Genomic DNA, 288,358 nt, shown 5'->3' on the forward strand with positions numbered 1-288,358 from the left:
TTTGATCTATAAATTAAATTAGAATAAGACACTGTAGGGCTGTTGCCAATCAAATTAAATCATTTACACGAAAAATGTTATGAGATTGTTTTAAATATTTTTGAATATACAAATAAGAAATGTTGGAAAGAAAACATTAAACTAAACCACCAGTAGGTGGCAGAATGTAAAAGTTGTTGTTGCGAGAATATCTAAAGCTTACCCAGATACATTAATGCTATTTTCTGATTGGCTGTTCGGTAGCTATATTTTTTTTATTTGATTGGCTGGGCAGGGCCTTCTGAACTCTATGTGGAACTCACTTGATGGGCATTATCCTGAATATTTCTCTGTGTGAGAAACACAAGGTGTGGCGTGTGAACGGGTTGAAATGCGTGTGTCGACTTGAGAGCCCTGCCTCATGATTATTATGGACTGACAGCTCTGCAAACAAATACAAAAACAAATACACGCTGTATTAGAAACACCCTCACAGCAGCGGTTACTTGTTTTTTGTAATATGATGCAAAAGTAATAAAATACAAAGTATAAGTGTTATAAATGTACACACACACACACACACACACACACACACACACACACACACACACACATAAATATATATATATATATATATATATATATATATATATATATATATATATATATATATATATATATATATATATATATATATATATATATAAATAAATGAAAATACAAAAAACGTTGCAGGATTTACGATATTGATGACCGTGAAAACGCGCCATCACAGTCTGTATTTTATTACTTTTGCTTCAAATTACAAAAACCAAGTTACCGCTGCTGTGAGGGTGTTTCTAATACAGCGTCTATGGGAGTGATGGTAAAAATGAATATATTTCTCTCTTTTGACTGCCGTTATCAATCTCACTCTATTTTTCCCCTCTTTTTGAAAGTTGTGAAACCACTATTGTGGTGTTTTTCTTTTGCTATTTGAGCAATCGAGCACACAAAAAATATATTTAATGTATTCTCTCATTCACAGCTATAATATTTAACCCAACTATGACGACTTCTGCTCTGAGAAACCCGGAAATGTGAAAAGGGTCTATGATGAAAAACAAAATAAACACACACAACAACAAAAAATTGTAGGAAAAAAATAAATAAATTGGTCTATTTATACAAAAAGTATACTACATTGTGTGAAAAAATATACATAAATAATCACGAATAACAAAAAATAATAAAAAGGTTTAGAAAATGAAATACAGAACTTATTGATACAAACATTCTGATCCATGGACCCATTTTTCATTAATAATCGTCTAATTTATTTATATATGTATATATGTATACATCCATATATATATACATATATACATCCATATATATATACATATATACATACATATATACATACATATATACATACATATATATATACATATATACATACATATATATACATATATATACATATACTTATATATACATATACATATATATACATATAGATACATATACATATAGATATATATATATATATATACACAGTTATTAAACCAAAAACATTCAAAATTAAATACAAGATATGCTATTTTGTTACATGTCTTTTTGTATTTTTTTAAACATTTCTTTGTAGCTTTATTTTATTTCAGTTATAGTAATTAGTACTATAATAATAAAAAGGTTTAGAAAATGAAATACAGAACTTATTGATACAAACATTCAACTGATCCATGGATCCATTTTTCATTAATAATCGTCTAATTTATTTATATATTTATATATATATATATATATATATATATATATATATATATATATATATATATATATATATTTATATATATGTATACTTATATTATATATCATTTTTATTTCTACAATAACACAGTGCACAACACTCAGTCGTGATCAATTAACATTCCCAATACTGAAAATGTTTGATTATGGACTGACACAAAAAAATGAGCAAGTAAATCAATACATTAAGATATGTAAATATAAAAAGAATAATCATGAATAGCGAAATAAATAAATAAAAAATTCCAAAAAAATTAAAAAGAGGCATACTGACACAAACCTTTAGTGCTAAATAAATTAATTAATAACCAACCAACCCATGGGCTCATGGTAATTTTCACAAAATGTGATTCTGAATTCATTTATGTTTATTATTATCTAGTTATTTATTTATAAAAAGAGCAATTAGACAGATATAATGTTAATATCTGACATATAAGAAAGAATGGCACTTCGTTTAATTCTACCATGACTCAATATTAACCTCCGTTTTAAGGGGAAACGGAACATGTGGTCGTCCAAACACATGCCATTTTTAATGCTGAAAAAGCACTTTTTTCATGACTACTTTCACAAGGAAGTGCAGTGCATTATCGGAAGACCATGAAGGAACCATGAGTCTGGATATGTAACAGACAGCAAATTGAATTCACCTCAACGTTTATTGTGAACAACACACAGCAAATGAAACAAACAAAAAACAGGAAAAGGATGTCAAACATATGTCGTATACATATACAAAAAGGTGGACGAGCAGAAAAGCACACTGGCAGAAGAAAGTACCTCAGCAGCACAATGCAACAGTCTCTTCAGACATGCAAATAATTTAAGGTACAAAAAAAAGAGGAACGTGTGCAGCGTGATTTGGTATTAATAATCAAGAAGTATTTCAAGGAAACTAAACGCTATACCTGCTGGCAGCACTTAGTGTGACATATTGCACGTGATATAAGCAAGAAAAGTCTTCCGATGAATGAACCTCTATGCTAGATAGAGCATTTTTCTAGTCACCTTGGTAACATCTGCATTGTGTCTATGCAGACTTTAGAGACCGAACAGATGCCAAACAACCCTTAATCATGCCAAGTGAGAGCCTGGGACGTGTCAATATTTGATCAGTTATGCAACAAATTAGATTTTGTGGCAGGAAATGGTTTAAAGTTGTAAACAAGCAGGCTTTAACCATTTGCTGACTGAATAAAAACACATGAATTTTATATTTTAAAACATATGGCTTCCAGTGTCTTTGTGGCTGAGGAAACGAGCACAATATTAGCAGTATGTAGGAAATAGTGTGTTGGAGGCTGCTCAATATACGTCTATGTAATATTATATAAAGACAAAACAACAAGAAACCAAACAAAGAACACTCGTATATCATTACCTGAATCAACAGTGACTTCTGCCACGTCACCTACACTGACTTTCTCACTTTCGTTGTTTGCCTTTGAATTGTGTCGAACTGTCGGTCGGCTCACCACCCATATACTTTCCCTGATTACTCTGGAGTCCCTGATATGTGATGCCACAGTTCTGTTGTGGTGTCAGACAATACAATTATAAAACATATGGACCTTTTATATGAAATATATAATCTTGCATGTAACATCTTAAAGCCATATATATATATATATATTTGAAAGCAATTTTTTGATCTATGATAGGGCTTGGATAAAACAAAAATCACAAATCAACAATAGCAAGAATTATACAGTAATCGAATACATACGATGAAAAACAGCATCACTTGGTTTTAAATAAGCACTTGATCCCTCAGGCACTGTAGTACACTCTGTAGTACAGAGTCTTATTCCGCCACAGCGAGTACGAGTTGTCAAACTTCAGCTGGTACGTGCCGTCTCCTGGAAACTCGTGGCTGCCGCCCTGCACTGCCAGATGACTGTCCTGACGGTACACAGGCAGAATCTCTCCCAAGTTCGAGTTGGCGACTGCTTTAGAGCCCTTCTCGACATCTCCTGGAACCACAGGGCCTGTTTGACAAAACAATTGTCCATATGTCACTGGAAGTATTCTTTGTATGCGTCTGCTTATTTTAAAGGGATAGCTCACCCAAAAATTAACGTTCCAAACCCGTACGACTTTCGCTCATCTTCGGAAATCTTTTTGATGAAATCTGAGAGCTTTCTGTCCCTCCATTGACAGCTACACAACTGACACTTTGACAATTCAAAAACTTCATAAGAGATCGTAAAACTAATCCATATGAATTTAGTCCATTTTATATCGCTTAACAGATTGAATTTAGACTTTTATTCAAATAACCATTTATCAACACACACATTAGTTGGTAAAAGGAAGCTCAATCATGTTCGCTTGAGCTTTTGTTTATGTTCGCTGATCAATGTTTTTATGTGAATAAAAGCCTAAATTCGATCTGTTCGTCATATAAAGTGATTGTGTCTCTTCAGAAAATTTGGACTAAACCGCTCAATTCATGTGAATTAGTTTTACGATCTCTTTATGAACTTCTTGAAGCATCAAAGTGGTTGTTGAGTAGCTGTCAATGGAGGGACAGAAATCTCTCAATTTCATCAAAAACTTCTTCATTTTTGTTCCGAAGATGAACGAAAGTCTTACGGGTTTGGAACAACATGAGGGTGTGTAAATGATGACTTTCCAGGGTATCTGCAGGTTTCACCAAGTCAAATGTAAGACTTTTTGAGACCTTTTTAAGACCATTATGAATGAAATTTAAGACCTATAAAAGGAAATGCAGTCACAAAATTACTTGCAAAGTAAATTAATTTATTCAAATTGAACAAATCAATAAACTTGTATCGATTAACTTGCACTTCCTCATAGCTCAATCCCACCAGGATTTCGCAATTTTTTTGTTGTTGTGATTTTTGAGATCAAAATGACTGAATTTGTGGTGGTAATTTCCAGAAATTTGCATTTGCACTTTTTTCATAATTAGGATACCACATTTACCATATTATATATTATGTTAGATGCACAATAGTCACACATTACAATAGAACAAACAAAGTACATACATCTTGCTTATTTTGGTTTAGGAATAATGCAGGATCTCAAAAAAATGCATGTTGATTTTTCGTTGTATTTAGTAAATCGCAGAAACATGAAAAACTGGAGGACTATTAGCTGAAGAATAAAATCCGTTTTGTGTCTGTGGTACAATCGGAATGAGACTCCAATAACACGAAAGCTGATTGGCTGCAATATAAGCTGCATGTTGGTCTCATTTGTAGTCGTAATATAGCAAATTATATTTGGTCTAGCAAAAGAAAGAACTACAAAAAAAAGTGCTGCAGGATTTCAATGAGCAATAGAGGTAGCGTTACATGGGCGTAGGATAATTAATACCTGTTTAAAATGATTTAAGACCTAAAATAGAATACTTCAGTGAATTTAAGACTTTTTAAGGCCTAAAATTTTGATTTTGAACTTCTAGACTTTAAGACCCCGTGGAAACCCTGCTTTCCAAAAATCTTTTGAAAACTCTCTTCTGCTCACCAAGGCTTCATTTATTTGATCAAAAATACAGTAAAAAACAGAAATATTGTGAAATATTACAATTTGAAATAAATTATTTCTGAATTTTCAGCATCATTACTCCGGTCTTCTGTGTCACATGATCCTTCAGAAATCATTTTGATTTGGGGCTTAGGAAACATTTCTTATTATTATTATCTATGTTGAAAAAAAAACACTGTTCTGCTTAATATTTTTGTGGAAAATGTGCTGCATTTTTTCAGTATTCTTTGATGAAATGAACGCCCAAAGGAATTGAAAAAAAAAAAAAAAAAATTGGTAACAAATAACAATGTTAAATTGATAAATGTAATGAATCCTTGCTGAATGAAACAATTTCCTTAAACTTACTGACCCCAAACTTTTGAACGATAGTGTATATAAAATGTACACATTTATTGGTAACATTTTTTTTCCCATTTAATAATAATATCAAATAATGAGATAAAAATTTGGGGGGAGATTGCGTAATTTTAATTCTAATGTTAAGGCTACATTCACACTGTTCGTTTCTGGGATTGACAACCGCATTTCCTTACAGGTGTGAGTCTCGTAATCCCCCGTTCAAACAGCAATTTACATTAGAGTCTCAAATACTGACTGTAAACGTGCAACGGGAGTCAAGCCCGTATTCTCTGACCAGTAACCACGACAGTGACCAAAGTAACATCGAAGATGGTGACGTCCATAAAACTGAAAAGTCTTATCACTTTTGACATCCGTGAAACCTTCATTAACCGAGAGCAGCTTTTATATCTGTGTGGAAAGCGAGCATTAGAGTCGCGTGTAGAACACAAGACTGACGGTGGAGAACAGTGGATCTAAAACCTTCAGATGGCACACAGCTCCTATCTCCGTCACTGCATGTTATTGAAACCACACATGAAAACCCGCAACACGCGGTATTCACACACACACACGTTTGAGCAGCGCAGAGCAGCTCTCTCACACTGTATGACATGATGGACAATAGCTGTCCAGTAGGTTTTCCGTGAAAACGGTTGTGAGTCCTGAAATTTTACATGTGTGAGTTCGGTTCTAGCGCGGATGTCACTCCCATGAATAACCGGATTGAGCGCGAATGTAACCATATTAAGGACTCAAATACAGGACTGACAACCGTATTCTGTTGCTGTGTGAAAGTGGCCTTTGTAACATCCTAAAAGACCAAAAAAAATAGGCTTTTTATTTATTCAAAATATACCATTTGTATTTCGTTCTTTGAATTTCGGATGAAATATGACCAGGACAAGTTCTTAAAGGAACACTCCACTTTTTTTGAAAATAGGCTCATTTTACAAGTCCCCTAGAGTTAAATAATTGAGTTTTACCGTTTTTGAATCCATTCAGCCGATCTTTGTATCTGGACTTTTAGCATAGCTTAGCATACATCATTGATTCTAATCAGTCCATTAGCATCTCATTCAAAAAATGACCAAAGACACTTTCAATATTTTTCCTATTTAAAACTTGACTCTTCTACAGTTACATCGTGTGCTAAGACCAACTGAAAATGAAAAGTTGCGATTTTCTACACCTATATGGCTAGGAACTACTTTCTCATTCCTGCGTAATAGTCGCGGATCTTCGTGGCCGTACCATGGCTGCAGCAGCGCAATGATATTACACAGCGCCTGAAAGTAGCCCCCAGCTAGGTAACTTTCAATGTGACCGGCACTAAGTTCGTGTAGTTGCAGAGAAAGTTTCAGGCTTGCAGCTGACAAATTGTGTTGTGGATTTACCTGTGTGATTAGCCATGGTTCTGTGTGTTGTAAAGGGCTCTGATAGTAAGTCGAAGGTGTATACTACCACCATGTTTCACAGAATACAAACAAATCATTGTGCTGCTGCAGCCATGGTACGGCCGCGAAGATCCGCGACTATTACGCAGGAATGAGAAAGTAGTTCCTAGCCATATAGGTGTAGAAAATCGCAACTTTTCATTTTCAGTTTGTCTTAGCACACGATGTAACTGTAGAAGAGTCAAGTTTTAAATAAGAAAAATATTGAAAGTGTCTTTGGTCATTTTTTGAATGAGATGCTAATGGACTGTTTAGAATCAATGATGTATGCTAAGCTAAGCTAAAAGTGCTACCACCAGATACAAAGATCGGCTGAATGGATTCAAAAACGGTAAAACTCAACAATTGAACTCTAGGGGACTTGTAAAATGAATTTTCAAAAAAAGTGGAGTGTTCCTTTAACTGGGTGACTGAAGAAAACTGGCAACTCAGTTGTTCCTTACATTTGTGACGACTGCAAGAGATGATAAAAGACACTAGCAACAAAAACTACTTTATCAAACAAAAGTTTGAACAAAAGCAGGAAACAGGATAGGAAGTACTCCCTCACCTTCCAGCTCGTCATCTTCCTCCTCATCGTCACTGGATTCGCTAATCTGGACAGTAATGGCTCGGCTAGTGACTGGTGACCAGTCGAAGTAAACCCCAAAACCAATGTCATAGCCATCTGTGGCAAACTCCCAGCACACGCGCTTGGCCTCAGGAACAGTGGGTACGTTGACGGTCATAATGTCTCCACGATACACCGTCACCACGCTGTCCTTCTCAAGACGCAGCTTAGTCTTCAGATCCTTCACAGCCACGGAGGTCCATGTGGATGGCGGTTTCATCGGAGGAAGTGCTGCAGAGAGATAATTGACCGCTCGATTAATGATCTTTCATTTAACGCTTTCACAATATTGCAGTAGTGCATGTATTCAAATCACCCCAAAATCAAAATAAAACAAAGTCTGTTTTTACGATTGTGACTTTACTTTCTTTACAATTAAGCACATTTCCCCCCCAAATTCTCCTTACCTGGATACTTTTTTAAAGAAAGAAAAAAGTATATGTACTGTTTATATTATTAAACTTCGGCTGAATGTAGATATGTAGACCTGCCATATTAATTATAAAATAAATTGATGAGTAGTCATGAGTTGTGCATATATCTGTTTATACTTTATATCAATATCTTTTACAGCAGCTTTCAACACGGTTCATGCAATTATAGTCTAAACTTATATGCTATATATGCTTTAAAAAAAAAAAAAGCATACCATACAGCACAAAGTATAGTCACATGATCACTTGGACCTATGGGGAATTGGAAGAAATTGCACAAATGCTTATTCGGGTTATATACAGAAAGATTCCTTTATTTGGACTGTCATTAAAGTCACCATGAAACAGAAGTTGCGATATACATTCTTCCCTATTGTGACTTAAATTTGAGCGAAATAGCTTCAATGTAGAGAGGGACTTGATTTTGTCCATCGGGAATTGATTGTATTGTTGGATGGTTGTGGTTTGCTATTGGACGATCTCATGTGAGTTGCAGGCCGTCCCGCCCTCACACTAGTAAACACATCATCTAATCAGAGAAGAGATGTCACTACAAGAGGAAGGGGACCTATTTTTTTACATTTTCAACTTTAGTGTGTAATGTTGCTGCATGAAAAAGATCAATCCAAAGGGAGTTATTCACTATATCAAAAAGCACTGATTCTGAACTCCCTGAAACGCCCCGATTGTAGTCTTGAGTTTTCTTCTGGAAATGTACCTGTCACGATTATCATTTAAATAATTAAGGTTGAGTTGCGTTAGTAGGCCCTGTCCTAAATGGCACACTTCATATGCACTAACACGGTCTTGAGGACTTACAATGGCCACCGCGGGCATGTGATCGGGGAAGTCCACGAGACCGTAGGGCGTCCCATTTGTCATTTTAGGTTTCAGAAGGGTTTCTGACGTGAGCTCCGGAGCAGACTTCTTCCCAACAGTCAAAGTGCCATTACGTCGCAAACAGGGCTTGACATTAACTTTTATGCTCACCAGCCACTGTGGCTAGCGTTTTTTTTTTACTAGCCACTTGGCATTTTCTTTAGCCAAAATTATGACATCGATACCATGGGGAAAAACTGCCATATAGATATTTTTAATATAGGTTTATTAAGCTGCTGTCACTTTAAGAGCCAACACAAGCATCCATTATACTGTTACACAAATGCGTTTTCTTTCACTTAAAAGTTAAAACATAACTAAATGTTTACATCAATGCTCGCCAAGACTGGCATTTTGACATTGTTGTGTGTGTACTTGACTGATTAAAGTGCAATTCGCCGTGAAACGAAGTCAATTTAGTACTGTGAGGCGGCTTCATGTGCGCGCACTTTGGGACAAAATCTGTGGGAATGAGTAAAATGATGCGCAATACACCTAATTCCAAGGCGAAATTCAAGCCCTCTAAGGCCGCGTGTCCACCAAAGCGTTTTGTTCACGCGGCTGGCTGGCGTATTCAATTGACCGTTCAAAAAGACCCGCCCCCTTTAGTTACTGTTGCTATGTCCGACTCATGGCGCTCTCACACCACACACACACACACACACGTTCTCACATAGAGAAAATACATCACGGAGCAAAGAGGACACTGACAACACGCCGACAGACAGGACAGAGCAAGTGACTTTTGATATGAAACAAAGTCTCATTTTTTTAAAGAAATGCAAATAACAAATACCGTTTTGTGACTCTTTAATGTGTCGTGATCTCTGTAGCACCACAGTTAAAGCTGCTTGTGAACCAATCATCTCTTCCTTCTAGTTCATTGATAAGCATCAAATTAATATGAATTAACACTAAAAGAAATGTTGTTTCAAACGTGGAAAGACGTCAGTAAACACCGTTTTTCTAGTTCAAGTCCACTGACGTTAATCTACTAACTCTCCTGACTGCTTTGTTGGACAAACCGGCAGATTCGGCGATGTGATTGGTCAGATTGCCTGTCAATCAAACTCGCGGCGAAGGGTGAATTGTTTTTAATGGGAGCGCCACGTTTTTAGAACGTCATGAGTGTAACAAGGTGCTGAGCGAGTATTTCACGCTCAAGTGCTGAGTGTTTTTTTACTGGTCGCCGAGAGTTGAAGAATGTTCAACTTTGAGCAAAATGTAGCGCTCACCCAGCTGTCCAATCACAGCGGAGGAGGGGCGGGACAAATACAACACAGACCAACCGCCACATTCTGCTTGTACAACATCAACAGATGAAAACAAGCAGTATAATAACTGAACAATTTAAAACAAGAGCCAGAGGAAATTCTTTACATTGTATTGGCTTTTTTGACTCTTTGGTGGACACGCGGCCAAACACTAACAATATTGATCTGGAGCAAATGAAGCGAGAGAGTGAGGGGAGGCGGGTTTGCCATCAGAGAGATGAGAGAGAGAGAGAGAGAAACATCGCTGCTGGTATCGTGCATCTTTTCTGCAGAAAATGGAAGCATTCAGAAATTTCAGTATCGATATGTATCGCAAAATTTAGATTTTTAAAAACACTACATTGCACTAAGTTTATTATTTCAGATGCCTTTTCAAAAGACTACAATGGGAAAAAAATCTGTATGGCGTATATATTATATATAAAATTCAACCCGTGTTAATGTCAAGCCCTGGCCCCGAAAGTGCGGACTGGTAGGAAGACCGCGAGTGTTTAGGGTGCTATATGGGACAGGGGCAGGGCAGTAGTTTGCGTAAACTCGCGGTTATGGTAAGGGCCGTGACATTTCCGAAACATGCTGGAAGCAGTTGACCAATCACGACACACTGGTCCAGCCGACCAATAAGAGCAAACTGCGCATTTCAGAAGGAGGGGCTTCACAGAGGCAGAAACAAAGCAGAGCGTTTCTTACAGACTGGGAAGAGAAGAGCTGCAACAATGTAATATATAATGTGAAAAATAATGTGTTTTAGAACATTCAAGCATGAAAACCTATTCTAGTAGACCACAAAAATGTGCACAGATAAATTATTCCACCCCCCAAAAAAGATTGTAAAAATCACAGTTGTGGCACAGTTTAAGGTTATGAATAGCACACTACAAACATCATAGACAGCTTTCTTTTTTCGGACGGCTTTGTTCTCAGGGGCAATGATGAAACATGATGGGAAGGTTTCCTGTGTTTAGCTTCACTCCTCTAACAGGGGATGTGCTCACCTTTTTTCTCCCCGGGGAGTGAAGTACTGCTCTCCTGTGTGTCACCCGCTTCTGCCTTCCCGAGAGATGCGCTGGGCTCCTATTGACAACAGCACAATACACACATACAAGAACATCGCTAAAGCTCACTTATTTATACATACACCTGTCAGGCTTGAATTTAATATACCTCAGTAGACTGTGGAGATTCTCTGTTATTGCTGTTATCGTCCATTTTGGTTTGGTTGTCCGGTTGGATTACTGTCCGAGAAAGGTCTGTGCTTTGAAGTCTTCAAAATGACAGTGGGAAGAATGAGGTTTACATACCCGTGAACCCTAAAATAACCAATTTTTAAAACTCTTATAAACATGCTCAAACCTGTTTAAAGGGTTTGCTTCACAGTTTTTTGACGTTATACCAGGGAAAGAAGAAACAGACAGGGATGACAGTCTAGATTCAAGCTCTGATGTTTCTTGCTTCTCCATCTCTAGAGCACAAAAAAACGTGAAATACATAAAATCATCATATTCATCACAATATCTAATAAAAACTCTTGAAAACTCTTACCTGACTCAGAGGTGTCTTTCAATGAACCTCATTAAAACTGAAACAAAAAAAATCTGCAAGAACAAATAAAACAATCCGTATTGTGTTTTTTAACATACGATAAATATAGACATTTGTAAATATAAATCAGGCTGTTGAACTACACGTTGTGAGTATTCGTCAACAACTGACATTCATACGAATCGCAGCAACAGTTTTGTCACGTCGCGTAACTAAAGTGCAATTCACCATCAAATCATCAATCTCAGCAGAAGAAGAAAAAAAGATCGAGCACACTTGCATTCAACCATGTGTTAAACCCACACGTACAGTATTGTTTGCTAATATAATGTTCACCCACGTACCTCCGGCGAGCGAGTGATGCTGTAGATGCAACAGTGTTGCTTAACAAATAACGTTTAACGCCCAGGAAGTCCGTTAATTTGTAAATACGTACTGTGAAGGCAGAAGAGGCAAGTCTTTTCTGAATGGCTGCCAGACACAGACGAATCTATAATAAAAGTCCTATGAAAATACTCCTACTGTAAACAGTCGGCTACATAAAAGCAGTTTTGAAAGAAGCTGTCGTATAAGAAAGGTTCTAAATAATTTTTTGTCAAGCAAGGATGGGATGCATTAAAATGATCAAAAGCGACATAAGACAGTGTGTTTAAAAAATAAAAAAAAAAATACTGTTCTTTCTATTGATAAACAATATAGTTATAGTTATATAGTTAAGTACATATATTTACACATATATTATCTACATATAAAGTTATTTATTTATTAATATATATATATATATATATATATATATATATATATATATATATATATATATATATATATATATATATATATATATATATATATATATATATATATATATATATATATATATATATATATATATATATATATATATATATACACTCACCTAAAGGATTATTAGGAACACCTGTTCAATTTCTCATTAATGCAATTATCTAATCAACCAATCACATGGCAGTTGCTTCAATGCATTTAGGGGTGTGGTCCTGGTCAAGACAATCTCCTGAACTCCAAACTGAATGTCAGAATGGGAAAGAAAGGTGATTTAGGCAATTTTGAGCGTGACATGGTTGTTGGTGCCAGACGGGCCGGTCTGAGTATTTCACAATCTGCTCAGTTACAAAGAATGGTGTGAAAAGGGAAAAACATCCAGAATGCGGCAGTCCTGTGGGCGAAAATGCCTTGTTGATGCTAGAGGTCAGAGGAGAATGGGCCGACTGATTCAAGCTGATAGAAGAGCAACTTTGACTGAAATAACCACTCGTTACAACCGAGGTATGCAGCAAAGCATTTGTGAAGCCACAACACGCACAACCTTGAGGCAGATGGGCTACAACAGCAGAAGACCCCACCGGGTGCCACTCATCTCCACTACACTAAAAGAAATGATATATGATGGTGTTCACTTTATTTAAGCAATTCATCTTGATTTAACACCATTATATTATGTTTCTGGTTCAAATGTAATTGATTCATGTTAAACTGACTTAAAACCGTTACTCTTTGACATAACTTGATGTTTACGTTTCAATCAAGTAACCCAAAGAAATGAGACTTTCACTTCCCATCATGCTTTGCAAAGGGGCAGAATTCGGAGAGTTAATGTTTAAATAAAGTGCAATTTGATGCATTTTTAACAAGATGAGAAAATTGAGAGACTTTTAAATGCTTAATGTTTTGTTATGTTGGTATTTAAATGTTTGTGTTATGTTAGTGTTTTTGGAGGTTACCATTGTGGTGAAGTGTAGAACATGTGCTTGGGGTGAGGACCTACTAATAACTTTTTAAGTTGTTCTAATAATAAATAACTACATGCCATGGATCTAACAAAACAGTCTTCTGGCTAGCCAATAAAATCTTGTAAAAGATTTTGTAAATGCACTCAAAAGCTATTCTTTGAATTCATGTAAATCATGGAAAGGATTTCCATGTGATTAAATGGCTTTCTTTCAGCATTAAGAACTTTTGTCAGGCTAAATTAAATAAATTAATTGGTCCAAAACATTGCAAATTAGTTGGGCTGACACTATTAAATTAGGCTGTGCCTAGCCATAGTAAATAAGTTGAATCAACCTTAAAGCTACACTGTGTAACTTTTTTAGTCTATTCTTAGCTAAAAACACTTAGTTCTTTCAAAAATATATGTGCTCATTAATGTATATTTACTTCTTTCAAGTAATAAAGTATTCTCGTAAGTTTATAATATGCCATTGAAAATACATAAGGTAATGGGATCTAACGGTGGTCGCCATGTTGCCCCTCCATCTTGAAAGTACATTAGCCAAAGAGGGACATACCTGTAAATTCAAGCTTCGCCTTTCGCGTTTTAACCGGTTTTAACACTCGATGGCACTGTACAAAATTCCCTGCCTCGCGCATGTGCGCGTCAACTTGTTCAGACTTGTCTGGTGCATGTGCAGAGAGTTTTCATCTCAGCAGCGTCCAGTAACAGAGTTATACGGAGTTTTCCTGGAGTTTTCCTGGCTTGTTTATTCCTCAAAAGTCTGTTTTTCCTTGTGTGGTATTTCTGTGCGTTAATAACTCCGTAAGTAATAATCGTTATTGTCATTGTAGATGTGTTTCAGAGTGTGTCATCGCGTAATTCAGTTGATATCACCTCAGAAGTATTTTTGTGTCAACATACAATAGCGTAATGCTCACCTATTTGAATAATCATTCAGTTATTTTGTTATCAACAATGTTTATTCGTTTTTAGAATGTATGTTGATGGAAATATGTATCAGGTCTGATCGGCATATTAACAATTGTTATACAGAGCGCACTGCAGTGCTAACGTTAAAGCGGCGCACACACTTTTGTAACCGGACACCGCTTGTTAGCAGCAGCAGCTGCAGCTCCAGCTCCGCTCCTTTTAATGCAGCTGCATTTAGCGCCTATATATGGTACAATAAGCTCTGGTTTACGGTTACATTATACAAATGTAACTTATAAGTATAGTTATACAGTTCTTAACTGTGTATGTATATTTACAATCCTTATTTGTTCTCTCACAGAAACCACATTTATGTACATATCCATGCAAACCTGTTTATGCCTTGCAATTGGATGACTGAATAAACATTACTATCATCAAAGTTCACTCTGGATTAGCTGCAGTTCTTTCTAGCCGAATAATTAGGCCAGTTGAGTTCCAACCATCCCACTGCGCACTGAATATCCCACAGGCACCGTGTCGAATGTGGACGAGGTCGAACTGGAAGCCATGTTAATCTTGGACTAAATCGTCCACCGTAGGAGTTGAAACGAAATCGGAATTGAGAGGAACAGAAACTAAAATTCACTGGATGGTCATATACCTTTTCACCACTAGATGGGGGAAAATATCACACAGTGTAGCTTTAATAAATTAAGTTGACCCAACGTAAGTACGTTAAATTGGAATAACAGAATTGCATAATGCTGAAATAAAGCAAGTTAATCATGTGGAAAGACTTTCCATGATTTTTTTATGTTCATTCAAAGAGTAATTTTTTTGAGTGTACAAATAGGAAAAAGAGGTTACAATTTGCACGAGCTCACCAAAATTGGACAGTTGAAGACTGGAAAAATGTTGCCTGGTCTGATGAGTCTCGATTTCTGTTGAGACATTCAGATGGTAGAGTTTCTGGCGTAAACAGAATGAGAACATGGATCCATCATGCCTTGTTACCACTGTGCAGGCTGGTGGTGGTGGTGAAATGGTGTGGGGGATGTTTTCTTGGCACACTTTAGGCCCCTTAGTGCCAGTTGGGCATCTTTCAATATATAATGTATAATTTATATATGTTGTATATATTTCTGTGTGTACACACACACACACACACACACACACACACACACACACACACACACACACACACACACACACACACACACACACACACACACACACACACACACACACACACTATATTGCCAAAAGTATTGGGACACCCCTCCAAATCATTGAATTCAGGTGTTCAAATCACTTCCGTGGCCACCATCTAGGCATGCAGGCGCTTCTACAAACATTTGTGAAAGAATGGGTTGCTCTCAGGAGCTCAGTGAACTCAAGCGTAGTACCGTGATAGGTTGCCGTCTGTGCAATACGTCCAATAGTGAAATTTCTTCAATACTAAATATTCCACAGTCAACTGTTAGTGGTATTATAACAAAGTGGAAGCAATTGCGAACAACAGCAACTCAGCCACGAAGTGGTAGGCCATGTAAAAACACAGTGCGGGGTCAGCGCATGCTGAGTCTCACAGTGCACAGAAGTTATCAACTTTCTGCAGAGTCAATAGCTACAGACCTCCAAACCCTCGTGTGGCCTTCAGATCAGCTCAAGAACAGTGCGTAGAGAGCTTCATGGGTTCAATGGGTTTCCATGGCCGAGCAGCTCATCCAAGCCTTACATCACCAAGCTATGCTGATATTTAGCACTATAGTACCTTTGCTTATGTGACATTATAAAATATAGAATTAAAGTTTATTCATCTGACATCTTTTTATTATTATTTCTACTGTCACACTTAAAGGTACACCACATAACATTTGGCCCTCTAGCGGTTAAAAAACAAAACTGCATGCATTTTGCAGAAGAACATTATTTTGGTTGTGCCTGTATCAAATATGGTTATCACATTCACTACTACAGGGCTTAAGAGATATAACCAGTGTAGATGGAAAGGATCTCAAGCTGACTATAGCTGAAGACGTTACTGTTGCTTTACCCATTAATAGACACGGTACTTCCTTGAAAACACAACAACAATCATAATGAAACGACCCTTCACAATAGATAATGCTTTACAATGAACTCTGTTAGAGAGCTACATATGGCAATTTATCTGTTCAATAAAATACCTTACTCACCTGGTATAGTAATAAAAACGCCATCTCTGCATTGCTTTAACAACATTTCAAATCCCTCAGTTCTTGCCATCTCTGAAAAGCCAAGCCAATGTTGATTCTTGTTTTATTACGAGCTCTGTCGCTTTCTCTTTTTGCCAGCAGACTCTCTGCTGTTCTGCACTTTTTAAAACGGGTGATACGGAGGTTGGGGATTTTGCTGCTCCTCGTACAACCTTTCTCACTCACAATTTCCTATGAAAATCATATTGACGGGTCTAAAATATAAACACTTGTAACAGGCTTACCATAGTAAACCAGGGTACGAAAAAACACATTTTGGAAGGAGGACTGATGATGTATTGCATTATTTAAATGTAGCTACATAGCGTACCTTGAATCTACAAAACAAAACAATAAAATACAAAACAAATACAAAAGAAAATTGTTTCTTCCATTTATTTTACAAGCATTTTCCATAGCTTTACATGTTTTGTGAGATAAGTGAACAGTTCTATTGTTTATTTGCTCTAGTCAATATTTGTCATGCAATCCTTGTTTTGCCATTTATCTTGGCACATTCAAATGTACTTGAAAATTTGGCCTCGTGTGGCAAAAATCTGCAGAGGATAAAACTCAGATATAGCACTAATACAGCTCAGAGGGATACAGCTGAACTGACATACTAACGTTTCCCCCCCCGAGTCTAATTAGCACTTATTTTAGAGGCTTACAAACATCTGCACATAACAGATGGTCAATTATAAACAGATTAAACATGAACACAGAAATGGACACACTAAAAACCAAAATGTTGCACGATTAAATTTGATTAGTCTCAGTGAACAAATTACTATGAAGAAAATCATCCTTCTGCTAGGCTTGAAAACGCACTGTAATACATGACTGAAATGCAATCTCGCAAACCTTTATTTCTCCGCACCAAATCAGCCAATGGAGTGTCTTTAGTTTGTGCATCAACCAAATTGATCCACGGAAAAAGGCTGTGAAACAACAGAGACAAACTATTATGAGCAAATTATTATAAAACCTGGTTATGTAATAGTATATGAATATGAAGCAAGCACTATAGAAAGGGGTTATTATTAAACTAAAAATGAAAATTAGATATGTTGCCATGGCAATAAACTGAAATAAGTTTTAGTTGAAGCACTAAAATATATTAAATAATGAATAAAAACAAAAACTAAAAAATAAATAAATGACTCTTAAACAGCAACATATAAAAAACCCTGAATAAAATGACAATAAAATAACAAAAAATTAACTAACGTTAACATGAAAGTGTAAAAATATTAATTAAACGATAATTAAACTAGAATAAAACTAATATGCAAATCGGTGAAAAAAAAAAAAAAATGCTTTACACTCACTCATCGGGTTTATTGGGATCAGATGCACCGGGTGAATTCATGAAACTGCGGTAAGTGAATGTGTTTGTTGAAACACCGGTCTCAAACAGCCCATTCAGCAGACGAAGAGTGTTTCCGGAGCCCTGCTTCTCTGCCGTGCACGTGTTGAGGAGACTGTAGAGCACAGCTGATACCCATCTCTGATCCAGGAAGAGGCCACCTTCAGTAAACACTCACAGTTTACTTAATGGACTCTTACAGCACACCATATGAAAACCATGCTATATTTACTTCACATGACAGATGGACACAGACATATTTGGAGGGGAAATAAAAAAGTATGGTAACACTTTATCTTACAGTGTCCTTGTTACACACATGTTGCATGTACTAGAGTACAGTAAATTATGCATAATTACATGCAATTAAACCAAACCTTAACCCTATAGTTAGCACATGTATTTAATTAATATTACTCAGTACTTAAAGGGATAGTTCACCCAAAAATGAAAATTAGCCCATGATTTACTCACCCTCAAGTCATCCTACACTGTAAAAAATGTTATGTGCTACTTATGGTAACAATATAACAAATAATATTTTGAGTCGTTTTTAAGGCTTATTTTTAATGGAATCTACCTGAATAAATAATGTAAAATCTCCTTAATTATTTAGTAGTATGAAACAATATAATATTTTTAGTGAAATGTGTTCATTTATTTTAAGTTGACTTTAAAAAAAGGGTATAAATTACAGCACAAGCAGAAACAAACTTGTTACTGCACTGGCATTAGCAAAGTCATTGCTTATTGACAGGGGTGGACTGGGGCAAAAAAGTGGCCCTGGACTTTCTGGCACAAAGCGGCCCATCACACCCGGTCTGCAACACACCTCACCATAAACCCACCAGCTCATTATACACAGGGCAATTTTAAACACCGAAGCTATTTATACAAAAATATGAATTATATTAATTGTTTTATTGCAATGCTTATCATACTGAATGACTGGCATACTTCTTCAGGTTATAATTTGTCTTTCCTGGTGCACATGGCAAATAGTTTTTTAAAATCAGACCGTATACAATGCAATGATCTAGAAGACTTAGGATGTAGTGCAGAATGTGGACTGTTTTAGGGTGCCTTTCTTTATACAGCATATTAAAATGATTTCTGAAGGATTATGCGACACTGAAGTAATGATGCTGAAAAGTCAGCTTTTACAGAAATAAATTACATTTTACAATACATTCTCATAGAAAACAACTAGGCCTATTGGAAATTGTATTAATATTTCTTAATATTTGTGTTTTTACTGTATTTTTGATCAAATAAATTCAGCTTTCTTCTTTCAAAAACATTTTAAAAAGTCTTAATTATTTCAAACTTTTGATTACCAGTGTGTAAAATAATGCACGTGAACTAACTAGCAAATTATGCACGTATGTATTTTCATATATGACACTTTCCATAGGCTACTTGAATATGAAAGTTGCCAGTTTTAGCATGATATATGTGTAGGCTAAGCCTGCGTTTCAGAAATATATTTTGAGTATTATGAATAATTTGAAAATGATTGTGAAATTACTGAAGAAAGCCTAGAAAAAGAAAGACAAACATTCCCTCTGATATGCTGAAAACTGCAACACCTACGCTACTGTTTCTTTGTGCATTGTGTGACGAATAACGTAAAAGGCATTACAATCTGATTAATTCTAAAAGGTCAGCAGTAGCCTAGTTTACATCCCTGGAAATTAATGTCCGTCGTTTAACATTTTTAAAATCGTTAACAGTCGGGAAATATTGCTGTAGCCAATTGACTCATATTCAGCTCTTACCGGCTCGCAGAAATGACAAGGAGGCCACTTCACGAAATACAAAGTCAATGGAGACGGTTTGATTGTTTCACCCCCGGTGGGCGTGCCTGCGTGTTACGTCATCTGCTGGAACGCCAGTCTCTTGTGAACGTGCAGAGCAACTTTTATGATGGATAGATGCACTTTTATGGACTTCAAAACAGAAACAGCTATTCACTGCCATTATAAAGGACACTTTTTTAATATAACTCTGATTGTATGAATTTGTCTGAAAGAAGAGTGTCATATACACCTAGGATGGCTTGGAGTGAGTAAATCATGGGGTGATTTATATTTTTGGGTGAACTATCCCTTTAAATATATTATTACACTGTAACAAGGACACCTGAAAATAAAGTGTATCCAAAAGTATCAATGCGTAGCTAAGCTAGTAACAAAGTTGCAAAAAGAATATTTGTGCACCTAAGATTAATCAAGTTTCACTGACACTTTTTTTAAATAATTTGTTTAGTAAACAAAATACATGAGCTAGATGCAGCTCAGCAGTTTTTTAAAACAATTGCTTGAATGCATTTACAATTTTGAGGTTGCTAAGATTTTTTATTATTTTTAAAAGTCACCAATTCAGTGCTCACCAAGGCTGCATTTATTTGATCAAAAATACAATAAAAACACTAAAATAAAAGTTAAAATAACTCTTTTTTTATTTTAATATATTAAAATTTTTAATTTATTCTTGTAATGGAAAAGTTGAATTTTCAGCATCATTACTCCAGTCTTTATTATTATTATAAATTTTAAATTAATATTTTTGTGGAAACATATGTGATACTACGGAGCCCTTAAAGGGACATGGCGATGGGAAAAAATATTAAATTGGAGAAAATGATATGTCAATCCTTTTGCGTTTCTCGCAAATGTTTTTCCTTTCCCCGAGAAACTTTGCTTTCGCTCGCAATACCTTTGCGTTCCTTCGCAAAGTTTCTCGGGGAAAGGAAAAACATTTGTGAGAGAACCAAAATCATTGACATATCATTTTTTTCTCCCCAACACATGTCCCTTTAGGAGCTCCATATGATACATTATCGTTGTTGAATAGAACGTTTAAAAGAACTGCATTTATTTATTAATATTTAAAATATATATATATATTTATTTGGATATTACCATTTTATTTTTTAGAAATGTTATTAATAATAACAATTATAATAATAATAATAATGTCATTCATGTCTTAATGTCTATAAAAATGACATATGGGTATAAACATTTAAAAACATTTGAAATACTTTAGCATTTAAAATGCAAATGTGTTGTCAAGGATACATCTACAGTTTTCACACACCCTTCATTGAAAGAGGAAGTGATGCCGAAAGCACTTCCTTGTGCTTTAAAGCTGCCGACACTTGATTGTGGAGGAGCCAGATTGAAGTCACATCATCACAAGCCACAAACTCATACTGGGGTTTGATAATAAAACTGTGGTCAAGAAGCATTGCAAGCCTGAAAAAAAAAAGTTTTGATATGATGATAAGCTGATGCTTAAAAGGATAGTTCACCCAAAAATGAAAATTCTGTCATAATTTACTCACCCTCAAGTTGTTCCAAACCTGTAAGAGTTTCTTTGTTCTGCTGAATGCAAAAGAAGATATTTTGAAGAATGTTTGTAACCAAGCAGAGAGAGCAACCACTGACTACCATAGTATTTTTTCCCCTACTATGGTAGTCAATGGTTGCTCTCTCTGCTTTGTTACAAACATTCTTCACTCTATCTTCTTTTGCATTCAGCAGAACAAAGAAACTCATACAGGTTTGGAACAACTTGAGGGTGAGTAAATGATGACAGAATTTTCATTTTTGGGTGAACTATCCCTTTAACTATGATATGACATTTTGTGGCTACATGTGAAGTTCAAAAAATAAATATTTACAATAAATAATAATTTTGCAATAAAATATAAACTTTATTTATACATTTATTTAAAGGCACAATATGTAAGATTTTTGGATTAAAATATCCAAAAACCACTAGAACAATGCTGTATATTTTGTTGACATATACTTTAATTATACCAAATGTTTCCAAGAAGGTTTAAATCCAGAAAAATAAGCAATTTCAACCAGGACACGGACCGTGTCTGGCGTCACCTATCAATGACATCATACCCGCGTTACCCTCGATTTCCGGTTTTATTTTGTAGAAACCATGGAAACACCAAAGACGCTTTAATATTGTGTGTTTTATTAGACAGGTGAGAAACTGCTTGGATACATTCATCGACAGAAAACGAATGATTGTTATAGATCTCAACAGTTAGTCTCATTGTTTAAATCTGATTTTCATGATTTATCGCGAGTACCATGTTTAACATGCCTAATATTGATCTAGCTCACTGCAGTGTACAACAAGTCTCATAGTAGCCGCAGAACAAACGCAGTAGGCTACATAATGTTATAACATAATTTTCAACACACTCAAATGTATCTAATATGATAAAACATTTCTGCGTTACCCCACATACGCTTGACCGGAAGAAGTGGAAGCGGTCGTCTGCGGTATAATAATAAAAGCTCCACTGCTCTCGAGCTGTGTGTCGCCCTCGTCTCTTATTAGCAGTCGCTTCAGCGACCTGCTCTGCTTCATACTACAGTAACGTTTATATAATCACATCCGTGAACATGACTTCTGCCCGAGTCCCATCCTGATTCTTTTCCACCAGCTGTGAGGTGAAGAAATCTCCCACGAATCCGCGCTCAATCTCGGCATCATCAAGCTACGCTTTTGTTTTGAATATGCGACCTCTAGTGGCGAAAAACGACATAGTGTGCCTTTAAATAGCTAACACGGAAACGTTTTATTGTAATTCTCTATCAAAATCTAAGTTTTGGAAGTATAGAGCGCAACAGTTCCCATCGCCTTTTTCAGCAGCGCTGGTTCCGTATGGATTTTAATATAGTCTTAATATAAGTCATAAACCAAGCCAACACTACAAACTTTGATTTGAAGCAAAAAAAAAGAACAGAAAATCGAACAAAAAGACAACAGTATGGTTTTAGTCAGGGAAAGAACTACAATCCCATGAAGCATTGCGAATGGCATAATCAAATTAAAAACGATGGAGGAATATAAAACTACTAATTTACAAATGTTGATTAAATATATATATATATATACACTCACCTAAAGGATTATTAGGAACACCATACTAATACTGTGTTTGACCCCCTTTCGCCTTCAGAACTGCCTTAATTCTACGTGGCATTGATTCAACAAAGCATTCTTTAGAAATGTTGGCCCATATTGATAGGATAGCATCTTGCAGTTGATGGAGATTTGTGGGATGCACATCCAGGGCATGAAGCTCCCGTTCCACCACATCCCAAAGATGCTCTATTGGGTTGAGATCTGGTGACTGTGGGGGCCATTTTAGTACAGTGAACTCATTGTCATGTTCAAGAAACCAATTTGAAATTATTCAAGCTTTGTGACATGGTGCATTATCCTGCTGGAAGTAGCCATCAGAGGATGGGGACATGGTGGTCATAAAGGGATGGACATGGTCAGAAACAATGCTCAGGTAGGCCATGGCATTTAAACGATGCCCAATTGGCACTAAGGGGCCTAAAGTGTGCCAAGAAAACATCCCCCACACCATTACACCACCACCACCAGCCTGCACAGTGGTAACAAGGCATGATGGATCCATGTTCTCATTCTGTTTACGCCAAATTCTGACTCTACCATCTGAATGTCTCAACAGAAATCGAGACTCATCAGACCAGGCAACATTTTACCAGTCTTCAACTGTCCAATTTTGGTGAGCTCGTGCAAATTGTAGCCTCTTTTTCCTATTTGTAGTGGAGATGAGTGGTACCCGGTGGGGTCTTCTGCTGTTGTAGCCCATCCGCCTCAAGGTTGTGCGTGTTGTGGCTTCACAAATGCTTTGCTGCATACCTCGGTTGTAACGAGTGGTTATTTCAGTCAAAGTTGCTCTTCTATCAGCTTGAATCAGTCGGCCCATTCTCCTCTGACCTCTAGCATCAACAAGGCATTTTCGCCCACAGGACTGCCGCATACTGGATGTTTTTCACACCATTCTTTGTAACTGAGCAGATTGTGAAATACTCAGACCGGCCCGTCTGGCACCAACAACCATGTCACGCTCAAAATTGCTTAAATCACCTTTCTTTCCCATTCTGACATTCAGTTTGGAGTTCAGGAGATTGTCTTGACCAGGACCACACCCCTAAATGCATTGAAGCAACTGCCATGTGATTGGTTGATTAGATAATTGCATTAATGAGAAATTGAACAGGTGTTCCTAATAATCCTTTAGGTGAGTATATATATATATATATATATATACATACAATATATTTAAGTTTTATTGCAAAATAAGCATATATATACACAAACATTCCAGTATTTTGAGAGCGTAGAGAAATCGGCATGCCTACGTCATTCGCAGTGCTTCATGGGAGTGGGCGGAGCTAAAGAGCTATGCATGTTGCTTTTTTCGACTCTCGGATTGGTGTAATTTTCTGTACAGCATCATGGGTAATGTATTTTTTCGCCAGGAATTCCACTGTTAAACACGATTATTTTAAAAATAGCTGAAATAATTCAGGCTGACAGCTTCAGCAGAAGCTGAAACAACCTCGTAGCTCACAGTCTTTAAAAGTTTATAAGTTATCGTTCAAAATCAATTTCCCTATGGAGATATGGAGTTTTTACTTCCTGAACCCGACCGCTGCAGTCTATAATCAAAATCTGACAGAGATTCAATCAACAAACAGATTTCAAAGCACAGGAAATTGTCCTTATTCCATAATGAATAACAGTGGGTATTATTCAAAATTAACTGAATGTTAATTTGAATACCTCTTCAATGGCACTGCTGAGGTGAAACTGTACACAAGACAGTCTGAAGACAGATGGCAGCGAATGTCTGAGCAAACTCGAGGAAGATGAGAGGGCAAGACACAGAGGAAGAGCAAGTCTGCTTGTTTAGCCAGCCTAATGTTGTCATAGTAACACTCAACACCAATGTTTGAAATGTCCCCTATGGATCAATGAAAGAAAAGAGAGAATTAACCAGTAGATCTTGATGAAAATCCTGATTTATTGAGGAGGGCACAGCAGTCCTACAATGTAAAAATGTCATCATTCATCATTAATTCCTCACCCTCACGTCGTTCCAAACCTGTAAGACTTTCGTTCATCTTCAGAACACAAATGAAGATCTTTTTGAAGAATCTTTTATTTTGCCATCTTCTTTTTTTAAGGCTCTATACGGTTAAATCCAAGAGATCCGAGGATCACAATAAGTAAATAGGGTCCCACTTTATATTAGGTGGCCTTAACTACTATGTACTTACACCAAAATATAAGTACAATGTACTTATTATGTTCATATTGTATTGCAAAACTTTTTGCTGATATTGAGGTGGGATACGGGTACAATTAGGGACTGGTGTGGTGGTATGGCCAAGTTTAAGGGTGGGTTAAAGTGTAAGGTTTTTTTTTTTTAATTGTAAGTACAATGTAAAAACATGTATGTACAATAAGTGCATTGTATCTAATTTTTAATTTAAATGTCAGTATATAGTAGTTAAGGCACTGTACATCTTTTTTGTTAGAAACTAGAAACGTATCTCGTTTCCCTCTATCAAAATTATGTATAGAACATACTATATCGCTATATATACCTAAGGTCTCAGGTCTTTTGGTTGAGATGTTGATGTCGCATGGCTTGAGGTTGGATGCTTGCAGTAAAAGCTTTGCCAGCTGTTTGCCCACGTGACCTCCACCCAGTATGCCAACAGACAGATGTGTTTTAGCAGTGCAGCCGTTCTCAGAATTCAGTTTCTTTCTGTGGTAAAAATGTACATGACAGTAGTATAAAATAATTAAAAAATATGAGATATACAAAACTGCTCGACTGTTCTTACCTGGTTCTTACCTTAATAATCCGACAAGTTCACAGACAAATACAGCATGCGCACATCCACTTACAGTCAACCCAGCAGATCGATTGCGCAGAAAAAGCATTTCTTTCTCATCTTCACTGAGTCCAGCCTCAAATCCGAGAGAGTTTAAATTAACGGTAAAGTCCAGCATTTTCATAAAACATTTAAATCGTGAATCGTTCAAGTTACAGGTTTTACGTAAACAGGTCCGGTTTCTATAGTAACTACTTCAAACTGTGAAACTAGAATCCATAAGACCAAAACAGTTGCTTTACGTCAGTTTTCAAAATAAAAGTCCCAACGGCAAAATCCGCACTTTATTTATTCAGAATTTATTATATCAATATTTAAATATAGTTTGTAACATTTCATGTTCGGAGACCTATGTTGGCATGCTGAATGAAAATTTTATTCATAGCAAGTTTATAAAAATAAAATACAAAATAATTCCAACTGAAAAAACAAACAACAAATAAACGAAACGGAAAAAACACTGTACAAGGCATCTATGATACAAATGAAAATTAACACAAATAATTACAGTAATGTACAATGTCCCACCCCTTAACAATCTTTTGTACACTGTACATTTAACTTCATAAACGGTGAACAACAATATGCAGTAAGAAAAAGATAAATAAAAACGATACAGATGCAAAACTGTAGTCATCGTGTATTCGTGTTCTTTTCTCAGACTGTTACATCATTACGTGTCATTTTGAGAGGATTAATACTAGAACAGAAATAGAGAAATTCAGCCAGTTTTGTTCATTCCCTTCAGATCCTTAGAGATGGGAAATCGTACTACACAGATAAACTGTCAGTCCATTGCCATAACAATAATGTGCAGTTTAATTGTTTGATATACAGACAAACGCATGAGGGGGGAAAAGGTTAAGATCCAACAAGAAAATATGTTTTTGAATGGTCTGTTTTGGAAGTGATTAAAAACAGTATACTAAACTAGCATTTCACTAAACGCTAATAGATCAATGTTATTTTACAGAAGGCAAAGGGGTTTGTCAACTAAATGAAACAGCATTTCAGGGTGTTCTGTGCCGTTTTCTGTTATTTAACAGTGATCTGATGAACATAGAAACTTTGCCAGGGTGAAATATGCCTGAAATCTCCTTCAGCCAAAGGATTTATTGCATTGATGGTAGAAAACACCTGTATTAAAGAGTTAGTTCACCCAAAAATGAAGATTTTGTCACAATTTACTCACCCTCATGTACGACCCTCAAACCTGTACGAGTTTCCGAGGATTACCAACATTCTTCAAAATATCGTCTTTTGTGTTCAACAGAAGAAAGAAACTCGTACAGGTTTGGAACAACATGAGGGCGAGTAACTGACACATATTTCATTTTTGGGTGAACTATCCCTTTAAGGTGACTGACCAGAGTGTCTTAGGGCAGAGTGAAGATCTTATCTGCATTAAATCTGCATTTTAATATACAGTTTGAAGAAAAAGTATATGAACCACTTGCAGAATCTGTGAAAATGTGAATAATTTTAACAAAATAAGAGGGATAATTCAAAATGTATGTTATTTTTTTATTTAGTACTGTCCTGAATAAGATATTTTACATAAAATATGTTTACATATAGTCCACACGACAAAATAGCTGAATTTATTAAAATAACCCCATTCAAAAGTTTATGAACCGTTGATTCTTAACACTGCGTGTCGTTCCTCCACGATCCACGGTTGTGAGTGTGTGTTTTGTGATGGTTGTTCTTGAGTCTTGTTTGTTCTGAGCAGTTAAACTTTCCAACGTTCTTCAGAAAAATCCTGCAAATTCTCCAGTTTTCCAGCATCTTCTGCATCTTTGAACCCTTTCCAAAAGTGACAGTGTTAAAATATGGATCTCAAAATCATACTGAGGACAATTGAGGGACTCAAACAACTAATAAAAGGTTCAAACATTCACTGATGCTCTAGTAGGAAGCACGATGCATTAAGAACCTGGGGTGAAAACTTTTGAACATGATGGTGATGATGTCCAAATTTTGCTTTTGTTGTTTAAAAATAATATTTTTTTTCCCTTTAGTACTGCCCTTCAGAAGCAACAGAAGATACTTGCATGTTTCCCGGAAGACAAATGTATCTTGATCTTCAAATTCAAAAAGTTTTCACCCCCGGCTCTGAATGCATCGTGTTTCCTTCTGGAGCATCAGTGAATGTTTCAACCTTTTTTATTAGTTGTGTTTGAGTCCCTCAATTGTCCTCAGTGTGTAAAGATGGACCTAAAAAATAATTCAGTCACTGCTGGAGAGGGTTCAAATATGCAAACGATGCTGGAAACTGAAGAATTTTTGGGACCTGGAGGGTTTTTCTGAAGAACGTTGGGCAGTTTAACTGCTCAGGACAAACAAGAGACTCAAGAACAACCATCACAAAGCACACACACAGCCATGGATCATCCAGGGAACGACACACAGTAATGAGAATCAATGGCTATTTTTTGTCTTGTGGACAATATGTAAAAAAATATATAGGCTATCCATATTTTAAAATTATTCACATTTTCACAGATTCTGCAAGGGGTTCACATACTTTTTCTTGCAACTGTAAATAGTGTCTAACTAAAGTAAAACAAAAATAAAATAAAAAAATCTTGCCTAATGCATTTTCTTTAGTCCCTACATTTCATCTGCCATGAGAAAACATATAAATAATTGTACGATGCCATTTGCTGATGTCCCACATGCTCTGGTAAATCACCTACCAGATTACAACGGCATACACATAAACGCATATAAACCAGCCGAGGATTGAGTAGGTACATAAACGTTCTCTCTGCAAGTGCTGATATAAAGTTAAAACGTGGATGATGAGCTTAAGAGAATATATTTAAAACACAAAACCAGAGGCAAAAGAAATATGAAGTCCCTATTTACAAGCTGACAGTACTTATCAGGCTACAAACTCCAGGTATATGAAAACTCGTAAGCTGTGTTTATTGTACATTGCGGCATCATGTTATTTCTCTCTAGCTCATGCAGTTGGCCTTCTATGGGAAGTGGAAGCTATATTACAGCATTTTACAAGCGGAAAAGGAAGACGGCTGTGTACGTTAATGCCCCAGTCTTTGAAGGGAATTAGCTGCATGCTTTTTAAAAATAGGTATTATCATTTTTAATGAACTTTCAAACGCATAAACTTCGATATGAGTGACAAATGCCAAATTGCAGCCCAAAAATGCTGAGCTTTTGTAACGTAAAATGAATCTTTGTTCAGTTTCGTTCGACTGAATATATCAAATGGCACATACAATAAAACCATGTTTAGTCAGTGATATTGGCTACTGTATCAGTATCAGAACTCTTCAATTAAGAAATTGTAAAAGTATTGCAATTTTAAAACCTTCCCTTTCAACGTGAAGTTTTTGACTGATCTTTGATATTGCAAGCGAGAAGTCATTTTTTAATACGCGAAGAGAGAATCTGCAGACTTTCTGCTTGATATATGTAACATGGGTTAACAATAGCAAATGTTTGATGAATCTGAGAGTATTCAATTCTTATTGGTAGCTGAAAGCAGAAATCAAATTAACTAATAAATATGTTACATTCAAAAATGCAGAACTTTGTGAATGGTCCAGTTTTAGGGATAATTGTAGTGTTTTATGAGGAATATAGCAGGCACATATTCTGTTTGGGCCTGAAAATAACCAGGTGTGACTTTCACTGAAAATGGTAAAAAACGCACTACAGAAAAACAAAACAAATTATATAGTTTGCGACTAGATTCTGAAAGCTTGAGTCTGCCCTATATATATATTCCAAAGCAAAACTTCTTTAGGCACATTGAAGCACAAGAACACTTTTTTGTTGATTGTTTCAGTGGCCACCATTTCTTGAAAAAAGAAAAGAAAAAGAAGAAGTGCTCCTCTGGCGTTCCTCTTGCAAACTCAGTCAGGTCGGAAACAGTCTACGCAAGTACACAAACGCAAATGCTTGGCCAGCTCATTTTAAGCGCATGGTCCTGTTGTACAAACCTAAGGTATGGTCCACTCAAAACTAAAAATCATTTACTCATCCTCATGTCGTTCCAAACCTGTGTGACTTTCTTTCTTCTGTGGAAGACTAAAGAAGATCTTTTGAAGAATGTTCTAATGGATGGAGTGTGTAGCTTTTCGTTTCTTATACAATCATGTAGCAAGACACACCATGGCCATATTCCAGGATGACAATGTCAGGATTCATCCGGCTCAAATTGTGAAAGAATGGTTGGGAGGGAGCATGAAGAATCATTTACACACATGAATTGGCACCTCAGAAATTCATTGAAAGTCTTTGGGATGTGCTGGAGGAGACTTTACAGAGTGCTGGACTCTTGCATTGTCAATACAAGATCTCTTGATGGAAATAAATGTTGTGATGTTATGCAAGAGTCGAGCACTCTTTAAAGTCTACTCCAGCACATCCCAGATACTTTTTTTAAAATGAGGGTGAGTAAATGATGACAGATACCATGATAGTAGTTGACATGAAAGTAAACCCTGACCGTATAGGAAGACTAACAGTGCATTCACACAGGGCATCGGTGTTAAAGGTGCAGTGTGTGAATTTTAGCAGCATCTAGTGGTGAGGTTGTGAATAGCAATCACCCACCGCTCACCCCTCCCTTTCTAAGCACATAGAGACTGCATTTTTGTTTTGTTACTTGCGTAGAGTGTTTCAGGCCACCTATAGGTGCTGATAGTTGCCAAAGCACAGAGCACAGAAAGGGTTAATGATGGCATGATCTATCAGTGTACCTGCCACTGCTAGGGGACGGCTGCAATGCATCGAAGCCCAAATAAATAACATCATAAATACTATAGTACAACCGAGCTTGATGCAAACCTCATGTAGTTCATGAATACATGTAATAATCTTCATTAAAGCTCTGGAATGTTTGAAAGAAAAGAAACGATAAAATACAAAAGATCCAGCCAATCACCATCATGTATAACCTTCCATGTTCTGAAACTGACTTTAGCATTCAAAGCAGCATCTTGAAATTGAGGCTATTCATGGAGAGAAAACAAAAGAGTAGCTTAAACTGCAGATGTGTGACGGAACGAGAATCAAATATTTTTTAGCTATGCGGAAATTGGGACATTTGAAACCCAAACGCCCCACTTCTGTCAGTGTCTAAAACCTGTGGTTGACTATCTGCTCAGCTTGCTCGAGCACCTGAGCTCGCGGATGCCGGCTTTGCCCCGTTGGGTGTGTATGGCGGCGGAGCGTGCCTGTCTCCCGCAGCATCCTTCCTGTGTGTGAGGATGAGAGCGGCGCAGAGGAGGTGAGCCAGAGAAACTGGGAGGAGAGCGGCTGCGGGCCAGACAGCCTCCGCGATGCTCGTGGCGGGATGGGGAAGAGCTGACGGAGCGCTGCAGTGAGGAGGAGCTGCGGGGGGAGGCGCTAGAGCAGCGCTGATGAAGGTGGTGAGCAGCGATGGGACTGACATACACATGCCTCGTGCCCACGCGCTGGGGGGATGAGCAGCTGTGGTGCGGAGAGCCACGGGGCGGGCTGGCATGCATTAGCTGAGCCAGACAGGTCAGCAAGTCCGAGTCACTGCTGCTGCCGGCAGGAATCCTGTACCGCCGTAGCCTGGAGGAGAAGTCAAACAGAGTCAAACTATGCTATAGCATGAAACTGATGAAGAAATTAGAGATTGCCTGAAAAACACATGATAAAAAAAGGCAATTTATAAATACCGCCCCAAATACCATTGCCACCATTCAAAATGCCTCAGCTACTGCCTAGTAATCAGCAACCAAATGTCTAACAACTTTCCAGGTGATATGGGTCGGTGCTAGATGACTAGAGGATTCTGGATGCTTGTTAAAGGGGTCATATGATGCTATTTTCAAAGATCGTTATTTTGTGTATTGGGTATAATAGAATATGCTTTAATGTAAAAAAAATACATAATTTTTCTCATGCTGTAAATTATTGTAGTTCCTCTATGCCTAGTCCTTTTAAAACGTATCGATCTTACAAAGTCCCTCCTTCCCAAAAGTGCAATGTGCTCTGATTGGCCAGCTGACCCAGTGCGTTGTGATTGACCGAACACCTCCAGCGTTTATCGGAAATGTAACGTCCCTTACCATAATCGCAAGATTCAGCTTTCAAATCATTATTCAAAAGTTAATAATGTTGTCAGTTTTACCATATCAGTCTGAGCCTGATGTTACGTTCACACCAAACGCGAATAGAGCGTCAGGAGCGAGTGATTTCAATGTTAAGTCAATGGAAAGGCGCGTTGACGTGCGTCTGGAGGTCCTGCGGCGTGATAAACGCGATTCCGCCTCATTCGCGTGTCCAGTTTGCGCGAATGACACGAATTGTGCGTCTTGCGCAATACGCGTGTTATGCACGAGTGGTGCTTTTTGTGCATTCACGCGTTTAAAGCGAATTCGCGCCTGACACCCGAGTTGAAAAATCGGAACTTTGGCATCAATTCGCGCCGCATTAACCAATCAGGAGCCTGCCTGCTGCTGTCATGTGGTAAACTGACGTGATGAGAAACCCTGCATAATTAAAAAATACTACTATTGTGTCACAAAATGTAGTTTTAAGACTTTTTCAGGTGGGAATATAGTTGTTTAAAGCTAAAACCTGTGGTTTATTTATAAAGAGAGCGCCTATTTAAAAAAAAAGAATCTTGTGTTTGTGGAGTTGTGAGATTAAGGCGATCACCGGGCGCTCAGCGCTCATTAACCCCGGCGAGAGCAGCCTTTCCTCGGCTAGTCCTTCTGACGTTTGCCGCTGGCTCTGATGTCCTGTAGTGGTGCGTCTTGTGTAGATCTAACGGGCGATCTTTGGTGTCATGAATCTATAATTTGTTGTCTGCCAAATCGTTTTGACTGAGGGCAAAGAGAAGTTTCATAACTTTATTTTTTAAGGATATTTAAATACACATGCAGTGAAGATAATGTAGGAGTTGCCTGGACCACATTTATGTGGCTATTAATGTTTAATATATATTTTTAATGAAAATGAAAAGAGACAGAGTGGTGTTTTATGACATATTTCTCCTGGAGCGCCTTGAACGCGCGTCTATTTCGCTTCAAGCGCTCGATTTCTATGCGGATGGATTCAAAATGTTCACGCATCAAACTAGACGCGGTAGGCGCGATTTTGGCGCTCTATTTGCGTTTGGTGTGAACGCAGCATGAGTCAGATTCTGAAAATGCGGATGATCAAGCTGATCAAACAGAAGCAGCAGAACGTTTCACAGTGGTACGTTTTTAATTTGAAACTCTCTTACTTTTCAGATACGATGTTATAACGGTTTAATTAGTCTTCTTCACAGTAACGACTTAATATCCTGAAGTGATAACACAAAAAACTGTTTAATAAAAACATACCGGTGTACCACAATGGGATTTGCCTGCTTCAGCTCTGATTGAGCGGCCAGTGTGAAACAGTAGTGCATCTACAGTATGTTTGTCATCTTTTCACCACATGTTATAAGCGGCGAACAGAGAATACTACGTTTGTAAACACACTGCACAAAACTCCGCATTTGAACAGTCAATAGCAAATACTTTAACAAATAATAAAACATACTTACAGGCTCTGATTCAGAAGCGCCAGATTGCTCTAGCAAAGTTGGAATTGCCCCATTTTTTAGAAATAGCCTTTGTGCACAGCCGGCCTTGTACTCTCCCGGGTTCAGGAAACTGTCCTCCGTAAAATGCGCTGCACACACACGAACATTTGGGTTGTACGGTTTTGGAACAGTGTCGTAAATAAATCCTAACCACTAATTCCTAATTGCGTCCACTTTCGAAAGGCCAAATAAAGTGCTTTTACTTTCACGACATGGCGACGACAACACTATTATGATAACTGAAGCCACGCCTTCTTTCTTTGCACATGCATTTGGGCGGGATTATGCAATAGTTGGTATGTGAGGGACAATTCAATTGAGGAGCGTTTTAGCTAGGTCTGACTCTGCCTTTTCTTTAAGATAGAATAAATCTTTTTTGGGAGACTGTAACTTTGCAGATCTTATACATGCACAAACGGCTACATAACACACTAAGGAAAACATGAAAACGCATCATATGACTCCTTTAAGATGTTCTCTGAGGTTTCTAGGTGGAAGTTCTTGTGGGCAAGTAAGAATTTGTACTGGAAAGGCATGCATTTCGGTCTGGGGTTAGAAAAAAAGGTTGGCTTTGCTGAGCCAAAATAACTACCTTGAATCCACAGTGGAGCGGCTGGGAGGTTTTCCTGGTGGTGGACGGGGCATGAAGTTTGCATTGATGGTTTCCGCACTAGCTGTGGGGGTAACTGGCCGTGGTATCTTGCTCTTCCGTAAAAGTGGACTGGAGGAAGAGGACAGTGATGGAGCATCATCTCCATTACGATCGGAACGAGAACCCAGAAGCGACTCGTCATCTTGGGAGCGTTCAGAAGAGGCAGAAGAAACCTGGTCCCGCTGCATGGCAGCCATGATGACACGCCTGTCGGAGGATAACGTCGGGGAAGCGGAGGGTGAAAGTGGAATGTGGTGAACCCTCCTCTGGAACAACTTCTCTTTAGCAGATCCAGGTGGTGGATCCAGAATGCTAGATGGTTCTAATACTGGGATACGGCTGTGCCGATGACTGTGGTCTTGTTTGGAAATGGAGGCTGGAGAAGAGGGGCCATTTCTGGTCGGACCACCTTCCTTTCCCTCCTCCAGAGAGCACTGGTTGGGCTCTATGGAGGGCTCAATAATGAACGAATCACTCTTGGGGTCTTTTAGTTTTGGAAGCTGCTCAATGCTGTCTCTCGGTGTGCCTAAAGGAGGTGTAAGACAGCTGTGCACCAGAACTGGGCTATGCAGAGAGGGAGGTGTGCGTGGAGACGGCACCAGGCATGGCACTGGGCTTGAAGGTTTCTGACGGCCATTCCCATTTAGCAAAGGATCCCCCTCGACCTTATAGGGGCTGGTGGGCTGGAAAGCAGCCTGCTCCTGTGGGGAGTTTATGTCAGCTGTGTTGTCTTGAGGATGGATCTCATTGTTACCATTATCAGTATCACGTCTCTCCAGTGGAACACTGTCAGATGCAGATTGGGAGGACAGTACAGACGGTCGCTGAGCTGTCAGCTGAGAAAGGGATAGAGAAAATTAGCAATGTATTACATAAACGTTCATGTCCTAGATGTCACCCGTGGGTCATAAATTCCAGTGCAGTCTTGAAACGAATGCTTGTCTTGGTAACCAAACATGCTTGCATGCAGACATAAACTGATCTTTGACAAACCACACGTAACATCTTATTGATAGTGAAGAGACAATGTCTAAAAAGTATTAATATCCTTTAGACCGGGGGTGTCAAATCCAGCTCAAGGAGGACCAATGTCCTGCCGAGTTTAGCTCTAACCTGTTTCAAAACACCTACTGGCAGTTTCTAGTAATCCAGAAGGTTTAGGATTGTTTAATTATGGTTGGAGCTAAACTTTGCAGTACAATGGTCCTCCAGGAGCAGGATTAGATACTCCTGCTTTAGACTCCTTGGATGAAAAGCAAAACCTAACTGGCAAAGGCTTGAACAGAATAAGAGGTGGTTAGTCACATATTCAGAGGAATGAAAACACATTAGCTCTGTTCCAAAACCTAGTGACTGATTTCGAACTCTCTAAATAAGCATAACCTCTGTGTGGCACAATCACCACACACATATTTCGCCTGAAGTGAAGTGTGAGACACAACTTATTTCAAATGGGTTTCAAGTTAGCATGATGATAAGCTAAGCCCCCCTCTTAAACAGTACAAGAGACACAAAAATGCTAGTGACGGCCCGGCAAATAATAAAATGTAAAACAATGAAATTTGACTATAATTTGGCGTTTTGAACTGTGACGTTACACTTTCTGTGTCAGTTGAATACGGAATACGGATATTTTACGTATTAAATATGGATTTTTGTCTTACACAAACCCATCGATTCGCTTCAGAAGGCCTTTATTAACCCTCCTGAGCCGTGTGGAGTACTTTTATAATGGATGGATGCACTTTTTTAAGCTTCAAATTTTGGCCTGCAATTCACTGCCATTATAAAGCTTGGAAGAGCCAGGATATTTTTTAATATAACTCTGATTGTGCTCGTCTGAAAGAAGAATGTCATATACACCTAGGATGGCTTGAGGGTGAGTAAATCATGGACTAATATTCATTTTTGGGTGAACTATCCCTTAAAAAAGCAGTAGGATCTTTCTGTCTGCTTTTTAGGATGCCCTTCTTGTTAGCAACGTGCCTTTTATGCCCTAAAATGCCATTAAGGTAGGAAGTTCACTTGGTTTACTAGGAACAGAGCTATTAGCAAAAGCTATTCACAAGGTTCACAGTTTTAAGGACACAACCTTGACAGAAAACTTTACTGGGCATGCATAACGGACAGAACAGTATTCCTGGAGTTCTCTGAGGAGAGAGCACACCGAAAACAAAAAAATAAATAAATCAAGATATAAAAATGTATGAACAGTGAGACTGCTGAGAAGACATGTTTGGTGGGCAGATGTGGTCGAAGGTATGGGAAGCACGGAATGGGAGTGCCTATTCACCTGCTGAAGCTGAGCGCGGGTGATTCGTATGACTGAGGGGAACTTGGTGTTTGAGGCACTCGTTGGAATGGCAGGAAGTTTCCTGCGTCCAGGTGAATGGGCGGCACGGGGCTGGGAAGGTAGTGGCAGCGAGGCGTGGCGCGAGGAGGTGGAAGAGGAAGGGTGGTCTGCAGACTGGCTGCGGTGCATCCCGGGCAGGGCGCGCTGGTGTAGGGGGTCCGACAGGGTGGTCAGGAGGGTGTGCGGGCTAGGGGAGCGCAGTTGCAGGGGGCTGCACGTCCTTGCCACAAGCTCCTCAGGTTGGGATGCAGGAGAGGTGGGCAGCTAGAAAAGGAAAGTGGGGAACAGTGGAAGGGAGGCGAAGAGGGTTTAGTGAGGTGAATCAGGTGAGTCAGGTGGCGATGAAAGGGTAGCAAAGATGGAGAAAAAGGAAAGTAAAAATACTGATTAAAATGGATCGAAAGATAGTCGGCGGTAATGAAGGAATGAGAGGAAGCAAAATGGCACAGCAGCATACATGTTGGTAGGAAGAATGCAAATTCTAGAAAATTCAATGACATCTTCCATAGACCTCAGCACAAAAATCAAACTTTCAGAGTCAGTAAATGTGCTCAAATCTGCAGCATACTAATAAAATAAACCAGCTCTGTGTGGTTTTAACGCACTCCTCCCACAGGCAGTGTCTTGACCTAGGCAGTGAGGATACAAGAGCTCAGGTAACAGGATCAGCTTAACTCAGACTAACGTAAGCTTACATCACAGAACTGAGGGTGAGCTGTCTGTATCTCATTACTGTGGCTGACAGGTGAGCAGCCCTCAAGAGACCACCTTTATCTTGCTGACACTAGTGTGCGTGTGGCATAAGTAGTGTTTGCCTTATCCAGACATCCAGAACAGGGCAGCTGGAAGGAAATTTTCAGGAGGGGTGTTAAGTGAAAAACGCTAATTACTGTAATGTTTAAATTGTATTAAAACTAACATAGTAATAAAAAAAACATAGGAGTTTAGATAACCTTATATTGTCTCCCATTTGATAACACAGCAGCAAACACGCATGCATTTAATCGACTAGTTTATCAACAAAACATTTTTAGCACTGACGTTTTCAACTAATTAGCATGCTGTGCATTTGTTGTACATATCAGATTTAAGATTAATTAAACTTAGTAGGTAGCAAACATCATTATCATGATGGCCACAAACACAGTTCAGTCAGGGATACACATTTTGTCTTGTTTTTGATAGATTAAAGTGTTGCCAAGATAGCCTCAGTTCCTGTTTGGCTAATCCAAATTTAGTAAGAAACTTGGTAGGGATTGCACGAGTCTCATATAAAATATTGTATATTTAAGGTGGCAACTGCTCATGACTTGATAAACCAAAACATTGCCAAGAAACTCACTTCCTGCTTGACAAATCATCCATTTGAAAACTTTTCTAAGGATTGGCCTAAAGATCACATGACCAAATTTTGGACTGTAGACAATTTGTAGGAGCATTGAAAACAACACGTTTTCTGGGCCATAGTTACCTGTGTGAGCGCTCCTTCAGCCAGTGCCTCACCAGGGCTGGTGGGGGTAACAGGAGGTCCACCAGCAGCAGGGAATACACAGAGCTCCAACCGGTCCATCCTTTGTAGGCCCTGGACCGTGTGAGGCATGTGGATGTTTCCTTGTACAGGACTAGGAGTGGATTCTTTATCCGGTGATTCATCCATTGGCTGCAAAACCTCTGGCTCCTCTTCACACTCATCTGACGGGCTACTAGTGAGTTTGGCCTTATGACCAGGGCTACTTCCTGCTGCCTCTTTGAAGTCCTGTAGGTCAGAGCCCTTCTCTACCATCACCCAATCCCGCAACTCAACATCTTGTAGACCTGAGCTCAGGTTTAGAGCAACAAAGCCACTGTTAGCTGCACCGTCGCCCTGCTCAGGAGATCCTGGTGAAGCAGGCTTGGGCGATCCACCGCCAGAGCGGAATTCCTCATCATAGTGCCAAACACGCTGTGTGGGACATCCGTTGGATATGGCCATGCCAGGGACACCATCAGGTTCCTGTTCCTGGGCTGTACCAGGTGGCTGCTTACCAGAACTGGTCAGAGAAATCGAAAGAATGCAGACTAAGCCTCCAGAACATACCGAAAAGTTGCTGAAATAATGCAATCTTGAGAGTAGAAGAGACTTACCAGGCCTCCACAAAACGCTCAGTGTTGGGTTTGGGCTCCAAAGTTAGTCTCTTCTCCAGCTCAAAGCTATGGATGTTACGCAATTTCCTCAGAAGAGGAGTGTCTCTATCTGAGGGCACCACCTCTGACCGGACTCGCACTGGTGAACCAATGCTAAGCCCCGGATGGGGACTCTGATTGCCTTGGTTGCTATGTTCATCCTCTGTTCCCATCTAGAAGAAAAGGACAACAGAATATGAAACTTGCAGCTTATGGACAAAGATGTCTGTGATTGATTCAGTTCATGGTACACATTCTGGTACCTTCCAGACAGCAGGACAGATTCGGTTCCGGTTGCGGTCCAGGTCCTCCCAGACATCAGTCTCCTGGTTCCTGAGAGGAAGGTTCGGAGATCCAGGCAGATGCTCGGGCCGAGCATTGTCTCCATCACTGAGCTGCTCATCTTGCAGAACTTCATCTGTGTTCTCCTTCATATCTCCAGGCACCAAGGAAGCATTCAACACGCTGGAAGAGAACAGAAATTACTCTTTATTGTGATACCACTACTAAGAAAATCCAAATGTTTGAGAGTGAGTTCAACAAAAGTAAAGCAGTCATATGATTTACCCCATCTGAGCTGGCGTGAGGCGTGTGTGATGCTGTGGCGTGTTTGCCGCTGTAGTGATTGTCAGTGGGCTATCTGAGCTCATCCTTTCCCAATCATACGGGTCATTTTCCACTACGTTGTAGGTTCTCATGCTATTCTCAAAAACGGTCCTCAGTAGCTAGAGTGGAGAGATAATTTCCAAGTCAGATTGACCAATAACTGCTAGATATTCCATTGATTTATTAAAGTATCATATTTTTACCTGATAGTCAGGTTTGGTAAAGTAGTCCAGATTACTGATGTGGTCCAGAAAGACACTGAAGTCTGGGGGCAGGTGTTTCAACATGAGCCGGTGATCGTACGTCTCTTTTAACTTCCCCACTTGCTCCTAATGCATAAAAATACAAATATCATCATCATCACGTCCCAACAGACAGGAATATGCTTTTCACAGCACTTCTTCCTTCAGCCTGATCAGCACCTTGTCTTTTATCTTCCTCCAGGGTAGTTGCCCGACCAAGAACTCCACCAGCATGTAGAACAAAGACCACAAGTCATCATGTCTTCCCATCTCCTGTGACAGTAAGACAAATCTGATCAGAGCAGAATTATCCTCGTAACTGAAACATTACCAACAACAGCCGAGATTGTGCAGGAACAACAGAGCAAACATGGCAGATTCTTACCTTGTTCTTGTGGGCATTGACTGAGGCGTATCGTACTGTACCCCTAAACCCTGCAACAGGACGCGGCTAAGAGAGAAAAGAATCCACAAATATTTAAAACCCAGTGACAGATTAAATTCTCACAAACATATAAACACGTATAGTTAGAAAGACTGTATTAGAAATGACTATTTATACTGACCGGTCTGACTTCTTGAGAGGAGTTTGTAAACTGGCGCGCCAAACCAAAGTCTAACATATAGCATGTTCGACATGTGCTAGGGAATCGGCCCATGGCAAAGTTGGACTGAAAACAGTGTGAACAAGCGAATCGTTAAAATGTTGTTATCTTTTAAGTAAAAAGTATACTTTTAAGCATCCTATTATTATACTAAATGCACTATATAAGTATACTACTACTTATTTACAACACATAAATATATATTTTGTAAGGCAGCCAAAAGAGTTTATACCAGCAATGCTTACCGGTTTAATGTCACGGTGTAAAAAGCCCACTGAGTGGATGCTCTCGATTGCCTCCAGCATCTGCAGACACAGTCTGAGTGTAGTACTGACTGTGAAAGTGCCACGGTTCATGCTCCTCCTCAGATCCGCTAAATTACGGCCCTGCAAAAGCCAAAAAGGCAACAGTTAATTGTTTTGGCTACAAATGGCAGGTTTGATATAAAGTCATAAATAAATGAACACGGACTGCAAAGTCTGTAGTCATCATATTCATATATGAATTACAAAAAGACAAATCTCTTAAATGCATAAATAAGTTAATGTATGTTGTAGGCAAGTTATGCATTGACCTTGTGTATGCTTTAAAGGGTTAGTTCACCCAAAAAGAAAAATTCTGTCATCTTTTACTCGCACTCATGTCGTTCCAGACCCGTAATGCCGGCTACACACTGGCTGTGTGGTGTCAGCATGGCGTTTCTGTTGCCTGTCAGCTGCGTGGCGTTTTCAATGTCTTTGCACACCAGAAACGTGTGTTACGCTGCGCTGCTGCTAGGGGACGTACAGGGAAGGCCTGTATTTCATGTTAAACATAAATATATAGCCTGATACAGCAGACAACGTCGGCAGTATTGACGGCAAACTAGGCTACAGAATATTTCATTCTGTGGGCCAGGGGTCTCAAACTCATTTTACCTGGGGGCCGCTGGAGGTAGACTCTGGGTCAGGCTTGGCCGCATCAAGTATTACACATAAAAAGTATTTCAAGTATTCCAAAAAAAAGTAGCACAACTGATCCAATCTTCTCAATCTTTATTATTAACAGTTCTTCAACATGAATGTTTCTTCTGAACTGTTCCTCTGAATTTGAACTAAAATATAGCCTATAGAAATTAAATCATGTAATATGAAATAAGGAATGATTTTAATTTTATTTTAAATAATAGACTAATTCACAGCAAGGCCGTAACCAGGTCAAACAGAACAGTGAGCGAAATTCTAGGTCTAATTCTAGTTGGGAAATAATCTTTTTGGGACTATTTGTAAACAATATTTGCATTAATTTGCGTCTAATATATTATTAGTCCCGATATTCTTTGCATGAGTGAGGGAATAAACACATAGATCCGCGATTTACTTATGGATTCTCTAGTGGTCTGGTGGCAGAATTTTTGTCAATCGTGTCAAAGGTTCTGGGTTCTAATCCGCTCTCATATAGTTTTTCTTCATTAAAATCAAAGATGTTCATCAATGATTGTATAATAAGACCATGGACACGTTTGCTTTTTTTTGTGATTGCAACGCGCGGCCCCACTAACACTAGACTTTGATGTCAAGGAGGGGGCCACAAAATATCATCCTGCAAGTGGCCCGCGAGTTTGAGACCCCTGCTGTAGTGTAGGCTATTGACAGGTGCAATATTTCCAAATCCAATAATTTATGAATATGTATTCGTGTCAAAATGACATATAAACAGCTTTTCCTATTCTATTTTGCCTGGAAACGCTTCCAACAGGCTTGTGTGTCACGTGAAAAATAGGCGTCGGTTCCATTTCTAGCATGCATGCATTTTCGAGACGTGCGTGTCACGCAGGCAGTCTGCAAGCTCTAACTTGTTAACATGGAAGCCGAAATAAAAACGGACACGCCACGCAGCCAGTGTGTAGCCGGCCTAAGACTTTCTTTCATCTTCTGAACAAAAATGAAGATGTTTTTAATGAAATCTGAGAGCTTTCTGTCCCTCCATTGACAGCTACTCAACAACCACTTTGATGCATCAAAAAGTTCATGAAGAGATCGTAAAAATAATCCACATGAATTGAGCGGTTTAGTCCAAATTTTCTGAAGAGACATTATTTCTTTATATGATAAACAGATTGAATTTAGGCATTTATTCAGATATAAACATTGATCAGCGAACATACCATACCTGCTTGACATGCGAGAACAAATGTGTAACATGTACGTATAATGTAGAATGAACCTCATTGGTTCTTGCTGAAGCTCAAACGTGCTGCGTAACACAAGAATGAACCTCATTGGTTCTTGCTGAAGCTCAAACGTGCTGCGTAACATGAGAATGGACCTCATTGGTTCTCACACGTCAAGCGAACATGCTTGAGCTTTCCTTTACCACAACTGATGTGTGCGTTGGTGAATGTTTATGTGTTAATAAACGCTTTATTTAAATCTGTTCATCATAAAAAGGGATCGACTCTCTTCAGAAAATGTGGACTAAACCGCTCAATTCATATGGACTAGCTTTACGATCTCCTTATGAACTTTTTGAAGTGTCAAAATGGTAGTTGTGTAGCTGTCAATGGAGGGACAGAACACTCTCAGATTTCATCAGAAAAATCTTAATTTGTGTTCCAAAGATGAACGAAAGTCTTACTGGTTTGGAACGACGTGAGGGTGAGAGGCAACGGTTTCTTAAGGGGTCACATAGAATCTTTAACCTATCTTTATTGTCCATTTATCATCTTTACAGCTTTCTATAACTATTTTTACAACTATTAGGTGTGCCAGACAATCACCATAAATAAACTGTAATATAAGGCACACATTAAAATAGAACAAATGCATAATCAGTCAATCAGGCCTCACCTGAAGTTCCATGACAACATAGTTAAAGCGATCATTGCGGCCACATCCAACAAACCGGCAAACGTGATCCTTTCCTGAAACAGCAATGAGACGACACTTCATTAAACTACATATCATTGTAACTCTTTTCACATGCATAGAGAAGTCACATGTAGAAGTCTTAAAAGTACAGTAGCAAAAAAGCCTGTTTAATTCTAAGGATCAAAAAGAAGGTGGACATGTTTTGGTACATGACAAACATTATACGCTGATTTCAAAGAGAATGACACAAAAGTGTATAACACAAATAGTAAACAGTAAGTATCTTTCTTTTTCTGTCCATGTGATCCTCTACTCCTATTATGGAGGTCAGTCCAGAGGAGGGGGAGGTTTGTGGATTTAGTTCAGTGCGACTCGGCTCTCTTGGGACACTCTCTGGGCCGCAGCAGGCCAGCTTCATCCATATTCCACTCTGACATGTAACACCCTTCAGCCCTTTGCAAGGCCCTATTTTCTTCATTTACCTTTTCCACCAGGTCTCCAGTGCTCCAGTATTATGATTATTCTGTGATGATGTTCAATTTCATTATTTATAGAGTATTAGTGTACATAATTGTGTGAAAAAACATGCAATTTTTTGCTAGTGTCTCTCTCTCTCTCTCTCTCTATATATATATATATATATATATATATATATATATTAAAATAAAAAGTAACAGTATCATGTTACGTGTGCATCACTGCTAGTGAGGGTCCATTTGTTTTGGGTGGGGGCCGCGAGTAGATAGAGAGATCTCCAGTTACGAGCCGTTCCCTCAGGAAGAGATAAAACCACTCTGTCCTATCATACAGCCATATTACAGCCAACATGATACAAGTACATTGATTTTTTTTTTTACAAGCAGCGTGCAGAGGTTGAGGATGTAATGATGGAAGACTGTAAAGGGAGAGAAAGAGGACAATCATGGTGTGCTCTGCTAATTGATTTGTTGATTCTTTGCCCAGTAGAAGAGAGAGCACGGTTTGATTTCAAGGTTGGCTACAGATCCTTACAGTACGAAGAGTGGTTTTACAATCATAGATGTTCTTTGCTCTATTCAGATTCCCTCTTTGAAATTAGTAATGTATATAACTGAATCCAAAACAGTGCCGTTTTAATCAAGAAAATTACACAAGATATACTTTAAACTTCATTTATTTATGTAATACAGTAAAAACGGTAATATTGTGAAATATTATTACAATTTAAAAGAACTGTTTTCAATTTGAATGCATTTAAAAATGTTCAGCATCATTACTCCAGACTTCAGTGTCACATGATCCTTCAGACATCATTCTGATATGCTGATTTGCTGCTCAAGAAACTGATTTCTTATTATTAACAATGTTGAAAACGGTCGTGCTGCTTAGTATTTTTGCGAAAGGATTTATTCGAATAGAAATATTTTGTAACATTATAAATTTCTTAACTGCCACCTTTTTTTTAATTGAATGAGTTTTTGCTGAATTAAAGGGGCTATATGCAACTTTTTCCCCAAAATAAACGTAACAATAGCCTTTTTATTTTACCATTTATGACTCAAACATCTCCTGATGAGCATACTGACACCTTGTCCGCTCACAGTGGGTGCACCTATAAGCCTGTCTCCTATTTTTCCTATTTTCTGGCGGGTCGTCTTTTCCCGCGCTGTCTGCGGATGTGACGTCACCACCGCTGCGAGAGCGAGCAGAAAATGAGAGCAGTTCTGTTTTTTGGCCACAAGTGTCAGTCGCGAGTTTAAATTTCAGAAAAACGCATATAGCCCCTTTAAAGTATTAATTTCTAAAAAAAAATAAAAAAAATCTGACTGACCCCCAAACTTTTGAACGGTAATGTATAAAAAAAGTGCAAAAAAAGTACATTTGATGTACGAGATTTCTGATTTTATTTTTTTAATAAATATACATTTATTTGCTGTACTTCACTTGCCTTGAAGTTTCTTCAACACCGCCACCTCCATCTTCAGAACCTGTTTGGGTTGTTGAGCCGACTCTGCTTTCAGAGCCACGCTGGTGCGGTTCATCAGGTCCAGAGCCTCGTAGATCTCGCCAAAGCCGCCACCGCCGATTTTTTTCACCTGAAGTGAATAGCAAATATCAGAGGTAAAAAGACTGATATCACTGTATTATTTTTTAATAATCATAATGCTTACTAATAATTTAATTAATTCCAAAAAAACTCACCCACAAGCCATCCTAGGTGTATATGACTTTCTTCTTTCAGCCAAACACAATCAGTTATATTAAAAATATCCTGGCTCTTCTCAGTTTTCTAATGGTATTGAATAGAGTTTTTGAAGCTCCAAAAAGCACATCAATCCATCATAAAAGTAAACCATACCCGTTTGACCTCTGACCTCTGATGTAGGTGTAGCTAAGCTTAGGCGAAACGTGAAAGTGCACAGGATAGAGCAAAACAAAATGCCGGTCCCGAATTAGAAGTTTTAAGGAAAATTGTCAGAGGATTTTGATATATGAGAAGAGGAGCTACGTCCTACGTCGGGTCAGAGTTTATAAAGTTTTAAATATGGATAATTTTCTTACATAAACCCATCTCTTCACTTATTAACCCACTGGAGCCGTATGGATTACTTTTATGATGGATTGATGCGCTTTTTGGAGCTTCAAAAACTCTGCACTATTCAATAACATTACAATGCTGGGAAGAGCCAGGATATTATTTAATACAACTCTGATTGTGTTCGGCTAAAAGAAGAAAACCATATACATTACACCTAGGATGGTTTGAGGGGGAGTAAATTATGGAATAATTCTCATTTTTGGGTGAATTATTCCTTTAAGCCAGTTTAATTCTAAATCCACTGTTTACAAACCTGATCGCATTTCATATTTTAATATGGAGGTGATTTGGATCTGTCATGGACTAAAATGATAAAGTTGACCATTGTTGGTGCAAGAAACATTGATAATTAAATAATGATATAATTATAAAATTATACAATTAAAATAATTTACATGACCCCTTTAAATGTAATTTGTATAGCAATTATTCTAGATTTATACATATACATATAGGTGTGCGCCGAAATAACCACAGAGAACAACAATCATGGAAAATCAAGTAAAATTTGCAAGGAAATAAACATATTCTTTTCATTCTTTTTATAACCATTTTAATGAATAAACACTGTGCTGTATTTTATTTTTGCCTCCTCCTTTTTATTCTAAACTGTTTTAATATATTATATTAATCTATTTTTATAATATAAAATATATGTATAATATAATATATATATATTTTTTCAACTTTTATTGTTATCTTTATTTCTTTTGATTATTTTAATTCCTTCTATGTAAAGCACTTTGAATTACCATTGTGTATGACATGTGCTATATAAATAAACTTGCCTTGCCTAGATTTAATGCAAAACAAAACAAAAATTACACATGTCCTCTGCGGTAGCATCACAGCACATTCCCCACAGCAGTTGAATTTTCTAGATTTTGCTATTTATTTCTCCTGGCATCACATGTCCCCGAAATGTCTTCTGCCCTCTCATGTCACTTCCTTTTCCCCTCAGATCTCCCTGTACAGAGACAGATCTAGTTTTCTCTGGGGATAATACTCAGCAGGGGGCTGAATCAACGTAAGCAACGTATTACTGTTCAGTGCACTAAAGGAGCTGGTCAGAGCGCTACACAGATGAAGACACACTGCAATATTAGATCAGAGTGAGGAGTGAGTCACTACTTGCCACTATCCGCACAGTCACTGAGCAGACACACGTAAACGCAGGCAAACATGGTTTTCAGAAAGCAGATTTAAATGCGGTTTCTTTTCAGGGTTTTAATTTTTGTGAACAATTATCCCTCTAAGTACTACCTAAATCAATAACTAAGCTGTCTGGTCATTTAACAAGCTAAGCACTACACCAGAGATGCACGGATCAGCTCTAACATCTCCGAATCCACTGTTAAAAAGAAATCTTTCTTTTTTTACTTCCTTTTTGAAATTTCTCTCAGATCGGTTTAGCCTCCAATGCTGCTTAAACAAGTGAACCCCACAACTGTATAGCACAGAGTCTGCAAATTAGTGCCTGACGAAAAATTAAGCTTTAAACACATTAATATTTCCATCATGCTGGAAAACACTCATCACTGTCAGAATAATTTCTGTTAAGTTTGTGTATATTTTTAGTTAAAGCTGTCAAGGTATTAAGCAATTAAGCATTCCTTTAAAGGCACAATATGTAAGATTTTTGGATTAAAATATCCCGAAACCACTAGAACACTGTTATAGCCTAGATTTTGTTGACTTGTGTACTTACGTTATCCCAAATGTTTCCAAGAATGTTTAAATCCAGAGAAATAAGCGATTTTCTGTATTATTTTGTAGAAACCATTATAACATAACTTTCAACACAGTTAAATGTGTCTAATATGATAAAACAGTGCTGCGTTAAAGGAACACGCCGACTTTTTGGGACTTTAGCTTATTCACCATATACCTCAGAGTTAGATAAATCCATACATACCATTCTCATCTCCGTGCGTGCCATAACTCTGTCCTACGCACCCACCGCTAGCCTAGCTTAGCACAAAGACTGGAGGTAAATGGCTCCAGCTAGCCTACTGCTCAATAAGTGACAAAATAACGGCAACATTTTCCTATTTACATGTTGTGATGTGTATAGTTACATTGTGTACTAAAACCGATGGAAAATGAAATGTTGCGATTTTCTAAGCCGATATGGCTAGGAACTATACTCTCATTCCTGTGTAGTAATTAAGGGACTTTGCTGCCGTACCATGGGTGCAGCGGCAATGATATTACGCACAGCGCCTAAAAATAGGCTAACTTCCGTCAACATAACCAATGTGACAACCTGCTTGCACAGGCAGCGTGCTGGGGACTATTTTTAGGCGCTGCGTAATGATATTACAGTAGGCAGTAGGCTGCACCCTGAGCAGTAGGCTAGCTGGAGCCATTAACCTCCAGTCTTTGTGCTAAGCTAGGCTAGCGGTGGGTGCGTCAGACAGAGTTATGGCACGCATGGAGATGAGAATGGTATGTATGGACTAATCTAACTCTGGGGAATACAGTTAATAAGCTAAAGTCCCAAAAAGTCGGCGTGTTCCTTTAACCCACATACGCATGACCGGAAGAAGCGGAAGCGGTCATCTGTGGCATAATAAAAGCTCTGCAAAATCAAGCCGTCATCAAGCTATGCTTTTGTTTTGAATAAGCGACCTCTAGTGGTGAAAAATTACATTTTGCGGCTTTAAAGGATTAGTTCACTTCAAAGTGAAAATGTCCTGATTATTTACTCACCCCCATCACATCCAAGATGTTCATGTCTTTCTTTCTTCAGTTGAAAAGAAATAGTTTTTTCTGAATCCCTTCGAAACCCTTTGAAACTGCATTGATTTGGACCTTCAGCATTTTGGTTGCCATTGAAATCTATCATGTGGAGAAAAATCCTGGAATGTTTTCCTCAAAAAACGTAATTTTTTTTCGACTGAAGAAAGAAAGACATGAACATCTTGGATGAGATGGGGGTAAATTATCAGGAAATTTTACTTTTGAAGTGAACTACTCTTTTATAGGTGCAGTATGTAATATTGACAGTTAGTGGTTGAAATGGGCACTGTGGTCCAAATTCGAAAGTTGTTTTCCGAACCCCTCCTTTTCAGACTAGATGCTTACATGGGTTGCCAGATCGAGGACACGAAACAGGAAAGAATGCAATTGACAATGGAAAGCGATGAGCCTTACACTGTAAATTGATCAGCTAATGTTTATATTTGCAATGTTTTTATTGGTCGGGTAGAATCTGCAATCTCTGATCTATTTTGTTTGCTGCCTCCCATTGCTGCAATACTATTGGGTAAATTGGCAGTGGGCGGAATCACACAGATCAAAACAAAAACAGACATTCTGACACGGGACGCACATTTCAAAGTAGAATAACTGGCTGTAGTATTGTTTTTCAGAGAAACAAGTATTTGAACTTAGCATGTTTCCTAAATCTCTGCAAACACATTATGGTATTTCTATGCTTTAGTACAGTCAAAAAAATGACATACAGCTCCTTTAAAGAGCACCTATCATGGAATTTTGAAATTTACCTTTCATGTAGTGTGTAACATAGATCTAAGTGAACAAAAACATCCTGCATAGTTTGAAATATGACAGTACACCGTATATATAGTTATTTTCTTTCAAAAGTAAGAGTCGACTCTGAGTCATTTTTAAGAATCGTTAGAAGACCGAAGCATTTTCTCTGACTAGATGACGTCAACTTGTCAAGTTATTTGAATACGATACGCCCACTTATTGCGCTCCTTGACGACAGTGAAAACTAGAAAACATCATGGCGATGACGCTGTGTTCTGAAAAGCGACTCAAAAGCAAACTTTTTTCATCTGCCCAAGGATGAGCATTTGAAGACTAAGTGGCTTGAAGACAAAGAATACATCGTCGCGATTGTATGTTTATTAGTCTTCGAAAGTCTCTATTTGCATGTTTCGCGATCTCAGGAAGCTTTTATTATGGACTTCTATTATGGCACATGGTATCTTCTTCGTCTGTCTGTACCATATATGGACTGCATGTGCACAGAGCGCCCTCCGGCTGCCAGGATGAATTGAAAACAACACATAAGAGACTCAATCGCTCATGATTAGGCTACATCTGCGCATTTTGAGGAAGTATTGAATAAAAAATACTCCTCTGTTTAGAAATTTGACACAGACATATGAGAATCTATCAATATTTCTCCTCATCTGCACACTTTTGAACTAAAAGACCTGAGGGATGATGATTTGTCGCGAGTCTTCGTGAGGAGAATAGAGGAGTTTTTTTATGAATGAGATCAGCTGAGGCTCATATTACAATCAAACGGTACCGACACGGTTTTCAGATTCATAACTCCTGACACATATTAACAAATTACTGTCACTATAAGACTTTGAGAATAAAACAGAGGTCAAAAAATGGAAGCTTGACTCTTAGATCTTTTAAATGATGTATAGACTGACATGGTAATTACTAGGGTTGGGTATCGTTTGGGTTTTTTTCGATTCCGGTGCCAAACCGATACTTTTAAAACGGTTCCGGTGCCTAAACGGTGCCTGAACCGATACTTTTTTTTAAAAAAAGGCCACAAAACGAGGTGGATGACATTAAATGGCTTTTTATTTATTTATTTTTTATTTAAATTGAACCATTTATTAAAAGTTTAATGTATACTTAAATGTATGAATATAAATAAATACAAAAAACAATTTACTTATTTACAAATTATAATTGACTTATTTACAAATTCACAGTAAAACTTAAGCCACCTAACCCAACTACAACAGGCCTAATATAACTCTAAATAACAGTTACAGTAATAACAGCAGTAGGCCTAGTCTGTATTCTCGGTCTGCTACTAACCAGCTTCGAGCTTCAGCTTTATTTTGAAATATTATCATATTCTCTGGCTAAATATTTTAGAACGCACCGCCTTAATGTTTCCATGGCGACGCGTCATGCTTCTCACATGACACACAGCAGCCGCAATAGCGCTGACAGCTCAGCTGTATCGGGTTTATTTCGTTTTTTCTTTTTATTCAAAATATTCACAAACTTCTTAACTGTGTTACGAACTATCTGATGTTCAAATGTGTGAGTGAATGTGTGTTAGTTGATCTATAAAGCGCAATGGGCGGCGCCGTTAGTTTGCGCCTCAGAATCGGATCTGTCGGATTTACAACACTTGAGTTCATTCTCGTCTCACGAAATACATGAAAGTAAGTGACCAGTGAACTGGAAGAAGAATAGAGTAAACGATATAGTTACCATATAATGTGCATGTATCTGACGTGAATAAAACATGTAACGTTAGTCAAATTATAACCGTCTCAAAGGATTGTCATTGCCGCTTTCATAGACATCTGTGTGTGTTTTTTGCTAGTACTTATGATCATTTAAATGTCTGAAACCTGAAATAAAGATGATGTGGTTGAAAACACTGAATAGTTGTCATGAGTTGTGACCAGCGCTGAGCGTCTGTCTCTGGCTCTGTGCCAGCCAAAGCAAGCGAAAGCACGTTTGAATTTTGGCACCGAAATGAGGAACCGAAATCTGCGTTCTGATTCGGTCCGGTACATACCGGTTATATAAGCACTGGTGCCATATTGGAACTGGATTTCGGTACCCAACCCTAGTAATTACTTACATCTGACAGTCATTTGAGCTAATTTAAACAAATAAAGCTTGAGGACGAATGCGCCCTCAATCCAGTTAAGAGGTTCTGAAAACCATTTATGGTGATGGGCGTTCCGTTTCCGAAAATATCTGCACAGACTATACCAATCACAACTGACTGGGTCATCGGACCAATCACCGCAGATTAGCGTAACGTAAAGGCGGGGTTTTGAAAAGTGAATCACTAAAGGAATCATTTGAGAATCGCTGTCAAAACAGGTAAAAATAAATGCATGTTATAAGAAAACTAAAGTCTTTTTTGTCATTGCATGCATGCAAAACTGTTGTTGGGGACTTCTAAAACAATATTTGGAACATTTTAAATGCCATAATAGGTGCTCTTTAAGAGATACGTTGCTGTTGAACACGAAAGTAAAAGTGACGCACATTCGTTGAGTTTTACTGTGAAATGAGAGTTGAGTGTCTTTATTAAAATCAACATATAATGATTTATCTCATCCTCCTGCAATTAATTGGATTTAAAAAATTGTATTATCCCCCCCGCGGATTATGGATATAACCGATAACTAAACTACACTGGTGTACATTAGAGGTGCAGACTTACTACTTTCCATCGTTCCTTCACCAGAATGCCCGTGGACAGGATGTCTGTCTGCTCCTGCCCCATGCTCATCCTGTCTGTGGTCTGCTCCTCTCTCGTCCCCTAACGCCAGTGACAGGGGCCTGGGTCTGGCATTGGAGCCCGGTGGTGCCCGCTGGACCCAGAAGAGAAAAGAGCATTGTGTTACTTACGCTTGTTCTACTGTTACAGCACTTACAATGCACAATCCATGACTTCTTATTCCATAATAAAAACTGCTGAGTAAAAATGTAATATTTCGGTAACACTTTACAATAAGGTTCATTAGTTAACATTAGTTAACTACATTAGTTAACATGAACTAATAATGAACTGCAGTTATAAAGCATTTATTTATCTTTGTTCATGTTAATTTCAACATTTACTAATGCATTATTAAAATCTTGCTAACGTTAGTTAATGCACTGTGAACTAACATGAACAAACCATGAACAGCTGGACTTGTATTAACTAATGTTAACAAAAATTAACTAATGCTGAACAGACGTGTTGTTCATGGTTAGTTCATGTTAACTAATGCATTAACTAATGTTAACTAATACAACCTTATTGTAAAGTGTTACCAATATTGAATCAAGCAAGTTGGACCCGAAACATACAGTAAAAAAAAGTACATTCAAAAATATTTACTCAAACATTTAAGTTTACACTGAAGGAAATCTCCAAGTAGTATTTAATTTAATCTATTAAGTTTCAACTTCTCAACTGAAAGAGCTTTAGCACACGTTACATTAAACTGGGTACTATAAAAATGTGTGTACTTAAGTCAAATGTGTGACCTGTGAAAGAGGAAAAAATTGACTAATCAATTTGTTACAAATCACAAACTACAAATAACATCTGAGAAACACTTCTAAATTAAATATATATATGATAGATTTTTTGTTTGTTTGAAAAAAAATTGTTTTATTTGGTAACAATAATTTGTAATATTCATAATCCTGTAGTTTCATATTCCTGTTCTGCCAAGTTATCACAGCTGTGCTGATATTTAGACCAACAGCAGGACTTGCTTTTATATAATAGTTTTAAGTAGGGGTGTAAATCTGATGTTTCATCATGATACAATGCCTGATGGCAATTCTTAAGACATGAAGTGATATGATTTGATTAGATTTAGGACCCTATGAAATCCATTTTATTTATTTTTTCCAAATTTATTTTTTCCCGTTTCAGCTTTGGAGTCAATTTTAATGTTTAAATTCAATTTTAGCAATCAAAAAGCTCGTATAATTATTTGAATTCATAAAAAAACAATATAATAATTGTAATAATTTTCTCCTTTTTTTAATTTCTACAAAAACAAAATTATGTGTTGTGTATTTTAATTGTTCTGGCAATCAAATGAAGGCATAAATCATTCATTTAATTTATGTTTTAAACATATTTCAAACCAAGTGCCTTACTGTTAAAATTAAAATATGAAAGTAAAATTGTGATTATTCTTTTTTTTTTTTTTTAAATGAAGTTTTATTAATAACTTATTATTATAGTACTATTATTACATTGAGACGTAGCTAAATTCTATTGTACAACAGTAATATATTTCTGTCACAATTCCTTCAAGTTTTAAACCAAACATTTATTTTGACAGGTTGCCGTGAAGACACTGTGTGTTTATGATATGACGATAGTTTTTCTCAAACGAAACTGTAAAATCAAACAGTAAAATAATTCCAAACGGTAAAACTGATCATTCACATAGAGACATGCAGAACATGCAAGATTCATATATAAATAGTGTTTTTGTGGTTAATTATTCACAGACACTAGTATATGTCGTGATTTGATTTAAGTGTACTGACCTGCTTTTTATTTATCCATGAAAAATGTAATAAATTCCTTGAAATTCCGCATTACACAGTAAATCGTTTTTTTTGACTGGATTCCACGATTCCGTCCACGGTTTCCGCATTGCGGAAATCATAGGCCCTTTAGATTTAGGGGCTTGTAATAGTAATATCGATATTATGATATTATGGACCTATTTTACACAACCAGTTACATTTTTATTTACTCACAAATGCAACTCTACAAATTGCAAATCTTGTATCGCAATTTGGACATCCACAACAACAACAAAAAATACACTTTAATTATAATAGAGTAAAAATTAATCATGAAATAAAATCAAGTCGCACATGAGATCATCAATTGTCTGATGAAAAGTCTTCAAGTGGTCTTTTTCGAGAGGTTTTTTTTTATGTGCATTTTGAGATATAAATTCTAAAAATGCGTATAAAAAAATACAGTCAGATAAAGAAAACATGCATAAACTCACTGTATGGAAGCTATGCTTTATTTGCAAATGTTTTATGCGATATTCCAATTTTGCGCATATACGTTAAATTTGCAACTTTGGATGGAAACATAGCTATTGTTAGTCATTTGATCAATGTATCAATCCATATCGATGTATAGTTACATCCCTAGTTTTAAGTAGCCTACGCTTTTCATATATATTCTCGCACATGACTAATAGTTGAGAATTAAAACGAGAATACAATTTAAAGAGATAGTTCATCCAAAAATGATTTACTCACCCTCAAGCCATCCTAGGTGTATATGACATTCTTCTTTCAGACGAACACAATTGGAGTTATATTAAAACATGTCCTGGCTCTTCTAAGCTTTATAATGGCAGTGAATGGCCATAGAAGTGCATCTATCCATCATAAAAGTTCTCCATACGGCTCCGGGGGGTTAATAAAGGCCTTCTGAAGTGAAGTCATGTGCTTGTGTAAGAAAAATACGGCCTACGCAATTCGACTTACGGCAAAAGAATAACCACTGACGCGATATATGACGCAAGATGTAGGAGCATCGCAAGCTTTGACGCCTCTCACAGTTCAGACAAACAGGGCTGGGCAAAAAACTCACGGACCTCTTCTCTTATATCGAAATCCTCCGACATTTCTCTTTAAAAATTCTTGTTTTAGGCTTCTAATTCCTGACCGGTGTTTTGTTCTGCTCTATCCTCTGCGCTTCTGCGTTAATACCTCATGCGTCAGGTCAAGGGTTACTCCTTCTCCGTAAATCAATGCATATGGCCGTCTGTAGGAAGCTAGTTATTTTAGTTTATAAACTAACACAAATGCATCGCTTCACTTCAGAAGGCCCTAATTAACTGGAGCACTTTTATGATGGATAGATGCACTTTTATGGACTTCAAAACAGAAACAGCCATTCACTGCCATTATAAAGCTTGGAAGAGCCAGGACATTTTTAATATAACTCTGATTGTATTTGTCTGAAAGAATAAAGTAATAAACACCAAGGATGGCTTGAGGGTGAGTAAATCATGGGATAATTTTCATTTTTGGGTGAACTATCCCTTAAAGGAAGGCAACATAAGTTATTTTGAAGAATGTTTGTAACCAAGAGGAGAGAGCAACCATTGACTCCCATAGTAGGGAAAAATACAATGGTAGTCAATGGTTGCTCTCTCTGCTTGGTTACAAACATTCTTCACTCTATCTTCTTTTGTGTTCAGCAGAAGAAAGAAACTCATACAGGTTTGGAACAACTTGAGGGTGAGTAAATGATGACAGAATTTTCATTTTTGGGTGAACTATACCTTTAAGTGTGGCCACAAAATAATACAATGTAGGAATGAATTAGTAATTGATATCTAATTTGTATTTCACGTCATGAAAGGTGGTCCCTAGTTACAAAACAACAGTTGGTCAGTTCATTTATATATATATATATATTTCCAATCTGCCAAGTTAGTTCCAAAAGAAGCCAAAGCATCAAAGCCCTGAGTGTCAGCGCGCATCACCGAAAACCTGTCTGGACTAGGGTATGCGAGTGGAGCGAAGGACAGAGATTTCCCTTCCCGCACAGTAAGCATCTGTAATCACTCCGTTCCAACTCCACTCCGGGTTTTCCACGTGCACGCTCATTTACTCTGGTCTGGAACAGCGAAAAATCCAAGTGTGACATTATAAAACATCAGGCGCCACTACCAAATGATAATATAGACAGTACAGCTCTGTCTGTGTTGTACTAATTGCTTTACTTTGGATAAAAGCGTCAGCCAAAAGTAAATGTACATTTCTCTGTATCAGAGAAATGCTATTATCTTTTAGAAGTGAGATACGGCTGCACTTAAAGAGCTTAGTGATTGACAGGTGTCGTCTTAACAAGCACACACGTTAACACACCAACGCCAAAGAAAACTAATGTAATAGAGGTGTGCAGATTGTGCTAATAAAAACCTAATTATCAGATCATTACAGCATTTGCTTTTGTCTGCAAATGCTGGTTTCAATGCAGACCACTTTTACGTCCTAATAAAAACATCAGACTATTTTCTGCCAATATCTAATATTAATATTTCGTCTGTCTGTCTGAGGCTGGTCTGGTTTTTAAATGGCAGCGGCCCGCTGCTGAAATGTGATCCGCACCGCTCGATGTGTTGCGTTGCTACAGTCAACACACACACACACACACCACATCCATACACTTTACATATTACATCTTGTTCGTTCCAGTGGATATGACCTTGAAAACAGTGCTATAACTGCATTATTATGACTGCAGCTGTCACTGATGGCATGTCATAGAGCCGTGTGTCCGTATCCATGTTACTCACCTCAATCCCGATCCTCACAGCGCCGGGTGTGGTTTATAATTCTCACAAAATGCGCTTTAAAATCATGTCGAAGACGTCAAATGGTGTAAATACGCGGAATGTTCATCCATGAGGACGAAAGGAGGTGTCATCCGGTTCTGACATATGCACAAACTGCGCCGTGTTTTTGTAAATGTCCCTATCGCGGGTCCTTCAGCATCTCTGCGGATTCGTGACGTGCGTCTCCACTGATCCTTCTGCCTGCAAGCGCGCTCGTTCGCGACGCTATCGCCCTTCGCAACAGCAAAAAGCGCGTGAACTAGCATTCCACTCTGAGAGTGCACGTAGATTCTTCGAGCGCGTTCTCGAGAACTGCTGAGAAAGGTGCCCTCTTCTGTTTAAATACGGCACAGCACGCAGGCTTTTTTTTTTTTTTTTTTGCAAATCACAGTTTCTTAAAATAGTATTGTTGGCCCCTTGTCTGGTTTCTTACTTCTACAACAATTATTAAAAAATATACGATCCATTTTTGTAAGAAAGTGTGCAAAAATGTACACTAATTTGGAAAAAAAAAATTCTACTTTAAATTGTTAAGTACAACCAATTTGGATGTTTAAGTCATTTTAACTTAAATTTGAATCTGAGTTGAATCTTGTTTAACTTATTAAATTTTTTTTTTTAATTGCTTAAATTATTTTTGAGTTAAAGCAATGTAAAAACATATGTTGTCATAACTTATTGATCATATCATTTTTTTTTTTACAGTGTACGATCTTATGCTTTGGAATGTAGAGAAGTAAAAGTATCTCAAAATAAAAATTCTCAAGTAAAGTACAGATAGTTTAAAAATGAACTTAAGTACCGACCGTAATGAAGTAAAAATACTTTCATACTGTCCACCACTGCCAACATGCAATCCCTGATATCCATTATTGCTATCCATACATAAATAGCTTGTTTTAGACAGAAAAAGTTGGGTTTTTGGGTGTCCTGTATATATTTCCTATATGTCTTATACATAATAATAATAAAGGCATAAAAGCATGTCTGCTCATACAATTAGAGGAGGAGGAGGAGGAGGAGGAGAAGGAGAAGGAGAAGGAGAAGGAGAAGGAGAAGGAGAAGGAGAAGGAGAAGGAGAAGGAGAAGGAGAAGGAGAAGGAGGAAAATAAAGTATATACTGATGATACTGAATAATACTTGGTTGGGTTCCACTTGAAAGGAAAATCGAAAATTGTCTTATTTATCACATGTGGTTCCAAACCTATAGGCCTAGGCATTTATTTATTCTGCGGAATGCAAAAACATATTTTGAAGAACGTTGGTAAGCAAGCAGTTTCGGTTTCTATTGACTTCTGTTGTCATTTCTGTCCATACATCATACAGGTTTGCAACGATATGAGGGGTGAATAAATAAGGACCATTTTTATTTTGGGTGGACTATCCACATATATAATGTCAACACTATAATGTCACAGCGTGACTTGAGATAAAATGTCATAGGGCTCAAAGAACTTCAGACAGTGAAAAACGAGAGTGGAATTATTATAAGTTATCAGATAGGCGGGGCTTAGTGGCTCAGACGTTTTCTATAATTGGTCAGTGTGCGGGTGGGTCCAAAAATAACTCGTCGATTTAATTTTAGAGTTTAATATTTACATTTTATTTGTGTTTTAAAATATAACCACCATTAAAATATCTCATTGTCATACCTAAAGTGTAAATTATTGTCCAGACAGCTACTGTAATACCGTCTATGGTAATACCACATGTCAAAGGTGCTGTCGTCTGTAACTGCTACTTTTCTCACTGATACTGAGGATGGACCAATCACAGCCGTTTGTGATTAATGTACTCGAGTTTTAAAAATATTATTTACAAACTCAACTCAGATTTGGCAGATTCCTGTTTGTATGCCAGATAGCAGTCGCTTAAAATCAACATTCTAAGAGATTACAAACATTTTTAAATATCTCAAGAAAGACAAAAACACGTTTAGAATTGAATGCGGCTGAATGGAGGATGAGCCATCACGCGCCCCCTTGTAGGATACTTGTGCTCAACAACATGTAATACTATTCGCGTTTGTCGCCCAACAGAAAGAACAGACCTCTATCCCTGTCAAATAACTTCCTCTTCATGTGGCGGAATCATGGAGGTGAATGTTTCAACTGAATCTCTTGAGAGGTAAAAAGTATTGCTGCAGGATTGAAACGATGCTTGCACATAATGTGATCACAATTGCAAATGCACATAACACAATTCACGTTGTTCAATTTGTGAGCGATAATTCTTTATCATCATTGTTGTCATTAAGGACATGTGGCATATGCTTGCAGAGCACTGTAGTATGAAATATTAGACCAGAACAGAATGCACTGTACTCATGATGTGCCATAACATTACATTACAGTGGCGTTCCTGGTGATGAGTTTAAAGAGAAGTTTAAGAAAAATCATGACATTACATTCTACAGGTAAGTATATTATTATTATTAGTAGTAGTACTATATTAATAATAATGTTATTGTTTAGGAAATAAGTCTCCTTAGTGAAATATATTGAATAAGTTTTAACAGTTGACCTTTGATCTCTACAATAGGCGACAGAGAGATAAAGCAGTGTCTCAGTACTTTGCCTCCTTCGAGACTTTAGTGCTCACAGATAGAGGAGCCAGTCTGGATCTCTGTGAGCGGGACTCTCAGGTGGACTGTCACTGCTTTTTTTCAACATAACTCATTCTTTTACTAACTGTTGTCTATCTGGGGGTTGTCAAAATATGTTTAGCACAATCGTTTTAATGCATTTACTTAATTTGATATTATTTTTTTAATTCTGCTTTCTAAAGACTTGGCCATAATCGTGAGTTAAAGGGATAGTTCACCCCAAAAAAACATTCTGTTATTATTTACACACCCTTATGTCGTTACAAATCAGTAAAAATTTAGTTCATCTTCAAAACACAAGGGAAGATCAGACAGATATGCAATTGAAACTTTCACTCTTCATAAAGGTCATAAAGAGATTGTAAAACGAATCCATATGAATTGAGCGATTTAGCCCATATTTTCTGAAGAGGCTCGATCACTTTATACGATGAACCGATTTAATTATTTAATTAAATTGACATAGAAACATTGATCAGCAAACATAAACAGAAGACTCAAACATGCTGTGTAACACAAGAATGAACCTCATTGGTTCTTGCTGAAGCTCAAACATGCTGTTTAATACAAGACTGAACCTCATTGGTTCTTGCATGTCAAGCGAACATGCTTGAGCTTCCGTTTACCACAGCTGATGTGTGAGTTGATGAATGTTTAAATGTGAATAAAAACCTAAATTCGATCTGTTTATCATATAAAGTGATTGTGTCTCTTCAGAAAATTTAGACTAAACCGCTCAATTCATGTGGATTAGTTTTACGATCTCTTATGAACTTTTTTAAGCGTCAAAGTGGTTGTTGTGTATATTTTTTAATAAAGTAATAAATTAATTATTTTTTTGGAATGGTTCACCAAGGCTGCATTTATTTGATAAAAAATATGGTAAAAAAAGAAGCAATATTGTGAAAAAAATGTACAATTTAAAATAACTGTATTCAATTGTAATCTTTAAATTCAAATTATGCCCATATTTAGATTAGATTAGATTAGATTCAACTTTATTGTCATTACACAAGTACAAGGCAACGAAATGCAGTTTAGGTCTAACCAGAAGTGCAATAGCAGCAAGTGCAGGATATACAATGGATGCGTAAGTGCAGGACATGGATATGTACTGAATATGTATAAATATGTATAAATAGAGAGACGTTATTACTATAAACAGAACTGAATTTACAGGTGAATATGTACAGTGAATAAATATACAGATGGCTATTACTATAAACAGAATTTACAGGTGAATATGTACTATGAATACAATATACAGATGGCTATTACTATAAACAGAATTTTACAGATAGAGGTATACAATAATATGTTAGGCTAATATGAGGAATAGCAGTGGATTAGGGTAGTGCAATAAATTATGAACAGAGCTATCCGGAAAAAAAAAAAGTGTAAAGTGCAGTGGAAAGTGGTTGCATATTACAGTTAGAAGTACAGTGCAAAATGCAAATGTAAACATTGGTACTATAAATACAGTCGGCAGTGCAAATGAGCATAATCCAGTTAAGATATGGCAGTGTAAGATGCATATGTAAACAGTTGTTACTGTGATAAACAGTCGGTAGTGCAAATAACAAAGTGAGGGAAGATGTGAGGTAGGAGAGTTATCAGTTTATGAGGGAAGTGGATCAACGGGGGTTTGAGTTCAATAAAGAGACAGCTCTGGGGAAAAAACTGTTCTTTAGTCTGCTGGTCCTGGTCCGGTGGATCCTGAAACGCCTGCCGGAGGGCAGGAGAGAAAACAGTCTGTGGGCTGGGTGAGAGGAGTCCTTGAGGATGCTGCGAGCTCGATGCAGGCAGCGTTTCCTCTGGATGTGCTCGATGGCAGGTAGTGGAGTTCCTGTGATGCGCTGGGCAGTTTTCACCACCCGCTGCAGTGCCTTGCGCTCCGCAACAGAGCAGCTCCCATACCACACTGCCACACAGTTGGTCAGGATGCTTTCTATTGCGCAGCGATAGAAGTTCACCAGGATAGCCGAGGAGAGCTGATTCTTCCTCAGTGTCCTCAGGAAGAAGAGGCGCTGGTGAGCCTTCTTGACCAGGCTGGAGGTGTTGGTCGTCCACGACATGTCCGCCGAGATGTGGATCCCCAGGAACTTGAAACTGGAGACACGCTCAACAGCCATTCCATTGATGTGGATGGTGTCGTGTGTGCCTCTTGACTATTTATTTAGAGTAATAGATAAATAAGTAGACTACTTATTTAGAGTAATAGGGTGATTTCAAACATGTCAAATATCAAAACCGTGATTGAAACTATTTCTACGTCTTCCAGGATCGGCTGTGTCTTCAAATACGGGTAACCCAAAATGGAACGGTCAGAGTTTCTATTGATGAGCTTCAGCCGGTGAAACCACGCTACAACGTTTCAGACGTTCTGGTTGGAGAGATGAGATATGAGCCGTAAGCCATCAACTATGCAATTCTCCTCACATCTCAGTTATCTCTCCTAGATCTGCTACTGCTTCACTGTCATTTCTTTGACAGGCTGAGAGTTCATTGGAAGAGAGAGGACTGTGTATGTCTAACTTGGGGTCTGGGACAGTACCAGCTGCTGGTTTCCTTTTCACCTTTCAAACTAGAGATTTCCTGTGATGGGGAGGAGATTGTCACACTCAACCCAGACAACAAACTCTTCTTTGAGACTCTGCAAGATCCAACAAGGTATGAGGAACAAGTAGCAGTGTTGGTAATAGCTAATGTTGTTTTTCCCCTTTAACACTATTTAAATTTTTTCCAGGTCTTCTTCAAATTCATGTCAGGTGAGATAGGCTTTAATGTGAAAATGTATTATTAGGAGAACTTTCTTGTGTGACAAATCATGTTCTTCCATCTCAAAGGGAGATGAAAATCGATGCGGGCTGTGGAAGGAAACTTTCAGACAGTTTGAGGAAATCAAGGCAAACGGTGAACAGCCATAACATACAGAATACAACTCCATTGTTCATTTCATCAACTCCAGTGAAACTTGTATTATTATTAAGGTTACTAATGATGTATACTTAGGGTTAGGGATTTAAACAAACCCTAAAGGCCCATTCACACATAGCCTGACGTCTGAGTCTGATACTGCTCCAATGGGCTGTGATTATGGGGCGTGTTTCAACCGAACCAGGAAAGAAAATACCTCTGCACTCAATCGGATAGACCTACTACCAATCAGAGCAACGGAGTAAGTGACGTATGTTGAGCGAGGCATAGTTGTCAACAGAACTCAACTGCGCGCATGCTAGAAGAAGTAGAAGAAGATGAGTGTAAACGATCTTTGCCGGTGTTGTAAAAAAAATTAAGGATACACAGAGTACTTATCAACACAATCATCATTTCTGAGAGAAATAGTGAAGGTGAATGCATATACAAACAAGTTCTCCGTTTAGGATTAGAACGAATTCAACCCAAGCGCTCTTTGGTGACGTGGATGATTACGTTACTGCTGATCATCTGTCATCATCGTATAAAGCCCGCCCTGACAATTTCATTGGTCCGAACAGCTCTGGTTCGAGCATAGTTGCTCCACAACGGATCAAGTCCAGACCGAACTTCCCCAACCTCAAATGTTGTGGGCGGGGCTAAGTTCGGCTGGCATCCAGGCTAATTTACACAACCAAGACCAATAACTATAACGATATCTACAAAGTTTTAATAATCATTCTAATGACACAGATGAACGATATGGCTGGAATCACTTTTTTAGAACTATTTTGCCCTGCTGATGAGCAATAATAACATTGACAGCCAATCAGAACCCACCAGACGTTAAAGAGCGTGAGCGTTTAAAGAAGCAGGAGAACTGCAGTGCGCTTCTAATAAACAAAATGTTATCGGCCCTTGCTTGGTGTCGAGTGGACGCCATATAGTAATTGTGGTAACACTTTACACTTCACTTTAAAGGCTTTATATATAATGCATTATAAAAGTATTTTAATGCATTAATAATGCCTTGTATTGCATCTTATATTTCATTGTATGATCTCATGAATAATTATAATACATTATAATACTTATGTTACACCTTTAGAAAGTATAATGCATCAAAACACATGACAAACTTTGGTTAAAATGATTTATGATAAGAGATAATGCATTATAACATGCATAATGAATACCTTTATAAATGCATTATACATAAAGAGTTTACAGAAAGAGTTATCTTAATTGTTATAGTTACCTTTTTTGGTATAAATGAGCCTTAACTGTAATGGTGTGGTCACATTTAAGAAATTAAGATTTATTCGGTTACTTAACATCAAACAAAATGTAGGTACAGCAAATTCATTATAAACAAGGAGGGTAACCGAAAAGGTGTAGGCTGAAGCCGTGGCTTATTACGCCTACCCTATTTACAAAACAACATCAACCAATCAAAATTTAAACATAAACAATATACATGTATAAACATATGCATACATACACACATGGTCATATACACGTACTGTATATATACTCATATTCATACATACACACACTTAATTACAAATGTTTGTTTGTTGCTTGTATTATTTCAATTTTGCACAACAATTATACATAAACTTATCTTAGACAATTTATTCTTAGGCAACCATATATTTGTCAAAAATTAGGATTTTTAACTGTTTTTTAAAATAATAAATGGAGTTGCTCCATTTTCACATTTATCATTGTTTGGAAAATTGAAATTTTTTTTTGAAAAAAATGAATTTTTTTTTTTAACATTTATCATTGTTTGGCACAATTTTGCAGGAAAAACCTAGTAACTTCAAATAGAATCCATGTGATTGTGAGAGGGCAAAAAAATTCCCCCACACAAATTGTGCACCTGGTTCAAGTTTTTCACGTGAGTTTGCCACGTTGTCCGACAGAAAGCTGCTTTGTTTTAAAGTGAATTCTGTGTGAATTGTGCTTTATGTCAATGGACCACTTTTGCCCATAGATTTTTTCAAAGATTTGCCAAAAAGACAGTTCCTTAAGTATTAAACTTTGGTGTGTAACTTGAGAACCAGAATATAATAGATACTTTAGACTCTTCTTTTGACATGGGCTATACAACCATCCATAACACCCGAGCAACCACATAGTAACACCCTAGCAACCACCCAGGACACCCTAACATCCTGCCGGCCAGTTTTACATGAGCAAGCACCACCCACATTCTCTAGTAACATATCAATGCTGATGTCTTAAATCCAGGTCCTAGTTCGTTGGGTATGGACTTAAGTCTCCATGGGTTCAACCATACGTATGGTCTTCCTGAACATGCCGATACCCTGGTGTTGAAGGACACAAGGTAGTGCACATTATTATATAAAATATCTCAGAGGTTGCTTTCACAAATTCATGTGGTTGACTCTGTCCTTACCTACAGAAGACAAGTTGAACAGAATACAGTTTTGCCTAATGTGATGTCAAACCCCAACTTTTGTTTTACTTCACAGTGTCTCTGAGGCGTATCGGCTGTATAACTTGGATGTGTTTGGCTATGACATCAATAGCAGGTTGGGACTTTATGGTTCTGTCCCTGTCCTGATAGCTCACAAGCCAGAGAGGACAGCTGGAGTGTTCTGGCTGAACGCGTCTGAGACACTGGTTGATGTCAAGTACAATTCAGAGCCAAATGAGGTGCAGTTCTGTTATTCAATGGATTGTTTGGAAACAATTGCAGTAGTGTATGGTGTCACTATTGGGCCAGAAATTACACACCAAGTTTAAATGATTTTCAGATAACAGTTGACCATTTGAAGAACGTTTCGCTAAGGTTCCTATTAAGTTACAAAGACGTTATTTCTGAATTTTCCCTGAGCGTTCAAAACATTTGATTTTTAAAATGAATGATTTTTAAAATGGATGTTAAAGGGTTAGTTCACGCACAAATAAAAATTCTGTCATCATTTACTCACCCTTAAGTTGTTCCAAATCTGTATGATTTTTCTTCTGCTGAACACAAACAAAAAAAATTATTTGGAAGAATATGGGTAACCAAACAGTTGATGACCCTAGCAAAAAAATACTATGGAAGTCTAAGGGCCCAGCAACTGTTTGGTTACTGACATTTTTCAAAATATCAGAAGAAAGAAGAAAACACTTTCTGAAACAAGCAGGAACATTAGATGATTGTCCAACTTTACAACAAACAAAAAAAAAGTTCCATGAACAATGTATAAATAACGTTTTTGTACTAACATTTTTAGAACATTATTAAAGACCAGAAAACTTTGAACAAATGTTTTATTAACATTACTGGAATAATGTTTGTTCATAACATTGAGAGAACCTTGCCAGAACATTAGCCAAAGTTCTAAGAACGTTCCCCTATTAGCTGGAGAATAATCTAAATCACTGAAAGAGGAGAAATATGCATTTTCAGATGTCTATTGTTTCAGTTGATTATTTTTGTTTTCTCAACAGAATGAGGATGAACCACCAGGGAAGAAAAGCAAGATCTCACCTCAGACTAATGTGAGATGGATATCAGAGAGTGGAACAATTGACTGTTTCATTTTGCTGGGACCCACAGCTGCCCAAGTGTTCTCTCAGTACGCTCAACTCACAGGTACTGACCATTGTCCAAATATTGTCAATGGTGGTAGAATAGAAAATGGCTTGACATTAACTTTTTTGCTCACCAGCCACTGTGGATAGTGGTTTTCCAAAGTTACTAGCCACTCTGCATTTTCACAAGCCACAATTTTGACATCGATACCATGGGGAAAAACTGCCAAATAGATATTTTTAATATTATCTCATAATATTATCTCTGCTGTCATTTTATGACGACGCACGGATCCATTATACTGTTACACATGCGTTTTGTTTCTCAACTGTTTATGTTCACTTAAAACATAACTGACTATGTGAATACTCGCAAAGACCGGCTTTTTGACATTTTGTTGTGTGTATTTGACTGTTTAAGCTCAATAAGCAGCGAAAATATCTTAATTTAGTACTGAGAGGCAACATGTGCGCGCACTTTGGGTTAGAGCACAAAATCTACAAGAATGAGGAAAATTATGCACAATACGCGCAATCCCACATCGAAATTCAAGACCTGTAACACCAACAATATTCATCCGGAGCAAAAGAAACGAGTGAGTGAGGGGAGGAGGGGTTGCGTGTCTACTTGCTGTCAGAGAGATGAGATGCGAGAAAGCGCAAATTATGTTTTTGACAACACTACATTGTAGTTAGTTTATTATTTCAGATGCCTTTTTAAAAGACTACAACTGAAAAATGCATATAATATAAAATGAACCCACGAAAGTGGCTAGCAAGAGTGACTGCGTTACACGCCACTGCTGAAATATACACGCATTTGACTGGAGTTAATGTCAAGCCATGTACATATACATATATATATATATATATATATATATATATATATATCAATATATACACCGGAAACCTCACACATTCAAATTACAAATGGCCGCACCTGCTCTTACGTTAAAAAGAAGGTGGCTATAAATGTATACAGAAGTTCCTTTAGTATTTCTCTGCCAACAGGCTATCAGGCTCTTCCTCCACTCTTCTCTTTGGGCTATCACCAATGCCGCTGGAACTACGAGGACGAGGCAGATGTGAAAGCTGTGGATGCTGGATTTGACTCCCACAGTATTCCGTATGATGTCATATGGTTGGACATAGAGCACACAAATGGGAAGCGCTACTTCACCTGGGACTCCAAGCTTTTTCCAAACCCAGTAGAACTCCAGCTTCACCTCCAGAAGAAGAACAGGAAGGTATAGTAATGGGCTTCTAAAGTTAAAAGGTATCAGGTTGTTTATGCTTATTATTTGCCTCTTTAGTTGGTTGTTATCAGTGACCCGCACATCAAGATTGATCCTGATTGGTCGTTTTACTGTGAAGCTAAAGAAGGAGGCCATTTTGTGAAGAATAGAGAAGGCACTGTTTATGAAGGAACATGTTGGCCAGGTAAGATCCAGTGTACACGAAAAAGCCAGTCTCAGATTCACAAAACTGTTTATTGTATCATACAGAAAAAAATTCTCAACAAGACAGTCAAAACTGATCAGAATAGATCCTACCATCTATTGATTCCAGTTTGTTCTCTAAACTCTCCATAATTCTTAATTAGTGATCACTATTACTAAGCTAATGATTAAAGGGAAATAGTTCACCTGATAATGAAAATCAGTGTTAGTAATTTAATATTATTTATATATATTTTCTATTGTGGTATTTAACATTTTGAATGAGCTATTATTTTGGTATTTTCATAATCATTTTAGTTTAAGCTTTAGTAATTTTATGACGTGCTTTTGTCAAATTTATTAGATTTTGGGGGTTTTAATATTTATATTTAGCTTCACTGTCACGTCTGGTTGAAAATCAGGAACGAAAAGGTCTTTTATTTACAAAACTCCTAACTTCACAAAACACTCTGGATTTGAAACCGAATAAAAGTGCTGTATTATTTATGCCAGGCCAGTAGCTGGCGATGTCACTTTGTAAAGAAACCCTATGCGCCGTTAGACTGAACACGTGATACATATGCGCATGATCTCACCACTTTCACAAATTCATGTTTTTGTAGTTTACACAGTGTCACATGCCTGTCCTGTCTCGTGTAGCACATGTGGTGTTTTGTTATTTTGGGCCATGTGCTCCTGTCTCTGTCTGGATCCCACCCCCCTTGTTATCTCATTATTGGTTTCATTTGCCCCACCTGTTGTTCCCTCATTACCTGCCTGATTTGTCCCTTTTATAAGTTCCTTTGTGTTTGCAGTCTGTGTCGGATCGTTGTATTGTCTACGTCTCCGGTTTCCCCGTGATCTCTGTTGGTTTGTTTTGAGTTTGTATTTGTTATTTCTGATTATGCCCCCCCCCCCCCCCCCCCCCTGTGGGTTTTTGTTTTATGCTTATGTTTATTTTTTATTATTAAACTTCATTTTTCCTGCAATTAAGTCCTCACCCCTTTTTCACCACACCGAACGTGACACACAGAGGTGATAACGGTATCATTTTTAAAAGTTTACGTTTTCAGGCCCCTAAAACGCTGTTGTCGAGTAAATGAACAGTCAAAATGCATAAAAAGTTTCCAGTTTTTAGTTCAGAACGGCATAGGGTAAATGTTAGTTCTCCAAATTAAACTTGTTTAATTTCAGTTGATTGCCAAGGCAGCCTTTCTCATTTTCAGTCAAGTTTATGTTAAAATAATCTAATATGTGTATTTTATTTCAATTAATGGTTAAACATTTGAATAGTTTTAGTTTTAGTTAACAATAACAACACTGAAAATTCCTTCATCATTTATTCACCCTCGTGTCGTTTGACTTTTGGCCATCTGTGAAATCAAAAATATTTTTTTTTGGTTACCATTGATTTCCATTTTATGGACAAAAAACAACAACACCTAAATCAGAAAAAGTGTTCCACAGAAGAAAGAAAATTACATGAGACATGAGTTTTTTTTATTTTTGGATGAACTATCCCATTAATAATATACTTATTTACATTAAGTTTTACATCAAGTTTAGCACTCACATTTTTTAAGAAAATGTCAAAATCAAATAATTACTGTTTCCTCAGGTGAATCCAGTTATTTGGACTTCAGTAGCTCAAAGACAAGGTCATGGTATGCCAGACAGTTCTCTCTAAGCAAATACGAAGTGAGTCTCAATTTTTGGTCACTATTAAGGTTTTACCTAATTCATCTATTACTTCCTAAAATTACTAAAAAGAGGGACTATTTTAAGTGGTTCCTTAGCATATCTAAAAAACAATTAATTGTCTCTACATTTCTATAAGTAACTGCTCTTTATCCACTCTTGCATTAGGGCTCAACAGAATCTTTGTTTGTGTGGAATGACATGAATGAACCTTCTGTCTTTAACGGGCCAGAGCAGACAATGCCAAAAGATGCAATGCACTATGGAGGATGGGAACATAGGGAGCTACACAACTTATATGGCTTCTATCAGGTAAGCTCGGTCAAAACATGCTTGTAATATAGAGATAGGCTATGGTTATATTGTTTTTTTTATTCCCCTTAACAGCATATGGCTACATTTGAGGGCTTATTAACCCGCTCAGGTGGCACAGAAAGGCCGTTTATCCTTTCACGTTCCTTCTTTGCTGGGTCTCAAAGATTAGGTAACTTCAAAATCAGAAGACATATGCCCATTGTGTTGATGGAAACAAACAACACGGCCCATAGCAACACTGAACTGTTTATGTCACAGGTGCCATATGGACTGGGGACAATGTTGCTACTTGGGAGTACTTGAAGATTTCAATACCCATGCTGCTGTCATTGAGTTTGACAGGAATACAGTTTTGTGGAGGTTAGACTAATAAGGCCACAGTCTTATTAATTTTAATATATCATATTTTAACCTACAAAGTAAAATTTATTGTAATATCAATGGTAAGTATGTCATACATATAGTATAGTAACACACTCAGGGCCTAAAAGTAACCTTTTGCCACACCTGCCAATGGCCATGAAACTGTTTTTGCAAAAACTGGCAGTTATGATGCCAAATTTTTTAGATACCAGTGAAAATTCAAAAATTGAATAAAGTAGGCTAATCGAATGTAAAATAACATTGCATAGTCTTCACTGTATAAATTAAACATAGATTGATCCTTATTAAAGTTACAGAGCAGCGAGTGTTTTTTAACATTAAAGGTATATTAGGCTGCTGTCACTTTAAGACCAAATGCATGGATCATATATTCTGATACATTATGTTACACATGTTTTCTTTCTCAACTATTTACATTAATTTAAGAAATAACTGACTATGTTTACTAGGATACTCGCCCAGACAGGCATTTTTTGACATCATTTTGTCAGTTCAAGCGCAAGAAGAGGTAAAAGAGAGCTCAATTTAGTATTTGCGCTGTGTGTGTAACGGCTTTCTGGGCGCGTGCTTCGGATGTTTAAACTCCCCACACATCATGCAAGTAATGAATTGAGTTCCCTTTTTTCATCTTCTTGCGCTTGAATATTTAAATTGGCAAGGCTTAAACTTTCGTGACAATGCAGCGCAGGTCCATCAACTGTCCCAAGTGTCATTCATGTTTGTTCACAATCATGTTCTCACAATATTGTATTGTTAGAATTCATAAAAAATGTTACCGGACAACTGGCAATTGACACCGTTTCAAATACTCGCCAACGTCTTTACTCGCATTTGGTGCTTGGCGAGTGTTCATTTTAGGCCCTGAATACACTACTGTCCAATCTCACTATGAACTAGCTGCTTATTAGCATGCATATTACTAGGATATTGGCTGTTTATTAGTACTTATAAAGCACATATTAATGCATTATTCCAACCCAATACCTAAACTCAACAACTACCTTACTAACTATTAATAAGCAGTGATTAGGAGTTTATTGAGGCAAAAGTTTGTAGATAATAAGTTAATAGTGAGAATTCGACCCTAATCTAAATTAACACTTTTGTGTAGCATTAAATTGATCAAAAGTGACAGTAAAGACATTTATTATATTATAAACTATTTTTATTTCAAATAAATGCTCTTCCTTTGAAATTTCTATTCATAAAAGAATCCTGGTATCATGATGTCCAAAGAAATATTAAGCAACAACTGTTTTCAACATTGATAATAATAAGAAATGTTTCTTGAACAGCAAATCAGCATATTATTATGATTTCTGAAGGATCACGTGACTGCAGACGGGAGTAATGATGCTGAAAATTCAGCTTTGACCACAGAAATAAAGCACATTGAAAACGTATTACATTTTAAATCAGTTATTTAAATTGTAATGATATTTTACAATATTACTGTTTTACTGTATATTCAAATACAAGTACGTAAGAGACTTCTTTAAAAAAAATCTTACCATCTCCAAACTTTTGAACGATAGTGTTTGTTAATGCTGAACTGGGCGTAAAATGACTATCACTGATTCAATATGGTCACGTATGTGTGTGTAGCCGATGTAGGGGGTTTTGTGCAGGATCCAGACCCTGAGCTTCTGGTCCGCTGGTATCAAGCAGGGGCTCTTCAGCCGTTTTTCAGGGGACACTCTGCTAAAGTGACCAAGCGTCGTGAGCCCTGGCTGTTTGGGGACGAAGTCACCTCTGCAATCCGCTGTGCTGTTCAGGACAGATACTGTCTCCTGCCGTACTGGTACACTCTGTTTCACCAAGCACACACGTCAGCCCTGCCTCCCATCAGGTACTGCATTTTAAACTGCAGCACAACCTTATTTAGTATGGCTTATGTGTTTGCTGATACAGTAGAGTTGATTTAAAAAAAATATGTTAGAAAAGTGAGCTGCTGGAAAGAGACATGTCATTTCCCTGGCCAGTTCCAACCTCCATCTTTGTTTCTGTGTGTTTCTCTACAGACCTCTTTGGGTAGAGTTTCCCAGCGATACAAGCACATTTGCTGTGGAGAACCAGTACATGATTGGTAAACATGACTAGATCTGCTGTGTAATGCTGCCATATTTACACCTGATATTAAAGGGATAGTTCACCCAAAAATGAAAATTCTGTCATAATTTACTCACCCTCAAGTTGTTCCAAACCTGTAAGAGTTTCTTTGTTCTGCTGAACACAAAAGAAGATAGTGTGAAGAATGTTTGTAACAAAGCAGAGAGAGCAACCACTGACTACCATAGTATTTTTCCCCCTACTATGGTAGTCAATGGTTGCTCTCTCTGCTTTGTTTGTGTTCAGCAGAACAAAGAAACTCTTACAGGTTTGGAACAACTTGATGGTGAGTAAATGATGACAGAATTTTCATTTTTGGGTGAACTATCCCTTTAAGATGCATTTTGGTTGATTGGATCACAAGTGGGCGATGCTAAATACAGGTGTAAACGGGGTCTAAAACATGTTGAGTTTGTCCAATTTCGATCACTTCCAGAGGTAGCCAAAAACAGAGGCCTGTAAATAATGATAAGCAGGATGCCTGGAGCACCTTTTAACACAATACCCAGGTATTTGAAAGACAAAAAAATCACCAAATGATACTTGCTAACATTGATAGACATCTTTAAAAAGAGCAGCAACACCTTCACCTCTCCTAACCACTCTGCAGACACTCATAAAAGTAAAGTTAGGAGGGCAGACCTGCCAACATGTACGCATTTTTCGTACTCGGCACGCATTTTGACCCTTTGGTACGCTTGTACGATTCGCTGCTCTCTATGTACGCATTTTGTTGCATCTCGCATTTCGCCGGTTTCAGTGCAATCTATGACGTTGATTCTGCTGCTGAGCCACAGCGTGAAAGTGGAGTGAAAAGCTTTCGGCCAATCAGAGCGCTTCATTACCTCGCTTACATGCCCGCCCCTCCTAGACAAATGCTTCGAGTCCGCGCTGCGCGCGTTCGTTTCATTTCAGTGCCTCAAGCAAGCTAGGCAGGCCGGATAACTGCAGGCTTGCATGCCATGGCTGAACCGCCTCACAGAGATACGCTGTTGGCGGTTACAGCCGCGGATGACTTGACGAAAAATTATATTTTAAATAAATTTGGGCGAGTGGCGGTTGAACCAATCAAATGGGAAAAAATATATGCATTCTTAAATATTGTTACAGTGTACTAAGCAAACCTGCAAGCTATGAGCCCAGCTGTCAGTATGGAGGCCTAGGCTAAGTTACTTCTCGTAGATATTTTAAAACAGCCAGTCGTTGTAGCCTACCACTCGGGGAATAGGCATTTAAAACAGACAGATTATGGAGTGATATAAAAATGGCATCGGGCAATGGCAGCGCGAGATGTTCAGAAGAACGCAAGAGCTAAACTTCTACAAGCTCAATAACATCCAGAGCAAAAAATAAGGTAAAAAAATAGTCGAAAAACTTTGCCCATCGTTTATTACCAGATGTGCAAGGCAAGCGGGCAAGTTTTGGGGTTGTTATGGTCGGATAATTAAAATGTGAACATGCACGTTGCACAGTTGTTCGGTTGACTTTCACCGAATTTTAATGAATGAATAGAGTTTGTGTAATATCAAGCTCCTTAATTTGTTTCTTGTATGATTATGTTTGACCTGCTGGTATAAAATGTTTATAAACTGTTGTGTTGTGTTGCGTCGCGTCTTGCCACATTCAATGTAGAAAGCATTGCTTTCGTTTGAGGGTGCTTAACTCGCGTCAGTAGACAAAAAGTTACCTGATTGTGACAGATGGTCGAATTCACATGACACATTATAAATTAGCATTATAGTCTGCCATAGCCTACCCTACAGTATCAAAAAGACCAAAGCCCTCTGATGCAGGGAAGATGAAAAATGTGGATAAAGACAGAGGTAAAGTGATGTAATGAAGGAACAGTTTATCTAATTGCATAGTATTAAGATACTAGTAAATGAATGGCAATTATTTTTACCTTAAACTTTATGCTAACAATTGTGCTGGGTTGTCCAGAGTGGCACCAGACAGTGTGACTTTACCTTAATCTTGTCAGATTTTTTTAAACGCATGGAATATCAGTTTTTTATTAATGTTTTTACTCTACAGTTGTGTAGTTGTGTTAAATTATATACATTTTTATTTATTAATTAAAATTCATATTTAATTTGATTAAATATTAAATTAAATTTACATAAATTAGTAATAATAGTCTATTTATATAATAGCAACATTTTATGTCAAATTCAAATAAAATATCTACTACTCAGTTTCATTCATAGTGAAAATATGAAATGGGCCATAGTTTAGTGGAAGATTGCTGCCATCTACTGGAAAACAAACACTTTTGCTATTGAATACGGTAGTTTGTTATTAATCTTACTATTTGTGTTTAATCTGTCTTTGGTTCTATTTTTGTATGACGTTTAACCATCATCAGCCTTTTTTGTATATAATATCCTGAACACAATGATGGGTGTGTAGTAACTGTATAACATTTATGGTCTACTTGTATTTGGTTATGGAGTAACTAATAAATCGTAATTGATGAAAGTATATTGTGTATATTATGTATTTTAGTGTTAGGTATCTCATAGATTACTTACTGGTGTGTGGACAACGGTAGAGCGTACATTGGCGGTGGGCTGTCGGGTGGGGTGGGGGGGGGGGGGGGGGTGTACTCATAAAGTTTCTTCAAGGTTGGCAGGTCTGGGAGGGGCTGTTTCATTGAGGTCTGTTGCACTGCAGCTGTCTTCTAGCCACGTTTCATTTAGAAGCAAAAAATCTAGGTTGTTTGTGGTTATTAAGTTGTTGACTAGAAATGATTTGTTCTTAAGTGAACGGATGTTTAAAAGTGCTAACTTAACAGTTTTATTTTTTCCCCCCACAGTAATCTTAGTTTGACAAGTAACAGGCAGCAGATTAGATGGGTTTGCAATACGGCCTGAGAAGGCCTTAGACTTTCTATCACGCAATAGAACAGAAATAGAGAAAGAGACTGGGTTCCCGCTTGTTCTGTAGACATTTGATAAGTGACTGTTAAAGCGATTGCAATGTCCGATTTGCAAGCTGATTCTTTTAAACTAACCTGTTGGAACAATTCACAAATCTCACTGAATGATTAATTCACGAATCGGATAGTTTCAAAATATTTAAAACGTAAATTTAAATGTTAATATATATGTTGAAGTTTATTGGTTTGATAATATTAAAATAACAATAAAATGTTTGGTTATTTGCAGAATGCAAATTAGTAGTTTTCATCTACTAATTTTTCTTATTGGAGGATGGAATTTATAAAATTGCCAAATAATGGTTCATTGATCACACTTTTAAAACTTACATTAAAAATCCAAGTATTTTTCTACTTTTACTCAAAAAAGAATTGAAAATGAGTGCTTATACTTTATTTTTTTTCCACTTGACTTGTGTACTTCATCCACCACTGGTCACTATAATGAGATTTTTTTTTTTAAAAACATAGTCCAATGTCAGATACCATTCTAACTAATGGACATTTTTCAGGCAGTGCTCTCCTTGTGTGCCCTGTGACAGATCCTGGGGTCACAGAGGTCAGGGTTTTGCTCCCAGGGTCTGATGAGGTAAGCCTAATTCACAAATGAATTGGACTATATACATTGATTGTACTGAAGGTTAAAATGTGTTGTTCATAAGAGATGTTTTGTGTGTTTGAAAGCTGTGGTACGACACAAACACAGCAGAGGTACACAAAGGTGCCAGAACTCTGGATCTGCCAGTGACCCTGAACACCGTGAGTGACTCACATTAGATCTCTGATACAGCGATCTACTGAATATAGTAGTCTTACAGAGTTATTTACGGGATACCCTCTGTGTTAGGTGCCCGTGTTCCAGCGGAGCGGGACAGTGCTGCCCAGGAGAGCAGGTTGTGGGTCAAGTACAGCAGACTTACAGCAGCATCCAATCACTCTCACTGTGGCCCTGGACACTAAGGTGACCACATGACAAATAAACAAAAAGTACTGGGTGGTAACATAGGGCAGGTCAGGGATGGAATCAGATGCTAATACCATAATATAAACTGTGTGTATTACAGTTTCCACAAACAATATTAAGCAATAAGCAACTGTTTTCCACATTGATAATAATAAGAAATTTTTCTTAGGCAGCAAATCATCATATTAGAATGATTTCTGAAGGATCATGTGACACTGAAGCTAAAAATTCAGCTTTGATCACAGAAATAAATTACACTTTAAAATATATTGGTTAGTGCTTAGTTGCTTGTAATTATGGATCATTTACGGTTATTACTGTAGTAAGTACATATTAAAGCAAAGTGTGTACCAAATTTGTGCTTATATAGATTTGAAACATAATTTTGAAAGTGAAGGATTTAAAGTTCTCCTTTTATGCTTTTTTGAATATTACCTTTCACGCAGCAAGTAAAAAACACTGTAGCTGCAGCTGAGGCCTTCTTGTTGTTGACATGTCGAGAAGACGCTGTTTTCAGTGCTGCGTGTGAATCCACTTTGCTGCATTTCAAAAGGATGAGAACACGCGCTGGAATTCATATGGAAAAACCAACGCAGTTACTTTTCGTGTCGCTGTTTATCAAGTGCTGAGGAAGATCCAGAGCTGAAATTCAGATATGGTAATAGGCGTTTCGTTTCCAACACGTGCCGCAAGCGGTCGACCAATCACAACAGACTGGGCCTTTGACCAATCAGAGCAGAGCAGGCTCTCAGAAAGGAGGGGTTTAGAGAGACTGAATCTTTGAACTAACCGTTTTCAGACTCAGTATATTATGAGAAAATTAAAGTGTTGTAGGATACCTCCAAAACAAAATTTAGAATCTTTAAAATAGTATAATAGGGCCACTTTAAGACATTAGAGCTGTTACACTTCTAGTGTAAAATAAGATTATTGTTATAATTATAATAAAATATTAATTTTTGCAGTACAATTGTGATTTAAAACAGTAATATATTCTGTCTTATTAGAATAAATAATAAAAATAAAAATGATAAAAATGTGACCATTAGCCATCATCAAAAAAACTGTGAATATGTAAATGCCTTGTTAATTTATTGAAATATTAACTTAAAATCTCAGGGGGTACATCAAGTAAAGATTTTCAGTCAAAGTAGCTTGGCTGACAAAAAAGTTTGGGAACCCCTGCTCTTACAGTATTTCAAATTATACATGTCCAGAATATATACTATTGCAAGTTAACATGTCCAAAGAAACAAGGATGTACATGGTTGATTTTGTTAGTGCCTCATAGTCAAATCTTTGAGGAGCCCAACATTAAACAAAATTTTATCACACACACACACACACACACACACACACACACACACACACACACACACACACACACACACACACACACACACACACACACACACACACACACACACACACACACACACACACACACACACACACACACACACACACACACACACACACACGTTGGGTTTACATGTTTTATGGGGACTTTCCATTGACATCATGATTTTTATACTTTACAAACTGTATATTCTATCCCTCTACACTATCCCTACCCCTAAACCTACCCATCACAGAAAACTTTCTGCACTTTTACATTTTCCAGAAACATCACTTAGTATGATTTATAAGCTGTTTTCCTCATGGAGACCAAAAATGTCCCCACAAGGACATGGATTTTGGATATTGCCATCTTTGTGGGGACCTTTTGTCCCCATAACATAGGGTTTACCAGGACCACACACACATACACACAATTATAGACTGCATTGATTTGAATTATATGTTTTGCATTACAGGGCAATGCTGATGGATTTCTTTATCTGGATGATGGCCACTCTTTTAGCTACAGAGACCAGATGCAGTTCTGCCTGCGTCGTTTTAGCATGCGAGCTGGCAGGCTTGTTAGCAGGTAATGGCTCAACATCACTTTTCATTTTCCTTTATTTTTTAGGTAAGGTCCTATTTAGTTTGATCTTTTGGTATTGTTTACAAAAAATCTAAAATTTAGAACAGGTTCTATAACATTGTGTGTGTGTGTGTTCAGAAAGCTCAATACACCGTTCTCCTTGTGCCGTGTGTTTTCAGCTGTGCTGAAGATAAAGGCTTGTTTGTCTCCGGTGACAAAGTGGAATCAGTGGTCATTCTTGGTCTGAATAGTTTGAAAAGAAAACCCAAGCTCAAGTCAGGTGTGTAGATGGCAAAAGTTTTCTTTTGTGGTAACTATTAGTAGAATACTTCTTGTATAAATAATGTGGTTACCTGAGAGTTATAATATAAACCTTCTGATTCTCTCTTTAAGGTGCGGCGAAGACACCAGTCCTTTTTGAATTCGATGTAAAACGAGGTGTACTAACTTTAACTGGCTTGGGCCTAGAAATACACAAAGACTGGGAAATAATAATATAGTGGATGGTATATTTTGCAGATTACCAGGAGTTTGCACTATTTTATTTTGTTTTTACACTTTTAATTTTGTCAGATGCTGTTGCATGCCTTAAAAAGAGTCACTGCAGCTAATATTTGCAATATAACAATTTAATAATGCAGTTTAATATTCCCTCCATAATGATTGTGTACCTCAAGAAATGATATGATTTTAGAGGTTGGGTTGTTTTAACATGAATTACTAGCTAGTTTCCTTTGCCAAACTTACATAATACTGTAGATTTGACATGATGGAGGTGAAATTTGTTTTCAAAAGACAGAAATTGCAAAAACATCTTAATTTCTAAATAAAGAATTCTCAAAGAGCTAAGCAATTTTGTTTTTTCATGATCCATGTACAGTACCATTCAAAAAGTTGTGGCCAGTAAGGTCATTTTATTTATGAAATTAATAGGGCTGTCAAAAGATTAATCGCGATTAATCGCATCCAAAATAAAAGTGTGTGTTTACATAATATGTGTGTGTACTCTGTTAATTATTATTTATATATAAATACACTGTCACAGACACGTCAGGTTCCACCCTCCACCAATCACAGCGCACTCCTTCCCCAGAGTACTGATCACCATCACCTGCACCTCATCACCACACTCATCACCAGCACTACAAGACTCACAACCACACAGCACTCCACGTCCGGTCTCGTTCGCATATACTTCAGGCTATGCTTACCTCAAGGACTCTACTACTGATACTTACCTGTCTCCAGCGTGTCTCCTTCCTTCCGTGTTCCTTGTCTGCTGTGTGGGTGTGTTCCTGTCCGTCCCTCAGTACTCCAGCGATCTACAGTTTCCAACGATCTCCAGTCTCCAGCGACCTCCAGGCTCCAGCGTCCTTCCATCTACAAAACAAAAGACAGTAACTCTCTCTCTCTCGTATCACCTTCTAATCTACCAACAACCGGTTTACTCACCTGCTCCACAACACCTGCTCTACTGTGGTCTAATAAACTACCCTTACCTGTTAACATCTGTATCTGCCTCCTGTGTACTTGTAACATACACACACATTCATATATTTAAGAAATATTTGCATGTATATACATTTATATAATCTATAATATATATAAATATAAATGTTTTATAGATAAAAATAATATTTTTTTCTTAAATATATACATGCTTGTGTGTGTATTTATATATAAATAATAATTAACAGAGTACACACACATGTATATTATGTAAACACAAACTTTTATTTTAGATGCGATTAATCGCGATTAATCTTTTGACAGCCCTAGAAATTAATATTTGTATTTCAATTTAACTGATCAAATGTGACAGTAAAGACATTTATAATGTTACAAAATATTTATATTTCTCATAAATTTCTATTCATCAAAGAATCCTGACAAAATGTATCATGATTTTAACCAAAAAATTGATGATAATAAAATAAATTGTTCTTGAGTACAAAATCAGCGCGTTAGAATGATTTCTGAAGGATCACGTGACACTGACGACTGGTGTAATGATGCTGAAAATTCCTATTAAAATAGAACATTTTAGTTATTTCAAATTGTAATGTCACAATATGATTGGTGAGCATAATAGACTTTGTTCAAAAACCCCAAAGTTTTGAATGCTATTGTATGACACAACTGAACTTTCAACCATTTTGATTACAGAAGATTGTCGATAATTATCCACAAAAATGAGGCATTGATAAAGTGACATAATGTAGAGAGTTTTGTTAAGTTAGGTCAAGCCTACTGTCGTTATGCTGAGAGTGCTTAATGCTGAACTCTATTGAGAACAGGTTTAAAGGCTGTGAATGCCTTCTGCTGAGGCAGGCCATCTCACTGGCCTCTCTTTGCAGGGCCGCTTCCCTTTGTGTCACCCTACAATGGCGACACGAGAGCACAACTGTCCCCCAATACTCATTGTTCATCAGCCAATGGGAGCAGTCCAAAGAGAAGACTGTAGCATTTTGTGTATGTATGTGTATGTATGCAGGTGTGTTTGTGTGTATGTGTTTGTGCGCGTAAAAGGAGTGTGTTCACACGTTGTTGTTTTTTCTTCTAACCCTGGTTTCTACTCCCTGATCACATGAAAGGTGTGTCATTTAGCAGGAGAGCCAATCAGACGTCAGCTGTTTGAATTTATGCCAGGGATTTTGGGCTTGCAAGACTTAAGTTGTGGTGGCAAAAGCCAGTGTTTTCAATCCCTAAAAAAACACTGTCCTAGTGAGACAAGATGCCCTATACGCCGTCTGGTTTCTTTTGCGACCGGTTAATCCGGGAGAGAGAGAGAAAGGATGGTGAAGGTTCCCTGAGCAAACCCCTCCGTTTCAGCGGCCAGGACTACAACGTCCTCAAGCAGGAGTATCTCCAGAAAAAGACCCTTTTTGAGGATGAAACCTTCCCTGCCACTGTGGACTCCCTTGGCTACAAAGAGCTGGGCCACAAGTCTAACAAAGTCAAGAACATCGTCTGGAAGCGTCCCAAGGTAGGAGGCAGAGGGCCTGTGTGGGTTCAAGTGGACTGGGACTAACATTGTGGGTGGGATGGATGGAACAACGCAACTTATTGGACTTGCTTAAAAATAGATTTATTTTCTCATACATACACATATTCATGGGAAATTATAATGCTCAGATGACAAAACTGGACAAGAACTGCCTCTGATGGAGTAAGAAACTAAAAGATATGGAACTGGGGCTAGTTGTCACTGTTCTTCATCTTTATAGCTATTGAGAAATAAGATGCCCCAACAGCAAGGGTGCTTTCACACTATATGGGGTCAGCTGTCACAGAAATGTATTAAATTCATGAAATGGACAAATTAACAAACATTTCAACTCATTGTTATACCAAGTATTCCCAAACATTTTTGTCAGCTGAACCTAAAATATTTTCTTTAAGAACACTCTAAAATTATTAGTTAATAATTTAAGTTATTTAACAACTCATGATGTTGGTTAATGGTCATATGAGGTAAACAAAAACAATATTTCATCTTTTTTTTCATTTTGATTATTGTTTTTTCTTCTACTTCATTTTTATGATTGAATTATTAGCTTTTCATCAACTCATGAGCCCCCATGTACAAATACTCATGGCATGATAATACTACGTTTTAATTTAAAAAATGAAATGCATAACTGTGAGAGAGTTTAAAATGAGAAACAGTCACACTGGTATATAAAGTCACAATTACAAAAAATAGTCACATTGTGAGATATAACGTCGAAATTACAAGAACTAGTAACATTGTGAGATATGTCGCAATAAGTTGCAATTGCAGAGAAATATTCACACTGAGATATAGCCACAGTTGTGAAAACTAAAGTCACATTGTGAGATATAAAGTCATAGTGTGAGATAAAGTCGCGATTGTGAGAAATAGGCACATTGTAATATAACAAATTAAGAAATGTTAATTTGTGAGATATAAAATCCCAATTGTGAAAACTAAAGTCACATTGTGAGAAATTAAGCCGCAATTACTTGAAATAGTCAATACAAAAATAAAGTTAATTTGTTAGATATAAAGTCACAGTTGAGAAAACTAAAGTCATGTTGTGAGATATTAAGTTGCAATTGTGAGAAATAGTCACATTGTGAGATATAAAGTCGAAAAATTACTTGAAATAGTCACTTGTAATTGTTATTTTGTGAGATATAAAATCCCAATAAAGTTAATTAAAAACTGTTAAAATATAAAATCACAATTGTGATAAAGTCAAAATATTAGATATAAAGCCACAATTATGAGAAATAAAGTCACACTGAGATATAAAGTCACATTGTGAGATAAAGTCAGTTGTGAGAAATAGTCACACTGTAAGATGTAAAGTCGCAATTGTAAAGATATTAGATATAAAGCAAGTGTTTTTTGTTAGTTTCAGCCCGACACAGTTATCATTTTCACATCCTGCGCCACGTTGTTTAAAAAGCAAATGCATTTGCGCCCATTTGGCCCATTTGGCCCATTTGGCCCAAAGGGTGTGTTAGTAATCTGCGCCTATAGGTGGGTGCACAACGTGCATACACTCTGCTTATTACACACACAGGGACACATTTAGCAGTATGTTTAAATATTAAAAATAAAAGGATCCCTCTCTGGAGTAGCGTTCAGTCTTTCCGCTTGCAAATTCTACCATGTAAATAGCGAATCCGCCATGGTACAAGCGCAACTGGCTTTTAAAGGGAATGGGAGATGAGACTCTGATTGGTTTATTGCACGTTACGCTTAAAACACACCCATGACTCATTAAGAGAATAGGTACAACTCTTTTACACCATGCGCCTGGCGCGCTGACCATTTTTCCCATAGTCAAAATAGCAAAAGTAGATTCGGACCATGTGCTCAGATAGTTAAAATAGGGCCTTTAGTTAACGTTGTGAAAACTAAAGTCACATTGTGATATATAAAGATGAAGTTGCAAGATACAGTCACAATGTGATATGTAAACATTATAAAAAATTACGTGAAATAGTCGCATTGTAATATAAAAAGCCACAAATGGGAGAAATAAAGTAAATTTGGGAGATCGCCAAGAAGCAAGGTTAAAATGTGAGATATAAATCTACAATTATGAGAAATGAAGTCACATAGTAAGATACAATATAATGTTGCAAAAGCAAGAAATACAGTCACATTGTGAGATATAAAGTCACAAATAAAATGTATAAAGTTGCAACTGTGAAAATGAAGTCACAAAAAATGTGCAAAAATATGATCACAATTACACAAGTAATTAATTTCACAAAAGAAAGACACTGTTACCTCATTATTATTATTATTATCACTCTGAGGTGGACACAGGCTTCCATAGTTCTAGCTTAAAACATTGTGACAGCTTTCCTGTGTGACAACTTGTCTCTCCATCCATCTATTCATCCATTCACCCAAAACATCAGAGATTGATCATATCAGTCTTTGCATCTCTCAAACTACTGTATGTTTAAAATCAGACACTTTGATGGTTTTTGTTCTGCAGGAGATATGTGAAAACCCAGAGTTCATTGTCGGAGGCGCTAGCAGGACAGATATCTGCCAGGGAGACCTGGGTAAGATTAACACATGAACACAGTACTTTTACAGACTATTTACCCTGATCTTCGGAGAGTGTGTTTAGGGACGAATCACAGTTTTATGGCAACGAGTCCCTCTCTCTGGCCCCCATATACAGGCCTACAGTGCAGCAGAGACCCCTCCATTTTGTGTTTACTCTGTTGGAAGGGAATCCAACTAGCAGCGCTTCCTATTGTTGTGACCCCATGTGGGTAATAAAAGAGCCCAAAGACACAAAGGTTGCTAATACATAGAGTAGATTACCAACCTGGCATGTTCCCCTGGACAATCTAAAAATGCTGAGTTCAGCAGTGTAGGCCCATTTTACTGCAAACAAGTCTACTGTATATGTACAGTATATCAAATATGTGAAAAAGTCTTTTTGTTTATTTTAGGAGACTGCTGGTTGCTTGCTGCCATTGCATGTCTGACTCTAAATGACAAGCTGCTGTATCGTGTTATACCTCAAGAGCAGAGCTTCTCTGAAGGCTATGCTGGAATTTTCCATTTCCAGGTCGGTGTAATTTGGGCAAAATAGCTTTTGAATTCATATCTTCATTACGCCTGGTGTTTCATGTCTGTTTTCCTTCTCAGTTCTGGCGTTATGGTGACTGGGTGGATGTTGTTGTTGATGACCGCATTCCCACCTTCAACAACCAGCTGGTGTTCACCAAGTCAGCTGAAAGGAATGAATTCTGGAGTGCTCTTCTGGAAAAAGCTTATGCTAAGTAAGTATAAAGTGCTTGACTTGCATAATATGTTTGGGAATTGATCAGTCCTAGTCCTAGAGCATCTTTTTATTGATGTGAGGGGTGGGCGATATACCAGTAGACACGATTAACTGGTAGAAATTTGTCAACTGGTAGAGATTTTGGACTATCGCGGTCACGTTGGTATGTGTTTTTAAGCATTGCGCTTTAAAAAACAGATTATTTCAAACCATTTAAGCGCAATAAGCAGCGAAAGAGAACTCATTTCAGTATATGCGTGTATCCAATGAAACTATACAGTAACTGAAGTACAGCCGGAATTCATGATAGCATTTGTGCACCTGCTCTCTCAGTGTAATTTTTTTGTATTCCTGTTCAGGCTTCATGGTTCCTATGAGGCTCTTAAGGGTGGAAACACTGCAGAGGGAATGGAGGACTTCACCGGTGGAGTGACTGAATTCTATGAGATGAAGGAGGCGCCTAAAGAGCTGTATAAGATCATGAAGAAAGCTCTGGCGAGAGGATCCCTCATGGGCTGCTCCATTGATGTGAGTCAAGCAGAAGGAAGACCTACAATTTCATTTTCTGCTGTTTATTTTAAAGAGGACTTGTTATGCTTTTTGACATTTTCAACCTTCTTTAGTGGGACCCACTTTATATTAGGTGGCCTTAACTACTATGTACTAACATTTTAATTAATAATTTGATACAATGCACTTATTGTGTACATACATGTTTTTACATTGTACTTACATTTTAAAAAATACCTGCATGTAATCACATCTGTAATTAATTTATGTAGTTACATTTGTAATTACACAGTTGTCTCTTCCCTTATACCTAACCCTACCCTTAAACTTACCCATACCACCACACCTGTCCCTAGCCCTACCCGTATCCCACCTCAATATCAGCAAAAGTGTTTTGCAATACAATTTGAACACAGTAAGTACATTGTACTTATTTTTTGATGTAAGTACATAGTACTTAAGGCCACCTAATATAAAGTGGGGCCCTTTAGGGTGTAATGTTACTGTTTGGGCATGCAAAGTTACAAAACACAAAGTCACTCCAAATGGAGTTATTCTCTATATCAGTAAGCATTGTTTCTGAACTCACTGAAACACATTACAATATCCCTCATTTAAATATTTCCCGCCCAAGGCTTGCCCCCAAAAAAGGGGTGGTTGAGTACTAGTATGTTGAAACCAAGCAGCAACCTTCCCCAGTTTCTCTTGAAGCCAATACTGAAGTGAATTAAACTGCAATTCATTGACTGGCTCCAGAAGGGAGCAGAATCTCATTGAGCCCCATGTTAAAATGCCCAACTTTACAGCAGAATAAAACATGTTTACAGCCTGGTACAAATTGTGGTCTCTACAGCTAATTTTGCTCTTCATGACAACTGTGAGGGGGGTGAATTTTTGTATAACTAATTCGTTTACATTATATAAAGTCTTAGAGTTCTGTATAATTAAGGGCGTGGCCACTTTGAGTGACAGGTGGATAGCCATTTGTCTGCTGTCTGTTAGTCATCACGTCACCTCAGCTCCACACATGTCCCGCCTCTTTACCCATTTTCAGTTATCCGGGAGTGACGCGCGGTGACACGCATAGACTGTAAAAAATATGGACGTAGTGTCCGTGACGTCACCCATAGGATTCTGAAGAGCAGTTTTGAAGCGTAAAGTAGGGACGAGCTGGCCGTTGCCATCTTGTCAGCGCGCCATCGCACATCACTCCCGGATAATAGAAAATGGGCAAAGAGGTCGTGACATTTCCGAATCACGCCGGAAGTAGTTGACTAATCACAACACACTGGTCCAGCCAACCAATCAGAGCACACTGTGCATTTCAGAAGGAGGGTCTTCATAGAGACAGTAACTAAACAGAGCGTTACTGACGGACTGGGAAGAGAGGAGCTGCAACAATGTCAAATATAATGTGAAAATAATGTGTTTTTAGAACATTCAAGCAGTAAAACCTATTCAAGTAAATCCCAAAAACAAAATCAAGACTTTGTAAAAGGGCACAATATTGCCTTTTTAAAACACTCTTGGTAGTAAATATTTTTTTATAAAAACAATGATAACTTTTGGTCCAAATTCTAGTGTCCTACCATAAAGCAATTAAATTTTTACCCACAGTCCCTGGTTCCAGCCCGCTTTGAAACTCGTACCACAACAGGTCTGGTGAAGGGTCATGCCTATTCTGTTACCGCTGTAGAGGAGGTAAACATTCTTTTGTTTTGTACTTTTATGATTTTTTTCTTGTATAATAGTCCTGTTTCTAACTTAACTCTGATAGCCTCTGATGATATTTGTGATATTTTGTGTCTGCAGTGTAAACAGTCCCTGCAGAAGGAGTCTAAAGTGCGTCTGGTGCGTCTGCGTAACCCCTGGGGTCAGATAGAATGGAACGGACCTTGGAGTGATAAGTGAGGATCGGCTTATTCCTGAATTTAGACTGGTTTAACCCTATAAAGCCTTTGATATCATATTTGATATACACATTTCTAAGGCCTCTAACATGATGAAAACAGTGCTGAATAACTAGTTGTACACAATCTACTGCATGATTTCTGTCACCTGATTGATATTTTTTATTTTATAGCAATTAAAAGGCCTTTTAGTATTGTTCTGAAAACGTCCACCTTCAGGTCATGATACACGTTTGTTTTTGCTGTGAAATATATAAAGTAAATATGATACATCAGACTTTTATGGAACGTTTATATGTACATCGCTCAATCATTCTTGTATTGCATTGCATTATATGTTTTGCCCCCACAGTAAAAACTACAGAGCTTTGATCATAAAACTAAGCATTTAAATATAATCTAACTAAGACATATTATTGGGAGATATAGGGCCCAATTGATCGTTCTGAGAGCATGGTCTGAAGCGCACTAACGTCGGAAAAAATGGTCCAAATGGTCCGCATGGTCCAAAAGGGTTGTTCCTTGTCTCTTATTGAGTCATGGGTGTGTTTTGGGCGTAACATGCAATAAACCAATCAGAGCCTCATCTCCCATTCACTTTAAAAGCCAGTTGCACTTGCGAGCAGAAAAACTGAACGCTTCTCCAGACGGGAATTCTTTCATTTTTAATATTTAAAAATGTTTGTGTGCTGCTGTGCGTCCCTGTGTGTGTAATAAGCAGAGTGTACGTGCGTTTTGCACCCGACTATAGGCGCATATTACTGAGGCGCTCTTTAAATAACAAAAAAAAATACTGTGGTTTTTGTTGGTCAATGGCACAGTAGTTTTCAGTTGCCTCAAAACAGCAACGTGTCAACAATGTTCCTGAACACACCTCGTTTTCAGCCGTCACGCCTGCCGTCACATTGCACCGGGTGTATGATAGGGCCCATAGAGTTAGGGTTAGGGTTATATATATATATATATATATATATATATATATATATATATATATATATATATATATATATATATATATATATATATATATATATATATATATATATATATAGTGTGTCTGTGTGTGTGTGCATTTAATGTAAGTAGTCAGCTATACTTTATAAAGATCTCAGTTTTATCTCATTTATAAGCTATCGGAATTTGATCTGACTTTTAACCCATATAATTATCAGCAACTGCACCCAATTGCATATTTTCGCCCTTTTTTGGCCTCTGAATCAAACTGAAGTGGGGTTTCTTCCTCTTCGAGTGTGAGCTCCTTATTCTCACTTTATCATGCTATACGAGCCATAAAAGCCTAATGTATCAAATATGATACTTAAAAAGCTATTTTTAAAGGTTTTCTTTTTAAAAAATTGTCTAAAGGTTCAATGAACTGTTCCATTGGAAAGATTTGATTTTCCAGGTGTTAAACATTGATATTACTATACAATTATTACAACTGTTTCTTTTTTCTGCAGTTCAAAAGAGTGGGAAACCATCTCTAAAGCCGAAAAAGAGAAACTCCAGCATCAGAATGCTGAAGATGGAGAATTCTGGTGAGTTAAAAAAACAAAAAAAAAACAAGCAAACATATTCTTATAATGAATTTTGAGAACTATAAAGACAGTGCTGTAGATGATAGAGTCCAGATAGAGACCAGAAGCGGCTCCAAAGTTCATGCCCATGACAAAACCTAGACCATGAAAATAAGTCCATATCCTTATTCACAAAGATAATTATTCACATTCATTGTCGTTTACCCATAGGATGTCATTTGAGGATTTTAAGAAAAATTACACTAAAATAGAGATTTGCAACCTGACCCCTGATGCTCTGGAGGCTGATAAGCTGCACAAATGGACGGTGTCTGTTAATGAGGGGCGCTGGATTAGAGGCTGCTCTGCTGGAGGATGCAGGAACTATCCAGGTGGGTGTGATTTTAATAAACTGAAAGAAAAATCAGGGTCTCCATGGGTCCTTAATCAAGTTTCAGGTCATAAAAAGTCAAATTAAATATCTTAAAGGTCTTAAATTTTGGGAATGATCACGATATGACTTAATGTGATAATTAAATTTCAAAAAGCTATGATTTAATTAAATACATGTAAACGCTGCATGTTTCAACGTCTACAGGCTCGCGCTTTCAGAGCAGTTTGCAATCACCGAATAGCCCACATTGAGTGCTTTCACCTACTGTTGATGAATTATGATCATGTTTACTTTATGGTGTTTATATCATACCTTTTGGCGAGGACATTTTGATGGCCTTTTCTCCGTATAATGAAATGCATGTTAATAATTTTATAAAAGTTGTTTTTATCAAAATTTGTCTAATTTGAACTGTATTGATTTTATTTGTGCAGGTCTCTAAAAAGTTCTTATAAAGCTTTAGATTTAAAAAAAAAAATTGGTCACACTTCCAATTCTCACTATTAACTATTACTGTTCCCTCAATAAACTCCTAATCACTGCTTATTAATAGTTTGTAAGGTAGTTGTTACGTTTAGGTATTGGGTAGGGTTAAGGGATGTAGAATATGGTCATGCAGAATGAGGCATTAATATGCAGTGGTGTAAAGTATTTGAGTAAATGTAATAAGTTACTGTACTTAAGTATCTTTTTGGCTATATCACCCTGTAGCCCAAGACTGGTTTCCCACTGAAGCTAAGCAGGGCTGAGCCTGGTCAGTACCTGGATGGGAGACCTCCTGGGAAAACCAGGTTTCTGCTGGTAGAGGTGTTAGTGAGGCCAGCAGGGGGCGCTCACCCTGTGGTCTGTGTGGGTCCTAACGCCCCTGTATAGTGATGGGGACACTATACTGTCAATAAACACCGTCCTTCGGATGAGACGTTAAACCGAGGTCCTGACTCTCTGTGGTCATTAAAAATCCCAGGATGTCCTTCAGAAAAAGAGTAGGGGTGTAACCCCGGCATCCTGGCCAAATTTGCCCATTGGCCCCTGTCCATCATGGCCTCCTAATCATTCCCATATACAGATTGGCTTCATCACTCTGTCTCCTCTCCACCAATTAGCTGGTGTGTGGTGGGCGTTTTGGCGCAATATGGCTGCCGTCGCACCATCCAGGTGGATGCTGCACATTGGTGGTGGTTGAGGAGATTCCCTCCTTCAATGTAAAGCGATTTGAGTACCCAGAATAGCGCTATATAAATTTAAAGGTCCCATGGCATGAAATTTTCATTTTATGAGGTTTTTCAACATTAATATGAGTTCCCCTAGCCTGAATATTGTCCCCAAGTGGATAGAAATGTTGATCGGTGTAAACCCGAGTTCTGGCTGTCTCTCTCTGCCTTTGAGAAAATGACAGGCCAGACGAGCCAATCCTGAAGTCTCCTGGTTTGACGTTCAAGCAGGAGCGGTTTCCTCCCTTTCCTCCGCCCAGAGAATCTGGCACGCCCATGCAAACGCTCGAGAGATCATTCCTTGTGAACGAGTGAATGCTGGCAGTTTCTCAGTGTTTGGATGTACAAATGAAAACAGAAGTCTTTTTTCAGTTCCTTCTGATCTGTGATCAGTAATTTCTGATGTGTAGCTAATTATTTATTATTCGTGCACACAATGCGGCTTCTCTCTCTCCAGACAGAACGGTGTTTTCGTGTTTTCTATCTTGTGAGTCAGTGTTTTTGTACGTCCTCGTCGCGTCTATCGGTTCTAAAATGTGCATACAGTCATGAGTTTCTGCTCAACATCGGCCTCACACACGCCGAAGCTCGGGCGGCACTGGCCGTTGGCCTTCAACATCCCCGACCCCCAGTAAGTTACTGCATCTGGCCCACAGCGGAGGCACCAAACGTGGCGTGAGATTAAGCAGAAGGGGGGTAAGCGTGAACATATTCGGGCTAGCCAGCCTAGCCCCACAATAAACTGGATTACATTCGATTACTGCTGTTGTGTCTTTGTTTGCGCTGTGTACTCAACGCGCGTCACTGACGCTTTTATTTTATTTTAAAAATAATGCTGTTATCAACACTTACTTTTAACTCGTTCATCTCGACAGCTGTAATGGTACTTTGCATGTGTTACAAAGTTGGTAATAATGATGAAGACGGACTCGGCGTGACTGGGACTCGTTTTTATTCAGAACTCTCAAATACAAACACAATAAACTCGCGCTGACTGACAGCGCTCTCATAACTCAGTAGTTACTATAAATAACTTTGTTAGCAATCGCTGATCTCCGTCTCTAGTACGTTAGTGATGTCCGGTTGGCGAACGACCTTTCTTTTGAACCAGTTCTTTTTAGTGAACCGAATCAGTTCACCAAATCGGACTGAATCGTTCTAAACGGTTCGCGTCTCCAGTCAGCGCTGATCCATAATTTACTAAAGTTACTAACTTTCTGACATGAGTGACAGTCCCTCCGACTAGAAATAGACTAATAACCTGAAGTATATGCTGTAACTACAACAGTTCACTGAACTGAGACTGACAGAACTGATGTGAAGTGAACTCGGGTCCATCCGTCTCTCTGGCAGCAGCTCGTGCCTGCTCGTGCCTCGTAGACCAAGTTAAACCACGCCCCCTCCGCTCATTTAAAATGCAAAGATGTCAGCCAATCACAACAGTGGGCGTTTTTACTGAAGTCTCACAGCAGACACGCCTCTTAAAGCAGGGCATTCAGCCACAGGGCAAACAGCAGTATTGAAAAAATGCCTTTTATTTCTAAATTATGACATTTTATGATGTAAAAGTCATACTAACAATATAAGTACACCTCAGGAAACATTATAAAATAATTGAAAAATGCCATGCCATGGGACCTTTAACTAATTATTACTTTGTAGTTGTACTGAGTATCAAAGATATAAGCAACTTTTACTCTCTACTCGACTACATTTTTGAACAAGTAACTGTTTTTACTCCAATACATTTATGATGAGTAATGCAATTACACATTACATTTAGCATGGCACCTAACTTTTTCTGCAGTATCGATATCGCCATCTAAGGACATTGAAGGTACTATAACCGGTGCGTTTTGCCTTTACTCATCCAAACATGTCAACAAGGCTACTTTACATGAATGCGAGTGCATTGGCAGGTGGTTGATGAATCGTGATGAAGTGTTTGATTTATGAGATGAGGTCTTTGACTTTTTTATTTTACTTAACATTATTTTATTTATCCGCTATATTGGCAAGACTTTTTTTGAAAGATATTGGTTTACTTATGGCCTTTTTGTGCACTTGAGTTTGTAGATGTTTATGAGGCTGTTGTGTTGACCTTGATTTATTGCAATATTGAGGTGTTCAGTTTTATTTACATTTGAGAAAATAAACATGATTTCTCATCTTACAAATCAATTGTTTCTTATTTTCACTGGTATGTGTCTCAGGTGTCGAGGACTAGTGCATCGTTGAGCCTATATTTAGTACTTAAGTAATGTTAAAATCAGATACTTTAAGACTTTTACTCAAGTTGTATTGGAATTGGTGACTTGCAACTTGTAATGGGGTCATTTTCGCTGTAAGGAATCTGTACTTTTACTGAAATATAGTTTTCAGGTACTCTTTACACCTCTGTTAATATGTGCTTTATAAGTACAAATAAACAGTCAATATCATAGTAATACTAGTTAATAGTGAGAATTGGACACAAAACTAAAGTGTTACTAAAAATGTATTTACATTTTGATTATGATATTAATTTTTCATTTAATTTGTATAGTAGCTTTCAAAATATAAAAAACTCTGCAAAAAACAAATGGATTTGTGTGGTCTCCTATAGACACATTCTGGACAAATCCGCAATACCGCCTGCGTCTCCTGGATGAAGATGATGACCCGGAGGATGATGAAGTAGCTTGCACTTTTGTTGTTTCTCTAATGCAGAAGAACAGACGTAGAGAACGCAAGTTGGGTGCAAATCTCTTCACTATTGGATTTTCCATCTATGAGGTATCAATGCTTATATTTAACCTTCAGAGAGATAATCATGTACAACCTCACTCAAATTATACAAAAGCATGCAAATTGTGATTAAGATCAGGTTGGTGGTGCATCCAACACTCTTTTAACTCTTTCTATTTGCCCGTAGGTGCCAAAGGAGGTATGAAAATGTGAAGATCCAATGTTTGGACCCAAGGATTGTGTATATCATGCTGTTTATAGAACTTGCTCTTTTTAGAACTAGTGTTGTTTTATAGATAGAATATAAACTCCTTTGTTGCTGCTGTTGTGTTTCTCTGACAGATGCACGGAAACAAGCAGCACATGCAGAAGGAGTTCTTCATGTCGAACTCCTCTAAGGCCCGTTCCAGGGCGTACATTAACCTGCGAGAGGTGACCCAGCGTTTCCGTCTGAGTCCAGGGGAGTATGTCATCGTCCCCTCCACCTACGAGCCCCACCAGGAAGGCGAGTTCATCCTCCGCGTCTTCTCTGAAAAGAGAAACACCTCTGAGTGAGTGAGCGCAGAAGGGATGAGAGGGCTGGTGTTTTTTTTTTATTTTACAATGATGTCTGAGTACATTTTTCCTCACAAAGCAAAACAAATATTTTCTTAATCAGTATTTTTGTCTTGATTTCCAGAAAATATATTAAAACATCCGGATAAATGTAGCCACTGTCAAATAAATTCAATTACATAAATAATATATATATTTTTTAATAATACATTTAAATAAAAGAACATTTATATTAAAATATATATTATCTGAATACAATTTTTTTATAATTTTTTTCTCTTAAGTGAGTTTTTCAAATTTGTTTGGAGAAATAAAAATGCTGGTTAAGGATCTGTTCACACAGAATGCGTTTTTGCAGCTTTATCATTGTTTTTTTTTATGTAAACGTGGTAGACGGACGATTTTTACCATTTGTGCTGCCGTCTTTTATAGCATAACACGCATGACACATAGTAGAAATTCAAGAACAAAAACTCATTTGGTGTGAATGGCCCCTAAGAAAATTACTTTTGTATTATGAGGAAAAATTTACGGAGCTCTGCACATGACATGAAGGGGGGAAAATAGATAAGGTATTTCCACCCATGACTTAATTCGTTCCTAGTTAATTATCTTGTTTTTTGTTTTTTGTTTTGTTTTTTAAGATTTATTTTTGCCGATTTTTGCCTTATGATAGGATAGTATAGAGTGGACAGGAAGTGAGGTGGGAGAAAAAGAGGGGGATGGGATCAGGAAAAACTCAGGTCGCACAAAGCACAACGGGGCTATATGTCGATGTGCTGCCCACGAGGCTATCGGCGCAAACCATGCCCTTGTTTTAATTTAGTTAAAGGCACATTATGTAACTTTTGGCAGTTAAAAAACAAAACTGCAAACATTTTGCAGAAGAACATTGTTTTGGGTGTACTTCGGCTCTGCGTTACTGTGCGGATGAATATGGTTCTTTCTCATTAAAAACAAGAGAGAATGATTATCCTACTACTGCTCATGAAACATTCACTATAAAGCTTAAGAGATATAACCAGTGTAGATGGAAAGGATCTCAAGCTGACTTGCGGAAGACGTTACATACGTTACTGTAGCTTTACATATTAATAGACACGGAACTTCCTTGAAGATAAATTCCAGCACAGCGCTACAACAACCATAATGAAACGACCTTCACAATAGATAATGCTTTACAATCAACTCTGAGTGCGTTTACATGCACGTTCTTAAGCCGATTATGCTTAATAAGCCGACAACGAACATGGTCATGTAAACGCGGTAACCCGTTTTCTTTTATCGGAGTACGGCTTAGGCATAAACCGGTCGGAACAGGTAGTTTTTTGCCTCTTATCACGATTTTGCACATGTAAACGCATTAACCTGTTTTCTGTCGGCTTATTGAAGTGCGCATGTGTGATAGGTGACAGAAACGCATACTTAGAGCAGATTTAAACACATCTAGATAGAGTGAGCTTTTTGCAAGAAAGAAAGAAGGAAATATATCACAAACACAGACTCTTTTAATCTCTCGTGCAGTAGAAGTGGTTCAGTCAAAACGCTGCATCTGTAACTGCATGAGAGAGTATATATGAGCCGTAAGTTTCCCGCTGACGCATTGTAAGCTTTATTTAACATCACAATTGACATAACATATGGAATACTCGGAGTCAGAAACGGAAATGATTATTTTTTGACGTCACTACACGGTTTACTTGCGTTGTCAGCTTACTTTTGTGCATGTAAACGTGCTCTCTGTTAAATCTGCTAAATATGGCAATTTATCGGTTCAATGAAATACCTTACTCACCTGGTATAGTAATAAAAACGCCATCTCCACGTCGCTTTCAAATCCCTCAGTTCTCGCCATCTCCGAAAAGCCAAGCCAATGTTGATTCTTGTTTTATTACGAGCTCTGTCGCATTCTTTTCCCCAGCAGACTCTTCTCTCTTTTGTGTTTTTTTTTAAACGGGTGATTTGCTGGAGGCTTGAGATCAGTGGCGTAGGCAGAATTTTATTTTTGTTCGGGCCTGGGAAAAAGTAAGCAGGCACTGTCACACTTGTCACTGTCAATATAAACCAAAACTGTAGCTACTACCTGTCCACATACAAAACATGAGCAGCGGTTACAACAAACTTAGACATTTTATTTCCACTTTTTATATTTCTAATATTTTCTTCATTTTTTATTGAAAATAAAAGCCTTTCCGATCTGATAAACACATTTCATGAACTCACAGGCACGAGCCGCGCGACATACATGAGACCATAGATATGTATACATAGGTGCCCCATTAGCGACTTTCTATGGGCCGCTATACATTAGCCCTCCGCCATTTTTGAACGGTCAAAGCGTGAACGCGCTTTGTGAATATTCAAATGTTTGCCTGTGCGTCTGCAACCGTAGTTATACACAAGCATGTATGAAATGAATATCTATACATCAATAGACTGAATAGATTGCAATGAATTTCGTTTATCATTAATGGTAGATAATTCTGCATATTCTAAAAAATATTGGTTAAAGATCTTTACATTTTCTTAATATCATTAATATTGACCATCAGTGAACCCTACAGACACATTGCTCAGCTTTTAATGAACGCAGTGAACTCATTATAAACAAGTTCATTGGAAAGAAATCATAAACCATCAACCAGTCAGCCATCAAAGTAAATAAATTATAAAAATAGTAATAAATTAGCTAGTAATGTGTTTAATAAACATCAATATAGCCTATTTATTCAACACATGTTTTAAGTAATCATCATAGGTATTATCAGAAAGATTAAATTCTCAAAAATCATCCTAAAAAAACGTCATAAAATTATCAACATCACAATTTTAAACCATTTTTAAGAACATAGAAAATTATGAATTATGAGTCAAAATGATAAATTATTATACATTTATTTAAAATATGAAAACACAAACCAACACATTGTCACCTGTGAAAGATGATCCAATTTTTTCGGGAATTTAAATCGCGCTGGGCTTTACAGAGGCTGTTGTTTTTTATGCGAGTGATGATTGACAGCATCTGAAGTGTTGAAATGGTGGCGCGTCGACGTGCCTGGAGAGGTCGAATGGGGCATCTACGTATACATATCTATGCATGAGACAGCCTGACACCTAATTGCCTAACACAGCTGTCAATCAAACTCATCAAGCATTATGCAAAAACCATAGAATGTAAAAAAAAAAAACCACACATTTGATTTATTTTAGTATTTGAGATGTTAAATAATTTTGTAATTATGTAAAAATTATTTAATCAACTGTTATTTAATAAATATTATTATATTTGTATAATAAACTGGGGGGGCCTAGTCATCATAGTGCCCATCAGGCCCGCCCGCTGGCTACGCCCCTGCTTGAAATTTAGCTGCTCACTTCATCCTTTTTTGCTCGTGACAACTAACCTATGCCACTCCCACACCGTACATGTGTCAAAGTAGCCGGAGCAACTTTTCTCTATTTACGGATATGACGAGGCACGCACGGGTGAGTGACATATGTACACAGTTTCCCACGAAAACCATCCCGGCAAGTCTAAAACATAAACTTAGGCTAATCATAGTGAATAAAAACATGTTTTGGAAGAAAGATTGATGATCTGTATTGAAAAAAGTTACATAGTGTACCTTTCAATTATGGCAATGATTTATTTAGTTAACAAATTTTGGGAATTAATTCATACTACGTTATCTATGTTTTTCTGCATGTCATGTGTGGGGCTCCTTAAAAAATGAACTCTGTAACACTGATCTGACATCCTAACTTTTCTGGTGTTTGCCTTTTGTAGTTGTTTGTAAGTACTGTAAGTTACGTTCAATTGTGTGTCATAGGCGAAGAACTTCTGAAACATCTGGCTTGAAAGCAGCTGTTACAGAAGTTAATACTCATGTCAGTGGGTGCAAAAGGGCGCTTTAAATCCTCACCAAAATATATTTTATGTACAAAAACTATGGTATTGTAGTAATATGGTCATGGTTATATTATCGCAAGAATACCAAGGTAATTTCATAGTAGTTCACTTTACTGAAGGGATGGGAAACAATTGGGGAAAAGGGGTGGAGAAAACCACAAGGACAAAAATTTTAATGACAATTTGATTTGTAGAACTGGAAGAAATCGGCCCCAGTTCGAGGCTGTAATGGAATCTTTTTTAGGACAAGCAACAGCACAATTTGGGACCCTCCGGTAAACATTTCCTTTCAGTTCTGACCCAATCTTGACGCACAATTAAACTTCAGCTACAAGGAAGACATGGATACACAAAGGACTGCTGAAGGTCTCCAAGGAATACTGATGATGCTGCAGGTTCAAGCCCTGATGACAAGGATTCACAGTATTTCAATAAGGATCATGTCAAAAATGATTTCCATTTTCTGTGGTCTACATGTAAATTAATCACTGGCCCTGTGATAATCACTGTAACTTTTCGCCTTTTTTAAACATGCATAAAATTAACTTTAACATTTATAATTAATAATAGTTTAAGGCAATCATACTTTAAAGATTATTTTTAGATGAAGTCCTAATCAGTTATCACAGATAAACATTCACATATGTTTACACTCACCTAAAGGATTATTAGGAACACCTGTTCAATTTCTCATTAATGCAATTATTTAATCAACCAATCACATGGCAGTTGCTTCAATGCATTTAGGGGTGTGGTCCTGGTCAAGACAATCTCCTGAACTCCAAACTGAATGTCAGAATGGGAAAGAAAGGTGATTTAAGCAATTTTGAGTGTGGCATGGTTGTTGGTGCCAGACGGGCCGGTCTGAGTATTTCACAATCTGCTCAGTTACTGGGATTTTCACGCACAACCTTTTCTAGGGTTTACAAAGAATGGTGTGAAAAGGGAAAAACATCCAGTGTGCGGCAGTCCTGTGGGCGAAAATGCCTTGTTGATGCTAGAGGTCAGAGGAGAATGGGCCGACTGATTCAAGCTGATAGAAGAGCAACTTTGACTGAAATAACCACTCGTTACAACCGAGGTATGCAGCAAAGCATTTGTGAAACCTTGAGGCGGATGGGCTACAACAGCAGAAGACCCCACCGGGTACCACTCATCTCCACTACAAATAGGAAAAAGAGGCTACAATTTGCACGAGCTCACCAAAATTGGACAGTTGAAGACTGGAAAAATGTTGCCTGGTCTGATGAGTCTCGATTTCTGTTGAGACATTCTGATGGTAGAGTCAGAATTTGGCGTAAACAGAATGAGAACATGGATCCATCATGCCTTGTTACCACTGTGCAGGCTGGTGGTGGTGGTGTAATGGTGTGGGGGATGTTTTCTTGGCACACTTTAGGCCCCTTAGTGCCAATTGGGCATCGTTTAAATGCCACGGCCTACCTGAGCATTGTTTCTGACCATGTCCATCCCTTTATGACCACCATGTACCCATCCTCTGATGGCTACTTCCAGCAGGATAATGCACCATGTCACAAAGCTCGAATCATTTCAAATTGGTTTCTTGAACATGACAATGAGTTCACTGTACAAAAATGGCCCCCACAGTCACCAGATCTCAACCCAATAGAGCATCTTTGGGATGTGGTGGCACGGGAGCTTCATGCCCTGGATGTGCATCCCACAAATCTCCATCAACTGCAAGATGCTATCCTATCAATATGGGCCAACATTTCTAAAGAATGCTTTCAGCACCTTGTTGAATCAATGCCACGTAGAATTAAGGCAGTTCTGAAGGCGAAAGGGGTTCAAACACAGTATTAGTATGGTGTTCCTAATAATCCTTTAGGTGAGTGTATATGGCTGATGTATCCACTATCCAGAAAAAAGTGCTTGTTTAGCTATATTTATCAAAAGTGGCTAAAAAGACAGGAAAGACATACTAAAGAATTAGCTCAGATTTAAAGAAAACCTACATGGAAAAAAACAAAGGCTCCCCGAAAGCTCTTTGATGTCCTGTGCTGTTTACTATGGTGACCAGTGTTTGTTGGTTTCTTTTTAGGGAGATAGAGAACAGGATTGAAGCCGATCATCCAGTGGTAAGTACTTGATCATCTTAAAGTGTTTTGAAATCAGTTCAGCTAAGACGTTCCCTTATTCCAAATAGTACCAAACCGCTAATCATAAGTACTGAATAAGTACTTGGCTGCAAGAATTGAAGACAGGTATACAACTTATCATGAAAAATTGATAAAATCCCATAGACTGAAATAGAAGGAGAGACTTGGCATCTAGAGAGAAGACATTCTTAAGAATGAAATTCTTAACTGATATTTTCTAATTTTCTCAATCACAAATAAAAAAAACTTTTCCCTCTTATAAATCATTGTAAGAGACATCTTAAAGTTAGGATAACCTACAAATTATCTAAAATCCCCAAAAAGTGCTTATAATTAACAGAACGATATCATCCGTTGGTGTGGATGCTAATATAGTTCTGTTATGACAACTCTCAGGAGATTGGAATGTATAGAGATTGTTAATGTATTTGGTCTCTGCTTTCAGCAACACTACCAGTATTTGTTTGAATTTTGAATGCTGAGCCGCAGCTCATTGGCCGCTGATGCAACAACAACCAATCAGCTGTGCTATATGTAGATAATGACGTGATCGCTACAAAATGAGTCTTATCTTTATAGTTATCGTTCTTGGTGTGAACGGGCCTTTAGAGGCATAGAATCCTTTTTTTATCATCTTCTCACGCAATGAAAATGAGAATAAATTCATTTCTGACATATGTAATTTACAACTACCATGTCTGATCAGCCGGCTCCAGCTTCAACTGGGGAAGAGAGCGAGGAGGACCAGCAGTTCCTGTCCATTTTCCAGCAGATCGCGGGGGACGTGAGTACTGGGGAGCCACTGAGCGCTGGGGGGAGTGTGAGTATGGTGGTGGGGTGGGACCGGTAATTGGCCATGCCAGTGGTAACAATGGTAACAACAGTATCATAGCCGTTTTACTTTGCCGTAATAAACACCACTGGCTTTCTGTTTATTCTTGTATCTTGCAGCAAATGGAGATCTCAGCCAGTGAACTCAAAGATGTCTTGAACAAGGTGGTGTCTAAATGTACGTATCTTTGTATGGTTGTTTCTGGGTTATGGTTGTCTGTATACGGTCTTCAAGAAACAATCTGCTATTACAGACAAGGACATACACATTGAGGGCTTCAGTCGGGAGAGCTGTAGAAGCATGATCGCCCTCATGGATGTATCCTTTGTATCAAGATTGCGTGGCTGTTTTGAAGCTCAAATATTATGTTAGCATAATGTTGTTTAGGAATTTATATTCTTTAATTGACGTCGATTTAGGCATAATAACAAGTTTCGGTGTTAGAATTACATTAGATTTAAGTAGAGGTGATAGTGTAGAATATTTCAACCAAATTTTCTTAATCCTTATCACACAGATGGATGGAACAAGAAGACTTAACCTACAAGAGTTTAGACACTTGTGGAACAAAATCAAACAGTGGCAGGTTTGTCCTCATTTTTTCCCCATATACACACTCACCAGCCACTTTATTATGTACACCTGTTCAACTGCTTGTTGACGCAAATATCAGCAGCAACTCAATGCATTTAGGGATGTAGACATGGTCAAGACGATCTGCTGAAGTTCAAACTGAGCATCAGAATGGGGAAGAAAGATGGTTTAAGTGACTCTAGTCTATGAGTTAAAGAGAATGGTCTGAAAAAGAGAAAATATTCAGCGAGCGGCAGTTCTATGGGTGAAAATGCCAGAGGTCAGAGAAGAATGGCCAGCTGATAGAAAGGCAACAGTAACTCAAATAAGCACTCTTCACTACCAAGGTTTGCAGAAGAGCATCTCTGAACACACAACAAGTCAAAGCTTGAAGCAGACGAGCTACAGCAGCAGAAGACACACCATTCAAAATATGGTCTAAACAACAAGAAAGCATGGATCCGTCTTGCCTTGTATCAGTGGTTCAGGCTTCTGGTGGTGTGATGGTGTGGGGAATATTTTCTTGCCACACTTTGGACCCCTTAGTACCAATTGAGCATTATTTAAATGCCAGTGAGTTCACTAAACTCAAATGTTCTCCACAGTGTCCATCCAATAGAGCATCTTTGGTACGTGATAGAACGGGAGATTTGCTTCATGGATGTGCAGCCGACAAATCTGCAGCAACTGCGTGATGCTCTCATGTCAATATGGACCGAAAATCTTTTAGGAATGTTTCCAGGACCTCAATGAATCTGTGCCATGAAGAATTAAGGCAGTTCTGAAGGCAAAAGAGGGTCCAAACTGATACTAGCAATTCCTAATAAAGTGGCCGGTGAGTGTATAAAAACAATTGCTATACACATTGACTTTCTGAATTTTGTCTGCAGGGAATCTTTAAGCGCTATGACTTTGATCATACTGGCTCTATCAGCAGCTATGAGATGAGAAATGCCATCAATGATGCAGGTTAGAAGGTTTTCATGCATTTCTACTGCAAGTGGATCCGTTCTCATGTTGAAGAACATTGACTAGACTAACACTAATGGACTTGTCGATGTACAGTCATGTGTCTTGTTTGTCACTCAGGTTTCCGTCTGAATAACCAGCTGTATGACATCGTCACCATGCGCTATGCCAATGATAACATGGACGTCGACTTTGACAGTTTTGTCAGCTGTCTTGTGCGACTGGAGGGGATGTTCAGTAAGTTGTTGAACTAACTGCAAACACGCATCTTTTTCACTGGCAAATAGTACAACAAATAATAGTCTTTATCGGGAAGTGGTGCCATTTAAGCAGGTCAATTTTTATTTGTTAAACATTATCTTGCATAAATTGCATCTATAATATAGTAAGTTTGTAATTATATACAGTTTCATTGTACCTCGAAACAACAAAAACATTTCTCTTTATACTCAAAATGTCTTGGGACTGAAATTCAGAACAGAATGACAAATTTCATTGCAACATTTCTTGCAGTCAATATTCTTGTGGGTTGTGCCAAGAACTATATTTCTTTTCTGTAAAAAATTGCTGACTGATAACTAAATATTTCCCCTCATAACAGAGTTGCACAATTGAGCTTGATAAGGCCAATTTAAGTGTAAACAGTGAAAAAATAATAAAGGTCTCTATTAAATATGATGTCAGAAAGACACTGCTTTTTATAGAGCCACACATATCAATACAGTGGCCACAAATTAAGAATTTTCTCCCACGACTTCATTTGTGGCCACATTTTATTAATCAGTTCTCTCGTTTTAGTTCAGTAGTCACCATGCTGTACTAATGTATTCCCTTGTTTTAATTTAGTTAAATTGCGACCATGATTTACCTAAAACGAGGGAATTTGATTAGTGATTAGCATTTTTCAGAGTGTTTCAAATGAGCTAAACACTGAACGTTATTAAAATACGATGACTAATTTGAATATCCTGTCAAAACGAGGGAATTTGATTAGTGTTATGCAGTCATGATTGAACTAAAACAATGGAACCAATCTCAGCATAACAGGGTTGAACAGAATGTGCAAAGACAAAGAAAAATTTCAGATTTTTTCTGAAAATGTTTCAAATTAAACTACTTTAAACACTAAAAGTTATCAAAATACAATGACGAAGTTTAATATCCTGTCAAAGCGAGGGAATGGATTAGTGTTATGCAGTCAGGATTGAACTAAAACAATGGAACGAATCTCAGCATAACAGGGTTGAACAAAATGTGCAAAGACAAAGAAAAATTTCAGAATTTTTCTGAAAATGTTTCAAATTAAACTACTTTAAACACTAAAAGTTATCAAAATACAATGACGAAGTTTAATATCCTGTCAAAGCGAGGGAATGGATTAGTGTTATGCAGTCAGGATTGAACTAAAACAATGGAACAAATCTCACCATTAACAGGGTTGAACAATGTGCGAGGACAAAGAGAATTTCCACACTTTTCAGAAAGTGTTTCAAATTAAACTTTTAATGCTAAAAGTGATCAAAATACGATGACTAAGCTGAATATCCTGTCAAAACAAGGGAATGGATTAGTACAGTGCAGTCATGATTGAACTAAAACAATGGAACCAATCTCACCATTAACAGGGTTGAACAATGTGCGAGGACAAAGAGAATTTCCACACTTTTCAGAAAGTGTTTCAAATTAAACTTCTTTTAATGCTAAAAGTGATCAAAATACGATGACTAAGCTGAATATCCTGTCAAAACAAGGGAATGGATTAGTACAGTGCAGTCATGATTGAACTAAAACAATGGAACCAATCTCAGCATAACAGGGTTCAAAATTCCGCATTTTTCAAAAAAAAAATTCAAATTAAACCTCTTTAAACACTGAAAGTTATCAAAATAAGACAAACAAGTAATACAAAATCTCAGTATAACAGGGTTGAACAGAATAGGCGAGGACAAAGAAATCTTTTTTTTTTTGTGCATTTTTCAGAAATTGTTTCAAATTAAACTTTAAACACTAATGTGCGTTGACACTGGACGTGAATGACACGAATAAATTGCGCTATTCGCGCGAAGTTGGACGCTTGAACATTTTGAGTTTACTCGCTTCATTCGCGCGTGACATTCACTTCACAACAGACGCAAATTTGCATCATGGGAGGGGCTTCTGCCAGGCGGTTTGTCTTGTTGAGAAATGGCTGACATGGGCTGTGTTTACACGTCTTTTATGTTAAAATACTACTGTTAATCTGTGACAAAACGTAGTTTTAAGAGTTTTCAGGCGATAATGTAGTTGTTTAAAGCTCAAATCTGTGGTTTATTTATAAAAAGAGTGCCTATTTGAACATTTTATCTGGCGTTTTCGGAGTTGTGAGATCCAGGCGATCGCCGGCGCTCCACGCTCGTTAATCCCGGCGAGAGCAGCCTTTCCTCGGCTAGTCCTTCAGACATTTGCCGCTGGCTCTGATGTCTCTGTGGTGTCTCAAGCTATAATTCGTCTTGTGTATATGTAACGGACGATCTTTGGTCTCATGGATCTATAATTTGTTCCCTGGCAAATCGTTTAGGCTGAGGGCAAAGTGAAGTTTCATTACTTTTTTATTTTTAGGCTATAACTTTACGTTACCGTTGTAGCCGACTAGCACTGACTTTGAATGTTTGACTGAAATGTTTGCTTTATTTCATGTATAGCTTATTATACCTTTTACTTATACTTTTGTATTATTGATCATACATAAACTTGCATTTAACAAAAAGAGACTGGGTTGTGTTTCATGTCATTTAATGTTATCACAGTGATAATCATATGCACACTTGTCTGAACCAGATATTAATATATGATTAATATAAACCAGATTTTCTCCTCATTGTTGTCACTACTAGAGCAAGCTCCTGATTGGTTAACGCGGTGCGAATATCCGCCAAAGTTCAGATTTTTCAACTCGGGCGATTCGCGCGAATCACGCGTCAAACACACAATTCGCGTTGTGTCATCCGCGTGAATCGCACCGTTGAATGTCTATTCGCGTCTTTGCATTGACTTAACATGTAAATCACTCACGCGAATCGCGTCATATTTTAAGTAATCTGAACTCATCTAATCTGTTTCATTGTTTTGTGTTTTATGAACTTAAATTTAACTGAAACTGGCCTGGAATTTCCATTTCCCAGCATGCTTTGCCATGACACTCAAAGGGAAGAGTAAATAGAAGAGTAAATGCTAAAATGAAGAATTAAAAATGAAGAGTTGTATAATATTATTGATTGTGTATAAGATTAATGGGAGATTTATTAGAGTTTAATGTTTAGCTATACTATTTTAGAAGAGTTTCTGCTATGTTGGGGTTTTTTTTTTTTTTTGGGGGGGGGGGGGGTAACATCATTTAACCATCTTCAATTGCTATACTATGGCTGTCAAAGCATCATGTTACCAATTAGCAAGTTAGCATTTACTGAATTAGCTATCTAAGTTTCCCGTACTAAAAATATTTATGTTGTATAACATGATAATGTTAAGCTCACTCAAATATTTCAAGTTAAAAGCAATTAAAATGCATGAGTAAAAAAAAATCTGTCAGTTCTGCTTACTTAATTTTTTGATGTAACCGATTGCCTCAGATTTGTTGAGTTTTTCCCACTTATTCAGGTTTACAATGTATGCTAATAATCATGCGACATACATGTGTACTGTCTGAAGTGAACCTGTTTTCTTTGTAGGAGCATTCCAGGCCTTTGACCAATGTGGAGATGGCACCATCAGGCTTAATGTACTGGAGGTGAGTGGACAGCATACAGTGATCATAAGATATAATTGACTGTCCAAGTCCTTAGTTTCAAATGTGGAAAGCCTTCCTTTTAAAGCTGTAGGTTCGCTGATGTTAAACCGCTATTTCAATTTCTCCAGTGGCTCCAGCTAACCATGTATGCCTAGACCAGCTACGGATCCAGGCGAGCCCGGACTCGGCAAGGACCAGAACTACCAGCTCTTACCTCAACACTCAATGTGCCAGACTACTGTTACCTCTTTCTCTGTACCTCAGCCCACATTGAACACCAGCTCGAGAAACTTTACACGATTACTCCTCTTCTATATTTCAATTTTTAAAAGTGATGGTATGATGGGTGAAACGAGTAATAGTGTTATAGGCCGATGTCACAATTTTTCTTTAGTCAGATTGCGGAGGAAGCGTTTTTTAGGGGCGTTGTGCACAAGCGACTTTTGAGGCACGTCATTGTGTCATTTTTAGCATGGTTTCTGGTTTTCTGTCGTAATTCGTTCCTCAGAGTCATCATGCTTTTCACATGAACATCCAGTTTGTCTACAAACAATATTTCTCTTTTACCTCAACCAGCCTCAAAAGATGCTAATATCTCATGACGCTGAGATTCCTCTTTGCCATATGCAGATGGACCTAATATATAACTTATCTAACATTACATAAAACTATAATACTAGATTCAGTCAATTCGGATATATAATTCTTGACTACGAACGATGAGGAAGAACTACTTCAAATCCAATCTGACCATTCACACTGAAACCGATTTCACACCACATATGGATGTGTTTCGGATCAGGTTTGTAAACATTGCATTTCATGGGAGTTCAGACTACTGATATGCAAACAAATCAGATTTTTGTCTGATGAAAGTCTCATCTTGATGGTTGTGTTAGCATTACTTTTTTCTCTTCTTTTATATTATTCTTGCTCTGTGGCATCAGCTTCTCAGACACATGGGAACTCTTTTCATCATCGTACCACTCTCTTTGATTCAGCTTTCTTAAAGAATGTCTTCCCATATTTACCCAGGTGAACTCTCGCATACATCCCAGCTTCACATTTTGTTCCCATTTGTTAATAAACAAAACAAAGCAGGGCCATGTAGATGGTCCTTGTTGTTTCAAATCCTGGTTGTTTACGGAGATAGTTTTGTAAGTTAAACTAATAGGAAATGCATGAAGAACCAGGTGAGGAAAAATAATCAAAAACCACAGGAGGAGAATCATCAGGGAACATCTCAGAACTCATGACGGACGGCAGCATTCACAGTCTTTTTCATTACTGTGGGCAAAGACATGGGTCGAGCCTAGGCTTTTTTGTTTTTGTGCTTGACCCCCATTTAACCTTTTGTTCAAATGAGTGTACTGACTTCACCCGTTTAACAAAATAAATAATTGTGTAGTTCTTGGTTGAAGTGCTTTCCCAGGATTTTTTTAAAGCCTAATTATTTTAACATAAGCATAAGTGCCAATAACAAAATAAAATGGGGAATTTTTTTTTTTTTCAACAAATGGTCAGTTAAAGCTAAGCTGTTTATTTCACCATTTATTTTATATCTGGTTAGCTATTTTTTTCAGCCCCTTTACAAAATTTGGTATGTGATAATTTGTGATATTACACTCTAGAAATGAACATTAAACAAACATATTCCATGAATTCAAGAAAATATTAGTTTGATCATTTTTTATGCAGCAACACTGGTAACATTGCATGGTTGAGCTTGATGAATAAAGTCACCAGTAAAATATGTAAAAAATTATGTTTAAAACTATTTTTATGCCATTTTCATTTAGTTTATCAAATAGTTCTATAATAAGAAGCATTCATTACTTTAAAGGTGCAGTGTGTAATATTTATGAGGATCTATTGACAGAAATTGACTTTTCACACCACACTGATTGCTTTGGTCCAGTTGAAACAAACCAAAATGCAGTCACATGACAAAATCCACATCACTCATTGGCCATGGCGTATTTCCTAAACTGTGACTGCGCGGGCTGGTTTTGTCCCAGGCTTTAATCTATTACATTGTTTGTAAACACCACAATATGCAAACAATACATTTCTATAATGACGCACGGATACGGCTTGAAAACAACGTTCTAATGCACTGCAAACGGCGAGCGTGCATTGCTCGTCACTTCAAGCGGAGATCGCGCTGTTCTTGTGAGTTTTCGAAAGTTGGGACCTAATATGGTCATCAAACCAAATTTCTATGAGGCTCCGCACCTCCTCACTACTTTGTCCGCGAGCTGCCATGCTAAAGTGCAAACTGTAAACAAACACTTACTCATCACATAATGCACAGCGCAGCTGACTACGGCAGCTGGTTTAGTCCAAAAACGATCAGTACTTTTTGCAGTTGGGTCTGTTCGAGGTCGGATCACGTTCTCACCACAAACGAACCGCTCCAGAGTTCGTTTGAAAGCGTACCGAGAACACCTCTTCAAGGAGGTCTTGGTACGCTTGTTTGGTCCGCTTTTGGTGCGCACCCGAGTGCGATTGCTGCTTTCACACCTGACCAAACGAACCGCACCAAAGGGGAAAACGAACTCTAGTACGATTCAACAGAACTAAATGAGGCAGGTGTGAAAGCACCCTTAATTACCTTAGAATGAGCCATTTCTATCTACATACACCGCGGGTCCCCTTACAGTGAAGTCGCCATTTTGCGTCGTCATGTTTCTACAGTAGCCCTAAACGGACAAACTGCTCAACAGAGCACTAGTCACTCTCTTCTGTCTCAGACAACGACATTTTTGTCCTGTATCAGCCACCGTAGCTTCTCTATGTACTTCGAAAGGGAATGGTGAGCGGTGGGTGATTCTCAACCTCACTACTAGATACTGCTCAAATTTACACACTGCACCTTTAAAAGTAATGATATGAATTGCAGCTTATTCATTATCCCTCGGTTTCAGACTAAAATGAATGTTTGATCTGTTTTAACTGAAAACAACTTGAACAGTATTGAGTTTTGTATGTTTTTTCAAAGGCACATCTATAAAAGCTACTTAAATGTCCTAATTAAACTAAGGGCTAATCCTGACTTAATCTAAGCCCTGTCTGTGAAACCTGGGGTCGGTTGCATAAACCGTTAAGACTAGTCTTACAAGTTAGACATACATTTTTTTCTTTAAGACTGTTCATAATTTTTTTAAATCAGTTACATAAAAACATAGACTGGCCTAATTTGATATGAAAAATAAGACTGAATGCCACTTGCCTAATTGCTAGTGGCTCATACTAGATCTTAAGACACTGTCTTAACATAATGGCTTAGTTTATGCAACTGGCCCCAGGTCTAAAAGTGTGAAGTACTATACTGAAATATAACCTCCATGAAACCAAATTTCCCCTTAGAATAAAAGAAATTGACACAATAGCACAGTTATGCACTTTTTTTTTATTCCTTTTGTTTCAATAGCATGTGTGTACAAAATGTCTATAAAGATTTTTAATAGTATTTGAAATGAGCAAGTGTGAGAGAAACTTGGGAATACCAGGTAAGAGTTTGGCTGCAATCTCTCCTCAGCAACACACAACTATAGCAAAGAGCTGAGATGCATTTCAAAGGTTATGACTGGGTGGAAAAACAAGCTGCATCTTCATCCATTATGATATAACCTAACAAAAAAAACAAAAAAACCTAGAGTGACCATATATAGTTAAAAACCCAACACTTCAGGGGCAGAAGTTCAGGGGAGAGTTCAATTCTGTTTCAACTGACAGGAGACAGCGCTGTTACTCCATATAAAATCTAACATCAGAAACCATGTTAGGATATGAAGATGTCAATAAATGTTTGGAGTTTGTTACACTACGTTTGGTTTTGGTTTGTAATAGGACTGAGGAACACAGGAAGTGAAGTAATACGCTTCCAACAACTTTCGCCCCTACAACTTTCATTTTCGCACAGAAAAATAAAGGTACTTTCCAGCGCGAGGACCCTCCTGTACTTTCATAAAACTACAAATCTCATCTGCACAACTGCCGCAAAATACTGTGAGGAAAAAACAAACGTCTTCGCTATTGAAAAATGGAGAAAAAAAAATTGCGTCTTCTCGCACACGCCGTCATAAAACACATCCGTGTGTGTTCTCAAAGGCTTACGCACACCAACGGTCACATTTCAGTCTCTGTCAACAGCACAGCAAACGCATTTCAACTGCAATCCTGAGTCACAGCACACCTGAATCCTTTAACGTCGCTTCATTGAGGAGCAAACAAAAACAGAAGAAAAAAACCAACGAGTTCAACAACTTACATTTAAATGAACAATTAAAAGAAAGAAAATGAAAATCACCAGACACATCTAAAACAGCTTTTTTTGGAAACCAGATTGAAATGTAAAAGTGTCTCCGTTGTCAAGTATGTATCGCTGTGACACCACCAAAAAAAAAAAACCAGACCGATGCAACTCAAAGAAGATGTGTCCTTCATAAAAAGCCTGCAATGTTACAACACTAAAATCTGATTGCTCGACACGAGTCTCACGCTTTCTTAAATCACTCCACATCATAATGTCTCACACACACACACAACAGTGAGCTACATGTGTTTGCTGAGGGAGCTGCCGCACCTCTTTTGCTGTACCGGTTCCCAAACGTTTCCCACAGTTTCTTTGTCTTATTTGGTCAGTAAATCTCAGAGCTGATGATACGGTGTATGATTGGAGAAGCATCTGACACAGAAATCCATCCCTTCCAGGAGAGTATCAGAGCAATGCCACATCAGTATAAAAGATGTAAGCGTATTTCACACTTCAGATAGAAGTGAAAGATAAGAGACAAATGAAAAAGACTTCGAGATACCAATCACATCCACTTAGAGAAGGGCAATTTTTCTTCTTTTTGTTTGAATTAACGGTAACATGTCAAGTCTTTTTTGTTTATTACATAAAACCAGTTTCTGAGAGATTAAAATCATCTATCATTATCAATTGTGGCATCGGTCTCATCTAAGTGGGAGTTGTTGGTATCTGATGGGTCATATAAAAAAGGGCTCCTCCGGTGAGGGCTGAATGAGACATTCCCAATATGGGAAAAGAGGAGACTATGTCTGTGATAATCCATTGGCCCCTCATGGCTCCATTTTACTGTCGTCCTCAGCATGTTTCTGCATGTGACAATGCACTGCCTACAAAGACAAGAGTCACATAAAGTTTTATCATTTTACATACAATTATTTGCTTTATCTATATATAACTACACGCATAGTACCGTTCAAAAAGTTGGGATTGGTACGATTTGTACATGTTTTGGTCTCTTCTGCTCATCAAGGTTGCATTTATTTGATCAAAAATACAGTAAAAACGAAATATTATAAAGTTCTATTTTAATATATGTGACCCGTGCCGGCAAAATGAGTCGGAATGCCCAAGGAATGATTAGGTTTGTGATTTTAATATGCAAATTACACATTTCTGAGCGTGGCTTAAAGAGAGTGACACATTTAATATTTTAAAAATGATTTTATATACAACACGGAAACGCCTGGAACTCAAGGAAGTTTTGTGACGCATGACACAAAAAATAAAAGACTGACAGTAGGGGTGTAACGGTACACAAAACGTACCTCGGTTTTGAAATCACGGTTCGGTACGAGTTCGGTACAGCAGTTTTACAAAATTGCTTTTTATTTATTTTTATATTTAACAGTGGTTTACTGAAGAAGAAAAAAAGTGTCTGTCGTTGAATGAATTCAATTATATCTAAAAGTTTATTGAAGATATTTCTGTAAATCATATAGGGAGCCGTTACTTACACATTAATATTAAAGGTTCACAACAGAGCCCAAACTGTTAGCCTAAATTCAGTTGCTATTTATTTTTAGGTATAATAAATAACACATTGTATGCAAACATGTAAACTTCACATAAGGCAGTTTTTGCATTAACTTCTAAATCGAATTATAAAATAGTTTTTTTCTCCAATTCGTTGTTGAAATATAATAATTTATACAGTGTCTGTCATTTTCATGACAGGTTTATTTAACATGCATGAAATAATCAAGACATCACTAACAGGTTCAGTAGAATATAATGAATATAGTGCATATATTTAGTGAAAGGGTTGATTTCTCTAGTGAATAAAATTCTGTGGACACTGAATGACTGCCTGAGGTAAATGCGATGCTACATGACATTGTTTAGTTTACAAGCAGTTATATTGACGTCTTTCCGCTGTTGAAACACTGATTGAGCGATTACACCACATATGATACGTGACAGTAAGTTGTAATGTATCCTCAGCATACCTTCAGATGGTCATTTATTGTTTATTCTTTAGTAAGATGATCGATCGCCTTCACAGATGATCGCGTTCACGTGCATTGCGCGGCCGCTTGAACTGTGATCAGTCACGCCACATAGAGCGTCAAAACGGCATTTATCGTTTGAATTTCGTGATAAAATGGACTGAATACTTAATATGTTCGTGTGGGAACTCGGATTGAAGGGTGTTCCGCGCTTAAAACAAGCCGACTGTCAACTGTTAAAGATTGCACTCGGAAACTGTTCGGTAATGTTACACGCGTGCACCGAACCTAATACTGATGAATAAACTGTAAAAAGTAAGGCTATTAAATAGCAGTTTCTGTTAAAGTTAGTAAGTTGGTATGAGCCACCGCAGTCCTCACAAATATAGAATTGGTGGTATTTTAGGTTAAAGTTACGAAAACTACAGTTACTATGGTAAATACATAATACTAACATGAACTGTTAATAAAACATATAGACACTGATCCTGATGAATAGAATGAACAGCATGCCAATCCTTCCCAGCGAACACACAACGTCCCAGTTATGTGATTGTTGTATTTTCCAGTTATGTAATGCTTGTAAGTTCATTCGCTTATTATATCCAGTACCGGTCAAAAGTTTGGAAACATTATTTTTTATGTCTTTGAAAGAAGTCTCTTATGCGTATCAAGCCTGTATTTATTTGATCAAAAATAAAGAAATTGCAATATTGTGAAATATTACAATAAAAATAACGGTTTTCTATTTCAATATACTTTCAAATGTAATTTATTTCTGGGATCAAAGCTGAATTTTCAGCATCATTACTCCAGTCAGTGTCACATGATCCTTCAGAAATAATTCTAATATGCTGATTTATTATCAATTTTGGAAACAGTTGTGCTGCCTGCTTATTATTTTTTTGAAACCTGTGATACTGAAAGTTGAAAGCAACAGCATTTATTCAAAAAAGAAATCTTTACTATAACTTATCACTTTAACACATCCTTGCTGAATAAAAGTATTAATTTCTTTGAAAAAAGAAAGAAATTACCTCAAACTTTTGAACGGTAGTGTTATTGTTACAAAAGATTTGTGTTTTAAATAAATGCTTTTCTTTTTTAACTTTTTATACAAGGAATATTTCCAACATTGATAATAAATCAGCGTATTAAAATGATTTCTGAAGGATCATGTGACATTGGAGTAATGATGCTGAAAATTCAGCTTTGTATCACAGAAATAAATTATATTTTAAAGTATATTAAAATAGAAAACCATTATTTTAAATTGTAATATTATATATATATTTTTTTTTTTACAATTTTTACAGCTTTTTTTCTGTATTTTTGATCAAATAAATGCAGCCTTGATGAGCAGAAGAGACTTCTTTCAAAAACATTAAAAATAGTAGTTTACAAACTTTTGACAGCACGCCAATTGAAGAGTGTGTGCCCCGCGCGGGCACAGTATAACAACTAATTTTAACCTTTTCTAATCATAAAACTATATATTTAAGTCATGATATTGATAACATAAAACCATGATAAATAAAATAATATATCATTTTTGTTGCATTACGGTAATGAGATTTAGGAGAAAAATGTGGTTAACTGTCATGAAAATAAATTGTACCGTCATTCTTTTTGTAATATTTTCTAGTTGTGGCCAATTATGTTTCTGATGCCGCAGATTCACGGCAAATGAAACCAGAGGGTTTAACGGCATTTTGCTGTTGGTACATGAACGGTAGCTTTAAATATCAAACACAGAAAGCTGTTAACAGGTGTGGTACATGCGGCAAAATTGACAAACTTAACAATTTTCTTGTGTGAAAGAGAATATTAATGCCTGCATTAAGAGCGTGGGAATGCTGGCGTACCTGTTTGGAGCCGTTGCGAGTGGTGAAGTATGTGTCGCAGTTCCTCCAGCGGCATTTGAATGTTTGCTGTGCTGGGCTGGTGTGGTCGTTCAGCAGGTGCTGCTGCAGGTGCTCCATCACACCAAAGATTAGAGTACAACCGTACCACTGTAAAGAGTCGTGCAGCAGATATTAACTGGCATCAGCTACAGCTTCCAGTCTAACTGCAACACATTGTATGTCATGAGCTCAGTTTCTTACCCAGCAGCGGTAGTTCTGAATCAGGTTCAATCTGACAGCTTTCACACTCCCATCATAGCAGCCTGTGTAGATCTGCAACAGACAAATCATCGCCCCCTCTTTTTAAAAAACAGTTACTTAAATAATCAATGCTTGTAAATCTGTATGATAAAACATGTGTGGGACCTGCTATTGGATCCCAACTGGGTGTTAAGATGTGCTCACCATGCTCTTGTGGATGACCATACACATCACCATGTCTGAATGTCCACCATACACTTGAAGTCTGTCATGAGACTGGAACCAGCAGAGATTTGGTCAATATCATAAAAAGAGTTCATAAGCACACAACAATATCATTCCAATACAATCCAACCGGAGTGATTTTCACAAAAGATTTTTTTGTTGTTGTGGTTGATTCCACAAAGTTTCATTATCGTGATGCAAATCATTTTTGTCCACATATTTTCATCATCATAATGTGAAAAGTAAATTGTTCCTACAACGTAGTAGTATTTGCCATGATTTTAGTTAAAAAACTCAGTTCAACAAGAGCCCGTGTGATTTTCGTATTATTTATATATACTATTAATAGTATTTATTAATATTTTTAACTTCTATTTTTATATTTACAGTTTTCATTTAAGTTGTAATAATTTTTATTATCTGTATTTTTTAAATATTTATATTTAGCTTTAATGTATTTTTAGTTTTAGAAATATTAGTACTTCAATTATTTTATTCTACATTTCTAATTTTGGTAACACTTTTTTTACACTGTGCTTGGTAGTACATGTAATTGTGCATAATTACATGCAACTAACCCTAAACCAAGCCCTAATCCTAACCCTATTGTAAGTACATGTAGTTAATTAACATTACACTGTACTTATTTGTGCAATTATACTAACAAAGACACCTTAAAATAAAGTGTAGCCGAATTTAACATTTTAAATCAATAAATTACTTAAAGGGATAGTTCACCCAAAAACGAAATATTCACATCACTTCCCGTAGGTGAGGTCAAAATTCCGGCCGGGTCATAGATATATACATAGATACCTCATTAGTGCCTGCGTGGATCATGGCGTGGATCGCTCGAATGAGGAATCTACGTATACATATCTATGACCCGGCCGCTATTTTGACCTCACACACGGGAAGTGATGGCAGTCTGGAGAGCTAAAGCGTTTGTCTGATATAAGGTGAAATTAATTGCATAAATACGGTTCGGCATCTCTCAGAAACCGATCGTTTCGTGTCTTAAGACATCAATGTGTCGTCACGAGCCGCGGGGTTTAATTTGAAGTTGTCTGTCCATGTTTTTTTTACTCTAATAGAATTAGTCTCCATTGACAAGCATTATACGAGTGACACACAGCAACGGTTGGAGTTAAAAATCTTCATTTGTGTTCTACTGAAGAAACAAAGACACCTACATCTTGGATGCCTTAGGGGTAAGCAGAAAAACATCAAATTTTAGTTTTTGGGTGAACTATCCCTTTAATGTAATGTGCAGTTATGGTAATCACTGAAAATAACGGGAATAACTAACGTAAAACTAGGGTAAATTATGTAATGGAAAATGGGTAAAATGTGATTAATATCTCTGAAAATAATGTAAAGAATATATATCTTAATGGTTTTAAACAGATTTATTTTTTATGAACAAATCAAATACCTGGAGCTCGTATACACGGACCAGTTTGTCCAGGCATGCGGTGACCATCACCTTTCCCAAAATGGCCACCACGGTGACGGCATGACTATGACCCTTATAGATCCTCACCAGTTCTCCTGTCTGGAGATCCAGAGACATAGAAGCAATTTAAATGGGAATTTCGATTTCAATGGGAAAGGAGAAACACTGTGCATGAGGTACTCACGTGTATATTATGTGCATGTACAGACTGGTCACTCGAGCCACTGAACACCAAATCGTTCACCACCTGTGGAGAAGCAACAAAAAAAAAAGCTTAAGGTGTGGTGCAGCAGGCGCAATGATATTATGCCTGAAAATAGTCCCTAGCACGCTGCCTGTGAAAGCAGGTTGTCACGTTGGTTATGTTGACTGAAGTTAGCCTATTTTCAGGCGCTGCGTAATATCATTGCGCCGCTGCACTCATGGTACGACAGCAAAGTTTCTTGATTATTACGCAGGAATGAGAAAGTAGTTCCAAGCCACATCGGTCTAGAAAATCAGAACTTTTCATTTTCTGTCTGTCTTAGTACACGATGTAACTACAGAAGAGTCTCGAAAGACTTTGGTCATTTTTGAGCGAGATGCTAACGGTATAATCAGATTCAATGATCTATGCTAAGCTATGCTAAAAGTGCTACCGCCAGACCTCGAAGATCGGCTGAATGGATTCAAATACGGTAAAACTCAACTGTTTAACTCTAGGGGAGTTGGAAAATGAGCCTATTTTCAAAAAAATTCAGGCACAAACCTTCATGCAGAGCACAGTTTTGCTGTGGCCCTCCAGCGTACGCAACAATAGGCCATTCTTAGCATCTCTAACGCTGATGGTGGCGTCATAGGAACCAACTAGCAGGATACGCCGAGCCCCTTCCTGAGCCGTCGCCAGGCAACTTACAGCCCGTGGGCCATGGCACTCAAACACATCCAGCTGCTTATTGTTCTACAGAAGATGAGAAAAATGTTAATTACCCCACAATCAAGGAACAGAGAACACAAAACTTACTTTAACCCAAACTCATTTTGATTTCAGATTCATTAAACACTTTATACCCTAAGACTGAAGGTGACCACAGAGCCATTGGCCAGACCGACAAAGAGAATTTTCCAACGATTATGAAGACAGAGCACTCGATCTGGGAGAGACAGCTGTTCCAAACAATCTGTTGTCTGAGGAAACAAAATAGAAATGTTTGTCATTTTTCAATGTTACTGACAAGATGTGAAGACTGAAATAGAAGGACTTATGACACACACACACAGATACACAATAATATGCTGTTATACTCCATAGAAAAGTCCATAGAAAACTCCATTGAAAAGCCAGAAACTAAGCTCTTTTTGCACAGCCCTATCTAAAGGGTTAATGGTGCCACCTGGTTATCAACTGTAAAATTTAAAAATTTTACCTCTTCCCAACAGGGAAAACCATCAACAATCAAAAATGCATGAGTATATGGTGTCATGGCATTGCAATCAAAAAATGCAATCATCTTTGACATGTCCAAGACTGTGATAAAAGGTAAATAAAAATCCAGTCCACAATCAGATTTTATATTGAAAATAAGTCATTGTGTGTGTTTTTTTCCCCAAATCAGTGACATCATTTATATTAATAAAAATTCTGCATTTTTTTAAACATTTAGTTGTTTTGATCAGGACTGAGGTTGATTAATAGATTTATGCAAATAAAATTGAAAAAAATATTTATCTGATACATTTTTACAGCAGTTTAATTGAGTGGCTGTTTTCATCCATGAACATAACTAAAGGGTAGTGAATTTGCCCAGAGTGTACTGTTGAGTTTTTGAAAAATTTCAAAGCATTTCCCCAAAATATATGTTAAAATAAGATTTGTCACCAAAAATCATTCCATTTGCTGAAACACAGAGAAAGTTATGGCCAAATTAAGACTCAAAAACCCCCCATAGTGGATGAAAACATCCCCAACAGCACATGAGGGTTTAAATATCAATTGGTTCTTCATGGTACTTTTTTGGAGCTTGACAGTGTGAATAACTCTACTTTGCTGAATGGAGAAGTGCAGACTGTTTATTTGAAAAATATCAACTTATTTGTTCCGTGGAAAAAAAGAAACATGCAAATGGTATGCATGTGTAAACAATGACAAAGTTTTCATTTTTGGGTGGACCGTTTCAAAAGAAGTGTGGATCGGAGCCAAGCACCTTGAGGTTGTAACAGCGGATGGTCTGGTCACTTGATCCCGAGTACAGGCGTTGTTGCAGGCCTCCTCCACATGACACCAACAGGCAATTGACTTTACTGCTGTGACCTTCAAACACAGCCACACACTTCCGGCTCTGTAACAATTAAGAGACTTCTTACAGAAACCCACTTGCAAGCTACATTCAAAAGAGCATCACTAAGTTCAGTGATAAAGAATTTTTTAAAAAGTGTACAAGCATCTTACTATCAAGTTGAAAGCACGTATGGTGCGGTCCCCTGAGCAAGTATACAGCAGTCCATTATGGATCTGCATTCCATTCACGGCCTCTTGATGGCCTTCAAACTCTCCTTCTGTTGGCACCTCCTCCTCCCCCCCTGGATCTGATATATCTGATAAAACACACACACAAAAACCTATCAGTTATTGAGTGAAACATTCACACTATGAAAGAGATGAGTATCTAGATCAAGGGTTGGCAACCACTGGCATGTGAAACTGAGATAATATGAAAGTGCCAGTATGTTTAATTTCAGTCATTTAATAGAGTTCCCAAGAAACCAGCACTACTGCTCTCATTCTGTATACGAGTTGGCACAATTCTCAGGGTTGTAATACCCGCAATCACTCTCAGAGGCACAGGATAAGTATAAAACAGAAAGGCACTAAGAATACCTTGCCCTTAAAAAGTAATTTGGGGACTTGAACTATTTTTGTATGCTGATCGTGTGAGTATTCTAATTTGGTCGTTCTGCTACGACTGCAGCGATGAACTAGATGAATTTAAATGTACTGACTGCTCACAAAATTATAAAATAAAACAAATGACATAATTAGTAAGTAAATGGCACATGTGTTGTTGAGGAAGCAGTTAAATGGTATGAATGATACGTCACATACCTGAATGCAACTTGGACTTCAACACTGTTGAGGCTGATTTTATTTCACTGTAAAAAAAAAAAAAAGCAAGGTTTTTCAATACTGCAATACTGAATCATCAATGGAAGCAGACAAATGATTTTAAATCTGTGCACTCTTGCCTATCACAAACCGCTGTCTTCTACCATGTTCAAAGCCCATTCATATGCTGGTGAATGATATCTTTCAGAATGGTTACTAACCTCAGGGATCTTAGAGATTAAAAACACAACACATCCAGTCCACTTTCTAATCACAGATTTTTGGAACACAGGGAACTAGAATAATATAATATTAAAACTTTTTAATAGAACTACTAATACATTGAATATTAATATACAGTAGTGACATATTTTAGTGACATGTGTATTCACAATGCATATGCTACCTGTAATAAATAAATTGTAGTTGTACAGAGAATCTCAGTTTGGTTAATTTCTAAAGCATTCATTTAGAAGTCAAATTTCAAAAGACTCCTTTTTTATTAGTGATTTTATTAGCCAGTTCACAGATTTGAACTGAATTAAACTTTAGTTCCAGGTCGATGACAAGACGCACATCCGAAGTAGCAGGCTCCTTGTGCAGCACTGTATGTCCATAAGCATGTCCAGACAGGTTATTGAACCAAAGAACAGTTTGAATTAATCAATCAATCAAACCTACACGCAAAGTTGAAAGTCAGCTTTTTGGTCATGTCCAACTCAAGCCGGTACATTTTGATTTGTCCATTTCAGCCTAGTCCACACGTACACGGGTATTTTTTATAACCGGAGTTATTCCTCCTCCGTTTTAAAAAACAATTGCATCCACACAAGCACGGTTAAAAAAAATCTCTGTCCACATGAAAACGCAAAAACACGCTATGATTGGCTGCCTGATTTCCACATGGGTTCCATCCACGGCACCGATGCACTGTGGGATGCCATGGGTTCGGTGAAACCCTTCTACAAGTTCCTTTATTCTTGAGTGTAAGGTAACTCTATATACACAGGGGCCCAAGTGGACTGTAATAGCTTCACACACTTGCCTTACTATTTTGTATTATTTAATTCTGGCGCCTCTGTTCTGCAATACAATGAGATAACTGCGCATGTATCTGTACACATGTGATGTGAAAAGCGCTGTAAGCAGTTATTAAAAGCTACGTCCGCCATTGCATAGACTCATGTAAACAAAAGAGATAACGTGCACAATCTGACGTCAAACAAAAGAGAGAATGACGCACACTTCGACTTCACAAGCCGAAATCTCCGGTTTCACCATCTACTTGAGAACACTGCAACCAGAGTTTCTAAAAATCTTCACCCTGGCCGGAGTTTTCAAAAAAAGTCTGGTTTCAGTAACCGGATACTGCGTTTGCGTGTGGACGAACAGCCAAACCGCGAAGAATAGCTGTGGTTTTGAAAATACCCATGTTCGCATGGACAGGGACTAAGAATGTTTAGAAAATCACAGTCCAAAATATGAGACTTACCTTTTACAAGCCTTGACTGTACTGCTAGCATCAATTTCACTAGTGGAGGTGACCTCATTGCAGGCAAGATTTTGAGGGTCTGTGATAGCACGGTCTGTTGAGTATGCAGTGGCTGACTCCGTGGCCTTCTTTTCAGGCATCTCATCTGGGTCTGAAGAATCCAGATTTACAAAATCAGTGGGCACAGGTGGGGGAAGCTCCACCATTTCCAGGTCAGATGAATCAGAGTGAGCTTTATTCTTTGGTGGTGTTGCTAGCTTGGCTCCCTGTGGTTGTGCAATTGAAGCTTCGGTCACCACCATCTCCTCATTTTTATTTTTCTCCTCTGGTGTGGTGGGTGAGCCGAAGGTACCTCCACTGGATCGCCGATTAGGTCGGTACTTGCGGGCAGGTCGAGGAGCAGGCTGCTCCGCATCAAGCTCTGATTCACTGATTTCAGGCTGCTCATTCCCTTTTGCTTTCTTAAGACACTTTTTCTTCTTCAGCTTTCGAACACGCTTAACTGGATCCGTTTCTAGGTGGTTTGAGGGAGACAGCGGCTTGGGAAACAGTTGGGAAGAAGGGGTGGCTAACACCTCTGGAGAATTTTGACAAATTTCTTTGTTGGGTGACGGCTCTATTCTGTGGTCTGAGGAAGCTGCCGTCAAAGCCATGCTTGTGGAGTCTTGTGAAGACTCCATCCTACTGTTGAACTTGAAGGAAGTATCTGTTTCAAATGAAGAATTAACAATCTATCATTCAGTTCCATTAGCAATAACTACCTCTGAGCTGCAATTTAACGATTGGAACCTACCTGTTTGACAAGCTGCAAACACTGTTTGGACAGGTATGGTATTTTGAGATACTGGCAAGGGGCATTTGATAAGGTTAGGCTCAGGGATGGGGTTACATGTAGCAATGGGCTCCTGTTTGATGTTAGCAGGCAGTGAGGAGGTTGAAGAGGATGCCTGGCCAGCTGTGGTTGGGATAACAGCGCTGGCAGGGATCTGAGTAACCTCGGTTGACGAAGAGGTTAAGGTCTTCTCACTGTTCTTCTCTCTTTCTTTTGACTCAAATTCACCTGAAAAAGAGTTTAGAATTCTTGATTTCTATTTTATTATACATTTCAAAGAAGTTACTGGTACTGTCATACCACTTACATAGCTGATACATATTGCAAACTGGCAATCAGCCACCTTTACAGGCCATTTGTACAGTATGATCTCCACTAAAGGTTATGTGGTATTATCCTTTTCCTGATAACTTTTACCTTAGATTTTCTTAGTAGATATGATTACAAGACTCCTGCTTTATGATTTTTGTACCTTGCATTCCTTGAAGAATTTCAATCCGCTTCGTTCTCAAAGAGTTCATCTCACCGATTACCTGTAAAATAAATATTGTAAAATCAAGTGATAGCCCAGTGAGAGCTGAAAAATACATTTTTGTCAACGCTATATAGTAAAAAAGTTCTTACCTGTTGTTTCACCATAAGCAGACGCTGTACTTCCAAATAGGCTGCTTGCAGGGCAGCACGTGCCTGAATAAGACTGTTATCCACTGCCAGAAGCGAGCCATTAAGCTCCTCCTCACGTAGAGAAACAGCCAGCAACTGATCCACTTGAGAGCGCTCTGCAAAATACATACCCATATTATAATAGCCAACTAAATTGGCTGTCAAGTGAAGGTTAATTTCAAACCATAATTACATAGTTTCCTTACCTTTCTTAGACTTAATTTTTTGCCTCTTGTTTTTCCTATCTTCATTAGGAATCTCTGGAGACAAGACATCCTAGTGGGAAGATCCAATAGCAATTAGATAATGGCAAGACCTAGATTTCATTTAGGTTATTCTTGCATTACTTTCTACGTGGAAATGTTATATTCAGACACTTTGATTTGGACCAGAGCTACTGTGTTTCCGAGTATACCAAGAATACACAAAGTATAAAGCTTACCCCAGGAGCTCTGCGTTTCTTCCCAGCTCCTTGCGTGTCAATCAGTTCAATCTCTGATGTACAACCGCTGTCACCTTCAACATCCTCTGGGCCTTTAGAAGGCCCTTTCGAACCTTGAATCTCCAGATGATCTTTGGACTGCAGCTCTTCTCTCCTTGGTTGCTGAGAGGGGCCACAAGCAGGAGAGTCTTTCAGTGGGTCTACACCTTTGAGAAGGGAGCTGGTACCAACAGGGCCATCTTTGACTACATTGCTTTCAGACAAGCTACGTTTGCGGGAAGGCACTTGACTGAAGTCAAACAGAGAATCCCAATGAAAGCCCTCAGAAAGAGGCACATCATTTTCATCCATTTGGTTCTGACCCTCAGGTTCACAGGGCACCATTTCTATTCCAAATCTGAAAAGATTCAGGATGAATATGGCATTAGGGTATAAAGGAAGTAACAATACATGAAGAACAGTCTACAACCATTTCTGAGAGTGAACCAAAAATGAAGAAATACTTATGCAGTACCTTGGTAAGCCCTTGCCTTGCTTCTTCCGGTTGACTTCCTGGTAGACTTGGTCCCAGTTGACATTGCGCCTGGAGCCAGAGGAGCTAATTAGCTGCCGCAGAGTGGGTTTAAGTCCTGAGTCCTTCTCAGGCTCATTCTTTCGTGTGCCACTTACATTCCTAATACGCCTGGCAATGTTTAAGTTGGGTTCATGGGATGTTGCTTTGCCTTTAGTGCCCATATGGCGGCTCAGATCCCTTTGGAGACAAGCAGGCAAGGCAAGCTTACTTAAAGAGGGCACGGAGCCACCTGCTGTTTCTTGAGATGGGCTGCTATGGGACCCCTCACCAACTAAGCATACATCTTCATCTAGTGTGTCCATGACTTGATCTTGTACTGGTAGGTGAGGATTTTCTTCCATTTCTCCACACTCCTCTTCATCTTCGTGGTCCATAGTGGAGGTACTAACATGCAAGGACTGCAGAGATGGCCTAGTGTCATTGCGCAGAATGCCAAGCTGTACTGAGTTCTCTGTGCTGGTTAAAAGCTCTTGGTCATTGCTAATGCCTCTTACAAAACCTAGCCTTTCTTGACTCTTGTTCTTGCTCAGTTTTGTTGTACTCTCATGTAAGTTTTGATTCTTGTTTAGTTCTAAACTCTCAACTTGCTTATTAATCTGAGGCACAGTTTTTGATCCTTTGAGGCAGTTCTCTGGGCCAGATACATCAACAGAGTTATTTCTATTAAGCAATGTCTCTTTAGCTTTTCTCAGCATCTCTGACAACAGACGGTCTTGTTCTACATTGGAAGTGGCATGCTGTGGGAATTCAGAACTAAAATGGGAATGCTTAGAACCTTTAGTGCTGACAGAGTCTTGACTTCCTTCTGGTTGAAGATTCATCTTTGAGCCATCTTTTACAAACTTGCTGGTCATCTCTGTTCTTCTAGTGGTGGAGGAGGTGGAGGGGTGGGCGAAACTATCCATGTTAGTACTGTCAATGTTCTTGAAGGAACTCTGCTGCTCCCTGCAATCAATCTCTTCACTGTAAGGTTCTGTGGGATTATGCTGCCATTTTTTCCGGTCTGCCTTGGCTTTCCTCACCATGTCCTGAGCGCCCTCATTGAAACTTTGTGCCTTAACGTTTTCAGGAGATTCCACATTTGACTTGTCTAAAGTTGGCTGAGGGTTAGCCTGAGATGAAGGATCCCCAAATTTAGCTGGTGGATAAGGTGCCCATCGATGTGCTTTCTCTGACTTCTGACCCTTAGCTTTGTTGGGATCATGATCACCACCAGACTCTTCTACACTCTGTTCGCCCTTTGTCTGATTCTCAGAGCAGTTGGGAGTTTTTTTGTGCTCTCTTGCAGGTGATTTAAAGCGCCTAGGTGGTGGCATATATTGTCCCTGCCAAGGGACATTAAACTGACTGTTGTTCCAGGGAAATTGCTTTCTCAACTGTGGAGGGCAGACTCCATATCCACCTGGTCTACCACCCCAGAAGTTTCCCTGGTTGTGCAAACTCCCACCCTGGCGACCACTGGAGCCCCACTTCTGCAAGTCAGGTGGTCCTTCAGCATGCCATGTGGCACACCTAAGCTGTCGGTTAGGGTTAAACCATTTGTTGTGGTCAGGGGATGGAAATCTTAAATTCTGCCAATTAGAGCCTCTGCCCCTTTTGGGCATCTGAGGAAAGTTAGGATAGGGCCGGTCCCAGGGACCACATTGCTGGTACATCAAGGGCCTTGCCCCCTGCCACTGAGTCCGAAGCTCCTGCCACCTCCTTGAGTTGTCCCGCTCTTCTTTAGCCTGCTTTGCAGAAGCCTCTTCTTCCCTAATATAGTCAATCCAGAATGGTCACATTGAATGATTTAACTGAAAATATCATATTGATATACCACAATGAGGATAGGTAAACAGCATGGTGAGTTTAAACAACAATGCACATCAATTCAAATATGGGAACAAAACACAAATGCCATGGAAGAAATGTGTGTGATTTTCACTGTATTAATATCAAACTTATATTATTGGATCAAACTTATATTGTATTAATACTATCGTATTAATAAGGAATCTTATTGAATTAATAAGGAATTACTCCCATTTGTTTGTTTATTTATTATTTCTGTCTTGATTTGCAGTGATCTTGACTTAATTTTCTTGCAAAGCAAAGGATTTCTGTCGTTTATGAATGTCTAACACCTTCACTTAAACACCATGGTGAATAAAAATAGTTGATGAGGTCAGACTATTTAAAGACATACTGCCCATACTGTTTAAGGGTTGAGCTGGAAGGGCATGGTATGGTATGCATCCAATAATGTGAGAGTGCAAGTGTTGCAGTCACGGCTGTTTAAGGCCTCACATGACACCAGACTCCAGTGTCAGAACTGTTTGCAGAATAGTTTAATATAGAACTGCAGGTGTTGTGGTTAGAAACAGACAATAAAAACACCAAGGAAAGACCTAATATTTAACTTAAAAGTACACTACCATCTAATAAATAAAGATGACCACCATCACTGCTATACAATTCAGGGCTTTAAGCAGTGCCATAGCAAGACTCACCTGATCATTTCCTTGCGTTTCTCGATGAGCTGCACAATGTCTTTGTCAAAGTAGTCTTCATCTTGGTCTTCATTTGAGGGCCGGTACTTCTGAACCTCAATGCACTGTTTATGTGAAGGGCTGGAGATGTGACTGGCATAGTCGGTCAGGCTCACCTCAGTTACACCGCAGATCCGGCACTCGTGTCCACAGTCCCTAGGGATTGAGGGGCACAAAGGCTGCTCAATACTTCCCACAGGCATGGCTGTTGCTTTTGAGAGTGGCTGTCTAATCAGTTAGGATCCTTTTAAGAGATCAGGAGGCAAACTGACTTATCAAACAAAATAAAATCCAACTAGTTACTAAAAAAAGAACAAAAAAAATGCAATCTTCCTGATCTTTTGGTACATCTTCCGGGGCTTCACAAATAGTTTCGAGAGAACAGGCAAGAACAGAAGGCAGTAGGAGACATTGAGCTCAGAGGGGTGACCACCCACTCAGCAGCAGCTGAGCCTAGCACGCTGTCATGATGGAGTCTGCTGTGCTCTGAGATGAGGGTTGGGAGAGCGGATAGATTTTGGTGTGTGAAATCTCCTGGCTCCACCTTCCCCTGCTCTTTAAGGCTGCAGCAAGGGCAGGACTCTTCAGCAAGCTGTAATGCGAGCTGCTTACAGTTGCCGGCTTGAGAACCCCTCCCTGCCTAGTTTCTCTCTTTAACTGCCAAACTCGTGAGCAGAGAGATGCTTGCTGTTGGCAGTTGGTCTATATATTGAAAAATGGTGTCATGGCAGCTTGCCATTTTCCAGTCAGCAGCCTCTCATTTGAAAATGTAAAAGTTTTCTGTATAGCTTGCGAATGAGTTCTACGATTATGATTAGAATTATATGTGATTATTGTTCTGCAGTTCATTACCACTTGTTCAAACTAATTATTGATTGCTGCTCTTAATTATTGCTTTGATTAATGCACTATACAAGTTACACTAATCTTATAAACATCATAATAACCAAAATGCAATTAGCTACAATAGGTCAGATCTCTAAAGGTCATGATGTTTGTGTGTTTTCACCTCGGATTTCAATACTCTCCCCATTTAAGAATGTAATTCTCACTTTTCACATTCCAGAGATCTACATTGTCACATGAGGCAGTTGTCATTTGCCGGCATTACCAGTTGTTCCCAACGTCCCTATATATATATACACTCCCGGGTTATGGCAGCTGCCTCGGCTTATCTATCCAATGACCAAAAGAGACACGTGCCTTACAATACACATGCTTTGACCATAACTATATTCAGGGTTTACACACCTTTTCATCCAAGAATTTCATAGCATTCTTCATTCATGAAGAAACTGCAGGGAGTTTGTGAGTTGATGAAGTAAGGAATAATCGGAGTCAATTATTCCACTTATACTATGGTTATCACACCTCAAAACATTGTTCAGATGGTATATTTCAAGACATTTATCAGGTTTTTCGTCCTTTAAAACGCTTGTGCAAAGGAGAGAGATTAAGTGTATCTCAAGTGTTCGGCAGCAGCATCTCTACTAATAGCAAAACTGTAAATGTATCTGCTTCAAGAACAGCATTTTTTACCTTGTTATTATCTCGCTAGTGAGAACGGTCATGTAGCTTTTAAGATGTTAAACTTTTTTACTGATAAAATCATCAGAGCAACGCTGACAACACGTTTCTGTGCGAGTGTGTGTCCATACTGTATGTGTATGCATTTGAGTGGGAGAGTGGGAGAGAGAGTATGTGCTTTTCCATAATAAATAAATACATACAAATTTATTAAAACTTTTTATCATTTTGAAGAGAATTAATCCTTTAAAATATTTATCTGAACTACCGCCTGATGCAAGTCAAAGGGGTCTGGTTGAAAAAAGGTGGATTACAAGATTCTATTTATTTAACATTTTAATATTTAACATTTGTGTGTAACATGGCTTCTTACCGGCCTTTGAGATTCTCCAGCTCCCTGTGGTGCAGCATACTCCTCATGTGCTCTTCCATCTCCTAAAAACCAAAAATTTGGCATAATGATATTGAACAATATTTAATTAAATACAGGCATACATTTTGTGAAACAAATCAAGAATTCTGTTTCATGTTATACAGATTGTAAATAGCAATTTATTCTTACAATTATTCATCTTGCAGAGGTTATAGATCTCACAACACAAATTGCATGTGTATAGGTCTGACAGGTGCCTACATTTTCAAACTGTCACCTTCTATCAGAACTGGGAGAAGGTGTGTGCTTAAAAAGCCATGTTTACCTGTTTGGAGCTGTAGACGGTTTCACAAAGAATGCATTTCTGTTCTTTAACCATGTTGAAAGATGATATTGTATCTTAGGCCACCACAAATAAACAGGGCTCTGCATATGGAAAGAGATCAAACAATCACAACATGCAGCAGGTAATGAGTGCAAAATCATGAAAATTACTTGCTAAGAATGATTTTCATGATTTCTTATTCCCTTCACTCACTCACTCACTCACTCACATGCTGTCAAAACATAGACATCAAAAAAAAAACTAGGGATGCACCGATACCAGTATTGGGCCCGATACCAAGGTCATGTTAAAAATACCCCTGATACCTCACGTGATGTAACCGACAGCAGCAGACACAATGTCAGCCTCAGGGGTGTGGAAGTACTTCAAAATGAATGACAACAACCCACACATTGCGAACTGCATGCTTTTGTGTAATTATGCCCTTAGAAGGTTATTGGATTCAAGTAATAATAAAGAAGCTGCCCTACATTCATTAGTCTCACTGTGTTGTGCTTGGAAAACAGCCACATCACCAAAAAAATGTATCGGTAACGGCGAGTACCAGAAAAAAAACTCGTACTTGGTCCTTAAAATATGGTATCGGTGCATCCCTAATTTGAACAAAAACAATTAGATTTATAAGGAAAATTTTAAAAATTCATTATTAAAATATTGATAACACATTACTTTAAGGTTGCATAGATACATGTTACATGTACTTACTATAGTAATAAAAGTAAATTGTGCATAATTACAAGTAACTAACCAACCCTAAACCAAACCCTAACCTTAACCCTAATGTAGTTAATTACTACTACTAAGTACTTATTTGTGTAAATACACTGTAAAAATGTCACCTTAAAATAAAGTAACTATTAATGTTTATGATATAACAAAATAAAATATTTGATGAAATAAAGTATAAATCCAAAACATAATAAATATACAGATTATAAACAGATTATTAAAATGAGCTAATGATTCTAGAAATACTCCATATATTATGGTACACAGACAGACAGACAGACAGACAGACAGACAGACAGACAGACAGACAGACAGACAGACAGACAGATAGATAGATAGATAGATAGATAGATAGATAGATAGATAGATAGATAGATAGATAGATAGATAGATAGATAGATAGATAGATAGATAGATAGATAGATAGATAGATAGATATGTGTGGTATCAGCAATGCATAAGGTTGGACAAACTCCATAAGGAAGGAAAGTGGGTCAGTGTCTCTGTCTCCATGCAGGTGCCAGAAGACACAAACCAGCAGGGACAGCAGCCAGGTCAGGAGGCTAAACACAGTATGCTGAGAGTGCAGCACACAAGCCAACCACAACACCACTGCAAGGTCATGTCTGGACATGTTCAATTTTCATACAGCGTTTGGAACAACATCGCACCAACACTGTTTCTACACGGCTTGAAGGGTCATTCACATAGAATGCGCTTTTGTTTTAAAAATGCGATACACATGGTAGTGGAATGAAACACGCTAGTCTAGAGACACGTTTTTAAAAGTTTAACTTTGCCGTGACGCAACAGTTAAACACATCCGTTTAGCGAATCTTTACATAAAAAAAAAAAACAATGGAACAGAAATGCAGTGAATTGCAAGACTAGATTCTGTACAGAGTCTACTACACTGGACCTTTCAAAGCAAACGCTCCATTTGTCCTGTTGTCGTACGTAGCGCAAGCAACTTCAGAGATTGAGGCATCACTTTACTGTGTCCTCTGTAGACCGTTCACACAAAACGCTTTTTTGTTAGCCAGCTCTAAAGTGCTCAATGTGGACTTAACATTTTAAACTTTCGCATTAATTTATGTAAAGATGTTATGAAACAATACGTATTGTGGTGAAAAATGCCATTCAAATAAAATAGACATGACTTAAATAAAAATAAACACATTTCACCCAAAAATCTCACCCTCAAGTTGTTCCAAACCTGTATGAGATTCTCTCTTCTGCTGAACACAAAAGAAGATATTTTGAAGAGTTTTGGTAACCAGACAGTTGACGGCACCCATTGACTTCCATGGTATTTTCCTGTTCTGGAAGTCAATGGGTGCCGTTAACTTTTGGGTCAACTATCCCTTTTGTAGTTTTTGAAGTGTCAACTTTTGGGTTACTATCCACTTGCTTTATATGGACTCTGTGTTCATCTGAAGAAAGAAATGCATATGCATCTGGGATGGCATGAGGGTGAGTAAATGATGAGCAAATATACATTTTTGTGTTAAGTATTCTTTTAAGAAAAAAACTAAATTAATCTAGAAACTAGAAATGTGCTTCAAGGAGCCCAAGGTAACCTTGTTAATTACATAAGGTTACCATTTTTCCATTTCTATGACTGTTTTAGTGAAGTCATTTATGAGTAAAGCACAATCCAACAATTTTAACCCTATAAAAAAAGCCTATATCATATTTGATGAGCAAATTTCTAAGGCCTCTAAATCAAAACTTTGCTGAAAAACCTGTTGTACACAATCTATTAAATGCCTTCTGTCGTCTGATTGATAGTTGATATTTTTGGCTAAAAAATCCTTTTATTATCATTCTAAAAATGTCCCCCCTCAGTGAAATATTTAATGATTTTCATTAAGTAAATGTACAAATGTTCATATTGTTATAGTAATATTTCAAGATGAACATCTTTTTTATTTATTTTTATGTTAAAACATACGAACCAGATGATACATCAGGCTCTTGAGGAAAGTTTCATCATATTCTCTCAACCATTCTTGTATTGAATTGATGTTTTGCCCCGACAATAAAAACTAGAGCTTTAATCATAAAAATAGCATTTAAATATCATCTTACAAAGACATATTATTGGGAAATATAGAGTGGAAACTGAGATTTATAAGCATTTTATGTAAGTAGTCAACTAATTAGTCAAGTTATCAGAATTTCATATTCCTTTTAGCCTATAAAAATATCAGCAACGTGCATATTTTTGCTCAGTTTGGGCCTCTGAATAAAATGTTTTTATCCTCCTCATATTCTCACTGCATCATATATGAGCCATAAAAGCCTGATACATCAAATATAATACTCAACAAAAAACACATGCAAACTTTTTTTGTCTATAGGTTCAATACACTACTCAATAATAAAAAATAAATTACTGACTATTATTTCTCGTGTCAGGTGATAAGGGGTTTATATGCATGACTGAACTGGCATGCTTTGGAAGGAAGTGCAATTTTTGCCTCAGAAAATGGCATGACATTAGGCCGCCGTGCAAAAATTAAAGTTCACCAACATGAAAATGGCACAACATCAGTGGCACAATCTGAGAATTGTTTTCCATTCGTGCCACTGATAACAGCAAAGCTTTAAATAGCTCCCAGACACAGTGAGACTCTTAAAGTGAATAGTGAGTTCACTCTCCTATAAAACAGCTCGCTAATATAATAACGGTGTGGAACATAAAACAGACGGATGGCTATTAACCAAGTTTGAGTTACTGGAATTAGAGAATCATTAGAGAACCCAGGCAAACTATGTAACTCATTCATGCAGAGTAACGTTACAGTTTGTTTAGCAAATTCGCTCATTGGTTAATGCATCTTTAGGGATAATGATGCTAACATCACTGGACAAAATACTAATGTGAAATGACAGAATGTTAAACTGCTGAAGGACTTAAAAAAACTTTTTCAAAAATGTGCACAAAAAGTGAAACGTGCAGGGGTGTTTCTCATGTGCAGATGTTTAGCATTCAAGCTAACACACTGCATGGACTGAACATTAGATCATGTAAAGCAGCAAAACAACGTGGATAAAGACAAACTCAATGTCACTTATACCTCTTAATTCACTCGGAGAACGCATTTCTTCAGATTTCCATAAAAACACACCATTTCTATTCATATTCCACACTTCTTAGTAACGTTATGGGCGCACTGTTACTGTGAAAAAGGAAACAACCGATCAGTTTCAAAATGGCGGGCAACATTTTAAAGTAAAAGTCACTATAATGGATTCTGTAACCGTGTAAAATAAACATACACACTAGCATGTAAATGTATAAAGTAGTTAATAATTTCAGAATACTTTTATTGACTTTTAATAAAGAGACAAAGAACCAAAACGACCACTAAAGGTACATTTCAAATGGAAAATAAAGATTCCCTTTGGTATTAGCTAGTCCTCATTATTATAAACGTAAAGTGCAAAACATAAAATAAAACAAACAAAAAATTACAACAAAATGCATATACTTTCTTATTGAATTATTCATCCATGCCATAACATATTTATTGCTTATTGTGTAAAACAGTCAAAGCCGTAAATCTCTCATAAACATTATTGATTCAGTTGCAATCACTAGGATAAGTATTCAAGTAACTTGTCTTATTTTTAATGCGATGAAGCAAAAAATATATATCAGTAGTTCTTGAGTTTGATACATTTCCACACATATCGCAAAATATACTAAAAACAATAGTTTAAACAAGATAACATAAGATAATAATTTGAAGTCGTTGAGGCAGCATCAGTTATAGAATAATATTTAGTAGATTAATACAATTGGACATTATAATGCTAATAACAAAAAAAATCTTAGATTTAAAAATTTGATACCTTTAAAAAATACAATAAAAAAAGAACATCACATGGAAACAAGTCCAAGTCTTTACATCATATCTACAAAAATGCCTACTTGTTTTCAGAACATTTTTAAATCAATTAAATAGTTTCATTGGTTGGTATTTATTTCATAGGCTGGGTTTATACACAAAAAACAGAACTCATTCACATTGACAACAAAAAAACAGAAAATAGCAGCAGGATCCCCTCTGGCCTTTAGAAAATTCCTCTGTCATTAAATGCCCTGTTATCGAGCCCTTTATACATTTATCGATCGTTTGGAAATGCAACTTAACCAAAGGTCCCTGTCATTAGAATTTTGTTTCAGCTAAATTCTTTCTCAGTCATTATTTCAACTAGCTGAATCTCACTGAGAATCATGTGAATAGTTAATATTTCAGTGTCACAAACACATGAATGCACTTTGCCCATATACTGTAGAAAACATGCATCAGCTTATCAAGTTAAAATCTATTGTCCAGTTAAAACTTAACATACAATAGAACATCAACACATTTTTCATGAAAGTGTAATAGACTCTTCACACTGAAGTCTCAAAGTGGTCGACGGTCGTAATTAAAAACTCCACTTGTGTTGTAAGATGTAATAGAATTAGCTAATTTGGTCCAATTCTCTAATTTTTGCCCTTAAGTGTCTTTTGCGGATTTTGATCATCCACTTAATGCTGAGCTTGGCAAAGTCTGCTGCTTTAAATAGAACCATGAAGACGCCACACAAGATGGCTATAGTGTTCCACGGGTTGGCTGTGACAATCTGTTAAAAAACAACAGACACACTTAATTAGACTCTCTGTATAGCATTTGAGATAAACGTTCAGACATTTTCTTGTAAATATCAGTATGATGTGCTCACTTACATCTTTCACTTGCTGTATAAATGGATCTCGCCATTGGAACACAACAAAGAAAAGCTCGTTGGCTTGCTCCTGTGGCGGCCTCTTGTCGATGTACTTCACCACACTGGACTGAAATAAATATGGATGGTTATCAAGTAAGTGGCTGTAGCCAAATATTCAGTATTTTAGGTGGATGAACCACAACAAATTAACACAGTGTCATTATTTAGTTAACAAAAACTAGGCCAAAATGGAAAAGCCATGGGTGACACCCTTACTGCATCCATAGGAATTAAGAGGGTAAGTAGCAGTCAGACGCTGCCAATCAAATGCCTTTGATTAACTGATCACCAGCAAGTGTGATCACCTCTATAAAAGCAGAGGTTTTGGCAGTTTTCTGGTCTGGAGCATTCAGGTGTGTGTGTTAACACAATGCCAATGAGAAAAGGCACCAGCAATGATTGATCTTAGAGAAGCAATTGTTGCTGCCATCAATCTGAGAAGGGCTACGGCCATAATCAACCAATTTAAAGTCCATTATTCAACAGTGAGGAAGATTATTCACTAGTGGAAAACATTCAAGACAGTTGCCAATCTTCCCAGAAGGGGACTTTCCAGCAAATTCACCCCCAAGGTCAGACATCGCAAAACACCAAGGAACTACAACTCAGACTCTGCAGGCCTCAGTTAACATATTAAGTGTTAAAGTTCATGGCAGTGCAATTAGAAAAAGACGGGACAAGTATGGCATGTCTGGAAGGGTTGCCAGGAGAAAGCGTCTTCTCTCTAAAAAGAACAAGGCAGCACTGCTTAGGTTGCATCTGAACAAACCTCAAGACTTCTGGAAAAATGTCCTTTGGACAGATGAGACCAAAGTGGAGATGTTTGGCCATAATGCACAGCGCGAAAACTAAAAACAGCATATCGGCACAAACACACTGATGGAGGGTTGATTTGCAGCCACAGGACCTGGGCAACTTGCAGTCATTGAGTCAACCATGAACTCCTCTGTCCTTCTAGAGTCAAATGTGAGGCCATCTGTCCGACAGCTAAAGATTGGCAGATATTGGGTCGTGCAATAGGACAATGATCCCAAGCACACCAGCAAATCTACAACAGAATGGCTGAAAAAGAAAAGAATCAAAGTGTTGCACTGACCCAGTCAAAGTTCAGACCTCATCCTGACTGAAATGCTGTGGCGGGACTTTAAAAAGGGGTGTTTAATGCCATTTCATGCATTCTAACATATATAAACTGTTAAAGAGTTAAATTCTAGTGCGAAACACGGCCAAAATGTCAAAATATGAGGTTGACGTATGACGGTGTAGTTGTGTGCCAAATACACTCCTTCAGGATTCAAACAAGTTTCGGAACGTTTTTTTCGACAATGGCCCTTTATGATGTCATAAAGGGAAATGGAAGTCCTTGAATGGGCACTTCTTCTAAATGAGCGTGTCCGCACATCAACCACAGCGAGAGCAAGAGCACGTCCATCCACGAGCTTCGTTCGGGTTACAGGAGCCGTCGGCAGCGCTGTCATTTTGTTTTTAGACCACAAAATCAACAATGTCACTAAAGAAGTGTGTTTCTGGTTGTGAGGGAAAGATAACCTTGTTCAGCTTCCCAAATAACCCAGTGTTAAGGAAACAGTGGATGCAGTTTGTGTTTCTGGAGTTCTGCAAGTGTGTTTGTTTGTTCCTGGTCATGAGTCCAAACCGCAGGCGGTGAGTGAAACTGCATCAAATGTCTGTTTTGTTGGCAATCGTTGCATAAGTGCATTTAATGTAAACAACACAAACGTATAGTGAACCGAAAGTTATCCAGGGATAATGCCATGGGATGTGTGTGTGTGACTCTGTAGCTCCACCTACTGCACTCCTCCACAAGTTCGGCTGTCTTTTGTTTGTATTAATATAATAAAACCAAAGACTCTTCAGAGATATGAAAGATGCAACACTACTCTATAGGTACTCAAGATTAACATGAGATTGGCAGAAACTGTGTGTTATGCACCCTTTATGAGAGCTGTGCATAAACAAACGCATTTCGGGGAGTTCAGAATAAGTGCTTACTGATATAGAGAATGACTCCCTTAGGAGCGACTTTGTGCTGTATAACCTTTTTCATGCTCAAACTGCAACATTACACACTAAAGAAAGTTGACCATGCAAAAAAGCATAATAGGCTGACTACTAAAAAGGCTAATTTGGTTGACCATTAATCTGAATATTTATTTTAAAAAAACATGACTTTCCATTGTGGTTATGACCCTGATTATGATTAGCATGCTGAAGTTGACAAAGACTGGTAAAAAGCATAACAAATCTATTACCTCCTGTCTAAATTCAACCGATTCATTTCCTCTGCCTGATGACGTCTTGACCAAAGACATTTTGACCCATGTCCGAAAGCCTCCGGAGAAGGTCCACATTGAGTAGTTCCTTTCACAGTCCATCATAAAAGCTGCTTTATCTGCGCTGATAAGAAAAATACTTTTTATACGAACAGTAGAACAAATCTGAATCATGCTGAAAATGTCTGTATAGAGCTACCTTTCATGCATGTCACTGAATGTGGCAAAAATCATGTAACTGATAGCGCTGAAATCCTCCTCCGTTTCATTCCGACTGAACTGAAGGAATATAAGTTCTCGGTTCCTCACATCAGTCGGCCCTCTGACCACTATGGCTCGCTTCTTCGGCAGACATGTTGCATAAAAGATTATTAACAGTAGCATTTCTTCAAAAACTGTTTATGGGGAAGCTCTAACACATACTTGCGTCTGGTTTGAATATGGCCCATGGTAAATGACCTCCTCAGTTACACAGTTACTTTCCTCTACTCTGCCCGATGCAACAAGAGGTGGAATGTTGTCATGATAGTGATGCATGCAACTTAATAACTGCGCCTTCCCAGGATACAAAGCAATTCCTGTTCGCAAAGAAATGATGAAAGATTCTGTAAATAGACATACTGAGAGATACCATGAAATGAGTTTATTATAGCTCACCTGGTGCCGTGAACTGCTCAACTTCTTTGTATGAAACAGACATCACTGGATGGTTGAGTTTCTCTATAAAGTCTGAAATGGTTTGGTAGGCCAAGAACACAGCCACCGTAGTGAGCAGCAGGTAAATGAGGACAAGGATGACTGTGAAAACATTCTTCAAGCAAGCTTTGTTAAAACCAATGGGCATTAGATTGCTGTCCACAGCATCCTCATCTGTAATATATAATAAAAATGTATTTTAGAGAAATATATACATACATACATGCATGCATACAATTGCACCACATAAACAATACCACAATAAAACTACCTGCATTAATTATTTTTTTTGTTTTAAATAGATGCAGTCCTCCAAGTCAGATTACCTGGGCTGCATTTCCCAAAAGCATTGTAAGCCTAAATTGATCGTAGAGACCATTGATGGCAATTGTTCTGTGATCATCTTAAGCTTACGATGCTCTTGGCAAACGCAGCCCTGGTCCGGGAAAATGGTTTACTTTGAGATTATAGCACTTAAAACAAAATGTATCATACAATCAAACATTGTTAAACCAACTCCCCAAATTAATGATCAAAATAATGCATAATACCTAAATAATAAGTAGGTATGTATTAAATATGTAAATAAATGTATTTACATTAAATACATGCCTAATAAATAAATGAATGCATAATAAATAAACACAAACTAAATTAATACATGCATAATAAATAAACAAAAACTAAATTAATACATGCATAATAAATAAATGATAAATAAATACATGCATAATAAATACATTCAAAATAAATTAATACATGCATAAATACATTCAAAATACATGCAAAATAAAAATACATGCATAATAAATACATGCAAAATAAAAATACATGCATAATAAATACATGCAAAATAAAAATACATGCATAATAAATACATGCAAAATAAATAAATACATGCACATAGTAAATAAATGCAAAATAAATAAATGCATGCATAATAAATAAACACAAACTAAATACATGCATAATAAATAAATGCAAAATAAATAAATACATACATAGTAAATAAATGCAAAATAAAAAATACATGCATTGTAAAAAAAATAATAATAAGTGCAAAATAAATAAATACATGCATAATACATGCAAAATAAATAAATACATGCCTAATAAATACATTCATAATAAATACATGCAAAATAAATAAATATATGTAACATAAATGCAAAATAAATAAATACATGCAAAATAAATACATGCATAATAAATACATGCAAAATACATGCCAAATAAATAAATAAATGCAAAATAAATAAATACATGCCAAATAAATACATGCATAATAAATACATGCAAAATACAAGCAAAATAAATAAATACAAGCATAATAAATACATGCAAAATACAAGCACACATACATACATCGTACTGTCCCAGAATGTAAATGTTAAATATGTCTAAATAAATAATAATAATAATAGTCCCAGAAAGGGACATTTGTAAATAAATAAATGAACAAACAAACACGATTGCACCACCTAAACAATAACCACAATATAACTATAGCATCAATAAATAAATAAATAATAGATGCAGTCCTCTGCATGAAATTACACCACCTACACCATCTCACAATAGGAGTAATACATAAATCTACATACATGAACAGAAAACAATGACTTAACAGGGTCATGTTTAAGGAACAAGTTCTGACCTGGTAAAGGCTCACAGCTTGCTTCATCATGCTCCACCTCAGAAACATCATTGTTCTCGTAAGACTCAAGTTGCCCAGCAGAACAGTCCTCACCATTGAACTACAATGCAACAAGTGACATTAAAAATACAGACATGTACAGTTATTTGTTTACTTTTGCAAAAGTATACACACGTGTAATATATATTTGACTGTATTCCGCGCTTCGTATCTTTCTTTATCGCATAGCGGTAGTAAAAAGCAAGCGGTCAGCTGTTATCACATGACTGCAGCTTCTGCTTTGAGCTCCAGCACGGAAAGTTCACATCCCAATGAACGAGTCCTGCTGGATCTAACCGCGTTTCACACACGGTCAACGAGTTTCATTACCTCCTGATAAGATCGAGATGCGTCTCTCCTCAGCATTGTGCCTCGCCTCCGAATATTTGGGGCATTTAAACTTTGCCATTAACTTGTAGGAGCAGGACCCGGACCCTCAGACTCATCCTCGAGGAGCTCGCGTGAGGCACAGCCAACGGCCAAAAAACATGCCAAGCGTGACATCACAGTTGCTGCTGTTAGTTAGTAGGGGAGGGCTTGGATACTATCTTTGATATTTTTCCAAAAAATGTTTACTCAAAATCTTCCATAACACGATTTAGGTTCTGTTTCGTATTTTTTTTTTAATTACACATGGTTTCCATAAATGTTTTCTCTTACGAATAATAACAGCACAATGACTGACATACATTTTAATAACAACTCATCTCTGTTCTGCAATGGAAGCCAGCGCTTTCTTGTGTAATTAAATAAAAACATTATTTTTTAGGAAGTTTTTAAAAGGAAGAATAACGTGGTGTTTCGTTCGTTCTTCCTTTTGAAGCGCGTGACCATTATGTATTGAAAGACTGACTGTGGCAAGAGCCAATAGCATTCAAGGTGGGATGTTACGGAACATTTCATTGGTTGGACCTTACTGAACGACTACGCCCCCGTCACTGAAGTCGTACTAAATTGGACGAGAGGGGGCATGATTTAGTTTATTTTGTTTGTCATCATGAGTAGCTTAAGTCTTGTTCACTAGTCTAGGAGTAAGAATTACTAATGTTTAAAAATAAATGGACGTTTTAAGGACGTTAAAGGGATAGCTATACCCCTAAATTAAAAGTGTGTAATCATTACTCACCTTCAAGTTGTTCCAAACCTGTATGAGTTTTTTTTAATCTGTTGAACACAAAAGAAGTTATTTTGGAGAAAGTTTGTAACCAGACAGTTGCTGGTCCCCATTTACTTATTTTTTCCCCCTATGGGAGTCAACGAGGACCAGGAACAGTCTGGTTACCAACATTCTCCAAAATATCTTCGTTTGTGTTCAATAGAAGAAAGACACTTTCATTTTTGGGTGAACTATACCTTAATTATTTGTATGCTTATGATGGTTGGACAATATTTCTCATGTCTCTTAATAGATTTTTAGTCACGCAAATTTCAGTAGCCTATATAAAATGTAGTATGACCCACATGCTAATCTTACTACATTTACCATTATCTTTCTATGGCTGAAATAGTAAAAGTCTAGTATGCAGTTCCGAATTCAGAATATGGTTTCATGGAAAGGGATAGTTCACGCAAAAATTAAAATTATTCCATGATTTACTCACCCTCAAGCCATCCTAGGTGTATATGACATTCTTCTTTCAGACGAATACAATCAGAGTTATATTAATAAATATCCTGGCTAATCGAAGCTTTATAATGGCAGTGAATGGTAGAACAAAATTTGAAGCCCAAAAAAGTGCATCATCCATTGTAAAAGTAATCGATACGGCTTTGGGGGGTTAATAAAGGCCTTCTGAAGCAAATTGATGGGTTTGTGTAATAAAATGATCCATATTTAACACTTTATAAAGTAAAATATCTAACTTCCGCCAGACCGCCTTCCGTATTCAACTTACAGAAAAAGTGTAACTGGTGTGACGATGATGCCGGACGTAGCGTAAGCGTTTTGAACTGCGAGAGGCGTTACACTTTCCGCGTAAATTGAATATGGAATGCTTGGGTTAACCAGGACAATTTTTTTATATAACCTTTAATGTCATATACACCTTGAGTAAATGGCTTGAGGGGGAGTAAATTATTGGATAATTTTCATTTTTGGGTGAATTATCCCTTTAAGTCAATTTTTTATGCCCTTCCCTCGCTAACATCCCTCAGTCTTGTTCTCTCAGATGTGTATCATTGCTTATGTTGAACAAGTGCCCACTACTGGGTAACCCTTGCAATGTGGCCGTGTCCCAAATGGCACACTAAACACTTGTAGCCTTCCTACAAGTTCGCACTTTCCTGATATAACACCGCTTTGACTGTCAGGAAGAAGTCTGCTGCGGAGCTCACTTCAGTACGGTCTCAGCAAAAGTTTGCATCGAGGGTAGCCTGACAAGCCCGACCCACATCAAGATGTTTGGTCTGGGAACTCACCATTGGCAGGGCTCAATCCGAGGGGCGGGATAAACGGTTGTCTTTCAAATTCCCTCTGCACGCAATAGGATAGCGCTACAACCAACCAGAGCAACGAAGAAGATGAAGCGGAGCTAGTTGATTAAACTTTTGCCGTATCCGGTCGACAAAACTCAGAACGCATCTTCCTTTCTTAAGAATGACTTCAGTGCCGTTCTTTGTTCTTTTTTTCAAAGAAAAGCTTAACTCCAAGTCTTCCAGAGTCGCGGCCAAAGCCGATTCGAAAGACGCTGTTTACCAGCTTCTTTGTTTACCAGTAGCACGCGGAAACGCAGCAACTCTGCCGTCATTATGTTAAGCCCGCCCACCGACTCTATACACGATGTGATTGGCCTGACCAGAGTTTGGTTTTTCAAGCTCGCAAGCCAACGGAGAGTTGCTAGGGGAGAATGTAAATGCGCACAGCTGTTCGGCTCGGGCATTAATAACGGAGCGGTGTGGAGCAAAGTGAGTGTTTCAACTTTTCAATGAATTCCTATGAAAGTTTAGCTTCCATAGGCATGATATCAAAATGCGCCAGACTGGACACGGGTCGTGAACGACTGCCGCGCTTACCTCAGCTCTGCTCAGCTCTTCACTCTCGTGATGAATGTAATCTGACTCCTGCTGCGTTTGTGCCGTGACTTTCATTCGGCTCACTCACACTTTTTTGAAAATACACGTTCAGTTTTTAATTGTAGTGTCTGTTCTCTAACTGAACAAAATTATTTTATTACTATGAATATCAAAACGACGGTGGGGCAGTGTCATGATGGGCAAGTGATAACCAGTAGCCGTGGCTTTGGGAGTGGCCTTGTAGGGCAGCGAAGCTAGTGCATTCTGGGAGTTGTTGTCTTTCATCCACATGAAACAAAAATAAATGTTCTGGCTTTTCTCAGTCTATAAGGCGCCAAATTCAAAATTAATATCACATTTCTGCTTCATAAATGACCATGTTTAAATACACATTCATCTTCCCAGCGCTGAAGTGACCCTTTAAAATGACACCCATGGGACACCATGGATTGTATAGACACAAGTGAGCACAAGTGTGCCATTTGGGACAGGGCCTATGTTTAAAGGGAACACCCTAAGCCCTTGATTACTGAAATCTGCAATGGAGCTAATTTATTATTTACAGTTTTCCCTTACGAATTTGTTCTTATGAAAATTATAACAATACAGTTGCATTGTGGTCTATTGATCTGTCTATTGGCTGCATTCGAAATAGCATACTGTCTTGAGTAGGTACTTATTTTGAAATTACGTTTATTTTTTTATTTTAAAATTATATTTCTTAATTTTTGTTTTATGTAATTGCATGAATCAAGATTAGTTTCTATCGTGTTTATGAAATTAAGAGTTCCACACCAATTCAGTTGCCAGGTATATGAGTAGCAGGCCAAGACGATGGCTGCGTCTGAAATTGCATACTTTCTTGAGGTACTTTTGTTGAATAAGTAATTACTTAATGGCCGCTGAATGTGTGAATGTAATCAGGGCTGCGTTCCAGTTAATTTTTTTATGCCCTTCCCTTGCTAACTTCCCTCAGTTTTGTCGACTCAGATCAGTCTACATCATTGCTGACATTGCATGAGTGCCCACTATTAGCGGAACCCTTGCAATGGGCTGAATTGGAACGTCCAAAGCCCTTGATCACTTGGATTTCGCTGTGGAGTTGATTTATATACCCCCCCCCCTCCCCCCATGAATTTGTTTAATGCAGCATATATATATATATATATATATATATATATATATATATATATATATATATATATATATATATATATATATATATATATATATATATATATATATATATATATATATATATATATATATATATATATATATATATATATATATATATCATAGAGTTGTTTGTGGTGAGGGTAGCCTAAATTAAACGCGATCTGCAGTGACATCACAATGGTGTTGCATTGTGGTATATGAAGCTGCCTGAAGTGTACATATGAAGTAGACTCGCTCCCTCTGTCAAAATCGAGGGAACGCAAATAGTGGAGGGGATTCCACCGAGGGGAAGTGCTTGGGGAAGTTCGCAAGCGCGTGTCTAAAAGTGGAGTGGAACCCAGTCACATGCTGTTTTTGCCACATATAGCTGTAGTAGGGAAGTATGCGATTTCAGATGTAGCCATCGAGTAGACTCGCTCCCTCTGTCAAAATCGTAGGGTTGAGGGTCAGTCCAAATAAACTTCCCTCGACCACTTAACGAATTTGAACACACTTCAAAATGGCGGCAGGGATTCCCCCGAGGGGAAGTGCTTAGGGAAGTTTGCGAGTGTATGTGTCTCAAAATAGAGTTAAACGCAGCCTTGTTTCGGTAGTGAACAACTCTGTGTTTTAACGAATTGTAAATGAATTATCAGGGATTCAACTTACAGCCACCTACTGGTACGACGATGTACTTGCAGAAAAGTCCCTGAATGAATCTATGATCTGAATGAATCTGTTTGATGAACGATTCAAAGGGTTCTAGTTACCAAGATTAATCAAATCAGGTTAACAGTGAACATTAAAGTTTTTTACTAACAAGAAAAAGAAAAGAACAATAAAAGTAGATAACGTTTTTAAAAAGAGGAAATATTAGGCTCTGCATCTTCAAAGGCATCTTTAACATATAATTTGTGACAATTTCTGTCACATTTATTTTATGTATTATAAAGGAATTATACTTTTGTGAACTTTTGTATATTTAGCTATAAAAAAATTACAATATAAAATGAAAAATTAACATGATCTGTCAGTTATAATTATTGTAATAATAGCCTATACTAATATATAATTAATGAATATGATTCATTTTTAATATTAAATGGCTGGGTCACTTCAGAAGGCTTAATGAGATGACAGTACAAATAATTTCTGGAAAAAAACAAACAAATGGAATTTCATCATCACTTAACATAATGAGCAGGTGCTCTCAATATCCACATATTTGGAGACAAGAAGGCTTGCAAGAAATGGAAAAAATGTATATGGAAAAAACTTTTCTTGTTTGAAAGTATACTTCTGAGGCAAGAGCCATGTCTTCTCTCAGTCTATATTTATTCCAAATCAATCTTTTTTTTCCTGGATAATACCCATGACATTTTGAGAATTCACTCGTTTAAAATATTGAGGAACTTCAAAGAGAGGAGTTTCATTGGTGGGGCGTCACTTCCGGTCCATCTCACGTGAATAGAGAAACAGAAACTCGCGGCAAGTGGAAGTTTAGAAAGTTCCCAAAGCAGAAGTTGGTGTTTCATATGAAATTCAAGTCATGGTCAGTCCACTATATTCAGCACCCCAAACAGCGATATATTAAAATGTTAAATGTCCTAAAGCGCCAATTACAAGAGCCCGTTCTGTTCCGAAACAAATGGAGCATTTCCACCTCTGATTGTGAAAGCTGATCTGAGATCAGCATCTGAAAGACTGAATGGAAACACAGACAGACGGACACTCCCATGACAACAAGGAAACTGTAACCGCAGACTCGGTTCTTACACACCAACACGACAGTCCACAATGTTTTATCTCCGTAGTGTTGTATTATACGCGTTACTATGCGTTTGTTCCACAAATGATATAAAAAACGCATCGAAACCGGTGCGCGTGTTCACCGAGGAGGAGTTGCAAAGATACGATGGGAGCGAGGTATGTTCTGTATTACAAAAACACTGTGCTAGTTTTAGACAATATTTCGAAAATATCTTCTCATTTGATTATTTTATTATGCAAACTGCATTTGCTGACGAGTTTTAAACGTGCCCCCGCCCCTTTATACAGGACGGACAACCAATTTACATGGCCATTAAAGGAGTAGTGTTTGACGTCACCACTGGAAAAGGTCAGATGTGGTATACAACTTCACCTTCTACAACCTTTTGTGTGTGCTGGTGGTTTCTAACTCGTGAACCCTTCCTAGAGGAAGTAGATCTATCAGCTTTGTTCCCTTTTTTGATTGTGTGTCAATGTGTACAGGTTTGGCTATACTAGTGTGGGCCAAATGTCCTCACTAATATACTGAAATATTATGACAACCGACTAGTGAGTCCTTGCTAATTAAAAAGGCTTCTAAATCATCATCCTAAACATGTTTTTAATTTAAATCTAGTGCTTCGCACATGTTTCCTTGAGGGTTGTGTTTAGGGGTAGGGCTTGGGTTAAGGAAATATCATTAACATGATATAAAATCAATGGAAGTCTATGCATATGTCCTCACTAATACAGACAAACACTTGTGTGTGTGCGTGTTAGCATTAAGCAGTGCATTGAAAACCACAGGCCTATTTGCATTGCTGGATAAAGATTCCAACAGTCCCAGGAAAAAACAGGGATTCCCAGGGCTGGATTTTAGCATATTTACAGGTATCATGGGAATTTCTATAGTGAATTTATAGTCACCATTATGAAAACAGACCATTCTTTTTTTGTAATGTAATATGGCCATATTTATTATAAAAAATATTTATTTGTGCACATCATTTTGTAAATTCATGTGACCTTGTAATCTTTAATCAAAATAACTTTGTTCCTCTGATGACATTTACTGGCTCGAGGGCGGGACAACCTGCCAATCACATGAGATCACGCCAATAGCAAACCAGAACATTCCAACCAATCAATCCTCAACGGACAAAATCAAGTCCCGCTCCACATTTTTTCTTGTTTCTTGAAGCTGTTTCACTCAGATATATAAATGGAAGCTTGTTTCCGCCACAGAATAAAACATTTTAAAAGATAATTGTGACTTTTTTCCCTCAGAATTGCGAGTTTATATCTTGAAAATCTGACGTTATAACTCACAACTGCGAGTTTATATAATGCAATTGACTTTATAACTCGCAATTCTGAGTTTTTATCTCACAATTACGAGTTTATATCTCACAATTCTGACTATATTTCTCAGAATAGTGAGATATAAACTTACAATTGCAAGTTAAAAAGTGATTATTTTTCTCAGAATTGCGAGTTTATATCTTGCAATTTTGACTTTATAACACCAATTGCAACTTTATATCTCACAATAAAAAGTCCGAATTGTGAGATGTAATGTCACAATTGTGAGGAAAAAAACCCTACGAATTTAGAGATAAATTACAATTACCTTTTTTAATTTTTTTTATTCTGTGGCGGGAACAAGCTTCCATAGATATATGTAGATATATAGACTATCGCAACATACGTTTCTTGTTTATTTAACTATTTCATCGGCTAGAAATTGTGATTTGTCATAGCAATCTATATAGATAGAATTTGTCAAGAATGCCTAGAAAAGTCATGGGAATTCCTTGGTCAGAAAGTGTGGAAACCTTGTTTTGTCTCTTTAATTTCCAGAATTTTACGGAAAGGGAGCATCTTATAATGCCCTTGTGGGCAAAGACTCAACCAGGGCCGTGGCCAAAATGTCCCTCGACCCAGCAGATCTCACACATGACACTGTAAGTTGGGGATTTTATATATTTGTTTGAGCTTCTTCATATAACACTGTTGTTAGATTGAATATTGGATTGACTCTTTCGGTTCCTATTTGTTAGACGGGCCTGACTGAGAATCAACTTCAATCCCTCGAGCAGATATTCAAAGGCACATACAAAGCAAAGTACCCTATCGTGGGATACACCAGCAGGCGCGTTCTCAATGAGGATGGTAGCCCCAATAAAGACTTCAAGCCTGAAGACCAACCTAATTTCAACATTAAAGATGAATTTTGATGCTGAGACAGCCTTTCAAGATAATTGTCTTATAATAAAGCTATCCAAAAATCTAATCAAAAATCTGAATAATAGTTGTTTGTGACCCCTGACAGTACAAGTGGGCATGTGTAAATTTGTGGTTGTCTGGTGGTCTTTCAGCCCACAGCCTAGAAAACACTATGATGCATAATATCCCACGTAGGTTTTTCCCTGGTGGGCTGCTCTGAAGGTCATTCAAATGAGGACACCTACAGGTGTGATTTAGAAAAAAAGAAATAGGTTTGGCCTTTTTACATGTATTAAACAAAGCTAGATAATGATTTTAAATGTTTACGTTGTGTAAAATGTATTGATTATTGTGAACCTGCATTAAATCACTTGGTTTCTTTCACTGTACACGAGGGGAAAGTTTGGTGATTCACACTTCATGTAGAAAATGAAATTGCTTTGTGGTGAGGGGTGTAGTTTTACAAACAAATTCAAAGTCAAGCATTAATGTTATCATTCCACAACAACGTTTTTACTCAAACGCCATCTCAGTCATAATTATAGTGTTTGTGTCTAATCTGTGCGAAATGCCCTTGATGACCAGAAAAGTTTCACATTGATCTGAGAGAGAGTTGTTTGTTACTTCGGCTTGTTGTCCTGTCATATTAGTGTCATCTAGTTAAGTCTGAATGGAATGTAATAAACAAGTTGTTTAGAAACACACTGACCGGGGTCATCTGGTCTCAAAAGAGTGTGATGCCAGTCAGGTTATTGGAACACGGCTGTTCAACATGTAGAAGAGACCGGGGCTAGTTGTCACAAGAGCTCAAACTCGGCAAGGATCTGAAAAAAAGGTCCAATTGTTGGACATATCTATACTACTGTTTAAATGTTTGAGATTAGTAAGATTTTTTTTATGTTTTTGAAGTCATTTATGCTCACCAAGGCTGTAAAAACTAATATTCTGAAATATTATTACAATTTAAAACATCATTACTCCAGTCTTCATTAGGGCTGGGTATCGATTCAGATGTTCCGATTCGATTTCGATTCGCAAGCTCTCAAATCGATTCGATTTTCGATTCTCGATTAAATTTCGATTCAACTTAATGAATATTGATTTAATTCAAATAGCCTACTATATTTATAAAAAAGAACAGTGAACATGAGTTTACAAGTGGGTAATTAAAAAGAAATTAAGAGCCACAAACCTGTATATTAAATTCTTTTTATTTTAGGTACACTTGGGTAGGTCTACATTAAAACAGAACCCATCTCTATATTTCAAAGGCATACAATTATGTTAAATTTAATACAATTTTGTTTTTATGGATATTTTGATACACTTATTCTAAAACATAAAAAGGATATTGGATGATTTTCAGCAATTTTCAGTAAAGGACAAGCATTTCTTGCGATTTAGCCTACCTTAATTCAGACCGTTTTTATGGAGGCTTTTTCCTCCAGGGGCATCTGAGCTTTGATTCATGCCCCGGATGATGCATTATATTTCGTCACTATCTCTGTTATTTGCGTGCCTTCCTTAGATGCGATTGCCATTCGATTTTATCTTAACGACAAGCATATATGCGATACCGGGCAGGATCGACTGGAAACCCCCGGGGGAAAAAAATCGATTCTTGGAGAATTGATTTTGAATCGACAACATTTTTAAAAAACGATTAATCGAAAAATATTTTTTTTTGCCCAGCCCTAGTCTTCATTGTCACATGATCCTTCAGAAATCATTCTAATATGCAGATTTGCTGCTCAAGAAACATTTATAATTATTATCAATGCGCTGCTGAATATTTTTGTGTTAATTATGATACATTTTTTCAGGATTCTTTGATGAACAACAAAATAAAATAAAAACAGCATTTATTTGAAATAGAAGTCTTATGTAACAAATGTCTTTACTGTCACTTTTGATTGATTCAATGTAACCTTGCTGAATAAAAGTACTAATTGCTTAAAAAAAGAAATTACTGACCCCAAACGTTAAGAATTCTGTCCTCCAATGTTTATTTTATTAAGAATTCTGTTCTCCAAACTAAAATGAAGCCAAATTATTATTTTTATTATTATTTTAAAACCAAAATAATTGTATGATGCATTGTTCTACTGTTTGAATTTCATTGGAAAGCGATTAAAAAAACTATTATTTTATGGCAAATTCACAGATATTGGGGTATGTTGTCATGAAAATGCCAAAGTGTGGCAAATAAACTATATCTTTCTTACCCTGGTAAATAAAAGTGGAAATGTTCAGGGGTTTTTTTTATAACCAAGACTATAAGGTATATCCAACTGAAATCTGCTGCCCAGTTCTCCCCAGTAAAGAAAGAAAGAAACTGTTCAAACTTGAGATATTAAGAAGACTCGCTAGAACAATTTTAAACTCCCCTGCATGTTTAACTTTCCAAAACATCAAAAGGCTCCTGATGAGAAGACCGTGACCTGATTTCTATGGAGTCTGTAAGCAGTAGGAGGGTATATGCCGAAAGGCATTTGGTCTAATGCTGTTCTTTTATTTTCACGATGAATTTACCCACGATACATCTTACTTAAAAACATGGGGGCTGGATGGTTTCATGAACGGTTTCATGAGTCAGTTAGCAAACACTGTCAGATTCGGAGTCTCAAAATGATGTTTTTTGCTTCTTTTAAAAAATCCCTGGGTCTCATTAGCATTTACAGCAAAATAATGAATCATTGTAAAAGTGCCTTTACTGTAAACACTGGCCAGGCTGAATTAATATCCTATTTACAGGAAACCTTCATAAAGTCTAATCGATTTCAAGAAAGAATTCAAAATGAATTACTACACTCTAAAAAATGCTTGGTTAAAAATAACCCAAGTTGGGTTGAAAATGGACAAATTTAACCCAGCAATTGGGTTGTTTTAAGCAAATATTTAACCCAACCGCTGGGTTTGTCCATTTTCAACCCAACTTGGGTTATCTTTAACCCAGCATTTTTTAGAGTGTAAGTAGCTGCCATGCATTTATCTAAGATAGTGCTATAGACAGAGGTAGTCTAATGCTAGTAGATATGTTACATAATAATGACTGATGATTAAAGATGTTAAACTCAGATTGGACTTTATCCCCATTTTTTTTTTATTTTAATGCAGAATGATACATGCTATGCATGCTTTTAAACCTTTTGGTCATGTCATTTGATATATACTTTCTCTTATTGCCATATTCTCTATTACCCACGTGTTACCATTTACATTCGTGCTCACATGAGTGACGTATTATTTCACACTTTCCACCCTCGGTCACAACAACTTGCCATTTGTAGCTAAAGAGGTGTTGATGGTGGGAGCCCATGATGCTGCTTCCTGTCTCCATTGCACATCAGAATTTCCCCTGAGCCCGCCCACTTGTATTTTGTGTGGTGCAGTGGGCTGTTTCAGTTCAGTCAGTCTGAGTCTCTTGGTAGTGTCTGTTCTGCTCCGGAGTAAATGTACTTACTGCTTTCTCCAGCCACCCACAACATTTGACATTTGATTAAATTTTTTATAGTGGTGAGTAACATATTTATTTACATTTACTGTTGTTGTTATAGTATGTAGTGTGTTATTAGCTATATCTTTGTTCTATGTTTTGGAGCTGTTAGCGAAGTAGATACATGATTATGCATACATTCTTTTTTTACTGTAAATATTATTACCACTTGATATTTTGCTAATAATTGTCATATATATATATAAGCACTTGCATACTGTTGCCCTTGACTGTTCTAGTTGCTTCTATTGCTCTCATTTGTAAGTCGCTTTGGATAAAAGCCTCTGCTAAATGACTAAATGCAAATGTAAATTAAATGCATTACTTGGATCATGAACTTTGGGTGTTGGGGTTTGATTATATGATGCACTCTATTAATTGAAACCCATTTCACTGATCAGGTAATCTGACCAGGAGGACTGATTGGTCATCACAACCCAGCAAACCTATGAAGGTGCTGAGTGGTCACGCCGTGGTAAGTTATCACCTTCGCCCATAGTTTCGCACACCTATTGTCCCTTAATGTCATCATGGAAACTGATTAGTACGTATTTGAATTGACTGACTTCCCTAAATCTCATTGAAAGGATAAACATCTTTTGTTCTTTCTGTTTCAGCCTAAATCGTTGACCCAAAACAGCATGGACCTATTCATCATGCCAACCACAGCTGTAAGTATATTGATCCCAAGATCTTACACATACAGCACTTCTTATCACCTTCTGATTGATAGATTAGTGCAATTATGGAGTCTTTAAAGGCTGAGCATTGACAAGAAAGCCTAAAATGGGATGTTACAAAGTCCTGACCTGTTACATCTCAATTTAAATATGGCCTGCTTATTTAAACTCTTGTTGCACCAACCCAAAACCCCCCAATTTTCATGTTTAGCTCTGGATCTCCCTCTGTTGTTCATTGCTTCATTTGACTGAATGCTTTCAATTTCTATTAGGTTCCAATGAATACAGGACTTTCCCTTAGTCAGCAGACTTATGCCAATCTGACCAGCATCTCTCCCACTGGTAAGCTTACAGTCTCACTTCTGTTCTTTTAAATGTCATTGCTCTTTAATATGTTGTTTTGGACTTTTTGATGTTGAAAAAAAAAAAAAAACCTTTCAAGTTGTTGCAGTTTACTGTAAAGTAGAATATCAGACTACTAGTGGAATATAGTGATGTTTACGGTTTCTTTATTGATATTCGACAGGAAACTTGAACATCAATCAAAGGCGTTGGAGGAGCATGTTTCGACGAGTACAGAAAAGGAACATGGAGTCCCATGATGCAAGTGCACATCCCAAAAACAAACTGTTTGGACGTGCCTTGTCTGATGTCTGTCAAAGAGATGGGTGTCCTCCCAAACCAATTATGGTGAGAACTGTCATAATGATCAATAGTACTTCACTGCAAACAAACAAATGTAGTATTTTACACATGTGGGTTTAGTTTATCAAATGTCTAATTTCACCTCAATTTGCTTGGCAGGATATCCTTACATTGCTACTGAGAAAGGGTCTGTACACCGAGGGGGTGTTCAGGAAGGCAGGCAACGCCAGAGCGCTGAGAGAGATCAAGGCGCAGCTCAACGATGGGATTGAAGTGGATCTGAAAGAGCAGACAGTCTTTTTGCTTGCTGATCTTGTCAAGGTATGGGATGACCTTGGGAGACATGATTTGATTTGAGTGATTAACAGTAATGAAGTCTAAAAGATGCATATTTGATCATTAATTCTGGGTTTTATATGTATTTCGATTTGCAGGATTTTCTTAGACATCTGCCTGGCAGTTTGCTAATGGTGGAGAAGGCCAAATCCTGGATGGCTGCAATGGAAAAGGAAGATAACGTTCAGAAGTGTGCTGAGATTAAAATGTAAGTTATCTAATGACACAATTTGGTTAAATAAAAAGGGTTTAGTGTGAATGAACTGTAAATGTGACCAGGTTTTCTTTATTTTGTCTTTAGGGTGATCAACACTCTTCCCGAGCCAAATATTCAGCTCTTGAAGCACTTGATTGTTCTGCTTTACCTCATAAGTAAGAACGCAGCAGCAAACAAGATGGTTCCACACAATCTAGCTACATGTGTTTCCCCCAACTTGCTCCAAACAGACAACTTGGAAAAGATGGAAGAGGTGAGTGAAAACTGATTTCTGAAAGTCTTAACCACACAAAGTTCTCACACGATGTGGTCAGGAGCCATAAAATAGCAGACTGAGTAAAACTGAAACTCAAGAGCGGAAGAAGAGATCAAACTAGTTTCATATCCAAACTTATTTTTAGCCATTTTAATGGGAGTTCATAATTCATGTGATGACTTTATTGTTGTTGAAGTGGCCTTTTTTTAATCCTCATGCCACTCTGGGTTTGTATTTGCAGGTGACAAAGCTGACTGAGTTTCTCATCGACAACTGCGATAAAATATTTGGTGAGGACGCACTGACACTTTTTGGAGACTCTGATGAAGATGAACTCAGCGATAACCAAGGTAGCTTCTTTTAGACCGCAGTGGATACTATATCAGTGTGCATGAAGTATCAACTGTCTCATGTTGACCTTGAATGATATCTTGGGAAATATGAGAATAGTGCTAAGATCTCTTCTGAAACCCTTGAAGAAAGGATGCAGGAGACTTTAGCTACATTGTTCTTATCTATGGGTTCATAATGTGTTCTTTGCCATTTTGGCAGTCAATATGCAGTTGTAGACATCCTTTGACCAATGAGAATTTAAGAGGAGGTCCAGTTGTACCTTTAGAAATCCAATTGGCCTTCCAATTCCAACTTGACTTTCATTTCCACACCCTCAAAACATCTTACCAATTCCGTTTCCATTGTTTAGGCAACCTTTACATATTAGTTAGCAAAGCCAATGTAGACAAAATACTTGATATGATCTTGTAGTACTCAACGTTCTGATAATTAATGTGTATCTGTCCTTGATTTCTCCTTCAGACTCTTATTCTTCGCACCATCATGACTCTGCATATGACAGTAATGACCCTGATGCAGACAAGGGAAGTTTTTCAGACATGGACTCTATCAAATCCGGCGTTGAAGAGGAAGGCCAGAAACATTCCAGCACCGTGGAACCTTGGACTACGAAATTGCTGACCCGCAGACGCTCTGAACCAGCGATCGTCTTCAGCCAGGGAGTTCGGCACCTTGCCCTCTCTAGGAGCCAGACAGAAATGGACTTTCATGACAAACAATTAACAAAACAAATCTCAGATGACTGTATTGTGTTTAGAGCCGGTAACAGCTTGGGGAAAAGCCGTTGTTTAACACCTAAAACCGGGGCCAGCACAACCTCAAAAGACTCCTCGTATTGTTCTTCAAGTTCACTTGAGAGTTGTTTCTCCAGCGCTTCAGAGAGCTCAATCCATAATAGCTCTCCTATAATGCCTTCATGCAATCAAAGAAAGGCCCTTCTACGCAAACATTCGTTCCCCATCCGCCAATCGGCACCAGCACCGAATCGTTCGGAGACCCCCAAAAGACGCTCGCAATCGATGAAGAGTGCACACATCAGAAGCAGGACTGTCTTCGGGCGGAGCGGCTCCACCAAACAGGCTATCGAGAGAGTTCTACGCCATAGCCAGCTCCTACCCGAGGTACTGAATCCTCAACCAGAGCCGAGGCGCTTGTCTAGCGAGGAGGTTTTCCAGCAGGTGGACAGTAGGATACCAAGCAATCCTCCAAGTTACCAGCAAGCGGTTGAGCACAATTCCCATGTAGCTCTCTCGAGCCGTAAATCGCTGACTGTTCAGGATGCCAGATGTCTATCGAAGAAAACATGCAGCTGCTCCAGATCCTCAAGCGAAGAAACATTGGATTCACCTTCTGGGAATGAACATTTTGATATCCACAACAGAGACAATGTAGAGACATGTTGTGATAGTATGTGTGGATCCTCCTCAGAGCTGAGACAGAGGACCACATCTGATTCTGTGTATGAAGCATCACTATCAGAGTGGCGTAACCAGGAACACCTCAGAGAGACATATGTCTGACGAGTCTTTTTTCTTGTTGCTGCTTTTTGGTGGTGGCAGAATGTCTTTTGCATTTGACCTCATAATGAGGAAAGTACAATGAAGTGCAATTCAGATTTGCGTTGAATTTTGGTCCATCGTCTTTTGTGACAATGTTTTTTTTTACCCACATATTTTGATTGTACAGCTTCCCAAAAATTGTGAGAAAAAAAGTAACTGAACGGCACTTTGAGGAATTTTCACTACACAGATATATACGTTTTTGTGCAATGTTTGCAGAACCTAAAAGCAATGTAAACCATATGTATGTCTTCTTGTGAAATAAAGACATGAAATAAAACTACATGTTGCCATTTATAAAAAAAATAATTTAAATATTTATTTTTGTTTGATTCAAATCAGCTTGGCCTGTAAATTATCATTAACTAAAGATAAAACACAACACAATTTTTCATTTCTTTAAATAAAATATACTGTAATTAAAAAAAAAAAATTATAGCCTATATATAATAAAATTACTAAATTACAATGGTCCCAAAGAGTATTTGGACATGTATAACTGTCACTGTATTAGATCAGCAAAACTCATGCCCCATCTGGAGATATAATCTTGATAGCCATCCAAAATAATGAAATTTTAATGAAATATGAGGAAAAAAATCTTTTAGTTAAAGCTGTTTTTATCCCTCTAGCACAGGGGTGTCCAAAGTCGGTCCTGGAGGGCCTCTGTCCTACAGAGTTTAGCTCCAACTTACCTCAACACACCTGTCTGGAAGTGTCTTGTATGCCTAATAAGACCTTGATTAGCTAGTACAGGTGTGTTTAATTAGGGTTGAAGCTAAACTCTGCAGGAAAGTGAGGCTGCGTTCCAATTCGCCTACTTATACTACGTCTTAAAAGTATGTACTCTTTTTGTGAAGAAAAAGTACATACTTTTGAGTGTGTAGCAGAAGAGTATGCAAGCTTTGGGACATACTACTTCGTCATCTTTAACGGACTCTGTTAAGTGCGTCCCGTCACCGTTTAAACTGCCCTGTCAATCATCGTCACAGTTCAAATCCTCCACTTTCAATTTAATTTCCTACCGTATCGGAGAGAAATGTAGTCGCTCGTTGATCTGCCTTTCATGGGTCTTTAATGCAGAGACTCCTCTCATGTGTTTGCAAAGTTAATGGCCAAACGTATCATTACAAAAGTTCTCAATGCTGCTGCAGGTGAAATATAATGTGGATAATATTGAATAAATATCTTTTCGTCAGGTTAAATACTGATAATTGCTCACTCAAACCACTTTATCTAATCCTCTCCACTTAACCGTCAGACTCGCGTAACCGTCATGTTTGTAGTTTTTTAAACACTTTTTATCCGCGTTTGTAGTTCTAATCGAATCCTCGTCCATCTCGCAATGGGTTGTGGGCAATATCAGCCGTTAGAGTGCGCATCGATCTGCACTTCGGATTCTGACCGGAAATAGTAAACCATCCGGAATCTTTGGAATACTCTTTTCAACATACTAAGATTTGGGACATACTAATTCTTTTTTCGAATACTATTTAGTACGGATAGTATGCGAATTGGGACGCAGCATGACCCTCCAGGATCAGGATTGGACACCCCTGGAGTCTAGCAGGTCTGCTCTTCTGCATGCAGTGCGTGTGTTAAAGTGGTTCTAGATGCAAGTTTGCAACTCACCATGACCCACATTTAAAACCAATACATCAGATATAAAAATGTCAAACCAAGTGGCAAAAAAAGAATCCTACATTCTTAAAAAAAAAAAAGGTTCCAAAAGGGGGTTTTCGCATTGATGCCTTAGGGCAGGGGTGGGCAATTCCAGTCCTCGAGGGCCACTGTCCTGCAGAGTTTAGCTCCAACCCTAATCAAACACACCTGAACCAGCTAATCAATGTCTTCAGGATTACTAGAAGGCTACAGGCAGGTGAGTTTTATCAGGGTTGGAGCTAAACTTTGCAGGACAGTGGCCCTCGAGGACTGGAATTGCCCATCCCTGCCTTAGGGGGTTTCAAACCTGGCCATCAAGACCCACTTTCCTGCAGAGTTTAGCTCCAACCTTGATCAATGTGCATGCCACCACAGTGATAAGAACTAAAACTTGTGCATTCGGATTGTGATTTATTCATGGTGGAGGGGAGAGTTTTGTGATCGGGAATGCGCTGCTCACGTGGTCCGTAACATGATTGTGCTGTAATTGTAAATAAAATGTCATATGCTTGGTATGATAAGAATAAATGCTGCCGTAAATAACGGCCCAATTCAAAAAATGTACGTGCTCTTTTTCTTTTTTGAGCGGTGATGAAATATATTGCTCTTGTAAATACTTGCCAGCATTTAACCCTCTGGGGTACTTTGTGTCAAAAATGACCCAACGTGTTTTATAAATTTAAAAAAAAAAATTGTAGCTTCATCGGAATGGTCCGAAACCTGGTGACTTTATTGGTACTTGGTATATGAACACCCAAAAAGGTCTAAGTGGTCGTAAAAAAAATAGTCACTCTCAGGACCTTCGGGTCAAAAATGACCCCCATAGGAAATGAATGGGAAATTGGCAAAAATATGAAGTTTTTTTGTGCATACAATCTACAAATCAGCCTGGATGCAGAAAAAAAGGACTCAACAGTGAAGGGGTGAATCTCTAAAACATCAAAACAGACAAAAAAACTCTCTCTCTCACACACACACACACACACACACACACACCCGGCCATCTTGAAGGACATCTCAATTCTCTAATTGCATCGCGAGGATCGAGGAGTGAGGAGGCTTCCTGGGGAGTCATGAGCGAGGATACACGGGTGTATCCTTTGCGGAAATGTTTTATCGACTAAACGTGACGCACTTATTAATTCTCCTCCCCCTTCACATCTTGCCACAGTTTATTCATTATTATTATTATTATGTTTACATGTACAAGACACAAATGTATGTCAAATAACAACAACTGACAGTTGCAGAATTATATCAAAGCACAAGAAAATTAAAGAAACAAACTGTAATACTATAAACAACAAATAAAAAGCAGTTAATAACTGGGAATAATTAGTTGTTATTAATAACTGGTAATATTAAATAAAATATGGAAAAATTTGGTATTTTGTAGGGGTTAAAACTATTACAATATAAATAGTTATCTCTAATGTTCAAGAATCCCCATGTGCAAACTAAATCCAGCGGTGTAGAGTCATCATTATTTGACGACGCTTTGAAGTGACCCTAAAGGGAGCGAGGATATATCATTTCACTTGATTAAATTCCTCCGTCCTCGTGTATTTTCCTTGCGTCCTTCCCTCGCATCCTGAAGGGGTGGAGATAAGACGCGAGGAAAGGAAGCTAGGAAAGGAAACGAGGATGCAAAAATAAGAATTAGAAAGAGAAGCACCCCTGGTAGCATAAGCTCCCATTTGGGCAAGTCTGGAGAATCATGACTGTTAATGAAGAGGGAGGGATTATCGTTAATTAGCCAAAATCTGTAGAATACAAAAAGACCAGAGGGCATCATCTCAACAGTGTGACTAGCTGTTGAACAATGGCAGGAAACTGGTGTGCTGGTCAATCGCTGGCACTTTGTGTGTGGTTTTGTGCTTTTTGTCATGCTGTTCCAGAGTGGAGTAATCTGTCCCAGAATCCTCAAGCTCTGACGTTAAAGCAAACTGACCAGCGGGTTCAACAGCTAGCTAGTCAACAGTTTCCTCAGAAGGTTCAACAGCTAGTTAGTCAACAGTTTCCTCAGAAGGTTCAACAGCTAGTTAGTCAGTTTCCTCAGAAGGTTCAACAGCTAGCTAGTCAACAGTTTCCTCAGAAGGTTCAACAGCTAGTTAGTCAACAGTTTCCTCAGAAGGTTCAACAACAAGCTAGTCAACAGTTTCCTCAGAAGGTTCAACAACAAGCTAGTCAACAGTTTCCTCAGAAGGTTCAACAACAAGCTAGTCAACAGTTTCCTCAGAAGGTTCAACAACAAGCTAGTCAACAGTTTCCTCAGAAGGTTCAACAACAAGCTAGTCAACAGTTTCCTCAGAAGGTTCAACAACAAGCTAGTCAACAGTTTCCTCAGAAGGTTCAACAACAAGCTAGTCAACAGTTTCCTCAGAAGGTTCAACAACAAGCTAGTCAACAGTTTCCTCAGAAGGTTCAACAACAAGCTAGTCAACAGTTTCCTCAGAAGGTTCAACATCAAGCTAGTCAACAGTTTCCTCAGCAGGTTCAACAACAAGCTAGTCAACAGTTTCCTCAGCAGTTTCAGTCTAAGCAGCCAGTGGCGCAGGCAGAGCCCCTTGACAAGTGTGCTGTAGCTGATTATGAGCAGATCCAATGTGGCCCACCCGGTATCAGTGGTGCTGAGTGTGAAGCTATCAACTGCTGCTTTAACGGACAGCAGTGTTTCTATGGGAAGGCAGGTAAGAGTGAGTCAATGTAAAGGTGTTCATGTTAAACCACTCCTCAGTAATAACCTGCTCTTGTACCTTGTTCCAGTGACTGTCCAGTGTATAAGAGATGGTCAGTTTGTGGTAGTGGTGGCAAGAGATGTTACACTACCTCGTTTGAGCCTGGATTCAGTCCATCTCCTGGGTGGAAACGACCCACCTTGCAGTCCTGTGGGATCCACACCTTCCTTTGCTATATACCAGTTCCCTGTCACTGCATGTGGCACAAGCATGATGGTGAGTAGCTGCTTGTGGTTCTGTTCTGCATGGCTTAGAATGGCCTGGATGCCAACAGTTACTATTTGCAGGAGGACGGTGGATATGTGGTGTATGAAAACCGAATGACCTCCTTGTATGAAGTGGGTGTCGGACCACTTGGTTCCATCACAAGGGACAGCCATTTTGAGTAGGTGTTTTTTTTTTTTTAGAAAAAATATTAATCCTTGACAGGCTACAAGCTCACTATTTGTTGTCTAGGCTTCTCTTCCAGTGTAGGTACTCTGCTACTTCTGTGGAAGCTCTGGTTGTGGAGGTCAACACTGTTCCTGCACCTCCACCAGTAGCGGCTTCTGGACCCCTCAGGGTGGAGCTTAGACTGGCAAATGGTCAATGTGTCACCAAAGGCTGTGCAGAAGGTAAGTGTCTGTCCAAGTATGCATAAGTATTTTCTAAAACTCTAGGTTGCAGCAGTTTCTGGTTAAACGCTGGGTTTCTTCCTCAGGGGATGAGGCATACACGTCCTACTACGGTGATGCTGATTATCCTGTCACAAAAGTCCTGCGGGAGCCTGTGTATGTTGAGGTGCGCATTTTGGAGAGGACCGACCCCAACATTGTCCTAATGCTGGGACGTTGCTGGGCGACATCAACCCCCAGTCCACTCAGTCTACCCCAGTGGGACCTTCTGGTCGATGGGTGAGTAAGGCCAGTCTTTATCCATCTGGTGTGCTGTAAGGCACTTCTGACTGCCTCTTTACCTTTCAGATGCCCTTACCAGGATGACCGTTACCTGACTTCATTGGTTCCGGTGGCTGGATCTTCTGGTCTTCAGTTCCCAACCCACTACAAGCGCTTTGTTGTGAAGATGTTCACATTTGTGGATCCAGCATCACTGGCTCCTCTACAGGAAACCGTATGCTCTGCAGCCTTACCTGAATCCTTAATATTGGGTGTTTTTTTTCTTTCTGTGGCTTATCCCTTTCCCCCCTCTGTTAGATCCTCATCCACTGTAGTACAGCAGTGTGCCATCCCTCTTCTGGCTCCTGTGAGCAAAGCTGCACTAGGAAAAGTGAGTGCTTGTTGTAAACTGACTTCAGGAACCATGAGCATTTGGTTTTTAAATGCCTCACGATTCTACCATTTCTTTTCCAGGAAGAGATGCTAACGTCAAGACCATCTCTAGTGGGCAAACTGTGGTGTCTAGTGGAGAAGTTAACCTGGTCATGTGACTTTAGTAGTTTTAATAAACTTCTTAACTCAACTGTCTCTTTGGTATTGATCTTTCATGACTGTTCTCAGTTTGATTTATTGGCCTACACTACTAAACCAGAGTTCCCTCTTTTTTGCTTCAAGGTTATGCTTGACTTGAACCAAACAAGCCAAGTTTCTGCCCAAACCTGACCTATTTGCCAAGTTCCAGTTGCTAACCTGGGTCCCTGTTCTTAATGGTATCAAATTAGGGGTTGTTTAATCTGTTTTGGTCTCTACTTGTGGCTTTATGGCTAGACTAACATAACTGCTTGTATTGATATTCAAGCATGCCAAGTCCCTCTGTTTTTTGGTAATGCTATTTGAAAGCCCCCTGAAGTTATGCAAGTACAGCATTGCATCTGCAATGAAATCGGTATCAACCTGCATTGTCCTTTTTAATCCCAAATTGTGACCAGCCTTTTTACTTTAGGCTAGCCCCAATGTTTATTGAAAAGTAGACTGGTGCTTTAATAAAAGCTGGTAGTCCCTTAACTGGTGCATCACACCTGAGTTGCTTTCTGAGGGCCTGTTTACACCTGGTACTAAAGCGTTTATCAGTCCAATCACAAGTGGACTATGCTCAATACAGTTGGAAATGGGGTCTAAAATGTTTTAAACTTGTCCTTTTTTTTTTTATTTTTTTTTTTTACTTTTAATCTTCACTCATGAAAGGGGTCTTTATAAACCGTTTCCAGAGTGTGACATTAACTGGTCGAAAACCTGTCGCTTCTGTAGATTTGGACAATAAGCTACTTTGTTTAACTGTCTGTGCTTGTTGTTGCACCATTAAAAACAGAATGGTTAAGGTAATTTGACTAGTATCCATGCTGTCAAGGAAATGCATCCCATTTTAATTATATTTAACTGGTTTGAAGAGCTAACTGTTGGTGAATTAGGTGTGTGAAATAAACATTTCCAAATGGGGTCTATTGTATTTGTCCATTTTTAGTATCCCATCAACGTAAGTCTTAGTCCTGTTAACTCTTCTTGCTCTTTGTATCACACATTTTTCCTAGAGACATTTTGGCGGAAAATTTGAGAAAACGTAGGTCTGAGGCCCATTGCATAAACTGTTGATGTTAAAAAGCTGAGGGCAAGTGGACAAAAATGAATGACACTTTCAATTCACTTTTTCATGGCCCTTCCCTCACTATCTTCCCTCTGTGTCATTGATTTTGTACCAGGAGATTTTTTTGTAGGTATTGGGCTGTTACATGTGTGTACCGAATTTCATACCTGTACGTGAAACGTAGCGGGATGGGCACTTCTTTGAAATGTTGTAGGTGCCGCTATCGAGCCATTTTGCCATGCCCTAATTCTGAAACTCATATGTAGATGTCTTCAGGCCAGGACTCTTATCAAACATCTGAAGTTTGGGGAAGATCGGACATTGTATGCCTGACTAACAACGGCTTCCTGTGTCATGGCGAAACATCAGACTTTGTCAGGCCTTTGTCACAATTTAACATCACCAAGGCCTTAAGATTAGACTGACCAAATATGATGTTATAGTTAAATCTCAATGAGGAGTTAAACACAATGTAAAACAAGGCATTTCCTGTTGCCCGCAGGTGGCGCTATGACTGTAACTGAATATTGGCATGTAGATGTCTTCAGGTCAGGACTCTTATCAAACATGTGAAGTTTGGGGCAGATCGGAAATTGTATGCCCGAGTTACAACAACTTCCTGTTTTATGGCGAACCATCAGACTTTGTGAGGCCGCCACTGACACAACCTTCAGGGAAAACTCAAGATCTTCGCAATTTAACATCACCAAGGCCTTTAGATTAGACTGAGCAAATATGATGTTGATCTGATTAAACCTCTAGGAGAATCCAGTAGATGGCGATGACACTTTGCAAAGAAACACTGCGTGCCTATAGACTAAACACGCAATATGCATGCGCATGATGTCACAGTTTTCACAAATTCATGTTTTTGTAGTTTACATGGAGATGGAGATGGTATCATTTTCAAAAACTTGAACTTTGAAACCCTGTTTTTAAAAGTTTGCATTTTTAAGGCCCACAAACTGTTGTTGTGTAAATGAACACAATGCATTTAAAGTTTTATTTGAAAATGGTGTCATGTAAGGCCCCGTTTACACGATGGGAAAACACAGATATTTCCCTGCGTTTTGGCCTGTCATTTACACGAAAACGCAGTTTTTATCCCAGAACACGATTATTTCTTAAAACTCCGGCCAAAGTGGAGATTTCTGAAAACGGCGGTTATGTGTTGCCGTGTCAACTGGGAGAAACGGGGTTTTAGGTTCTCAAACGTCACATTATGCGCCAGAAAATGTCATGTGAGCGCCCTATGTTTAGAGTTTGTTTGATCATGGATGCTGTTAAGGTGGTACTCATTTTTACTTTTGTGCAAAAGCTTTTGGCCTGTTTGCATCTGCAAACACAACTGCTGTACTATATCGAGTCTAACGCGACATTAAGGAGTAACTCCACTTCGCTGTCTGTCCACACAAACGAACCTCGCGCCATGTCTGTTGTTTTGAAAGGAACAGGAAGTCGCTCGTGCTATTCGTTGTTGTCGATTTTGAGGATTCTGATTGGCTTGCATGGCTTTATCCTTCTCCCTACACTGCCGCCCATAGGTTTGGCATAGTTATGATGGCGCTCGACGGCGTATTTATGCGGGTTGATGTAAACAACAACTTTTTTGAAAACAATGTTGTGTGCACAATGTTATTTTTGAAAACCGAGGGGGGGAACTATTTGTTTCTCTAAATACCCGGCTATGTGTAAATGTGGCCTAAATGTCCCCCTCAATTTGTCAGATAAGAGAGACATACAAATTGTGCAGAGCTGTGGGTCCCAGAAATGCATATGAACTCTACAGGTCCAGAGGAGAATCAAAGGCAATCAATTAAACTAAAAGGGGATGAGCCACCTTCATTCAAAGCTGTACAAAATGGCAAAGCCAAGCACTGGTGTGTGTTGTGGCATTTGTGACAAAGTTTGCTAGGATGGAGCTTCTGAAAGGTGTGTTAGTGGTGGTTGTGATTGTTGTGTTTGATCTGCCTGATGCATGGGGAAATTTGATGCACAGTCAAAGTCCAAGAAGCATGGGGCCAAAATCAGATCCAGATTTCAGAAGTCCTGCCTTTTCTGCTCCAGAGCTCTGGAATCCTTTGCAAGTGGCTTCTCCATTTCAGAGTCCTTTGGGTCCTGCCTCCAGAGGCCTTGCACAGGACCCTTTTGGCCTTCAGGAGAAGCAACTGTTGCAGGGTCCAGCGAAGCCTTTAAATTGGAGGTATCCTGTCGTTCCCGAAGTGCAGAGCGAGTTGGCGGTGGACTTCCAGTTGAGGCAACCGGTGACTCCCAGCAGCGTAGCGGTTCAATGCGGAGAGAACCGGGTTCTTGTAGAAGTCCAGCAGGACTTGTTTAGCAATGGTCAGTTGATCCAGCCAACTGGTCTGTCTTTAGGTGGATGTTCTGTTGTTGGTCAGGACTCTGAGTCTAGGGTGCTCATCTTTGAGTATGAATTACAGGACTGCAACAGCGTGCAGATGGTAAGAACTCCTAAATCTTTTAATCGGTTGTTTGTTCAAATTGAGGATATCCAAAGTCCTCTTCAAGGACCGTCAGTTCACACTGCTGTTTTATTTGCAATGCCAGGGCAGCTGGCATAACATTTCTTAAGGCTCGTTCATACCAATGCATGTTTTAAGCTCTGCAGTTGTTTTCTCCTGCTTTAAGTGTTTGTCCACCGTATTGCACCATGCACTCTCTCATTCATAATAATGATTACACCTTCATGAGGAATTGTCTTGTTTTAACTACAATCTCTTACAGATGAATGAGGATGAGCTTGTCTACACTTTCTCTCTTACCTACACCCCTGAGGCTCTTGCAGGTACTCCGATTACCCGGGCCGATGGTGCAATTGTTGGCGTTCAATGCCACTATCAAAGGTAAGTGACCTCTGACTTTCACTGCTTGTGCAACTGAGACCATTTAATGGGTACTTTCATGAACCACAGGCTACAAAATGTAAGCAGTGATGCCTTGAGGCCAACATGGGTCCCTTATGCCTCAACCAAGGTTGGTGAAGAAGTCTTGATGTTCTCCCTGAAGCTCCTGCTGGGTAAGTACACTTTCTTTGGACCTTCGACCTTGCAAATGTGGCTCTTCCTAGGGTGTTCCTTCTCTTTTGTAGACGATTGGTCCTACCAGAGGCCTTCATACTCCTATTTCCTGGGTGGTGTTATTAACATCGAGGCATCTGTGAAGCAGTACAATCATGTGCCTCTGCGTGTGTTTGTGGACAGCTGTGTGGCCACTCAAGTGCCTGACGTGAACTCCCTTCCGAGATATTCCTTCATTGAGAATCATGGGTAAGGTCATGGCCCTTGATGCTATAGGACCGTTTTGTTTGCTCTTTTTAAACATTCATGAGTTGCTCTTTGTGGTGACTTTGTCATCAGGTGCTTTGTGGATGCCAAGGCTACAGCTTCCAGCTCCCGCTTCATGCCTCGGTCCCAGGTTGACAAGATCCAGTTCCAGCTGGAGGCATTCATGTTCCAGGAGAGCACCAGTCCTTCTGTATGTACCACAAGAGTTAATTCGACTTCTCTTCCCATCTGCTCTGGTTTTCTGACTTGTCTGTCATCCCTTGTAGATCTACATAACATGTGTTCTGAAGGCAACTATTGCTTCTGCACCCAGTGACGCTCAGCGCAAATCCTGTTCCTTTTCCAATGGGTACGTTGCAATTATAATTTTTTTCAAGCTGACTTTGCTCCTGTTGAAAGTGCTTTGTCTTGTTGCAGGTGGTTTGCTGCTGATGGCAATGACCAAGTTTGTGGTTGCTGTGACTCAACATGTGGTCCTGATGGTGGAATTGCTGCTTCTCCCTATGGAGGTCGGTAGCTCTTGCTTTAAGGTTGCTTTTGATGTTTTAAGTACTCCTAACTTTGTTCTTTTTCTTCTCTCTAGGTGTTCAGTGGGAAGGCAAGGCCACACTTGGTCCTGTAATTGTTCAAGGGCAAAAGAAAGTTTCTCAATAAAACCGAAATCAATCATTGCTTGTATCTGACTTGTCACTTTGCTTCATGTCTGGTTTAACTGCTTTTGACCTGGAAAGAGTGCCTTATTCTGCAAATGTGGTGGAACTGACTGTACCTTTGCAAGTCCCATTTAGTCTGAAACCCTATGGCTGCATGCTATGTGACTTGCAGAGGCACAGAAGTTATTATTTTTTCTACGTATGGAATTTAAACTTCTCAAGGTTAGTGTGGGGAGCAGTGCACAACCTGACGTGGGGCTAGTTGTAACAGTTTAACTTTCCACACATGCCGGGATGATGAAACCTAATGTATTTACTAGTTGTCAAATCAACATTATTTAGAGAAACTGCACCAATTAATAATTCTTTGGACGCTCTCACTGAACATTTAACACAACAGATGTACATTTCTTAAGTTTATTTTCATCTGTTTTTGTTTCTTGAAAATAAGACTGTTATTTAACAGTTGAGAGTTCTTTTAATGCTGCTCTAACCAGCAGAAGACACTAGATGGGTTTAAATCCCAGTTGCACAGTAACTGTTACAATGTGCCCCTATTAGAGCTATGCTATTCTATTGAGGAAATAATGACCGTCAATGTTATGAAAAGTTATGTTTTTAACTTCTGTATAACTGTATATTTTTAATGATTAAATGCCATTTAAGGAGAACTGTGTGAAGAGTTTTGAAAGTGACCTAAGTATTGAGAAATGGGTCCTAGCAATTGTGTGTATATTAAAAAAAAAACTGTAACTGGCAAGAGGCATCCTGCACAGGCAAAGCAACAGATTAATATTATTCAACATATCCTAGCTTTTTACAGAAAATATTCAGATGTAACCCCCTTTGTAGTAATTAACATTTTCATTTATTTGGTAAAAAAGTACATATGAGTAGACTCATCCCCTCTCATAATCAAGGAGTCGAGGGTCTGTCCATATAAACCCCTCTTGTCCACTTGTGGAACACTTCAAACTGGCGACAGGGATTGCCCCGAGGGGAAGTGCTTAGGGAGGTTTGTGAGTGTTGCTAAATTTGGAACTACAGACTACTCTTACTATTTCTGCCATATAAAGATGTAGTAATGCTAGTTAATATTTCGGCATGTCTACAAGCAAAGTGGAATGCACCAAACATCTACCCAAAGTACTTTGGGCAAGCTCCAGTAGCAAACCTGAGCATGAACCTTTTTATTTGTCTTCAATATGACAAATCTGACTAATTGGAGTCAATATACTACATCACATGCGTATCATTTTGATGAGAATTTTCTGGGGTGCTTCTCAATATCCCTCCTCGTTTCCTCGCTCCTCCGTCATCCATCCTATGACCCGGAAACTGACGAGCTCAGCCATCTTGAAGGACATCTCAATTCTCTAATTGCATCGCGAGGATCGAGGAGTGAGGAGGCTTCCTGAGGAGTCACGAGCGAGGATACACGGGTATATCCTTTGCGGAAGTGTTTTATCGACTAAACGTGACGCACTTATTAATTCTCCTCCCCCTTCACATCTTGCCACAGTTTATTCATTATTATTATTATTATTATTATTATGTTTACATGTACAAGACACAAATGTATGTCAAATAACAACAACTGACAGTTGCAGAATTATATCAAAGCACAAGAAAATTAAAGAAACAAACTGTAATACTATAAACAACAAATAAAAAGCAGTTAATAACTGGGAATAATTAGTTGTTATTAATAACTGGTAATATTAAATAAAATATGAAAAAATTTGGTATTTTGTAGGGGTTAAAACTATTACAATATAAATAGTTATCTCTAATGTTCAAGAATCCCCATGTGCAAACTAAATCCAGCGGTGTAGAGTCATCATTATTTGACGACGCTTTGAAGTGACGCTAAAGGGAGCGAGGATATATCATTTCACTTGATTAAATTCCTCCGTCCTCGCGTATTTTCCTTGCGTCCTTCCCTCGCATCCTGAAGGGGTGGAGATAAGACGCGAGGAAAGGAAGCTAGGAAAGGAAACGAGGATGCAAAAATAAGAATTAGAAAGAGAAGCACCCCTGGTAGCATAAGCTCCCATTTGGGCAAGTCTGGAGAATCATGACTTTTAATGAAGAGGGAGGGATTATCGTTAATTAGCCAAAATCTGTAGAATACAAAAAGACCAAAGGGCATCATCTCAACAGTGTGACTAGCTGTTGAACAATGGCAGGAAACTGGTGTGCTGGTCAATCGCTGGCACTTTGTGTGTGGTTTTGTGCGTTTTGTCATGCTGTTCCACAGTGGAGTAATCTGCCCCAGAATCCTCAAGCTCTGCCGTTAAAGCAAACTGACCAGCGGGTTCAACAGCTAGCTAGTAGGGATGTGGAAATGAAGCCTCATGAAGCAGTGAGGCTTTACCCTGACTGTTTCGGGAAAAGATTCAAAGCTTCGAGAGTGTCAAGAACAGCACCATCTGGTGCTTATTTAAAATAAAGCAGGCAGAAGTCTGTGGAAGAAGCTCTGTCAGATGAAGCAACCACAACACACGAAATCGTTTCAATGCTATGTGTACAAATAAAAGCTTTGTATGTTTGTGTTTAATGTGTCCAGTAAATCAATTAATTTACCCATTAAAGTGTGTCAATAAAATATAATATGAGTTTATATGATTCAATAAGATGTAACGTAGGCCTACTCTCTCCACACACAAACACACACAAAATAAGGACATTGTGTGATAGGATCATCTGTAATTAAATGTGCTTATGCCACTTGGCAGTGATAGTGCTTGTGTAACAGTAGGAATGACAGTAAGGCAAATATTTTACCAAAATACAAAGACACAACTCCAACAAACAAAAAATAATAAATAGTGACAAATAAATGTTTATCCAAATGTAATATATTGTTTAACTTTCAAAGTACAGCACTCTCCTCACAAAACCATCAACCAGACTGAGGCAACAAGGACTTGTTAAGTAAGATCTGGGGGTTCGAAGCTTCTGACACGCAAAGCGAAACGCGCACGTGATTGGACAGAAAGTGAGGCTTCATTTGTCATCGATCACGTGACTCTAGGAAACCAATACACACCCCGATACGGAGCTTCACTACAAAATGTGTCGCATGCGCGATACGCGCATCGACGCTTCAGTGTCATACGTAACATCACTACTAGCTAGTCAACAGTTTCCTCAGAAGGTTCAACAGCTAGCTAGTCAACAGTTCCCTCAGAAGGTTCAACAGCTAGCTAGTCAACAGTTTCCTCAGAAGGTTAAACAGCTAGTTAGTCAGTTTCCTCAGCAGGTTCAACAACAAGCTAGTCAACAGTTTCCTCAGCAGGTTCAACAACAAGCTGGTCAACAGTTTCCTCAGCAGGTTCAACAACAAGTTGGTCAACAGTTTCCTCAGCAGGTTCAACAACAAGCTGGTCAACAGTTTCCTCAGCAGGTTCAACAACAAGCTGGTCAACAGTTTCCTCAGCAGGTTCAACAACAAGCTAGTCAACAGTTTCCTCAGCAGGTTCAACAACAAGCTAGTCAACAGTTTCCTCAGCAGTTTCAGTCTAAGCAGCCAGTGGCGCAGGCAGAGCCCCTTGACAAGTGTGCTGTAGCTGATTATGAGCAGATCCAATGTGGCCCACCTGGTATCAGTGGTGGTGAGTGTGAAGCTATCAACTGCTGCTTTAACGGACAGCAGTGTTTCTATGGGAAGGCAGGTAAGAGTGAGTCAATGTAAAGGTGTTCATGTTAAACCACTCCTCAGTAATAACCTGCTCTTGTACCTTGTTCTAGTGACTGTCCAGTGTATAAGAGATGGTCAGTTTGTGGTAGTGGTGGCAAGAGATGTTACACTACCTCGCTTGAGCCTAGATTCAGTCCATCTCCTGGGTGGAAACGACCCACCTTGCAGTCCTGTGGGATCCACACCTTCCTTTGCTATATACCAGTTCCCTGTCACTGCATGTGGCACAAGCATGATGGTGAGTAGCTGCTTGTGGTTCTGTTCTGCCTGGCTTAGAATGGCCTGGATGCCAACAGTTACTATTTGCAGGAGGACAGTGGATATGTGGTGTATGAAAACCGAATGACCTCCTCGTATGAAGTGGGTGTCGGACCACTTGGTTCCATCACAAGGGACAGCCATTTTGAGTAGGTGTTTTTTTTTTAGAAAAAATATTAATCCTTGACAAAGGCTACAAGCTCACTATTTGTTGTCTAGGCTTCTCTTCCAGTGTAGGTACTCTTCTACTTCTGTGGAAGCTCTGGTTGTGGAGGTCAACACTGTTCCTGCACCTCCACCAGTAGCGGCTTCTGGACCCCTCAGGGTGGAGCTTAGACTGGCAAATGGTCAATGTGTCACCAAAGGCTGTGCAGAAGGTAAGTGTCTGTCCAAGTATGCATAAGTATTTTCTAAAACTCCAGGTTGCAGCAGTTTCTGGTTAAACACTGGTTTTCTTCCTCAGGGGATGAGGCATACACGTCCTACTACGGTGATGCTGATTATCCCGTCACAAAAGTCCTGCGGGAGCCTGTGTATGTTGAGGTGCGCATTTTGGAGAGGACCGACCCCAACATTGTCCTAATGCTGGGACGTTGCTGGGCTACATCAACCCCCAGTCCACTCAGTCTACCCCAGTGGGACCTTCTGATCGATGGGTGAGTAAGGCCAGTCTTTATCCATCTGGTGTGCTGTAAGGCACTTCTGACTGCCTCTTTACCTTTCAGATGCCCTTACCAGGATGACCGTTACCTGACTTCATTGGTTCCGGTGGCTGGATCTTCTGGTCTTCAGTTCCCAACCCACTACAAGCGCTTTGTTGTGAAGATGTTCACATTTGTGGATCCAGCATCACTGGCTCCTCTACAGGAAACCGTATGCTCTGCAGCCTTACCTGAATCCTTAATTTTGGGCGTTTTTCTTTCTGTGGCTTATCCCTTTACCCCCTCTGTTAGATCTTCATCCACTGTAGTACAGCAGTGTGCCATCCCTCTTCTGGCTCCTGTGAGCAAAGCTGCACTAGGAAAAGTGAGTGCTTGTTGTAAACTGACTTCAGGAACCATGAGCATTTGGTTTTTAAATGCCTCACGATTCTACCATTTCTTTTCCAGGAAGAGATGCTAACGTCAAGACCATCTCTAGTGGGCAAACTGTGGTGTCTAGTGGAGAAGTTAACCTGGTCATGTGACTTTAGTAGTTTTAATAAACTTCTTAACTCAACTGTCTCTTTGGTATTGATCTTTCATGACTGTTCTCAGTTTGATTTATTGGGCTACACTACTAAACCAGAGTTCCCTCTTTTTTGCTTCAAGGTTATGCTTGACTTGAACCAAACAAGCCAAGTTTCTGCCCAAACCTGACCTATTTGCCAAGTTCCAGTTGCTAACCTGGGTCCCTGTTCTTAATGGTATCAAATTGGGGGTTGTTTAATCTGTTTTGGTCTCTACTTGTGGCTTTATGGCTGGACTAACATAACTGCTTGTATTGATATTCAAGCATGCCAAGTCCCTCTGTTTTTTGGTAATGCTATTTGAAAGGCCCATGAAGTTATGCAAGTACAGCATTGCATCTGCAATGAAATCGGTATCAACCTGCATTGTCCTTTTTAATCCCAAATTGTGACCAGCCTTTTTACTTTAGGCTAGCCCCAATGTTTATTGAAAAGTAGACTGGTGCTTTAATAAAAGCTGGTTTAGTCCCTTAACTGGTGCATAACATCTGAGTTGCTTTCTGAGGGCCTGTTTACACCTGGTACTAAAGCGTTTATCAGTCCAATCACAAGTGGACTATGCTAAATACAGGTGGAAATGCAGTCTAAAATGTTATAAATTTGTCCTTTGCTTTTTGACTTTTAACCTTCACTCATGAAAGGGGTCTTTATAAACTGTTTCCAGAGTGTGACATTACAGTTTTTCTCAATCGATTTGGTACATTTCTCCAAACTCAGGTAACAGCTCTCAAAACAGTTAACACAGTGATCAGTACACTTTGTAATTGTCCTAAACAGATAGAAAATTCTCCTTCATTTAATACAAATCACAAATCAAAAGCATAATTTTCTCAACACTGTGCACAAAAATTATCGCAGCAGTTCATACAGCCAACCAAATCTTTAATATATCAGGAAAAACATTTGTAACTTTTGCATTGTTCTTCAGAAAGATCGCAAGCATTTTTGTACCATTTTCAAAACACAACAAACAAAACTGAATTGTAAAATAGTCAGTTGCACACCTTGTGGCTTCAATTAACGCCAAATTGTTATCTGATGAGTTAGTAATCCACTCAACACAGAAAAAGCCAATTTCCTAGTTGTTCACACAGCTGTCTTACGTAATTACAACAACTACAAAAGGGGAAGGGAAGAAGAACAAAGACGACAAATGAGGAGATACAGTAAGACAAAAAAGAAATATGAGCAGTGGAAACAAAAGAGGTTTAAGAGTGAGAGGTGGTGGCCAGGGTAGAGGGAGAAGAGGAGGTAGAGAAAGAGGAGATAGAAAAAGAGAAAGAAGAGCTGAAGATGTAGGAGGAAGAGCTGAAGATGTAGGAGGAAGAGCTGAAGATGTAGGAGGAAGAGCGAGAAGAGCTGAGGATGTAGGAAGAGGAGAAGAGATTGAAGAGATGGATAGATTGGAGGGCAATGGTATAGTGGTAAGAGAAAATATGAGAAGAGGTGGACAGGGAGGAAGAGGAGGGCAAAGAGGAAGAGGAGGCCAAGGTGTAAGAGGAGGGAGGAGAGGTAGAATGAGGGTAGGGTACACGTGTGTTTCAAATTAAATCAGAGCCACACTTATTGACCATGTCATAAATCATGGTCTCTCACTGAGAGAAGCTGGCCAGAGAGTTCAGCCCAATATAAACAGATCCACAGTGGCTTCAATTATCCGTACATTTCAGAGGGAAAACCGGTAAGTAACTATATCATTCTACATTTACAATGAGAGTCCATGTAGTCTTGTTTGACATAGGTCTAGATCTCTACAGATGAATCTACAGATAAATGTTCCTGCCTGTCCAAACCTTTTTCAGAATTGAAGTTAGAGAACATTCAGGTGGACGAACAAGACTTTTTTCAGTTGAACAAGAGCATGCCATTGTTGACATGGTGGTCCAGAACAACACCCTCCGCCTCAAAGAAATTCAGCAAAGAATAACACCGGACAATCAACTGTTCCACAATATCCACCAATGCAGTCTCTCAACAATTGACCGTGTTCTAAGAAGAAATGCTATCCGAATGAAGCAAGTATACAAAGTGCCCTTTGAGAGGAACTCCGTTAGAGTGAAGGAGTTGCGATTCCAGTTTGTTCAAGTAAGTGCAACCCAATTATTGCAATTTTACTGTCAACTCAAAGATATATAGTTTCCTGAATTTTAAGTATGTGTCCATAAACTATTCCATGCTACTATATGTGAAAAGATTTAGGCATGTCTATTTATTCTGCTGCTTCAAAGTGTGAACTCAAACTTCAGCAACAATTTCACAGTAGTATTGACTGCAATCAATGCCATTCCCGTAAAACACAAATTTACTATATTTTACCTTGTGTTCTTTTTACTCTAGAGAATCTTGGAGTTGGATAGCAGTGCAACTCATTATGAGTACCTGTATATTGATGAAGCAGGCTTCAATCTTCAAAAAAAAAGGAGAAGAGGGAGAAATGTGATTGGCCATCGTGCTACAGTCAATGTCCCTGGACAACGAGGAGGCAACATCACTCTCTGTGCAGCAATTTCTACAACTGATGTTGTGGCACACAATGCTGTCTTGGGACCATACAACACAGCAAGGCTCCTACATTTTTTAAACCTCCTCAATGAAATCCTCTTTCCGCAGGGTGATCAGGAGCAAATGGTGCGGAATTTTGTAGTTGTTTGGGACAATGTCCAATTCCACCATTCAGCACTAGTGCGAGAGTGGTTTGAGAATCACCCACAATTCAGGATGGTGTTTCTTCCACCATATTCTCCTTTCCTGAATCCAATTGAGGAATTCTTCTCCTCTTGGAGATGGAAAGTACATGATCGCAACCCTTACAACCAAGTAAGTCTTCTTCAAGCGATGGAAGAGGCCTGTGGAGATATTGGGGCACAAGCATGTCAAGGATGGATACAGCATTCAAGGCGTTTTTTCCCACGATGCATGACTCTTGAAAATATTTTCTGTGATGTTGATGAAATTCTCTGGCCAGATGTAATTGAGAGGTATGATCAATAAAATAATTGATTAAATGAATGCAGTACATTTATCACTTTATTTTTTGATTTACTTATGTACTTATTTGCATTATATATATATATATAATGTGTGTGTGTGGTGACAACTTATTGTTATACACCTGAACTCCTCATTAAAGAACTTAATGAAAAACATGTATTTTCATTTATTTCTTTGTGTATCTTTAGCTGAATTTGTTATAAAATCAACAGAGGACACACTTTTAGTTTTGATGTTAATATTGAATTTGTATCACACAGTATGCCTGACCTAGGCATACTGAAATTAAAAAAATATACAACACAAACTGGGGTACGCTGTAACATGCTTCATTTATGTTACAGCTAACCCAGAGTTTTGTAAGCATGAACTAGCTCAGCTAACAGCCAAAACATTAGCACTAACACTAACTAACTTACATGAAAAATATCAACACAGACACAATAAACATAATTTAACTTTAATGAGTTTAACTACTAAGTAGGAATTGCCATAACAAAAATAAAGGAAGAAAAAAAAGTTAATTTTTTTTTCTAGTCTAAAATTAGATCTGTCTGCCACAGGGCTCTACATTATGGCTTGTTACATATGCAACATTTCAGCCGTAAATAAATTATAAATGTTAGCTAGATTATGTTCATTATTACCTATGTAGTGATATGCTGAAATATAATTAAAAAAATGGTTTGTATTTGAAAAAACTTCTATCACGTGTCGTGATGTGTATTGAGTTGGTTTGTGCGATGTGTTTCACACTTCAGAATGTCCGTTGAGTAAACACAGGATGCATCCGAAGTCGCATACTTCCCTATTTAGTAGGTCAAAAACAGTAACAAAAGAAGTACTGTATGTCCGAATTCACAGTACTCATAAAAGAGTAGGCAAAATATACCCGAATGACCTATTACTTCCAGGTGAGATTCTGAAGTGTGCATATGGTGGACACTTTACTATCCCATGAGGCCACGGGAGAGGATTTATGAATGGCAGTGAAGCGACGTAACTGACGCAGGTAGGTCACATGATAATGACAACATGGCCAATGTAGTTCGTCCAGATTACATTCATTCTACACACATTCATGCTATATAGAAGGTACTTTAGCGGTTGTGAAGTAATTACTAATTCAAAATCGAATAGAGTGTATACGATTTAGGGACACAACCATATTGAGCACTAATGCTCCCTGGTTCTCTCGGTGCATTCTGGGAATTTTTAGGGAGTGAAAATTTCAGTGCACTGGATTTTGTGTTTGGGACAGCACTTTAAAATGTCTGACTCCCTGATCAGTGCCCTGACTACTGAACTAGGGTGCGTCTCAATCAGCTCCCTAGCTTCCTAAGTCGTGAATTAGTCTATCGTGTACATGAATGTGGACGACTCCCTGATCAGCGCCCTGACTACTGAACTAGGGAGCTGATTGAGACACACCCCTAGCTGATTGATTAGCTTGTTGAGGTGTGATTGATTCGGGTTGGAGCTGAACTCTGCAGTAAAGTGGATCTTGAGGGCCAGAGTTGAGAACCCCTGCCTTAGAAGAACCATTTTTGGTTCCCCAAAGAATTAACCCCATACAGTAAACAGTTCTTAAAAGAACCATTATTTTCTTATTGTAAATAACATTGTAATAATCTAAAGAACTGCACCATAAAATAACTTTTTGTGTCAGGGAAAGGTTTAATGGATGTTAAAGGTTCTTGAACCATTTATGCCAATAAAGTGTAGAAAGTTTCTCTGAACTTTTTGACATTTTGCTATTATTTTTAACTGTTTGAGTATTTAAAAACATACATTTTCGATATTTTGTTACTTTACTTTTCAAAGTCTTAACCTCCTGGGTGCCACTGTACTCGCACGAGGACATTATATTTTAGTGAATTTCTCTGACACCATGCATGGATGCCCTGTATAAAGAGCACAGCAAATTCAGGGGTTTTCAGAAATACCATTTGTTATGAGCTTTCACCAGGGGCCCGTTTCAGAAAGGAGGTTAAGTGAAAACTCTGAGTATGTTAACCCTGAAATAAGGGAAACTCTGGGTTTTCTGTTTCAGAATGGAAGGTATGTCAAACCCAAGAAAGCAGGGTAAGTCAAGCCTGTTTCTAAAAGAGAGGTAACTTATAACAGAGTCAGTTACCAGGGTAACTTACTCTGTGAACCTAACCTGGTCAGGAGTTGGTTTTCTTTGGTAAACCCAGAGTGTCTTTCAGTCCAGTGGGGTTATTTTCTGAAACTGGTTGCAATGTGCAGTTTTTGCTGTGGCGGTATGTGATGAAAAGAGTACTTTATTGTGTCATAACCAATAACCAATGCAGAGAAGCAATGAGGAGGCTGCACACTGTGGCGCGCAAGTAGTCTGTTTATGAATGATTCGTCACTCAGTCTGCATTCGCTCAAATAGTTGTATTACACGGGCTATAATGGTTGCTACACACTTGATTACAGATAAAATTATACACGCTGTGTTGTGTGTGACTTCACACACATGCAGCAGTGATGCTGTAGATTAATTTTACTGACTTGACGACTTTGAATTCCATTCAGTCATTTCGTTCTTTTAAACATACTGGTAGTTAAAATATATTTGTTCAATGGCTAATTTCTCCGAACACGTCCACATATGTAATCTTTGATCATATTCTGAATTAGGAAGATGCAGCCAAAGATAAATTATGACCGCAATGAACGAACCGTTCATGTGCGACTATGACAGAGACATGTTTCACCACAGAGAAAAGATAATTTCAGTCTTGTTCACATGTAGAAAAAATATTATTTTATCCAATTGTCCAGTGTTGCTTATAGAGTATTAGATGTTTGTTTTTATGCCTATGCTAACTTTGCGAAGAGTCCGCTAACAGAGAGCAGGTAGGCTACAAAACATGTAAAATAAATGGTTTAGTTTTACTTTTATAAATTGAGCATGCATGATCATATTACAGATACATTACTTTTCAAATAAATAAATTAACTTGAAATTTTACTTGACGTGTAGAGACTGCAGAGTGATACAGTACATGGCCAAATAAAAAAGACTCTCAATAATCTGGGAAAATAAGTTAAAGGGTTAGTTCACCCAAAAATGAATATTCTGTCATTAATTGCTCACCCTCATGTCGTTCGACACCCGTAAGACCTCCGTTCATATTCGGAACACAAATGAAGATATTTTAGTTGAAAGCAGATGGCTGAGAAAAGCTTCAGATAGGCCTCCATTGGCATTCTGTACATTTACACTCCCAAGATCCATAAAAGGCACTTAAAACGTCGTTACAAAGTCCATCTCACCACAGTGACTCTACAATAATTTTACGATGCGACGACAATAGTTTTTGTGTGCAAAAAAAAATCAAAATAACACCTTTATCCAACTTGTTCTTGTCTTCCGTGTATGCCTCCACGACGCATGCGCGAGAATATGACGCAGATCCGGCGTTCGGACATATGACCCAGAAGCGATTTGTTTACGAGCAGAGGAAGACGCGCGTGTCTAAGCTGTTGGATTCTACATTGATCGTGCTTTAGGTCTCGGCGTAGTGCTCAAAATGGGGCTTAAGTGTGTATTTCATCGATTCCCGAACACCGGCGCTACGTCATATTCTCGCGCATGCGTCGTGGAGGCGCACACGGAAGACAAGAACAAGTTGGATAAAGGTGTTATTTTGATTTTTTTTTGCGCACAAAAACTATTGTCGTCGCATTGTATGATTATTGTAGAGCCACTGTGGTGAGATAGACTTTGTAACGACGTTTTAAGTGCCTTTCATGGATCTTGGAAGTGTCAATGTACTGAATGCCAATGGAGGCCTGTGTGAAGCCTTTCTCAGCCATCAGCTTTCAACTAAAATATCTTCATTTGTGTTCCGAATATGAACGGAGGTCTTACGGGTGTCCAACGACATGAGGGTGAGTAATTAATGACAGAATTTTCATTTTTGGGTGAACTAACCCTTTAAGGCCCGGGTATACTTCACTTACCGCGCCCGGACGCGTCACGCGCGCGGCCCTGTCCGCGCGTCTTTTAAAGGCCCGGGTATACTTCGGCCGTCCGCGTTCGTGCACCGCCCGCATGACGTAATTTTCGTCACTCGGAGGGCTCGCGGCCGGCCGCACACCCGTCCGCGCGCAGCCCAAATTTTGTGACCGCACGGACGGTCCGCGTGCAACAGCGCATGCGCCAGCAGTACAGAAGAGTCCACTAGGTGGCAATAAACACAGTATTGAGCACAGTGTTCAGCCGTCGAAGAAGAGTGTGCAAAGACCGGTTTAAAAACAACACGCTTGGAAAAAAAAGAGAGAATTTTTGATTCTTCAGTGTTTCTTCCAAACTATGTAGCAATGGTGGATAAACTACAGTTCTTCTCCGATCATGCCCAGCGAATGTCCCGTTGATGACAGGACTCAGTGCTGCCCTCCGATGTCTGGTGGAGCATAGACACTTTTTTACTGCGCATGTGTCGAACGCGATCCTCCGCGCGCATCCGTTGTGTAGTATACTTTGAAAGACGCGCGGACAGGGCTGCGCGCATGACGCGTCCGGGCGCGGTAAGTGAAGTATACCCGGGCCTTAAAGTATACTACACAACGGATGCGCGCGGAGGACACATGCGCAGTAAAAAAGTGTCTATGCTCTACCAGACATCGGAGGGCAGCACTGAGTCCTGTCATCAAAGGGACATTTGCTGGGCATGATCGGAGAAGAACTGTAGTGGATCCACCATTGCAACATAGTTTGGAAGAAACACTGAAGAATCAAAAATTCTCTCTTTTTTTTCAAGCGTGTTGTTTTTAAACCGGTCTTTGCACACTCTTCTTCGACGGCTGAACACTGTGCTCAATACTGTGTGTATTGCCACCTAGTGGACTCTTCTGTACTGCTGGCGCATGCGCTGTTGCACGCGGACCGTCCGCGTGGTCTAAAAATTTGGGCTGCGCGCGGACGGGGTGTGCGGCCGGCCGCGAGCCCTCCGAATGACGAAAATTACGTCATGCGGGCGGTGCACGAACGCGGACGGCCGAAGTATACCCGGGCCTTTAGTTTACAAGACACTTTCTGCAGCATTTATTGTGCTTGTTTAGTGTTAATTTCAGAATGTACAAACAAAATCAGAAATTAGTTGTCATCTTCAGTTAATGCACTGTGAACTAATATAGTTAATATATATATATATATATATATATATATATATATATATATATATTAGTATAAAAACCATCTGCAAAATTTGGGGGAATGTACTTGTACTACGATCAACGAAACTGTGGTCGAGCCCAACTTGTAACTGTAGGCAACACATTTTTGGTTACTGCCAGACGCAAGAACACGTAGTGTGACGGCCAGTCTCTCTTGTAAAGTTACGGGGCTCATGTGGGTTCGTTTATGTTCCACGAACGGCTTGCATGACGCCATGTTCACCTGTTCCGGACCGGTAAACTACTTCTTTGCTCGTGCTTTCGACGGATTTAAGAAAAATTACTCCAAGTCGCCCCCTGTCGTTTCACAGAATACTACAACGGCGCGCGCGTCGACTATAAACGCCTCGTCCGTTTGGGGGAGGAGCGCGCTCAGTTTGCGGAGCTCGCGCTGCGGAGCCAGGTGCGAGTATAACAGGGCCTTAATACAGGTGAGTCCGTTGTAAGCATAGGCGTGAGCGAGTACAAACGATACCGGACAAAGACTGAGTGTGGAGCTTAAGTGCTGGAGGTGATTGCAGTGCTGATGACGTGCAGGTGTGTGTGTTTATTACTCAGGTGATTGTGAACGTTGAGTCTGGGAGAGGGTGGAGCCTGGCGTGCTTGTAACACTACCCCCCCCCTCCACGGCCATCTCCTGAGGGCCGAGGACCCCGACGCTGTGGTGGTCGACCTCGACCCCGAGGTGCCGGTCTGTCAGGACGAGAAGAGCGGAAGGTTTCATGCAGGTTTGGGTCTAGGATGTCGTGTCTGGGTACCCACGATCGCTCCTCTGGGCCGTACCCTTCCCAGTCCATGAGGTACTGGAGCAGACCACCACGACGCCGGGAGTCCAAGATTTCCTGGACCTGGTATGCCGCGCCGTCTTCTAGAAGAAGCTGAGGAGGGGGCAACCGAACTGGGGAAACCGAAACAGAAGGGTGATGTGCTTTAAGAAGTGACACATGGAACGTGGGGTGAATCCGATACTGAGGTGGGAGTTGGAGTTTGTACGTGACGGGGTTGATCTGCTGCAAGGTGGTGAAGGGGCCAACGAATCTGGGACTCAACTTCTTGCATTGCAGACGCAGTCTGATGTCCCGGGTCGACAGCCAGACCTTCTGCCTTCTGACGAGAGGCTGACGGTCACACCTAGGAGGGAGAGGAAGGCTTTCCATACCTTTGATATGAACTGGGGACCCCTGTCCGATTCTATGTCTTCGGGTATCCCATAGTAGCGGAAGACGTGGTTGAACATGGATTCGGCAGTCTCTAGGGCTGTGGGCAGTCCTCGTAGTGGAAGAAGGCGGCAGGACTTGGAGAAACGGTCTACCACTTCGAGGACACAGGTACAGTGGTTGGAGACAGGGAGGTCTGTGATAAAGTCCATCCTGGTGCTGTGTGGTGTTGGTCCGGTATTCTGTTACAAACAGAGGTGACACGGAGAACTGATGACAGGTGTTAACAGAGTTTATTGACAGGACCAGGTAATGAGCAGTTGGAGTAGGTAACGGCAGGGTAATCCAGTGGAATGTCAATGGAGGGGGTTGGCCAGGACCGGATGGCTTCCACCTTCCCCTCGTCCATCCGGATGCCACTGTGGTCGATGTTATAGCTGAGGAACTGCACTGAGGGCTGATGGAACGAGCATTTCCCGGCTTTGAGGTATAGGTGGAAGCTCCTCAGGCGTTGGAGGACCTCCGCAACGTGGTGCGATGTTCGGCCAGGCTCCGGGAGTAGATGAGGATGTCATCGATGTAGACCAGAACGAACCTGTGGAGAAACTCCCGGAGAACCTCGTGGATGAAATCCTGGAATACGGAGCGAGTTGGCGAGTCCATAGGGCATCACTAAATATACGTAGTGACCGGTGGGCGTGACAAAGGCGGTGTTCCACTCGTCCCCCTCACGTATCCGGATGAGGTTATATGCGCTGCGGAGGTCCAACTTCGTGAACACAGTGGCACCACGGAGATGTTCCAGGGCAGCTGGGACGAGAGGAAGGGGGTACCTGAACTTCACGGTAATGTTATTGAGTGCTCGGTAGTCAATGCAGGGCCGCAAGCCTCCGTCCTTTTTTGCCACAAAGAAGAAACTTGAAGCAGCAGGGGAAGTAGATGGATGGATGTAACCTTGCTCCGGCGCCTCCTTGATGTAGTCCTCCATGGCCTTCTCCTCCGGACGTGAGAGGGGATAGATCTTTCCTCTGGGCACTGGTTCACCGGGCAGCAGATCGATGGCACAGTCCCATGGCCGATGGGGAGACAGCTTGGAAGCCCGTTGGGGACAGAAGACGTCACTGAAGGGGGCGTAGCAGGATGGAACATCCACCGAAGGTCTCTCTACCAGACTCTCGATGGACGTGGCGCAGACAGGGAGATCTTGAAGACGAGGAGAGGGACGTACTGGTGGAGACGGGAAGCAGTCCGGGAAACAGCTGTCGCCCCATTTCAGGACCTCTCCCGTCTTCCAGGAGATGACTGGGTTGTGCTGCTCTAACCATGGGCGCCCTAGAATGACGTCAGCGGTGGATTCCTCCAGAACCAGCAGATGTATCCGCTCCATATGGAGGATTCCCACTTGTACTCCAATGGGGCCCACGGATCGACTGACCTGCCTCTGACTGAGGGGTTTCCCGGTTATTGACTGGATCTGATAGATGGTCGGAGTCGCAGACGTGCGGAGCTTGAGCTGGCGGCAGAGGGTGCCCGAGATGAAGTTGCCGGCTGACCCAGAGTCGAGGAGGGCAGTAACTGGAAGAGAGATACCGGCAGCAGTAAGGTTTACAGTTGTGGTGAGTGGTTGCATTTTGTGAAGAGAGGGAATGATAGCACTCACCATGGGACGTGGGGGGCGGACTGGGCATTCGGAGATGTAATGCCCAGGTAGACCACAGTACAGACACAGACTCTGGGTCTGCCGCCTCTGCCACTCAGCCGCTGTCAGTCGGGAATTCTCCAGCTGCATCGCCTCGTGGGCTGGTTCCGGAGGGCTGACATCAACTGGCCGGCGGAGGACGGAAGAGAATGACAGCTGGCCCTGGTGTTCTTCGATTCACGACTGCATACGAGTGGCGAAGCGGATGGAGAGTTGGATGAATCGTTCAAGCCCGATGGTATCCTCGTATGCAGCGAGATGCAGCCGCACCCGAGGATCCAGACCCTGTCGGTAGGTCGTAATCAGGGATTGTTCGTTCCATCCACTCGCAGCAGCGAGGGTTCGAAACTGAAGGGCATACTCATTGACAGACTGTGAACCTTGTTTCAGGTGGTAGAGTTGCTCACCGATCGACGAATCCCAGGATGGTTTTCCGAAGACTTCCTTGAAGTGATTGGTGAAACCGGAAAAGGTCTGGATCACGGGACTGTCGTTGGACCACAACGATTCCGCCCAACGGAGCGCTTTCCCCGCTAGCTGCGAGGTGATGAACGCTACCTTGGCGCGATCATGTGGGTACAGGTGCGGCTGCATCTCCAGGACCAGCGAACATTGCAGAAGGAATCCGTTGCAATCCTCTGTTTCCGGAAGTGCTTGCTGGTGAAGGCTGGAGGGAAGAGCTCGCCGAACTGCGTTGACGAGCTCCTTGAAGGGATCCGGGATGCTCATCCTGGTGCTGTGCGGTGTTGGTCCGGTATTCTGTTACAAACAGAGGTGACACGGAGAACTGATGACAGGGGTTAACAGAGTTTATTGACAGGACCAGGTAATGAGCAGTTGGAGTAGGTAACGGCAGGGTAATCCAGTGGAATGTCAATGGTGATACTATACGACTTTGTTGCAGGATACACGGAGAGCAGGTCGATGGAGGAATGGAGCGATGGAGACACGGAGCCAGGAGACAAGACGAGGAGACACTCGGGAGACAAGGAGAACAGGTGGGTAATACAGGTGAGTCCGTTGTAAGCATAGGCGTGAGCGTGTACAAACGATACCGGACAAAGACTGAGTGTGAGAGTGGAGCTTAAGTGCTGGAGGTGATTGCAGTGCTGATGACGTGCAGGTGTGTGTGATTAATAGTCAGGTGATTGTGAACGTTGAGTCTGGGAGAGGGTGGAGCCTGGCGTGCTTGTGACACACAGCAGCGGTAACTTGTTTTTTTTTTATTTGATGCAAAAGTAATATAATACAAAGTATTAGTGTTATAAATGTACATACATTAAAAGAAAAATACAAAAAACGTTGCAGGATTTATGATACTGATGACCATTAAAACACGTCATCACAGTCTGTGAAAAGGGTCTATGTGGGAAAAGCTGCTGCACATTGGACACTGAATGATATTTATTTAATATGTCAAATGTTTGTAAAGTCATTAAACCTACACCCATGAACATTTTATGCTTAAAGCTTTACCTGATTGAATTATGTTTTTATTTTTAGCTGCTGCTAATTAAATGTAATTAAAATAATTAAGAATTAAACTTACATATTGACCCGGAAGAATGGGAACGTCTTTTTGTTGCCATGGTGAATCGTAATTTCATAGCTCCATTGATCGTGGCTTTTCATAGTTGGAGTGCATGTGCTTAACTCAGAGTCATTCTACTCAGTGTTGATTGAACTACCTCAACTCAGCTGTTCTGAAACCCAAAACTCAAAGTTTCCCATCTCAGAGTAAGTCAACTCAGAGTTCAGGTTTAAACTCAGAGTTGGTTGAACCTCCTTACTGAAACGGGCCCCAGGACTTAAATCATGTTTATCAGGCATTTTGGGAGAGACAAATGAATAGGGAAAGAAATGACATCAACATTCCCATAAAATATGACATATTATGAATGTTGCCAACTATTTTTCCCATTATTACACTTCTTTTTTTCATTACATGTTGCTCCAAGAACATAATAATATGCAAATTAGATACAGTGTATAGATACATTACATTGAATGGGAAACCCCATGCATGGCCATTTTACCCACATATTTCATAAAGTAAAATAGTATTCATTCTGTTTTAAACCATCGCCATTCAGCCCAAAAATACAGAGATATGATTTTTTTTGGCCATATATTGCCAAGCCCTACCATGGCATGCTTTAAATGCTGAATTTTTCCATGTTTTAGCTAAGCAGTAATGATAAATGATTATATCACTTGTTAAATGGTTATATATAAATATATAAATATATATATAATGGTACATTGTAATAATCTAAAGAACCACACTATAAATAACTTTTTTTATGGATGTTAAAGGTTCTTGAACCATTGATGTCAATAAAGAAACTTTATTTTTAAGAGTGTATAAACTTTTAAATATTTTTTTAATTATTTTAACCAACTGTTTTAGTATATAAAACCTTTTAAAACCTATATTTTCGATATTTTGTGACATTCAAATACTTTTCAACGTCTTAAGTATTCATGTTGTAATGTGACAGTGAGCTGTCAAAGAGCTTGTTAGCGACGCGACAAAAAACCTTCAGCAAGGCTGCATTCGTTACGTGCTCTAGCTCTGTCGCATTGCGTCGCCTTCTGGGCGCGAGCCCGATCAAAGGTCGAGTTTACAAGCACGCAGCTGCGCCGTTTGCAGAGACCCGTTGGAACTCTTTAACTCGAGTAGTCTAACTAACTTATCGTACTAGCTATCGCTGGGGCGAGGCTTTGACACCATCTATCGAAAATGACTCAGAAATGAGTCTCTAGCGTTCACTGTTCAGATCGGTCGCGAGCACACAGACTGTTAAAGGTCCAGCGCGCGCCTCTGGTTTCTTTCTCCAGTTCAGTTGGTCCCCATACAAGACTGACGATGCCTAAGCCTGTAAGTATTTATTTTCTTTTTTTATTAAACATAAACGTGTTAGGCTACATAAAGAACAAAGATAGATAACAGTGCCATAAATGGGAACAGTTGTATAAGTTATTACACTGACTATTACACAAGGATATTTGTGAACGAAGTAGACTACAATATCTCGGATTTGTACATAAATTCATATGATTATGTCTATCCTAACTTATTCTTGATAAATATGTTGAATCCTGTCTTATTTAGGGGTTTTGCATTTATATGGTGACTTACAATAGGCATCTGTCATAGACTCTCTCTTTACATTACAAAAAAGTTTAATAGTTTAAGATTATTTTATATTTTATTATTATTTTTTGTAGCCTAATCTGTTCTGACAAAATCAATAATGCTGAAAGAGAAGATTTTTTGTGTGTTCAGCAGTTAAATCAAGATAAAGTAACAATTTATTACCATATTGCCTCATTATTTTTGTCAATGGCACATCTTATGAATGCTTAGCCTATATGATTATACCTGACATTACATGATCATCTTTATATTAAATCCCCAAAAGGTCTTGTAATCACCTCAAACTTTATAGGAGGATACTAACTATGAATTTGATGGTTAACATGCTTGAGTCTTTACACATTAACTAAACTTAGACAATGAGGATGAGTTCATGCTGTGTTCGTGGGCGCAGAATGCCGCTAAAGTAAAAGATTAGCTAGATGTGCCGCTGTGAGCATACTTTTGACTTTAGTATTTGAATACCAGGATGTGATGTCACTCTTATTATTGCTGTTAACATTCAAAAGAAGTTAATGACAAACCAGCTTATTCATCAAGGTTTTTTATCTTTATTTATTTGTAAATATTTCAGCGGTAAGAGTGGAATCTTTGGAGCCGCATGATCAAGTTGTGATAATGTTGAAATTTATATTCAATTTATATGAAATTTAATAATTCATATCAATAATTCTCAGAGAGAAATATGGAGATACAGCACATTAGTAGCACAATTATAATTGAAATAAATGAATAAATCTACCATTATGTCATGCACTCTTAAAAATAAAGATTCGTTTTTGGTTCCTCAGAGAACCTTTCAGTGAACAGTTCTTAAAAGAACCATTTATTTCTTAGTGTGAAGAATATTTTATAGTTCCATGAATGTTAAAGGTTCTTCATGGAACCATCGACGCCAATAAAGAACGCTCTATTATCAAACATTGCAATTGTTAGAAAAGATAATACAATTGAAATTGCCCCCTCACTGCTTGAAATGTACAAAGTCCTTCCATGATCATCACAGACATACTTTAAACCCCAGCTGCAATTATTGTGCATGCAGTTTTCATGAACTCACATGGTATATTTGTACTTTACCTTTTAAAAATTAATTTGTGACACCACAAGGCCATTGAAACAAACTAGAGAAATGGTCAGATATGGCATCATATACATTATAACCTGAAAGTTAATGCCTATTTCCGTTTTCCTACCCTAATACATTTATTTAATCTGAGATAATACCTATATTTACGCCTACGAACAAGTACTCGAGTGGAGCACAAACACTTCTCTGTGACTTGAGGAGAGTGGGTTAGCACCGTCTTGTGAGGTACTCTGTACCCTCCAGGCTAATGAGACATGCGGGTCAAGCTGTGCTATGACGTAGTCCGAGTCTTTCTTCCGGTTAGATAAAATGTGCAGCTCTGATGGTTGCTCATGGAGATGGTGACTGACTGTTGGATTAAACAGTAGCACTCATGCAGTCTGTTCCATTGAACACATCCAACAGAGAGGGCAAGCTTTGAAGATTATGGATTATATCTGCCATGCTGGCGTTGAAGTTATTCATTTTTATTTGCTTTGGATACGGACAGGCTGAAGCTGCTAATTAATACGCTTGTTTGCTACTTAAAGGGGTGGTTGCATGCGATTTCACTTTGTAAACTTTAGTTAGTGTGTAATGTTGCTGCTTGAGCATAAACAGTACCTGCAAAGTTACAGCGCTGAAAGTTCAATGCAAACGGAGATATTGTCTTTTAAAGTTATGGCAGTTTATTGCCTACAAAAACGGCCGGTTTGGACTACAACAAGCTTCTTCCCGGGTTGGTGACATCATAAACCCTTGCTATTAACATAAACCCTGCCCCCGCGAACACGCAACAAAGTGGGCGAGGCCACGTCACAGTCATTACGAAAGAGAGAGAGCTGTTGCAGAACTACAAACTACATTTGGCCATCTAACCAATCTAAGACCATTGCGTTTTTCGGAGGGTTGGGCTTCAAAGAAGCAGGAAGCAAACGAGCCGTTCAAAGGACAGTGGAGACAGCGGTGTGGAATAAAGATAAAATATAAGAAAAACACGGCGTTTAAAAAAAGAAGAAGTATTAAGACATGTTATACTGTGCCCCATAAACACAACCAAGCCTAGAAAAAAAACACGGAACCACCCCTTTAATATCAAGAAAACAAAAGATATTTTATTATTGAAAGCATGTGCTAATATATTGTGTGTAGTAGTTATCATATATAAAGATACCATATTGGTTACAGCGATTGACACAGCCTGACAGCCTATTGTGCCTTATCTTGCTGATAAAGATTCATTTGCATTATGTGACACTGATAGAAGACTGAACAACCATAATTTTTTCACATCTTTATACATGATTTCTAACAACAACAAAAAAACAGAGATTTATGTTTGTTTGTTTGTTTGTTTTATTTTAAAAGGGACAATGCATATTAATTGATATGAGCGCATATGTCCATCATGTAAATGAGCCAGATTTAGCCATATAAACCTGCAGGGAATATATAAATAAATATATATATTTATATATATTCCTAAACTTAGTAAAAGAATGGTATGACCCATAAAATATTACAAAATATCATGAATAAATTATAAGGTGAATCATATTATTACTTTAATATAATGCTGGGCAATCGATTAATCACGATTAATCGCATCCAAAATGAACGTTTGTGTTTACATAATGTGTGTAATTATTTTAAATACACACATGGATGTATATAATTAAGAAAAATATTTTATATTTATATATAAAATATTTATATTTGTATGTAAGATCAATTATATATATATATATATATATATATATATATATACATACAATATATACATGCAAATGTTTCTTAAATATATTCATGCATGTGTGTGTATTTATATATGCAATAATTATACACAGTAAACACACATATATTATGTAAACATAAACTTTTATCTTGGATGCGATTAATCACGATTAATCGATTGCCCAGCACTAATTAATCGATTGCCCAGTTTTGTCTTTTAAATGTAAAATAGCTTTTTGCCATATACATTTTATGGTAATGTAGAATTAAATTATTTTTTAATTTCCCAAACATCGTTTTACTGTAAAATTTTATATGTTGTCTTCTTAAATAAAATAATAAACAACTGACCATAATCACTTGAAAACAAAATGATTTTAAAGAAATGAATGCTTTTATTCAGCAAGGATTGATCAAAAGTGATAGTAACAACATTTATGTTAGAAAATATTAATATTTTAAAGGAACTGTATGTAAGAAATGTATTTCAATTAATCATAAAATCGCCCTGATTTGTCACTAGACATTAAGAAATCAAATACTTATATCACTGACAACAGTAGTCCGGCCAGGATAGTGTCATTTAAAAGTAAAGTTGCAGCCCTCATCTGATGTTGACATGTTGTGTTTTGGCCTGAAGCGCCACCCTCCACCTATCTACCAATCACGAAGTCGTGATAGTAGTGTTCACGGCATCCGGGTTGCCAGCTCTGCTCTAGTTACCACAGCTGCAGCTACACACTTTTTGGATAAAAAATAAAACTTTACGAAACCTAAAAGACCTCGTTATGAATCAGAAAGACGTTGTGACAATGACAAAAAAAAAACTTGCTGTGTAGGACTCGTCACTTGCCATTGGATCAGCCTACGTCCTGCTGGATCCTGCAGCCTATCTGGCAACCTCGAGTCAGGGGGAGGGGGAGAGGGGATACACCGCTCTACAGTCATTTGAAAGTTATTGCAGTACCAGTTTTGGCCACAATCTTACATACATTTCCTTTAAATAATCATTGAACTTTCTATTCATCTTTCTATTTCTATGAAAAAAAATCCACAAAAAAATTAAGCAGCACAACTGTTGTTCAACATTCATACTAATAAGAAATGTTTCTTTAGCAGCAAATCATCATATCAGAAAGATTTCTGAAGGATCATGTGACACTGAAGACTGGAGTAATGATGCTGAAAATTCAGCGTTGAATAAATTACATTTAAAAATATATTCAAATAGAATAGAAACAGTTATTTTATATTGTAATAATATTTCGTAATATTACTGTTTTTACCGTATTTTTTTATAAAATAAATGCAGCCTCGTGAGCATAAGGGACTTATTTCAAAAACATAAAAAATCTTACTGACCCCAAACTTTTGTGGCATGGTTTTATATATCTGTTATCTATAATTTATAGATAATTCATAATTTTCGTCATAATTAGTTACATTTTCTACAGTACCATTAATGGTTGCTCAAGTGGTGAAAATTGTTGTAACTCTGAATTGTCAGCAGTTAAACAGTTATAAAGTAGGTGGCCAAAACATGCAGATCATTTACTTGCTGATGTGGCTAAATACTAACACCAGGGTGTAACGGTTATTGCAGTGTGAGAGGATTATAGCACTTGCACTTTTCTCATGATTAGAGCCAATAAATGTGCACTAATCCTGGATATATGAAGGTCTTTTATTTATGTTTTGCGAATAGGAACTAATAACAGGAAGAAAGCATTGAACTGAAATGTTGATGGGTCTGAAAATAACTTTGCTAGCTTTTGTTGCACAAGTTTGAAGGGTTTATCTTTACAGCTCTAGAGTAGTTTGCATGAATGTTGCGTAACTTTGACAGTGCTTGTAAGGCTCAGTCAGGGTTCACCGGGTCGTTATGAAAGCTTGTGTAAAGCGTGTTGGACTGAAACGTGACCTTGAACAAGAGATTGTCACCATGGAGTCTCTCCTGGAAACAGATTTTTAGCTTTATGTCTTGTTAAGGGTAGAGTTTTCTTTATTAGTTTAAGTATGGGTAACACTTTAGTTTAGGGTCCAATTCTCATTAGCATACATATTACTAGGATATTGGCTTATAAATCACATATTAATGCCTTATTCTGCATGACCATATTCTACATCCCTTGATCCGACCCAATACCTAAACTTAACAACAACCTTACTAACTATTAATAAGCAGTGATTATGAGTTTATTGAGGCAAAAGACATAGTTAATAGTGAGAATTGGACCCTAATCTAAAGTGTGACCCAAGTATCTTTGCCAGATGTTTTGTTTTGATGTCAAAACTAAATCTCATAAATTGTAAAATATATTAGAGTATCACAGATTAACAATGTCCGTTGAATCTGTTGAAACCATCTCAGACGTCAGTTGTCTGAAGGATATTACATAATGCAGATCTTTCATAAGGCTTTATTGCTAGTGGCTTTGTGGAACGACATGTAATTTAGCTGGCATAACATTCCATGATTATAGAACATGTCTCTGATGTGATATTCAATATCTGATATGACAATGGTGTGACGTAATTCAGGTGTAATAAATGAAAAGAAATCTTTTGGGTTACACTTTATTTTAAGGTGCATAATTTATAGTTATTACAACAGTAACTACATGTAACGTGTAACAAGGACACTGTAAAATAAAGTGTTACCATCTTTTGTTCGGTTGTAATGGCATATTTATTCCAATGCCTGACACAATGACAATGAAAATACACTCACTTTTGTTCCTTCTTTGCAGATCAATGTCCGTGTCACCACTATGGATGCCGAGCTGGAATTTGCAATCCAGTCGGTTACAACAGGCAAACAGCTCTTTGAGCAGGTAAGTAGCGGATCCTGAAATATTCCTGATAATTTTTTAAAGCTCGAGGCGGCATTTGAGAAATCCAGACTGTCCTCCAAAAAAACCCCAGACTCTATAGGTCGTTTTTCAAGCACCTTAGTACGACCTTTAGTTACGTTTTAAAGTCATGCGCCCTCTAGCTGGCGTAAAAATAATGACAGTGTCGTGTTACCTCTGTCCTCATGAAACACGTATGACGTATGACTGTCGTTACCAATCAAAATGCGTGTTCATTTCAATGCACTGTGTGTACTTTTTACCACCATTTATCATATTTCCATTTAGCAAAAATTATTTTTTATTAACAACTACACCCACCCCTAAACCTACCCAGTGATTTATAGTGCATATACACTTTAGGAGCACATGCGTTCCCTGGGATCGAACCCACGATTGCATGATCACATGATTACATGATATTTTGCAATGCTCTATCAATTGAGCTACGCAAAACCCGAAATACGACGCAAATAAAAGGAAACAAAGCATTAAAATGAAAGTGTCCTGTTGTCGATAGGGGCACAACTGTAGTAAACGCTCCTATGGGTCGTATTTCTGGGAAGTGACAAACAACCTATATAGGTGTATTGGTTGGAGGACATGTTGGAGGAATCAGTAATCATGTGTTTTTTAAGCTAAGAGGGAAATTGCATCCACTTTATATGCAGATGAGGGAACATCACTTTGCTTCACTTTGCATGCTGGGAAAATAACTCAAGTCTATAATGAACTAATGAGGGAAAATTTTAATTAGAAGACCTCACCAAACTATGAAAATAAGATGATATTTATATGCACTTGCATATGAGTAATACTTGCATACTATTTACTACTAGGTAAACACACTGTTTTTATCACAATGACTCAAAAACTTGTAGTGACTTGTACACTAAAACAAACTCTTTTTGTCACAAAGTTTTGTAACTAATTGCTTAGAGACACACCTGAATTCATGCTTATGACTATAGTCACTGGGTGTAAATCATTTTCCAGATATTGTTGAGATTAGTAATGTTGGACTACCTTGGCGAGGTATGATATGATATGACTGTATATGTGATATAGGTGGTGGACACCGTCTCTGCCTATTTGTACAAACCTAACTGATAAGATGTGGGGTTGGTTGGTAGTTTCCCTCCCTGTAGATAGCATGAACTCTTATTGTAGAGTTCCTTTTCTAATCTTCTCAGAGCAGAGACTCCCCCATTGTTTGACATCCGACATAACGTCATGCTTGTTTATCAAGTGCCGCAGGTGATTAGGCATCATGTTTTAAAAGTACGTCATAGGAATCGATATCACAATTTGTTTACATTTAGAGCATTGTGTGAGTCACATGTAACTGGATGAATTTTATCCTCTGTGTTCATGTATTCAGGTGGTTAAGACGGTGGGTTTGCGTGAGGTTTGGTACTTTGGTCTGCAGTACATGGACAACAAAGGCATTCTGACATGGCTGAAACTGGACAAAAAGGTATTTTGGATTTTATGCAGAAAATTGTAACCCGATTTGCACCACTATCTTTGATTTTCATTGGCTGCCCGCAAACAATGTCTACTTTGACCAAATTCCCTTTAAAACAAGTCATTTCACTCGGCGGCCATCTTTGAAACACTTCTCGGGCGTGCAAGTGCAGCTCCTATCTCTTTGAATGGGGAAACATCAAATTCACCAAAACTGTTCGCCAAGCTTACGATTAAATGTCATATTTGAAATCACCAATGAAATCTAACTGTCTTATAAATTTTGTTTCGAAACTCTCGAATCATGACAAAAAAAAAGCCAATTTTTCAGGCTGGACCAAGCTAATATGCATGTGCAGTCTTAAACGCGAGTCTCCGGTTTCTATGGGAAATACTGGTTTCTATACTGTGGTTGTAGCTAAGACTGGAAGAGTTTTGTTCGTGTTGTCGACATGCACTGCGAATCCACTTTGCATGCATTTAAAAAAGGATGAGAACTCATGCTGGAATTGACCTGAAAAAACCTACGCTATCGTTACTGTTCATAACATTGTGTATACAAGTGTCGAGGAAGATTCAGAGCTGAATTTCAGATAGAATAATGGGTGTTTCGTTTCCGACACGAGCTGTAAGCAGTAGACCAAATATTTGACCAATCAGAGCAGAGTAGACTCTCAGACTGGGTGCTTTCACACTTGGTTCGATTGCCTGGACCGAACCCGAGTTCGACTGCTCCCCCCTCCCCCTGCCCCCGCTGGACTGTGTTCATATTATATTATTTGGGTCCGAACCGGGGTGCGTTTACGTCATCAAAGCAGCAGCTGTTTACTTTTCTGCTTAGTAACGGCAACGAGCGTGAAGGCGGCAAAATGCATAGCGTTGCTCACCTCACTTTCATATTTTAGTTTTTTAACTGTTGGTTTTGTTTCCAAAGCTTCAATTCGTAATGGCACTTGCGTTTATCTGCCGCGAATGTACTGCAATGCTCTAAAGAACGCTGGAGACGAAAAATGAGATCTACAGCTCTCTGCTTGCAGTACATCAGTCACGCTCGCCAGGAAAATGAGTGAAACACACACACAAACACACATTTTCAACAAATCATACGTCATTAATAGCGGTTCACTTCCGCGATTTAGTACGATTGCATTCACATCAGCAGAGAACCGCACCAGAGTTCACATGAACCGTACCCCAGACCACCATTTTTAAGCGGACTCTGGTATGGTTCGCGGGTGCGCACCCGAGGTCGGAAGACAGCGTTCACATCATCCAAACGTACCGAACTCTGACGTCAATCGAACCCGGGTGCGCACCAAAACTGCTAGTGTGAAAGCACCCTTATAGGCACCCAACCCAAATCTACAGCCTAAAATATCATAGAGATTTGGGGGTGGGCCCTCTTAACTTTGGTCACTATGTAACTAACAGAGACCAGCTAGTCGTCACTGTGCGTGTAAACCTCACTCCTCTGATCTCAAGAGATGCCCTAGCGACTGACACTAGCGGTTGCAGCCTTTAGCCTCCTTGTTAGAGCATCTGACTCTCATGCCGGCGGACCAGGGTTCAAGTCCTGCTTGGAGCGAGGCGGTTCAAACAGGAGGGGTTACATAACCACCATAGAAACTACCCAAAACACCCTAGCAACCATCCACAACATCCTAACAACAGCATAGGAATGTGCTAAAAACCACTGAGAATGTGTGTATGTATGGGTGGGGATACAATGGTTATTTTACTACTCTTTTACTACTCTTACATTTATTACTGTGAAGGATGACTTTCTGACATGTGATTGAGTTTGCTTTTGACAGGACTGTATACTTGCAACATATGACACATTTGAAAGGATTAAGACTAAGTTACTACAATTCAGGTTTTAGAGCAATATTTAAAATGTGTCAGCCTTGAAATGATTCATTCCAATTAATTCTTATTTTGTAGAGTTGCCATGTTTTATTGTACTTACAATCACCTAATACACCAATCATCTTATAGTAATACTTTTGTGTTCTTCACAACTATTGTATTCTGGCATTACATTAGACAAAACCATAGGTGTAAATTGCTGGTCAAATAAACATTGACCACTAGAGGATTCCTGCTAGAGACATCACGAGTCATGCATGTGATGTTGAACTTTGATTATTGCTCAACAAAGGGGAAAATAAGAAAAAAAAATACATGAAATCAATAGATGAGTCACTAAAACATCTGTATCATGACATCTATGACTGAACATTGCCATATAGTCATTTACTTTGTATGTTAACAATCACTTTCATCAATTTCATAGGTGTCCTCTCAAGAGGTAAAGCAAGAGAACCCTCTGCAGTTTAAGTTTCGGGCCAAGCACTACCCTGAGGACGTGTCTGAGGAACTGATTCAGGACATCACAAAAAAGCTTTTCTTCCTGCAAGTGAAGGAAGGCATCTTGAGCGATGAGGTCTACTGCCCCCCAGAGACAGCCGTGCTATTGGCCTCATATTCTGTACAGGCCAAATTTGGCGACTACTCACTAGAATCCCAGAAATCTGGATATCTATCGTCTGATCGGCTTCTGCCTCAGAGGTGAGGAACTGCTCAAAAACACGAATCCAGTGCATTCTAATAATTCAGCGAGTTGAAATGACTCAAATAAGATGTGCTCATTCCTGTTCTTGGAGGTCAACTTTAAGTTTTTAATAAGTCTACTCTAATGCTGCCTTCACGTGCTATACAGACTACCGGCACATCCAGGGACTTAACTGTCAATTTTGTCACCGCCCCTTTTTAGGGGAAAATAAACTAGACTTCCCATAGACTTCAATACAAAACAGCGGCACAAAACAACGTCCGTACACAGCTGGCAGGCTTGAATAACTTAAGAAATCACTAAGATTAAACATGTCAAGTAATCATATGTCCAGCGTGCCTGCCATAGAGCATGAAAGACAGCATCCACACACTTAATTTGGTCAATTTAAAAACATGTCCCTTCATTCTCCCAGCGTCACATTGGTGTAACAAATGAATGAATTTACTTTGTTTTTGCAAGTAAACATCTTTAAATGTATATATTATGTCTTTATATTTAGAGTACTGATCATCCGTACTTCATGATTCAAAAACGAAAATCATTCACTGGCTTACCTGGTGACTCTATGAGGTACGAGTAAATGTTTTTACACCAATCTGACGCTGGGAGAATGAAGGGACATGTTTTTAAATTGACCAAATTAAGTGTGTGGATGTATCTTTCATGCTCTATGGCAGGCAGGCTGGACATATAATTACTTGACATGTTAATGTTAGTGATTTCTTAAGTTATTCACCCCTGCCGGCTGTGTACGGACGTTTTTTTGTGCCGTTATTTTTTATTGAAGTCTATGGGAAGTCTAATTTGGGGGCGGTGACAAAATTGACTGTTCATTTCCCGGATGTGCCAGTAGTCCGTATTGGAATTATCATAAATACGAGTTTCCTAGGAAACAATTGCACATGAACGGCCTCTGATCTTGTGTTTACCACTGGGAAGTTCGAAAATAATTTTGATACCCAAATTCCCGAGATGGGCGTCCCATAAACTTTAAACATTGTGGCGGGGAGAACTACTGCTGTGACATGTATGATTTATTAGTTTTTCCCAAAACAGCTAGATCGTCTTGTCTTGTCATTAATATAGTGCACATTTACATATACGAGTAATCATTTGAAACGTATTGTATATTTTATACACTGCGAAAATAGCCTGCATTTGACCAAAATTACAGAATTGTCTGGATAGCATCGTAAATGTTTGTATGGTTGTCAGTGCATGTGACACTACATGTAATGTTTTTAATATAAGGTTTTAATCCGATTTTCCAAATATATACCTGGTGTCTTCCATGATTCCTGTTCATTCTGACAACAAAGCACTTGAATGCAACAAGCCGTAATCACGACTGGGAATGCTGAAATTCCCGATAGCACGTGAAGGCGGCATTTAAATAGACTCAAAGAAGTTAGACAAAACAAAGACGTTGTTTTACCTTAATGATGAAATCATTCGTGCAGTTTTTATTATGGGCACAATGTCTAACAATTTTTCTTTTATGGTCACAACTTTAGACATATGATTATGCCTCAAGGTGTGTTGATTTATATATTCTGTGTTTTACAGAGTGCTTGACCAGCACAAACTGTCTAAAGAACAATGGGAGGAGAGGATCCAGATTTGGCATGAGGAGCACAGAGGGATCCTCAAGTGAGTTTGACTTATATTCTCCCATTCAGCTCGCCATCATATCGCTCCACAAATGTAGCATTCCTTTGAATTCTGTGTCACCAGGGAAGATGCCATGCAGGAGTATCTAAAGATCTCACAGGATTTGGAGATGTATGGCGTCAACTATTTTGACATCAAGAACAAGAAAGGAACAGACCTGTGGTTAGGCGTCGATGCCTTGGGCCTTAACATCTATGAAAAAGATGACAGGTAAGCACTTTTTGTGAGCAAGATCTGTTTATTTAGAAATGCTTGTTGGGGATATTGGGGTCAGTGTGGCAGCTGCCATGACTGTGTGTTTAATGACCTGCGTAGTGACCGTCCAAACCCACAACAAGCCAAACAAGTCAACATGAACGCCTGCTGCTTATTATTGAGAGGTCAATGCACTCAAGGACTAATGTACCACAAAGCAAGGCGGAACCATGTCTTGAACATTATAAAGCATAAAGAAATTGAACAGTGAAGGAAATTCTAGTTGGGAAATAACCATTTTCAACCATTTGCAAATACTATTTGCATTCATTTGCATTTAAATTTGCACACATGTACTTTTATTTGTATGCCTAATATGTCGAAAATGTAAAACGTTTCTTGTCTTGTCACACTCAGTTAGGAATGACATGAATCATGTAAATGCATATTTTCAATTCAAAAAGGCATGTTTGAGAAAAAAAGTAGAGTAATTTCCATTCCTCGATGTTACTGGGACAATTTGGCCATTTCTAATTATTGGAGTCGACTTGTCCCCCTCTATGTCTATGGTGTGGTTATGGCCCTGACATTGTTTTTGAAATGTTTGTTGACAAACACAAAAAAAGACACCACAATTACATAAAAGGTAACATGTTACATGTGCTTACTGTATAATTACAGCATAATTACACTGCCGTTCAAAAGTTTTTGATCGGTAAGATTTTTAATGTTTTTTGAAGAAGTCTCTTATGCTCACCAAGGCTGCATTTATTTGATTAAAATACCAAAAACTGTAATATTGTGAAAAAATATTAAAATGTAAAATAACTGTTTTCTATTTGAATATATTTTAAAGTGCAATTTATTCCTGTAATCAAAAGCTGAATTTTCAGCATCATTACTCCAGTCTTCAGTGTCACATGATCCTTCAGAAATCATAATAATATGATTATTTTCTGCTCAAGGAACATTTATTATTATTATCAATGTTGAAAACAGTTGTGTCAAATTTTTTTTTAAGATTCTTTGATGAATAGAAAGTTAAAAAGAACAGTATTCAGGGCTCCAGACTAACTTTTTTCACTAGGAGCACAGTGGCCCCCAACTGAAAATTTTAGGGGCACAACCAGAAATTTTAGGGGCGCACACCAGTGATGCGCGGGTTGATCCAAAATGAGCGGGTGCCCGCGGCCACCCGCGGTTACCCGCGGTTACGAGTCATCCAAAAATATTTTTAATGATATTCGGGTCACGGTCGGTCGGATCGTCAATAAATCCTTATTTACCTTTTGAATGTTGAGCGTTATTAACTTTTGAATAAATGCTGACGCGGGACAAAATGCCCGATTTCCCAAAACGTTGAACTGAGCAATGCCATTGTACCATTTTAATAGGCTACTTTTAAACGCATTTAAAGTCAGTTTTATGTATTTTCTGAGAGGGGGCGGGATTTTTGTTGGGAAAGTCGGGGGAGAGACGCACACTTCAATTAGACTGGATAAACACATGCAGCATCTTAATTGTTAAGAAAATTAAACGAAATAAATGAATAAATCAAGCCTGTATTACATAACACTAGGCTATATCATACAGCATTCAGAAAAATAACAGTTTGCGCTCCTAAGGGCTTTCACACTTTTTCAAATGTTTTCCAAATGTGGGTTGATGAATTCTTCAAGCCGGGTCGAAACATAAACATCGCGTTCATCAATAATATGCATCTGGAGCTGAAATGGAAAATGATGGGCCGCCTCAAGAACTGCCTGCTCTCGCTGCTGCACCTCTGAGCACACCACGTCAGGGCCTGAAACATTTTCTCAATGGCCCAATGAGCTACGATGAGCATTTACTACTTTTAAAAAATGCGGGTCAGGAAGCGGGTCGGGTACAATATTTTCTTCTTTTTTTTTTGCGGTCCGAGTTGCGGGCGGGTTAGTTGAAAACGTCGGTCGGGTGCGGGTTGTTTATACATTGACCCGCGCATCACTGGCGCACACCGTAAATCCACACCTGTATTACTAATAGGGATCGGTATCGTTAAGGTTTTAATGGTATTACTACTCTTACCAATACTGCTTATCGATCCGGTATTTTAACAGTATTCTTACCGGTTCTTTTTATTATACTTTATATATATTTTTTGTATAAAAAAAAAAAACATAATTAAGAACATAATTAACATGGCTTTATAATCTGAAAAGTAAAATATCTATAGCAAAAGAAACAGCAATGTTTGAACAAAAATATAAAACATCTATTTGTAAATGGACCAGTGTGCAGGCATTCGGAAGGTCTGCTAACATTAATATTACAGTAAAGAACAAACCTACAAAGAAATCTAATAAAGTAATGAAATGTAAAATAACACTGCATAGTTTTCACTGTATAAATTGTTAGATTAATGCTTATAAAAGCTAAAGTTATTAATTCAAGAGATGTGAATATTTTCTATTTGCCTTTTGTTCGATTCGAATTAATGGCTCAATCGTCAGCAGGTTTATTAGACGCTGCCCCTTTAAGACCGATCGAATGTAGAACTAATAATATCATATTCTCCTATTTCTCCAAACTATTTGAGCCCGTTTAAGATATAAACTGTTAAAATAACTACTCTCCAATCTGGTCATTTTGACACCGGCTATTTGTTGTTTATTTGATGGTTTAGACGCGCACACGAAGCCTAAAATATAATGTGCAAATCGGTCCATTTCACAGCACACACACATAAGCCGCCTTGAAGTTGGAAACAGCGTCTCTTGCGCGGATTATTGTGCATTTAATAGCTCTTTATTATCAAACACATCCCGCAGTTTAGCAACAGTACAAACTGCAGTTTACAACAATCACTGAATCTGACGTTTAGTTTAGGTTTAAGGAGAAATGACAGCGCAAGGCTGTGAAGGGAAGGATGAGCTCGACGAACACGGCTATAGGAATAGTTTTACCTCATATCATCTTTTTATAATTCTTGGAAGCCGAAATCGAAAATAAATTTATTTTATTATCACAGCACATCCCTAAAGTTTAAGCAGACTAAACTTTTGTGTAGTTCTCTTGGCCATCGTCACTCATTAAGCTGACTGTGGTGTTGTGTTCGCTGTAGCTCCACATGAGAGAGCGCTCGCTTTCTCTTCTGGATTGCGAATGGCAAAAATGCATCACGGATAAATGGTTTAATATTATCTCATATAGAAACGGCTGGCAAAGATAGAATTTGCCAGACATAACGTCTATCAATTATAATTAGTAAGTGTATTTTCTTAATTTCTCCAGTACCGACAGCAGGCAAATTTACTGGTCACACATGTGCGACTGGATGTAAAATTCAGTCGCACACTCTCAAATTTTAGTCGCAAAATGCGACCATTTAGTCGCACTCTGGAGCCCTGGTATTTAGCTTTTGCAACACTGTACTACCATTCAAAAGTTTTGGGTCAGTAAGAATGCTTTATTTATTAATAATACATTTATTCAGCAAGGATGCATTAAATTGATCAAAAGTGACAGAAAAGACATTTAAAATGTTACAAAAGATTATATTTAAAATAAATCTATTTATATGTCTATTACATATATGATGAAAAAGGCTTTCAATTCATCAAAGAATCCTGAAATTTTTTTCAACATTAATAATAATCATAAATGTTTCTTGAGCAGCACCAAATCAGCATATTAGAATGATTTCTGAAGGATCATGTGAGTTATGATGCTGAAAATTCAGCCCTGATCACAGAAGTAAATTAAATGTATAAATATATTAAAATAGAAAACAGTTATTTTACATTTTAATAATATTTCACAATATTACTGTTTTTTTCAATAAAATAAATTCAGCCGTGGCGATCATAAGAGACTTCTTCTAAAAACATTAGAAATCTTACCAATCAAAAACGGCAGTGTACATGCAACCAAAACCTGATCCTAACCATAACCCTATGGTAAGAACATGTTGTTAATTAACATTACTCTACATGAAATACATTTTGACTGTTCTTCATTACTTAGGCTGACTCCAAAGATTGGATTTCCTTGGAGTGAAATAAGGAACATCTCATTCAACGACAAGAAGTTCATAATCAAACCCATTGACAAAAAGGCTCCTGTAAGTTTTGCATGAATGATTTTGTCGTTTTTATCATTCAAGAAGGCTGGTTATAATATATTTGCCCAATTACGATATTAAATGTTTCACATTCTGTTCTTTCTCTTGTTTTTGCAGGACTTTGTGTTCTATGCCACTCGTTTACGCATTAACAAGCGCATCCTGCACCTGTGCATGGGAAACCATGAACTTTACATGCAACGCAGGAAACCTGACACCATTGAGGTGCAGCAGATGAAGGCACAAGCCCGAGAGGAGAAACACCAGAGACAGATGGAGAGGTGAGGACACAGTGGTTATTACCCAGAGTGCATCAAAGGTTTCTAAAAAAAGATTTTCTTTTTGCATTGGGAGTACGTTTTGGGCCAGATTTACTTAACAGGGCAAATTAGCATGAGAGCGCAATCCCATAAAAGGAGGTAGAAAGTTCTGTGTGTGATCTACTGATGTGATCTACTGACTGAACACAGACGCAGCCGGATCATTTCCATAAAGACCAATGCAATCTACCAAGAGCAGTGCAGATTAGCATCTGGTTTAAAACATGCTTTTTTTGGGGATGTTAAATAATGGTGGGAATACCAGTAAATCTTACTAGCGTAAACCTTAGTAAATCACCTTGCATGATTCATTTAAATACTCTCCTCCCATAAATTTTGCATCTAAAGGGAAACTTCCTAGCCTGACAAGCCAGACCCACATCAAGATGTTGGGTCTGGGTACACACCATTGGCAGGGCTCAATCCGAGGGGCGGGATAAACGGTTGTCTTTCAAATTCCCTCTGCACGCAATAGGATAACGCTACAACCAACCAGAGCGACGAAGAAGGTGAAGCAGAGCTAGTTTATAGATTAAACTTTCGCACACATCTTCCTTTCTTCAGAATGACTTCAGTGCCGTTCTTTGTTTTTTACTCAAAGAAAAGCTTAACTCCAAGTCTTCCAGAGTCGCGGCCAAAGTTGATTCAAAAGACCGCTGTTCGCCAGCTTCTTTGTTTACAAGTAACACACGGAACCGCCGCAACTCTGCCGTCATTATGTTAAGCCCGCCCACCGACTCTATACACAATGTGATTGGCCTGACCAGAGTTTGGTTTTTCCAGCTCGCAAGCCAACGGAGAGTTGCTAGACTACCCTCACTGCAAATTACATTTGCTGCCGCTAGGGTGCGTCTAGATTTCTAGGCTAGAAACTTCTACTAATGTATATGCACTGTCCTAAATGGCACCCTAAACAGTCGCGGTCTTCCTACCAGTTGGCACTTTCGCTTTGACTGTCGGGAAGAAGTCTGCTGTAGGGCTCACACCAGTGCGCATTGAGGGCATAGCGACCGCAAAGGGGCTCGCGAGCACCCTTCTGAATCCTAAAATGACAAACGGGGAACCCTTTGTTGGACATGCGCACACGGCAGCCATTTTAAGTCCACAAGACCGAAAGTGCATAGGAAGTGTGCCATTTGGGACAGGGCCAAGGTCAGCCACTAAAATAACCCTGTCCATGGCTTTTCAGCGTTATTTTTACTGTGTCTTTAGTAAATCCTGACAGTAGTTTTTTAACACCAAAACAGGGTTTGCGCTGGTGCAAGCTGTTAGTAAACCTGGTCCTAAATGTGTTTGCCACCTGTTTTTTTCCCCTAGAGCCCAGCTAGAGAATGAGAAGAAGAAAAGGGAGGCAATAGAGAAAGAAAAAGATATGGTAGAGAGAGAGAAGCAAGAGATGATGATGAAGCTTGTGCAGTTTGAAGAGCAGACCAAAAAGGTTGAGAGAGGTAAGAATACATGTATATATATATATATATATTGCATATTATGCAAATCCTGTGACCTCCCTACTTGGCATACACTTGCAATAAATGATATTGTATAATTGAGTGACTGCTGCCCTCTTCTGGTGGATTTTGTGTATTGTTCAGATCTGAGAGAGCAGTTTGAGAGGGCACGGGTATTGGAGGAAGAGAGGCGGCGGGTAGAGGAGGAGGCAGCGCGTTTGGAGGCTGAGAGACAGGCGGCACTGGTGGCTAAAGAAGAGCTGGCCAGGCAAGCTGAGGATCAGATGAAAAATCAGGAACAACTGGTAAGCTGGGGACAATTTTACAGTGACACTAGCATATTCTGTGACAGTTTGGGTAATGGGGCAGAAGTTTTTATTTATCTAGAGTGAAATGAAGAAGGATTTACCTTTTGGTTTTCTATATAGGCAGCAGAGCTGGCTGAGTACACTGCAAAGATTGTCTTGCTGGAGGAAGCCAGGAGAGTCAAGGAAGAGGAAGCCAATGAATGGCAGAGCAGGGTGAGTTTTGAACATTATATCTATAGCTGACGTCATAAAAATATGGTTAAATTCTTCTCCTTATAACGGATCTTTCCTGTCTCAGGCTAAAGAGGTTCAGGGTGATCTGGAAAAGACCCGTGAGGAGTTGCAGCATGTTATGGCGTCCCCTGTGACTGCTGCCCCCATGGCTGGCCCAATGGCTGCCCGGGCCATGATGGAGGAGCCCTTGGAGAGCAATCACGATGATCACGAGGAGAACAATAGCATCTACAGTGCTGAGTTCCTTGTGGAGGGCATAGAGGACCACCGCAAAGAGGAGGAGCGCATCACAGAGGCAGAGAAGAACGAACGTGTGCAGAAACAGCTCATGGTAACAATCGTATCACATTTCCTCAAACATAATTATGCATGCGTTAGTGGCGAGGATGGCGATTCTTCACAATCATTCATCAAATTCTGATTCTAAAAAACACCTAAAAATAAGAATATCTGGAGGTTACATTGTTACACCAATAGGTGGTGACCAGTGAGTGATTGTTTTTTTTAGCATTAGGAGTCATTTTATCATTCGTTCAGGAGATTCGTTCAAAAACCGATTCATTCACAAACGAAACCATATTATCCTTATTTCAGTTTGTTCACACACACATAACACTTGATTCATCTCAGTGATTTATTGAATGTTTTGAACACCTAAAATAGATGTTTGTTAAATTTGTTCAGTATCTTTATCTGCAGGTTATATTCTTACTCCAGTAGGTGGTGACCAGATTTCTTTTAGCAATAGGAGTCATTTTTTTAATTTGGTCAAGAGATTTGTTCAAAATCTGCAACTGAGAGTTCACAAATGCAACAAGTCTTATTATTCTTTTTTTTTTTTTTTTGATTCATTGAATCTTTTGAACACCTAAAAACAGATCATCCACTGGTTCGTTCAGTATTTATATCTGAAGATTACATTGTAACACGAATAATGATTAGTTCAAAAACCGATTCATTCACAAACAAAGCCATATTATCCTTTTTTCAGTTTGTTCACACACACATAACACTTACTTGTAGTTGGGATTGATTGATCTCAGTGATTTATTGAATCTTTTGAACACCTAAAACAGATCCAGATTCATTCACTGGTTTGTTCAGTATTTTTAACTGCAGGTTACATTCTTACACCAGTAGGTGGTGACCAGAATTTATTTAAAAAAAATTTAGCTATAGGAGTAATATTTTAATTTGTTCAGGAGATTTGTTCAAAAACACAGTCGTTCACAAATGAAACAAGCCTTAGTATCCCTTTGTTCAGTTTGTTCAAATACATATACACACATAACACTTACTTGTAGTTGGGATTTTGATTCATCTCAGTGATTTATTGAATCTTTTGAACACCTAAAAACAGATCATCCACTGGTTCGTTCAGTATCTATATCTGAAGGTTACATTGTTACACCAGTAGGTGGTGACCAGCGAGTGAATTTTTTTTTTTTTTTTTTAGCATTAGGAGTCATTTTATCATTCGTTCAGGAGATTCGTTCAAAAACACGAAGTCGTTCACAAATGCAACAAGCCGTATTATCCTTTTTCAGTTTGTTCACACGCACATAACACTTACTTGAAGTTGGGATTTTGATTAATCTCAGTGATTTATTGAATCTTTTGAAAACCTTAAAAACAAATCCAGATTCATTCACTGGTTTGTTCAGTATCTATATCTGGAGGTTACATTCTTACACCAGTAGGTGGTGACCAAAAATGTTTATCTAATTTTTGAGCAATAGGAGTCATATTATAATTTGTTTAGGAGATTCTTTCAAAAACACAGAGTTGTTCACAAATGAAACGAGCCTTATCCTTTTTTTTTCAGTTTGTTCAAATACATACACACATCATTTTGATTCAATCAGAGTCATTTGATTATCATTTCTTTAGTTGTTCACAAATGAAACTTATGAAAGACTTATCATCCTTTTTCCAGTTTGTTCACATACATATACATGCATAAAGGAGAATTTGATTCATTCAGTGATTCAAATCTTTTGAATCTGTGGTTTACATCATTACACTACTAGTTTTTTTAAGTATTATTGATACAACAGATTCAGTTAAAAACACTACATTGATTCAATTATAAGCCTTATTATTTTAAATTATTGTATATGATTTTAGGCTGTTCATGAAAGACATGCTTCATTCATACAGTTTGCATATGAATAACGGCACGTTTATGCGGGTCATTCACGAACAACATGTTTGTTCGGTTGCACTGATCTCAAATCACCAATTTCAGTTCAGTACGCACCATTTGTTAAGTTACGCCACTGCTATGAATCAGAGTATTCTATTTCAATTTACACTGTGACTTACTGTATGTTCAATTATTTCTAGGCCCTGAGCTCTGAGCTGGCCGATGCTCGCGATAGCTCTAAGAAGACTCAGAACGACATTCTGCACAATGAAAACGTACTAGCCGGGAGGGACAAGTACAAGACGCTTCGTCAGATCCGCATGGGCAACACCAAGCAGAGAATAGATGAGTTTGAAGCCTTGTAATGGCTGCTCAGTTCTCCGGTAAACCTCGAGCACCACGTGTTGCTGTTCACGGGTGAATTTATCCAATTGCCATAAATGGTCTTATTTTGCATTTGCCATTTAAAATGACTGGATTATTTACACAGTCCGAACACACTACTGGACACACTAGTACAGTAACTCTTTTTTTGACAAAATGGACGACATACTCATTCAAGCACTGAAATGATGTGTATGTTTTAAAGTTTGCATTGAGAACACTCTTGAGATCATATTTATGCTAATTGTGCCAAAGGCTTTGGCTTGAGAAATCATGTCATCTTTTATGGGAACCTTTTTAATGTGTCTAACTTAAGATCTTTACGTATCATAAAACACATCACTTCTTCACAAAAAGGAGGTTTTATGTTCGAAAAGAACAAAAATATATATATAAAAAGCACAAATATGTAATGAGGATTGTAGATAATCTAAAACATGAATGAGATCAAATAGTTGCCATAACAAACAAGTCAATGTTTTAACAGATTTTGATTAAAGAAATGCTGCACAGTAAATTTGATTTTCTATGTAATATTTTGAAATAAAAATATGAAATTGATTTGAATGACTTCTTCTGTCCAGTTACTGTAGGGCAAAAAATAAGCATGGTTAAACATGTTTTTCACATGTTTTGGCGAAGGTCTGTGGCAAAGGAAAGAAAAGAAAAGCGAGCTAAAGCTGATGATACACAGGGCAACTTTTTTGAGCAATGTTGCCGGGCAGTGTTGCCAAGCGATGCTGACGAGCAATGTTGCTTGGGCACTTTCTCATTGAGAATGGGCAACAAATCCGCGGTCGTGGGCCTCACCTGGTTGCCCACACTGCCCAGCAACATTGCTCAAAAAGTTTCCCCGTGTATCATCACCCACCTTAAGAATGGTTTGACATAGACAGGAGCACAGTGTCTTGACAGTGGAATTTTCCAGATTAGCAGAAAGGTTTGCATTGTCTGTTTACCCAGATGCCCTTATGCTGTGACCATTACAAGAATTACAGTTTCATTTTTGTGCTGATGCGCAGAGGGGCTGTTAAAGGCAAATTGTCATGCAAAGGGTCCACTGATATTTACTCAAGGGCCTGAGCCTTAATTATGTTGCTAGACAACAATTTATGAAGCCTGGAAAGCATTCGTTGAAATATGCAAAGGGTCAGCAAACATGCAAGGGGTCTGGATTACTGTGTTCCACTGGAAAACGTTTCAGTGATCATTATCTACAATGGTTTAGTTCACTGAAAACCTCCAATAAAAATTATTTTCACTGAAAGCAGGGACAGTTTATTTAATGTTTTTTCCCTTACAAGGCTAAAACTTCGGTTTATGATATTTATTGTTTTTATTTTTTTATTGGAGATATTAGATACGTAATGCCACTGATTATTAGATACACTTTTTTTAAATTACACAATCTGTACATATACAGCATGTTGTGACCATTATTATAATATATTATATTTTAGCCTTTAATAAAGCATAAGCAAACTCTTTCAAATACACAAGGGGGATTACTTGCAGAAAAGATGCCCAGGTTTAAAGCTTTTTTCATATTAGTGACACTCTTCATTACATTTCTATATCACACATCATATCACATTAATAGTAAGCCTAATAGTCTACTCCAAAAAAATCGGAAAAGTGACACATTAAAGGTCTGTATTTAAAATTCACAAACCCTTGTTATTAGCGACACCGATGGCCCTTAAGTGAACTGCAGCCAGCAACTTTTTGATTCAACTTAATTCAGTGCCCCGATAGGCCTTATTCAGAGAGAGCTGCACCACGACTGGTATGAAAGCGAGGCTGTGAGGGATAGACTTACCGTGTTTTCATTGGCATCCGCAACAAAAACATTATAAAGCTCCAATGACTTATAATTTTCCACAGCTCATGTTGCCTGGATTGTTTTTGTCTACTGACATTTCTTGGAAAGATATTTTTGCAGTGTTTCGTCAGCAGAACAATCCAAAAACCCATTACACAACAGTACAACCAACCGAAGAGATCCCGCACAGCCTCGCTGTCACTCCCAGTGTTACCAACTTAGCAATTTTGTTGCTAGATTTAGCAACTTTTAACTTTTTTTTTCAAAAAGCACCTAGCAACAAATTTAGCAATTTTTAAAATTGATTTGGCAACTTTTAGCAATTTTTGGAAAGTGACTCTAATCCAAACAACACACGTTTCTTACATAAACCCATCGATTCGCTTCAGAAGGCCTGTATTAACCCCCTGGAGCCGTGTGGAGAACTTTTATAATGGATGGATGCACTTTTTTGGGCTTCAAATTTTGGACTGCCATTATAAAGTTTGGATTAGCCAGGACATATTTAATATAACTGATTGTATTCGTCTGAAAGAAGAATGTCATATACACCTATGACTTGAGGGTGAGTAAATCATGGGGTGATTTTAATTTTTGGGTGAACTATCCCTTTAAATGCATGACAATTCTTACACATAACCATAGACAGTAAAAGAAATGGACACAGCGCTGAGCTTGACGACGTGAGCAACCTGTCTGACAGTTTTAAGTCTTCTAGTAGTTTTCTAGTAGTCTTGCAAAGTGAAATCTGAATCACCGAATCTTGCAGAAACGGAGAGCGAGAGTAGGAGCAACTTTTGGTAAGTATTCTGTTTAATTATTTTGTCATTTTGCATAGTATTTATTTTTTTTAATAAATTGCCTCATAGACAGTAAAAGATTGCCTGCGAGCTTCTCCTCGGGTCTATACGATAATTTCTCTACTGTGCGACAGAGTTGCGTGGTTATGACGCAATCGTTAGCCTATTTTTTACAAAAACTGCTTCTACGGGGCGATAGTGTAAGATACAAGGTAATTGTCGTGTTTCTTTAGAAATAAACGCCTCAGATGTAAAGTTATTCGCTGTCAAAGTGACGGCAAAATGAATGGGAGTCAATGGGATGCTTGCTAACAGCAGGTGATGGCTTGGTTAGCAATGGCCGCCCCTATGGAAGGTACGCTTTCCGGGTGCTGGATTACCCTCTTACATATAGCCCCTTTAAGAATTACATTGTAATATGATCGATAACGCGTGACACCTTCCTTCTAAACTAGAAGGAGCAAATGACCATATAAGGAGTGCGTGTATCAGTCCCTGGGGGTGGTGCTGAAAGAACAGCTCCCACTAAACACGGTCCCTTCTGGCCACTTTTTCAGGAGACCCTCAGCCTCAGTTGGGGTTTTGCTGCCAAGGAGTGCAAGGAAGGGAGTTATGACAAGCCATGAATCAGAAAAGTTCCCATGCCCGGACCGGAGCCTTGAAAACTGAGGGATATTTTGAAGCGACGATGAGAAGATGAAGAGGCAAAACGTGCGGACACTCGCCTTAATTATCTGCACTTTGTCCTATTTACTCATTGGAGCGGGAGTCTTCGATGCTCTCGAGTCAAAGCAAGAGAAAACCCAGAAGGGCAAGCTCGACTATCGGAAATTAGTGCTCATGCATAAATATAATCTCACCATGTTTGACTTTTATCAGATTGAGAAGGTCGTGTTGCTTCTGAAGCCTCACAAAGCCGGAGTCCAGTGGAGGTTCGCCGGGTCTTTTTATTTTGCCATCACTGTGATAACGACCATAGGTAATTTTTCAGTTCTAACTGATGAACTTTATTTGTGAAGACAGCCGTTCTAGTCTAAAGATGTTTTATAGTTTCCTAGCCTGTTGCACCACTTATAGGATATGCAATTCAACTTTAGGTTCTTTTGTCTTCATTTAATTTTGTTCAACTTATTTCATTTCAAAATAATAGGCTATCTCAATGTAGCCTATAGATAGCCTATTTAAGATAAAACGAGAACCAATTAGGTTATTTATTTAGTTGCTTATTGCATTAGTGTTTTTGTGTTCCTGTTTTATTTTGAGGGATGTTTCGATGGACTTAAAGTCATTTTTTTCTTTTTCCATTGCACATATTTTCTCAAAAAGAATACTAATATGATGTAAAACGTGATAATATAGATAGATACAGCCATCCTGTGTAAACTGTATTTTTAACGGAAAAGTCCTGGCAACTGCAGCTGACCGTTTTTAAAGGTAAAATCAACATTTTATGTGCTTCTCTGAAATACAAATATCGTCGTGAAACAAGTGAGGAGAACGCGCATATATACAGTCGTCACTGAAGCGCTTAATCCTGTGTGATTTCGGTCAATGCTTCCGGTGGATTAGTTCAAAAATGGTCATGGGTTATTTTTAGAAAAGCACCCTACAAAATGCTATGTATGTTATGCCAGTTTTCTCTTTGTTGCATTGCCTGTTCGCACTACAATTACAGCTATAATAATAATATAGAGGTTTATTTATTTTTCTTTAAAGGGATAGTTCACTCAAAAATGAAAATTAGCCCATAATTTACTCACCCTCAAGTCATCCTAGCTGTATATGACATTCTTCTTTCAGACGAATACAATCAGAGTTATATTAAAAAAAACGTCCTTTATAACAACAGTGATTGCTGTTTCTGTTTTGAAGTCCATAAAAGTGCATCTATCCATCATATAACTGCTCCACACGGCTCCAGGGGGTTAGTAAAGGCCTTCTGAAGCGATGCGTTTGTGTAAGACAAATATCCATATTTAAAACTTTACAAACTGTAATTTCGTTCAGGAGAGACTGTTGTTCCAGCGGATGACGTAGGACGCTCCGGTGAGATTATGCTAGTTCTCGCGAGAACCAAGTTTTGTTTTGCTCTATCCTCTGCGCTTCCGCATTCGTCACCAGAACTTACGCTACACCTGCATCCTACGTCATTCCCTGGAACGCCAGTCTCCCGTGAACGCGCGTACGTCAGTTAGCGTGTGTTAGAGATTACAGTTTGTAAAGTTTTAAATATGGATATTTGTCTTACACAAATGCATCACTTTGCTTCAGAAGGCCTCTATTAATGGGTTAGTTCACCCAAAAATGAAAATTAGCCCATGATTTACTCACCCTCAAGTCATCCTAGGTGTATATGACATTCTTCTTTCAGACGAATACAATCAGAGTTATATTAACAAAGTCCAGGCTAACCCAAGCATTATAATAGCAGTAATAGTTGCTCTGTTTTTGAAGTCCATAAAAACTGCATCTGTCCGTCGAATAACGTGCTCCACGCGGCTCTGGGGTGTTAATAAAGGCCTTCTGAAGCGAATCAATGCGTTTGTGTAAGAAAAATATCCATATTTAAAACTTTATAAAGTAAAGTTTCGGCCGACCGCCTCAGATTCGCTTCAGAAGGCCTTTATTAACACCCCAGAGTCGTGTGGAGCACGTTATTCGATGGACAGATGCAGTTTTTATGGACTTCAAAAACAGAGCAACTATTACTGCTATTATAAAGCTTGGATTAGCCTGGATTTTTGTAATATAACTCTGATTGTATTTGTCTGAAAGAAGAATGTCATACACACCTATAGGATGACTTGAGGGTGAGTAAATCATGGGCTAATTTTCATTTTTGGGTGAACTAACCCTTTAACCCCTCGGAGCCGTGTGGAACACTTTTATGATGGACAGAAACAGCCATTCACTGCCACTATAAAGCCAGGACATTTTTTAATATAACTCAGATTGCATTCAACTGAAAGAAGAGTGTCATATACACCTAGGATGATTTGAGGGGGAGTAACTCATGGGATAATTTTCATTTTTGGGTGAACTATCCCTTTAAACCTGGTGTTTAGTTTGAAAGACTCTTTAATAGCTCAGAAACATTTTAGTATCAGATTGAAATGGCTTTTACTATTCTTATTGAATGTAATAAGACTTGAATATAATGAATCAATTTAGATGATACCATTTGTAGGTTACCATGTCAGTTTTTATTTGGTGATGCAGTTAAAGATTCACATGGTCTGTGGGGTTTGGATTAGGTCAGATGAAATGATTTAAATCAATAATTTAACATTAAGTAAGTTTTGGAATGAGGGTTAATATTGGTTCACGCACATGAGAAAAGCATAGTCGTTCTCAGCAGAATATGATGGTTTATTTTACTATAATTGTTTATTACCTAATTCATAGGTGCAAAATTAGCATTTGTCCAGATAAAAGGGTAAAACTTTATATTACAGTGTCCTTGTTACATGTACTTACCATAGTAATAACAGTGAATTATGCATAATTACATGCAACTAACCCTCAACCAAATCCTAATCCTACCCTAACCCTATAGTAAGTACATGTAGTAAATGTATAATTACAATGTAAAAATGACACCATAAAATAAAGTGTAACCGATAAAAGAAAAAAATGTTATAGATACATGACAGTATTATCCTTCATTAATTTCAACTTCATTGCCCTAATTTGTTTGTTGAAAATAATACGTGAATCGTTTTGGTATCCCATCATTGAGAACTATGTGCAGAGCTTCAACAAATCTCCAGACTAATGCCGTATTAGTCTGCCCTCATTTGGGAGTTTGCAGTATTATCATAACAAGTGCAATGAACGTCAGTAATAATATTTACAGAATGCTAAAGAACATCCAGTACAAATAAACGTGGGGGGTGTGCATCTGATGAATAGTCTGATTACTCTGTCCACCATAACAAACACTGGCCTGTTTACCTCTTTAAATTTATGCAGACATATTAAGAGGTTGTTTAACTTACACCCAGAAGAGCGCTAAAGTTATTCTATGCCCCGCTGAATTAAGCCAGTAAATCTCACACTTAGTTTAACCAATGACCTATTGACATTTTATGTTAGCTTATGTTCTTGACTAACCTGTGTTCTACAAGATCTGCAAATTAACTTTGAATATTATCACTTGATACTATCAAGATTATAATAGGTGCAGGTTGATGAGACCATGAGCATAAATTAGTATCTAAAAGGTAAAAAAGGGGGCTTAAAGGGTTAGTTCACCCAAAAATGAAAATTCTGTCATTAAGTACCTACCCTCATGTCGTTCGACACCCTTAAGACCTCCGTTCATCTTCGGATCTATTTTAGTTGAAATCCGACGGCTCAGAAAGGCCTCCATTGGCACAGTGTTCTTTACACTCTCAAGACCCATAAAAGGTACTAAAGACGTTGTTACAAAGTCCATCTCACTACAGTGGTTCTACAATAACTTTATGAATCGACGAGAATAGTTTTTGTGCGCAAAAACCCCCGAAATAACGACTTATATAGTGATGATCGATTCGGTTCGATGATCGATCGGTGATCGATCGGTTCTACAATAACTTTATGAATCGACGAGAATAGTTTTTGTGCGCAAAAAACCCCGAAATAACGACTTATATAGTGATGATCGATTTCAAAACATGGCATCATGAAGCGATCCAAACCGCTGATTCGACTCACTGATTCATAACGCTTCGAAGCTTCATGATGCCGTGATTTGAAATCGGTCATCACTATACAAGTCGTCATTTAGGTTTTTTTTGCTCACAAAAACTATTCTCGTCGATTCATAAAATGATTGTAGAACCACTGTAGTGAGATGAACTTTGTAACAACGTGTTTAGTACCTTTTATGTGTCTTGAGAGTGTACAGTACATTGTGCCAATGGAGGCCTTTCCGAGCCATCTTATTTCAACTAAAATATCTTCATTTGTGTTCCGAAGATGAACGGAGATCTTACGGGTGTCGAACGACATGAGGGTAAGTAATTAATGACAGAATTTTCATTTTTGGGTGAACTAACCCTTTAAGGACTAGCCGAGGAAAGGCTGCTCTCGCCGGGGTTAATGAGTGCAGAGTGCCGCTGATCCACTGGAGCTCACAACTCCGAAAACGCCAGATAAAATTATCAAATAGGCACTCTTTTTATAAATAAACCACAGATTTGAGCTTTAAAGGTCCCATGGCATGAAATGTTCATTTTATGAGGTTTTTCAACATTAATATGAGTTCCCCTAGCCTGAATATTGTCCCCAAGTGGATAGAAATGTTGATCGGTGTAAACCCGAGTTCTGGCTGTCTTTCTCTGCCTTTGAGAAAATGACAGGCCAGACGAGCCAATCCTGAAGTCTCCTGGTTTGACGTCCAAGCAGGAACGGTTACCTCCCTTTCCTCCGCCCAGAGAATCTGGCACACCCATGCAAACGCTTGCAAGATCATGGGTTGTGAACGAGTGAACGCTGGCAGTTTCTCAGTGTTTGGATGTACAAATGAAAACCTAAGTCTTTTTTCAGTTCCTTCTGATCTGTGATCAGTGATTTCTGATGTGTAGCTAATTATTTATTATTCGTGCACACAATGCGGCTTCTCTCTCTCCCGACAGAACGGTGTTTTCTATCTTGTGAGTCAGTGTTTTTGTACGTCCTCGTTGCGTCTATCTGTTCTAAAATGTGCATACAGTCGTTTCTGCTCAACATTAGCAGAGTTACATCCTTAGAGATAAACCTCACACACGCCGAAGCTCGGGCTGCACTGGCCCGGCCTTCAACATCCCCGACCCCCAGTACTGCATCTGGCCCACAGCGGAGGCACCACACGCGGCGCGAGATTAAGCAGAAGGGGGGTAAGCGTGAGCATATCCGGGCTAGGCAGCTATCCCCACAATAAACTGGATTACATTCGATTACTGCGCTGTTGTGTCTTTGTTTGCGCTGTGTACTCAATGCGAGTGAACGCTGGCAGTGACGGTTTTCATATGATAGGAAAATATCTAAAAAATAATGCTATTATCAACACTTACTCGTAACTCGTTCATCTTGACAGCTGTAATGGTACTTTGCATGTGTTACAAAGATGGTAATAATGATGAAGACGGACTCGGTGTGACTGGGACTCGTGTTTATTCAGAACTCTCAAATACAAACACAATAAACTCGCGCTGACTGACAGCGCTCTCATAACTCAGTAGTTACTATAAATAACTTTGTTAGCAATCGCTGAGCTCAGTCTCTGGTACATTAGTGATGTCCGGTTCGCGAACGATCTTTCTTTTGAACCGGTTCTTTTTAGTGAACCGAATCAGTTCACCAAATCGGACTGAATCGTTCTAAACGGTTCGCGTCTCCAGTCAGCGCTGATCCATAATTTACTAAAGTTACTAACTTTCTGACATGAGTGACAGTCCCTCCGACTAGAAATAAACTAATAACCTGAAGTATATGCTGTAACTAAAACAGTTCACTGAACTGAGACTGACAGAACTGATGTGAAGTGAACTCAGGTCCATCCGTCTCTCTGGCAGCAGCTCGTGCCTGCTCGTGCCTCGTAGACCTCGTTAAACCACGCCCCCTCCGCTCATTTCGAATGCAAAGATGTCAGCCAATCACAACAGTGGCCATATTTACTGAAGTCTCACAGCAGACACGCCTCTTGAAGCAAGGCATTCAGCCACAGGGCAAACAGCAGTATAGAAAAAATGCCTTTTATTTCTAAATTATGACATTTTATGATGTAAAAATCATACTAACAATATAAGTACACCTCAGGAAACATTATAAAATAATAGAAAAATGCCAAGCCATGGGACCTTTAAACAACTACATTATCGCCTGAAAAGTCTTAAAACTACGTTTTGTCACAGATTAACAGAAGTATTTTAACAAAAAAGACGTGTAAACACAGCCCATGTCAGCCATTTCTCAACGAGAAATCTGGCAGAAGCCCCTCCCTTGACGCAAATTTGCGTCTGTTGTGAAGTGAATGTCACGCGTGAATAAAGCGATTTTCACGCGCAAATGAAGCGAGTAAATTCAAAATGTTCAAGCGTCCAACTTCGCATCATTCGCGTCCGGTGTGAACGCAACATAACAATTGTATTTATCTGACTCCATTTATCATAATTGTTGCATTTAGAAGAGAATGCCAACTGGTTGTTTGGTCATTTATATTTGATAGTTAATAATGCATTTAATCGTTCTGTTTTAACCCTTTGTTGCAATTATACCGCTCCGTATTGGAGATAGTTAATAATTACAGATTAATTCAGAAAGGATAAAAAATGTAACAATTTTATTAACAGTCAGGTAAATGTTTAATGCCAATTCCATAATCAATTCAAAGATAATTCGTACATAACATCAAATACCCTGTAGCAAGGAATAAGATATCGATACCTGACTGAATATTATGCAACGCAGAGTGTCGAGAGACACTCCACGTTACGGGCCAACTCCATTACAGTATGCGCCTCGAACTCATTGCTGCATCGCTTTAAATAACTCAGACCAGACCAGAAACTGTTTCAAATGGAAATACATGAAAACAAAGGGAATTTAAATTGAGTCGAATTCCCGTTTGGCTTGATTGAAAGGAAACCAAATGGCTCCAATAGCCACACCCACCATCATAAGTAAAATAGGTCTAAGCTCTAAAAACTCTTATATTTCCGTGCTTATAAGATTTTTGTACCATTCGCACTGAGACATTTCAAACAATACCAAACACATATAATATAATGCAATAAAACAAAAACATAAAGTGGGTTCATGTCAGCGAGTGCGATTGGTACAACTGGTCTCATTTAAGCATCTAATTCTTCACTATTTTGGTGGTAGTGGATTTTAAGTATTCTTGGTCTGAATTACTCAAAGGAAATGTAGCAAAAAGTCAGTGCAATTGATATATTTAAATAGATGGTATTACACTCATCAATATGCATCAATAAACCATATAATAATAACAACAATGATATTCAATCACAATCATGAAGGTATATATATATATAATAATGACCACTGTGTTTGTTCAGGAATCTTCCAATGTAATTAATGCAGATCTAAATATGATTAGTCATACAATAATGGGGATTGTGTGTTCCTGGCAACAGAGTGTGTGAGTGTGTGTGAGTGTGAGTGTGAGTGTGTGTGTGTGTGTGTGTGTGTGTGTGTGTGTGTGTGTGTGTGTGTGTGTGTATGTGTGTGTGTGTGTGTGTGTGTGAGTGTTATGTATGCTGGCTAAGTCACAGTCAAGTCAAATTTTTAATTTTGTAATTTGATTTGAAGTGCTCACACTTCAGATTTATCTGTTCTTAATAATGTTTCTGATATTAGTGATGTGTTGAGGAAACCAGGGGCCCTCTGGTTTGCCAACCATCCCAATACCAGAAAGTTTAAACATTTGGAAGTTTAATAGCAGTAGGTCCGGCCCTGATTACCTATATTATAAAAACAGAAAATTGTATCCGTTCAAACCTCAAATCATGTGATGTCTTTTCTAATGGATGCAGGGTCTGAAGGGATTAACAAACATCTAAACATACAACATCACATCAAGTCTTCCACTTATCTTATCTTGCTCTCCTTCCCAAGGTTATGGCCATGCCGCTCCCAGTACGGATGCTGGGAAAGCATTCTGCATGGGGTATGCGCTTCTGGGCATCCCCCTCACCCTGGTGATGTTCCAGAGCCTTGGCGAACGCATCAACACCCTCGTCCGCTTCCTGTTGCACAAAGCCAAGAAATGCATGGGCCTGCGGAGGCCGGAAGTCTCCATGGCCAACATGGTGATCATCGGCTTCTTCTCCTGCGTCAGCACCTTGTGCATAGGAGCAGCTGCCTTCTCCCACTACGAAGGTTGGACCTTTTTCCATGCCTTCTACTACTGTTTCATCACCCTCACCACCATCGGTTTCGGGGACTACGTAGCCCTACAGAAGGACAACGCTCTCCAAAACGACCCTCATTACGTGGCCTTTAGTTTTGTCTATATCCTGATGGGCCTCACAGTAATCGGTGCTTTCCTCAATCTAGTGGTGCTACGGTTCCTTACCATGAACACAGAGGACGAGAGAAGAGACGCGGCACAGAGGGCGCTGCTCTCCAAAGATCAACTGAAAGGTCCGGTTCTGCGCCGTCCGGACCCCCCGAGCCCAGTCGCCCCGGGGCGGGACAAAAGGCGAGGGCTGAAGAGCGTCTACGCTGAGGTGCTTCACTTCCAGACGGTGTGCTCCTGCCTGTGGTACAAAAGCCGAGAGAAAATGGTGATCCTCCCGCAGGATATGTCCTTCACTGATGCGCTAATGGAGCAAGGAGACATATCGCCGCACCACTTTTTCGAACCCGGCCCCACGGGCTGCGTGTGTAACCCTCAGCGCTGCTCGGCCATTAGCACTGTGTCTGCTGACCTGAGAAACATCTCACCGTTCAGGCTCTTCTCCAAGAGACGCAGCTCTGTCTGAATCACCTCACTTCCTTATACAGTCACTGTAGATCTTCAAGGAGTCACATTCATTATTTTGATAGCATTCACATAAAAAAAGCTTGAACTGACCACCCAAGACTGATGAAAACTCTGCTAGGAGTCTTTTTACACAAGCACATCTATTCTCTCTCAGTGCTCTGATGACTGTTACGAGAATTCAAATGGTCTTCTACTTCAAATCGCTCATTTACACTCTGAAATGGCGCAATAGACAATGTTTGAACAGTTACTAAAAACATATTCTAACCAAAAAACTTCTCATCTAGAATATTACGTATTTTACCCTGTTCAGATGAAATGCTTATGGTATTAGAGTGTAAATATGTTCATTTTCATAAATTTCAATCATTTTAGGCTTGGCTTTGCATTGCAGTGTTGTTTGCCATTAAGAATTGAACTGAGAATGCCTTTTAAATTCCAATTGAATTTTAATTGAGATTAGATAGATAGATAGATAGATAGATAGATAGATAGATAGATAGATAGATAGATAGATAGATAGATAGATAGATAGATAGATAGATAGATAGATAGATAGATAGATAGATAGATAGATAGATAGATAGATAGATAGATAGATAGATAGAATGCTATTTTAAAATGCTATTTTAATGCTTTTGTGAGTGAATGCTGAGTTTCTCAGGGGAATGCATTTGAGAGAGAAAGCAAAGGGTCTCGGGGCAACTTAAACGTTTTTATATAATAAAAGTCCCTTTGGGGGCTCCGTAGAATGCATGATCTGCATTGAAATTCTTTCGATAGAGGGTATTCGTGTGATGTCACCGTCAGTCGGAGTCGCTGTGGTTACGCCCACGAGTGTCAAAAAGACTATGAAGCAGAATTGGTTTTCAGCACGAATGCTGTAAAAGACACACAAAACACAGCTAAAACGGGAAAGAGCTTTGAGATCGACTGTACAAAGAAATCTGAGGTATATTTTTACAGATGGCCGAAAGCTACAGAAAAGAGAAGCAAATTCACAGAACAGCTGGACTCCAGGCAGCGAAACATGGATTTGCAGTTATCATTTTGTCTCAGTTTGTTGAATTTTGGGGTAAAAAAAATCATACCCTATAAATTGTATTGTTATATATTGTATTGACAATTCATCAATTAAATCATCATAAATAATCACTCTTCATTATTTACCATTGTATATTCTGCATAATTGTATGTTTTTAAATAAACACTGATAAAAACTATACAGGTTTTAGGGCTGGACGAGTCGATGTGACGATATATAACATTGACATAACCCAGCAGGCACCGGACGTCAATATGACGTCAGATTGACGTTGGACCCCAACGTTGGACAGACATTGCATTTTGGTTGAAAATGAAAATCGGGTTGACGTCAGAACTAATCAGAATTACTGATTGTAAAATTACTGATTACTGATTACAATATTTAAAATATACATTAGTTAGGCTAGTAGTTTTTGGAGTCATAACCTTATTTATTAAGGTTACATGGATCAAAAACAATACTGGGCTTATTTTATTTTATTTTATTTATTACTTTTTTTTGTAGTGGGTCCAGTGAAAATTTTGGCAGGGCAAGTAGAAAAAATCCTTATATAAAAAATGAGTCCTTATATATAAAAAAAACACAAAAAAAACACAAAAAAAACAACAACGGATGCGTGAGCTCCATGTAGAACGGAAAAGGTGACAATACTAAACAGACAAAATTAGGATTTCTTTTCTTAAAAACAACAAAATTCGGAGAAACAACTCAAGCAAAGCCTCCTTGGTTGTTGTAAATAGTTGTGTGATGAATAAATGTTGTTTTATATTTATTTACCAAATGTGCACACTTGTCATTTCAGCTCACTGTAGAAATGCACCAATACAAACATCCGCCTACTGCGTGCCGCGTCTGACAACACCACGTATCCATAACACACGCGTTCCGCGACACTAGTAGTGAAACACTGAAACACTGAAAGGGGAAACACTGATATGAGACAAATGTGTTAAAACCAACAAAATATCAGCGTCTAATGATGTTAGAGTCTGACGTCAATATGATGTTGGCTTGAGGCTTTGGCTCAACGTTAGATTTTGGTTAGTTAATACCACAACCTAAAACCAACAAAGGATCAACGTCTAGTGATGTTAGAATCTGACGTCAATATGATGTTGGCTTGAGACGTTGGTTCAACGTTAGATTTTGGTTAGTTAATACCACAACCTAAAACTAACAAAGGATCAGAGTCTAGTGATGTTAGAGTCTGACGTCAATATGATGTTGGCTTGAGACGTTGGCTCGATGTTGGATTTTGGTTACTTTACAACACAACCTAAAAACAACTAAATATCAACATCAGCTGACGTTGGTATTGGACGTCAAATTAACGTTGGCATTAGACGTAGAGCTGACATTGAATTTTGGTCACCTGACGTCACAACCAAAATGTAACCAAATATCAACGTCTTATGACGTTGTGTGCCTGCTGGGAAGTGATCACCCGGATATCAAAGATATTTGAAACAGAACAAAATCATCTGCTTTCACCCAAGATATTTGAAATTGACTCAACCCCCTCCCCCCTTAACCTCATCAGAAGGGCCAGTTGAAATTTCTAAGGATGGCAAAGAGTTAAAACGGAATGATTAAATGTATGATTAACTATCAAATATAAATGACCAAACAACCAGTTGGGATTCTCTTCTAAATTTGACAACTATGATAAATGGAGTCAGATAAAGAATATTATAAGTAAATCAATTTTTCCAGCTGAAACACCAGCTGAAACACATGCGGCCTTCAACGCGGTTCGCTACCAATCATTGGAGCGAATTCATGCGGTCTTACAATGTACAGCAAACAAAAAAAACCTCATTTTTTATAAGCTTTCGACCCCAAAAAACGAGCGTTTAAGGAGACAAAAGTGGAGACAGGCAATAAGACATGAAGCTTCAGCAGGAAGAATGGGTACATTTTGGGATCCTGACACTCAGTATGCCTCAGTATGCATATGTGTGCAGTAAACATTTTGTCACTGTTAAGTCAAATATCCTAATGTCAGTTTTATATATTATATTTCCTGTCGCTGATTACGTTCCCCTCTAGTGGGTGTAGTTCTCAGTGTCGCGTTCTGTCTCAATTGCCTGTATCCACTTTTTGTCCTTAAACGCTTGTTTTTTGGGTCAACAGCTTATAAAACTTCTGGTTTTTTTTTTTAGCTTGTTTGCTTTACAATTGTCACATAGCTTATAGACATTGTTCTGTTTTTTGTTATAAGTCAGAAATGGCAAGGAGGTCGCTTCATGCAATACAAAGTCAATGGAGAGCGTTGGATTGTTTTCCCCTAGGTGGGCGTGGTCTTCAGATTATGACGTGTGTCGCTCTGTCTCTATTCCTATTAGTTCAACTTCCTGTGGGTTGTGGCCAATTCAACTCAAATTCCAACTCTTAAAAGGCAGCCAATTCTGCAATTTGCACAACCCTTTTGCATTGATAGTTTCATTCATGATAGTTAATAATTACTGTGATTTGATAAAGATATTATTGCCAGACTGTACCCACTCCATTATTGTAATGAGTCCCCTGTAATACGCAGTTCTAGACTTCAGTGTAACCAGCTAAATGAAACACCTATCAGGTATTTGTTGATCCAGATGGCATACCAACATGACTCCTGTTCTCTGCCCAGCTCTGTACAGTGTGTTTAGGGAATAATCTGACCTTTTGAAACCTCCTTAAACATATTAACCTGATGGCGGTCACGTGGAGGAATCAAATAATATTCGGATTGGCAGCAGATGACTTTGTTTTTCAAAACTAGGGCAGAGTTGTCTATGTAACAATGATATCGGAGTCGACGTCTTGCCACGGAAGAAACATATGACTTTTGAACCTGAGGTATCTAATTACTCCTGATGTTGAACTCATAAATGTCAACTTTGAAGATAAAGTATAAATGTGACCTTGGTCTGAACTAGAGCTCTAGGAAAAACAGCAGTTATCCCATACGGACCCTCTCAGCACTGATCTGGACATCGTGTCCTGTGTATCCCCCGTGACTCAGAGAGGCCTTGCTGCTCAGGCTATGTTTGGCCCACACAGGAGTGTGTGCCATGTTCACATCCTGCCAAGGAGAAAGTGCTTTGTGCCCAAGACTTTGCCTTCAGCTATTAAACCTGCATGACACAGTGACAGAAGGAACGCCATTACAACAAATGCCTGTATTGCCCCCCCATGGGGGTGGCATCTGTTGCTTTTCCTTCTATATTTTTTTCTGGTTTGGCATCTACATTCATGTGAAAGGTAAAAAATATCTTTTGACCAGCAGGTCAATGAGGGTAGGACAGAGTGTACATTTATGTTTCTATTTTTGTCCTTACTAAAAGAACCAGGGCAAAAATAACTCTCTGGGGATTAGAATAATAATAAAGAATAGAAAAACATATTGTTTTCATCCATGTGAAATTGATCCTTATTACAATCATGTCAAATGTCAGTAAAAACTATGTATTTTCACAATGTTTGTACTGTAAAAGGTCTAATAAGGAATCGTTCCAAGTTTAACTCTTTACCCGCCAGCGTTTTTTTTTTTAAGTTACCAGCCACGCTGGTTATTTTTGATCATTTTCACAAAATGTTCATGGCCCCCTGATATATTTGGTTGTATGAATATCTGAACATGCAATATATCAAAAGAAAGAACAGAGCCTCTATATGGAAAAGTAATCAAGAAACTCATTTGCACGTGATTGCATGTTAGTGTCTTTGTTTAGTGACTTTGGGCCCTATTTTAAATGGTAAATGGACTGCATTTATATAGCGCTTTGAACAGACCTATGGCCATCCAAAGCACTTTACATGTTGCCTCACATTCACGCATTCATACACCGACGGCATTGTCAGCCATGCAAGGCGCCATCCAGCTCGTCGGGAGCAGCTGGGGTTAGGTGTCTTGCTCATGGACACCTCGACACTTGGTCAGGTGGAACCGGGGATTGATCCACCAACCTTCCGGTTTGTAGACAACCTACATGAACCACTGAACCACTGCCGCCCATTTTAACGATCTGAGCACATGGTCTGAAGCGCATGGCGCAAGTGCACTTAGGGCGTGTCCGAATCCACTTTTGCTAGTTTAATGGCCGAAAGAATGGTTGGCATGCCCGGCGCATGGTCTAAAAGGGTTGACCCTATTCTCTATTCTCTTTGACCCTAGTCATGGGCGTGTTTTGGGCATAATGTGAAATAAACCAGTCAGAGTCTCATCTCCCATTCCCTTCAAAAGCCAGTTGCGCTCGCGCCATGGCGGAATCGCTATTTACTGGCGGCAGTGGCTCAGTGGTTCATGTAGGTTGTCTACAAACCGGAAGGTTGGTGGTTCGATCCCCGGTTCCTCCTGACCAAGTGCCGAGGTGTCCATGAGCAAGACACCTAACCCCAGCTGCTCCCGACGAGCTGGATGGCGCCTTGCATGGCTGACACCGCCGTCGGTGTGTGAATGAGTGTGTGAATGGGTGAATGTGAGGCAAAATGTAAAGCGCTTTGGATGGCCGTAGGTCTGTTAAAAGCGCTATATAAATGCAGTCCATTTACCATTTACCATTTTACATGGCGGAATTTGCGAGTGGAAAAACGGAACGCTTCTCTGGCGAGATTCTACCAAAGCTCCCTGAGCATATGACATGTAGGCATTTTTATATTTATGTACACAATAATAATCTTTTACATTTTTTTTTTAAACATATTTAAAAATGTTTGTGTGCTGCTGCGCGTCCCTGTGTGTGTAATAAGCAGAGTGTACACGCGTTGTGGACGCATATATAGGCGCATATTACTAACACACCCTTTAAATAACACAAAAAATACAGCACTATTGACTTTAGACCAGGTTTTTGTTGGTCAATGGCGCAGTTGTTTTCAGTTGCCACTGAAAGACTGTGAAAACTTGCATAATGCCAGATTATCTGGTGGAGGACAAAGGACACTTTTCGCAGACGACGTCCCACTGAGTGAATCAACTGAGAATGGCCTTAATTTACAAGTATTTCCCTTCCCCTGAATTTCCCCCATCTTATTCCACTTCCTGCTGAGAGATCACTTAGAATTCACCCAAAATCTGTATGATTTAAATATCAATTCTCGCTATACAGTATTATATGTGTTTGAGACTCAGTGCGACTGGTACAAAAATCTCATCCCCACAGAAGTATACAAGAAGGTAATAAGAGTTTTTAGAGCTTAGAGATGTTTTACATATTATGATGGGTGTGTCTTTTGGAGCCATTTGGTCTCTTCTTTCAATCTAGGCAAATGGGAGAGCGATTCAATGTGTTATCATGTTTCCATTTGTTTCGGTCTGGTCTGACCTACTTAAAGCGATGTAACAGAAAGATCGGGGCTCGATGCTGTAATGAGTTTGGCCCGTAACGCAGAAGTCTATTCGACACTATAATTGCAATAAAAGGTTAAACAGAATGATTAAATGTGTGACTAATTATTAAATATAAATGATCAAACAAACAATTGGCATTTTAACTTAAATTCGACATTATGATTAAATGGATTTAAATCAATTATGCCCATCTGAAAACACCGAACGCGCAGCGACCTTCAAACTGCTATCGTTACCGTCCTTGGAACCAATTTAGCGGTCTTACACCTCAAAATAGCAACGTGCCAACAATGCGCCTGAACACACCTCGTTTTCAGACCAGCACGCCCATGGGCGCAAATGCATTTTTAACAATGTGGCGCTGAACGTGAAAATGATAACTGCGTCGGGCTGAAACTATCAAAAAACACTTGCACTTGCCTGGCGCCGCATTGATAGTCTTGAGAACATGCGCCCTTTAAACGAGAAGAGGCTCTCCAACAGTGTTGGGGAGTAACTAGTTACAATTTAATTAACAAAATGAATGTAACTTTAATCCGTTACATTTACTGAGAAAAAATGTGTAGCTACATTACAGTTACTTGTGAAAATGTTAACAATTACAAAGGGGGTTACATCTGAGAATTGTCTATAAAAAGCAAGGATGTTGAATAATATTAATTTGTTGTTTTGCCTGTTTTTGATGTGCACAATGCCTCTTGCCATTTAAAGGTCGTTTAGTAAAGTGAGGCTATTCTGATGATTTTGATTGGTTCTCTTGTTTGAATTTGCAGCACACCACATCTGCCATTTACAATCCACATTGCCGCTGAAAGCTTCAGGCTACAACCTGTCTGAGAGTTGCCACCATGGTGAATGATAAAAATGCGTTTCAGTGCTGGAAATTAGAAAAGTAATCAAATTGAATCAGGTACATTACTTTAATAAAGTAATTGAAATAGTTACACTACTTATTACATTTCAAATAGGGTAAATTATAATCTGTAGCCTATAAGTAACCTTCCCAACACTGCTCTCCAGATATAGAGCTGAATAGGAAAAAAGTGATCAATTATCATTTTGGGCATGGTATAATAAATTATCAGTGGGGTATTTTAAGCTAAAACTTCTGACACCCAAGACTTACATTATTTTTTTTTTTAAAGGGGCATATTAGCTCCCCTTTAATATAAATATATTCTACTGGTCTGACACACTCTCATTAAAGTATGCCACTAAATATGACAATGTATAGGTGTAATATAGGCTTTCACAGTTTATTGCTCTCACCTTAAAGAATCTCTTCTCTATCTCAGGATTGACACCAACAGTGCGCTGCTCATAGCAACAGATGATGCACGTCTCAGAGTTTCAGAGTCTCCACTAGTGGCTCCACAGACTGTGGAATATAAAACAAGGCTTTTAAACCTAGTGCTACTAACTCTGGACTGTATAGCTAACTATTGCTGTATGGGTAACTGAAGTTTTGGATGTAAAAAATAAAGCAAAATTATTATTGTGTAATATTCATTGTTACTGCTCGTAGTAAATACAATCAGAATTTAACGAGGATGAGGTAGAAAATCTTCAACACTTGTTTGAAGTCTATTTTAATTTATTACAGTAGTTCATATGGCACAGCATTCATAACTCACCCCAGAGTTGCAGCCACGAGACCAACTAGTCCTGTTCCTGCGCCCAGTTCAATAACGTTGATACTTGTTTTTTATTGACAAAATATTCTACTTTGTCTTATATATATTTTTTGATTAGATCAGATAACATTTTAAGCTGTCATATGGTAATGTTACCATGTACCCCACGTTACCTATGGGGCATGTTGTCACATTTCACTTCCATTCTTTCGGGGTAAATAAAGAAAAAAAGTATGTCTGCATTAATGAAACAAAACCACATAATTGTACTAGACGTGTGAAATTAATGTGGGGGAAAATAAATACTCTGAACCCCAAGTGGATTTACACAAACTGAGAAAGTCAAAAAGCGTCAGGTTGTGCCCCGCTCTCCTCTATATTAAAAAATGTCCAGGCTAATCCAAGCATTATAATGGCAGTGAATGGCAACCAAAAATTAATACACACGGCTCCGAGGGGTTAATAAAGGCTTTCTGAAGTGAAGCGATGCTTTTGTGTTAGAAAAATATCCATATTTAAAACTTTATAAAGTAATATCTAGCTTCCTCCAGACCGCATTCTGTAGTCACCTTACGAAAAAAGCTTAATCGCGACGTATGTTGTCGGACGTAGCGTAAGCATTTTGAACTGCGAGAGGCGTTACACATAAGTTGAATACAGAAAGCATATTAAACTTACGTGTATGAGTGTCCCTTATTTTGCCTCACTGAAGGGGGCAACTTTGAGAAATGGTCTGAATGACAGGTATTTGGGGTGAGTGGGTTGAAAAATAAAGCGGTCTTGGTGATGATGTCATCTGCCAATAAAAGTTGTTTCAGTCAGATGATGATCAAGTTATTATATTTTGATGAAAGACTAACATTTTCTTTTAAATATAACCTGTGTGAATAACGTGTAAAATAACTCTTCTGATTTCAAAGTGAGGCTGTCCCCTTTAAAACTAACGTTACCTAGTAGCAACGCGCCTTTTCATTGGCTGCCATAAAGACACCGTGAGCGCTGCGAAACCTTCAGACCTGTCCAATTTCGCAGAACAGAATTATTTCCGAAAATAAAGATGGAGTTCAAAGAGATGTTTGTGAAAACCATTAACCAAAATCGGCAAATCGTATTATGCGCTGCAGGCACAACCGTTGCCCTGCTTGGACTCGGTCTCGTGTATAAACATATGCGCCAGGAGAAAAAGTTAACCCGAGTGGGAGTTGTTACTCAGCTGCTGGTTCATCCGATGAAGTCTGGGAAAGTGGTGTCGGTGGAGACGGCAGAATGTCTGCGAATGGGGCTGAAATATGGCGAACTGCGGGATCGGTGAGTGTTTGTTAGAAGTGTGCGTCCTTGCTTTTCAGTCATGCAATTTATTTGAAAGCACATTGGTTACTTTCAATATAACGTTACGCTTTTAAATGTGCTGCTATATTGGTCAGTGTGCCAATAAACAGTGACAAATGTTTTGCCGTCTGATAAAGATGCTAACGCAAAGCGCTCGAGCTGTTGCCATGGTTTTGTCTATTGTAGCGCTCTAACTTATAACTTTTGTGGCTACTAAACTTTTGAAAACTAAGTGACAATATACACACTTCTATGTACGTTAACTTTTATTTGTATTTTCTTTGGTGGGGGTTCAAAGTTCAGACACCTCCCAAACCACTCATAATTCGCGCCATCTCATATTATGTACATGTTGTTTTGTTGCAGTCACTGGCTGGTCATCACAGAGGATGGACACATGGTGACAGGCCGACAGCAGCCTCGTCTGGTGTTGGTGTCTTTGACCTGTGAGGGTGGGCAGTTGTGTCTTAATGGGCCCCAGATGGAGGAGTTGAGGGTTCCTCTTCACCAGCCAAGTAATGCAGTTTTGGACTGCAGGTACATGGTGTTACAAACAGTGACCCCACCAACACTTAAAGGTTCAGTGTGTAATATTTATGAGGATCTATTGACAGAAATGCAATATAATATACATAGCTATGTTTTCAGAGGTGTACAAAATGTACAGTTATGTTTTTATTACCTTAGAGTCATTTCTATCTACATACACCGCGGATCCCCTTACAGTGAAGTCGTAATTTTGCGCTGCCATGTTTCTACAGTAGCAAATGGACAAACTGCTCTACAGAGCATTAGCTACTTTCTTCGGTCTCAGACGACGACATCTTTGTCCTGTGACGGCCACCGTAGCTTCTATATGTGCTTCGAACAGGAGGGGTGAGCGGTGGGTGATTGCAATTCACAACCTCAAATTACACAGTGCACCTTTAAGTCACATTTAAAATCTATGAATTTCATTGGAGAACTGACCTCAGGGTGATTATTATGGACCTTTGTTTCTGCCATTTAAAAAAAAAAAAAGTTAATTGCCAATTTTTATCTCACAATTCTGACCTTTTTTTTTCTCACGCAATTTCAATATAAACTCACAATAGTGACTTTTTCCTCAGAAATTAGTGATATAATGTCACCATTTCGTGTTATAAACTTACAATTGCAAGAAAAGTCAGAATTGTGAGATATAAACTCAACTGTGAGAAAAAGAGTCAGAATTGCAAGATATAAACCCGCAATTATGACTTTTCTTGCTATTTTGAGATAAAGCTGCAATTATCTTTTGTTTTTTTCTCTCTCTCTGGGGTGAAAACAAGATTCCATAGATAATAGTATGAAGTGTTATTTTAGAATTATTTATATACTGGTGGTATTATTAAGATTTTGTTAAGAGTTTGTTTTTTAGCTTTTATTTTTATATTTTCAGTTTTCATTTTAGTAATTGTATGTGCTTGTATCTTGTTTATTAGTTTAACTTTCTCTTTTTTTGTTTTAATAATTTTTTTTACTTCAACATATAAGTTGTCAAGACAACATTTCTAATTTTACGTTTTAAAATATTTATATATAATATCTACTATTTTACATAAAAATGTTCCAGCTTGATTTCGCTGAAAGAAAACGATATTCAATAGTTTTAGTATTAGTTAACTTGTCTGGCTATCACCAGACCCAGCTCAATTTAAGATTGAACATTGGTCTGGGGAGTCTGCTCTGTATTTTCTCCTGCACAAGAGGTGTGATAAATGAGCATAAATTAAATGACTCTGTACGCAATTGACCTATCGGTAAGCCCCGCCCCCCTTAGTTACTGTTGCTAACTCGGACAAACAAACGGAGTTGCTATATCTTACAATGTACAGCTGTCAGTGTGAAAACCTTATCCCAAGATGTTTTTGGACACAGAATGTAACGTATATGCCGTACGAATGTTGGCCAAACTTTACTGATGGTTTATGAAGTTTATTACATCGTTTTTCACTCAAAAAATCACCGTAAGAGCTGAACAAACAAACAAATCATAAGTGCGTATTAACGTCTCATTCACAAACTCTCTCTCTCTCTCTCAGTGGCATTACCATTAACATACACAGCAAATTACACAAAAACGCTCACAGTAAGCAAACATATACACAGACCTTATGCCTTTTTGGGGGTGCAGTTAATAACTGGTGAACTTTGTATCTGCAAAACAACTCCGATAAACTGCATGCGAGCTCTCCCACCCGTAGAATATAATACCCATCAAAATAGGAGTCCTCCTTATAAAACAGATAATGCAGACCTTTAAACAGATCTAAACTCACAGAAATAAAATGGGAATAAAATAAATATGGTGAGAGATTAATTTGGAAGCGATGGTTTACAGATCTCAATGCAAACGGAAGAAGCCTATTGTTATGATCGCAGATGATAATGATACGTTAGCAGGGAATTACTAACTTTAATAGTAACATAATGAGAGTATGACAACCAGAAAATCCTCTCAGGATTCCTGGCATCAGTGTTGCAGTACCTCAGGCACGACGTTTACCATTTTTGTAGCATAAACACCATCAAACCGATGACCGCTTCGGATTTTCCAATGTTTCTCTATGGCGCTGAAACCTAAAGAAGTCCGAGTTCCGGTCCCAGCGCAACTGATGCTCAACTGCCATTGGCTCATGGCGTTCGATGGGAGGGGCTTACCGATAGGTCCGTCATCGTGTTTGCTGCTGTACTATGGGTGCAGCGGCGCAATGATATTACGCAGCGCCTGAAAATAGGCTAATTTCCGTCAATATAACCAACGTGACAACCTGCTTGCACAGAGAGGGGACTATTTTCAGGCGCTGCGTAATATCATTGCGCCGCTGCACCCATGGTACGGCAGCAAAGTTCCTTGATTACTATGCAGAAATGAGAGAATAGTTCCTATGCATATTGGTCTAGAAAATCGCAACTTTTCTGTCGGTCTTAGTACACGATGTAACTATACACATGAAAACATGTAAATAGGCAAATGTTGGGGTTATTTTGTCACTTGTTGAGCTGTAGGCTAGCTGGAGCCGTTTACCTCCAGTCTTTGTGCTAAGGTAGGCTAGCGGTGGGTGCGTCAGACAGTTATGGCACGCACCGAGATGAGAATGTTATTTATGGCCTAATCTAACTCAGTGCGGTGAATAAGCTAATTAGCTAAGTCCCAAAAAGTTGGCGTGTTTCTTTAACTGTGAACATGTTTTATTAACGTTGGACAACCGGAAAGTGTCTTCATTTTGAACTGTAATTTACTTCCTGACAAACTTATTTTGCTTGAAAAGTGTGACTGAATTTTTCTAGCTGAAGAGGCATACTGAAAATAGAAAATAATTTTGCTTGTGTGTCCAGAGTCTTTAGTATAGACGTCCAGGGCAGGGACTGCGGGAACGATGTTTCTGACTGGCTTACTCGATTCCTGGAATCAGACAAGACTGTTCGCCTGGTGCATTTTGAACCTCATCTAAAGGCCCAGAGGCCTTCTGAGAAAGACCCCCTCTATCCTAAAGACGAAAAGGTTTGATGGACAGCCCTGTACATGAATCATCCTACAGATAAAGATTTAACAACATAAAATTATTATTGTAAAACTGTACTATTGACTCTTGAAATGTGGGACAAAACATGTCTCACAATTGTACCTGCGATTACTAGTTTTAAATATAGCGACATTCCCACTTTTATATTAATTTGAGATGAGAAATGTATTTATACATTTATTAAATAGAGAATGACTAATACATCATTTTATTTTATTATTTTTGTTTTAACAATAATTACAGTATCACTCAATCATCATAAAAGCAGAAATTTAGATGTATACTGCCGTTCAAAAGATTTTGATCTTGTTTTTTGAAGAAGTCTCTTATGCGCACCAAGGCTGCATTTATTTGATTAAACATTTGAAAAACATTAATATTGTGAAATATTATTAAAATGTAAAATAACTGTTTTCTATTTGAATATATTTTAAAATGTCATCTATTTCTGTGATGAAAAAAAAAAAAGCTCACTTCCGCTTTGCATCACAGAAATAAATTACATTTTCAAATAGAAAAGAGTTATTTTACATTTTAATAATATTTCACAATATTAATGTTTTTTTTGTTGTTGGTATTTTTAACCCTTAAATGCATGACTGTTTCACCAATCTTACATATTCGGGTCTTTAGCGACCCGGATCTATATCTAAAACGGATGGATCTCTACCTGCCGCGATAATATAAAAGTCTCCTGATATTAGTGTAACAATTAAAGAAGAATAAAATAAAGCATATTTTGTTTTTCTTTTGGAGCTTGGAATGGTTCAGTTTGAACGGATGTTTTATACCATCATCACTGTCCTCGTCAGAGCTCATTTCCCAGTACATTCAGCATCTGGCTCATATTCGCCATCTCAAACATATTCTCAAAACTCATTTTCAACGTCTTCAAAATCAATATTTTGATCGCTGACCGCTTCTTCACCAGATCCACCATCAAGTGACTGTGACTCTTACACACCTCGGGGCGTTAGCGACCCTATGGAATTTTTTTTTTTTTTTTTTTTTACAAAAAACGAATGGAAAAACAGGCATTCTTTTATAATTTTTTTTCTTGTTATATTGTTTATAATGAATTGATTGAGGAATACTAAGAAGGTTGATTTCTAACTTAAAAATAAGAAAGAGGAGGGGGGTAGTGAATGATGTACCGGGTCGCTAAAGACCCGAGGTATGCATTTAAGGGTTAATAAAATAAATGCAGCCTTGGTGAGCATAAGAGACATCTTCTAAAAACATTAAAATTCTTACCGATCAAAAACTGTTGAATGGCAGTATATATAAAAGGAAAAATATTTTCCTGACAGAAAAGGATCCCGACAAAAGAGAGTAATTAAAAATGCTATTTACACGTTTACTATGGAAAAATAGCAGTATTTTCTTTACAATAGGCTAAGTGTGAATAATCGTTAGATGCTACTTCTAAATAGTGGCGGATACTATTTGCACCTCAGTGTTGTACATTAAACGGTATGCAATAATAACATAGAGTGCAAATGATTATATTTATTAAAATTATTAAATGGATTCTACCTTATTGGGACAATAAAAGCCCTCCCTACACCTACCCCTAACCCCAAACGATAAACACTTTATTATTAAATGCACGTTAGACACATTATTTCCACTTTTCAAATATTTTCTTTATTTTTATTGAAAATAAATGCCTTTCCGATCTGTTATGTGATGGGGAAAAGGGAGTAGAGCGAGTTCGGCTAAAGGATGATTCGAACTCGGGTCGATTTGTGTCAAAACTGTCTGCCACATGCCTCGCCCCTACACTATTGCTACTGTTGACAATACAGTGTCTTCCGTAATTATTAATATATATACATACATACATGCATACATACATGCATGCATACATGCATGCATACGGTATATGTATAAATATAGAAATAAATACTTATTCATGTATATATATTTAAGAAATATTTGCATTTATATAATTTATAAATATTTTATACAATTATAAATTATACACAGTACAGGCATATATTATGTAAACACAAACTTTTATTTTGTATGGGATTAATTGCGATTAATCGATTTGACAGCACTAATTAGTACATATAATACACAAAACCAATACTATAGAAATTTTAGGAAATTAATCTCCATGACTGTAAAGAAGAGATCCTATGTTTCCTGTGACTTTCTTTAGGATATTTTTTATGTCACTGGCAATATCTGATCTGATATTTCACATTTCTTCAGGTGGCCTATCCCGATGCTGCTCCCATCATGCTAATGTCAGAGGCCTCTGTTAGGGACTTGAATAGCCGATTGGATAATGAAGTTACTGTCTTTCAATTTCGTCCCAGTATTGTTGTCAGTGACTGTGAGGCATTCACAGAGGTATAACTGAAGAATATAATACAATATGATACGATGTAAGGTGTGTTATGATGTAAAATAAAACACTGTTGTTCTTACACTAGGACACATGGGATCATATTCAGATTGGCCAAGTGGAGATGAAGAGAGTCGTTGGCTGTGGAAGGTAAAGTAGAATACACTGTTCAGTAGAACAATCGTTAGTACTGTAAAATAATTAATTCTGTGTAATAATATTCAGATGCCTCTTTACCACCGTTGACCCTGAGACTGGAGTCATCACCCGGAAGGAACCACTGAACACGCTCAAAAGGTCCGTGCACACAGACAGAAACCATGCATTTTTACATTCGTTGACCCCGATCAAAGGGTAGAACTTACAAGTTCATGGCTCTAGTCTGTAGTCAATCATTTTCTTCTTATGCTTCTTGCCAAATAACTTGGCTTCTTTCTTTTTAGTTAATCAGTTACAGAATCTGGAAAAAGAATCACATTATTACACGGCATAATGTGTAACTTGTTAACAAGTATTCAGTTGCTGATTTTATTAATATTATTGTGGAAACTGTGATTCATTGTTTTTAGGATTCTGTGATGAATAGAAAGAACAACATTTTTAAAGAACGACGTTTATTTTAAATAGTTTTTATTAACTTAATGATTCACCGAAATAAAAATTATTTAATAGAATATTTTGCCCCAAAATTTTGGCCAATAACTTATATTAAACAAATAACTTAAGATTAAAAAAAAGAAAGAAAAGAAAAGAATTGAATACTTGATATTCAACAAAGATGCCTAAAATTGATCAAAAGTGAGAGTAAAGACATTTATAATGTTGCAAAATATTTCTGTTTCAAATATATGTTGTTCTTTTGGACTTTCTATTAATCAAAGGATACTTAAAAAATGTATCACAGTTTCCACAAAAAATATTAAGCAACTGTTTCATATTAGAATGATTTCTGAAGGGTCATGTGACACTGAAGACTGGAGTAATGATGCTGAAAATTCAGCTCTGATCACAGGAAACACACACACACACACACACACACACACACACACACACACACACACACACACACACACACACACACACAGGTTTGTTTTGCTATCTAAGTGAGGACATTACATAAGTGTAATGGTTTTTATACTGTACAAACTGTACATTCTATCCCCCTACACTACCCCTACCCCTAAACCTACCCATCACAGGAAACATTTTTAATAAAACATTGCTTAGTATGTTTTTAGTAAGTTATTTTAAATATGAGGACAAATGAAATGTCCTCATATTTCATGTTTACGTTGTAATACCTGTCATTATACAAATTTGTGTCCTCATAAAACACACACACACCCACACAAATAAATATATTTGTGGTTCTTATCCCCCTCCCCCCAATTAAAAACCAAATCATAAAGGAAGCCCAACTCTGTGCATGGGGTCATTTTATTATATCATGTTTTTGGCATCTCTTAATATATCCACAGTTTTCATCACCTACTTTTTTTTGCTTCATAGCTATCGACTGACTGACCCTAACCAGAAAACCTCACCAGTATTGGGACAGTACTACACAGTCAAGAAAACAGGTGTCCTTCATGTTGGTGAACCCGTTTATATGATCACCTATTGAAACGGGGCCAGACGGGATGGAATGATAAATCAAACCCATACATCAAAATCTAGTGACTAATTTACATGCAGAAAAATAAAGCCATATATAAAGATTGTTTGTTAAACTTTCTGTATTAGCTGTATAATTATGGTTGGAATATATCAAATGTCTTAGAGATTACAAAACCAATTGGCTTCAGCAAAGGTAAAACAACCCTATCAGTTTTTGTGTGAAAAAAAAAAATGGATTCTCAAACAAAAAAATCTTCTGTTCCTCAAAATAATACAAACTTTGAGGAACTCATTCTTTAATGTCTAATTTTTCAATAATTCTCCAAATGTCACTTTTTTTGCAATGAGAAGAAATTAATTCTGTGATTTGTGACTAATCCATATTCAGTATTTTATAGGTACCTCAAAATTGCCAGTGTATTAGATAATCACGCTGCATTGCAACAATGATCCGGTTTCATGTAACAACTCAAATTAGCATCTTAATTTCATCAGCAGTGAGCAGCCAATCGCATGCCTTTCAACACAGAGAAAGTGTGATTTCTTGCGAGAGAGTCAACGTGATTCAAAACTCTTTTGTTGAAGATTAAGATATTGAAGTATATATACATAGATAGACTGGGACATTTTAGAATGGTAAGGTTTTTTATGTTTTTAAAGAAGCCTCTTCTGCTCACCAAGGCTGCGTTTATGTTATAAAAAAAAAAATGAATATTGTGAAATCTTATAAAAATGTAAAATAAAATGTCTATTTGAATACATTTTAAAATGTCATTTATCATTGTAAAATATCATTATATAATTATAAATCAGATACAATTATTATATTAAGTAATCATCATTAAAGCCACACAATATATATATATACATATATATTTTACCATATAGTGACCTTTAATTTGGAGCAAGAGAAACTGAGGGAGTGACTTGTCACTTTGCTCACAGCTGATTGGTTCAAATTCAGTTTAAGATCTCTTATCCCGAACATAACCTTAAGCTGTTTAGCTTAAGTTAATATGATGATGAACACAGCTAAAAGCCAAGACACTTTCATGGTACCTAAAACCCAGGATGGGCGCAATCTAAACTGAAAATGCAGCAAAACTGGCTTCATGGTACAGGCCCCCGGCATGCTGAACTTAAACCTTTTTGAAACTTAATTAGTACTGTGTTCATTTGGAAAACGTCCAATAGATGGCGCCATTAGGTTTAAGACAAGCAGTAACATATAACAAACTATGTTTCTGTTTTTCCATATTTACAGTGCATGTAGTTTTTAAGTTCTGTTCTTTTCCTCTCATGCTTCAACCTGTAGTTTTGAAATAAGCTTGAAGGACTTGATTAGCTGGATCAGGTGCGTTTAATTAAGATGCATCCCAATTCGCCCACTTATACTGTGCACTAAATGTATGTACTGTTTTTGTGAAGAAAAAGTACATACTTTTGAGTGTGGAGCAGAATCGTAGGCAAGCTTTGGGATATACTACTTCGTCGTTTGAGTCTTTAACGGACTGCTCTGTCACCTGTCAATCATCTTGTCACCGTTAAAATCCTCCACATTCAGTTGAATTAAATGCTCTACCGTTTCTGAGAGAAATGTAGCAGCACGTTGATCTGCCAGTCGTGGGTCTTTCATGCAGAGACTCTTCATGTGTTTGCAATTTGCATAATGATGCATTTAAAAGTTAATGACCAAACGTATCTTCACAAAAGTTCACAATGCTGTTTCAGATTATGTGGATAACATTAAATGAACATCTTTTTGTCAGATTAGATACTGATTATTAATCACTCAAACCCCTTGATCTAATGGTGCGTTCAAGTCATTTCGTAAAGATCGTATTGATGTTGTAAATACGAGTGGGAAGCTCTGGATTTTCTTTAAAGAAACACCCCACTATTTTTGTATACACTCTACTCCGCTCATTTTCCAACTCCCCTAGTTAAACAGTTGAGTTTTACCGTTTTGGAATCCATTCAGACGATCTCCGGTCTTAGTACATGTAACTACAGAAAACTAAAGTTTTAAATAGGAAAAATATAAAAACTTTGGTCATTTTTGAGCGAGATGCTAACGGTCTAATCAGATTCAATCATCTATGCTAAAAGTGCAACCGCCAGACCCCGAGATCGGCTGAATGGATTGGAAAACGGTAAAACTCAACTGTTTAACTCTAGGGGAGTTGGAAAATTAGCCTATTTTCAAAAATAGTTGTGTGTTCCTTTAAGCTCCGATCTTTACCACGGTACTTAAAGGTATTTAGCAGTGATATTGTCAGGCTTTTCTATTTACAGCAAAGTAAGCTAGTTGCCTGCTCAAAATATGATAACATTATAATATAACATAATATAAAAATTATAAAGTTTACAGTGGCTTCATAAATTAATTAAGAAAAAAAAAAAAGAAAGCACAACACACTTTGCTGTATTTTTGTGTAATTAAGAAAGTACACTGCCATCTTACTCTGATGAAAGTGACTTGAACGCACCTGCCGTCGTAAACACGACATCCCACTTTATATGCTGCCTTCACATGCTATCGGAATTATCGTGAGTACGAGTTTCCAAGGAATAAAATGCACATAAACGGCCTCTGATGGCCACTGGGAAGTTTGGAAATAATTTTGATACCCAAATTCCAGACATGGGCGTGCCATAAATTTTAAACATAGAACTAATGCTGTGTCAGGTATGATTTATTAGTTTTTTTCCCCCCACAACAGCACATCGTCTCATCTTGCAGTGCTGTATTTACACTTAATCTTATTAAGCATATTGTATGTTTTATACACAGCGAAAATAGCCTGCATTTGACCGAAATTACGGGGTAATATCGTAAATGTTTATATGGTTGTCAGTGCATGTGACACTACATATAATGTTGCTTTTAATAAGATTTTCACAATAAATAAACAAGAATAAACCTGGCGTCCTCCATGATTCCTGTTCATTCCGACAACAAAGCACTTGAATGCAACAAGCTCGTAATCACGACTCCTGAAGCGGGAATTATGATAATTCCGAGAGCATGTGAAGGCAGTAATAAATACGAACTTCCCAGGAGGACTTGAACGCACCATAAACCTCTGTACTTAACCGTCGGACTTGCCCTTACACCATGTTTGTAGGTTTTTTTCATAGTTCTAATCGAATCCTCGTCCAATGCAAAATGATTTGGAGTGTGCACTTTAGATTCTAACTGGAAAGAGGAGACCATCTGGGTATCTTTGGATTACTCATTTCAACACACTGATTTGGGACACACTAATTCTAATTTCGAAAATGTATGCGGGACGTTGCATGCATGCCTGTGGCTCTCCAGGAACTGAGTTTAACACCCCTGTTTTAATTAATTATGAACTGTTAATGAGGAGATTTTCAGTAATACCAAGGTTTCTTGGTACAGAAATCCCTATATATTCTATTAGAATGCATTCTGTCTTCTATAAATGTTTTGTCATTTGTGTATGGATTTAGCTTTGGGGCAGCAAAACTATATACTAAAAAATATAGTATGTGGATATCGGATATGCTGGATTTGAGACTAGGTAAGACGTGGGAATGTCCCACTTCAGACCTCAGTGAGTTCCAGTCAATCCCACTCACATTCACGGTGGCCACATGATGTCGAATTATGGCAAAAATAAAATAAAAATAAGAAAATGCTGGGGTTCGCTTTGAAAACCGCTCACAGAAAGCTAAAATTAAGGTATCATACATAAACGTAATGTTTCTACGTTTGACATACTGTAGCTCCACACTATGCTCATTGGAAGCAGACTTGCCGCCATCTTGGAAGTGACGTCAAATGACGTGTCTCGCTGAGGTTGATCGGGCTGTTCACTACACAGGTCGAATGTCCAACTTCGTCTCGTTCCAGACGTTATTTCCAAGTAGGATATGGGACAAATCCAAATTCTGAGCTGTCTGGAATGCAGCATTAAATTCTGTTTGAGACCCAATATTCTCAGTCTTTGGTCCATCAACTGGCTCCAGTGGCTGTTTAACTAACCGTGTTTGCTTTTAATTAAATAGTTTTTTCAGCCAGCATAGTTCACCCAAAAATAAAAATAATCATAACCAGTAATGTTTTCTGAATTCTACATATAGACCCTTTCATTTAAATTTCAGAAACAGATGCAACTTAGAAAATGAAATGAAATGATCATCACAAAAAATATATATATACAGTTTCCGCACTGTAAACTTGACAAGTTGGCAAAACTCAAAAAATTTGAGGCAATCAGTTAATTTAACTTAAAATGTTCATGTAACCTCAATATGAACATTTTTACTAGTATAAACTAGTATTATCTATAACAAGCCAATTCAGAAAATGCTAACTTGCTAGTTTGCTAACATTTTAACAATAGCATGGTATAGCACTTGCTGAATGCGTGCAGCGATATAAACCATTTACTTGCTCTCAAACTAAGCAGCATGCGCCACTTTCACCATGATGATAATTCTCCAAAAACCCACATTAACTGAAACTCTTCTACATTAGCATAACAAAACATTAATCAATCTCCAGCTTAAAGGGATATTTCACCCAAAAATTATAATTAGCCCATAATTTACTCACCCTCAAGTCATCCTAGGTGTATATGACATTCTTCTTTCAGACGAATAAAATCTGAGTTATATTACAAAAATCCAGGCTAATCCAAGCATTAGAATTTGATTCATAGTTGCTCTGTTTTTGAAGTGTTACAGAGCATCTATGAATCAAATTCTAATGCTTGGATTAGCCTGGATTTTTGTAATATAACTCCGATTTTATTCGTCTGAAAGAAGAATGTCATATACACCTAGGATGACTTGGGGGGGGGGGTGAGTAAATAATGGGCTAATTTTCATTTTTGGGTGAACTATCCCTTTAATGTTAATCTTGCACAAACATTATACAACACTTAATTTTAGCATTTACTCTCCCTTTCGAGTGCCATGGGCAAAGCATGCTGGGAAATAAACTTAAAGGTGCTCTAAGCGATCCTGGGTGGAGTAACTTCTTGTTGACGTTCGAAGTGTTGTCAAACAAAACAGAGGCTAGCTAGAACCTCCCCCTCACCTCTGTGCTTCCTGATTGGAAGCCCTTCTGCCGTCGGAGTTCTCGCCACCTTTCGAAGGCTTCCCCGATGTAAATTCTGGACTTTGCACGTTCCTTCTCCTTTTCCCTTTTCGTTGCAAGTTGTTCATCAGAACGTCGTCTTCTTTGGTCGTGTGTCGGCCAAATCAAAATCATATAATTCGAACTTCCCTCTTTATGCATCTCTCTTCTACACGCACCCCTTCATGTGCACGCGCACTAACCCCAAACATCCACCCCCAAATCATTCTTGTCGGTTATTGGCTGGAGCACTGTTTACTATGTTTCGTTGTCCAGACTGCCCAAGTTTGTTTTTGTTGCCGTTTGTGGAGCTTGTGCTGACTACAGAGACCACGTTTTTTTACAGTGTGTTCAGGGGACGGGCAGCTAGCGGATAGTGAAGAGATGTTTGCTGTATGTGACAAAAAATGTTTTGGCCTAAATAACGTGTGACCTCGCTTATAGCACCTTTAAGTTCCTTAAAATGAAAACAAATCATTTCATAAAACTCAAAACAATGAACGTTTACTCAGAATATATCAGTTCTGTGAACTTGAAAGAAAAGTGCTAAATGCTGATAAAAGTTAATTTGACTGAAGTAATTTGTTTAATTAAAGTTTGTCCTCAAACCAATGAATTATTTTGAGCGTTAGGATTTACAGTGCGTGGTAGAGAGAAGTCAACAGTGAAAACGCAGATAACATAAAATAAAGCCCCGTTTCCACCGAAATTACCCGGAACAATTTGTACCAGGAACTTTTTTCCCCCCAGACCTGCTACTGTCTGCGTTTCCACTGTGGTCTAAAGTACCGTGAAGATAAGGCAAATCAGTCCAGCGACGTGGGACTGCGCACGACTGTTCCTCCCAGTTACCGACGGACAATAATCATTTTGCACTGTCTGCAACAATAACAAGTATGGAGGAGATGCAAGCAGCGCTGCTTTTGCTAGTTATGTATTGGTTTACTAAAGAGTAATTAACAAAACGCGGGAAAAAAAACGAGCACTGAAACTAAAATGTATTCTGAAAGCTCGTAAAGCTAGATTTAAAATAAGACAACGTATGTTATAATCAGGTATTACGGACATTGACCGTGAGATGGCTGAGACGAACGCGCGCCATCGGACAGAAAGAGCAAGACTGATATTTACTGAACGCAGAACGAACCTTGCAAGATTTTTTTAAAATGCTGGTTGAAATAAAATGCTGCGTGGAGTCAACCAATCAGCATGTTCAGCGCCCCGTCCCACTCCCGAAAGTTCCTGAACTTTGAAAAAGTACTACCTCGCGAGCAGGGCCGTTTGGAGGGGGAAATATTTACTTAATTTAGACCCTGGTTCCTGCGGTCGAAACACACCGAGTACCACCCCAAAGTTCCTAGTTCCTGGGGAAAGTTCCTGCGGTGGAAAGGCGGCTTATGAGGAAAATCATGTGATATTGATTCTTTATTGTGTTAGGGTTAGGGTTAGACATAACATGACAAACATAAAACAAAGACGCTTCTTTGATGGCTGGCTCAAGTCTGCCATCTCCCTCCTTTCTCCTCCTTATTGGTGTCTTTTATCTGCCGATTTTAATCAGTTAACTCTCAAATGATGAACCGGTGCATCAACCTAAGAGAAAGAGAGCATGTTCGCGCTCATAGAGATAGAACGACGCCAAAGTAAACAAGGGAGGGACAATGAAAAGATTAAATACAAGACACAGACTGAACCACCGACCGTAACAACTGATTTAGTGTATTTGTTTTGATTATTGTGTTCTGCATTTGTAAAGGAAATTATTGCTAAATCCATTCTTCCAAGTGTCATCAAGGGACACTTTATCTCATAACCTGGCCAGTTATCTCCTGCCAGCATGTTTGCCGCTCATTCAGTAAACAGGCTCCTCTTAACTGGAAAAGTTTGTCATTTTCTTCCTGTCGGGAGGCTAGCACTTCCATGTGAAATATCTCACAAAGATGACAAACTCTGTGAGCAGAAAAAATGACAATAACATTTAGGCTTTACTCAATTCTTGAAGCATTTTTCTCTCCTTTCATTTTTGAGTGTCCCTTTTAAATGAGTTACTCATTCATTAACCTTTGCAGTCGAATCCGACTCTCTGTGATTCTACGACTGTCTCTTGCCATACGTGAGATAGTGTCCATGAATTTTCTTGGCAATGATTTTCCTGGGGTAGGTCGCCTCTTTTTTTTTTCACATGGGGGTAAAACAAAGGTCGAAATACGTGACCAGCGATATACTGTTAGCGAACATCCGACGCAGCCCATTCTGCGAAGAGCGAAATTTGAATGAATATGTCCTCAATAACAAAATAAACAAAAAAAAATTGATAAAACAGCGAGCATTTATTTAATTAAGCATAAGAAATCCGATCATAGCAACGTGGATATGTTTGCATGAGCTCTGCAATTCGGCACTCTAGTAAAGCAAAGACTTTATATATAGGAACAGTGTTGAGGGTAACGCATTACAAGTAACTTGAGTTACGTAATCAGATTACTGTTTCAAGTAACTAGTAAAGTAACGCATTACTTTTCAAATTTACAACAAAATATCTGACTTTTTCAAAAAAGTAACACAAGTTACTTTTTCACATTTATTTGAATGACAGCTCTCCTGTCCCCACGTTGAGAAAAATCGAGAGATTGTAGTTCTAGACTAAATGTGAGCATTTATTCATCTCACTTGCACAATAAAGATTCAGTATTCCTCAAAATGAATAAAATCAGTCAAATGCAAAATCAGAGTACTATAAACAAATATTTTTTATGCATTTACTCTACCTTTATTGACCAATGTAGAAAGTAGCTCAAAAGTAACGTAATGCATTACTTTTCTTAAAAAGTAACTATGTAACTCAATTAGTTACTTTTCAAGGGAGTAACGCAATATTGTAACTTACCCCAACACTGTATAGGAAGACAGCGCACTGTGGAGAAAGTTCTAAATGAAAGCGCTAATCATTGATTGGTTAAGTCATCGCGTCACTGCAGCTGCCGTCAGAAGCTCCGGTTAGGACGCTTAGGACAGCATGCGCATTAGCTTTTTCCAAGCTGAAAAATTTAGTTAATTTTTTTTGTCATGATTTTTTAGTCAGAGACAGTTGTTGTCAGGTTTCATTGGTGATTTCAAATATGAAGTTTAATCATGAGCTTGGCGAACACTTTTGGAGAATTTGATGTTTCTCCATTCAAAGAGCTGCACTTTCATGGCCGAGAGGTGTTTCAAAGATGGTCGCAGAGTAAAATGACTTGTCTTAAAGGGACTTTGAGTAAAGTCGCGTCACGTTTATTTTAGTGCTGGGAATCGATATTTTTTTTTTTTACTAATTAATCGCATTCTTTTCTGTAATTAATCGCAAGTTTTTAATATTTTGATATTGTAATAATTACAGTTACTGTCCAAATTAATGTAGAAACAATTTAAAGACAGCATATTTTAAATATGTGTTGTAATGGCATCTTTTTATGAATGAAGGCCAGTATCACTGATACTAATGTCTCTATGAAACATTAATGACATTACATTACAGTATAAATGAAAGCTACCAATTTCAACATTTATTAGGCTGTAAAAAAACAATTAATTTAAGTGAACCTAAAACAATCTTTACATAAACCCATTATAATAATGTTATATTTACCTGTGGCCTTCCCTGTTAGACATATACAGAAATGTAAAGTACATCAGCTCTCTAGGACCGAACTTGCCTATCCCTGACTTAGAGGTACAAAAATATACCCTTAAGGCTACCACCCCAGTGACGGCCACTTGTACCTTAAAAGGTACAATTTTGTACTCTTTTTTTTTTTTTTGAGAGTGCAGAGTAAGTTACCCTGGTAACTGACTCTGAGTATCAGTTACCTCTCTTTCAGAAAAGAGCTTGACTTACCCTGCTTTCTCGGGTTTGACATACCTCCCATTCTGAAACAGAAAACCCAGAGTATCCCTCATTTCAGGGTTAACATACTCAGAGTTTTCACTTAACCTCCTTTCTGAAACGGGCCCCTGGAGGAAACCCACACCCCTGTTTACACCTAGGATTAAGATGCGTTTTGGTCGATCGGATCACAAGTGGACAACGCTAAATACAGGTTTAAACGGGGTGTAAAATGTTTTGAGCTTGTCCACTTTCGACCACTTCCAGAGGTAAACGCATTCGATCGGATTGCTTTCGTAGTGTAGATGGTCATGTGTTCAAATGCGTTCGAACAGCGCAAAAGACCGCCTACTCTCCGCCTACTGACCTAACGTGCCGTAAACATTATGGGAAGCGCACTAGCCAGACGGGATTTCAACTTTGTCAGCTGAAGACCCAAGTTTGGTTTGAAGACGAAATGCACACCAAGCTCAATGTTCTTTCACCGTTCCTGATTTAACACACAGTCTTGCGGCTATTCGAGCAGAAATGAAAGCTGATGCTCTCTGTTTTTCCGTCGTCTCTGGGTGTGTTCATTATTATTAGTTTATTTTTTCCATTAGATCGAAAGATGTTAAAAAATCCATTGATTTACCCGCCCATAGATTCTTCCCTTCGAAGAAATCAGGACAGAAGTGAATGGAAGTGGACGAAAGAGACACCAGGGCCCTCATTTATCAACGGTACGTACGCACAGATTTGTGCATAATGAGTGCGTAAGAACAGTTTCACGCAAAGTGTGGAATCTACCAAACTTGTACTTATACGTAGAAATGTGTGTAAATATAAGCCCACCTCTGAGCATGCTTGCGCAGAGAATCTAGTGGTAAAATAGCGACACTACACATAAAAAGCATTTAAGAGTGTCACAGTATGCATTAAGCAATCCACATATGTCCTGTGTTTCCTTTAATTATAAAACACTCAATTTATAATTTGTGTAGTTTTAAACACGACGCATAATTGGTGTCAAACCCTATAAAAGACAGCTGTGCCAAATGTTGGATGCAATTATTTCCTTGGCCCCAACCTACATCCAGTTCCCTTTCCGAATCCTTAACAAGCCGAAATAAAATGGGGCTTTCATGTTATCGCCAGATTCCCAAACATAATTGGAGCCGTAGACTGAACCCACATCACCATAAAAAGCCCCATCATCCAATATATTTAATGATGTAAATAGAAAAGGGTTTCATTCTGTTAACATGCAAATCATTTGTGATGCAAATGTGTTGTTGTCAAACATCGTTGCGCGACTCATTCTGTGTTTGTGAAGTTCCTCTTCTTTCCCATTGTGGTGAGGAAAAAAACCCAATCACGTGATTTTTAAAGGGAAGTGTTGTCACATATATGGTTCATTGGAGGCGTTTCCGAATGCTAATGACCGTGAACGTGAACGAGCGTGGTACTTGCGCACATGCAGGATTTACAATGATTGCTTGCTCATAAGAACTGTGTGCGCACGTTTGACAAATATGGATTTTCTTGTACTTCTTGTACTTCTAAATTTCATTCGTAGAACAAAATAAAGAACCTTTTCTACGCACTGTTGATAAATGAGGGCCCAGGTGTAAACAGGAATGTGTCTCCCTCATCTACTTGTTGACTCAAAACCGAAACTCCTTGCTGTGAGGAGACAGTGCTACCCGTTGAGCCACTGTGCCGCCCCAAATGAGTTACGACATATCTCGAAAAGCTAAACAGTTGTACAGTTCTCTTAAGATAAAGTAACTCTACAAATGTAGAGATGCTGCAATCCAAAATCCTCTTCCATCATCGTGTCCATGAGCTAGGAGCTTAACCAGGTAGAACTGTCACCAGGAGGATGACCGGGAATGCTGTCTCAGGCCCTGTGATTAGGGAGGCCCACTAAGGAGCCGGGGGAGAGCGGGCCCACCCATAGAAATGTAGTCCCGAGCCCCTTAAATTTGAGCTGCTTCACTCTTTTAGGTTGCTTTACATGGACTGTCCCTGTAATTAGTGTACTGTCAGACACCTACGATGAAAAGTGCCTACTAGAGGGCAAGTGCAGACTTGCAAAATAAACACATTGCTTGACATTATACGTCTTTTGTTGTCTTTCAGGCAATGGTCCAAAACATGTCCTGCATGGATGTTATCCTTTATCTATCTGTTAGGGGTCTTTTGTTGCGATTGAATGCTTGCTAGGTTTGTTGTGCTTGTTAAAGTAATGAAGTGGTGTAAAACTGGCTCCACCAGATGTCATAACTTACTGTACGTGTCATGAGTAAGAGCTTGTTTAAAATTGTTTTATAGTAAGTACAGCATGTCATGCTGCAGGGCATTGCATGGGGTCTAATGCTATTTCATGCATTCAGACTTATTTACACTGTTAAAGAGTTGGATTCCCATGCTAAACATGACCAAAATTTCAAAAAACGACGTATGACAGCGCGTAAGTGCATATAATGTACACAACATGAACATATACTGAATCTAAAGTTATGCAGGAATTATTTTGTGTGTTTGTTTGTTTGTTTGTTTGTGTGTGTGTGCGTGCGTGCCCGTGTCTCTTTAGCCCCACCCACTGCATGCCTCCACAAGCTCGGCTGTTTTCGGAAAGAATCGGTACAGCGTATCTGTCTTTTATAAGTCTGATAAAACTAAAGACTCTTCAGCGATATGAAGGATGCAGTACAACTCTATAGGTACTCAAGATTAACATGAGACTGGCAGAAACTGTGTGTGTTATGTCCTCTTTAATTGTGGTTCTTTGTGATTTGTTTTTGAAATGTGAATTGTGTCTACACTAATTCTTTTTCAGTGTTTTTCAACACAAAGTGAAGTTATTAAATGTAATTTCGGGAAGAGTACGCCCATCTAATCTTCCAATTAATACCAAAGTATAAAACCAGCAGCTTACCTCTTCCCCTTTGTTAGTTCTTGCAGCATCCCTCCTCCTCCCCTGCTCCTCCTTTTTTGTAAAATTTTGCCTGTTATAGGGGGGCAATCGGAGATCGGGTATAATATCCTCTCCGAGCCCCTCTATATTCAAGATTCAAGATTCAAGAGTTTTATTTGTCACATACACAGTTATATACACAATATACAACTGGCAGTGAAATGTAAACAGGTCCGCTCCATGGACAGTGCAAATAACAGTTACAAGAAATTAAAATAGAAATAGAATAAAATTAGAATAAAAAGTATTAACATAAGTAGAATGATAAATAAATCAAGTAAAAGATAAAAATAGGAAATAAGATAAATAAAAATATAAAAAATATGTGGATATGATAAGTGAGATAAACTGTAGACTTAAAAATAAGTGGTTAACATAAAATATATATATATGTATATATAAAGAAGTATAATGTGCAAGGTTTATTACAGGTTGTTACGCAGTAACAATAGGAAAGTAAAGTGCAGTGCAATTGCAGTATGTGGATGTTAATGTTAAAAAACCGTATGTTTATGCGTGTGCGGGGTGAAGTGAAGTCACGTGACTGAGTTCAGGAGTCTGATGGCCTGGGGGAAGAAACTCCTCCTGAGTCTTTCAGTCTTTGCCATCAGGCTACGGAAGCGCTTACCAGATGGCAGCAGGGTGAAGTGAGAGTTTGCAGGGTGATTAATGTCTCTGATGATTTTGGTAGCTCTACCTCTGCAGCGTTTGGTGTAGATGTCCTGCAGAGGCGGGAGAGCTGAGCCTGAGATGCGCTCGGATAAGCGCACCACTCTTTGCAGGGCTTTGCCATCATGACTGGTGCTGTTCCCGTACCACGCTGTGATGCACTGAGTCAGGACACTTTCTATCGCCCCTCGATAGAAAGTTTTCAGGATGGCTGGTGAAACCCTGAATTTCCTCAGCTGGCGCAGGTGGTACAGTCTTTGCCTGGCTTTTTTCACCTGTGTCTGGATGTGTGTAGTCCAGGTCAGATCCTCGGAGATGTTCACACCCAGGTATTTGAAGCTGCTCACTCTCTCTACCGGTGTCCCGCTGATCATGAGAGGGGAGTATGACCGATGCTGTCTCTTCCTGAAGTCCACAATCAGTTCTTTGGTCTTGTTAACATTCAGAGAGAGACAGTTGTCCTGGCACCATGATGTCAGTTGCTCCACTTCGTCCAAGTATGCCGTCTCATTGTTGTTGGAGATGAGACCCAGGACAACAGTATCATCAGCAAACTTGATGATAGAGGTGGAGCTGTGTGTGGACAAACAGTCATGGGTGTAGAGAGAGTAGAGCAGGGGACTCAGCACACAGCCCTGTGGAGCTCCAACACTCAGGGTGATGGAGGTGGAGGTGAACTGGCCTACTCTCACCGCCTGGGGTCTGCCAGTGAGGAAATCTTCAATCCAGAGGCAGAGAGAAGAATTCAGGCCTAGATCCAGGAGTTTGTGTGTTAGCTTAAGGGGAACTATGGTGTTAAAGGCTGAGCTATAGTCAATAAATAGCAACCTGACATAGTTCCCACTTTTGCTGTCGATGTGAGTGAGGCAGGAGTGAAGGACGTGAGAAATGGCATCTTCAGTCGATCTATTGGGACGATAGGCAAACTGAAGAGGGTCCAAAGTGTCAGGAATGGAGGAGCAAATGTTGTTTTTAATGAGTCTCTCAAAGACCTTCATGACTAAAGATGTGAGAGCCACTGGACGATAGTCATTTAGGCAAGAGGGTTTACTGATCTTAGGTACAGGGATGATGGAGGATCGTTTGAAGGAGGTGGGGACAACAGATGTAGCAAGGGACTCGTTGAATATGGATGTAAAGAGCCCTGCGAGCTGATCAGCACAGGACCGCAGAACACGACCTGAAATACCATCCGGCCCAGCAGCTTTCCTGACATCCACACGTTTGAGTGCTCTCCGAACCTCGTCCTCCGAGACAGAGATCACGTGACCGTTGCTGCTCTGAGGGACTCTCTCTGACGCGTCACTCGCCGGAGTTGCGCTGCCGCGATTACCATCAAAGCGAGCGTAGAAAGAGTTTAACTCGTTCACCAGTAACGGATCAGCTCTCACCTCTGCAGAGGATTTAGTTCCAAAAGCACAGATGGTTCTCAGTCCCTGCCACATCCGCCGGGAGTCGTTGAGTTGGAAATGAGATTCCACTCTGTCTTTATAGCGGAGTTTTGCGGCTTTAACGGCGCGCCGGAGGGCGTAACATGAAGCTTTGTACTCCCTCATATCCCCCGTTAGGAGACCGGCATTGTAAGCGGTGGTGCGCGAGTTTACTGCAGTGCGAATTGAACTGTCCACCCACGGTTTCTGATTAGGGAAGGACGTTATAGTTAATGTTTGTGTGGCTTGCTCTGTCAGTGTGTTAATAAAGCAGAGCGCCACTTCTGTGAACTCGCTGACGTCTTCAGAACTCGCGCGGAACATGTCCCAGTCGACGTCATCAAGAGCTGCCTGTAGCGTGATCTCTGAATGGGATGACCAGCGTTTGACTTCCCTCCTCACCGGGGGCTCTTGAACGAGCCTTTGTTTATATTCCGGTGTGAGGAAAATGGCGGCATGGTCCGATTTGCCAAAAGCTGGCTGTGAACGAGCTTTGTAGGCGTTCTTAAACGGAGAGTAGCAATGATCCAGTGTGTTTGCTCCTCGTGTGGGACAGGAGACATGCTGGTGAAAGTTTGGCAATACTTTCTTTAGGTTAGCTTTGTTAAAATCACCCGCGACGATGAAAGCAGCGTCGGGGTGTTTGTTTATGAAGCCGCTGGTCACATCATGGAGGGCAGATAAAGCCAGCCCCGTGTCTGCTTGTGGTGGAATATAAACGGCAGTGGCGATGACCGAGGAAAACTCCCTCGGCAGGTAGAAAGGCCGGCAAATGATAGTTAAATGTTCCAAGTGAGGCGAGCAGGATCGCGAAAGAATGGAGATGTTCCTAGGATCGCACCATTTCTTGTTTATCATGAAACACACTCCACCGCCTTTAGATTTCCCGGCCTCGGCTGTTCTGTCCATCCGAAAAACAGAGAAGTTCTCGGACGGCGTCACAGCTGTATCCGGGACCGCTGGCGTGAGCCATGTTTCGGACAGACAATAGATGTTGCAGTCTCTCATGTCCCGTTGAAAACTTATCCTGGCTCTAAGATCGTCCATCTTATTCTCCAAGGATTGGACATTTGCGAGCAAAATGCTCGGGAGAGGAGGACTGAATGCTCTTTTTCTCAGTCTGTTGCGGATCCCAGCGCGTTTCCCGCGGTGTTTTTTGAATCCTCGCCGTCGACTCGAGTGGCCATTGTTCAACTCGGCGTCCCGGCGAATCTCAGATGGAAGATTGGAGAAAGTGTCCTGAAACAGGTCAGTGTAGCGGTAACCAATTTCCAGAAGTGTTTTGCTGTCGTAACAGATCAAAGCAGATGATCCGTTGGAAAAAATAGAGAGTAAAAGAGAGTAGAATAATAAATAAAAGCAAAGTCTTAGCGGAGCGACCTGAACGGCGACCGAGCACGGCGGCGCCATCTTGCATAATCTATAGCAGACAACTATAGCAGACAACAAGCCAAATCTGTTTACCACTTTCACTAAGATTATATGGGCACACAAACTCGTGAAAGAACATTTATGTGTGTTTTTTGTCCACGCAATGGAATTGTGTGGACCAAAACTGTTTGGTTACCAAAATTGTTCCAAATATCTTCTTTTGTCTTCCGCAGAGAAAAGGAAATCATACAGGTTTTGAATGAAAAGGTTTTAATTTGTTCTTTGATTTTGCTTGAAGTATATCAGGGTCTTCACACCTATGGACAATTTAGCATCTCCATTTCATCTATACTGCATGTTTTTGGATTGTGGGGGGAACTGGAGCACCCGGAGGAAACCCACACAGACACAGGGGCCCTGTTTACACCTGGGATTAAGATGCGTTTTGGTCGATCGGATCACAAGTGGACAACGCTAAATGCAGGTTTAAATGGTGTCTAAAATGTTTGTCCACTTTCGACCACTTCCAGAGGTAAACGCATTCGATCGGATTGCTTTCGTAGTGTAAACGCTCATGTGGTCAAATGCATTCAAAGACCGCCTACTCTCCACCTACTGACCTAACGTGCCGTAAACATTATGGGAAGTGCACTAGCCAGACGGGATTTAAACTTTGTCAGCTGAAGACCCAAGTTTGGTTTGAAGACGAAATGCGCACCAAGCTCAATGTTCTTTCACCGTTCCTGATTTAACACACAGTCTTGCGGCTATTAGAGCAGAAATGAAAGCTGATGCTCTCTGTGTTTTTCCGTCGTCTCTGGGTGTGTTCATTATTATTAGTTTATTTTTTCCATTAGATCGAAAGATGTGAAAAAATCCATTAATTTAGACCCTTCCCTTCGAAGAAATCAGGATGGAAGTGGCCGAAAGAGACGGATTAAAACACCAGGGCCCTCATTTATCAACGGTGCGTACGCACAGATTTGTGGGTAATGAGTGTGTAAGAACAGTTTCATACAGGTCAATTTATCCCTTTAGTCACTTTAGATAGGTTTCCTCAAAATCACCCTCAAAATGTATGGGGTCATGAAAGAAGTCCTTGATTCAAAAGTTTGAGAGTACCTACTCAAGAGAGTATACGATTTCGGAGGCAGCCCAGGCAAAATGACTGTATACTGACTACATTTTGGCAGTTTTATAGTGGCCAGTATGATATTTGTTGGGGGTCATGAATTGGCAATGATGAAGGCATCATTGGCCTTGTTGAGTGTAGACAGGTACACATTATATGAAGAGCAATCTTGTACAATCTACACTTGAAGATCATGATAAAGATGAAGAAACAACAAAATATGAGAACCTCAAGACTCATCCTAATGCAAACACGTGTAGGAACATGATCTTGGAGATGGAAATAAAAAGACCCTAAACGTAACAAAGCCAAAAGAGTAGAAGAGAACCAAGTGAAAAAATGTTCTTCCGTGCTTCAGGCTCTTATTGTAACCAGTCGTCACAAGCCGTTTTAGTCCTGAAGACCCTTTACATTGTGCAATACAACCCAGGGCGACTTCTCAGGACACAATCTGTAGCCCCTTTTAAACTACAAAGAGCTCAAGAACAAGGTTTGCATAGAAGTGAACCTCTGTAATGTTTACACCAGTCCGACAAATCATCACCTTTAGGCAATCTCCTAGATAAGTCCTTAAGATTTCTGTCAAACGAATATGTTGTGCAGTGGCTTTTAGAAACCCAGTTATTAGTGTCTGCTTGTCGTGATACAAATCATCTAGTTCCAGCATGCCTTCTGATACTTTCGTAGCGGTATGCCCATAACCTATGATTTAATTACAGCATACAGGAAAGCTCTGTAGGTGAAAGCACAAGCTATTTAATAAAGATTTAACAGGTTCAGCAAATTTATGTTCTGTCAACAAGACGTTTGTGTAGAGCTTAACTGTAAGATTTTTGCTGGTCATTTATCCCCAGGTTTCACAGACAAGGCTTAAAGGAGTAGTTCACTTTAAAATGCAAATTACCTCATGAGTTACCCTCAAGCCATCCTAGGTTCCTAGGTGTATATGAGATTCTTCTTTCAGACGATTACATCGAGTTATATCAAAAATATATAAATATCCTGACGCTTCCAAACTTTAAAATGGCAGTGATGGGTCCATTGAGTTTGAAGCTCAAAAAAGTGCATCCATCCATCATAAAAGTGCTCCACATGGCTCCGGGGGGTTATTAAAGGCCTTCTGAAGCGAATCGATGGGGTTTTGTAAGAAAAATATCCATATTTAACTTAAAGGGTTAGTTCACCCAAAAATGAAAATTCTGTCATTAATTACTTACCCTCATGTCGTTCGACACCCGTAAGACCTCCGTTCATCTTCGGAACACAAATTAAGATATTTTAGCTGAAATCCGATGGCTCAGAGAGGCCTCCATTGGCACAATGCACTTTACACTCTCAAGACCCATAAAAGGTACTAAAGACGTCGTTACAAAGTCCATCTCACTACAGTGGTTCTACAATAACTTTATGAAGCGACCAGAATAGTTTTAATGCGCACAAAAACCCCTAAATAACAACTTGTATAGTGATGACCGATTTCAAAACAATGCATCATGAAGCTTCGAAGCGTTATGAATCAGTGAGTCGATTCAGCGGTTTGGATCGCCAAAGTCACGTGATTTCAGCAGTTTGGCGGTTTGACACGCGATCCGAATCATGATTCAACTCGCTGATTCATAACGCTTCGAAGCTTCATGATGCCTTGTTTTGAAATGCAACATGACATCATGACTTTGCGTAAACATACACACACTTTCTAAAGCCAAATGGCGTGTTATCTGTACACATTTTGAGCTATCCGCGTGTATGTCTACGCCGTGGGATTCCACGTGTATGTGTACGCCGAAACGAACCATCATCTCCGCGTGCATGTCGACGACGTGTGATTCTGCGTGTATGTGTACGCCGAAACGAACCATCATCTCCGCGTGTATGTCTACGCCGTGTGATTCCGTGTGTATGTCTACGCTGTGTGACTCCGCGTGTATGTCTACGCCGTGTGATTCCGCGTGAATGTAAATGGATTTATAAACATACTAAATTGTGTTTTGTTTTTTAATGTAAAAATGCAGAATGTTTCTTGTGATGGGTAGGTTTAGGGGCAGGGGCAGTGTGTGTGTGTTTGTGTGTGATGGGTAGGGGCAGTGTAGGGGGATAGTATTAAATGGCGTTGATAAACGTCTTGATAGCACGCCAAAATGGCATACGAATTGGCGTGTCATACATACGCCATTTCATGAGATCAGTCTGTGAAATCGGTCATCACTATATAAGTCGTTATTTAGGTTTTTTTTTGTGCACAAAAACTATTATCGTCGCTTCATAAAGTTATTATAGAACCACTGTAGTGAGATGGACTTTGTAACAACGTCTTTAGTACTTTTTATGGGTCTTGAGAGTGAACCGTGCATTGTGCCAATGGAGGCCTTTCTGAGCCATCGGATTTCAACTAAAATATCTTCATCTGGTGTTACGGGTGTCGAACGACATGAGGGTAAGTAATTAATGACAGAATTTTCATTTTTGGGTGAACTAACCCTTTAATAAAGTAAAATACCTAGCTTCCTAATCCTGGCTTAGTCTAAGCATTGTCTGTGAAACCTGAGGTCCGTTCTTCGATGCTCATTCTGGGCTTGCTGTCATAGCAACAGGTCTGTAAGCTTAAACCTGCTCTCACGAGCAGGCTTATTTCATGTAGGATTAGATGCCATCTTTTTAAGCGGCGTTGATACTTTAAAATTTGTCCCAATCACTGATACTTTATAACAAGAGTTCCTTACTGAACCAGGGGCAATAATAATTTAAAATAAATGATGATTTAATGATATAAAAATGTATTAGATTGAATTATTTTTATTAATTATACGTCTTTTTAAATTATATTTTGTCATTAAGTTGCTGTCGTGCCGCCAGCCAATCGCTGCATTACTGATCGTGGTTTCGAGTATCGATACATCTGCCCTCTTCAGGGAACACAGGAATGCGCAGTAATCTTAGATAACTTAATCCATATATTTAAATCCAATCCGCAAATTCGTTTGAAGAACCAAATTATCCAGAGATCAGTATTAAAAGATCTGGGATCTGTCAAATCATCTCAGATGTACAGTGAGGAAAATAAGTATTTGAACACCCTGCTATTTTGCAAGTTCTCCCACTTATAAATCATGGAGGGGTCTGAAATTGTCATCGTAGGTGCATGTCCACTGTGAGAGACATAATCTAAAAAAAAAATCCAGAAATCACAATGTATGATTTTTTAACTATTTATTTGTATGATACAGCTGCAAAAAAGTATTTGAACACCTGTCTATCAGCTAGAATTCTGACCCTCAAAGACCTGTTAGTCTGCCTTTAAAATCCATTTATTATCCTAAATTAGATGCACCTGTTTGAGGTCGTTAGCTGCATAAAGACACCTGTCCACCCCATACAATCAGTAAGAATCCAACTACTAACATGGCCAAGACCAAAGAGCTGTCCAAAGACACTAGAGACAAAATTGTACACCTCCACAAGGCTGGAAAGGGCTACGGGGAAATTGCCAAGCAGCTTGGTGAAAAAAGGTCCACTGTTGGAGCAATCATTAGAAAATGGAAGAAGCTAAACATGACTGTCAATCTCCCTCGGACTGGGGCTCCATGCAAGATCTCACCTCGTGGGGTCTCAATGATCCTAAGAAAGGTGAGAAATCAGCCCAGAACTACACGGGAGGAGCTGGTCAATGACCTGAAAAGAGCTGGGACCACCGTTTCCAAGGTTACTGTTGGTAATACACTAAGACGTCATGGTTTGAAATCATGCATGGCACGGAAGGTTCCCCTGCTTAAACCAGCACATGTCCAGGCCCGTCTTAAGTTTGCCAATGACCATTTGGATGATCCAGAGGAGTCATGAGAGAAAGTCATGTGGTCAGATGAGACCAAAATAGAACTTTTGGGTCATAATTCCACTAAACGTGTTTGGAGGAAGAAGAATGATGAGTACCATCCCAAGAACACCATCCCTACTGTGAAGCATGGGGATGGTAGCATCATGCTTTAAGGGTGTTTTTCTGCACATGGGACAGGGCGACTGCACTGTATTAAGGAGAGGATGACCGGGGCCATGTATTGCGAGATTTTGGGGAACAACCTCCTTCCCTCAGTTAGAGCATTGAAGATGGGTCGAGTCTGGGTCTTCCAACATGACAATGACCCGAAGCACACAGCCAGGATAACCAAGGAGTGGCTCTGTAAGAAGCATATCAAGGTTCTGGCGTGGCCTAGCCAGTCTCCAGACCTAAACCCAATAGAGAATCTTTGGAGGGAGCTCAAACTCTGTGTTTCTCAGCGACAGGCCAGAAACCTGACTGATCTAGTGAAGATCTGTGTGGAGGAGTGGGCCAAAATCCCTCCTGCAGTGTGTGCAAACCTGGTGAAAAACTACAGGACACATTTGACCTCTGTAATTGCAAACAAAGGCTACTGTACCAAATATTAACATTGATTTTCTCAGGTGTTCAAATACTTATTTGCAGCTGTATCATAGAAATAAATAGTTAAAAAATCATACATGGTGATTTCTGGATTTTTTTTTTTAGATCATGTCTCTCACAGTGGACATGCACCTACTCCTATGTCTGCTCGATCTGCAAGCCAGGGCACTCCAAATATGTGCCACAGAAGTACAATAGCGCACGTCAATTCCAGGAAATTCCTATGAACATCATACTATCAGTGAGCTGAATAAACAGAATATTGAAACGCTTTGATTCATTAAACATGACTAAATGCTTCTCATGTTTGGAAAAATGTTTGACGCATGTTGCTTTTTCAAATGCCCGTTATAAGCGACTCCAACTCGCAGTGTTTTCAGACGGAGCAGCATTTACTACTGATCACAGAGCCGTCCTGCACTGACAAACTGCGCATAAGAAAATAATCCCGGCCAAATCGCGATAAGTGCGATTTATTGTGCAGCCCTAGTCGCGCGTGTGTTTGTTTGTGTGGCATTATGTGTGACTGTATGATTTTAAGATCCATCTTTTCACACTGAGGACAATTGAGGGACTCAAACACAACTACTAAAAAAGGTTCAAACATTCACTGATGCTCCAGAAGGAAACACGATGCATTAAGAGCCGGGGGGTGAAAACTTTTGAATTTGAAAATCAAGGTAAATTGTACTTAATTTGTCTTCCGGGAAACATGCAAGTATCTTCTGTTGCTTCTGAAGGGCAGTACTAAATGGAAAAAAATATATTTAAACAAAATAAGAACAATTTGGACATCTTCATCCTGTTCAAAAGTTTTCACCCCCTGGCTCTTAATGCATTGTGTTTCCTTCTGAAGCATCAGTGAATGTTTGAAACTTTTTTTAGCATTTGTGTTTGAGTCCCTCAATTGTCCTCAGTGTGAAAAGATGGATCTTAAAATCAAACAGTCATTGCTGGAGAGGGTTCAAATATGAAAAAGAGGCTGGAAAACTGAAGAATGTGGAGGACCTGGAGGATTTTTCTGAAGAACATTGGGCAGTTTAACTACTCCGGACAAACAAGGGACTCTTGAACAATCATCACAAAAAAAAACAAAAAAAAAACAGCCATGGATCATCCAGGGAACTACACACAGCACTGAGAATCAATGATTCATAAACTTTTTATCAGGGTTATTTTAATAAATTCAGCTCTTTTTTTGTTTGTCTTGTGGACTATATGTAAACCTTTTTTATGTAAAATATCTTATTCAGGACAGTACTAAATAAAAAATAACATGCATTTTGTATGATCCCTCTTATTTAGTTAAAATTATTCCCATTTTCACAGATTCTGCATGCGGTTCACATACTTTTTCATGCCATTGTACATTTATTGTGAAAGTTGCTTATAAAAATAAGTTTTAATTGAAAATTATACATCCAACATTAAGTATAGCCAATTTAAGTTCGGAAACATTATTTATAATGTCACACTTACTATTTATCTCTGTTTTTTCATACTTACAAATATATAGATGGATTTTAGGAAGGGGGTCCCTCATACAAGGTTCATCATATTTGGGGGTCCTTGCTATGATAAAGTTTGAAAACCCCTGCCTCAGAGATTATCATGCTCCCTCTGCATGTGTAATTGCACGTCGATGTGGACAGTGACAGAAATATAAATGAAAATCGTCGCGTAGCCCATGGCGTAGAGGCTACGGCGCAGGTCCAACGCAGAAGTATAAATCAGCCTTAACACTAGGGAGATGGATGGATATTATGATTAGGAAAACAAACAAACATGGTTAACTTATTTTAAAGGCTATTTTCACATGGCAAAATTTTGCTTAGGAAATGTAATCTCAAATACTTCAGTACCCTACAGTTGAATCCTTACAATCACCTTGACATCTAATACATGCAAAGACCATTAGATGTAGCACAATACCGTGCAAACACTGCAAAAATATCTAAATGTGTGTATTTATAACTACCTTATTTTTAATGTAAGAGCAGGTGTGATCATTTGTAACTTAAATGTGCAAGGCTTCCTGGGTCATTTCCTTCCAGTTATTTTAGCTGTACAAAAACTGCTTGAAATTGCAAACTGGTCATTTTTGTTATATATGTATTGTTGTAGTTATAAATACTGTTTGTAGCACAAATAGTTTTACCATTTACTGCAGTTTTGTTTTTCTAGTAATTTACCTATAGCATGTATTACTATAAATTGGAAGTCTCTCACATTCACAGGTAATAGCTTACCTGCGTTGCAAAATAAGGTGGAAGCACCTATACCACACTATTCAAAAATGTAAGGTACATAGTTCTGTCCAGGTGTGTGGAAGGGGAGGTTATTAGGATCTTGAATGATGGATTGGCCTTTGCTTTGGCAGGATGTTGTTAGGCAGATCTACTTTATGCTCTGCTTGGAGTTTTTTGACATCCTACACAGTGATAACAGTGATCCGCAGTGTAAGTTTTTACTTGGCACTTTATTGGCGATTTTATCTTAAAAAAAAAAAAAAAAAAAGCATGTACACTTAAAAGTGTTGTATTGTTTTTTGAAATAACAGATGGCAGAAGTTTAGGTATACATCATCAAAAGTTGTATTCTATAACATTAATATTTTATAACTTTTCATAAGTATGCATTACTTATGCAATAATATGCAAGTATGTGCATATATATAATGACTAACTTGCATAATTAAAACGTTTAATTCATTGTCACATTGCAAAAATAGTGTCTTTAATCATTTCCATTTGATTGAAGACATTTTTTTATCCTGTTCAGCAATAGTCAGGGTTTCTGCAGGTCTTAAAAAGTCTTAATTCGCCCTTAGATAAATCAAAGCCTTAAAAAGGTCTTAAATCAGAGCAGAAAGTCTTAAATTCATAAAGTTATAGCAATAAAATGCTGCATGCATTGCAAACAAATCTATATCTTCATCAGTATTTTGTCCTGTTTTCCAACGCAAATATATAAACATTTTTTATTTGCATTCCCAGTCTTCGGAAATCGGAAATTTCCCTTTTAATTAAGTTGTTTTTTTGGCAGATATTTTTTATTTTAAGCAAACTCACTTCATTTTTGATCATTTTCAAAGAAAAGAAGACATTTTGTGTCTCCAGTAAATGCATATTTAGACAAAATTAGACATTAGAAAGTTATGTCCATATTGCCCATATAGTGGTTGAGAGCAGAGGCATTCAAGCTACTTTTTGTAAAATGATTTAATAAGTCATGGATATATCTGGAAGTTGTATTTTCAAACTCTGAAGTGTTGCCGATACAACTCTAGACATTTATATTTAGGGAACATATTGACATATTGTAGTCCCTTCAATTTTCTTTACTTGGTCTTAAAAAGGTCTTGGAAGTCTTTCATTTACCTTCATAAAACCTGCAGAAACTCTGAATGCTGGTGCTCCTAGAAGTCCAATATTACTTTTCTAGTTGACCTAGTACTGCAAACACCAAGGGTGTATCAGGCCATACTTAATTTACACCCTCATATAGACTTGGTTTGGATGTGCATTAAATGGAATTTTACTGTAAACAAGCCATAGCACTTAATTAAATGAACCATTATACTTATACCAAAACAAACAAACAAAAAAAACGTATCATGTGGTACATACGTTTGCCTGCTGTCTGTGTCTATTAAAGGAAAAGCAATGCCACTTTAAAAAATGTTGGACTTTCTTAGGTATGTTATAAAATTAGTACATTTTACAATGCAATGTATTTTAGCATCAAAAAGTTATGTTTAAGAAAGTCTTTCAAAAGCATTCTTGCGTTTTTATTTAGAATTTCTCCTTATAATTTTATCATTGCCCCGAACTAATTGCTTAACCACATTCCAAAAATAAGATCAACATTTGAAGAATGCTCCTGTGTTGCATGCTAAGCGAAATCAGCTGTTGGTGCAAAACTGTTGTGGGTTTTTTTTTCTTTGGTCTCTCACATCACACATCTGACTGACCTCAGAGCTGCTTTCGTTGATGCATTGTTTGAACAGGATATCTTTGAATTCACATTACTGCACTACATTACTACCATCTAATTACTACACCACAGACACGGCTTATTTTAACAGTTTTCTCTTTTTTGCGAGAGGGCTATTTTTAGTCTTTTTGCTGCCGTCTTGATTCTCTTTGGAAACAGTCGCCTTAGGTTTGTTCTTCACAGGTTTCTTCACCTCTCTTCCAGTCTTTTTAGCCTTCTGTAGCCAGACATTGGGCTTGGTCACCCCTTTTGGTTTCGTTGGATTGAACGGTTTGGTTTTCTTTCTTTCTGGGGCTCCCTTTATGGACTGTTTGGGATTGCGAGAGGGCTTTCCTGTGACTTTTTTGTCTTTCTTGGTTTGTAACATTGACTTCTTGTGAGGAGTAAGAGCTTTCTTTAGAGTTTTTGTGCTCACGTTTATTTGCTTCTCCTTCGATTGAGTTGTCTTCTTTGACTTGTCTTGGCGCAATTTTGCCATAGTGGTTTGGCCCAGCTTTTCCTTCTTCGGTGCAGATGTGGAGGGTTTGGCCATTGTGGGCTGGCGCGTGCCCGGTGGTTTAGTGGGGAGTATGATCTTTTCCAGTGGTGATCTTGTAGGTGTTTCACTTATGCCAAGCACAGTCACTTAAAAACAAAACAATGTAGTCTTCAAGTAGTTCTGTTACATAACACTTTAGCAATCATAACCAGGAATGTTAGTTGAAATAATAAAGTAAAAACTGTATATATAATAAGGCTGCAACAACTAATCGATAAAATCAATTAGCATCGATATATATAAAAAAAAATCGACAACAAATTTGATTATCGATTAGTCCTTGTGATACCATCAGCCAGTTACGTCGCTTTACAGTGGTGAATAACCCATTTATATGAACAAAACGCATATGGAAAATAGCCGAGAACACAGAGTGAGCTGCTTCGGGAAAGGTATATGCTCCAAGTTGTCCAAAACATGACCATGCTTTATATTTATAAGCGTTTCAAACAAAAGTATAAGCGTTTACCACGTCTTGCCCTGTTGTGTTTTGGCATTATGTACAGTATGCAAGCCACATTATGTAATTTATTTGCTGCTAGAGGTCACTTATTCAAAACAAAGGCGTAGCTTGATGACGCCTTGATTTTGTGGAGCTTTTCTTATGCTGCAGACAACCGCTTCCGCAGCGCTGTTTATCATATTGAATACATTATTTGAGTGTATTGAAAGTAAGCCTGTTCTAATGCTACTCGTGCGTTCACTTGGCGGCATGACTTGGCGGCGTCATTCACACCGGATGCCAATGACGCGAATAAATCGCGCTATTCACGCGTGAAATTCGCTTCATTCGCACGTGAAATTCACTTCATTCGCGCGTGACATTCACTTCACAATGAATTTGTGTCATGGGAGGGGCTTCTGCCAGCCGGTTCGTCTGGTTGAGAAATGGCTGTCAGGGGCTGTTTACACATCTTTTTTGTTAAAGTACTACTGTTAATGTGTGACAAAACGTTTTAAGACTTTTTCAGGCGATAATGTAGTTGTTTAAAGCTCAAATCTGTGGTTTATTTATAAAAAAAGAGTGCCTATTTGAACATTTTATCTGACGTTTTCGGAGTTGTGAGATCCAGGCGATCGGCGGCACTCCGCGCTCGTTAATCCCGGCGAGAGCAGCCTTTCCTCGGCTAGTCCTTAAGACATTTGCCGCTGGCTCTGATGTCTCTGTGGTGTCTCGAGCTATAATTCGTCTTGTGTATATGTAACGGGCGATCTTTGGTGTTATGGATCTATAATTTGTTCCCTGGCAAATCGTTTAGGCTGAGGGCAAAGTTAAGTTTCATTACTTTTTTATTTTTAGGCTATTACTTTACGTTACCGTTGTAGCCGACTAGCACTGACTTTGAATGTTTGACTGAATTGTTTGCTTTATTCATGTATAGTTTATTATACCTTTTACTTACTTTTGTATTATTGATCATACATAAACTTGCATTTAACAAAAAGAGACTGGGTTGTGTTTCATGTAATTTAATGTTATCACAGTGATAGGATATGCACACTTGTCTGAACAGATATTAATATATGATTAATATAAACCAGATTTTCTCCTCATTGTTGTCACTACTAGAGCAAGCTCCTGATTAGTTAACGCGGCGCGAAATATCCGCCAAAGTTCAGATTTTTCAACTCTGGCGATTCGCACGAATCACGCCTCAAACGCTCAATTCGCACCGCCTCATTCACGCGAATGGCGCCGCAGAATGTTTATTTGCGTCTTTGCATTGACTTAACATGTAAATCGTGCAAAACGCTTCATTCGCGTTCGGTGTGAATGCACCATAAGACGCTTCGACCTGCGTCATTTCCGCTTGGCGTTTATTTACTTTACGGCTCTTTGAAACGTTGCGGCAATGTCAAGGAAATTCACTGAGTTTTTTTAAATGGGCCGATGGAGAGCAGCCAAAACAACTGCTGTACATGTCGTTCACCATCTTGGCTGAATTAGTCATATCACTGCATCACATGACTAAAAATGCGTCATCGTTTTCAAAAGCCTCCGTTTTCACAGTCCACACTACGACGTGAAGGTGGCGTTTTCAAATGTATCCGCTTTGGAGAGCGTTTTCAAAAAGTAATCATTGACTTCATTGACTTAAAACGCTGTCTCAGTGTGGACGGAAGGCCAAAACGGAGAGAAAAATATGTTTTCTAACGAAAATGTATTAGTGTGGACATGGCCTTAGTTTTCTGTCGATGTATCCAAACAGTTGATCACCTGTCTAATAAAACACATACAGTATCTCACAAAAGTGAGTACACCCCTCAAATTTCAGCAACCATTTTAGTATATCTTCCCAAGAGACAAAACTATAGAAATTAAACTTGGATATATTTTAGAGTAGTCCCTGTCTTGTATAGCAGTATAGATTTACTATTCTCTGAAAATAACTTAACATGCACCCATTATTGTCAAAATAGCTGGCAACAAAAGTGAGTACACCTTAAGTGATAACAGTGGTACGTCTTTTAACCATGCAAAGCCACATGTCCTATTCATCATGTTTTTGTCTGCTTGACAGGACCATACAAATTTGTGTAGCTTGTATTAGAGCAGTTAAAATTTGGTGCTTTGAGTACAATTCTCTCATACTGACCACTGGGTGTTCAACATGGCACCTCATGGCAAAGAACTCTCTGAGGATTTGAGAATTAGAATTGTTGTTCTCCACAAAGATGGCCTAGGCTATAAGAAGATAGTTAACAGCCTGAAACTGAGTTACAGTACATTGGCCAGGGTCATATAGAGGTCTTCCAAGACTGATTCTGCTCGGAACAGGTCTCACAAGGCTCGTTTTAAAGAAGTTCAGTCCTCGTGCTGTGCGTCAGGTGCAGAAGCTGACTTCAAAAAACAGACGCATGAGTGCTGCCAGCATTGCTTTAGAGCTTGCAGAAGCAGAAGGTCCACTTGTCAGTGCTCAGACCATACGCCGCACACTGCAACAAGTCGGTTTGCATGGCTGTCATCCCAGAAGGAAGCCTCTTCTGAAGCTTGCTCACAAGAAAGCCTGCAAACAGTTTGCTGAAGACATCCTGTCCAAGAGCATGAATTACTGGTACCATGCCCTGTGGTCTGATGAGACCAAGATAAACTTGTTTGGCTCAGATGGTGGACAGCATGTGTGGCGTTGCCCTGGTGAGGAGTACCAAGAAAACTGTGTCTTGCCTAGAGTCAAGCATGGTGGTGGAAGCATCATGGTCTGGGGCTGCTTGAGTGCTGCTGGTACTGGGGAGCTGCGCTTCATTGAGGGAAACATGATTTCCAACATGTACTGTGACATTCTTAAACAGAACATCATGGCCTCCCTTCAGATAAGCCGTTTTCCAACATGATAACGACCCCAAACACTCCGCCAAGATGACAACTGCCTTGCTGAGAAAGCTGAAGGTGAAGATGTCACCAGGCCTGAACCCTGTTGAGCAGCTGTGGGGAATCCTCAAGCGGAAGGTGGAGAAGCACCATGTGTCTAACATCCAGCAGCTCTGTGATGTCATTATGGAAGAGTGGAAGAGGATCCCAGCAACAACCTGTGCAGCTCTGGTGAATTCCATGCCCAGGAGGATTAAGGCAGTGCTAAATAACAATGGTTCTCACACAAAATATTGACACTTTGGACACAGTTTTGTCACTTAGGGTGTACTCACTTTTGTTGCCAGCTGTTTTGAAAATAATGGCTGCATGTTAAGCTATTTTCAGAGGACAGTAAATCTATACTGCTATACAAGCAGCACACTGACTACTCTAAAATATATCCAAGTTTTATTTCTATAGTATTGTCCCTTGAGAAGATATACTAAAATGGTTGCTGAAATGTAAGGGGTGTACTCACTTTTGTGAGATACTGTAATATATTAAAGTTTCTTTAGTGTTTCCATGGTTTCTTCAAAATAAAACCGGAAATCGGGGGTAACGCGGGTATGATGTCATTGATAGGCGATACACGGACACGGTCCGTGTCCAGCTGGTTAAAAATTGCTTATTTCTCTGGATTTAAACATTCTTGGTAACATCTGGGATAATGTAAGTACACAAGTCAACAAAATATATAACATTGTTCAAGTGATTTTTGGATATTTTTATCCAAAAATGTTACATATTGTGCCTTTAATGCCTCTGACACGTGTTTACCTCCGCTCATAACGTACATTTAAGGGTATATCCTTATCTGTAAATGTTAGAAAGTCCCGAGAGAATTTTCATTAAGTATATTCTGAAAACAAGCTAGTCTTGTTAAACTTCAGTCTTCAATGAACGAGGGCCAGTGCTTGCATGCGCATCAAACAGACGGATGGCAGTAGAACAGCAGCGCAATAATTCGGACTAAAATACACATTTTGCAAAAATATTTTTTGGGTAGAAATTTGGTGTAGGTTTAAAATTATACATGTAACACAAGTAATCATATTTATGAGAGCAGTAACAGTAAAGGCACTATTGTAATTGGAATAGCCCATTATAATGTAATATAATGTCCGAGTGAATGTGTGTTAACATTTTGTTCTTTAGTTTTTTTAATTTCATTAAAAATTCACTAAATTTTTAATTTAGTCGTTTTAATTTCTGCTTTAAAATAGTAAGCAATCAGTTGATTTTTGGTTTAGAATGCAATGTTTTTCTTTTTTGCTAATAATGTACAGCATAGGTACATTCACTATACTTGTTTTCATAGGCTTTATACTACACAATGTTTGGAGGACAGCATTAGGCAGGATGTGGAATAACATTGTTTAAAATAATGGATTAAAATGACTTTGTAATTATTATTTTTTTTTAAAATTCATCCGATTAATAATTTTTTTAAATAATTGACAGATTAAGCTATTATCAAAATAATCGTTAGTTGCAGCCATAATATATAAAAATATAGATTGATTCTTACGTTCTCTGGGTGTGAATGGCACTTTCTTCCCTCTGACCTTCACTGGAAGTGGCTTGTATTTGCATTTTTCTGGAGGGGCTCTCCTGTAAATCGAAGACAGAGGGGATGCAGAGAAAATTATTCCCATTAACCTTGTATGTAGGCCTCCTTTAGTGCCGAAATTTTAAATGGCATAATTATTTCAAATTATTTGTGTGTGTGTGTTTGTGTGTGTGAGACAGAGAGAGAGAGAATACAATGACCTCCTACTGCTCCTATTAGTAATGAATCTCTGTTTTTTCCACTTGGCTATTTAACTTGGGATAAAGAATATGGAACATCTGGGATTAATGTATGGTATTGCTATTAGTGAGATTGATTTCAGATGTGTGGATAATCTCCTGTAGTCTTGCTGGTTCCAGCAGGATGACTCTCTTGATTTATCCATCAGTTAATTATTCAAAACATCAAACTGTTTATAGTTATTTCACTCTTTAAATGTAACTTTGTCAGTTATTTAACACTTACTAGATTCATTTTATTTGAAAAGCAAAATAAAATAATAAATGAAACCACTCATACATCAGACCCCCTATCTTACAGAATAGCATGAGCAAATGATTGGGTTATGATCCGTGGTAGATGGATGATAGCAGATTTCCAGAAGTCTGGATAGAAACCATTTGGTGAAAGCATGCGCCACAGATTCCAAGATTCCAAAGGAATATAGACCACATGACGCTTAAACTGACACGTCCTGTAGTCTTCTGTCTCCCAGCATGATGTCTTAACTGAGAGTTATCCGTTACATACATATCTTATAATGGGGAATTTACCCAATCCATCTATATGATTAATTGCTTCTAAAGAGGCCATTGCTTAAAGATTTATTTTGACAGTGCATTTCTTCACTCACTGTACTGCCTGCATATTATAGATGGATGGATAAACGGTTGATACATATTGCCTTCATTCGCACGAGAATCTGCATAAATTGACAATATGTACCAAAATATACACACCTGGATGGATCCACAAATTTGTAAACTGTGCCAAAAGGAGACATTGTACTTGGGTAGGAGGTTGCTAGAAAATAAAGCTCTCCTTCAGAAAACAAAACAAAAACAAACATAGTAAGAATGATATTCAGCCATATTATTGTTTTAAATATCTATATTGCACCTTTACAGAAACCTACCCGCTTCATCCTCAGCAAATGAGATGATGAATTTGTGGTGATGATTTATAAGTCCAGGAAAAGAGCAGGTTGAAGTGTCACCCATGCACACATTCTTTTCCTTCCAACTCCCAGTTTTCTTATCCTCCTCTAGAGCCATTAGTCGTCTGAATAAGAACAAAGGCTTGAATTGTCATTTCTCCCAGACTTATTTTGACTGAATGACCTTAGAATGACTCTCATGTACTGCAACTTAATAGTTATTTTCAAAAATGTATTTACAGTTTTTTTTTTTTTTTTGAAGGTGTTGCAATTCTGAAAGAGCGTTGGTCCTTACCCACTCATAAAGTCTCCAAAAATATAAAGGCCGTTGAGGTTAGGTGATTCGCATCCTCTATACACATAACCTCCAGTTACGGATTTCCCAACATGGTGTCCATAGGCAAATATTGGAAGAATGTCATCTATTAGAAAACAAACAAACAAAAAAAACATGCTTTTGGATTACAAAAGGTTTTGTGTCATTAAAACAATGTGCAAAGAAGTGATAATATAATTTGACATAGACCGTATCATATTTTTACTTTATTCAAGTTAATGTTTAATTCAATTTCATTCTAGAATGTGTTGCAGAGGCTTAGGGTATACATTTATGTCACGATCACAAATGAGAGTGCCTGTGGTTACCACCAGAGGGCACTCCATCCCGGACTGTCACTTCATTTTAGGACTACATTACCCATAATACTCTGCCCGTACTCATCATCCCTGATTACATGCACCTGTGTCTCATTACCCTGTTCACCTCACCCTATATAAGCCTGGTTATCTCAGTCATTCATTGCGAAGTCTTGTTTGTTGTTTTACTGCATTTATAAGTGTTTTCCCTGGTTTCTTGTCTCTTGGTTTTGGATTACTTGCCTGTTCCGTGGATTACCCTTTTGCCTTTCTCTCCTGTCTTGTTTTCCTGTTTGGACTGCTTGCATGTGTATGACCTTTTGCCAGTTTTTTGACTACGATTGTGGATTATCCTTTAATAAAGCTGCGTTTGGATTCTCAGCCTTCTGTCTCAGAGCAGTTACGTTACAGTTTACATGACAGCGATGTACTAAAAATGGAAAAGTTCAGACGACAGTGTTGTCAAAACAATCCCCCCTTCACAAGGATCCACGAAAAGGACTAAAGATGCTGTATTATTCATGTCAGGCCAGTAGTTGGCGATGTCACTTTGCATAGAAACACTCCATGCCTACAGACACAACACCTAATGCGCATGATAGCACCGTTTTCACAAATTCACGTTTTTGTAGTTTACACGGAGACGATAGCGGTATCCTTTTCAAAAATGTGCAACTTTGAAACCTGATGTTGAAATACCCAAATTTACAGCAGCAAAAAAACATGTTTACATTTTTATAACTCGTTTAAAATATATTAAGCCTTAAAGTCCTGCATAATTAAGGGCGTGGCCACTTTGAGTGACAGGTGGATTGCCGTTTGTCTGCTGTCTGTTAGTCATCGCGTCACCTCAGCTCCACACATGTCCCGCCTCTCTGCCCATTTTCAGTTATCCAGGAGTGACGTGCGATGACGCGCTTCCAAGATGGCAACGGCCGACTTTAAGCTTCAAAATTGCTCTTCAGAAATCTATGGGTGACGTCACGGACACTACGTCCAGTCTATGGTTCAAGTGCTGTTTTTTTCCGCGAGGCGACAACACAGTCGGCTTTCATCAGCACTAGTTCTTTGGCATCGGTTTGATGTGTCCCTACCTTAAAAAGTTTTCCGTTTTTTGTTGAAAACATTGTCGTGTAAACGGCCCCTTAGACATTCTGCTTAATAGGGACTTTAAAGGGATAGTTCACCCAAAAATGAAAATTCTGTCATCATTTACTCACCCTCACGTTGTTCCAAACCTGTATGAGTTTCTTTGTTCTGCTGAACACACAAAAAAAGATATTTTGAAGAATGTTTGTAGCCAAGCAGAAATAACAACCATTTACTACCATAGTAGGGGAAAAAATACTATGGTAGTCAGTGGTTGCTCTCTCTACTTTGTTACAAACATTCTTCAAAATATCTTCTTTTGTGTTCAGCAGAACAAAGAAACTCATACAGGTTTGGAACAACTTGAGGGTGAGTAAATGATGACAGAATTTTCATTTTTGGGTGAACTATCCCTTTAAGCAACAGCTACTGATGGAACGGCCATGGCGACCGGAAGTAAACTGTTGTAGCCAAAACAAAATACAAAAAAATGTAATTTAAAAAAGCAAGAAAATGGTTGCTCTGTCATTAAATTATATACAGATACAATTAAAATGCCACATAATTATAAAATTTAACATTTTCTTGCCGTATTAACAAATCAGTTCCTATATTAGACAGTTGCTGTACAACGCCACAAAGTAGAAGTTAAAGTCACGCATGTGCAATTGAACGCCAGAACGCCGTTGCCATTCCATACACAGCTGTTGCTTAAAGTCCCTATTGTCTTCTTAAGGATTCCACGGAATGAAAGGAAATAGTATTAGTGTTGGAATGCCTCATGTGGGTGAGTAAATCATGACAGAATCTTCCTTTTTTGAGTCAGCTATTTCTTTAAAATGATTTGAAATGCTCAAACTTCAGCATGGATTTATGGACTGGCCAGTGGTATGAAGTTCTTCAGTGACCAATTTCATTGAGCAGTAAAAAATCTTGGAATGCTCTGTTTGATTTGTCATTTTTCTCTGACCCGAATGTGTGTGTAGTTATTCTCCGGTCCATCTCACCTAGAGAAGAGTTCTGGCATAGTTTCATATCAAAGCATTCAAAGCCTTCTTTGGCCCTCCATCCATAGTTTCCTCCCTTCACAATGATGTCAACCTCCTCATATCGATTCTGACCCACATCGCCACAGAAGATTCTCCCTCTGCCGTAACGGGTGAGCGGATCACCTCGATCCACTGAGCAGCGCCACATGTTCCTCACACCATAGGCGTAGACCTCTGGCTTTGCATCAGGCTCTCCGAGAAAGGGATTGTCTGGAGGAATTGTATAGGGCTTTCCATCTATACTGCTACCATCCACATCAATCCGAAGCGCTTTTCCTAACAATGCTGATCTGAAACAGATTTGCGTAGCAAAGCTTTTATGTCAACGTGCCAGAGAGGGAATTAATGGAAGGTGTTTTATGAAAGACTAAGCATGATTTGTGACACTCGTAATATTAATTCTGCACCAGTTATTATTAAATGTTTCAATTTTGTCCTTACCTGTTTTGAGAATTTCCAAACTTCCCAAAAGGGTCTCCTGCTTTTCCACCGTCTCCTGTGAAGATGTATAGATATCCATCTAGACCAAACAGAAGCTGCCCACCATTATGGTTTGCTGCAGGCTCCTCAATCTCTAGAAGAACTCTGTAGATACAGATTTAAAACAGAAAAAATAAGGAAGAAATAAATATAAAGTAGCCCACTATTTTAAATGTACTTTCAACTTAAAGGGACAATTCACACAAAAATGAAATTTGTCATTTCTTACTCACCCTCACGTTTCTTTGGAACAGAAAGAAAAGATTAGTAAAAAATGTTTTGCAGTTCTTTTATATAAAACGACAGTTATAGTTTTAATTTAAAATCAACAATAAAATCAGTTTTGACTTCAATGACATTTGGTCATGAGGGAACCAATGAGGTTTGAAGTCATTAAAGGGTTAATTCACTCCAGAATTAAAATGTACTCACCCCCATCTCATCCAAGATGTTCATGTCTTTCTTTCTTCAGTTGAAAAGAAATTAAGTTTTTTGAGGAAAACATTGCATGATTTTTCTCCTTATACTGTAATGATGGACTTCAACGGCAACCAATGGTTGAAGTTCCAAATCAATGCAGTATCAAAGGGCTCCGAAGGGATTCAGAGCCACTGCAGGATCCCAGCTGAGGAATAAGGTCTTATCTAGCGAAACCATCTGCAATTTTGTTAAAAAAAATTCAAATGTATATACTTTTTAACCACAAATGCTCGACTTAAGTGTTCTGCTTCTTCATGATGTATGACATCACGTCAGAAAGGTCACGCAGGAGTGACTTGGCAGAAGTACCGACTCAATGTCAAAAAACTCCATCTCATGTTTTCCTTCAACTTTAAAATTGTCCGACATCGTTGTTTAACCTTTATTTTTGTAAAGGGCGTTTGATTTAGTCTTTGCACATTCGATTTAACACTGGGTCGGTACTTTCCGACGTGATGACGTGCGTCATGAAGAAGCAGAACACTGAAGTCGAGCATTGGTGCTTAAAAAGTATATACATTTTTATTTTTTCTTGAAAATTACAGATGGTTTTGCTAGATAAGACCCTATTCCTCGGCTGGGATCCTGCAGAGCCCTTTGAAGCCCTTCGAAGCGCTTTGAAACTGCATTAATTTGGACCTACAACCGTTAGTTGCCGTTGAAGTCCATTATATGGAAAACAATCCTGGAATGTTTTTTCTCAAAAAACGTAATTTCTTTTCGACTGAAGAAAGAAAGACATGACCATCTTGAATGAGATGGGGGTGAGTAAAATATCAGGAAATGTTCATTCTGAAGTGAACTAATCCTTTAACAGCTTGACGTGACTCGTCAAAATGTATGATCATTTGAAATCTAAAGCACTTTTTGTGCTTCTTTGGGAACTTGACCCACATATTGACCAATAATATTGGGTAACACTTTAGAATAAGGGTCCGTCATTAATAGGTAACAATGCAGGAAGTAATGCAGCACTAATGAATAGTACTACATTAACACTTCAGCTACTACTAACTAATATAGAAAAAAAGCTTAACTAATCAGTAAGTAATGTTGAATTTAGGAGATAGTACCTTGTTAAGTAATCAATACTTACTGAATGAGATTAGCCCCATTATAACTATTAACTAACTGACAAATTATAAAGAACATTATTGTGTGGCTGAGACGTAATCAATCATCTTTTTTACTCTGAATAAATTCATAAAATGCATCACTAATTACTCAAGGGTTACCTAGTCACCCTATGCAGGAACTACTTGTGACCTGGACCATTATTTGAAAGTGATAACGATGGTTTTTCACTTTAAAATAATGGTCCAGATCACTAGTAGTTCCTGCATAGTGACTAGGTAACACTTGAGTAATTAGTAAGGCATTTAATGACCACAATGAGAGTAAAAAAAGACAATTGCTCACATCTTAGACACGTTAATGTTGTGATTAGTAATTAATTATTAATTCTTTATAATTTGTCAGTTAGTTAATAGTTATTAATGGGGCGAATCTCATTCAGTAAGTATTGATTACTTAACAAGGTACTATCTCCTAAATTCGGTATTACTTACTGATTAGTTAAGCTTGTTTCTGTATTAGTTAGTAGTAGTATCTGAAGTGTTAAGGTAGTAGTATTCATTAGTGCTGCATTACTTCCTGCATAGTTACCTATTAATGACGGACCATTATTCTAAAGTGTTACCCAATATTGTATGCACAGAGCTGTGATAAGATTTTTAACAGCGTGCAAATTTGAAACAACTTAGGTTAAAAAAGAACAGATTTAGTATTTTTTTGAGAAAACCATTCCATGTATTTTGATAGCATATGCATAACACCGATCAAGCCTATTAACCTCTCTGAGTGGGGGTCTGCCATGTTCATGTCATGAGCTGAGACCTTCATTTCGCTGATGCGAACTTTCTCCAGTTTGCCATTGATCAGAATGGAGTAGTAGATGAAGAAGCGGCCATTGTTTCTGTACTTCGGATGGAAGGCGAGACCCAGGAAACCTCTTTCATCTCCCAGCCACTGTGTGGTCAACACCTCCCCGCTGATGTCCAGGAAGGGCTGCTCCAAGCGGCTGCCATCTCTCAGATACACCCATACAAAGCCTATCTGCTCTGCCACGAACATGCGGTGGGTGTCATCTCCGCTGTGGACCATCAGCACGGGGTTCCTCAGCCCATTGGCCACCTCTGTCAAGCACAGCTGCAGGCAGCCTCTGGTGTCTTCCACCACTTTGCCCAGATTGCTGTACAGGTTATTGTTCCTCAGGACGTTAGGGTAGCAGTAGTCCTGGTCAGGGAGGTTAATGAGGTTACAGAAATGCGAGCGGTCTTTCTCGCACGTCTCCTGCAGGGTCTGGCTGTTGGTTAGGTACTTTACCACAGAATGGCACTTGCTGTGGAAGTCTGAGCAGTAAGTGAAGCACAGTCCTGGTAAGTGGCGCACTGGAGTGTACGGGTCTTCAGCATCAAACAAGTGTGCTGCGTAAGGAGAACACTCCTGCAAAAGAGCAATACAAGAAGAAAACATTACTAGATATTTGACATTTTCTGAGGGTAACTCATAAGAGCCCACCCACAAGTCTCTGATGTTCTTAGTCTCTATAACGGGTGCTAATCCAAGAGTTTAGTTCCAAGTGTAAGACCAGACTCGAGTGTATCTTGACACTGCTGAAAAATCCAACTTTGTTGGTCACCAGCATAAGATATGTTTTGCATGCTGGGACCAGCATGAGATGCAGGCAGGGCCAAACAAGTTACTGTGTCCCCCCCCTCTCTTCCATATTTTCGTGGACTTGGAAGCATTTGGACTCGGTCTCCGTGCGAATACATTTTGTGACCTGGGCCAACTCGCACATATGATCCGTCTGTCTGTCATCGTTGTCTCTGGAACACGCTATGACGTTCACCTGACACTGATGCGAAACCAGGCTTCGTTCATCCTTCAGGAAAGCCTATTTACACTGTCTGAATTCTGACCCTCTTCAGGTGTGTGATGACTCTACTTGAACATGGCCATCTTCTTGTCTCGGTCTTAACTCTGACTCAACCTTTTCAGGTATTGGCCTGGACTCAGACGCGAATGAGCCGGTCTCGACTTCTGCTGCGTCTCAATTCAGAGGCTGCATCCTTTGAAGGGCTTATTTGAAGGCAGATTGCATCGCAGCGGCACGACGAAGGCTGTCCCAATTCGAAGGCTCCTTCAAATGCGTCTTTTGTTTCCAGTGAAATGAAGGATACAACAGATGGATCCTTCGTGGCCTTGCCTACCCCAGAATTCATTGTGCGCCAGTGACAACAGGACCTTTAACCGCAAGTATTGGGTTTAAACGTACTCAAATATCTAATGATACAAATGTACAAATTAAAAAAAAAAAAACTTTAAAGTGGTTCAAATGCATAGACTGTAAAAAAAATATGGATGTAGTGTCCGTGACATCCCCCATAGGATTCTGATGAGCAGTTTTGAAGCGTAAAGTAGGGATGAGCTGGCCATTGTCATCTTGGCAGCGCGTCATCGCGCGTCACTCCCGGATAACAGAAAATGGACAAAAAGGCGGGACGTAGGCGGAGCTGAAGTGATGCGTTGACTAACAGACAGCTGATAAATGGCTATCTACCTGTCACTCGAAGTGGCCACGGCCTTAATTATGCAGAACTTTAATGCTGTATATAATGTAAAATGTATAATGTAAAAAAAAAAGCCCCCCTCACAGTTGTCATGAAGGGCAAAATTAGCCGTATAGACCAAAACCACAATTTGTACCAGGCTGTAAACATGTTTTATTCTGCTGTAAATTTGGGCATTTTAACATGGGGCTCAGTGAGATTCTGCTCCCTTCTGAAGCCCTAGTGGTCAGTTGAGGAATTGCAGTATATGTAACTTTCGTATTGGCTTCAAGAGAAACTGGGGGAGGTTTCTGCTTGTTCAAATGTTGACTTACATCTTACTAAGATGTGATTTTATATATATATTATATATATATATATATATATATATATATAAAATCACATCTTAGTAAGATGTAAGTCAACATTTGAACAAGCGGAAACCTCCCCCAGTTTCTCTGGAAAAAATTGAAAATCAATTTTTAAGAATTTTTAAGAAATGTTTAAGAATTTTATATATAATATAATATATATATATATATATATATATATATATATATATAATTCTTAAACATTTCTTGAAAATAATAAATTCTTTAAAAATTAAGAGACCGCATCAATGTTAAGTGGTCTCTCAATTTTTTCTAGAGCTGTATATATATATATATTATAGTTTATACTCTTTATTATATACAGAAATTGACCATGTTGAACATTTAGACAGTTTGTTTTCAGGCAGTTTAATATAACTTTCAAAAAAGTCTCGTACAAACGTTACTGTCACTCATCAATGGCAGCTGTCACAGTTGCTAGGCAACAAGAACAGTCCTCGTAGGCTAGACCAGAGCCATAGAGAGAGAGAGTTGCGACAACGGAAGTTCAAAACGCTTGATAGTCACGTGATTCATGTAGACCTCGAATAGTTCCAGGAAGTGCTTTGACGGGCAATTCAAATTGATAGTCACAGTGACAGAACTGCGCTTTTTGGTAATTAATAGTCAATAAATGCATTGATTTTCAATAATTTTATTACACATCGACATGTGTATGTAGCATGAGTATGTAGTTACAGCGATGTTGTTTTTAAAATATATATATTTTTTTTAATGATGAATAATCTACACAAGCAGGCTTTAATGTACAAGTTATTTTGATTAAAATGTGCTGATCATTTAAAATCTTACTGATTAAACGTCTTACCTTTTAAAAGTGCATCACAAACGGTCTGTTCTGCTGTAACTCTATGGCGCGGCTGCTACTTCCGGGAACTATTGAGAGTCTCCGCGAGCCGCCATTGCTGTAAAAAAAACCGTTCCATTGGAGTCTATGGAGTTGTTGCAACTCTCTCTCTCTCTATGGCTCTGGGCTAGACCAGAGGTTTTCAAACTGGGGTCCGAGGGGTCCTCCAGAAGATTCTAAGGGGTCCCCAGAAAATTTCAGAGAATAAAAAGACAAAGCAAAAATGGATAAAGTCTACCGAACATTCTAAACATTTAATTTCTAAATGTTTCTCTTCTTTCTTGCCGTATAGGCCTACTTTCCAGAATTGTTTGCTTTTTTTATTTTTCTAGTGAGGTTTCTAGTTTTTCTCACTATAGTCCCCTTTATCTTGCTCACTGGGGTTGTAAGACAGCATCCTTTACGCAGTACGAGAGGTGCTTACATACATTTATTGTGAAAGGTGCTTATACAAATAATTTTTCATTTCAAATTTTCTTCTCCAGGTTTATATATTCAACATTAAGTATAGCCAATTTAAGTTTGGAAACAATGTTATATTTATAATGTCCTACTTACTATTTATCCAGTTTAAATGTTTTTTTTTTTCATGCATAAAAATAGATGGATTTTAGGAAGGGGTCCCTCGTAAAGGGTTATCATATTTGGCGGTCCTTGGCATCATAAAGTTTGAAAATCCCTGGGCTAGACCATCCCATTTAACAATGCTCGATCTGATCTTCGCGGCCTTCGAAGGATGCAGCCTTTGAATTGGGACACAGCGGGCAACACTGGTTCCAGCCCTGTTCCAACACATTATTATCAAATATTAGATCTTATCATTATTATAAATATTAGATCAGGAAGGTAGATCTTCAGGAACAGGATTGGGACCCCTACCCTGTAATATGAATTGTGTCCCACCTTAAATGCAAGTTAATGAAATTTCATCCCGATTTAAAAACAAGTAAAATCGCTTTGAAAGGTAACTGTACACATTTTTAAAAATCCTGATATGCAGTAGCATTCATATACAGTATGTATGGATTGGTCAGTGATGATAGCCTATGTTTATTATTTCCATGCGACGCGTCATGCTTGTCACGTGACACACCACAGCCACATAGCCTGTATGACTGATGTACTGGTTTAATTTCATTTTCCTTTTTTATTCGAAACATTGCCAAAGTTGTTAAATATAGCATGACATATTTGATATTAAGATTCTCAAGTACCTTTAAACAAGTTTAAACTCATTTATAATTATGTTAATTTATCTATAAAGGTCAGTTGATTGCAATTCAGAATCAGAGTTGCCCACTTCTTCAGCCGGTGGCCGGTGAATTGGGAAATAGATGCTTATTATTGCCGGTTCCATAGACAGTGTACTAGCCTGCAGATTATATTTTTTTGCTAAAACCCTACTATGTGTATTTAAATATCAGAAACACAAAAAAACATATGTGAAGGCATCTGTCTTTTTTCCGTCTTCAAGCCAGCCAACGCGCGAATGCAGATTTGAATTAGGCTAAGCCGATGATGATGTGCCGCACTGAATTTACTAATCACACGTGTGACTGTATGGAATGTAAAAAATATTAATAATTTTTTTGTCTTTGGAAGTTGCATTCAAAATACATTAGGCTCAAAAATCTGAGGAGGCACGTGCACAAACAGTATATTTAAATTTGGGTATTTAGATATTTCGTTTTTTTTTTCAAAAGCTGCCACATCTAACCAAGCAATAGTAAAAATGACGATTTTTACTAAAGATGATTCTGCATCTGTATTTATAACAGTGCATGCAGGCGCACATCTACTGAGAAGAACAGCACCAATTTAAACAGGTGCAACTTTTCTCTCTCACACACACACACACACACACACACAGAAGATAAACATTTTAAAAACCTTGTTAATACATCAGTGGCACAGATTAAACTTCATAATTGTTCACAAAGAATCAGACATACCTGACACATTATATCTTTTACCAAATCCCCGCACACTGCATACGCTTCCTCACCAATCAGGTCCATTATATCCCAGTATCTCGTTGCAATATTGTTGTCCGTTTTTTGGTCACAACAACCAAATTTCTCATAGTGCCTGCAGAACTCAAGGTGGTAAGGGGGTTTGAAAGGTGGCTGGTAGTCCAAACACTGAGGATGTGCAAAAGTATGTCTCAAATAAGAGAAATAAATGATTATAATGAGGCGTGTGAAGAGTCCTTGGAGCCATGCAGTTCTCTTGGTCAGGAGACTAACCTCAGGGCAATTTGCACGATGATGAGGATGATTTAGTGAACCCGGCTCTCTCGGCATTTTTCCCGTGTGCTTAGGAGTGAAGGAGTGTGTTTGCTCTTGAGCGTGTGTGTGTACAGTAGCTATGTGTCTGCTTAAGCTATATGTTGTGTGTGTGTGTGTGTGTGTGTGTGCGCGCGCGCTTGACCCACTCTTCGTTTAATATGCGCCTTTGATATAGGATATCGTGTTCTTACCATATGCAAAATTGGCGATGTACAATATTTTTAATAGGCCACGATCGTGTTTTTTATGTATTTTTTTTATAAATGGGCTAATTGGTTAAATACAATTCGTTTTTAAATTCGTTAAACTTCTGAGAGTCTAAAAAACTCGCTTCTGATGGGGGAAAAACAAGACCTGATTTACAAAACTACCAAATAAATTGTATGGATAATTAATTATTTGTATTACTTTCTGTCAAGACTGTTGGTATCATAATTTATTAGGCAACCTTTAATTAAATAGATGTAGGCCTATAGTGGTTTATGTTTAAAAATGTCAAGGCCTACGACGAAATATCAACAATAAAATCATAACAAAAAAAATAGTCAAGAGAGAGCCATCCATGTTTGACAAATAGCTACACCTTAAGTTAAATGTAATTTCATTTAAAAAATACATATATTTCTTAATGTTTTTGTTGTATTAATTGCATGGATCAGGATTAGTTTGTATAGTGTTTATGAAATTAAGAATTCCACACCAATTCAGTTCCCAGGTAGATGAGTAGGCTAGATAACTCAATATACTGAAGCTGAGGAAAAACTCCAGCTGATGTCCTGAAAACAAACTCTTGTGTGCCACCTAGTGAAAAAAATTCCATTCAATGCAATGTAGAATGTTACTCTAATAATCCAATAATCCAAAGAATAAAAGTGTCCCAATCAGCCTGAATTCACCCTATACAATAACATGAAATGCATCTGTTTAATGGCTAACTAATAGCTATTTCTCTATAATTTCATCATCACGAGTGAATTTGAAGTATAGAATTGTCTTGCTCAGATCTTATCTAAATGAATGCTTCCATACAAATGATTAACTTTCAAAACTGCACGTATTATGTTTGTCTTTTGTCTTTAGTAACATTTGTTGATCTTCAGTGACAGCTCTTTATGGCATTCCTCATATAAATCCATCCATATGCAGTGATCCAGCAACATGAACTGGAAAGTGTTTAATATGCTGCACAAAAAGAGTCTTATCATTCTTTATTCCATCAGCCTCTATAGAGTTTTAATGTGATTAACTATATCTAAACAATGTTCAGAAATTATGTAAGTAGCAGTTTTTTTTAATGGGCGTAGCTTGCAGTTTTACAATAGTTCACCCAAAAATTCTGTCATTAATTACTCACCCTCATGTTGTTCCAAACCTGTAAGACTTTTGTTCATCTTCAGAACACAAATGAAGATGTTTTTAATGAAATCTAAAAAAAAATTGAACAGAACTGACACTTTGACGTTATAGAGATTGTTTTATATGATGAACAGATTGAACAGGCTTTTATTCACATATAAAGATTGATCAGCGGACATAAGCAGAAACTCAACCGAACCTGCTTGAGCGAGAACAAACCTCATTGGTTCTTGCCGAAGCTCAAACGTGATGTGTAACACGAGAATGAACCTCATTGGTTCTTGATGAAGCTCAAATGTGATGTGTAACACGAGAATGAACCTCATTGGTTCTTGCTGAAGCTCAAACGTGCTGCGTAACACGAGAATGAACCTCATTGGTTCTTGATGAAGCTCAAACGTGCTGCGTAACACGAGAATGAACCTCATTGGTTCTTGATGAAGCTCAAACGTGCTGCGTAACACGAGTATGAACTTCATTGGTTCTTGATGAAGCTCAAATGTGATGTGTAACACGAGAATGAACCTCATTCGTTCTTGATGAAGCTCCAATGTGATGTGTAACACGAGAATGAACCTCATTGGTTCTTGATGAAGCTCAAACGTGATGTGTAACACGAGAATGAACCTCATTGGTTCTTGATGAAGCTCAAACGTGCTGCGTAACACGAGAATGAACCTCATTGGTTCTTGATGAAGCTCAAATGTGATGTGTAACACGAGAATGAACCTCATTGGTTCTTGATGAAGCTCAAATGTGATGTGTAACACGAGAATGAACCTCATTGGTTCTTGATGAAGCTCAAATGTGATGTGTAACACGAGAATGAACCTCATTGGTTCTTGCTGAAGCTCAAACGTGCTGCGTAACACGAGAATGAACCTCATTGGTTCTTGATGAAGCTCAAACGTGCTGCGTAACACGAGAATGAACCTCATTGGTTCTTGATGAAGCTCAAACGTGCTGCGTAACACAAGAATGAACCTCATTGGTTCTTGATGAAGCTCAAACCTGCTGCGTAACACGAGAATGAACCTCATTGGTTCTTGCTGAAGCTCAAACCTGCTGCGTAACACGAGAATGAACCTCATTGGTTCTTGATGAAGGTCAAACGTGATACGTAACACGAGAATTAACCTCATTGGTTCTTGCTGAAGCTCAAACGTGCTGCGTAACACGAAAATGAACCTCATTGGTTCTTGATGAAGCTCAAACGTGCTGTGTAACACGAGAATGAACCTCATTGGTTCTTGCTGAAGCTCAAACGTGCTGCGTAACACGAGAATGAACCTCATTGGTTCTTGCTGAAGCTCAAACGTGCTGCGTAACACGAAAATGAACCTCATTGGTTCTTGATGAAGCTCAAACGTGCTGCGTAACACGAGAATGAACCTCATTGGTTCTTGATGAAGCTCAAACGTGCTGCGTAACACGAGAATGAACCTCATTGGTTCTTGATGAAGCTCAAACCTGCTGCGTAACACGAGAATGAACCTCATTGGTTCTTGATGAAGGTCAAACGTGATACGTAACACGAGAATGAACCTCATTGGTTCTTGCTGAAGCTCAAACGTGCTGCGTAACACGAAAATGAACCTCATTGGTTCTTGATGAAGCTCAAACCTGCTGTGTAACACGAGAATGAACCTCATTGGTTCTTGCTGAAGCTCAAACGTGCTGCGTAACACGAGAATGAACCTCATTGGTTCTTGCTGAAGCTCAAACGTGCTGCGTAACACGAGAATGAACCTCATTGGTTCTTGATGAAGCTCAAATGTGATACGTAACACGAGAATGAACCTCATTGGTTCTTGATGAAGCTCAAACCTGCTGCGTAACACGAGAATGAACCTCATTGGTTCTTGATGAAGCTCAAACGTGCTGCGTAACACGAGAATGAACCTCATTGGTTCTTGCTGAAGCTCAAACCTGCTGCGTAACACGAGAATGAACCTCATTGGTTCTTGATGAAGGTCAAACGTGATACGTAACACGAGAATGAACCTCATTGGTTCTTGCTGAAGCTCAAACGTGCTGCGTAACACGAAAATGAACCTCATTGGTTCTAGAGGAAGCTCAAACGTGCTGCGTAACACGAGAATGAACCTCATTGGTTCTTGCTGAAGCTCAAACGTGCTGCGTAACACGAGAATGAACCTCATTGGTTCTTGATGAAGCTCAAACGTGCTGCTTAACACGAGAATGAACCTCATTGGTTCTTGCTGAAGCTCAAACGTGCTGCGTAACACGAGAATGAACCTCATTGGTTCTTGATGAAGCTCAAACCTGCTGCGTAACACGAGAATGAACCTCATTGGTTCTTGATGAAGGTCAAACGTGATACGTAACACGAGAATGAACCTCATTGGTTCTTGATGAAGCTCAAACCTGCTGCGTAACACGAGAATGAACCTCATTGGTTCTTGATGAAGCTCAAACGTGCTGCATAACACAAGAATGAACCTCATTGGTTCTTGATGAAGCTCAAACCTGCTGCGTAACGCGAGAATGAACCTCATTGGTTCTTGCTGAAGCTCAAACCTGCTGCGTAACACGAGAATGAACCTCATTGGTTCTTGCTGAAGCTCAAACCTGCTGCGTAACACGAGAATGAACCTCATTGGTTCTTGATGAAGGTCAAACGTGATACGTAACACGAGAATGAACCTCATTGGTTCTTGCTGAAGCTCAAACGTGCTGCGTAACACGAGAATGAACCTCATTGGTTCTTGCTGAAGCTCAAACGTGCTGCGTAACACGAGAATGAACCTCATTGGTTCTTGATGAAGCTCAAACCTGCTGCGTAACACGAGAATGAACCTCATTGGTTCTTGATGAAGCTCAAATGTGATACGTAACACGAGAATGAACCTCATTGGTTCTTGATGAAGCTCAAACCTGCTGCGTAACACGAGAATGAACCTCATTGGTTCTTGCTGAAGCTCAAACGTGCTGCGTAACACGAGAATGAACCTCATTGGTTCTTGCTGAAGCTCAAACCTGCTGCGTAACACGAGAATGAACCTCATTGGTTCTCACATGTCAAGCAAACATGTTTGAGCTTCCGTTTACCACAACTGATGTGTCAGTTGATGAATGTTTTTAAGTGAATAAAAGCCTAAATTCGATCTGTTCATCATCTAAAGTGATTGTGTCTCTTAAGAAAATTTTGACTAAACCGCTCAATTCATATGGATTAGTTTTATGATCTCTTTATGAACCTTTTGAAGCATCAAAGTGTCAGTTGTGTAGCTGTCAGTGGAGGGACAGAAAGCTCTCAGATTTCATCAAAATATCTTCATTTGTGTTCTGAAGATGAACGAAAGTCTTAAAGGTTTGGAAAGACATGAGGGTGAGGAATTAATGACAGAATTTTCCCTTTAAGCGTTTATCCATATATAGAGCCTTTGGCATAAATGGTTCTTTAAAATCGAACCTATATAGAACTATCTACATAGAAGATATATTTTTTTTTTATAAGAGTGCATGACCACCACTTTGTTTGTTGTCAGCTTGTCGTAATGTTTGCAGTGCACCTGCCTTTAACTTGTACCTTCGTCCACTATTAGCCTGGATCACACTGAACTTTAATAACAATAACATTAGATGTAAAGTTAACACGTCATTTATTTAAGAAATATTCCTCATGTGTTACAGTCCATACCATTTGAAAGCTGTCCAGAAATGCAGCGCATTGCGAAAGTCACAAGAAAAATAATTTTGAATACTTGGATCGTATATATTTTGTGACGTGGGAAAGTTAAATGAACATAGTATGCCATGGTCTAATGCATAGTTCCTTAATGAGCAAAAATTGGGAGTTTATTTACTTTTTGATTATAATTTTTTATTGCCTATCCTTCCCTGCTGTGCTCTTCATGAAATATCATCCTTGCGAGCAGTAATTTGGCCTGTGCCATGTTGTTCAACAAAATCAGAAATGAATGCTGAAATAATTATCAGTGGAGTGAAACAATCTCAAGTGTCCCATTTTCAGTGAAAAGTAACAATCAGCAGTCCTCTTCACCATCCTCCACGAGAGGAATTTCTGCAAAATACAAAGCAAAACATTGGTCTTTTGTGTGATATAACAGTGTTACACCACTAGGTGGCAGCAGCAGCCTACAGCCTTACCATCTGCAATGTCTATGCTCGGGCTTGTGGAAGCGGTCTCTTCCAAAGAGTTGATGGCATTGGTTTTCTCAGACATGTTATTTAGTCCACCAGCATGGGAAGAAGATGGCTGTATGCCTTGAAGACATTCTGATGTGTCAGAGATGCTATCGCAGGTCTCAACCTCACCAGTGTCCAGCGGCAGACTATATTGACTCCCTGTATGCCCGGGATATGAAGGTGGGTTTTGTTCTTCTGAATGCTGTGAGCTCCCCAGACCAGCAGGGGGCAGATCGTTCGGGGGCTGACAATAAGTACCACCAACAGCCTCTTCATAAGAGGGAAGTGGCACTGCAACACCATCTACAACCAGGATGTTTGGATCCCGGATTTCATCTTGCTCTTCACTGAAAAAAAAAACTACTTTTTAATGAGCAAGTTAATGAAAGATCCAACAACACTGATTATTATGTTGGTTGTACCTTGGACTTTGCTGGGATTTGCATTTGAAGTGGAACATCTTGGCTGTGATCACTAAGAGCAGGGCTAGCAGCACACTAGTGGCCGTACAAGCCACTACTTTCCATGTGGTTAGTAGAGAATCTTGAAAACCAGGCCAGGTTGTCTCTATGGGGGGAAAAAAGCTGACCTTATTAACCTGTACAGCCAAGTTTAAAAGGATAGTTCACCCTAAAATTTAATTTAAGTCGTAGATTACGCACCCTGGTGGTGTTCGTATGCCCTTCTTTCATTTACGGACCACAAAAGAAGAATAAAAAAAATTCCCACTCGTGCTCGTCCATATATAATGGCAGTGAATAGCGACCAGCATCAAGCTTTTTTAAAACAGACGCAAAAGTATCACAGAATGATCCCATGCCACACGTGTCATTTATTCCAAGTGTTCTGGAGGTATACAATATGAAAATTTTTTGTATAAATATGTGCTCCGATCAGGGTTTTTGGGACCGATTACCAATAACTGTAAGCAGTATTGGCCGATATTGATCACCAATACAGATCACTGAAATAAATAATACTACATGATACATAAAAATTAAAAGTGCAGTGTGTAGTATTTAGGAGGATCTATTTACAGAAATGCAATATAATATACATAACTATGTTTTCAGTGGTACCATGGGTGCCGTACCATGGGTGCAGCGGAGCAATGATATTACACAGCGCCTGAAAATAGGCTAACTTCCGTCAACATAAACAACGTGACAACCTGCTTGCACAGGGAGCGCGCTGGGGACTATTTTCATGCGCTGTGTAATATCATTGCGCCGCTGCACTCATGGTACGGCAGCAAAGTTCCTTGATTACTACGCAGAAATGAGAGTATAGTTCCAAGCCATATCGGCATAGAAAATCACAACTTTTCATTTTCCGTCTGTCTTAGTACACAATGTAACTACAGAAGAGTCAAGTTTTAAATAGGCAAAATATAGAAAGTCTTTGGTCATTTTTGAGCGAGATGCTAACGGTCTAATCAGATTCAATGATCTATGCTAAGCTATGCTAAAAGTGCTACCGCCAGACCCAGAGATCGGCTGAATGGATTAAAAAACGGTAAAACTCAACTGTTTAGCTCTAGGGGAGTTGGAAAATGAGCCTATTTTCCAAAAAGTGGAGTTTTTCTTTAAGACATAACCTAATGTGTTTAAGTGAACACTCACAAAGCCAGGCACTTTTACATATTTCTGTGAGTTTTGCTTTGCTTTTCCGTGTTGTCCGTGTGCACAGAAAGCCGCTTGCACTGCATGAAAACACTGAAATCCGGCACTATCCGGGCATGGTATACTCCTGTGTAATTTGATGTTTACCGGATGTATGTGGGAAAAAGCGGATCAGAGTAACACGGAACAGTATATTTCCAGAAAAACCCGGAAACCTCACGTATGCGGACGTATACAGGAATCTGTGAAATTTCACGGACATATACAGCTGAAACACTGCTGGGTGTGCTAGGACTGAGGACTGTTAGGTGTGAAGAAGACCTTTCATATGTTAATGACTGACACTAGGAGCTGGCTGTTCTCAGAGGGAGGGGGGGCAGGGGAGCACTTCAGGATTGAGAATTATCTCTGGTCTACTGTAGGCTACAGCAAACAAGCTTTTTGCACAGAAAAAAGAATTCTTAAGGCCCTGAAACACTAAACTGAACTAGCAATGACTAAAGCCGACTGTGGGGTTGGTTCACGTTGCCTGGGTCTGGGCCAAACCATCAGAATGGTGTGTCAGGGCCTTAAAACCCCTGCATGAAAAGAGTCTCTTAATCAAATATTTTTTATAAAAACAGTACAAAATAAAAACCCTGTCTGAACATATACGTTCACAAAAAAATCTGAATATGTAATGAAATAAACAAAGAAATGTAATGGAATTAACAAAGGATAATTAACCAAACATTTTAGACTATCCCCAAACAATTTTTGCAAAGTTTTACAAATTGTAGGCAATAATAGAATTAAATAAAAAGGAGATGAAATGTGGAAAATGAAAAAGTTTGTTTTAAAAACACCAAAAACTGATATGCTCAAAATAAAAATATGGAATAAAAAAGAGCAGGGATTCACTTGCTCAAGAAACACAGAAACAAAAGCAGATCTTTCAGCTCTGCAACTGTTCACAAAAAGTGTCACTCTAAGATTCTTAACTTTAACACGCTGCAAAAGAGGGGCGTTTTGAGGTTTGAAATCCACCACTCACAATAGATGTAGGTGCAACCAATAAGGTTACCAATAAAAATAAGGCAACCAATAAAAAGAATCCTAATTTTACAGAAAAAAACTTCAGTTTTTTTTACAGTATTTTCTTGTAATTTTGAATTATGTTTAAAACGATGTAAAATTACAAACAATATCTAAATAAACAACTTGACTGTTATTTTAAGGATTATATCATTAATGACAAACTACAGTAATTCTCATTTTTTTATACAGGAACATCACTGTATTATTTTTCTGTTTTCATAAATAACAAATTCATGCAAAATTACAAACAATATCTGTAAATTAACAACTGTAATACAATATTTAGCTCATTATATTAAAGGTTTATGTTTATGTCCATACTAACAATTTAACATTATTCTTTGTCATTTTAAATCTTATTAGTTTTATATTTACACTGTAAAAATAAAAACCTAAAAAAACAGCAGCTACAGCTGCAAAACAAAAACCGTAAAATTCAAGTCAAATATCTTAAGTCAAATAAAGTTAAAAAACTTCACAGAAATTTACATTAAACGTTTTAGAGAAAACACTATTAGTTTACAGATTTTTCCTTATTTAAATTAAGATATTTTACTTTAATTTTCTGTTTTACAGTGAAGGTGTATTTTTACATTCAATGCTGGATACAAATATAACAAAATATATAGCAAACTAAATATCAAGCAATAATTGTTTTTAAAGAGTACAAATCTGCACTGATCTCCAGGTTGAAACTTCCAGGCATCTGCCCACACCACAAAACACAATTTGACCAATTAATTAAATATAACAGCAAATAAAAATAAATATACACATTTTCTAACTGTTGTTTAAAACAAGTTTTTTTTCTATATTTGCAAGGCTATTTGCTGTCTTTCCGTGTTCTTTTGAGCGTGATTGGTCAATCTGAACGTCATCCAGAAATCTGGCCAATGACAGTGCGCGCCTTCAGTTTGAATTATACACCCGTTGGAGTTGCTCGTGGCTCGCGGGGACGCGACGCGATCGCGGCTTCTAATCTTCACGTCGGTCTATTAATGGCATTGCATGGACCATTTAAACCTGTTAAAATCTTATTTTGGACGAATTTTGATGGTGGGATGTCGACTGAGAACGAAAAAACATGAATACGAACAGACTAAGTTTCCAATGGCGGACAGCAGACGGCAGAAGGTAACGTAAATCCCTTTATATTGTTTCTACTGCTCATCAAGATATAACGTTAGTGCATTAAAGTCATATACTAATCGTGATTAAGTTACATATTCTGTTTCTGTGTTTTGTTGTGTTGTAATATTGTTAAGATAGGGCTGGGTGTTATGGCGATCTGATGATACTGACTATTGTTAGCGATTTTGCTGTAAACGTTAACATTACCTTTTTATATTGCGGAATGGGAATATAGCGTAGCCTATATAACGCAGCACTGACTGTACTAAAACTTTTTGACATTTTGACAAGGAAACATGCATGAATGTAGAATAATGAACGGGACATGCATGTGTTAAAATAAGCCTCTCTCAGACAGCAGGCGATCCCAAAATCAATTATCTTTCTGTAAAATGCTCACAATTATCTCAGAAACCTTGTCATGTGAGGTATTCACTTGATTTAAACAGTCAGTTATGTCTTAAGTAAAGTCAAACAGTTCAAGTTAACGTGGGGAAACCCGGATGCGTGTCATTATGTGCATCCGTTCTTAAAGGGGCTGCAGCTTTGTCATAATTTTAATAAAACAAAAGAATAGAGAAGACCTTCTGCTTCTTTAAGAATCAAGTGATATTAATTAATTGAATATCATACAGTGAAGACTTTTAAAGCAGTATTATTCTGTAGCATTTTAATAAAATATCCATCAAAATAAATATATTGTGATATCGTTATTGTAAAATATAATTTCTCATGTATGTATAATTATATGGTCATAATGCCCATCCCTACTGTCAGCTAGTTTTAAGATCAAGCTTGTCATAAAATGTAACAGAGTTTTGGAATGAGTTATCCGAAAACACTGTCATGTACACTTGTTCAGCAGAGAGGACAGGAAACCACCATACTTGGACTCTGAAGAATTATAGGCAAACCAGGGTTTTGGATCTACTGTGAAGTTTTTGTATGGGCCTGGTGAGTATGTTTTGCAAGTCCTTGTCCGTAAGTTGATAATTAATATTAATGTTTTATCAAACAAATTAATATTCATTTGTGTGTGTGCATGTTTCTTCCCCCCTCATGATCCAGAAGTTTTGGATCCATGATCCTGAAGAACTTTTACAGATGTTGACCCTGAATGTGTAAAAGGTAATCTTAAATTATTTTATTTTAATCTTAAATTAACTATTATTTTACTGTTCTCTGTTTTTTTCTGTAATGTAGACGCATGCATTTTCTGTGAAGTTGCTTTGAAACAATATCAGGGTTTTTCCTACATTGAAAATTTTTTGCCGGCCGCCAAAACAAATTTTTGTCCCGCCAAAGCCTTATTTGATCAGTTATTGTGATTTATGAGTGATGTAGAACAGATGACTGCTGCACTTGAGTTAACTGAGTGACAGAGAGAACGACCAGTGAGCTCCTCCCGCTCGCACGCTCTCTGTCTTCAAAATAAGCATTCTTAGCTTTCTAATGTTTCACATATTACGTTAATCAAAATCAAAAGGTCGGAAGACCGAATCCATGTTGCACGTGGCGCTATCAGGCGTGGCGCTATCAGACGTCTTCCTTTAATTACCGCTGGGTGTGAAATGCGCTCAAAAAACATTGACTGATGCTCTGACCAGCTGACATAAAGCATACTTTACATAAACAGGAAACAAATCCTATCCGGTTATGAAGTGTTTTCTGTGTGTTGACAAATCTTTCGCGATGTTCTAAAGACGGGATTCACACACAACGCGTCTGCTAATGTCCGATTCGCCACCTAATGACTCCTTTGAACTGAATCATTTTAACGACTGGTTCCCAGAACAAAGTTGTTGTTAGCTAGCTGATTGTATATGGCAGAAAATTAGGCTATTTGTTCATTTTTTTAATATTGATATGATTACCAAAACAAACAATTATCAGTAAATAGTGTAAAAATGAGGGAAAAAAAACAAACATCAAGGTATCAAAATAAGATAAGCAAAAGTTACAAACTTTCTTTGAATCTATTTCAAATTTATTGTCAGTTTTGCGCTTGCAGATCAAGTGGGTAGGGTATTTTTTTTTTTTTACCGTGTGTGTGTGTGTGTGTGTGTGTGTGTGTGTGTGTGTGTGTGTGTGTGTGTGTGTGTGTGTGTGTGTGTGTGTGTGTGTGTGTGTGTGTGTGTGTGTGTGTGTGTGTGTGTGTGTGTGTGTGTGTGTGTGTGTGTGTGTGTGTGTGTGTGTGCCACCACCGAAGACCATTTTTGACCCAGGAAAAACCCTGAATATGTATTGTGAAAAGCGCTATACAAATAAATTTGAATTGAATTGTTTTACTTACTTTTATTAATTACATTAACTATATATTATTCATGATTTATTTGGCAGGTTGCAAGATGTATTTTATTTTGTGAGACTTTGCTGAGGAAGTATTCTTTGGCTCAGTCTGAAAAGGCCCAGAAAAGAAACACTATGAAGAACATCACACAGAACCGTCAGAGAAAGAAACGGGTAAGTTAAGAAACCGGTTAAGCTTTTTCCCTCCAGAATGTTACTATACTCCTCTCTGAGTTTTAGTGGTTAATTCACTGTCATGTTTTGCAGTTGCTGGAGACCAGGTCCAGGGTTGCACAAACCAACACAGAACCTGTGGAAGACCGCAACTATAGACCTGATGAAGATGAAGATGATGCTGTTGTTGATGGAAGGCCAGTGTGGATGGTTTGGCTAGCTCAAACAACATTGTGTTAGAGTTGGTCACAATTATTTTATAATTATAATTTTAATATTCAATTGTTCCATTTTATATTTTCTTTATTCCTGTTTATATACTTATACTTTTATTGGTTTCCATATATAGAACATTTACATATATTTTATATACACTTTTTAATTTATAGATTTCTTTGTCTCGTTTTATATTGTATACTTTGTATGTTTGTTCCTTTTTAGATGTCCATGTTGCTTTTGATCTCCACGTTTTGTATTGTTGTTCCTCTTACGTCGCCTTCCTTTAGAAACATTTTGTTCACTTATCTTTTCCCCCATTCATTTTAATGTATGTTTATAATGCTCTTTGTTCTTTTTATTTGGTTATATTGTTTACTTGGAATATTTATGTGTATTTTATATACACTTTTTTTTGTCTTATAAATTTATTGTTCTCATTTTATATTGTTTAATTTGTATATTTATTATTTTCACTGTTTCACATTTATTTATGTTCACTGTGTATTTTATTCCTTTACATCTGTCTTTTAAATGCATTTTGTTAATTTTTTTCCCCTTTTTGTTTCTTTACCAATTCAATTTAACGTATATTTATGTTCTTTGGACTGTTTATATTTTTACATTTGTTCCTTTACATTTTCATCCCTTTTAAATACATTTAGTTCACTTGTTTTTGTTTCACCATTATTTTAATGTTCGTTTATAATGCTGTTAAGAATGTTTTTTTTTTTTTTATACCTTTTTAATAAATATTTCAGACTTTCTCAAATTGTTTTGTGTGTATTTTTCTTTTGGGAGGGAGAGGGGATTATTTTTTATATATATATATATTATATATTAATTAGCAAAATCTGCATAGCTGGCCTATAACCAATCAAGTCCCTATGCTACAAAACCTAGCCCACCCTTAGCCTTAGAAGTAACCAATAAAGTCACTTGACTGGGTTTTCAATGCGTCCTGTCCTCCAATAGCAGTCTGGGTTTTGGGAGTGGTTTTAAAAAAAACAACCAATCCAGTTTGAGATGAAGGACCAATAGGGGATGGAAGGCAAAGCTGTTTAGAGGTGTGAAAATGTCTCCTGGGAAAAACTTGATGGGATTATTTGCCATGGCAACAAATGGCTGTAGCATGGGAGTATACGGCCACAACATACATCCGATTTGGTACCATTTCGGATGAATACGGACATATACGGATCCATGGAATTTGACCTATCCGGCCAGTATACTCCTGGATTCTTCCGAATTTCAGCAGTGTATACAGGAGTATCCTGGTCCGGATACACCTTTTTTCATGCAGTGTTGGAGAACAGTATCTCTTTTGAGTTTTTTTTAGGTCTAGATCTAGGTGATGTAGACATTGGCTGCATCCAAAACCTGGAAAATGCTGCCTTCAAAGGACACATTTCGAGGCAGGAAGGCACTTTGTTTCAAATGCCTTACAAATCATTGTCTGACAAGGCAGCGAGGCAACGAGTCAGCTGCCTAGGTTTTCGGACACAGCCATTAAAGCTACACTGTGTGATATTTTTCCCCATCTAGTGGTGAAAATGTATATGACATCCAGTGAATATTAGTTTCTGTTCCTCTCAATTCCGATTTCGTTTTAACTCCTACGGTGGCCGATTTAGTCCAAGATTAACATGGCTTCCAGTTCGACCTCGTCCACATTCGACACGGTGCCATCGAGTGTTAAAACGCGAAAGCCGAAGCTTGAATTTACGGGAATGTCCCTCTTTGGCTAATGTACTTTCAAGATGGAGGAGCAACATGGCGACCCACATTCGAACCCCTCACCCGTATGTATTTTCAATAACATATTATAAACTT

General features: G+C 38.5%; 16 protein-coding genes across 22 annotated transcripts in view; 9 read left to right on the forward strand and 7 right to left on the reverse strand.

Moving 5' to 3' along the window:
• Positions 1–2,398: 2,398 nt before the first annotated feature.
• tmed8 (transmembrane p24 trafficking protein 8) lies at positions 2,399–12,313 on the reverse strand. Its single transcript, XM_079832958.1, has 7 exons — positions 12,172–12,313; positions 11,828–11,880; positions 11,639–11,747; positions 11,450–11,549; positions 11,281–11,359; positions 7,639–7,929; positions 2,399–3,761 (listed from the first exon to the last, which is right to left on the reverse strand). The coding sequence occupies exons 3-7, from the start codon at positions 11,743–11,745 to the stop codon at positions 3,544–3,546; spliced, it is 795 nt and encodes a 264-aa protein (XP_079689084.1). The 5' UTR covers positions 11,746–11,747; positions 11,828–11,880; positions 12,172–12,313; the 3' UTR covers positions 2,399–3,543.
• A 4,828-nt stretch (positions 12,314–17,141) lies between these two features.
• noxred1 (NADP-dependent oxidoreductase domain containing 1) lies at positions 17,142–26,084 on the reverse strand. Its single transcript, XM_079833432.1, has 6 exons — positions 25,840–26,084; positions 25,586–25,749; positions 24,759–24,939; positions 21,222–21,379; positions 18,082–18,280; positions 17,142–17,691 (listed from the first exon to the last, which is right to left on the reverse strand). The coding sequence occupies exons 1-6, from the start codon at positions 26,001–26,003 to the stop codon at positions 17,553–17,555; spliced, it is 1,005 nt and encodes a 334-aa protein (XP_079689558.1). The 5' UTR covers positions 26,004–26,084; the 3' UTR covers positions 17,142–17,552.
• A 79-nt stretch (positions 26,085–26,163) lies between these two features.
• ttbk2a (tau tubulin kinase 2a) lies at positions 26,164–56,483 on the reverse strand. Its single transcript, XM_079833853.1, has 15 exons — positions 56,342–56,483; positions 51,709–51,859; positions 44,859–45,006; positions 42,911–42,984; positions 40,328–40,468; positions 40,044–40,148; positions 39,863–39,928; positions 39,658–39,750; positions 39,439–39,564; positions 39,197–39,354; positions 38,893–39,094; positions 38,591–38,802; positions 37,938–38,496; positions 34,054–34,949; positions 26,164–31,453 (listed from the first exon to the last, which is right to left on the reverse strand). The coding sequence occupies exons 2-15, from the start codon at positions 51,775–51,777 to the stop codon at positions 31,009–31,011; spliced, it is 3,294 nt and encodes a 1,097-aa protein (XP_079689979.1). The 5' UTR covers positions 51,778–51,859; positions 56,342–56,483; the 3' UTR covers positions 26,164–31,008.
• A 1,942-nt stretch (positions 56,484–58,425) lies between these two features.
• Positions 58,426–78,222, forward strand: ganc (glucosidase, alpha; neutral C). 4 transcript variants are annotated; one of them, XR_013817780.1, is made up of 24 exons: positions 58,426–58,507; positions 58,734–58,796; positions 58,922–59,024; positions 61,267–61,394; positions 61,479–61,655; positions 61,732–61,753; positions 61,832–61,898; positions 64,158–64,254; positions 64,403–64,586; positions 65,373–65,517; positions 66,468–66,703; positions 66,770–66,896; positions 68,514–68,593; positions 68,762–68,905; positions 68,981–69,077; positions 69,167–69,268; positions 70,898–71,141; positions 71,314–71,378; positions 74,856–74,928; positions 75,024–75,098; positions 75,187–75,300; positions 77,121–77,233; positions 77,410–77,510; positions 77,624–78,221. XR_013817780.1 is itself a non-coding variant. In XM_079833433.1 (24 exons), the coding sequence occupies exons 1-24, from the start codon at positions 58,473–58,475 to the stop codon at positions 77,728–77,730; spliced, it is 2,703 nt and encodes a 900-aa protein (XP_079689559.1). In that variant the 5' UTR covers positions 58,426–58,472; the 3' UTR covers positions 77,731–78,222. The 4 variants fall into 4 exon arrangements, 3 of the variants coding, with proteins under 3 accessions (XP_079689559.1, XP_079689560.1, XP_079689561.1); XM_079833433.1 differs by having other exon boundaries at positions 74,852–74,928; positions 77,624–78,222; XM_079833434.1 differs by having other exon boundaries at positions 74,882–74,928.
• A 1,742-nt stretch (positions 78,223–79,964) lies between these two features.
• Positions 79,965–106,031, forward strand: capn3a (calpain 3a, (p94); the record flags this gene model as incomplete). The annotated part of the gene is made up of 21 exons (XM_079832838.1): positions 79,965–80,216; positions 82,714–82,783; positions 83,183–83,301; positions 83,382–83,515; positions 83,877–84,045; positions 85,645–85,728; positions 85,840–85,934; positions 87,398–87,475; positions 87,686–87,846; positions 91,665–91,834; positions 91,974–91,985; positions 92,129–92,337; positions 98,317–98,353; positions 99,081–99,158; positions 99,326–99,383; positions 99,460–99,524; positions 99,724–99,792; positions 100,670–100,748; positions 100,869–100,985; positions 104,456–104,514; positions 104,643–106,031. The coding sequence occupies 21 exons, from the start codon at positions 79,965–79,967 to the stop codon at positions 104,667–104,669; spliced, it is 2,142 nt and encodes a 713-aa protein (XP_079688964.1). The 3' UTR covers positions 104,670–106,031.
• Positions 106,032–107,906: 1,875 nt separating this feature from the next.
• znf106a (zinc finger protein 106a) lies at positions 107,907–130,367 on the reverse strand. Of its 2 annotated transcripts, XM_079832835.1 has the most exons (22): positions 130,236–130,367; positions 126,403–126,503; positions 126,078–126,139; positions 124,139–124,333; positions 121,590–123,401; positions 121,076–121,472; positions 120,840–120,909; positions 120,595–120,749; positions 120,443–120,503; positions 119,932–120,198; positions 119,139–119,844; positions 117,647–117,693; positions 116,993–117,138; positions 116,748–116,882; positions 115,615–115,731; positions 115,313–115,504; positions 114,749–114,811; positions 114,544–114,663; positions 113,088–113,159; positions 112,884–112,955; positions 112,644–112,790; positions 107,907–109,659 (listed from the first exon to the last, which is right to left on the reverse strand). In XM_079832835.1, exons 2-22 carry the CDS (start codon positions 126,454–126,456, stop codon positions 109,603–109,605), a joined length of 4,947 nt encoding a protein of 1,648 aa, XP_079688961.1. In that variant the 5' UTR covers positions 126,457–126,503; positions 130,236–130,367; the 3' UTR covers positions 107,907–109,602. The 2 variants fall into 2 exon arrangements, with proteins under 2 accessions (XP_079688961.1, XP_079688962.1); XM_079832836.1 differs by lacking the exon at positions 130,236–130,367 and having other exon boundaries at positions 126,403–126,510.
• Positions 130,368–130,448: 81 nt separating this feature from the next.
• Positions 130,449–137,459, reverse strand: pacc1 (proton activated chloride channel 1). Of its 3 annotated transcripts, none has more exons than XM_079832848.1 (8): positions 136,951–137,446; positions 136,582–136,681; positions 134,886–135,098; positions 134,652–134,806; positions 134,428–134,567; positions 134,208–134,352; positions 131,897–132,004; positions 130,449–131,793 (listed from the first exon to the last, which is right to left on the reverse strand). In XM_079832848.1, exons 1-8 carry the CDS (start codon positions 136,984–136,986, stop codon positions 131,632–131,634), a joined length of 1,059 nt encoding a protein of 352 aa, XP_079688974.1. In that variant the 5' UTR covers positions 136,987–137,446; the 3' UTR covers positions 130,449–131,631. The 3 variants fall into 3 exon arrangements, with proteins under 3 accessions (XP_079688974.1, XP_079688973.1, XP_079688975.1); XM_079832847.1 differs by having other exon boundaries at positions 130,450–131,793; positions 134,428–134,570; positions 136,951–137,459; XM_079832849.1 differs by having other exon boundaries at positions 130,450–131,793; positions 134,428–134,570; positions 136,756–136,953.
• Positions 137,460–142,477: 5,018 nt separating this feature from the next.
• On the forward strand, positions 142,478–146,919 carry nenf (neudesin neurotrophic factor). Its single transcript, XM_079832854.1, has 4 exons — positions 142,478–142,716; positions 142,849–142,909; positions 144,400–144,503; positions 144,600–146,919. The coding sequence occupies exons 1-4, from the start codon at positions 142,588–142,590 to the stop codon at positions 144,774–144,776; spliced, it is 471 nt and encodes a 156-aa protein (XP_079688980.1). The 5' UTR covers positions 142,478–142,587; the 3' UTR covers positions 144,777–146,919.
• Positions 146,920–148,168: 1,249 nt separating this feature from the next.
• tagapa (T cell activation RhoGTPase activating protein a) lies at positions 148,169–152,606 on the forward strand. Its single transcript, XM_079832837.1, has 10 exons — positions 148,169–148,281; positions 148,663–148,736; positions 148,879–148,932; positions 149,214–149,283; positions 149,468–149,631; positions 149,746–149,907; positions 150,021–150,130; positions 150,224–150,392; positions 150,637–150,745; positions 151,212–152,606. The coding sequence occupies exons 2-10, from the start codon at positions 148,710–148,712 to the stop codon at positions 152,267–152,269; spliced, it is 1,923 nt and encodes a 640-aa protein (XP_079688963.1). The 5' UTR covers positions 148,169–148,281; positions 148,663–148,709; the 3' UTR covers positions 152,270–152,606.
• On the forward strand, positions 152,334–157,991 carry LOC307136740 (zona pellucida sperm-binding protein 4-like; the record flags this gene model as incomplete). The annotated part of the gene is made up of 8 exons (XM_079833988.1): positions 152,334–152,342; positions 156,501–156,660; positions 156,737–156,924; positions 156,996–157,093; positions 157,165–157,322; positions 157,409–157,601; positions 157,671–157,818; positions 157,902–157,991. 8 exons carry the CDS (start codon positions 152,334–152,336, stop codon positions 157,989–157,991), a joined length of 1,044 nt encoding a protein of 347 aa, XP_079690114.1.
• Positions 157,992–163,384: 5,393 nt separating this feature from the next.
• LOC307136741 (zona pellucida sperm-binding protein 4-like) lies at positions 163,385–172,136 on the forward strand (the record flags this gene model as incomplete). The annotated part of the gene is made up of 13 exons (XM_079833989.1): positions 163,385–163,405; positions 166,701–166,860; positions 166,937–167,124; positions 167,196–167,293; positions 167,364–167,521; positions 167,608–167,800; positions 167,870–168,017; positions 168,098–168,170; positions 169,978–170,053; positions 170,175–170,457; positions 170,710–170,898; positions 170,983–171,189; positions 172,125–172,136. 13 exons carry the CDS (start codon positions 163,385–163,387, stop codon positions 172,134–172,136), a joined length of 1,806 nt encoding a protein of 601 aa, XP_079690115.1.
• A 9,829-nt stretch (positions 172,137–181,965) lies between these two features.
• Positions 181,966–203,645, forward strand: ezra (ezrin a). The gene is made up of 13 exons (XM_079832839.1): positions 181,966–182,293; positions 188,126–188,209; positions 189,609–189,704; positions 191,991–192,265; positions 193,839–193,922; positions 194,007–194,153; positions 198,144–198,240; positions 198,358–198,521; positions 199,878–200,008; positions 200,153–200,313; positions 200,437–200,529; positions 200,615–200,881; positions 202,897–203,645. Exons 1-13 carry the CDS (start codon positions 182,282–182,284, stop codon positions 203,059–203,061), a joined length of 1,776 nt encoding a protein of 591 aa, XP_079688965.1. The 5' UTR covers positions 181,966–182,281; the 3' UTR covers positions 203,062–203,645.
• Positions 203,646–206,398: 2,753 nt separating this feature from the next.
• Positions 206,399–215,175, forward strand: kcnk3b (potassium channel, subfamily K, member 3b; the record flags this gene model as incomplete). Its single annotated transcript, XM_079832846.1, has 2 exons — positions 206,399–206,681; positions 214,307–215,175. 2 exons carry the CDS (start codon positions 206,399–206,401, stop codon positions 215,173–215,175), a joined length of 1,152 nt encoding a protein of 383 aa, XP_079688972.1.
• An 8,724-nt stretch (positions 215,176–223,899) lies between these two features.
• marc1 (mitochondrial amidoxime reducing component 1) lies at positions 223,900–232,803 on the forward strand. The gene is made up of 7 exons (XM_079832850.1): positions 223,900–224,502; positions 224,890–225,060; positions 227,884–228,049; positions 230,292–230,432; positions 230,516–230,577; positions 230,653–230,724; positions 231,937–232,803. Exons 1-7 carry the CDS (start codon positions 224,252–224,254, stop codon positions 232,049–232,051), a joined length of 978 nt encoding a protein of 325 aa, XP_079688976.1. The 5' UTR covers positions 223,900–224,251; the 3' UTR covers positions 232,052–232,803.
• Positions 232,804–257,075: 24,272 nt separating this feature from the next.
• Positions 257,076–274,502, reverse strand: hhipl2 (HHIP-like 2; the record flags this gene model as incomplete). The annotated part of the gene is made up of 9 exons (XM_079833991.1): positions 257,076–257,620; positions 262,415–262,497; positions 263,416–263,497; positions 263,592–263,737; positions 263,908–264,034; positions 266,345–266,676; positions 266,828–266,971; positions 269,199–269,851; positions 274,152–274,502. 9 exons carry the CDS (start codon positions 274,500–274,502, stop codon positions 257,076–257,078), a joined length of 2,463 nt encoding a protein of 820 aa, XP_079690117.1.
• A 4,951-nt stretch (positions 274,503–279,453) lies between these two features.
• susd4 (sushi domain containing 4) overlaps positions 279,454–288,358 on the reverse strand; it is a 25,595-nt gene continuing 16,690 nt past the window's right edge. The window contains exons 7-9 of the mRNA XM_079832843.1: positions 280,439–280,583; positions 279,978–280,363; positions 279,454–279,891 (exon numbers count right to left, since the gene is read on the reverse strand). Of these exons, the coding sequence (XP_079688969.1) occupies positions 279,854–279,891; positions 279,978–280,363; positions 280,439–280,583 (569 nt within the window). The 3' untranslated portion in view covers positions 279,454–279,853. The remainder of the gene's footprint in view (positions 279,892–279,977; positions 280,364–280,438; positions 280,584–288,358) is intronic.

Source organism: Gobio gobio, assembly GCF_949357685.1.
Source record: "Gobio gobio genome assembly, chromosome: 13".
Lineage (NCBI taxonomy): Eukaryota > Metazoa > Chordata > Actinopteri > Cypriniformes > Gobionidae > Gobio > Gobio gobio.

Coding starts and splice junctions, on each gene's coding strand:
- tmed8 (XM_079832958.1), bottom strand. CDS start 11,745: ATGGAGAAGCAAGAAACATCAGAGCTTGAATCTAGACTGTCATCCCTG. Junction 11,360..11,449: donor AATCTCCACAGTCTACTGAG/GTATATTAAATT, acceptor TGTTGTCAATAG/GAGCCCAGCGCATCTCTCGG. Junction 7,930..11,280: donor ACTCCCCGGGGAGAAAAAAG/GTGAGCACATCC, acceptor ATCTCTCTGCAG/CACTTCCTCCGATGAAACCG.
- noxred1 (XM_079833432.1), bottom strand. CDS start 26,003: ATGAAAATGCTGGACTTTACCGTTAATTTAAACTCTCTCGGATTTGAG. Junction 25,750..25,839: donor GAACTTGTCGGATTATTAAG/GTAAGAACCAGG, acceptor TTTTTACCACAG/AAAGAAACTGAATTCTGAGA. Junction 21,380..24,758: donor TCAGCAGTGCCATTGAAGAG/GTATTCAAATTA, acceptor TTTTTTTTTCAG/GCTTGCAATGCTTCTTGACC.
- ttbk2a (XM_079833853.1), bottom strand. CDS start 51,777: ATGAGCATGGGGCAGGAGCAGACAGACATCCTGTCCACGGGCATTCTG. Junction 39,751..39,862: donor TCAATGCCCACAAGAACAAG/GTAAGAATCTGC, acceptor TTACTGTCACAG/GAGATGGGAAGACATGATGA. Junction 31,454..34,053: donor CGCTCCACTGTGGATTCAAG/GTAGTTATTTTG, acceptor CTTCTCCTCCAG/GCTACGGCGGTACAGGATTC.
- ganc (XM_079833433.1), top strand. CDS start 58,473: ATGGAGGTGAATGTTTCAACTGAATCTCTTGAGAG. Junction 58,508..58,733: donor TCAACTGAATCTCTTGAGAG/GTAAAAAGTATT, acceptor ATTACATTACAG/TGGCGTTCCTGGTGATGAGT. Junction 68,906..68,980: donor ACTTATATGGCTTCTATCAG/GTAAGCTCGGTC, acceptor TCCCCTTAACAG/CATATGGCTACATTTGAGGG.
- znf106a (XM_079832835.1), bottom strand. CDS start 126,456: ATGGTTAAAGAACAGAAATGCATTCTTTGTGAAACCGTCTACAGCTCC. Junction 119,845..119,931: donor GTTTGCAGCTTGTCAAACAG/GTAGGTTCCAAT, acceptor CATTTGAAACAG/ATACTTCCTTCAAGTTCAAC. Junction 115,732..116,747: donor TCCGCTGTTACAACCTCAAG/GTGCTTGGCTCC, acceptor TTGTTTCCTCAG/ACAACAGATTGTTTGGAACA.
- pacc1 (XM_079832847.1), bottom strand. CDS start 136,986: ATGCTGAGGAGAGACGCATCTCGATCTTATCAGGAG. Junction 134,571..134,651: donor CATATTCAAACCAGACGCAA/GTATGTGTTAGA, acceptor TGTCTGCCGAAG/AAGCGAGCCATAGTGGTCAG. Junction 131,794..131,896: donor TTATACAGCAAGTGAAAGAT/GTAAGTGAGCAC, acceptor GTTTTTTAACAG/ATTGTCACAGCCAACCCGTG.
- nenf (XM_079832854.1), top strand. CDS start 142,588: ATGTTTTATCTCCGTAGTGTTGTATTATACGCGTTACTATGCGTTTGT. Junction 142,717..142,848: donor AAAGATACGATGGGAGCGAG/GTATGTTCTGTA, acceptor CCCTTTATACAG/GACGGACAACCAATTTACAT. Junction 142,910..144,399: donor TGACGTCACCACTGGAAAAG/GTCAGATGTGGT, acceptor TTTAATTTCCAG/AATTTTACGGAAAGGGAGCA.
- tagapa (XM_079832837.1), top strand. CDS start 148,710: ATGAAGGTGCTGAGTGGTCACGCCGTG. Junction 149,632..149,745: donor GTCCTCCCAAACCAATTATG/GTGAGAACTGTC, acceptor TTTGCTTGGCAG/GATATCCTTACATTGCTACT. Junction 150,746..151,211: donor TGAACTCAGCGATAACCAAG/GTAGCTTCTTTT, acceptor TTTCTCCTTCAG/ACTCTTATTCTTCGCACCAT.
- ezra (XM_079832839.1), top strand. Junction 188,210..189,608: donor GCAAACAGCTCTTTGAGCAG/GTAAGTAGCGGA, acceptor TCATGTATTCAG/GTGGTTAAGACGGTGGGTTT. Junction 200,314..200,436: donor TGAAAAATCAGGAACAACTG/GTAAGCTGGGGA, acceptor TTTTCTATATAG/GCAGCAGAGCTGGCTGAGTA.
- marc1 (XM_079832850.1), top strand. CDS start 224,252: ATGGAGTTCAAAGAGATGTTTGTGAAAACCATTAACCAAAATCGGCAA. Junction 224,503..224,889: donor TATGGCGAACTGCGGGATCG/GTGAGTGTTTGT, acceptor GTTTTGTTGCAG/TCACTGGCTGGTCATCACAG. Junction 228,050..230,291: donor TCTATCCTAAAGACGAAAAG/GTTTGATGGACA, acceptor ACATTTCTTCAG/GTGGCCTATCCCGATGCTGC.